The sequence below is a fragment of the Lepidochelys kempii genome, chromosome 2 (assembly GCF_965140265.1).
Source record: "Lepidochelys kempii isolate rLepKem1 chromosome 2, rLepKem1.hap2, whole genome shotgun sequence".
NCBI lineage: Eukaryota > Metazoa > Chordata > Testudines > Cheloniidae > Lepidochelys > Lepidochelys kempii.
Window position 1 is genome coordinate 52,569,412 of NC_133257.1, and position 253,826 is coordinate 52,823,237.

Sequence of the window (253,826 nt, forward strand, 5' to 3'; positions counted from 1 at the left end):
CTGGAAAGATTGTGGTTTATCAATGAAAGTGCTATATCTGTGTAATATAGGCTGTATCGTCTACTAGAACAATATTCTATGCACAGGGGGGTGGATTTGAAAAAAACAAATTTATTGGAGCACCATCTCTAACTCCTGTGATCCTGTATACATGGAGACACACGTTGCTGTATAATAGTTAACGGATTCGGAATTCCTTATTTCTGTTGTAAATAACATATGGGACACTTTGGGACTCAGATGAATGATGCCCCTCGCAATGAGGTTAGGTTGAGAAGGTGTAACTGCCGGATAATGATTGTTTTCAAAATGACTGTTTGGTTTTGATTAATGGTGGGAATCTACTAATCCTAAGTGTTTATAAGAGCTTATTTAAATGACCGCATCCCTCAAGTGTCATCACGGGGCCAGTCATGTGGCAAATGTTAAGCACCGCTAATCGTCTCGCCCTGGCTCCCTTTCTCAAGCAGCAGCAGCGAGCCTTTCCTCCCGCCCCGGGAGAGGCGTGGTGGTGACAGCGCTGGAGCATGGCCATTGCTCTCCTGCGAAGCGCCCGGCTGAGCTCACGGTGAGCGGGAGGAATCCAGTCCGGGTTTTGGGGCAGGGGACGAGCGGGCTGCCTGCAAGGAGAGGCGAGTAAAGCAGGAACGCACCGCTGCCGACCGCTGGGGCAGAGCAGAGGGGACGGGCAGGGCAGGGCAGGCCCGCGCCGAGGTGGGGAAGCCCCGCGGGACTGGGGAGTCAGTGCCCCCCGCCCCCGAGCCGATTGCACCCGCCTGTCCCATGGCTGCAGCGCGCCCATTGCGCCGCCCCGCTGCCCCCTCCAGCCGCTGTGTCCCGCTGTGAGCGCCGCCGGGTGTCTATGAGTGGCCGGCGCGGGGCCGCCGCCCTGAGCTGAGGCGCGCCCCGGGCTCCGTATCATGCAGGCGCGGCGCTTGGCCAAGCGATCCAGCCTGGGCAGCCGGCGGCGAAGCGTGCCGCTGGCAGCGCCCGCCCCGGACGGGGGCCGGGTCCCCAAGCCCGAGAGCGGCTGCTGGAGGCCGCCCCGCCGAGAGGGCTCTGCCGCGGCGCTGGAGGAGGAGGAGGACGAGGACGTGGTGGTGGAGGTGGAGGAGGAGGAGGAGGATGAAGAGGAAGGCGGCTTGGGGAGCCCGCCCGCGCCGCTGCCCATCCCCGCCAAGGGAAGCCTGAAGGTGCGTCCCGGGCCGGGGGGCTGGAGTCCCGCCGGCCCCCTCCCACTTAGGGAGGGTCGTGAGGGCCCTGCCCTGGCCTCCCTCTGCCCCTGGTCCCGTGGGAGGCGTTGGCGAGGTGTCCCGCTCCCGCTCCGGGGTGTCGCTGCAGGCGGGGCGGGGCGGCCGCTCCCTAGTCCGGAGCGAGAAGCTGCGCGCGGGGGCGGGCTGCCCCCCTCTCTGGGATGCGGCCTGGCGGTGTGCGTCATGGGTGCTGCCCCCCGGGTGCTGCCCCCTGCCCGTGGTGGGGTGACGGAGCAGGTCGTGGTTTGGGAGAACTGGCGTGTTGGGGGCAGCACCCGTGACCCCACCGCACCTGGGGGGGAGGAGGGTGAAGATGGGGAGCGTGCTGTGAGTGCCACCATCTTCTCTGGGGTTGGGCATGGGTGATAGGGGAGGGGCAGAGGTGCTGCCCTTCTAAGGCTGGAGGAGGGGAGCCTTGGGGGTGAGGGTTATGGGTGCACTTCAGGACTGGGTGCACCACCCCCTCAGTGCCCCAAGCTGTCTCTTTCTCCAGGGTGAGGCATGGGGGGGCGGGGGGATGTGGTGGGTGCTGCTCCATTCTCTGGTGTGGGTGTATGGGTTGTGGATGCCACCCTGTTCTCCAGGCTTGGGCTCAGAGATGGGCATTGTGTCTGCTGCCCCTTCCTCTGGGTGAGAGGTGGTCTTTTAGCTTAAAAATGCTATTGAAAACTGCAGTAATACACAGAAAGATATAAACTAGAGAATCTCAACATGTAAAATAATCCATTGTTTAGCTACAAGGAGCTATATTGTTGGCTTACTGCTGTTCCTTAGCTCACTGAAACAGGAGGGGTAAGTCATGGGTGTAGCAAATGAGGAGCTGTTTTGTTGTTTATAACATTAACAGCTGTGATCCCCTTTTAAATCTGATTCTGTACTCAACAAGTATTGAAAGTAGTGTGAGCTTTACTTTACTAGTGCTCAGCGTGGTAAACAACAAAAAGAAGCGGGGTTGTTTTTGTTTTTTTGTTAACCGTATAATTTTACGGGGGATTGTTGGTTTCTGAAACAGTGGGTACAGCCATTTTTCTGAAGTAGGAATTAGCATTTTATCAGGGATTTGGGAAAAGCAATCAAAGTCATGGGAATCTTACAATTAAAACGGATGTGGTGATGTCTTCTAACATTTTAGGTGGTTTAGAATACAAAAAAACCCCACAAATATTCCCCTTCTTAAATGTATGTTCTCAAGATTTATGGTCAGATGATGTTGAGGGATTTGTAACTTAATTTTGACCATCACTTTAGATTTTTCAGGAGTAAAGCTGGACATATGAGTGCCCATGTGTCACATGAGACACAATTGCCAAGAAGTGCTAGGATATGAGGGTTACAGGTAGCTCTGGTAAGCTGCATTAAATGGGTGATTTTAAAAAAAATGTTTAATTTCCATATTAATTGAATATTAAGATTTACTCAATGCCTACACAAGAGGTTTTCGTGGGGTGCTCAGAGGAGTGTTCAGGGAGGTGAGCGGCAATGACAGACCTGCGTGGGGGGGCTCGGGGAGGGAGTGCCACCTCCACCTCCTGACTTACCTCAGCAGGCCACACAGCCTGTGGGTCAGTGTCAATGCCTCCATGCCCAGTTCTCGCTCCATCCCCAGAGACTGTCGCACATACCTTCTCCCACCCTGAAAACCCAAGGCGAGAGGGACAGGTATTGAGGGAGGGCACACCCAAAAATTGTACCTCAAAGAGGGGAACTCGGCTCAAAAAGTTTGAAAACCGCTGGCCTAGGCCCTGTGTGGAGGCTTGATTCAAAGTCAATGTGATTATCTCCATTGAGTTCAGTGTGCTCGGGATCAAGACTTGTCTGAGCGTTTTAGAAATGCCTGTAGGCCCTGAACCTGCAAAGGTTTATGCACTTGCCTAACTTTACTAGCATGAGTAGCTCTATTGATTTCAATGAGACAACTCATGGTAAATAATAATAGTAATGGTAGTAAAGTGAAGCATATTGCATAAAGTAAGTCTTTGCAGGATCGGGGACACAGGTAGGTAGAGATGTTGTGGGACATTTATATTGAAGCCAGATAATTATATACACTTTTTTTTTTTAGTTTTAACTATTCTATTTAATGATTTTCTAACAACGAGGAAAAAATATGAAAACCTTATAGAACTTGTGAAAGGTGCCAGGTTGATATTAGTCCTTTGCATATCCACAGAAAAAAGCAAAACAAAAGCATCAACAATGCATGATACCTCTGCGCTATTAAAGTGTTTCAGTCCTTACTCAGAGGGATTGTTGTAGGAGTGTGAGGGTAAATCCAAGCAAGTTCAATCATTTGGCCTGTCTGCAGAGCCTTTTGCAAAGGTGTCAGTTGGAGTGATAGTTTTTGTGACACATCACTGTGATCTGGACTGAGACCACCAATCCATATTATTCAGGTTTCCAAGCAGTTGACACCTTGTAACTACTTAGTCACTACAGATCTATGTGACACTTGAACTGGTAATCTAGAGATGAAGGGCTCTGTGATCGATTACTAATCCCATGTATCACCCCGTTCCACTGAAGTTACAATTATTAAAGTCTTTGCGTGTGGCATGGAAAGTGAATCTTTTTAAAGCATATGATATGAGGCAAATTACATCTTGTATCACATCGGAGAAGGAAGCTAATGGGGAAAGTCTAAAGTGGAATACTGATAAAATTAAATATTATCTGGATTATATAGCTATAAATTGCATACAGTGTGGATTTCCTGAATATACTATTTGCCAACACAGAAAACATTCTTTTGAAAAGTGTGTTATGTGAATACATATGACAGTATTCAGATGTGAGGGTTTCTGTCTTGCATTGATTGTATGTATGTGCCTAATGTTCACTGACAAGCATGTGAGTCTTATAGATCAGATCACGGTAGTAATTTTGTTTTTTGATCAGATACTGTTCAATGTAGTTTACTTGGTCTAAAGTGTTATCTCTTTCACTAAATAGTGGCTTTCATTGAGTAGTAACATAGGTGTTGGTATATTAGAAGAGAGTATGCATAGTTGTCAAACTGCATTGTTTCAGTGTTTTATTCTTGACTAATTTCAGAGTAACAGCCATGTTAGTCTGTATTTGCAAAAAGATGTATGCATCCGATGAAGTGAGCTGTAGCTCACGAAAGCTTATGCTCAAATAAATTGGTTAGTCTCTAAGGTGCCACAAGTACTCCTTTCCTTTTATTCTTGATTAAGTATTATAAACAAAATATTGAGTTATAATTTAACATGTACAAGTATATAAGTGAGAATGCCCTTGTTTATAGACTGATAAACATATGCCCCCATGAATCAATTCTCAGGACTCTAATAAAATAATTTTAAAACATAACACATTAAAAATAATGAAACAGACAAAATGAAGCTCACTCTGACCCCGAAACCATAGGAGCAAATAGGCCTTGCATCATGCACTAAACGTCAGAAAATTTAGATTCTTGGCAAATACGTAGCCAAGGGCCTGTGACCAAAAACATTCTATCTCCTGTTCCCAGAACTCAGAACTGGGAACTCTTAGCAAAACTGACACCAGTTGATGTCAGCTATTGAGATGACGCATAATAGATGTTTCAGATGTAGTCAGGACCTAAATCATGATGGGCTTTATAAATAAAATTCAAAATCTGGAAACAGTGGTTTTCACTGCATTCCATGCAATGCGGGTGCAATGTGTACTGTCTCCAGAGAACACCATTCAGTAAGAGGGATGCAACATTCTCATTGTCTCTTGTAGGTATCTAAAATGTGTTTATCAACTTGATATTGAAGGATCAAAGAACTTTACATTAGCTGAAGATTCCAAGTGGTCTTCATTGAATGGTTTATGTGGAGTGAATTGCAATAGTCCAGTTTGTTGGCATGGGGGCTGCACTGGAGTTAGGGCTTGAAAAAATTATTTTATATCTAATTACCAATTCGTGAAAACTGCTTGTGCCACCATACCCCCAAAGCCATGCCCTCTCTAATATAAAGAAATAAAACTGTTGTATACTGTATTTACTGGTGACAACATCAATCAGCTTTCTATTTAACATATTTTAAAATGTGGAGGGAAAGAGGATGACAGAGACACTAAAGAGAAGTCAAGAAGTCATCTGCCACAATCTGTTATAGGAAAGAAAAAGTAGAGTGACGTCAGGGAGAGAAAATAGATAGAACATGCAAGCAAAGAAGCTATTGTAAGTACGGCTAGTGGAAAATAAGGGAAAAATTGACTACATTTGATTTTCATTAACGCTCATCTAAATATATTTGCTGACTAGTTTAAAGACCTTATTAAATATGAGTTGATGTATAGTGAAATTAATCAAATATCTATTTTTGAAGTTTTTTTTTTTTTAATGAGTCCCTTTTACCTTATCTCTTTTTAGCATGTGACTCATCATAGTATTTTCTTGTCTTCTGTTATGGTGGGAAGTGTTTGGCAAATAGGTTGGTCTTGCAGCATGTTCTGAAGATGGCTAAGCTTTGGCTCAGACTTTTTTCTCCTCCAGTAACTTACTCCAGTGTAGGGCACTCTTGACCACAGACACTTTATCTCCAGCTCTTATGAGCTTCATCCTGGGCCTCACTGCTGCATTTTCCCCAGAAGAGGTCCAAGACAGAGTCGCTGAGTTAGCTGGGACCTGACCTCATGATAGCCTTGGTTTTAATCTATAAGGATTTGTACCCTCCACCTCCTTTAAATGCCAAATCAAAGTACAGGTAGGATGTGTCCTCGTGAGGAAGTACACTGCCACAACATCCCACATAAACTGAAGCCTCTTTGTCATTTGCACCTTTAATCCCAGATATAATGAATGGCAATAGTCCAGTCTGGAGGTGAAAAATGCATGGGTCACTGTGGCCAGATCTTGCCTAAGAGGAAAGAATTGGAGGTGGAAGAAAGCCTTGGGGGGATGGCACTTTATGCCACCTGGAACCTAGAAGAGGCATGAGGGTTGTATGTGGTGGAAGAGAGAGATGGAGACTAAGGGAATAAAGGGGGATAGTGAAGTGACCTTTTCAGAACCTTAAAGATCTTGTTTAGTGAAGTTTCCAGGGTCTTGTGTTATCAGAACTAGTTTATCCATGTGCATATGAGAACAATAAATACCAAGTTGCTGATTGTATAACTTCAGTTTGTCTATGAAACTGTTCTTCTGTGACACAGCTGAAAATTCATCTTCAGCTATAATAGCAGCCATTTGAAATTAGTCTGAAATTAATATATTGGAGTTGTCTCTAGTATTGAATATCTAGAAGCGCAGACTAATTTTTACTGTGTCCATCTAATCTGTGTGAAATCCTCTTGAATCCCTGTGCATCGCGCAGTAAGTTAGAGTAATTGTTAGGGGCTGTGGTGTTGTGGCCTGTGCTGGCTACATTAAATCCCAAGGGATCATAAATAATAGAGTATGTGTATTGAGGCTGCACTCTTCATATGATAAGATTATATCAATACCATACAGTTTTTATGAACAGAGAATTGGAAGGAGGACTGGCTGGTGAGAATTCCCTTGGTGAGTAGGAATACTAAAGGACATGTTCATCCCTCAGATACATATACATTACTCTCGTACATACATAAAGCCAATGATCAGAGGGGTAGCCGTGTTGGTCTGGATCTGTAAAAGCGGCAAAGAGTCCTATGGCACCTTATAGACTAACAGACTTATTGGAGCATAAGCTTTCGTGGGTGAATACCCTCTTTGTCAGATCCAACATGTCTGTTAGTCTATAAGGTGCCACAGGACTCTTTGCCAATAAAGCAAATGGGAGGTCACTGGGCCTAAGGTTAGAATTTAGTCCTAAATGTTCATCAAAGAACAGAATTTCATGGATCTCAATTTCATTTCATTTTGCTAATGAGCAGGTTAGCTTGCATAGGCTGGCTCATATGTCAGCTCTGAAGTTTACTGCTACTTTCTGCTTAGTTTTGTAACTGAATATTTTAGCTACTATCTGGTAGGGGTTGAACATTGAACAGTTTGGAAACATTCACTGCAGCAGTTTGGAAAAGAAGCCTTATGCATGGATTGGCTAGAATGATTTGTACGTCATAGGCATTCCTGATTAGTAGAGATGGGTGAACCATGTTGCATTCAAAGGGTTACAGATCTCCACCTTATTTTTATAGGGTTGTAAAACTAGTTAGTTTTTGAGTCTTTTCCCCAATAATTTCATGTTGTGTGCATATATGTATTTAGAAGATTCAAAATAAAATAATGAGCTATAAAACCCATTTCATATTGATTTTACAAGACAGTGCTTTCAAGGGGTTACATTCAGAAATCTTTCCACATATAAAAGTCCTCCCCCACTTGCTTCCGCCAGCCAAATTAGCATTTCCAACTCCAACATCTCCCACAGCCATCCCCCACCCCCATTTGTCCCCAAGAAAGGCCTAGAAAAACAGGTGAGGCGTGCAGTGGGTCTTGAGGCTAAAATTTGTCTTCTGGAGGAAGACAGGAAGCAGAATCCAAAACTGAGGACCCCTTGCTGAGAGTGCTTTGCTGCCAGCTTCTTGCAGTTGTACATGGAGCGGGCTGTGAGTCTGAGCACTTACTATGCCCTCAGCTGTCACAGTAATGCACACTTTTTTAACTAAAGAGAAGCCTATGTTAATATATTGAAGATAGAAGAGCCCCCAAACGTAGGCTGGCACCCTGTATTTTTGTTGGAGTTGTGTGAGGGGTGTGTGTGTAAGGGTTGTTTTTTTTCTTTCAGTAGCATTTCTCTCTCTTTCCCTCTGTTCCTTCTTTCGCAGTCTTTCTAAAGCACCACAGGAATTCAATACTTTTTGTAGTAAATCAGGCCTAGATGGGTTGATGTAAGTCCCCTTGCGTCGAACTGTGTGTGCATGTGTCTATGTTCAGATTTGTCTCCAGCCAACATAAGGGCCCTGTTACAGTGATGCAGTAAAACCACCTCCCAGAATGGCATGGATCTATGGTCAACCTGCTGAGGTCGAGTCTGTGTGAGTGAAGATGCTCCATGACCTCCGTCAACCCTAACGGTCCTCCAGCAGCTGTCCCACAATGCCCCATTCCATGCGACCATGATGGCTCTGGTCACAAGTGTAAACTCCATTGGCCAGGGGTCACAGAGACTGGAAACCACACCTGTTCCCCTCCAAACCTCAGCCTGTTTTTGAAATGCCAAGCTTGGTGAGCACGCCTAGCTGCTCACCCTTCTTATGAGCAACTGTCCAACCAACTGTGCTGGCTCCATGCACTAGATGCGCTCCTGCATGGAGTAGACAGGGGTTATTAGATCTCCTGGGCCTGTGGGGAGAAGAAGCAGTGCAGGCACAGCTATGGAGCAGCTGTAGAAATGTGTCGATCTACGAACAGACTGCATGGGGAATGGAGGCAAAGGGATATGTTAGGGATCAGCAGCCTTGCCACGTGAAAGCAAAGGAACTCGGTTAGGTGTCCCACAAGACCTGGGAGGCCAACAATCAATCTGGTGCTGAGCTGCAAACCTGCTGCTTTTACAATGAGCTTTATGCCATGCTTGGCGGAGATCCCACTAGCACCCTGCAGGTCATTGTGGATACCTCGAAGGAGCCAGAGAATCCTGCTGTGCACAGTGAGCAGAGGGGAGCTGATGATTCCAGCCACGCTGAGAGCCAGGAGCTGTTTGAGATTCTGCCACAGTCTAGCCAGTCCTGCAAGGGAGCGCAGATGAGCCTGCTGAAGGGAAAGGCAACGCGAGTAAGTGTGCAAATGCATTTTTGCTTATAATGTCTAAATTTAAAGATGGTGCCGAGCCCATCCCCAAGTTAGTAAGACACAGGTATCAACTCATATGAGAAGAGGTAGAGGTACAACAAACAGAGGTAGAGTTGGTTTCTGCTTTTCCCTAGTAGGCGGGAGTGTGGGAGAGCCTGCGGAGCACTTTGTTTATGTACATAGGGTCCTTTTATCCTCCTGAAAGAGACCCTGCAATTTTCTCCTAAAGGTTTCTATGGATGGCTACCTTATATCTTCCTCCATGGAAGGACATTTTCCCATGCCATTCTGAGTTTGGCTGGCACCATTGCAGTAAACAAGCTAGCGGCATATGGGTCTGGATGGCTTCGGGATACCAGCAGCAGCTCTGTTCTCTGTGCCTTTGTTAACCTCAGAAGTGAGATATCAGCTGAAGCTGCAACCACTTGTGCAAAATAATACCAGTACTCGGTGCTATTGCCCAATACTAATACACATGGAATAGGGACTGAAATTGTATTGTTTTATGCAACAGAAAAGCGTCTCCCGAGCAGGCCACACACACCATAGCTGGGGCTGGAGAGCAGTGGGAGCCAAGGCACTCCAAAGCCGAAGTGAGAATAAGCATTTTTTATTAAGTGTTTATAGGAACAAGGGAACTGAGTTTTGAAACTCATCTTTCCCTTTCCATTGTGACTGTGAAACCAGTGGCACATCTCTCTGTCTTTATCAGTAGCTTCTGGCATGAAAACCTTGAGTGGTGCTTCCTCTATGCAGAACGTCTGGCCCTGAGGAGAAGGAGAAAGAAGAGGAGTAGGGAGGACATGTTCTGTGAGATCCTGCAAGCCAGTGTTCCATCAGACCATGATCCAGAGGCTTTGAGGGCCAATATGACTGACAGCATGGAGAAGGAAATAGGACAGGAGAAAATCCCAGCAGGAAAAGGAAGGGGGAAATGCACGAGGACATAATGGCTCTTCTGCGGCTGGAAACCCAAATGTTGCACATCCTGATTGACCTACAGGCCCCAAAATCCCAGACTCCCCTCCCTTTGCAGAACTCCATGGTCACTACTTCCTACTCCCCCAACATTCCATGTAGCATCATGTGCCACATCCTTACTCTTAGCACTCCACACAAGGGGACAGCAAGAAAAACCACAGCATCACATACACTCACCTGTGAGAACTGCCAGTGGCATACATGTAACCACAGTGGACTACATCTGTGCACCAAAATGGACAGAAATGTTTACTTCTCTTCCAATTTTAAAGTTCCACTCTGCTAATGTATGTTAAAAGTTTGTATTGCATTGTTTTTCTGCACTGTTTTTCCTACTCATAAAGTTCTATTTTTTTGAGAATCAAATTATTTTTTAGTTCACAACACATAATGCAGAATGCATAGTGGTACTCAAAGCACACATATTTGTAAATGTACTGCAAGCACTACACAGTTCTTAGCAGTGCCCAGAGTTCCAGATCTGGAGAACTGTCTAGCACAGAATGCTACTGTGGCTAACTGTTAAAGTGCTGTGAAATTATACAGGACACAATAGGCAGCTATAACCCTTGGGTTATTTTTCTTGCTGAGATCCAATCAAGTGAGTAAACACTGCCAGCCTCCCTTCAATTTACCAATAGCACATTCAGCTCTCATTCTGCACCTGCTGAGTTAGTCACCTTGATCAATTGGTCCTTCAGCTTTCATATAGATTGCGCCAATCACAACATGTCTTCCATTCTTCTTGTATCCTGGCCTTCCTTCTCCATGTTCAGCCATGTCTTTTCATGATAAAATCTTCCCATTTCTTTGGAGGTCAGCTGAGTGGTTGTTTCAGTTCCCGTGGGTACCACTTGCCGACAGCTGAAGTCCACTGATTGTCAGTGAGCCTCACTGTATGCCCGGCCCATCGTATTTTACTATGCCTGCTCTCAAGGATGACATCCTGCACTCCATTCTGCTGTCTGATCGCTTCACTGGGGACTGGATCGCGGATTGAAATTCCCAGAATTCTTCTTTCCATCGCCCTCTCAGTGACAGTTGCTGCTCCTCTGTCTTCGTCAGCGCCCATGGGCGCTGTGTTAGTAGTTGAGTCTTTCCTTGGTGCAGTTGAGAGGGCCAATATATGGCTTCATGAGTCCGGGGAGCCAATGGGAAGGCTGGGTCCCCCAGAATCACTATCAGCATTTCCATATCACCAATTGAAATCCACTGGTTGGGGAAAAAATTCCACAACTTGCAGCTTTCTGAACTGTCCTGTATTCTTAAAGATGCAAGCATTATGCACCACCTCTGACCGGGCAACATTGATGTTGATGAAATGTCCCCAATGATCCACCAATAGTAGTCCTTTCTATCGATATACTCTGTGGCAAGGCGGGCTGGTGCCAAAATAGGGATGTGCATGCTATCTACTGCCCCACTGCAGTTTGGGAACCCTGTTGCTGCAGATCCATCCACTATGTCCTTCACGTTGCTGAGAGTCACAGTCCTGAGTAGAAGGTTATGATTAATGGTTCTACATGCTTGCATAACAATGGCCCCTGCTGTGAATTTTCCAGCTCCAAAATGATTTCCCACTGACCTGTAACAATCCAGTGTTGCAAGATTCCAGAGTGTGACCACCACTCAGTCCTCTGAGGACAAAGCAGTTCTCATTCTAGTGTCCCTATGGTGGTGGACTGGGGCAAGTTTGGCATACAGATCCAGAAATGTGGCCTTTTGCATCTGAAAGTTCTTCAGCTACAGCTTATCATCCCAAACCTGCATTACAATGCAGTCCCATCAGTGCTCAATTTTTGGGCCTAAAAGCGGTGCTCCACCACCTGCGGCTGCTCCATGAATGTTTTTTGCGATGTCCCTCAATAAATTCTTCTTGAGAAATTGTCATGTCCTCCCCCATTGTTGCCGTACTTTGTGTGGGTCTGTAGCTACAGGCTAAAATCTGTGTCTGTATTTGCAATGTTCATGAGAACGGTGCAGACCTTTGTGGGCTCCATACTTCTGTCAGAGATGGCAGACACCAAAAAGTGCTAAGCAGGTTTATGGGATTGAAAAAGAAAGCCACAAAAATTACGGGATATGGATGGCATTATGGGATGGAGGAAGTTGCATGCTGGCTCCCAGAGATCCCTGAGTGAGTCATTTCTGTCTCACAACACATTGCCAAAAAATTCTAAAGGCATTGTACCAGATGGCTGCTTGTGGTACACTGTGCATTGACACATCCAGTCCTTGTGAGTATGCACAGTGCTGATGAACGTATGCATGCGCCCAGGCGATTTACAGAGTTCAGCAGCTATGCATGCACACAGCTTGCATTGATCAAAGTTTGTAATGTAGATATGGCCATAGTTCAGTTGAAACTTTTAAACTTATAGTGTTTGAGTGGGTTCAGACTTGGGCAAAATGAGTTAATGCGTTCTTATTGATTAGTCATGTGCTCATTCATTCAGCTTTCATGTGTACTTTGCAATATACTTATATAAGGGGAACTTATAAGAGACAAACTTCTACAAACCCAAACTCTTTATTTCAGTGGGTGGGATTTTAGCCATGTGGCTGTTATGAACAGTGATGGGAACTGGTAGACGAAGGCCTTAATAGTGAGTTAGGATTGTGCACTGCAATTAAACTGACCAGAGAAAACTGAAGTATATTCATGTTGAGTGTTGACTGTATAATAATTAGCAGTAGTAATTAAAATAAATTGTGCATCAATGTAAATTGACATAGCACTTTACAAATACAAAGTGTGACACATTCCCTTCCCCTAAAAGAAGGGCTTGTAAGTTTGGTATATTTTGCAGATTTGGGGCAGGGAGGTATTTTTTGAGCTTGTTCATGTTTTTCCATTAGAAATTCAGGCATTGTCTACTCTTGAAGACTTTATGGATGTCCTGAGAGCAATTAGGGTTATGACACTTTTGATGTCAAAGAAACAAAGCTATTCAGACTGTTCTAATCTTGGCTTTTGTTTACTTTTATTAATATCTATTTAAAACACATAGGGAACAGCTTTTTTTGGTTATGAATTAAACTTCTCACTTCTTCAGTTAAACAGATTTAGCCTGTATCTTAGTGGAGCTTTTCAATTGTGTTAATATAATTGAAAAACACACCTTTTTGCCTGTCAAGACATAACCCAAGTTAAATCAGTGCAGAATAGACCAGCCTGGAGAGAGCCTCCAGTCTGCATTTGGGTCAGCTAAGAAATGCTCCACACAAAAATGGAAATCCTGACATTTCTGGTATTTCTAAGGAGAAAAACCCAAACAAGCAGAAACTAAACTTTCATTTTCAGGCTGCCTCTGTACACCAAAAAAAAAAGCAAAACTGGTCACAAACCCTATTTCTATTTCCCTTCACACTATAGGACACATACCAAAAAAAAAAAGAAAGGGTGGAGGAAGGAAACTGTGTGTTAGGGCATGTCTACACTACAAAGTTAAGTCAATGTAAAGCAGCTTATGTTGATCTAAGTATGTAAACTACAGTGTTCCTCCCACCACTGTAACTCACCCTCTATACTGACCTAATAAATCCACCTTGATGAAAAGTATAAGGCTTAGGTCGACGTAGTTTGGGTGATGCATTGTCTGTGTATACACTGTGTGACCGGGTCGGGCCAGAGGGCTACAGAAGAGTAATAGAAGGCAGATATATTAGCTCCAAGTTAAGTAGGTCCCTTTTCCCTGAGTAAGGTAACAGGGAAGGTTTCAGAACAATCAGGAACTTTCTGGAGACAATTAAGACAGACAGGATGACTAGAACACCTGCAGCCAATCAAGAAGCTGCTAGAATCAATTAAAGGCAGGCTAATCAGGGTACCTGGGTTTAAAAAGGAGCTCACTTCAGTTTGTGGTGCGCGTGTGAGGAGCTGGGAGCAAGAGGTATTAGGAGCTGAGAGTGAGAACGCATACTGTTGGAGGACTGAGGAGTGCAAGCATTATCAGACACCAGGAGAAAGGTCCTATGGTGAGAATAAAGAAGGGGTTGGGAGGAGGCCATGGGGAAGTAGCGCAGGGAGTTGTAGCTGTTGCACAGCTGTTCCAGGAGGCACTCTAGACAGCTGCATTCCACAGGGTCCTGGGCTGGAATCCGGAGTAGAGGGCGGGCCCGGGTTCCCCCCAAACCTCCCAACTCCTGGTCCGACACAGGAGGAGTTGACCTGGACTGTGGGTTCACAAAAACAGCCAAGCTCCAAGCTGCCGTGAAGCTCCAAGGTGAGCAAATCCGCCGATAAGCACAAGACCCACCAAGGTAGAGGAGGAGCTTTGTCACAACTATTCCTTGCATCGCTTGTTCCCCGTCAGGGTGGCTGACAGCCAAAGCTGTTAAATTGACAGGAATGTCAATTTCAGTGCTGGTAGCGTTTCTGTTTTGAAACTGAGGGCAGCGGATGGTCCAGCTGTGAGCCCTAGCAGTGCTGACAGCTGGAGCCTCGCTGCCCAGCGCTGAGAGCCTGGGCTGTGGGCTCCCCACAGAGGTCCCAGGTGGAGCCTGGCTGCAGCCTGGGCTCTCAGCTCCCCGTGCCAGATGGAGCTCCCAGCTGGGAGCTGAGCTGGTGAGCTGAGAGCCTGGGTGACAGCTGGATCCCAGCTGAGAGCTGAACTGGGGTGGTCTGAGAGCTTGGCCAGGAGCCCAGGCCCCAGCCGGGAGCTGAGCCACAGCGGGGGGAGGTGCCTGGGCTCTCCACACCCCACATTGCCCCTCTTAAGTTGGTGCAAGTGCTCTGGGTGAGTTCATGCACCAGCAACAGGAGGACAGTGTGGACATGAAAAACCAAGGCAATTACTGCAGGGGCTGTAAATCAAGCCAAACTATGTTAGGTCGACTTGTAGTGTAGACATGTACTTAAATTCTGTAACTAGCTATAGTCCCAATTACGCTTTTGAAGTTCACAGCACATTATGGTGAATGGGAGAGGAAGGGCAAGTTCCCACCTTTGCTTCACCTGTTGTCTAGCTGGAGACTTTTTTTTTCATGATCTGCATTATAAAAGCTGTATCTTTGTTATGGAAAAGATAGAAACTTTACATTAAAATGTAGAATGTGCAGCATTTTATATAATGTAATAAAAATTGCAGATTGATATTAAAATTATGGAATACACAATTTTTCCACCCCAGTTTACTTTTGTTTTTTATAAGATTGTTTTTCTTCCCATTTGTCTTTGGAGGATGTTGCTTTGTGTGTTACTGAAATACGTAAATTTTCCATCATGTAAAAATCACTCCAGGAATATGAACAACACCTACAGGGTACTCTGTAAGGACAGGGAGGATTCAGGTGCAGAGGGAGAGGAAGGATGTTCCAATGGTTAGAACACTAGACTAAGACTTGGGAGACTGAGGTCCAATCCCTGCTCCACTGCAGACTTCCTGTGTGACCACAGGCAAGTCGAGTAGCTTCTCTCTGCCAGAGTTCCCAATCTGGGGATTGCAATACTGCCCTACTTAATGGGGTTGTTGTGTGGATAAGTACATTAAAGAGTATGAGGAAGTAAGATGCTACAAGGGTGGGCCATAAAAGTACCTTTGATAAATAGATGTTGTACCAGGGCAATTCATGAGTTTCTGCTTACAGTCTTAGTAGTTGCCTGAATAGGATGTCCAGAAATTCTTTTTTGATTGCTTGTAACGTTAAAAAAAATCCTTTTACCAGACACAAGAAGAGACTCTAGTCCTCAGCGAGAAATTAGTATATTCGTGCTACATTTGCTAACCCTAGGGTTAAATCCTGGCTCCATGTGAGTTAATGACAAAACTCTTATTGACTTTGTTACTAATTTTTTTTTAATGTTCTATATATTTTTCAAAGGGGCGTGGGGGGGCAGAAGAGGAAGGTGACGGCAGGGTGTGTGTTTTCCCTCCACTTTCCCATAACTCAAAAGAACAGTATTTATCTGACATTAAAAAAACAAACAAAACAAAAAAATAAACACACACACACAAAAACAAAACAAAACCAATCACCCCTTTGATTACAGACATAGCATGAAAGTTTCAGCGCCAGAAGAGAATGTTTTGGAAAACTACGAATGTGTGAAAACAAAGGATTGTAAGAGAAATAATATAGCAGCTTTAAATACAGTGCTGTGATGGGGTGTACCTGGCATTTGCTGCTCCCTACAGGTGGCACTGCTACAACACACCACAAGAAAGGAGCAATAAAGGTGGGTCCTTGAGGCCTGCCTAGAGAGGCCTCACAGAAGTAGCCAATCAGAGCCCAGTAGGCTCAGATAAAAGGAGCTGCAGGGGCTTAGCATAGAATCATAGAAGATTGGGGTTGGAAGAGACCTCAGGAGGTCATCTAGTCCAACCCCTGCTCAAAGCAGGATCAACCCCAACTAAATCATCCCAGCCAGGGCTTTGTCAAGCCGGGCCTTAAAAACCTCTAAGGATGGAGATTCCACCACCTCCCTAGGTAACCCATTCCAGTGCTTCACCACCCTCCTAGTGAAATAGTTTTTCCTACTATCCACCCTCGACCTCCCCAACTGCAACTTGAGACCATTTCTCCTTGTTCTGTCATCTGCCACCACCAGGGCCGGCTCCAGCATTTTTGTCGCCCCAAGCGGGGGAGAAAAAAAAGAAAAAAAAAAAGGAAAAAAAAACCTGATTTGAGCTGCCGCCGAAGTGGAAGAGAGGGAATGAAGGACTTGCCGCCGAAGACTCAGACATCCTGTCCCAGTAACTGACTGAGTGCCGCCCGTTTCTATTGGCCGCCCCAGACACCTGCTTCCTTCGCTGGGGCCTGGAGTCGGCCCTGGCCACCACTGAGAACAGCTGAGCGCAGTCCTCTTTGGAACCCCCATTCAGGTAGTTGAAAGCTGCTATCAAATCTCCCCTCACTCTTCTCTTCTGTAGACTAAATAACCCCAGTTCCCTCAGCCTCTCCTCGTAAGTCATGTGCTCCAGCCCCCTAATCGTTTCCGTTGCCCTCTGCTGGATTCTCTCTAATTTGTCCACATCCCTTCTGTAGAGGGGGGTCCGAAACTGGATGTAATATTCCAGGTGTGGCCTCACCAGTGCCAAGTAGAGGGGAATAATCACTTCCCTCGATCTGCTGGCAATGCTCCTACTAATACAGCCCAATATGCCGTTACCCTTCTTGCAACAAGGGCACATTGTTGACTCATATCCAACTTCTCATCCACTGTAATCCCCAGGTCCTTTTCTGTAGAACTGCTACTTAGCCAGTCAGTCCCCAGCCTGTAGCAGTACATGGGATTCTTCCTTCCTAAGTGCAAGACTCTGCACTTATCCTTGTTGAACCTCATCGGATTTCTTTTGGCCCAGTCCTCCAATTTATCTAGGTCCCTCTGGACCCTATCGCTACACTCCAGTGTATCTACCTCTCCCTGCAGCTTAGTGTCATCTGTGAACTTGCTGAGGGTGCAATCCATCCCATCATCCAGCTCATTAAAGAAGAGGTTGAACAAAACCGGCCCCAGGACCAACTCATGTGGCACTCCGTTTGATGCTGGCTGCCAACTAGACATCGAGCCTTTGATCATTATCCGTTGAGCTCGACAATCTAGCCAGCTTTCTGTCCACCTTATAGTCCATTCATCCAATCCATACTTCTTTAACTTTCTGGCAAGAATACTGGGGGAGACCATATCAAAAGCTTTGCTAAAGTCAAGATATATCATGTCCTCCGCTTTCTCACTATCCACAGAGCCAATCAGGTTGGTCAGGCATGACTTGCCCTTGGTGAATGCATGTTGACTATTCCTGATCACCTTCCTCTCCTCCAAGTGCTTCAAAATGGATTCCTTAAGGACCTGCTCCATGATTGTTCTGGGGGCTGAGGTGAGACTGTAGTTCCCTGGATTCTCCTTCTTCCCTTTTTTAAAGATGGGCACTATATTTGCTTTTTTCCAATCGTCCAGGATCTCCCCCAGTTGCCACGAGTTTTCAAAGATAATGGCCAATGGCTCTGCAATCGCATCAGCTGACTCTCTCAGTACCCTCGGATGCATTGCATCTGGCCCCCTGGATTATGGATGTCCAGCTTTTCTAAATAGTCCTTAACCTGTTCTTTCACCACTGAGGTCTGCTCACCTCCTCCCCATACTGTGTTGCAAGTGCAGCAGTCTGGGAGTGAACCTTGTCTGTGAAGACTGAGGCAAAGAAAGAATGTCCGTTCCTGACTGAAGCTAGAGGAGTGAAAAAGAGTGTGCCTCTCTGGCCAGAGGACCCTGACAGGTAGCCAAAGTTTATGGCTGGCTGAATATACACTGAGATTGCAGAGGGAGAAGGCCCAGAGGATGTTGGCCCTAAGATAGGACTGGCAATAGACAGGGTCGGTTAGGAAGAGGCTCAAGGAACTAGCAGTGAAAGACTGAAGTGAGCAGTTTGTGGCTGCTGTGTGTAGGGTCCCTGGGTTGGGGCGCGGAGTAGTGGGCAGGCCCTGGTTCCCCCACTGCCACAGGTAAAGTGACATAAACCTCCAAAGGAAGCAGGGCTTATTTGGGAGCTGAAACAAAGGGCTGCATTTAAACAAAGCTGGGCTGAAGACCCTAGCCAGGGCAAAGAGACTTTTATTTGCTGGATTATTTTTAATTACACTGGAAGGGGGACATTTGGACTTTGTGACATGGCTGAAGGGGCCAAATCACTGAAAACACCTCCGAAGCCTGTGGGGGGAGAGGGAAGAAGGGAGGTGAATGCCAGGGGCAAGAAAAGGACTGTAGTACCACACCCAGCCACTAGAAAGCATTCAAGAGGGGAGTGCCCCATTGCATGTGTTTATGGGATCCTGCTGTTGTTATAGCATGGAGTGAGATTGAGAGATTAACTCTTTGATCTTGGTTTGTTAGTTTGTTTACTATCAAGCTCATTTTAAAATTGTTGGTGAACTGTCTTTTGAGACATGGGTACTGTATGGTAATAATTCTATTGAACAGTAATAGACACTTTCCTCACAAGTGAGAACATATGTTGTACTGCTGGTTTAAAAAAAAACCTTGTGAGTATCTAATAAAGTACAGGGATACCATATTTGTAAAATTTCCAAAGGAGTGCTTTGTTTTTAAAAGAGCAGTAAGCAGTTGGGCCATTCCTAATGCTTAAGTCACCCAAAAGAATACTGAAAGATGGTAAAGTAAGGGAAAATATGGAATTCACATCTCATATTTGCAATTATATGTGAAAAGAAAACAATAGATTAAAAATGAAAAGTGATTGAATATTCATCAGCTCACCTCTCGCAGACTTGTACTGTCACTGTAGGCTGTAGCTCCTTGCAGAACAGAACATTCAAGTATTTTGCTTTTTTAGTACTGATGAGCAGTGTGTAATTTGATCGCTTTCACCATTTGGCAACTTGCCAAACTATCTAACTTGGAATAATAATGATTGTGATGACATTTGTCTCACAGTATTAAAAGTACATGGCTGGGTGGTACACATTGTTTGACAATAAAACTAATGAGGGCAGGAAATTGTGATACTGTAGATCAACTACTGTTGCTTGAACTTTGTGAAGAGCAAAAAAACCCTTTTTTTACGGTCACTAATTTTTCGTAAAGAAATAATCCAAGGGTGAAAATCCCAACTGCAATGAAGTCAGTGGCAAAACTCCCATTGACTTCAGTGGGGCCAGGATTTCACCCATGAATGTATAACACCAATCCAGTAACCACATAATTTTTTTTAACAATAGCCTTAATATTTTCTGTTTTAAAGTATATCTTCAAACTACAGTAGACAGTACCAAATAATCCTTAGGCATAGGATTAAAGAAAAAAAGTAAAATGCTTATATGATTAGATCCTGAAATTGTAACTTTATAGACAATCATTTCAGAATCATTCACTGAGATTTTCTTAACATAATTTCAGAAAGGTTGCTTGGATTTTTGATAAGCAGTGCGATTATGACAAGCAATCAGAAGACTGAATTTGGTATTGGATGGCTAATTAGGAAATTATCTGCTTTAGCAGATAGTGGTTTATGCCTGCATCACATTTCTACGTGCACAAATTGTATGATGATCATACATTATAAAGGTTATAAATTAAATATTTGACCTGAGTTGATCATTTTACATACTCGATATCACTTTGGAAATAACTTTTAAAAGATTAATCTTCTGGATAGCAAATATTTGTGATTGCAGTGCTGTCTTCGCAAGCCAAGCTTTTTCAGAGTTAATTGTAATTAATGTAAGACCATCAAATGAACCAAAAATTTGAAATTAGATTTTTGCTCCGTATGAGATAGTATACTCCTAAAGAAAACACTCTCGCTTGGGTACCTGCTGCTCTCTGTCCAGATAAGTATCCTTATTCAAATGTACTGAGGTAGAGCAAAGAGATATGGATTTTTTTCTTTTCTATATATTGATAGCTCCCTCTGCTAATGCATTGAAGCACCATGTACTTGATGGAAGCCCTAATGTTCTCTTTCTCTGGGAAGGCAGGTTGCTGTCTGTATGCTTTCTGAGGCCCCTTTTTCAGTAAAAAAAGTTTTTCTTTCCTCCAGTTTACCAGCAGTCATTAGGAAGACTGTCTCTCTTTTCTGGAGCAGGGGAAGAAGTCTGAGGTCTCCCCTAGCTCTAATGGTGGCTTCTGCAGTGCTTCCAAGTGACAACAGCCATGCCCAGAAGCGAAATTGAAGGGCCTCCTCCTTCTGCTCTCAGACTCTTGTTACTGGGACCCTCTTCCCCCCCTAAAAAAGCAGAATGAATCTTTTGGGGCAAATGGATCTTTGGGGAGCATCTTTTGGCTGTTCAATTCTCTTACCAGACAGTCTCCTTGCTTGTTCAGCTGCCGTAAAGAGCATGCCTTTCACTTGTATCAAACAAGGTAAATCAGAGAGGAGAACATGTGTGATGTGGATCCCCCTAATATTCTCCCTATGGTGCCCTCTAAAACGGTCTCAGGGCACTGAGATCAGTACCCAGTATCGACCCCAGTACCTTTAATTGACAGTAACTGTATAATCAGGTTGTTCCAACAGTGGGACACAACTAAGAACCAGCTCAGCCCCTCCTCTTGCACTGGAACCTCATTGTTTAAAGAGCCTCATTGATTCAGATGAAGAAGACTTCTCCCTCCTGTGGGCCAGGAGGTTAAGATTTCAGATCCTCGTAAGAGGTCCTGGCTCCACTCTCTGTCTCCCATCTGGCCCTTTGCAAATTCAAGTAACGTGGCATCTCCTGGTCTCAGATTTTGCAGACCTGTCCAGAAAGCCGACTCTCTCCAAGCCTTCAACAGATCTTGATGACATAGCCTTTTAGCCTTTCTCCCCACCTTGGAACTTGATCTGGAGGCCTCCAGAAAACAGATGGAATAACCTAGCATTACTTGCTGAGTCAGTTAGGTGATAAAATCACATCTGCGGGGGAAATTTCTCACTCCTTCTGGGATCATTCTAAATGTGATGGCTTTTGTTTCCTCTCCCTTCATGCAGTTATTGTGGATTTGATTGACTTTATCAATTCCATTTTAGAGACAGCAGAACCAACCTCTCAATTTTCACTGACCCAAAACCACTAAAGGTGATAAGAAAGACAGACACAGCAGCTTTTCCTGTTACTTGTGGGGAAAGAGGAGTGGTTTTGAAATGCTTGAAACTGGAGAGGAAGAAGGGTAATTAGCACAGCCTAACTACATAACTGTAGTGCTCAGGGCATGACATTTTCCACAGCTCTGAGTGATGTAGTATTAGGTGTAGACCAGGCCTCAGTCACGTCTAACTTATGTTGTGGTCAAACATAAGCCAGAGTTAAATGACAATATATTCAGGAATGTTTGGTGTGCAAAACTGACTTGGGCACTCACTGTAGAGGCAGAAAGAAAGGGGTTATGAAATTGTGTATGCCAATAAACATGGTATAAAATAAAAGAAATAACACACGACAAGTAGGCTTGTTTTCTGTAAATAAGGTCTGTCACGTCTCTTCTTTAAAAGTTTAGCTAGGAAGCCAGGCTTATTGGTGCTTCAGAGGATCTCTAATGACTTTTCAAAAAAATAAGAAAATCCAGGCTCTATGTATTTAGATCCTTCCGGAGTTTCTAGTTGCAGGACCAATCTTTAGATAGATCTAGGTATCAGAATTTGCAGGACTCTGATAAGAAGAGGCTTTTGTGGATTTTGGTGCAGGTAATCCATTAATCCACTTCAGATCAATATAAATTCAGGTACAGAACTGGTGCCAAAACTGTAGACCTTTAAAAGCTGGTTTCTGGTTTTTCACCCATGTTTTGAAGATCTAAATATTGAATATTATTTGTTGGAGTCATTTTCAACTATTGTGACCTATTCTCTGGCTTCCCTGCATCCCACTCTTTCTGCTTCCATTCATCCTAAAGAGTTTATGGCGGTCATCTTCTTTGCCATTGCTAATTTACATCTATGCTCATCTCCTCCTACAAACCCTTTCACTCTCTCTATGCTTTGCTCAGATTTGTCTCCTGACTGCTCCTTTTTGTCTCTTTCACTCATTTCCTTCTTCTGTATTGCCCCTTGTGCTTGAAACTGCTTCCAAGTTAAGGATCCTCCTCCCCAAATTACAATAATATGTATGCAGTATTGTGGCTGGGTTGGTCCCAGGATGTTAGACACACAAGGTGGGTGAGGTAATATTGTTTATTGGACCAATTTCTGAGAGAGAGAGAGAGAGAGAGAGAGACAAGCTTTCGAGCTTACACAGATCTCTTCTTCAGGCAGATCTGTGTAAGCTCAAAAGCTTGTCTTGCTGACCAACAGAAGTTGGTCCAATAAGTGATATTACCTCACCTATCTTGTCTCCTTAATACCATACAAATTTTGTGTATATTATAAATCAGCATTCAAATGTATCCAGTCAAGAAGGGTTGGCAGAAGGCTTCCATTCTGAATTATTTCACCTTCACCCAACCATTTTATAGGGTTGTTGTGGGGTGCTAGCATTGATACCTGCTTATCTTTCATATATACAGACACATAATTATGTGCCTTAGTAAAGAGCCTACTAAAATAATAATGTATATGGGAAAAGGGATCTGTAATGTATTTCCTTTCACATCTCTTCTCCTCTGTCCACAGCACATATATAACTCTCTGGAATGGTGGAAACAAAAGGCCAATGGGTGTATGTGAATCATTTTTGTTTGTATGTGTCGGAAAAGGAGATGGCAGAAAGGGGCTCTAGTGGCTTCCTGAAGTTTTTCTTGGATCCAGGCTATTATCATCTGTCCTTTCTGCTGCCAGTTCTCACAAAAGACTTTATGCAAAAAACAGCATTTCCAGTTATCTCCAGCTGCTGGCTGCCCTGCATGGGACAGGCATGTGCCCAGGTGAATGATGGAGTCAAGCCTCTGCACCTTTTTGACCTGAATGTCTAGTCAACATTTGGCCCTGGGGATGTTCCAGTTGGGAGTAGAAATGTAATGCTGGAGTCTGCTATTTTCTTTGATGCCGTCTTGCTTATTTACAAGGGAAGTACAAGGTCCTGCTTCTTCGAACACAGGAGGAACGAGAAACAAAAAAATAATTTCTTAGCTTACAGCCAAGTCTTTTTAGTAGGCAGCAGACACAAAAGCACTGTTTCTCTAGCCCCCCACCCCCTTCCCCTCAGCTGTACACCAGGCTGACAGGCTGCTGCTGGCTTGCTTGCTTTTTCCATCTAATTCTGTTCTCTCTCTGTGTTCTCCTCCAACCTCCCCCCTCCCGTCCCCAACCATTGGAGTGGTTCACATAACCCTTGTGTTCACCTGCCTGTCTACAGCCCCACTTTGGTTTTCACTAGCCTTGGTTACTACTTACAGGATAACCCCAAATACACTTACAGTCCCACTTTTTCACCAAAATGTGTGCTCTGGTCCTCAGCATCCAGCCCTCTGCTGGACAGTTCAGAGAAATAATGATGATTCATTTGCTCCATGAAGGAGACAAAACACGTCTGTTTACCACATGAACTGAGTTGACATTCACTTCTCCACAAACGCAGCACTGTTGGTTTAGATTAACAGTAAAACAAGTTCATGAACAAAGGAAGATGAGATTTTAAGTGATTTCAGGTATAAGAGATAAAGTTAAGAAATGGTTACAAGCAAATGAAAGTGAAAACACACACATTAAAATCGAAAACTTAATCTAGGAAGTTTTGGTTCAAGGCTTTTTTCAACATGGTCTTTCTTACCCACAGTCTTCCAGCAAGATGGTGACTGACTGTCTCCTTGGTCAGGATCTCTTCCAGAGCCCCAAAGGTGCTGGTGCTTTTGTCGTCTTAGATGAAAGAGAGGACTAGGTGTTCTTTACCCTTTTATTTTATACTCCATTGAACCTTTGCAGTGGATTAGTTTTAGAGTGACCAGATGACAAGAATAAAATATCGGGACAGGTGGGGGACAGCCACAGGTTCACAGCCCCCACCTCACTGGAGCCATGGAGGAAGGAGGATACATAGCCTGAGGAAGCTGCAGGTCGGCACCTGCTTATGGCTTACGGTACCCGCTCCAGCCCTGCTGCAAGCTGCGGGTTGGGGGCGCATGGCCCCGGCTCCCGCCCCCAGCCCCATCGCAAGCTGTGGGTGGAGGGCCCCAGCCGCAGCCCCGCTGCTTACCTGGGGGATGGTTCCCACCCACTGGGAAGCATTTGGCAGGTTCCTCTGGCTCCTAGGGTCAGCAGTGGCCAGTGGGGTCTCCACTCCATGTGCTGCGCCTGCCACAAGCACTGGCTCCAGCTGTCATTGGCTGGAAGCTGTGGGGGCGGGACTTACTTGGGGGCGTGAGTAGCACACAGCACCCCAGGGTCACTGGCAGCCACGGGGGGTCTGGCCCTGTCCGTGCCTGCAGCTTCCATTGGCCGTGATGGAGCCAGTGCTTGTGGTAGGTGCAGCATGCAGAGACAACCCCCTGGCCGCCCCCTGCCTTGGGGCCGCAGGGTCCTAGTGCACACTGTTTCCTGGGAGCCGCCCCAAATAAGCACCACTGGGCCTCCAGGTGATTGCTCACCAGTGTACTCCTTCAGCCCCGAGCCAAAATATCGGGACAAATGGCTTCCCGACCATATATCGGTCGGGACGTGGGACAAACAACTAAATATTGGGACATCTGGTCACTCTAATTAGTCTGAAGAATACTCCTCAAATTAAAATTTATTCAAACTGTGAGGAAGGTGACATGGGGTCTGGTGGCAAAGGAAGCTCCATGCTCTTTCTTCTACCACTCATATTTGCTGAAATGCACATTGTTCTGTTTCCTGCCATTTCCTCCCTCTGCTGTCTTGATGACCATATTTGCTACTTACATGTAAATTGAGGTAAACACATATTCCTTTGTAATATGTAATATGTAATAAACCTGTTTAACAACTTTGCCTAGGCAGGGCTGTCTGTTTTTGAACATGTGCTAATAACATTCTTGGGGAATTCATCACTTTACATATAATGTTGCTATATACATTTCATTATTATTGACCAGCGAGTTCTTAGTTTTCAAATGATACCTCAGAAAGCATATTTTGTACAAATATTATTACAATAGGGTGTTAATTCAGGGGTGCTTTGCATCACAGAGGGTTGGTGATTAACTTCTCCTTACTGTTATGCTAATTGAAGGGCACATTCACACCCATCAACCTCAATAAGATTTTAAGTCCAATAATAACAAAAGTTTTACCCAGGTCATAACATATCCGTGTGTGTGTGTGTACACATTCACTTGGGTATGTGTCTGCTCCATCCACGACAGCCAGTTTGCCTATACCAGTATCATATATATACACACACATACCCCAAAAAAAGTAAAATGGTGAATGCTGACTCCAAATCTTAGTGCTATAGTTTGGAAGGGGGTAATATTACACTGTTGGATGCCAGGTTATTCTATTTTTAAAATTACTAAAAATATTTAGTTTAGAGAAACAAAGAATGGTAGCTTGGTTCTTAAATTGTTTCTCTTACTGCCAAATCAGGGACAACCAAATCAAAAGATAGTCTTCTGAATAGCCTGTATCAATAATTCCTATTTTAGAGATTGTGGCTCCCACTGTTTTAGTCACAGGGGTTCTTTTACATATTTTTAGGGGACACCAAGGTCGAGACCAAGCAAAATAGCCGTGATTAATAATTGTGCTTATCTTATTAAAGAGAGAAAAAGAAAACATTAGACAAAACAGAAGACTGTACACAAATGATGAACTGGGTACTTCAATTGCAATTTCTTCAATACGTCTCTCTGTGGAGAGCTTTTAACAGAGATTATACCATTCAGAGTGAGCCATCTTGGGGGGGAGGGGCAGGGAGCACTTTGTTTGGTAAATTACCAAAGTATATTGTTATCCACAAATGATCATGAGTCCATTCGTTAGATGTACATCCTTTAACAACTAAGTGTTTATACATGGGCAAAATTTTGTTTCAGGGCAAGTGGACTTATTGGTTATTTACAAGGTGACCAAATAGCAAGTATGAAAAATTGTGACTGTGTGTGTATGGAGTGGGGGGGGAAACAGGTGCCTATATAAGAAAAAGCCGCGAATATCGGGACTGTCCATACAAAATTGGGATATCTGGTCACCCTAGTTATTTGTAACCAGCCAGTTTATAGTTGGGTAAAGTAAACAATCTTATCTACATCTTGTGAAATAGAAGAAAATATTTAAATCCGTTACTTAGAAAAAGCCATTTAAGGATCTGCGACAGGCCAGTTATGAATATTAAGAATCGTAAATACTACTAAAACCCACTGTTTCTCTGTTTATAAATGTTGAGCCCCTTTCTCCTCTTCAGAAGTACATGGTCTAATCATCTGGAAATTACTAGGAGAAACTGTGTTAATATTTTAAGTAACAACAACAATTTCATGTCCCAGTGAAACCATTACAAGAGTTTAAATCTAATCCCTTGGCAGCATCTTAGTTAATTTCCTCTCTCCAATCAATTCTGAGGTTTTGGGGATGCTTTCCTAAGGTTGGTTTCTTCTTGAGTCTATTTTCTTATATTTGCGGTACCTTGCTTGTAGAGATGGACAGGATGAGTTGTAGAGTGCTTGCTGTCCAAGCATGGTAGCAGAGGGTGGATGTGTGTGTGTGCACATGTGCTTGCTTCAGAGATTTTTAATAGTCTCTTTCTGATTTTCAGGAAATTTATAGGAAAACACACCATCTTCAGGCTTGTTTGCATTTAAAGTTTGTTGCTCTCACTCTCACTAGCTATATGCCTCTGGATTTGGTGTAGCTGATCCCCTTCGGCTCCTGAATATGCAGTCTGTCTAATGAATATGCAAAGTTGTTTAATTGCCTTTGTTGTTCTTGTGGTATGAAGGCATCCAGTTAACTTTTACAGTTTTAACTTTTTTTTAAAAATTTTTTATTCAGTCCATTTTCTGAAATATTCTTTCTATTTTATTAAAATTTGACAGGAAATAAAATTTTATTTTCAAAAAGTCCAAACACTCCAATTCTTGATATAGAAGCTTTTAGTTCTCAAAACAATCTCTTAAAATAAAGACTTCCCAAGAATTATTTAATCTTAAATTGTTGATTGTACGTAACAGGTTTTGGAAACATGATTTTCTTGTCTTCCTGGATGGATGAGAAATGCTTGAGGACTACCAGTAATAATTAATTTTTCCATTAATATAAATATGAATACTTAAATGGCTTCTTACATTAGTAATTAGTTTAGTATCAGATGACCTTGATATAGTTATACAAACAAAGGTTTTCATCTATAAGTAGAAAGAATCAGTATCTTCTGGAAAACATTTTCCCACTACAAATGTTCTCCAGGTTTAAAGAATGAGGATTTTATTGTGTTTGCAAAATAAAACGATTTCAATAAGGATACTTCTCTAGAATTCCTTGTGTGGGTTCAAACTAAGGTTTTTCTTTGCAAAGGTGAGGTTGAAAAGACTCACTTTAATGGCTTGGTTCATAGCTCTGATAACACATCCAAAGCATTACTTCTTTTTCAAGTTTTTCAAATAAAACATCCACCTGTTCTTTACACAACCAGGCATTCTTCTCAAACATAAATATCGTACAAAATCTGTTTTCTTCAGATAAAGATCATATCTATACCAAACTGCTATACAAGAAGGATGTTGTCCTATTCTTTGATAGGTCACTCTGATTGGCTTGTTTGCTTTTGAGCAAATGGCTGCTACATTTACAACCTACCATTTACAGTATATTGTTGTTAGACTCTTATCAAATATTCTATACAAAGCATAAAGCACAATAACACACTTATACATCTTTCAAAACTCCATATAAAAGAAAATAGTATAGAATGTTTAAGTGTAATAGAAGTTATAAAGCTGCATTCCAGAATCTGTGTAAATGCCCTTGGAGGTAATAAACTCTCTTTAGCCATACAGCCCTGTTTATCTTTCCTGACATTTGCTGGTTCTTGGGAGATAAGGTAGAAGCCTCCTGGGATTCTTTCGGTTAGCTTGAATATTTCACATAATTTAAATAAAAATATATGCATGAAGTATTTTCCTCTAAGCACCCTGTGCATGAAAATAGTAACTGTATCATAAGCTTCAGTAAAGGCATAGGCAAGCTTAATGACAAATAATTTTATGCATATCTCTTCTGCATTAATATTTCTCTCCTACAGTGCCATAGCACTATCTTGTGAAGCCAACAGATATGTATTTAGTATTCAAAAATACAGATAACTATTAGTTCTTATTCAATCAAAAAATTAAGACATGGATTTGTCTTAGCCATGGTTTAAAAAAAAAATCCAGTCCCATTTATATATGAAGAGAACACTTACAATGGTCCTAATAATGCATTATTTCATGTATTGTTAGCAAGCTGGAATTTACAAATGCTTAGAGTGATTAGACTAAACTGACTTGGTTTCTGTGTAATGAGCACCCACTGGTGAGGCAAATAATTAAATGCAAAGTGTAGTCCAAAACGTAGTAATACATTAACATTCAGGGCAGAGCTTTCCAAACATCGTTACTAGAATCTATCTTACCTCATTGTATTCTTGTGTGAATAGAGAGTTCTGGCTGAATAGAAATTCAGATAGTACAATGCAGTTCTTTCCTTCCAATGTTTCTGCATTCTCAGAGAGGCAAAAAATGAGACTTCACCTCACATGAACATTAAGAGAGCTTGAGCTGGAAATACATTAAAAAGTAACTGGAAACCCTTATTCTTCCAGAAATTCATTTTTAAAGAGTCTGTTACTCGTTTAATGTTGTCTTGGCAACAAGAGATGCCTATCCTATGCTTCTTGTTGCTGCTAGTGATATTTTGCTATGGACTGTACTTCTATTTTTTTCTTATATAGGAAAAGAGAGATGATGATTACTGACCCCACAACACAACTATGTTGGCTTAGGCCTGGTCTATACCAAAAAGTTAAGTCGACCCATTTAGATCTCTCAGGGATGTGAAAAATCCACACCTCCTGAGCTGGTGTAATTAAGCTGACCTAAGCCCCAGTGTAGATGGCCCTTAGTGAATGGCAGAATTCTGTCAACCTAGCTAATGCCTCTCTGGGAGTTGGATTACCTGTGCTGATGGGAGAACCTCTGCCGTCAGTGTAGGTAATGTCTACACTGAAGCAGTAGAGCGGAGCAGCTGTGCTGCTGTAGTGCTTCAAGTGTAGACAAGCCAGGAGACCAGATTGTGACCTAAAATAGTCTTACAGCCATCTGTCACCCTTTTTTGGCTAAACTTTGTGTATGTGTCCCATTATTATTATACTGGAAGATGCTAATGGCTGCCAGCAATTTGATTTATAGGTGATTATAGACCTCCTTAAAGCTGATGGCCATGCTAGCCACTCTTCATTCAGGTTAAATGAAAGAAACAGTTAAGCTCATTCATAGAATAAGATAACTGGAGAGAATAAGAAGTCACCCCATAAGGGACTGGGTGCATGGGAAGGCCTGAGCAACAATTAGTTCAGGGGAAATAAAAGGGGTTTCCCTGGGAGTTACTGCAAATGCAGGAGCTGGGGCTTTGATTGTTTGCAGCTCTGTGTGTCAGAGGCAGGGAAATTTGCTGAAGGCAACAAAAAGGAATAAGGGAGTAAAGAGGACTCCAGCAGACATGAGAGAAGCAGTTGTGAGTATGGCTCCAAAAGGGAGCAGAGACAGAGCTCCTTGGGGTGCAGGACTGGCTGGAAAACAGGCTTGGATTTCTGCTCCCTGTTTGTTCCTACTGTGTTCACAAAGCTTTGTTTCCCTGTACATTCTTTGTAAATGAACAAGATTGCATCAATGAAGTATCCAACTCATACCAACTTATCCTCCTACCAGAAACAACCCGGCAAAGCCCCAAGTATTGACTAATCACTTGGGACAATGGGACAACAATATATTGGTCCCTTTAAGGTATATGAGAAAGCTTACAAGTTCAACCTTGGCGTGAGGTTTTTTTTTGTCAGTATTTTCTGCATTATGGGTTACTTGCAAAAATTGCGTGGCCCCACTTCTTCCTATTATAGACCATGTGGATTTTTGTGAATAGCCTATAATGAACACTCTCAATCTTTTCTTAGAATTTCAATGCTGGCTTGCATTCTTAAATGTGTAATACATTAATGGGACCTCCTTATTTGTTAACCAGATAGTAAGTGTGTTCTGAACTTAGTGAACTTCCAAGGACACAGGGAGAGAGGTTTGTAGCAGATGAACATCAAAGCAGAAGAGGGGTAACTTATTAGGGCTTGAAAAATCCACTCAAAAAGAAGGATAATATAGCAAGAAGGAACTCTGGGATGGGGGAAAGAATTTGGAGGAAAAATAGGAGATAGAAAATACATGGGAGGAGGTAGAGAATGCTATATAGGCAACAGGAGTGGGAAAGAGAGAAGGGAATGGAGAGGAGAGAAGGAAAAAGGGAAAAAGACTGTGAAGACAACGTGTGAAATCGTACACCATGATCAGTTAGAAGAAAGAAAAAAGAGTGAGGCTAAGTACGGAAACCGCTTACAAACAAAAGCAAGAGTGATGTATTAAGTAAAGCTGGCTGAAGAATATGGAGCCATGCTGTGGCGATTAGTGTTTTCACTATTAATTGGAAGGAAGCTTAGAATGGAATCAGACCAATAGACTTTATAGTGTCTCGCATGAAAATTAAGAATCTCTGTTAAACTAAATAGCAACTTGCTTTACACTCAAATCTTTTTAAGGTTGTGCATAAACCTGGGGCTCAGAATTAGATTGCTGATTATTGATCAAGTAGACCATGTTAAACTACCCAAAATAGGGGAAATGTGGCAGAGGTAGTTACTTGTGAGCCAGAGGAACTCAGGCCCAGATCCACAAAGGGACTTAGGTGTAGTGATGCTCAGTGTTTTGGCACCTAACTTTTAGACCCCTGGGAAATCACTGGAACAACACAGCGATCCACAAAGCCTCAGTCAAGTGCTAGGCGCTCTATACAATGCAGGGGAGAGATGGGCACCTTAGAATGTGGTCCACAGAAGTCAGCATGCCAGGATGGGAGCTGTCTAAGCTAACCCATGGGAGATGCTGATGAGAGAGGAGTCTCCCATGGAAATAGGTGCCTGAGGCTGATCTGAAGGGGGGTAACTCTGTGCTTGTGATCCACCACCCGGAACCCTTCTCCTGGAGTCAGGTGGCTTAGGCGCCTAAGTCACTTCCTATGATAGTGAGTTAGGCACCTACCTCACTCCACACAAAATAGCTGGAGGTGGAGAAAGTGTGGGTGGTGCCCACATAACTTTTTGCCCACTTTGAAAAGGTAGAGCAAGAGAGCTGCACCTAGGTCTCCCATTTTCCAGGTGTGTGCCCTAACCACCAGGCTATAGGGTCAATCTCTCTCAATGCCTCTTTCATTTTTTTTTTATCCAAAGTGGAACAGTTTCAACAGGACAGATGGAGGGATCCCCACATGAGACTGTCCCAGGGGTGGGCAAACTTTTTGGCCCAAGGGCCACATCTGGGTATGGAAATTGTGTGGCGGGCCATGAATGTTCATGAAATTGGGGGTTGGGGTTCAGGAGGGGGTGAGGGCTTCGGCTGGGGATGTGGGCTCTGGGGTGGGACCAGAAATGAGGAGTTCAGGACGTGGGAGGGGGCTCCAGGCTGGGGTTTGGGGTGTGGGCTCTCGGGTGGGGCTGGGGATGAGGGGTTGGGCATGCAGGACAGTACTCCAGGCTGGTACCGAGGGGTTTGGAGGGCAGGATGGGGATCAGGGCTGGGGCAGGGGGTTGGAGCACGGGAGGGTGTCAGGGCTGCAGGCGCTCACCTCAGGCAGCTCCCGGAAGCAGTGGCATGTCCCCTCTCTGGCTCCTATACGGAGGTGCAGCCAGACAGCTAGGTGCACTGCCCTGTCCTCAGGCGCTGCCCTTGCAGGTCCCATTGGCTGCAAGCTTCGGGGCGGCGCTTGAGACAGGGGCAGCGTGCGGAGCCCCCTGGCTGCCCGTACGTGTTGGAGCCGGAGAGGGGGGATATGCTGCTGCTTCTGGGAGCCGCGCGGAGCCAAGGCACATGCAGAGCAGGGCAAGCCCCAGACCCTGCTCCCTGTTGGGAGCTCGAAGGCTGGATTAAAATGTCTGAAAGGCTGGATGCAGCCCCCGGGCCGTAGTTTGTCCACCCCTGGACTATCCCATAGTTCAGTGGTCAGAGCGCTCTCCTGAGAGATGGGCTACCCCTGTTCAGATCCTTTCTACCCTTTAGGCAGAGGGGGAAATGGAACCTGGATCTCCCACATCCCAGATGAGTGCTCTAGCCATTGGGTAAAAGTGATAAGGTAGGAATCACCACATTGTCATCTGCTCCCCACCCCCAAATATATGCCTGCTGGATCAAGCCCCATGGGTGAGATAGGTAGATGAGCACCTGTCTCCCTCCCCGGTTTGTAGATTGCTCTGGGGCTTAGGCAGGAAATGGGCATCTGGATGCCTAGAGCAGTGGCTCTCAAACTTTTGTACTGGTGACTCCTTTCATATACCAAGCCTCTGAGTGCGACTGCTCCCCCCTTTATAAATTAAAAACACTTTTTAATATATTTAACACCATTATAAATGCTGGAGGCAAAGCAGGGTTTGGGGTGGAGACTGACAGCTCGTGACCCCCCATGTAATAACCTCGCAACCCCCTGAGAATCCCTGGCCTAGAGTGAGGCAGCACTGCACATACTCTGAGACAAGAACTAAGGCACCTAGGGAATTTTTACAATGGACAATTAGATTGAGCGAGGGTAGGCAGCAGCCATGCAGAAGTTTTGTGGACCACAGTGATGCCTAAGTACATTTGTGGAGTTGGACCCCAAAGAGCAGCTGAGTCTGGTTTATGAGGGATCTTGTTGGCCTTAAGTAGGGGTGGAGTAATAGAATGGCTTAATTCACCCATGGGCTGTTTGGGTTCTGGCTAAAATGATAAAAGCCTCATCTTAGGGGCTCAGAGGAAACATGCGCATGCAGGGGTTTCTCTAGGCAGTTGTTTCCTTGAAGCATTTTCCCTACCAGGGGTCGTATAGAGGCATTCCTCTAGATACTTTCTTTATCCCCTATAGAGGAACTGATGTGTAGTATAACAATTTTGATGAGTTTTAGAGGTATGTTCTATATTTGTATGATGTGACACTCCGCCCCTGAAATTAGTGCAAGAATGGTCATAGCCTTGAAGCTATCTAATTTACTCCATCCCTAAGAAGAACTCCCACAGCGTGTTGAATTGGGGATTTTTCGGACCTCATTTAGCCATGCCAGAATCCTAGTAGAAATCTGTGGGTAAGAATGAGAGAGCTGAATTGCCCCTGGAGATTAGAGAAGTCTATTAGCCTCACATTGCCAAATGGCTGCTTGCCAGAATGACATAAGCAGTGTTCTGTCAGGCTTACATATGCACATTTCTTCTGCAAGCAGGATGCTGTAACACATGCAGCCATGTCCTCTGCTTAAGTAAAATGGTGTAACTCTACTGGATACTACATCCGTTTACACTACATAAAGGCCTGGTCTATGGTTATTTATGTTGCTTATAAAATTGACAGTGTAGCGTGATGGGTGCAGTGATACACTTTATCATATATGCTGTTTATCATTTCTGTGGCTCCATCAGTATACGTAGGACTTAACCAAGAAAATTAAAGAATAAAGTTCACTGTCCTATACAGTGCACACACTGGGTATGTCTACACAGCAAAGAAAAACCCATGGCTGGCCTGTGCCAGCTGACTTGGGTTGCATGGCTGTTTCTTCTTTGCATGCTTGCTCATGTTGATTCCAATTAGTTGTGCACGTGCTGCGTGAATAATAGCCAGAAGGTTTTTCTCCTAGCAGTACCCGTAGAGTCAGCTCAGGCACCCCATGGTGTTGCACCTTAGTAGCACCGTATATAGGGCCCTGCCGACCCACTGCCATTTCAGTTCCTTCTTACTGCCCATGACCCCTACGCTCATTCTCTCTTGCTTCAGCAAGCCTTCTCCCTAGTAATCTTCACACTGTTTTTTCTGTAAATAGTTAGATCATTCGTTAGTAGTTGTAGTTAGTTTCGTCATTATACAGCTAGAATTCCAGTAGGGAATTGTTCTGGGGATATTCTCTCCAACCCCCCCGCCTCCCCCCCCTGGTATTGGGGCATGCCTCGGTCCCTGGGGTTTAAACCCTACGCAGCTTGTAACAAGTCTATGCCCAGGAGTGACCCTCCCACTTCCTGCTTGAAGTGTCTAGGAGAATCACATCAGAAGGACCGTTGCCAGTGGTGAGCTGGAGCCGATTCGCTAGAACCGGTTGTTAAATTTAGAAGCCCTTTTAGAACTGGTTGTTCCGCGAGGGACAACCAGTTCTAAAAGGGCTTCTAAATTTAACTGGCCAAAAGTGGCGTCTTAGGGGTCGACTCCATGGGTCCTCCAGCCCTGGAGCACCCAAGGGGAAAACTTGGTGGGTGCAGAGCACTCACCAGCAGCTCCCTGCCCCACCCCTGGCCCCAGCTCATCTCCGCTCTGCCGCCTCCCCTGAATGTGCCGCCCCACTCTGCTTCTCTGCCCCACCAGGCTTCCTGCGAATCAGCTGTTTGCATGGGAAGCTGGGGCAGGCTGAGAAACAGGCTGCGGCTTTCCTCTCAGGCCCAGGGAGGCGGAGGTGAGCTGGGGCAGGGGGGAGGGGGCATGAGGAGGGCCGCCCGTGCCGCAGCAGGTAACCCCGGGGGGGGGGGGGGCGCAGGGGAACCTCTCCTCGCCCCAGCTCACCTCCGCCACCCTGGCCTGAATCTGAAGTTGCCGCCTGCTTTTCAGCCCTCCCAGGCTTCCCGCTGAACAGATGATTCGCAGGAAGCCAGGGCGAGGTGCGGAGAAGCAGAGCAGGGCAGCACGTTCAATGGAAGAGGCGGAGCAGAGGTGAGGTGATCTGGGGCCGGGCGCAGGGTGGGGAGCTGCCGGTGGGTGCTCTGCATCCACCAAATTTTCCCCATGGGTGCTCCAGCCCCGGAGGGGTGGGGAATGGCTGCTCCCCCTGCTCCCCCCCAGCTATGCTTCCCTGCCCCTAGGAGCCAGAGGGACCTGCCGGATGCTTCCTGGGAGCTGCCCCAGCTAAGCACCTTCGGGACTCCCCACCTCGCACCCCGGCAGGTGCCTCTGGCTCTTAGGGGTGGGGTGGGGTGGGCACCCACTACAGTGGCCCATGAGACCCTTCTGCCTGGTTCTGGGGGCAGTCAGGGGACAGGGGAGGGGGGTGGAGGAGGTAGGATCCTGGAGGGGGGGGCGTCAAGGAATGCGGGTGGGTTGGATGAGGCAGGAGTCCCAGAGGGCGGCGGGGGCAACAACCCCCTCGTGGGGTGAGGAGGGAACCCGTTGTTAAGATTTTGGCAGTTTATCACTGACTGTTGCAAGATCTGTAGGGGATTCCGCCCCAGGGCTCAAAAAGAGAGGGACCAACAGTTGAAGATCCTTCTGATGGAGACAGCCCTCTGTCCCCACTTGGACCGAGTCTGGCTGAACCGACGCCTAGCACATCAGCATCGATGTACAGTGCTCCGGCCTTGACGCAGGGAACTGTGGCGCTGAGAAAGGACTCAGATAGAGATGCTCAGCACTGACAGGGCTCCCTGCGCAGGGGCTCCACGCATGGAAGTGTGCGGCACCCTTCCCAAGCCCTGGTGCATTGCAAGAAGAAGAAGCCAGACGGGGGCTCTCACTCACATGAGACTAGGATGGAAGGACTTGGGCACAGTGAGACCCAGGTTGCGCCGCATTAGTGCGGCCCCTCCTAGCCTGGCACTGTTGACTCCAGTCCTGAGAGGGGGACAGTTGAGTCCGGCTCCGCAGAACTCCCCTCCCTGGGAGAGACGCGGAGAGGTGTTGGAGCTGCCCTCCACCCCAGAGACCTTTGAGGCGATGAGAACTCATCACCTTCACAGCACCACCTTCCCCACCTAGGCAAGACAGGGCACTGAGCTCAAAAGCAACGGTGCCCCTGAGACCCTCGTTGTCATCCCGAGGCAAGCCAGCGATGGTACCACTCAGTCACCATCACCTCCGCACCGGTCACTGGTACCTTCTGGCAGCAGACTGGCAGGGCAGCTGCACCAGTCCCCAATCTCCCAACACTGCTCCCTTTTGGTCCTCCTACAGTTAGTCCTCCCAATCGGAGGTGGTGGAGTCCTTTGGACGGAGCCGGCACAGATCTGGGAGCCAGCTTTACCCTGCTCTGCTGTGAGAACCCCCACTCCTCGGCTGTTCACACACAGCCTCTGACGTGTAATCTGCTCCCAGCTACTTGCAAGCGAATGACCCTAGCCAATATCTCCAGTCCCAGAGGCAACCCTAGGAACCTCCGTCTTGCAGTGTCCAGTAATGCCCGTTGGACGCTGCAGGCTTTTATAAGTTCTTCAGTTTAACAAAGAAATTGATATGTACCAGGCTTGTTACCCCAAAGGGAGTCTCTGACACACTTCAAACCAAACACACTGCTTCAGAATAAACAAACAGATTTATTAATTATATAGAGAGATTTTAAGTGATTGTAAGTTAAAGCATAACCAATCAGATTTGGTCAAATGAAATAAAAGAAAAACGCATTCTAAGCTGATCTTAACACTTTCAGTGTCCTTAAAAACTTAGATGCTTCTCACCACAGGCTGGCTGGTTACTTTTCAGCCAGGCTCTCTCCTTTGATCAGCTCTTCAGTTGCTTGGTGGTGTCTAGATGTAGGTGGAAGAGAGAGAGCATGGCAAAATGTCTCTCCCTTTTATCATGTCCTTTCTTTCCTCCTGCTGTGCCCCCCCTCGCCCTTCAGAGTCAGGTGAGCATTCCCTCATCGCAGTCCCAAACTGCCCAGAGGAAGGGGTGACTCCCTTGAGGGTCTAACAGATTCTTCTGTTGCTGCCTAAGCCAGTGTCCATTGTTCCTGTGAGGCTGGACTGGGTTTGTCCCATCCATGCTTTGGTGAGGTGTGAACTGCCTCCCTGTTCTTGGAGAGTTTTTGCAAGGGCTTGCTTTAAGCCATGAGGATACATTTTCAGCCTCATAACTATATACATGAAATTATAACCTGTAACCTTACTATAACATTACTATAACAATTACTATAACATCACAAAAACAACCGTGCTCAGTGCATCATGAGCCTTCCGAAGACACCCAATATGACAAACTTTGCATTGGATACCACACAATCATGTTATAAAGATGAACATGGGGGTGAAGGTATAGAGCGTCATGCGATCATGTACTTAAATACTGTCATAATGTAGCACACACAGGAGCCAAATTAAGGTTGCGCAGGCATTAACTCTGACATTTTGGGGGGAGGGTGGTGTGTGTAAATTCTGATCCCACAGCAATATTGATGGAAATTGAGGGCACTAATGAGGCCCTTGAGGAGGGACTTCTAGTCTATTTTTTAAATGTTTTTTTAAATATAATCACCATTACCACAACCAAATTTATACCATCTGTAACTTATTTCTTAGTTCTAGTTGTTTACATGTTGAGTGTTTTGCTTTCCAAGACAGTGGAGAGGCAAATTTTCTCAGTAGCATGTCAACTGGCTGTGTGTCAAGAAGTATAAAATGACTAATGCTTTCTACTATTTACATTTTTAAAGTAACTGTTCCAGTTTTCTGTTGAAACTGCCAATAGTCCTGCCATGGAAACATTAGGATGAGACACACATTAAATCATTTGTCCTAAGTATTTATGTGCCTGTGGTGACATGTGCTTTTCATAGCAGAACAAATTGGCATAATTATCTATCCTGTGAACCGAAAATAACATACCATTCTTGTACCTGCCGATGTTTAAAAACTATACATAGAGATGTTTGGGAGAGACAATCGTCTTTCTGCTCTGTTATTAATTTGTCAGGAGACCTTTTTTGGAGGGGAAAAGAGGTAGTTTACTTACCATACGTCTACATTAGAAGTTTCACTTGTAAAATTTCCACTGACATACAGCTGCCAACATGGCCATCTCACTAGAGTGCAATCTCTCTTATCTGCATTTGCAAGTGAGCCCATCCTCAGTGATGGGTTATATTGGCAGAAGATGTGGCTGGGTATCCCAGTGTCCCCAGCACCACTGGCCTGTACACTGCCTTCTGGGAAAAGATTGTAGTGCATTGTGGGATACCAGTACTCCTCTCAGGGTATTATGGAACTTTGGGGTCAAATTCTCACAAGCGCCACTGTACCATCCCATAACCTGCTCTTCCTTGTGCCAGTTTTCGATCTCTGCCATCTTACTGTGAAAAGTATAGATGCTGAACAGATCAGCAGAGCTATCGTGTCTGTTTTAGAGACCAAGTAACTGATTATACTGTGTTTGCAGAACTCAGACAATTCCTATGACAGCTGGGTGTGCAGCAATGAATTGGAGATAACTGAGGATGTCTGGATGATGCAGGCAATGAGTGGCCTTTGCTAGTTGCTGCAGCCATTCACTGACCTACAGCACATGGTAGAGTGGCAGTTCTGGGCTCACGAAACTAGCATGGAAAAGTGGAATTGCATCATGATGCAAATATGGGCTCATAGCAGTGGCTGCAGGATTTGTGGAAGGCCACGTTTCTGGAGCTGTGTGCTGAGCTTGTCCCAGCTCTTCAGTGCAGACTCTCCAGAATGAGAGCTTTATTTGACAGTGAAGAAATGGGTGGCTATCGTTCTAGAAGCTTGGAACCCCAGATGGCTATCAGAGGGTGGTCAATCAGTTCAGTGCTGGAAAAATCTGTGGTGGGGGTGGTCATCATCCAGGTGTGCCAGGCCATTAAATGTGTTCTGTGGCACAGGATGTAACTCCAGGCAATGTGCAGGAAACAATGGATTCAACAAAATGGGCTTCCCTAATTATGGTGGGGCCGCAGATGGGATGCATACCTTGAACCGTCGATTCCTTCCCTCTCTTCCTCCACCCCCCCATCCCACTTCAGAGTAAATAAACAGAGAAGGGGTACTTTTCTATGGTTGTGCAAGCATGGGTAGATCACCATGGATGTTTCACTGACACTAACACTGGCTGGTCAGGAAAGGTTCTTGATGCACACATCTTTAGGAATACAGGATTTCTTAAGAAGCTGCAAGCAGGGACATTGTTGCCAGACTGCCATATCCACATTGGTGGGGTTGCCATGCCAATCATGATACTCACTGAGGGAATCTTTAATTGCACACTTTGACAGGGGGCTGCAGCCAGTGTACTGCCTGGTGTGGTATTTTGTTTTACTTTGTGAATTTGCATTATCTCTGTATTATAAGATAAAGTAAGACAATCATGGCTTTCACAAAATAGAACTCTATTATGCAGAAATAAACAACAAATGAATTACAGTATTAATTCAGTATACAAAATACAGTATAATGTGGGCTGCATCCCACATCAGCATATGTGTACTCATAGCAGTTCTCCTTATTGTTCATTGGAATCATGTGCTGGTGCCTTCAGGGGGTATGTGGTCCAGGCCCCGGGAAGAAGGAATTGTCCATACAACATAATGGCTGTTGTGATGTAGGCTTTGGGATGTTTTGCTCCATAATGCTTTGGAGCACCTGTGTTTCCTATCTAACGAGCTGCATGAGGTCTTGGTGCACATTTCAATGCATAGCTGCTGACTTTTATTTTTCCTGTGGGGTGCTCCATCCCCACTCCTCCCCGCCCCTACTCTGCCCTTTCCCCAAGGCCCCACCCTCACTCCACCTCTTCCCACCCCCCTCACTCTACCCCCTTCCGCCAAGGCCCTGCCCTCTCTCCGCCTTGCTCTTGCGCTACTCTGCCCCCTCCCTGAGGCCCTCGCTGCTCTCTGCCCTCCCCCAAACCCCTTCCCCAGTCACCTATCAGCTGTTTGGCGACACCTTGGATTAGCTGATCGGGGGGCACTGCCAAACAGCTGTGGCAAGTGGGTGCTAAGCACCCACTATTTTTTTTTCTGTGCCTGCTCCAGCCCCAGAGCACCCACGGAATCAGCACCTATGTCTCAGTCCACCTCTCTGTCCTTCTGCCTTTCCCCTGTATGTGTTCCCTGGTTTCACAGGTTTTGAACTTGGACCTCTACAGAAGTTCCAAGAACAGGTCCTCTCCTGTCTCCACCCCTCCCCGCCCCCCGATCAACGTCAGTCTTTCAGCAGGCATGGCCGGGGTGGCCCTCAAGAATGTCCCAGCCGAGCGGTCACTGATAAACAACCAGAAAGGCAGCCATTGTTAGATTTAAGGGGTTAGCAGACATCAAAAAATGAATGCCACACCTGCTTAAAATATTTAACATAAAGATCTGTGTAAAAAAAAATATGAACAGGATCACAGTCACATCTGCTTGCTTCAGGCTCATGCACCAGCACATGCCATGGTGAGCGTATAGGGGTACTTTTGAAACCCTTTAGGAGTGATGGGTGCAGGGCTAGATGTGCGGTCTAGGGTAAATGTAGGGATAATGCAGTAAACACTGTTGAACTTTGGCAGTGGGATCCTGGCAGCTATATCGCTTTCGAGGATACAAAAGGTCCAGACAAAGCTCAAGATGGCTCGAGGTTGTCTGGGCCCATATACAGCTGACTTCTTCACAGTGATCATACCTCTGGAGCTTATTGCAGAGTGTCTTATTGCAGCAGGAGAAACAACGCTGCTCTTCCTAGAAATGCACAGGCAAAGATCAGCGTACTTGCTGAAAGTTTCCCCAACACTGTGCCAGAGGACAAAAAAGGATGTCTGGGCCAAAGTAAACCAGAAACTCTGCAAGCGGAGGAGAGTTGTGGTAGTTGGCTATTTCTGTGAGCCAGTCCAAACCCCATGAGCCAGCAGTGGTTTCTGCCTCTTTCCTGAATGTATGCACAGCATGCAAATATTTTGTTTTGTACTTGGATTTTCAGACATGAAAGGCAAAATATTTTGTGTATGGTCTAGAAAACCTTCATCTCATAAGCTTACAAGAATATTTCTGCAACATCATGTAGTGAATGTCCAGGTACCAGATTGCTTGCAAGCATTGTTTTGTATTTTTGATGTATTTATTTTAAATGCTCAGGTATTGGTTTGTGTATATGTCTTTTCTGGTTTTATTTTTATTTTAAAAATGTTTTTCCTTTGAAAGGCTTCTTATCAAAGGCTTCTGCCAAAGCATGTGTTTGGGAATGTTTTTTGGTATCTTAAAGAATTTCTGTTTTTGTTTTTTTTTTACTATTGCTGCCTTAAAATAAACCACCTACTTTAAAACAGAATCCCTTTGTTCTCTGCTACTTGCAGTTGGCAGCCATTTTGAGAGGGAGATAGGGGCCAGATAAAGGGAAGTGAAGTGTTGGGGATCATAAAGAGAGCTTTAAAAAGTGTGCATTAATAGGGGCAGTAAAATACGCCTATCTGAGTCCCTATCCCTTTCCTTGATGTGTTCTGTCTCTGGGTCCAGCTGCATCTCAAATAGCTCCTGGTTATCTGTGGGCTCTGCATCCTCCATATCCCCCTCCTCAATGAACTCTTCCTCACTGTGCATTTCTGGGGTTTCTTCTGCTGGATGTTGCGAGGTGTCCATTGTCAGAGGTTGGTGATGGGGTCCCAGCTCAGTATGACATCCAAACTCTGTCTAGTAGAAGCATCTCAGGGGGACAGCGCCAGACGAGGGTTGACACATTTCCAATGGTTGGTAACCCAACCCCTGAGGCCCTGCCCCCTGCCTCGCTTCTTCCCCTGAGGCCCCGCCCCGGCTCTGCCTCTGCACACCACATGCTGTTGCCGCGAGCCTGGCCCCAGAGGTGGTGGCAGCGGCTGCTCTGATCTCCTTCCTTGTGCTTAGGGTTGTCATAGATTAAAAAAACAAACAAACCTGACATTGTGGCTTGTCAAACTCGGACACACAAGCCAAAACCTGGACTCTCCGAGTGAAAACCGGACAGGTGGCAACCCTGCACTGGACTATTTGTCACCTGCCTTTGCCCAGTCTTGGAATTGTCCCTGTCATACCCCAGCTTCTGCATCTTCTTCGCAATGTCCAAATAAACATCCAGGCAGCAGCAGCGGGAGATTTAGTTGTAGCTTTATGTGGAACCATACCTGTCGGCTTGCAAAGATGGGCTAACAGGAATAGAGATATTTCCAAAACATCCTGAGTGTTTTAAATGTGAGAACGGGGAGGCTGGGATTCCAGAAACCATGACCCTGGGCAGCAGAGAGCAAGGATTCAACCAGAGGAGTCACATGTGAGATTACTGCCAGGACTGTTTGTGTCCTCCACTTTACTGATCAATAAGAATTCAAGTGGTGCATAGGCATTGAAGAAGTCAGCCCCCAGATTTCTACAGTGTGGCCTTGGCATCTTCCTCTCTATTGCAGAAGTGCAGCCACTCAGATCAGGATGACCTGTGGTTTCTGCAGGCTGCAAGTCCACATTAAACAGCTGCATTCTGGTTTATTTTTTTTTTGCAGTTTGAATGCATTCCTTAGGCTTCTGACAAGTGACCAGTTTGAGGGTTCAGTAGCAAAAGTTTGTGTGCCCTGAGGTAACATGATCAGGCCCTTCTAACTAACTTCCTGTGCCAGCACAGCCCTGCTCCTCCATTGCCCAGGAGTGGGGAAGTTGAGAGAATGGAGGAACTGGGCAGAGGTGTGATGTAAGGCTGGCAGGGGACACTTGTAACTGGGCCTGAGAAAGTTAATGTGTATGTAATGCCGATAGACCCTGGTCAGCTGCGGGCAGGATCGAACCTTGAGCCTCTGGAGCTTAGTGCGTGAGCTTCTATAGCATGAGCTAAAAGCCAACTGCCTGTTAGCTAAAGCGGTAGAGCAGACTTATTTAACTCTCTTTCTAAGTGGTCTTGGTACCACTAGATGGGACAGAACACCACACCATGGAGGTATGTGGGTTACATATTGAGCTGGTAAGAGTGTTGAAGGCTCCTCCACCCCAGGAGCTGCTAGCATGACCCTCTGGGCTTTTTTCCCCGGCCACAGTCCCAGAGGGTACTCTTATACTTGGAGAAGTGGAAGCATCTAAAGCGGGTAGCCCTCCCTTTTGTAGCGGGGGAGGCTCCGAGTGAATACTGACCACCATCATGTATTTAAAGGTCACAGCTTTTTTGTAACCCTGACCCATGTTGTGTGACTGGGGTTGGGAAATAATGGCTGGTCTCTTAACAGCCCTCCTTTGTGTTTGCACCTTTGCAGCGCGAGGGTCTGAATCTCCCTGTAGAAGACGCAGGTGGTGGCAAATTATCATAGCTGCTATGAAACAGCCTCTTTGGAATGGCCCGTTTCCGCTTAATGGTCAAACAGAACCTGGCCAGTAATTCATGCTCTTGCAACCAAGAAGCAGGCTCTTCTATGGGGAAGGGGGAGAGAGACAGATTTAAATATGTTATCTTTATTTTCAAGTAAAACACAAATTATTAAATTGCTTCTTGGGAGCCTCCCAGTTGTTTTCAATAATATATACACCTGGAGATATAAAAACACACTTCACATTCCTTCCAAATGATAATATTTACAGTTATGCTGTGCAATAATTGTAGTAAATATATAAAGTTTTGGAGGGCTATCCATTTTGAATCATAGCACCTGTTCATGGAGAAATCCTATTTTTTCCCAGTTAGCTGCTGTCAGAAGTTTTTTAATACTGGTTAGATTTCTTGGTTTCATTTTAGAAAGATATCTATATAAATTGTGAATTCTCCTGTTTATTTCCAAATAAAAACACTCTGTGTGTGTGTGTGTGTGTGTGTGTGTGTAAATACATAATATTTATTTATTTGATTTATTCTTAGGTTAAGAATTATGAGTTATCTGAAGCTGCTTACCTTATAATGCAGTCAGGAATTGCTTCCCAAAACAATGATGATATTGTCTGGACTGCCTTTGTCACTAGTAAATTTTTGAAGAAAAATGACAGCAATTTTAGAGTCTATGAAGGGCAAAGAGGTAGTGGCCTACTTAGTGATGCTAAATTGAAATGGCTGCCTTAAGGGTGTTGAATTTCTTCCCCTTTTAAGATAAATAAAGGAAAATGTAATAATAATTGCTTTTAATTTTGCAGGCAGGCAGCATTAGGCGTGAAACGACCTTCACTACATTTCAACAGGATGACCTAAAAAGTGACATCAGTCAAAAATTACCAGACCAACAGTTTCTCCTGTTGGCCATGAGGGAGGAAGATTTAAAAACTGCGGACTCCAAAAAAACAAACAGAATTCATGAGCACGAAAAAGAAAACACTCGTTCTGTCTGTCTTCTTGAACAGAAACGTAAGGTTGTTTCTTCAAATATTGATGTGCCTCCAGCAAGGTAAGGACAGACTTTTAAAAGCATGTTTTGTTTTGTCTTTTAATGGAAGAGGGGAGGAAAGTTTGATTACTGGTACTGTTGGCATAGTGAGGCTAATTGTCATTCTCCAGCAGGTCATACTAAAGCATTAAACCGTTCTTCTGAAGTGTCTGCTGGAGAACTAAACATACCAATAACAAAAAACGGAAACTGAAAGCATTTGAACCTTACCAGCATGTGTTGCTTCTGCTCCCTCTCTGAATGGTTGTGCAGGGTATAGTGAGTTTCAATCCACTTTGCTGCACTGCTAGTAGTGTGCTCTGGAAAAGATTCTTTAAAAAAGAGAAACAAATATTGAGTGACAATAAAGGGAGGTGGGGGAGAGCAAAATGGAGATGGAATCGTATTAACAGAGAAATGGACATAAATACAGTGTGAGGTTGTCATTTTACATCCAGGCCCAGTATGGTGTAGTGCATACCTGAGGCAACCTAGAAGAAACCTGGGGAAGGATCTGTGCCCCTGACAAGTAAGAGATTGATGACTGAGGCAAAGCCAAGGGTCTTCCCACACCTATCCCATCTGCCTGCATGCTCGCTCTCCAGGAGTGGCTGAAGGTCCCTAAAAGTGTGTGGGGGAGCCACTGGTGCTCAAATTGTGGCCCTGCCCCCCCAGCTGCCCCTTCCCCCTGAGGCCCCTTCCTGTGCTGCCTCTTCCCCCCCAAGATTCTGCCCTCCATTCTCTCCTCTCCGCCCCTTCCCCACATGTTGCTTGCCCTTACGGCCTGTAAAAAGTAAGAGGGCCATGGTCCTCTGTCCCCTCATTCCAGCACCTCTGTTGCTATCTCACACTGTACCTGCACCTGCAACATGGAAAGGATACTCAAGGGAGCATGTGGGGTCTTACTCTTTATTACACCCCGAGGGCGGAGTCATCATGAGGCCTATTGAAGAGGGGAGAGAAAGTAAATGAATGAATTGAGGGAAATAAACCTGGAGGGGAAGGAGAAGGTAACAAAGGAAAGAAAAATCTGTGTGTTCCCAGGAATTGGGATGGGGTGTGGATAATTCAACTAAAAAAATTTCTTTGTGGTGTAAACAGTTGCGTGTACTTTTACTTTGTACATTTCATTACACTTCTGCCCACTGTGGAACTACTGTAATGCACACAAACATAGTTGGTTAAACTACTCAAGATGAGGATTTGGGGATAAATAACTGTCCTCCAACTTGACAAATGCCCAGGTGAGAAGGAGATGACACTATGTTTATTTGTATGTTTTCTGGAGTTTAAGTAACAGCTAGAGAGGGAAGTTCATGCTGTGTGTCTGTAAAAATGGAGGAATCGATGGTTTGGAATCTTCTGGAACTTGTGAGGTCAATACACTGTTTAAGGATGAGAGCAAGAGAATGCTTTCTCTAGAAAATTCTGAAAATTAGAATGCTAGAAAACGTCACGCACACATACACGCGTTTGTAAAGTTTCTGTGATGGTTCAAACTTCTCCTGATTCTTTTCTCTGTAATGGCTAAAACCACTATGGTTTTGTTGTAGTGAATGTCCTGGGGTCCAGGTTAACCTGTAGTGTTCTTGTATGTTTTTTCTTTTTTAATTTTGGCATTAAGGTTTCAGCAAAGGCCTTGTAAAATGTCTGCATAGTAAATTCATTTGTGTGTAATAGTCAGTGGAATGCTTTCCAATATGTCTAGTTGTCCAAGTTCGTTTATTACAAGTTCTGCCTTTGAAGTATATTGTGGTACTGGGAGTGGAAAAAGGATGATGCGATTGAGCTGCAAAGTTCAAGACTAGATCAGAGCTTCCTCAACGTCTGAAGGGGGTGGTACCACTGGTTTTGCTCTGCCCTAGAGATAGAAGCCAACTGTGGAAACCTGTGAAGTTCACAGATGTTCAGAGCTGGGATTCTGTTTCAGTTCCATCTCTAATAAACAAGTGAATGTTTAAAATTTGACAACCATAAGGCCTAGTCTACATGAGGGGCGGGAGGATTGATCTAAGTTACACAACTTCAGCTACGTGAATAATGTAGCTGAAGTCGACGTACTTAGATCTACTCACCGCGGGGTCTTCACTTTGGTGAGTCGACAGCTGATGCTCCCCAGACAACTCTGGTGAGCCTCTCACTCTGGTGGAGTACTGGAGTCAACGGGAGAGCGCTCAGAAGTTGATTTATTGCATCTAGACTAGACACGATAAATCGACCCCCGCTGGATCGATCACTGCCCGTCGATCCTGCGGGTAATGTAGACAAGCCCTTAGTGTATTTCAATGTTTTCATGATACTCATCACCGTATTATCTGAGTGCCACCCAAACATGACTGGACTTATCTCAATACACTGCTGTGAGTAAGGCAGTATTAGTATCTCCATTTAAGGAAACTGAGGCACAGAGCGTATGGGCCTTTTGTTCAATCATAGAAATATAGGGCTGGAAGGGACCTCAAGAGGCAGGACCAAGTAAACATAGGCCATACCTGACAGGGGGTTATCCAACCTGTTCTTAAACATCTCCAATGATGGGATTCCACAACCTGACTTGGAAGCTTATTTCAGAACTTAACCGCCCTTATAGTTAGAAAGGTTTTCCTAATATCTAACCTAAATCTCCCTTGCTGTAGATTAAGCCCATTACATCATGTCCTATCTTCAGTGGACATGGAGAACAATTGAAGAATGTCCTCTTGTAACAGCCCTTAACATATTTGAAGACTGCTATCAGGTCCTCCTTCAGTCTTCTTTTCTCAAGACTAACAATGCCCATTTTTAACTTTTCCTTATAGGCCAGGTTTTGTGAACTTTTTATTGTTTATGTTGCTCTCCTCTGGACTCTCCTACAGTGAGGTGCCCAGGATTGGACAGAGTACTCCAGCTGAGGCCTCACCAGTGCTGAACAGCGCAGGATAATTACCTCCCATATCTTACATGTGACTCTCCTGTTTATACACCCCAGAATATTAGCCTTTTTAGCAACTGCATCACATTGTTGACTCCTATTCAATTTGTGATCCACTGTAACCTCCAGATCCTTTTCAGTAGTACTACTGCCTAGCTGGTTATTCCCCATTTTGTAGTTGTGCATTTGATATTTTTTCCTGCCAAAAATAATGCTTTGCACTTGTCTTTATAATATTTCATCTTGTTGATTTCAGACCAACTCTCCAACTTATCAAGGTCATTTTTAATTCTAATCCTGTCCTCCAAAGTGCCTCCCAGCTTGGTGTGCTCCACAAATTTTACAAGCATATTCTCCACTCCATTATTGAAGTCATTAATGAAAGTAGTGAATAGTACTGGACCCCAGGACACACTCCTCCACAATTCCACTAGATATGTCCCTCCCCCCCCGTTTGACAGTTAACCATTGATAACTGTTCTTTGAATAGTCTTTAAACCAGTTTTGCATCCTCTTTGTAGTAATTTCATGTATATTACATTTCCCTAGTAGCCTATGAGAATGTCATGGGGGACTGTCAAAAGCCTTACTAAAATCAAGATAGATGACATCTACAGCTTTCTCTCTATGCATGAAGCCAGTAACCCTGTCAAAGAAGGAAATTAGGTTGGTTTGGCATGATTTGTTCTTGATGACAAATCCATGTAAGTTATTTCTTGTAACTCTCTTATCCTCTGGTGCTTACAAGTTTGTTTAATCATTTATTCAAGTGTCTTTCCAGGTACAAAGGTTAGGCTGACTCGTCTATATTTCTCCAGGTAGTCTTTGTTCCTCTTTTTAATGGTTGGTACTATGTTTGCCCTACCCCATTTCTCTGTGACTCATCCATCCTCCATGAGTGCTCAAAGATAATCACTATCAGTTCCGAAATTGCTTCAGCTTAAGTACCGTAGGATGAATTTCACCAGGCCCTGCCGACTTGTATACATCTAATTTATCTAAATATTTTTAACCAGGGTTTTTTTCATATTTTGGCTATCTGCCTCTTGTTGTTAATATTAAATTGTGTTAAGTATCTGATCACAACTTAAATTTTTAGTGAAGACTGAAGCAAAATAGGCATTAAAGACCTCATTTGTCTTGATGTCATCATCTGTTATTAGCATTCCTTCACTGCTAAGCAATGGACCTATACTTTCCTTATGCTACAGGGTTAGCTTGACGTAAGCTGCCTTGCGTTGACCTAGCTGTGGAAGTGACTTCACTTAAATTTGGCTCCTGCTGACGTAAATGCCTCTCTATGCCGAGTTAGTAACACCACCTCCCCAAGCAACATAGAGTAATGGTGGATGTAATTAGGTCGATACAGTGTCAATGTAGAAACTGCATTGCTTATATCGACTGTTACTGGCTTTCAAAAGCGATCCCACAATGCCCCACATTGACAATAGAATTGATACAAGTGTTCCTGGTGAGGATGGGCACCTCTGACATAAGGAGCCAAGTACGCGTGCACACAAAAAATTTAATAACTGTGGTGGCTATATGCCAACATAATTTTGTAGTGTAGGCATGGCCTTAGTCTTTCTCTTGCTCTTAAGATAGTATAGAGCCTCTTCTTACTGTCTTTTACATCCCTTGCTAAGTGTAACTCATTTTGTGCCTTAGCCTTGCTTATCACATAGCAAGTCTGTTAGAGCAAGGTATAGAATCTGTGTCTTCTAAGCAAGGTATAGAATCTCTGTCTTCTAAGTGCGAGTGGAGTTTATTCTTCACCACCACAAGACTGTACTTCCTCAGTGAGATGGAAGTTTTATCTTCCCGCTGCAATAAGACACTCTGCAATGAGCTCCAGGGGTATGATCACTGTGAAGAAGCCAGCTGTGTATGGGCCCAGGCAACCTCGAGCCATCTTGAGCAATTGCTTCCACGAAGAAGGAAAAGAGAGAATTAATTTAATGTTTACAAGTACCTTAGTAAAACTAATTGCGATTAGAAGAAATACATCTGTTCATTTAGGAAACAGTGAACTCAAAGAGGGGTTTTGCATGTGTGAGTGAAGTATGCTAGAATTAGCCTTTGTATAGCAATGGAAAGTGTTCTGGTTGCCAAAATGTCCTAAAAAGTAGTTTGATGATTCATTTTATGCTATAAGTAAGTAAATTAGATTGTTCTGCTTATATACATTCCAGTCAGCTAGTGTTCTAGCAGAATTAGTGAATGAAGGGGAAAACTAATCTAGATTTTAGACCTAGTAATACAATGATGGATACCTTGGTAACAATTGCTACAATTTTGAGGCAAATTCTAGTAAAAGTTGTAATTATTTGGGACCTCATTATTTTCTTCACTTTGGACCATATTGTCCCACTCCTCCCTAGTGGACAGGAAAGTCTTTAAGGCTCTGCCAGGGGGGAAAGTCCAATGTCTTTTCCTACAACCCCTCCAGCAAAGTGCTTGTGAGTTCAAACCCATATTCTATGTATTGGTTGAAATTGCTGCAAGTGTGGGGGGCTCTGTGAAGTCCCTGTGCCTTTTCACATGGTCTCCATCAGCTCTCTCCTCTGGGAATCTTTGCTGCATTTGGGGAAATAGGGGAAGGGGGTAATTTCTCAGAGCAGCACTCTCTGTCCAGTAGTCCCTTGTCTGGCTCTGTTTGGTCTTGTGTTCTCCACATCAGTAAATTTTAGTGAATCTACTGTATGCAAGTTGTTGCAAACTAAATGGCTTGTTTGTTTGAATGATGCAATAAGAAACTAGGCAAGGATTGCAGTAATTTTGTTTATAGAAAGCATTATCTTGTTTATTTAAGATCTGCTTACAGTTTAGAAGAAAACACACAAACTTCTGCAACTGTGTGTGAGGACTGAAGATAAGGATACAGACCACTACAGAAGTACAACTTATTTATTTTTTGTTTTAATAATGTAGTGGAGATTATTTAAGGGGATATAACTGAGGAACTTTGTGTTTTGTTTCTGGTGCCAAAGTCAACAATTAAAATGGAACTTTATAATAGCTCTGCAAACAAAGGGGGGAGTACAAGGGATCAGAGCTTCAGAAGCCACACTGATAATAGTACAGAATCCTTAACACAGCATTCAAATATCTTAAAAGTAGCTCTTTAACATAGGCTTCTTCAGAATTAGCAGAGTACTCAAGTGAGCTAATATCTCTTCTTTTCAAAAAACCAAACCAAACCCAACCACATATTGTTTTTCCCATAACATCTCCGTTATAAAGGTGTAGGTAAGACACAGAAGTTCTTTCAGTGAATAAGAATGAAGGTCTTAGTGAGATATGTAAGTGTAATGACTAAGAATCATTCTGCAAATGCAGTCATTTATAAATGTCGCTTGACAGATGAGCATCTGCCTTTGGATTTGCAACTTGATTATTTTGTTTGGATTATGAAACTTTAGAAATGTAGAAAAGTTTAAATCCAATCCAACAGCTGTTTGGAAGCTTAGTTCTGAGTTATGCTTTAGTTCCACTAGATGGCAATACAGAGCACTTTGGTTTTGTAAAAATGTAACTAGGCTGGCCAGAATACAGGAATTCCGTTTTGTAAAAAAACAATTGAGATTTTGAAATTTGTTTTATTATAGTGTGGAACAGAGACTTTTCTCTTATTTTTTCATGAAAAATTTTGAGAGGCAAACAGATTCCAGAATAGCCTGTAGTCATGTGGCTAGGGCACTCACCAGGGATATGGGAGACCCAAGTTCAAGTCCCTGCTTAAGATCAGGCAGGACTTGAACGTGGGTCTCCCACATCCCAGGTGAGTTGCTCTAGCCACAATTCTTGACCAGCTATCAGTGTAACTCTGAGTTTAAAGGAATAGTAGATAGATAGATTAAAATATATTTGTGTGTTTTTGAAGATCCTTTAGATTATTACATGTGAAAGAATTTAGAAATCTTACTTACATTTCAGCATTAATGGTGATTGTTTACTTTTTGCATTTGACTCCGATTGGAAGCTTTCTGGGTCTCAGTGCATTATCATGATGCTGCAATGTTTGGATTGCAAATGGGATTAAAATAAGAGAAAATCATAGACGCTTTATTGTTGATCTGAGGCCTTGTCTACGTGACAGGGAAAAGTCGATCTAAATTACGCAATTTGAGTTACGTGAATAGCGTAACTCAAGTCGACGTAGCTTAGATCTACTTACCATGGGGTCCACACTACACGATGTCGACGGGAGAGCGATCTGTGGTCAATTTAGCGGGTCTTCACTAGACCCTCTAAATCAACTGCTGATGCATCGATCACCGCGTGTCAATCCCCCAGTAAATGTAGACAGGCCCTTAGATTTCATTTTTGCAAAAAGTAAATGTGGGGCTTACATCAACATGAGAATTTCCTTTTTAAGATTATTATATTTCTCATATAACTTATGTTACCATGCTAACATACAATGATTTGAGCTGGATATTTCTTTCTGTTTTAAATGTTTGTATAAATTTGACATAAGTGATATGGAGGGCTTTTTCTGTGCAATTTGAGGGAGAGGGGAAATGCAGTATTAACATCTTTCTAGTTCAACAACGGGATTAGAAAGAATTTGAGGGAACTGTCAGTCAGCTGCCAGCTGAATATCCCTTCCTGAAGTGTAGCTTTTTCTTACATGTAAGTGCCTTTGTGTTTACTTCAGTTTTAGTCAGTCTGCTTCTGCTTCTGTATATGTGTTTGTTACATAATTGTTTTGGAGAGTTTGGGCCTAATACGTACAAGTTTTTCCAGTTGGACCAGGAAGAAATTAGGGGTTCATTCATGTAGTGTAATCTTTTCCTCAGCATTATCTTTAATCAGCCTACTATTGAACTTGCTTCCACAATATCTCCTTTTATTAAACCTTCATGTGGCTCAACAGGTTGCAACTTGCACCAGTGTATAAGGGAGTCTGAGTATTAGTATAACATTTTTAGAACCTCACATTATTCTGAATTTATCCCCCTGGTTTTGTTCCTGTGTTTTACACTGTACTCCTGGGGAAATTCTGTGCCAATTTTTTTTTTAATTCTGTGCGCAATATTTTAAAATTCTGCATATGTTATTTGTCAAAATAACACAATTATACCAGTTTCAATTATTTTGGTAGTTTATTTAAAAATACCTGTCAACAAGTAACAATATAGACAACGAAAAAGATTCAGGAAATATTTTTTGACTAATAGATTCCTTACTAGGCATATTAATACAGAACTTTGAGTAATAATTCCTTAAAACTACAATACAGAAACATATTTCCTGCACCCCTAAGAATCAGTGCAAAGGGTTGGTGGAGTCAGGGGTAATGGAGGAGCTAAGGGAGAGGGAAGTAATTGCTGGGAAGGCACATGGGAGTGAACGTGGAGGGTTGTTGGGGTTCGGCGGGTGGGTGGGAGAAGTAGAGAATGTTTTTTCTTGCAGGGGAGGGATTGTTAGTGAGTTGGGGAGCCTCCCCCATGCAGACCCTGACTGGCCCTTACCCTCTCCCAATCGGTCGGGCACATCTGCCCCTTTCCCTATATGCCCCTGCACTCCAACTCTCATTCAGCCCTGGCTTCAGTCTGTCCCTCCCAGTAGGCCTTCTGAACCCCTGTTTAGGTGACACCCCCCCAACAGACCCGTGTGCCCTGTGCTGTCTGTCCCCTTCTCCCCTCCCGCCCCCCACATCCCATGCTTCTTCATCTGGCCCCACAAACAGGGCTTTGTGAGGAACGCAGCCTCTGCTCTCTCCCTGTTGGCTGCTGACTGCTGCAGCCAGTGAGTGGTGAGCTGGCTGCTTCTATTTTGGTGTCAAAGCAGCCCCTGGTGGGCAAAAAAGTAACTGCAGCACCTCCCCAGCAGAATGTATTTTCTGCAGCGAAAAAAAGTCTGCAGGGCACATGAATTCTGCGTGTATGCAGAAGCGCAGGATTCCTCCAGGAGTAACGTTTGTAGGCTGGCTGTACTGTTCTAACCCTCACAAAAATGACTTATCATGAAATTATCCCAGTGAGAAAAATGTAAAAATGGCAAAATAAAATAAATATGATCAAGTTAAACATCATAATGATGAAGTCTCCGATGTGTTCAACATACAGTTTGAGATATTTCTTTGTATAAGGCTTTGGAAGCAGACTTAGAAGATGATATTGTATTTATGTAATAGGTTTACCATTCTTCCAAAAATCTTCCTATTGAGCACTGAAGATGGTTTACTATAGCCCACATCCACTTGTCTGCATCTGTAAAAGTGGTTAGCACCTTATCCTACCATGAGTCAAGACAAGAGGCTGAATTGTTTTCACTGTTTGATTATACAAAGTTGCCAGCAGGACTGTGATCTCATTACCAAGCATATTCCAATTAATTCTTCTAATGTGCACAGAGGAGAAATGTCTCTTAAACAGCAAAGAACATTAGGCAGTGGCTCTTGAAGAGCTGCAATCAATAGTCATTGCTGCTTTATCTATCAGCCATCAGAGTGAATCCATGTCTTGTTCTCAAACTTTAATTCTTCAGAAAAATTATGTGTAATTTCATAATACTGCTAAACAGCTGGCAGTGTTCAATAAAAGTAGCTTCCTTGCGGTTTGCATTAACCATTGTTCAAAAAATCACTGTTGGAGTGCCAGACATTTGTGCTTCTCATGTAAGAAAAAAAACAATGGGTGTGGGTTTTAACTTTTGCCTCTATGAAGAAAACATTACCATGTATATGGGTACGTTTAGTATGTTCATGTCTATAGTGAATTTTTGTAAAACATTTTCAAATGGAAAAAAAACAGTTACATCCTAGATTAGACAGTAGTCTCTCATGTTATATCAGGTAGTCAGGAAAGATAAGATTAGTATTCAGACAGAAGATGTTACTCTCTATACGATACCAAAATTGCAAACAATGATCTTTTCTTTTTAACCAACTTTTAGAAGTTAATGAGTTTCATTATGTAATAGCAACTATGGTGTATTCTGTGCAAGATTCACTTTATTACAAACTGGAGGTGGGAAAGGTGACAATTTTGCATATTTATCATAATGTTGTATCTGAGATTTTTACATAGATTTTATTTATAACTGTATGACCAAACTCCACACTAATAAATGACCTTGCAACCTTATTGCCTTCACTGAGAATAGCGTAAAATTTGACCAGTGGTCTATATTTGATGAAGGGTCTATATAGATGGAAGGTCACCTTTCAAGGATTTTCTAATTACAATTGTTACAAGATGTTTTACATGCATTAAACATGCATTAAGGATTATTAGATACTCAGATGCTGTAGTGATGAGGGACATATGAATCAGGCATCTAAAATAATCTGAACATCCATATATCAAAGTGACTTGAGATACATAGGTAGGTAGAATATTTATTATTTTAATGTCCTTCTCTTTTACAGAAGCATTCTATAAAAGGATATATTTATTTAAGGCAGGTACCACATCTTCCTCTATGTTTTAAAAGTGGCTAACACACTGTAGGCACTAATGCAAGATTAATAACAAATCCTCCTAGTCATAATAATCCACTTGATAGTAGTAAATATTTTTTACAGTAACATACAAGGCAGGAGTATTGTGTTAGATCAATTAGATTTGTTTAAAGGGATGCATGCTTTCTGATGAGCTGCTAGCATTTTCTTTGAGAATATTATACTCTTGTATATTTATAACAGCACTTGGGTGGTTAATGTATTGTGCAAATGGAGTTAGTGAAAAGCTTTTTTTATTTTTCAGTATGATATGCATATTCGTTTTCTGTACGGATGCATAACCATTTCTTAAGCTTGCAATGGTGGTTCCGTTTTGTTCAAGATCCTTTTAATGCACTTTACCTGCCAAATGGCTGCTAATTTACTATATTTTTTTGAGAATATAATGGGCAACGTCTCTGGTTTTAAACGTATTAGCTGAGCTAATTTTACAGATTTAACAGCTTTATGTAATGATCTCCATATTGGACATCTTGTACATACACCTGACTACACACATAGTGCAAGTGCAGGCACAACATGAGAGCATGTGTTCAAGTGTGTCTGAAATATCCACTGGAGTGTGCACCTGGTTCACTTGCAGGCATATGTGTACACTGACCTTCAGCCGCTCTTTTAGGTTGGTGTTTATTAAAACCAGGCCCAAAGAATACAAGACAGGGGCTAGCACCAGCTCCCCAATCTGTTTTTTTTCTGTAAGCAGTCAGCCCTTTAGTCAAACCCCATTGATTTAAATCAACCTTTCTTTTTCCCCCACGACATATTTTTTTCGTTTGAAATTCATTCTTTCTCCCCGATTTTTACTTCAGCTGAACACTCTCACTGTGTCTCTCCCTTCATTTGTTTGCTTTGCTACTGGCTGTCTCCTCTTCAGTTCTCTGGTTTTGTTTGTTTTTCCTCCAGGTCCATTTGTTCCTTTACCTTACCAGCGTATTGCCCTATGCCCTCCGTTTCCTCTTCCCATCCCAGGTACTCTGTTTTCTCTTTCATCTCCCTCCATCCTGCCTCAGGTTCTCTCTTCTGTTCCTCATCTCTGTTGCCCCCAGTTTTCTCTCCTAGTTTCCAGAGTCTGTCTTCCTTTAAGGCTGCTGTACAAAGCAAGGAAGGGATAGTAAGAAAGGAGGGCAACACTGACCCTTTCCCCTGCACAGTGCCACTTCCAGGGAAGGAGGGGAAGGACTGCATCAGATTTAATGGAGGATGACTGCTCCTCTGGTCAGTTCCAGGAGGGAGGAGAGGATAATGGAGATGCTGTGCTTGGCCAACCTTAATGTGCATTTTTGCTGAAAAGTGTCTGAAAATGGGACCCCCCCTTACTCCAAGATCTGCTTACTTGAGTGATTTAAAAAAAAAAGACAAACATTTTACTCCATTTTACCCCAGAACCAGCATAGCTAAGGCCACGTCTGTACTACACCATGGAAAGGGTTTTTCCATTGCAGTAGGAACTCCACTTCCCTGAGTGATGGTACTAGGCTGATGGAAGCATTCATCCGTTGACCTTGCTACATCTACACCAGGAGTTAGGTTGGCATAGTGCTCCGGGTATGATGTTTTTTATACAGATGTTGGTCCAATAAAACATGTTACCTCACCCACATGGTCTCTCTAATATCCTGGGACTGACACAGCTACAACAACACTGCATACAAGTCTTGTATCTGTCATTAGTGCTCTTTTACAAATCTCTCTCCAGCTACCTTTTCCACTGATTTGTTGCTGCAGAACACTTCAGTGGGATAGAATCGTAAGACTTGAGAGGTCATCTAATCCAGTCCTCGGCACTGATGGCAGGACTAAGTATTATCTAGACCATCCCTGACAGGTGTTTGTCTAACCTGCTCTTAAAAATGAAGAAGTGGAAGAGAGTGTTGCATGTAGATATTGCTTACTCTTACTAGTTGAGAGGAGACTTCTTTAACTTGGTGTGCCAGGGCACCTGCAGAACGGGCAGGTGAATAGGTGATATCAGTATGCTGTTTCAACTAGGGATTATGTTCTCATTATTAGCCCTTGTTTCCTCACATCCCTTTCTAAGAAAAATGTGGTGGTCCCTTTGTAATTAGGGCCCTACAAAATTCACAGTCCATTTTGGTCAATTTCACAGTCATAGGTTTTTTTAAAAAGTAAATTTCATGATTTTAGCTATTTAAATCTGAAAGTTCATGGTGTTGTAATTATAGGGGTCCTGACCCAAAAAGGAGTTGTGGAGGGATCACGAGATTATTGTAGGGGGGGGTTGCAGTACTGCTACCCTTACTTCTGTGCTGCTGCTGGTGGTGGAGTTGTCTTGAGAGCTGGGCAGCTGAAGAGCGGCGGCTGCTGACCAAGAGCCCAGCTCTGAAGGCAGAGCTGCCATCAGCAGTGGTGCAGAAGTAAGGGCCTGGTATAGCATTGCCACCCTTACTTCTGCGCAGTTGCTGGCAGGGCACAGCCTTGAGAGCTGGGTGCCCGCTAACACCCATCGCTCTCTGGCCGCCTAGCTCTGAAAACAGTGCAGAAGTAAGCGTAACAGTACCGTGACCCCACTACAATAACCTTGCGACCCCCCTGAAAATCCCTTTTGGGTCAGGACCCCCAATTTGAGAAATGTTGGTCTCCCTTATGAAATCTGTATAGACTAGGGTAAAAGCACACAAAAGATCAGATTTCATGGGGGTAGACCAGATTTCACGGTCCATGATGTGTTTTTCATGACTGTGAATTTGGTAGGACTCTATTTGTGATGAACCAGTGCCAACAGGTATCAGCATAAATTGCAGCACTGTAGTACTGAATAACTATTAAAGAACCATAGTCACATTTTCTCTCTTACACACATATAATGTGCTAGGCTCTGTCATCTTGAGAAATCACTTACTGTATTTTAACCTCTGTGCCTCAGTTTCCCCACCTGTAAACCGGAACAACAATACATATGTACCTAACAGAGGTGCTGTGTGGGCTAATTAGTAAACATTTCTAAAATACTTTAAAGATGAAGAATGCCATTCGAGTGTTTCTGATAGTTTACTTTTAGTCGTATAATTTTATTTACAGTAAAAGCTGTTTTATCTGGCACTTCACCAACCGGAAAGCTCTATAAATTGCCATTTCTGATCTTCATTGAAACTGTTTTATAGTCCAGTTGGCGTGGGGCCAGTGAGGGGTTGGGAGGGGCTGTGGAGCATAGGCTCTGGGAGGGAGTTTGAGTGTGGGAGGGCACTTGGGGTACGTGAGGGAATGTGGGGTGCTGGATCCCGGGGCCACTCACCTCGGGTGGCTCCCCGCAAGAGGTGATTTGTCCCGGCTGCTGCTAGGCGGAGGCATGGCAGGTGGCTCTGTGCGCTGCCCCTGCCCTAAGCACTAGCAACACAGCTCCCATTGGCTGGAACTGTGGCCAATGGGAGCTGCGAGCGTGGCACCTGCAGGCAGAGGATCAGGCAGTGCACAGAGCCTTCTGCCACGCCTCCGCTTAGGAGTAGCTGGGACAGGTCGCCGCTTGTGGGGAGCCGCTTGAGGTGAGCAGCCCCCAGATCTGGCACTCTGCATCCCTTCCTGTGCCCCAAGCCCTCTCCCTCACCAAACTCCCTCCCTCTTAGTTAACCTGTATTTTTTCACTTTTCGGCACCCCCATGCCCCCAACATGCCAGATAAAACAGCCTTTACTGTATTTAGATATGATTTTACATTTTGTAGTATACATTTTTATTATTGTAAATGTCAAGATTACAAAAAAGGCACATTTAGAGTATTACTTTTCCATAACTATTTATTAAAGGAAAAATATAGTGCAGAATGTCAAAATGTCTTGAAGATTTTATTAAATTTTTAGTAGAGCAAGAAATTTGAGAAAACATACATTAAATAAATAAAATATAATTAATATTAAAACAAACTAAATGTGTATTAAACTAATAATAAATTGACACTAAATTAAGTACAAACCCATGTAAGTTTTTATATCTTGTTTTAAGTTCAGCCATGATATGTGGTATGAATGTGTATATTTATATTTGTTATGCATATAGGAAGCTTTGTATTCCATTACATTGCCTGTAAATGCAATTTAACTCACGTCTTTATTAGTTTGTTTCTGGTTTTTATTTTTGCAAGAACCCAGTCTTACGGAAATACAAAATATCATGAAGTGGCAGAGTCAGATTGTCATTATTATAATGCAGAGTTTGCACAGGCAAACTATATATTTTGTGACAATTTCTGCTCTCTTTTTTCATCCACAAAACCTCGCTGAGGACACAGATTGGCCCTATGAGATTAATTGTATTGTGTGGATCTGGTGAAATTAAAATCCACAGAAGAGAAGCTTTGTGTCATCAGAACCCTTCAGTACAATTTCTGTCTCATAATGCACTTTCGGGTCTGTTTTTCTTTTCTACTGTATGTGATACTCCAAGTATACTTTAAATCAATGCTTAATTTGTAAAGAAAGAAATGCTGATGCTCGAGCAATAATCATGATACTGTTGCTAGAACAAAATGGTGTCCTCCGCACAGAGTGATCTCCCGGACACCTTGCATGCAAGTGTAGAATTGTTTGATTTACTAAAAATATAATGGCATGCCGCTGACAGAAGAGGTGCCGGTCCTGCGCCATGCCATGAAAAAAGGTGCTGGGGGTTGTGCCAGGGCAAGACCCAACATAAATTAAGCTATGTTTTAAATCAGCATTTCACGTATCAGGATCAGATTGTGTACTTCTGAAGATGCACTCTTTGGGCAAACTCAAATTACAAAACTGGAAACAAACCACTTTCTACTCCCTCTTTTCCCTGTTGTGCGTTTTATAAAATATTGCTGAATAGCTTTCTCAGCTAGTCAGTATCCAGCTGATTTATACCATTTTTTTGTTTTTCTACCTCAGAATTGCCAGCTCTAGTGCTATAAATAGAAGTAAGGTTTATACAGCTTTTAAAAGAAAAATTGCATCAACAGTTTAACTTACGTAATTAAGAAAAACTAAAAAAGTTTTATATTTGGAACAAAACAGGCTTATTAATTCATGCTTTTGCTTTATTGCTGCTATAAATCCTCTTGTTCTTTTAGTTTTTTACTGTTTAGTTATACTGTGATTTTTTTAAATTAAAACCCCCTCAATATTTTAATACAATTTTGGGGTCCTCAGCCTTAAATGTAGTCAGATGTCAATGGAAAAATAGTCTCAACTCAGAACATTGTCAAAATTTATCCCTAACTTGACTCTGCCTCTAGTAAAATCCTTATCCATGCATTTAATCACTTCCATCACCACAACTGTGATTCTCTCTTTATTTCCCAAATCTCACAGTCCAAGGATCTGTTCGCTGTTACAAACCCAGAGTAACTCCATTATCATTAGTGTAACCCATAGCCTCTAAATTTCAGAAGTCCAGAATGTTTTAGACAAACTATTCGGTTGTTCCAGGAATGAAAAATAAAGTGGAAGCCATTAAAAAGTCAATATTATCCTGTTGTTACCACCCAATGATTACAGGTATTTGTGTTCTGTGGGAGAAAACTTTGATAATCTAATTGTGGAAGCTTTTGGCAAAGTACAACATTTCTAATAGCAGCCGCTGTATATCTCTCCACTGAATGAAACTCAGAGGACCAAATCCTCACCTGGTGTAAATCAGTATAGCTGCATTAGAGCTGGAGCTACACTGATTTACATCAGCTGACAGTCCGGCCCAAAATTGTCCTCCTAGTTTGCCAAAACTGTCTCCTGACTCCTTCCATTATACATTTTCCCATATATCTGCCTATTATTGCTTAGTGTTTTCATGTCTAGTCTCCAAACCTTCCTTTTCCTTCAACTTCAGCTAAAAACTTTAGAAAAAAAATCCTTCCTTCACACCATTCACCTAATTTAATAAATCTTTCCATTCTGTCCTTACTATGACCAGTTTGCAAGAATACATACTTGCATCTTAACCTTTTGTAAAAAGCTCACCTGGATTTTTGTTTCCCCTATTCCATCTTTCTCATATTCTCCTTCAGTTGTTCATATAGGAGATGATGTATCCAACTTGCTTTTAAAGTGTTATTTTTATTCTTCCTCTTGCTTTTTTTGAGACATTGAATAAGTGACATTCTGTGAAAATAAGTTGTAGAATGTTGTGTTGTACTAATAAAGTGTTGTATTGTTTAAAGGTTCCTCTTGTTCTTTTACTGTACTCTTCAGTGTATTTATGTGCATGGGAAACATCTGAATAACTTCTTTTTGCTATAAGGCAATTGAAAGGGACGCTGCTAAAAGTATTGCAGCTTTGGAGAGGGAACGGAATAATTGGAAGAATGGCAAAGTTGGCCAAACTTGTGAACTTAATCCTTATTTTTCACCATCATTTTCATGAAATCATTAAAGCTTTGTGTAACCCTTCTGCCCGTCAGAGTTGGCAGCAACAAGGGCCAGGTTCAATATCTAGGGGATCCATTCCAATAACACAATGCAAACCGGCTCGAGCCCCCACCCAGTGACCTGGGACAAATATATACCACCCCCGCTGGGCGCCTCTGTCATAAATATAAAGGGAAGGGTAAACCCCTTTGAAATCCCTCCTGGCCAGGGGAAAGCTCCTCTCACCTGTAAAGGGTTAAGAAGCTAAAGGTAACCTCGCTGGCACCTGACCAAAATGACCAATGAGGAGCCAAGATACTTTCAAAAGCTGGGAGGAGGGAGAGAAACAAAGGGTCTGTGTCTGTCTGTAGTCGTCTTGGCCAGGGACAGAACAGGAATGGAGTCTTAGAACTTTTAGTAAGTAATCTAGCTAGGTATGTGTTAGATTATGATTTCTTTAAATGGCTGAGAAAAGAATTGTGCTGAATAGAATAACTATTTCTGTCTGTGTATCTTTTTTGTAACTTAAGGTTTTGCCTAGAGGGGTTCTCTATGTTTTTGAATCTAATTACCCTGTAAGATATCTACCATCCTGATTTTACAGGGGGGATTTCTTTATTTCTATTTACTTCTATTTTTTATTAAAAGTCTTCTTGTAAAACACTGAATGCTTTTTCATTGTTTTCAGATCCAAGGGTTTGGGTCTGTGGTCACCTATGCAAATTGGTGAGGCTTTTTACTAAACCTTGTCCAGGAAGTGGGGTACAAGGTTTTGGGAAGTATTTTGGGGGGAAGGACGCGTCCAAACAGCAAACCGTCCAAACAGCAAACCGTCCAAACAGCAAACCGCAAACCAAACAGCAAACCAAACAGCAAACCGTCCAAACAGCAAACCGTGACATGGTGGCAGCGGTGGGATCACCATGTCACGGTTCCTCCCCCACTCTGAACTCTAGGGTACAGATGTGGGGACCTGCATGAAAAACCTCCTAAGCTTATCTTTACCAGCTTAGGTCAAAACTTCCCCAAGGTACAAAATATTACCCCCGTTATCCTTGGACTGGCCGCTACCACCACCAAACTAATACTGGTTACTGGGGAAGAGCTGTTTGGACGCGTCCTTCCCCCCAAAATACTTCCCAAAACCTTGTACCCCACTTCCTGGACAAGGTTTGGTAAAAAGCCTCACCAATTTGCATAGGTGACCACAGACCCAAACCCTTGGATCTGAAAACAATGAAAAAGCATTCAGTGTTTTACAAGAAGACTTTTAATAAAAAATAGAAGTAAATAGAAATAAAGAAATCCCCCCTGTAAAATCAGGATGGTAGATATCTTACAGGGTAATTAGATTCAAAAACATAGAGAACCCCTCTAGGCAAAACCTTAAGTTACAAAAAAGATACACAGACAGAAATAGTTATTCTATTCAGCACAATTCTTTTCTCAGCCATTTAAAGAAATCATAATCTAACACATACCTAGCTAGATTACTTACTAAAAGTTCTAAGACTCCATTCCTGTTCTGTCCCTGGCCAAGACGACTACAGACAGACACAGACCCTTTGTTTCTCTCCCTCCTCCCAGCTTTTGAAAGTATCTTGGCTCCTCATTGGTCATTTTGGTCAGGTGCCAGCGAGGTTACCTTTAGCTTCTTAACCCTTTACAGGTGAGAGGAGCTTTCCCCTGGCCAGGAGGGATTTCAAAGGGGTTTACCCTTCCCTTTATATTTATGACAGCCTCCAAGAGGCAATACTTCCTCTCTTGCAAGCACATAGTCTGAGTGTAGCAAAAAGCCTTTTAATAACAGAGAGAAACAATGTGGCATTATGTTGGGGAAACACCACCAACAGGATTCATAACACAATCCATGAGCAAAAAAAACTCACCCCAAGCAAATTGGGGCATGCCCCTTTCCCTTTGGTTCTTGAGTCCAGCAACCCCAAATCACCCAAAGTCCCAAAAGTCCAATGACCCAAAAGTCTCTGTCCCTGGTCAGGGCAGCCCCAGAGTTCGAAAGTTTATCTACAGAGGTTTACCTCCCATCCTGGGTGGAGATGGGACGGGGGTAAGAGGCACCTTACATGATCTGAAGCTGACCGCCCCACAGCTCCATAGGCCTTCGCTCCGCCAGCCGCCCCACGAACTCCTTTGCTCAGCTCCGCTCCGCGGCCCACAAGCAGCTCCCGCCATCCCACGAACTGCTCCGCGTCCCACCAGCAGCTCCCGCCGTCCTACGAACTGCTCCACCAGCCTGTCCACAAGGCACTCCAGCCGCCCTGCAAACTGCTCCACAATATATCTTCAGGCTCCCCCACTACTTAACACAACACTCAGTGATTTCAGCTCTTAGTCAGTTCAGCTCTTTGGTGAATTCAGCTTGTAGTAGGGGAGCCTCAGTGCTGGTGCACTATTAGCCCAAAGTGAGCTCAGCAGCCTGTAACTAGACTTCTAATGAAATCAAAATTAGCTCTGATATTCCACAGTGGAGAGAGGAGGAAGTGCAATTAGCATGTAAGGCCCTCACCAAGGGTCCCATGCCACCAAGTATTAATACTTATCCCCAGCCTCTCTCAATTCACAGAGTTTTGGAACCCATGACCCTTGCCTAGCGAGTGCTACTTAGTTGATGGTGAATCCCTCCATCGTAACAAAAAGGCCAAGTACAGTTCCAACACAGTTCCCATAATCAGGGTAATAACAATTTATTCTTCCTGCCCCAATAACAGAGACACTGGGGATCCCACAGCAGCCAAAGTGACCATTTGGGCAGCTATGGCCTCATTCTAGGCGGGGTGGGTGTGCCTATGCAAATGAGATCAGCCCCTGAAGTTTTTTTCCACAACTTGCCACACCTCACCACCAGATGTCAGGGTGGAGCTCATCCTGACACTGCTTACATCTGTATATCCTGATGAAATCTAACATTTGTTTATTGAAAATAAGTATCTATTTGTCCCAAAGAGGAGTATTTTTATTTCAGCTCTTTCTAAAACTGACAAAAGTCCAAAGTTCCTATCTGCTTGCTTGCTTTTTGCTATGTAAGAAATTTTTCATGCAGCTCTGATTTGATGATCTTCAACCAGAGAGAAACCAAATTTCTCTTCATAAGCCAGCAGAAGATTTAGAAGGGTCATGTATAGATTTGAGTATATTTTTATGGCTCTTGTTTTTTTAAAACAAGTAAAATAGTAAATCACAAATACAAATAGGTAATAATTCACTCAATATTCAGTACAGTGCAGTCACAAACAGGACAGATTGAAAACATACACAAATCTTCTTCAAGTAAACACTGACAATTTGATGTTTCTTTCTACAAGCCAAAAATAAAATGCTTTGCCTGACCCCCAATATAGCTTTTTTCTTTTTAAAACACCCCAAAACTTTTAACAAAATAGATGCAGAGCAAAACAGATCTTCAGTTAAAGATGGACTTTTCTGTCACTGACCCATGTGTCTGTCAAAGGTTTCTATACGTTTCTAGATCTAACACTTAAAAAAAAATTATTTATACTGCAGTAGTGCCAAAATGTACTAGGCTGTCTCTGGACTTATTATTTGTGTTTGTGGAAGCACCTAGGAGTCCTGGTCATGAGCCAAGACCTCATTGTGCTATGCCCTGTACCAGCATAAATAGGTACCTTTCATGGAAACTACATCACATAGGCTGCAACCTTGCATACTGCTGAGTGCCCACAATGGGAGCTGAGGGAGCTCAGCACCACATTGGATGAGACTTCCAGGGTGGATTTGATTTAAATCAAATTGATTTAAATCATGGTTTAAATCACTAGTCAAGAAGACTCGATTTAATCATGGATTTCTACATAAAAGTGCATTCTTGTTGGTTGTTATAACCTTAATACATATTCTTCACAACTCAAAGATAGATGTACGTTTCATTTTTGGAAGGTACACACTATACATTTTTAAAGTGATTTATTTTGAAAACTTTTCAAATTAGTTTTACAGCTATATCAGAAAATGAATGATTGTTTGGTTATTTCATTTACCAAAGGTAATTGAAGCAGATATTTATGAAGTCATTGGGAGTTGAACTATCTTCAATTCAACAGGTTAATCATTAATATTTGGAGGATTTTCTTGCCATGCTGTATTAGAGGAGAAAATCACCAGACAGACGTTTAAATTGTTTTATTTAACTAAAACAATAACATTAAGTATTCTGGATTTTTTGCTTCAACAGCAAACATAATATTTTAACAAAACAAGCGTATGTTTTTCGCTTCTCACATTTATCTTCAGACTTCTTCTCCTTGTCCAGATGTATTCGGTCCCCAACAATCTTCTATTCATTGAACTTTTTGAAACTTTGCTCTTTTAGAGAGAGGAAAGGGATTGACTCTGTGTACACAAGTTTGCAGAGGGACAATAGAGTTGCGGTCTGTTATTTCTCACCTCTATCTATTATTTATTTATTTTAAAACATTTTTGCTGTTAACAAGCATGTTACCTCTGGAGACACAAATCCAGTCTGAGAACTGCAAAACAAACTAAGCATCTCTGATGGTATTTTCCAGACTGAACACTGATTCCCATTGGGTATGTAGAAAGATTAACCTAAATAATCTATTCAGAAGCCTGTGGAACCCCATAAAATTGGGTCCCTAATCCATGAACTATTGGAGCTCATTTACAAAACTTTTCTTAAACATTACATGAATATATTGTCTCATACTATAGAATTAGAATTTATAATCCGTATTCCATGATGAGATATCTTGGAGCTATAATGTATCTTAATTAAAGCTATCTTTAGATAAAATGCTTTTTGAGGAAAAAATTTATCAAAAAATACCCGATTTTAAATAAAAAAATCAGATTTTTTTTTAATCATTGATTTTTATCCACCCTGATCAAATCCCCCTGATATTCATTGAATATCAAATTTGGAACTTAAGTTCAGCCCATCTCTCATTGTTCTAAAGCTAACAAGGAAAGTGCCTCCTTTTATTTGTTTTGGTAAATATAGTTAACATTTTAGAGGGAGTGATGTACTCTGTAGCTTTAGGTTTTATATAAAATAATTTAGTTTAAAAACTATTCAGCATTTCACAGATATTATACTGCTAGCTATGCCCTGCTGAAGATCATGGATGGATAAATGCTTTAAAACAATCTTTAGTCCAGAGAGAGCAAGAGTGAGAAAAAGTGACTCTGTAGTCCAATGGCTAGGGCAGCCTCCTGGAAGTCAAGAGACCCAGGGTTCGGTCCGGTCCAGTCCCCCTGCTCCGATCATTGTTCACATCCTTTCTCCCTTTGTAGCAGAGAAAGGGAATTGAACCTGTGAGTGCCCTAACCGCTGGCCTAAAAGTTAGGTCTACTGCCAGAGCCACTAACATCTCTTCTTGTCTGGAGTGAGGGAGGACCCTAACTCATTCCTGCCAAAAATGCATAAGGTTCTAGGAGAGGGGTTCCCATTCATGGATCACTAAATGGAGATTGGTGGTTTCCTGCAGCCCTGATTTAGGAGCCTATCTCCATGAGAGAGGAGGGGTTTAGTACACCCTTCTCATCAACATCTCCCATTGGCTAGCGGAGGCAGTTTACCACCTAGCATGCTGGCTTTTGTGGATCACATTCTAAGGCACTTGTCTCTCCCTCTGCATTGTATTGGGGGCCTAGGTACCTAACTCAGGCTTTGTGGATTGCAGTGTGTGATTTTCTAGGCACCTAAAAACTAAGCACCATGATGCTCACCATTGTAATGCTTAAGTCCTTTGCGGATCCAGGCCTTAATCTCTCTATACCCCATCTGTAACATGGGGATAACAGTGCTTTGTTATGAGGAAAAATACATCAAAGATTGTGGGGCACTCAGATACTATTGTAATTGGTGGTTACAGAAGTATGGTAGATGGATGAAATAAGGATGTTTTTAAGTGGCAAAAGTAGTAATGGGTTCTTAAAGCAGAGTCCAGCATTTACTGACTTGGAAAGGAAGAGTGGTATTTTACTTAAGAGTGGTCTTATACTTCGTTGTATGCCTCGGTACTGGATCTAACCCAATTTGTTGTTGTTTGGTTGGCTGAAAGCCCAGAAATACCAGTTTTGTGCACCAAGGGGTGGCACTACAGGTAGTTTTTAAATGGGTATGAATATTATACTCTTGAAAAAGCAACTCTCGTACTGTAAGCACTGCTGGCTCTGCAACTTAAACTGAAATATTGGATTAGTCTTTTTATTTATTACATTGCTGTGTATCAGGTGGCTGCAGTTCAGAAAAAGGTTAACACCTTTTTTACTTCAGTTACAACCATCTTAACGATAGATACTGATTACAGAAGGGAACTGAACATTTGCTACCTTACCTGCTGTGTTTCTCTGACAGTTAATTATACTCCTCACAGTATTTGCTGCTGGACACAGGGAGGAATGTTTTGTATATTCAGTGCTTTGAGCACTGGTTGTTTACAAAAGATATAAAGTAGATACATTATTTTGGGCTCACCAGGAAGTAAAGAGGAATTTTGTTGGCAATCGTCCACATGTCCAGCTTTGAAATTTGATTACCATTCATTTGAACACTGATGTAGCTTTTCTGCACTGTATAGCTTTTGATAGTGGACCCTTTGGAACACAAAAGGGTGGTGGTGAAGAATTAAATAATTTTTAATAATACAGTATCAAAAGATATCGTAAGAGCCTGCTAGATCTGACTTTGAAAAGACCATACCTTGAGGTAGCTTGGGTGAATCATAAGGATGACTTCTGTCCTCCCATCCACTCCAGGAAAATAAAAGACACTTATTGAAATTAGATTTGGGGAAGTCTGATAGGTGACCTCATTTGTCTACCTATTACCAGAGGATTTTTCTGTATTGAATATGTTCCCTATTGAATATTTCCAAATGCTTTGTCCAGTTGAAACTTACAGCATCTGAAAAATAATCTCTTTGAGGATGGTTTTCATTGATAATTGTGTGACTGGGTTAGATGAGGATCACCTCCCTTATGCATTCCAAAACATGGATGTGTGTGTTGTGTTCATAGATTCATAGATTCATAGATATTAAGGTCAGAAGGGACCACTATGATAATCTAGTCTGACCTCCTGCACAACGCAGGCCACAGAATCTCACCCACCCACTCCTGCGAAAAACCTCTCACCTATGTCTAGTGCTACTGAAGTCCTCAAATCGTGGTTTAAAGACTTCAAGGAGCAGGGAATCCTCCAGCAAGTGACCCGTGCCCCATGCTACAGAGGAAGGCGAAAAACCTCCAGGGCCTCTTCCAATCTGCCCTGGAGGAAAATTCCTTCCCAACCCCAAATATGGCGATCAGCTAACCCCTGAGCATGTGGGCAAGATTCACCAGCCAAATACCCAGGAAAGAATTCTCTGTAGTAACTCAGATCCCACCCCATCTAACATCCCATCACAGGCCATTGGACCTATTTACCATGAGGTATCTGAGTATGAAGTATGTAATAATAACTGACAATAGAATTTTGCTGAGAAAATGTTCTCTGTTTTATACCTGAATCTCTTTATTTTGGGGTAGGAGAATGGTAATTCGCTCAAAAAGAAAGTCGTGTCTCAGGTAGTGATTATTTTTAAAAGTTGTAGTGTCCATGTTACTGAGTTTAGGGTAGCAGCTCAGCTAACAATGATGCCTAGAAGTTATTCAGCATTTTGCAGATAAAGGGCTGTACAAAGTGAACTAATTTTACCACACCTTGGTAAGTAAGCATAACCGTTTTACAGATTTGGGGAAACTGAGGTAGAGAGATTAAGTGATTACACAGTGTAGCAGAGCCAGGATTAAAAATGGTGTCTTCTCCTGTCTCCCAGCAATCATCTCTTACTGGTGAGTCCTCTGCTCTCTTCCAGCCCCCACAGCTGTCCATCCTTGTTTAGACTCTGTCTGTCTGAGGTCCTTCCTGGAAATCCCACCATAACTCAAGTTGAAAATAGCAAAAAAATAAACTGCAGCTAAACCCCCTTCTGTCTCCTTTCTCTCTCTCTCTCTCTCAAACCCGCTACCTTCATTCCTCTCACAGATGCTTAATTGCTTACTGCAATAAAACATACACTAGCGTTCCAGATTCTTGTGTCTGGAATCTGCTTCAACTTTCCTCCTTTTCCATATGGGGAGACCAGGGTCCAAAGAGGTTAAGGCCAAACATAAAAAATGTCTGTTGGTTTTGGGTGTCCAACTGGAGATATTTTGGACCTGATTCATAAAGATGCTGAGTGCACACAACTTACATTGACATTAGTAAGAGCTGCAGCTGCTTAGAACATCTGAAAATGAACCCAGTATGTTCAAATTGAGCACTCAAGACCAGAGGTGACTTATTGAAAATGTTAGCCTAAGTGAGTTGTCTAAGGCTACAGAAGAAATCTGCCAACGCTGGGAATAGATCCAGAAGGTTCTGGCTCCCGGTCCCATTTTAAACAATTGTAACAGTTGTTGCCATTACATAACCAATCCTTTGGAAAATAAAGATGAGGTGTGGAGCATTTAGAGTACAGATACATGGTGCTTTGAGTATAAAGAGTTGAGGGACCTAATTAAATCCGTCCCTCTTATGTTTTGTTTAAAACAGGACCTTAGGCCAGATCTTAGAGTGTGGTACATCTGTTTTGGGTCAGGCCATTCTTCATCATCTGTATTGCAGTAGTACCTAGGCATGCCAACCAAGGATCACTACACAGGGGCATAACACAGGCCATAGAATTTCACCCTGTAATTCACGTGTCACGCTCCAATAACTTGTGGTGGAACTAGGGCATATCTTTTGGAAAGGCAACCCACATAAAACTTTCAAAAGCACATACGTCTCATTTTCAGAAGTGTTTGCCTGTACTTCAGAGTCAAAGTGTCATGGAAAGTCAATGGGACTTGGGCTCCTAAGTCACTTAGGTGCTTTTTGAAAAATTCAACTCCAGTCCTTTGGTAAGCTCTTCTAGTGGTTAGTTACAGGAGTTAAAAAATTATCACCTTATTTCTAGTCTGAATTTGTCTAGCTTCAACTTCCAGCCACTGGATCTTGTTATGCCTTTGTCTGCTAGATTCTCTTTGATGGCTTGGGTAATCACTGTGTAGGATTCCCCTGTTAGCCTTTCAGAGTAGCAGCTATGTTAGTGTGTATTGGCAAAAAGAAAAGGAGTACTTGTGGCACCTTAGAGACTAACCAATTTGTTTGAGCATAAGCTTTCGTGAGCTACAGCTCACTTCATCGATTACTGGTTCTGTGGATGAAGGGAAAGCAGTGGATGTATTGTTTCTTGACTTTAGCAAAGCTTTTGACACGGTCTCCCACAGTATTCTTGTCAGCAAGTTAAGGAAGTATGGGCTGGATGAATGCACTATAAGGTGGGCAGAAAGCTGGCTAGATTGTCGGGCTCAACGGGTAGTGATCAATGGCTCCATGTCTAGTTGGCAGCCGGTATCAAGTGGAGTACCCCAAGGGTCGGTCCTGGGGCCGGTTTTGTTCAATATCTTCATAAATGATCTGGAGGATGGTGTGGATTGCACTCTCAGCAAATTTGCAGATGATACTAAACTGGGAGGAGTGGTAGATACGCTGGAGGGGAGGGATAGGGTACAGAAGGACCTAGACAAATTGGAGGATTGGGCCAAAAGAAATCTGATGAGGTTCAATAAGGATAAGTGCAGGGTCCTGCACTTAGGACGGAAGAACCCAATGCACCGCTACAGACTAGGGACTGAATGGCTAGGCAGCAGTTCTGCGGAAAAGGACGTAGGGGTGACAGTGGACGAGAAGCTGGATATGAGTCAGCAGTGTGCCCTTGTTGCCAAGAAGGCCAATGGCATTTTGGGATGTATAAGTAGGGGCATAGCGAGCAGATCGAGGGACGTGATCGTTCCCCTCTATTCGACATTGGTGAGGCCTCATCTGGAGTACTGTGTCCAGTTTTGGGCCCCACACTTCAAGAAGGATGTGGATAAATTGGAGAGAGTCCAGCGAAGGGCAACAAAAATGATTAGGGGACTGGAACACATGAGTTATGAGGAAAGGCTGAGGGAGCTGGGATTGTTTAGCCTGCAGAAGAGAAGAATGAGGGGGGATTTGATAGCTGCTTTCAACTACCTGAAAGGGGGTTCCAAAGAGGATGGCTCTAGACTGTTCTCAATGGTAGCAGATGACAGAACGAGGAGTAATGGTCTCAAGTTGCAGTGGGGGAGGTTTAGATTGGATATTAGGAAAAACTTTTTCACTAAGAGGGTGGTGAAACACTGGAATGCGTTACCTAGGGAGGTGGTAGAATCTCCTTCCTTAGAGGTTTTTAAGGTCAGGCTTGACAAAGCCCTGGCTGGGATGATTTAACTGGGAATTGGTCCTGCTTCGAGCAGGGGGTTGGACTAGATGACCTTCTGGGGTCCCTTCCAACCCTGATATTCTATGATTCTATGATCGGATGCATGCATGCATCCGATGAAGTGAACTACATGCATCCGATGAAGTGAGCTGTAGCTCACAAAAGCTCATGCTCAAATAAATTTGTTAGTCTCTAAGGTGCCACAAGTATTCCTTTTCTTTTTCCTATTAGCTTTGTAAGTACACCTCAGACCTGATGGCAGCAGTCCTGGCCCAGATTTCCTGCAGACTTTTTATGGTTTGGTGGACTTCTAAAGTCCTTTATAAGGTTAAATTAAGCTAAAGCACTTCACAGCAACCACATTAGTCAGGTATGTTTTAGGATGAGCAGAAAAACTTAACAGCAGGAGCAACTGCACTTAGGTATCCCCAATATTCTTAGTTGTGAGTTGGGTAAAAAAAAACACATCAGCAAATTGTTTTGTGCATGTGTGTGTTTGGGGAAGGTCTATATTTGAAGTACAAAACTTCTGTACTAGTTTCCTTCAAACTTATATTTTACTGAGATCTACAAACCAGCGAAGTGTGAACCAATTAAGTTAGTTGTGGATTTTATACATGCACAAATTTTGAAAATAACATACGGGGAAAGTGGTTTGTTTTTGTACTTGCAGAACTCAAAAACTGCTGAACAGATTTAGCTGAAACTCAGTCTAAACAACCCACCCACCCCTCTGGGTTGAAACCAAATATGCAAAATTTCAGGCCAAAAGAAATTTGTTTGAGGAAGTTTGAGCAGCTGAAAAGGTGGGGAGTGTTTATAATAGAGAATTGTTTAAAGTGTAACAATAGCTGTTACTAGTTATTTAATGGGAGAAGTGAGATAGCAGTTTTGGCTTCACTGGCAAGTGGGGTGATGAATATACCATACCGCATGATGTGGACTGTTGAGTGAGCTGTGATGTTTAACCTCCATGTCCTAATCACTCAAAAGAGTAGATAAAACTGGTCTTTTTCACTTCACATCATTAAATACAACAGAACCATGTGGATTTTTGAAAGTATACAGATGAAGAAAGTGTTTCTGTGACTTATACTTTAATACTTTGGAAGCCTGTTTTCAGTACACTCAGTTATGTCCCTGCAATTGTTGCTCTGTGTTTCAAAAGCTCCGATGTACAGTAGGTGCGTGGACTAGACATATCAGAGAGGTGTTTGAGCTGTTGGGAGGTTGTCTGGTTGACAGTTTGGTACCTCTGATGTGTTTTTAAAATTGAAGCACACAGTTTGAAAAAACAAGTATTTCATAATTCCTTTGAACCCCATTAGAAGTTATGGTTACACAATATCACATAATATATTTAGGAAGATTCCTGTAGACAATACTCTGGTGTGTTAGTGGCCAAGAAGTTAGTGCCCCTACCCTGTCTCAAAAGCCTAGTACTGTGGTATGAAAGAACTACTAAATAGTTCTAAATAGCCCTTGCCACAAAAAGAGCCCTTCTCTCAGTTCAGAAGCAAAGGCTGATACGAAACACATTTTCTAACCCAGTGATTACTTTGCATTATTACTAATAACAGATTTTTTGCACTTTTCACAAACATTTTCAGAGTGCCATTTTTATGACCTTGCAGCTGCTTCTCTTTTGAAGTTTGATGTATGTTTTGCATTCTCTGGGTAAAAATAAAATCTTGTAAATGTTCTTGGACAAGTGAAAAATTATTATAGAGTGAAAAAGAAGTGTCCAGATGGCTTAATATTTTTGTCTTTTTTGTAACGCAGTAGTTCTCAAATGTTTTCACACTATGGCCCGCTTCTTCAGATAGAGATCCTCTTGTGGACCACCTTCCCATCCAATCTTAATATCACACATTAAAGAGACAAGTGAAAACAAGTTCTCTTTAAAGAAACAGAGAAACAGTGCTGACACAAAAATGTACATTTCCTCTTCATTTATTAGTGCCAAATTTCCCCTTGTTGCCTGTGTTCCTCATTGGCCTAATCACTCCAGGTCACTAGTAACTTGTTCAGTTTTCCTTTTTGTTTGCTACACCTCTGATTCTGATATCATCTGCAAATTTGATCCTGTTTGAATTTGTACCAAGTAAACACCAACAGAGACATGCAGCAGCTTCTCAAGATACAGAGAGTTCCTTGATTTAACTTTTTATTAAATTTTTTGAGTCAAATTGAGCCTTTAGGCTGAAATAGGTTACATCTAGGGCCATCGTTGCCATTGTGACAGAAGTAGCTCCATGCACAACAGTTGATTTGATGACCATAGTTTGAGAATCACTGTAACAGTGTTTTAAGGGGACAACTTTTATTTTTTTATTCAGGTTCTCCACATTCAGTGTCTCATCACTAAATAAATATGTTGTGAAAATCTCTCAAAAATGTTAACCACACTGTAAAAACCTTAAGAAATGTGCATAGGCCACTTTAATATGCAGAAGAGAACTCCTAAATGTAATTTTGAAGTTTGGTATTAGTCAAAAGAAATGAAGCTACTCTATTTCCTACTGTAAATAATTATATAATGGTGTGGCTTGCCAAATGGAAGAACTATATTTAATAACTTATGCAACTAAGTGGAGTAACATGTTCCTATCCTGTAATTCTTGACTAATATTTAACTAAAATCAGGCATTAAAAGAAGTTCTGAACTTCCAAAAATAAACTGAAGCATTATCTTGTTGTGGCTAAGGAACTATATTGAAAATAAATAGAAGAAACTTGAGAGAGCAACTTTGAAAATTTAGAATAATTTTGATTGTTGTGCTGCTGTATGTCACAGTTCAGGGCAACTGCACCTCTGTTTCCCCTCATGGTCCAGCAAGGACTCCCAATCTCAGGCCTCCAGCTCCCGAGCTGTTGCCTCTTTTGGATAGAAATCTGTGTCTTTCTCCCTTCCGACTACGATACTCCCAGGCTGCACAGGTCCCTGCCTTCACTGTGTTTTTCCCAGCAAAGATGGTTTGCCTAAACAGACGTGCTTGCTTTTTCTTCAGAGACTGACAAGAGTGATTGCTACAGGTATAAATTACCACACGATTCTTTCTAAGCAAGTCTACTTTATTCTTAAGGTAAAAAGCATTACAGTAAAAACATATTAAAACCATTAACGGAATCTACATGTATGCTAATAAGCTTAATAGAGTTCACCACAACTCTAATGTGCTCTGGCAAGTAAAGTCTTTCAGCCCCCCAGCCTAAGGGTTTCTTTGTGGTTACCAGTTAATCAGAAGTTTAGTCCACCCTTTTATACAGATTAGGGGTCTTTGATCTGGAATTTCTAGAAGCAGGTACGGAACATACAATGGGCCTCTCTCCCCCGGGCGTATCTTGAAAAGGTTGGCTTTGGAGGGAAGAATTTGCATTGCTCTCACCTGTGTCCTAGGAAATCCACCATAGGCACCAACTCCGTGGGTACTCTGGGGCTGGAGACCCACAGGGGAAAAAATGGGTGAGCACCCACTGGCAGCCCGCCTATCAGCTCACCCTTCCTCCCCCCCCCCACCAGAACTTCCCTCCCACCGGCAGGCCCTGCTGTTCAGTGCCTCCCCGCACCTCCTGCCCACCATGATCAGCTGTTTTGGTGGGGGTGAGAAGAGAGGGGTGGGGACAGGGCCTGGGGCAGAGCTGGGAGTCGAGCACCCCCTGGCACATTGGAAAGTTGGCGCCTGTGCAAGCCACTTCAGACATATGGTTTCAAAAAGACCTTTGAACTTCCAGAACTTCCAGAGGTTGCATTAATCTTTTCTTCCTGCTGAAGAAGTTCCGTACAATCTCGCAATAGTCTATAAACCTTTGCATTTCTAATGCAGTGTACCCCAAAGATGTTAAACCTGATTTGATAAGGTTTAACTTACTTCAGTAAAGTGTATTTGGGATATTATAGGCTACTGTCAGTCTGTCACACTATATTTTAATTGTTGTGGACCAGCTGTGAGATACCATTAAACAGTGTTCAGTAGCGTTACTCAAAATATTTTGATAAAGCTACATTCTGTGCCAAGGTGGTTCATCCTCTAACTGTTCGATTACTGGGCTCAGGCTACTGTTTTTAAAATTATTATTAATGTAATATTTCCCGAGCACTTTATAGACAAGTACAAGAAAACAAGCTCCCAGGCTCAAAGAGAGAAATTGTACAAACAAAGCTGTGAAGAAGTTGCTGGGAATGTATATTGTTCTCCCCTTCAAGGGTTTCTGAAATCCTGTGCTAGCCTGATGACTCCTGTACCTTGTCTGCTAGTCTCCGCTGTATCATTGTCTCTATTTTATAAGTGGGGAAACTGAGGCACGGAGTGGTTAAGTGACTTGTCCAAGGTTACTCAGAAGGCCAGCAGTGGAGCTGGAAATAGAACCTAAGTCTCCTGAGTCGCAGTCCAGTGCTTTATTCACAAGGAATCACTGACTCACTAGCATATTTCTATAGAGCAGGATTGCTTTCATCCTTATTAAATTCTATAGGAATTTTCCATAAGGCTACAAAACTATGAATACTAAGTAATAGACTAATCAAATTGAGAATTGTTATGTGTGTCTGTTGCAAGAAGCAGGAGCACAAATCCTGCACAGGACCAGCTTGTGAATAGCGCTGAATCAGTGATACTCAGATCTCAGTGGTTCAGGAACCAAATTAGCAGTCAAAATTATCCAAAAGAGCCACAGGTTTTCTTATTCTCACAGCAAAATGAGTGACCAAGTATTATTTTATTAACTACAATTGGTTAATAACATAGTAAAAGCATCCTAATTGGTAAATAACTTAGATGGGTTAATAATTAAATCACAGTGTTTTAATATTGTGCAGCAAAGAGCTGTGGTAGACACATTAAAGAGCCACTTGTGGCTCCCAAGCCTCAGTCTGACTGTCACTGTGCTAGATTGTTCAGGGTCTTGCTAGGTTGTTTCCATTAGGAGGAGAAATTGATTGTACAAGTCTGGTATTTCTTTAGTGTAATCCTGTTTGTGTACAAACAATGTACACAAAATCATGTTTCCCCAGACACAGGAGGAATTAACAACAGGAGGCAGCTTTCGTGTTCAGAAATCAAGTCTGCCTTTTTCACCAATTACTGTGCATGCATGAGCCCCTGTGCATCCAAATCTCCCACTGAGCTGTCAGCACCCAGATTGCCCCACACAGAAACCTCTCACTCCACACCTGGATCCTCCCTACACTAACTCCGTTCACACTTGTGTCCTGCTGGGCTGAGCCTGCCCACCCACACCTGGCACAGAGGGACAGGGCCCCGGGGTGTTTCTGGGGCAGGCCCAGCCCTTGCACTGTGTCAAGGTCAGGTGCAGCCTCACTCCCGAGCCTCTGTGCTAGGGGAAGTGCGGGCTTCAGGGTGATCTCCCATCTCAGTGCAGTCAGTGGCATGTGCTCCCCACTGCCATGCTGGAGCTACATTTATTTATTGACAAATAAAAATTGCAGAATTATAAAATATTGTGAGCATAATTTTTAATTTTTGGCACAGAATTTTAATTTTTTTGGCGTAGAATTCCCTCAGGAATAGATAGTATAGCACAGGTCTCATTCAAGTGGAGGAAAGAAGCATAATCTTTCTCTGAACTGATTCATGGTTAGAAAGCAATATAAGAATCAGATGTGTATCCTGTTCTATTCCATTCTGGGTCACATTGACTGTATCTAGCCACTGATACGTGCTATTTACTTGGTGTTTTTATTGACCCTATTTAGTGATATAACAAATTCAGTTCTTGAAGAATGTAAAATAGATTTACTGACATTCTGCAATGGTGGTGTATTTAACTAAGCATAATAAAAAATAAGTAGAGTGGGGCAGTGCATTCATAGTAATGTGTTTGACAAATGTAGCTCTTCCTGTTTGTGAATTATCAGCAAATAGACTTGGATTAATACAGCTTAGTATGCGGTATTTGAAATGGTCCACTGAACACTTCATTCAAATGTGTTTCTACCTATGGGCTTTTCATTAACTGTTTAGTTTTTGACTATTAGCTATTCATTACTAATAGAGTCTGGCTGCTCATTTCAGTTGCCTAGAATTGTTTTTTCTCCTTAAGTGACAGATGACTGCAAAATTTATAATGGAGAATAAAGAAATCAAAGAGATTTCAATATGGCTGGATGAGCACTACTGGCAAGACCCTTTTGTACAAACACATTTGTTCTAGTACTTGTGAGATGTTTGATTTCTGTGAACATTCTTGCAAGCAAAAAGTCACACAGATTAATCTTTGTGGAAAATCAAGTGATGAGGTTGAAAATTCCATTGAAAAGTATTTGTGGATTTTATTTAAATGCATATTTTAATAGTTTTTTCAATACTTTCCCAGCTCTGCTGATAAATATGTAGTGTCATTTTTTACAGGTAGAAAAAGTATCTCTTTTTGTGTCTGTGCCAGAGCTATGACAGACCTAAGAGGAGAGAAAAAAAAACAACCCTGTATTCAGTGGAAGGCAACATTTTTGTTGCTTTTTGCCTAGGAGTATCTGTACATAATTACCTTGTTTGGAGAAAAACTGTGTGAAGAAAAGCAGCTGAGGCTTCAGATATGAGTTATATGTGTATAGAGCTTTACAAGCATGATGTCATTCTAATTTGCACTGCTAGGGGATGAGCTCATCGGGGAGTGGCCTTGCAGATTTACAGCTGTGCCAATTCATCACTGTTGTGATTAACATTCTCCAAGCTTCCCTCTTGAACTAAACAACAGACACTCTGTTATGAATTATTTAAAGCCCAAAGAGAGCTCATACAAAATATAATCAAACACCAGTCAGAAGACACAAAAGAGTGAACTCTTGTCTCTTGCTTGTCCTGCATTGTAAGCAATGGCATAACTGCTGTTCCCAAAGGGATACACAGATAATTGCACTGTTTTCACACTTTGTTTTTCTAATATTTTTGGGCGACTTGTTTTTCACATCAATGAGACTTGCGTTATATTGGACGAACGGTGTACTGAGCTGTGCATGGGTAGTGTCTAGATGGGTCTTTTTATTATTGTTTTATGAAGATTTAGTATAATCTGTCATGTGGATATTTTGTTCCATTATTTAACTGACCTCTCCTGTCTTTAATAGGAATTTATAAGAGAAGCAGGAACTATTAAAGCTTGGACTGCCAGAAAACTAGATCCTTATATTCCTAAAAGACAGACCTAGACTCATTGGAGTATGTTTTTTCCAAACAAGCCACAAGGAAGCATTGATGTGTTTCTTTTGAGAGCTAGTTAGTTTGTTTTGCACTTCATAGTTTTATTGTATGGTTATGGCAGAAATATGACTTCAAGATAGACTAGTAGGGTATGTTTTTCACTTTACAAATAAAGTTGAGGTTAAAAATTCCACAGAGGAGTTTTGAACAGATTTTGCCTCTTAAAATATTCAATTCTGACTTGAGATCCAATTTGATTTTTCCACAACGTTCATGTCACTTTACAGGTGGGACATGACAGCAATTTAAAATCACATAGTTTAAATGGGAGCTATTGCTGCTATGTGACATCTCACAGTTGGCTGTGTTTTAGTAATGGGTGATGGGATTAATATATGCAAGGCAAAATTTTGTTCTCAGACCTCTTGGAGGAACAGAACATCAGGGATGAGAACTGCTGTGCAAATGTGTGAACAGAAATTTGTCCAGCATTTGTAAAATGCTTTTGGATCATAATCTCTGTTTTATGAAGGAATGCTAGATATTATTGCAGTTACCCTCCAATGTCTCTTGTATCCTACTTCAGAACGATACCTTCTAAACTCACCCACCGCCTGGGCTGAAAACGGGGCAAGCTGCCATCTTTCATGAGCTCTGATGGTTGTCTGCTACGTTCTCTGTAGCAGCTTTGTTTTTTTCTGATTGAAATAACCCAGGTGCCTGACATTCCTCTAAAAGAAAAGGAGTACTTGTGGCACCTTAGAGACTAACCAATTTATTTGAGCATAAGCTTTCGTGAGCTACAGCTCATTGCATCCGATGAAGTGAGCTGTAGCTCACGAAAGCTTATGCTCAAATAAATTGGTTAGTCTCTAAGGTGCCACAAGTACTCCTTTTCTTTTTGCGAATACAGACTAACACAGCTGTTACTCTGAAACCTGATGTTCCTCTGTTCATCATCGAGGATGGCTCCTTTCTGGTGACAGGTGAGGAGTGTGACTTGCTGTGGTACAGAAAGCAGTGGGGATAAAATGAAATATGAAGTCAGAATGTACAAGGAGTAGAGTTTGAGGGCTTATATCTGGTTTGTATTTAACATTACCCCCTTTCCTTTATGATTCTGTTAGTGGAGCTTGGCTGAATACATGAAAGAAAACAATTGAGCATTTCATCTGGGATTGGAAAGAGGACACTCTTAGATGAAGTAATTTAATACAAAGGCCAAGCTGTTTTTACTTGTACATTCATTAAAAAGTTGCTCAATTAGAAAATCCTAATTCCCTTTATTAGCGGCTGGTTACAATGTGTCATGCTATACTATTTCTCCTGTCCAGAAGAAGGAAGGAAAGAATATTCTCTGTATACAAGAGGACAACAAGCCCCACAGAAGATAAATTAAAAACTAAATTTGCACTTTGATCCTCTGTAAAATGGCAGAGTAAGAATTGCCACTGAAGAACTCAATGGACTTAGTATAATTCCTATAGCCTCCCTAAATCTAACATATGAAGAGACAGCTTATCTTCCATGACAGTATTCTGACAGCCTGGACAGAATTTAGAAACACTTAAGTGACCATGAAGTACTTAAGGTTGGAAGCCTGCCAGCTTTCCCTGTCCTTTTCCTCCACATTGAGCATTAGCAATGTCTAGAGTACAGCAAATGGAATTTCAGTATGAGAGCCCAGCTCCTTATAATCAGTGTTATAGTTAACAGACAAATTGGTTACCAAGTTAGTGTGTGTGTTTTCAAAACAGTAATCTCTTAATTTCACACTGTGAATGGGAGGGATGCCAAACTATACTTATTCAGAGGTGAATTCTACATGCCTTCAGCAATGAAAGTATATGATTATCAACCCGGTATTTCCTACTGAACAAAGCCCGTAATGCTAAGTAAATACTGTTTAGTTTCCAGTATATTACAGCAGCTTATACATAGTTACATTTAAAGATTAACTTAATGAGCGTTTCCATTCAAAAGCAAAAAGCTTGTGATGCAATTTCAGAAATTGCAAATCAAAGCCCTTCATTCACAAAACATTACGATAATCTCCAAGGTAAACCTCAGTTATTTTGACAAGTCTCCTCAAGAATTTTAATTTGGGAGCTAATGTGGTAGATAAGGCATTGCACTGGGAGTCAGGAGGAACTGGGTTCTGTTCCCAGTTCTACCAGACCTGTTGTGTGATGTTGGGAAGGTCACTTCAACTTTCTGCCTCAATCTCTCCATACGTCAAATGAGGACAGTGATATGCCGAGCTGTCCCTTGGGTATGGTGAACCAGGCTGACAGCTCTGGGCCCTGTTCTTCAGTGTGCTTGTGTCATGCAGGGGGCGCTAGGCCAGCCCAGGTTAGGGGATCAGGGGGCCAGGCTGTCCTGGGGCGTTAGCAGGGGTTGGGCCCACACTCACTGGTGAGAAGTGCGTGTTGTATTTCTTTTTCTTGCTCCGCATCATGGGGCTCGGGCACAGTCTCTGGCAGTGGCAGCAGCGACCCCAGCCTGCCCTGCTCTGCCCTGCCCTACAGCTCCCAGCGTTGCCCACCGCCGCACCGGCCACCAGCGTCCTGGTACCACCAGAACACACCAGCGCCAGGCTGTCCAAATCCATTGCCCTTCCATCCCGGACATCTCCTTTTTCCGGGACCCCCTAGTACAGGTGCCACCCCATGACTCTCCATCATCCCTCGCCTCCTAGCACGGGTGTCCCCACCCCACACCAGATTTCATTTGTATAAAAAATGTTAAGGAGGTCACAGATTGATTTGTCCCGGGCCCCAAACCCCACTAGGGTCAGCCTTGATGATATGTACCTATCTTTTGCTATATGCATTCAGATGTACTGATAAACACTGTATTTTCCACTGAATGCATCCGATGAAGTGAGCTGTAGCTCACGAAAGCTTATGCTCAAATAAATTTGTTAGTCTCTAAGGTTCCACAAGTACTCCTTTTCTTTTTGCGGATACAGACTAACACGGCTGCTACTCTGAAACCTGATAAATGACTGTTGTCTTTCAGGTATGTGTAGTCCCACAAACCTCCCCCCCCCCCCCCCGATTTTTGAGTAAATTGCATTTTTTTCAAGAACAGCTTTAGAATATCCTCAAAACCTGGGTTACGGCAGTTAACTAAGATTGGACTTCAATGTTGCAGCCTTTTTAGCAGTATTAGTAGATACATTATGCATTTACTCTGAAGATGTTGTACAAAGTATCTTATTTAGTGGCATGAAATCCTGAAGCTCAGTCTTTCCCACCCCCCATTGGATTATACCCTCTCTCTCGTCTTCAAATTACCTGCCAGAATTTCATTGCATGTCATCCTTACAAAGATGACACAGTCTATTGAAGGTTACGTAAGTTAATGGTAGTATGTTTAAAACACAACTGGCAAAAACCATCCGACTCTTGGTTGAGAAAAATGTGCCCTTGAAATTTAACAATCCATGTATTTGTGTTGTGATTTTACAGTGCATCTGTAACATTCACCATAGCAATAATGTATCTCCAAAATTGTGTCAGGGTGTTAATTTTAAACCCTTTTAATAAGAGGTTAATTAATAACCTCTAGCCTGAAATGTGAAATACACAGAAGCCAAATTCTTCCCTGGTGTAAGAGTGCATCAGCTTTTGGATGCCCTACTTGGATGCCTTTTCATGGGGCCTAATTTTCAGAGTGTCATGTAGAACGTTCTGAAAATCAGGCTTCTTTAAGATACCTCAAGTTGGACACCCAAAATCACTGGTCACTTTTTAAAATTTAGGTCCATGAGCGCACATTTTAACTATCATATCCTCTTGTGTTTAAACTTTTTTTAAAGTATAAAATTATGAAATTCACCATAATTACAGTGGCCTGCCATGTTAAAATAATTTGCATATTCATTTGAGTCTAGATGCTGAAAGAACATTCTTCAACTGAAGGCAGTTTTTAAATGTGAATGTTTGTTTCAAATAGACATGGTATATTACAGTGCTGTTCTTTACATGTATCAGTGTTGATAGATGTAAACGTCTATTGTTTGTCATGGATATGAGTGAGGTAATGTGGGGAAGGTAAGATTATGGTTGTGAGTTGCAAAGGTTGGGTGAAGACTTAACTAGTGATTTCCTGCCTTTTTATGCTTGTGCGTAGTACATAAACTTGAACAACTGTAACTGTTTCTTTAACAACATTTTGTTTGCGGGGGATATAGATCAATGTATCTTCTGACATTGGTACTGTATGTAAGCGAGAATCAGACCGGCAGAAATAAGCTGTTTCAAGTACTCTGTACACAACATCTGGGAGTTATAATTCCCAGCTTAGGTAGACATACATGCACTAGTTTTGCTTGAGCTACTGCATTAAGAATAGCAGCATGGCCATGCGAGTGTAAGCCCACCCAACTCCCTGGGCATGTACTGGGATGGCTAGCTTGAGCTGCACGTGGTCTGTCTCCCCAAGTTGGGAATTACACCTTCTAGCAGCTATATAGACATACCCTAAGAATGAGAGAGAGATTGATGCTTCCTTACTTTTGTTTATGTGTAGGTAGATAAACCAAATGTTTGAATACTCTGCATTAGATAAGGGATATTACAAAGATGTACGGTCATTTAGGCTGGTATACTCCTCTAAACTAATGAAAGCAGATTGGAGGAAATCCTTGCAGTAACCCATGGTTTAGCTGTCCCACCAGTTATGCACAGACAACTCCCATTTAAGTCAACTGGAGTTTTGCATGCACAAGTGCAAGATAATCAGGCCTCTGATGGTGGTAGAAGGGGAGGAGCACTGGGATTCTCTCCCTTTTTTCCGGACAGGGCCAACCAGAGGTGGGGCCAGGAGGGCCATTTGACCTGGGCCTCAAGGTCAAAGGGGGGCCTCAAATTTAGACACTTGTTAATTTTTTGGCATTTGATAAATTTCGCAACTTGTTTTTATGGGCATCCCTATCAGACCAAAATGTGACACACTCTCTCAGTTTAGAGCTGCAAATTTAAGCAAATACGAGATGTGATTTGGTAAAAGACATAATTTTTTTGTTAACTGATATAGATTTTTTTCATATTAAAGAGTTTAAAATGTTCATAAATATTAATAAAAATATATCGGTTCTGATAGCACAAGATTAGACTGTGTATCGTCATTTTTTATTTTTATTATGACTAGGGACCTCAAAAGCTGGAAGTGGCCTGGGCCTCTCTGGACCTCTCAGAGGGCCTGCTCCTGGATGAGGATCTGTGTTTGAGAACAGAGATGTTGCAGGAATGAGTATGTATTTGAGCATGGATCCATGGAGTCCAGAGGCCAGGCTTCCTGCCCTCTCCATATTCCTCTAAACTCCATCGCCTTAAAGGGATCCTGCAAAAGCAAGCCAGGGAGGTTGAACCCTGGAAAGTACCATGGGCACTCAGTTCCCATTCTGTGGGATGGTGTGATATTTCCCATACATGGTGCTCTAGTTTCAAAGATGGAGTAAGTGGCATGATGCCTGGACTCCATTTGTTGTCGTGCAATGCATTACATCAACTAAAGCAGTGTTACAGCACAAACTGAAGTTATTTAAAGAGTAAGGAAGACCTTTTACAATACAAATATATATGAGATTAAAGTTGTGTTTGAACTGGACTTGCTTAGCTATCCCTTAGGCAAACAGTCAAGGCCAACAGACAAACCACAGATGGATATGTTGCATAACTGCCCTGCTGATCAGCCATTGATGTATTGTTTGTGACAGAATATTCCTTCAGTGTTGCACTTAATATGAAGTACAGTTAATAGAATAGACGGATGAAAATAATCCCGATTTGAATCTGCCCTTGAGTTTTTCAGTTCTTGAAAACACAACCCTTTTTTGTAAGGCAGGAAAATCCATCCTAAAGTATGAATTATCCTTTCAATAATATTTTGCTTGAGAAGTAGTTTCAGTGGAGGCTGTGACAATATATTGGCTATGTTCAAGTTGACTTGCACTGAACATGTGGCTGTCTAGCCACAGAACTGAAAAGGTATTACTTTTTAGTAAAAAGATCCCCTTAGAGGATCGTGTACTGACATAAATATCTGACTTGTTCATGGACTTCTGTGAAATGTTCTGTTATTGTAAGCGCATGCTTTCTTTTTAAAATACAGCTTTAAAATAATTAATAGAGAAAGAAAAGAACAGCAGTTTGTTATACATACCATATGTATATACCATATAGTAGCATATCATAAATTTATCTAGATAGTCAAAAGATTATACTCCTGGGGGGGAAATGGACAAAACCAAAATTAATAAATAAAAATAGAAGATGAACATAGAATAATGCCATTGTAGGTAATATTTGATTTTCAAGCAAATGAAAGCCTTATGGCTTTGTTCTGCTTCTGCCTAAGTAAGCAACATAGGCTCCAGTTCTGTACTTTCTGAAATCTGTGGCAAAACTCCCATTCACTTCAGTTCATGTGGGATCTGCTCTGTTAGGAGCCCATATTTCTTCAAAATTACCCCAGCCTCTCCTGAAGTATGTAACATCCATTCTTGTTTTGGTACCTTTAGCTGCTGTAACTGCTATTTTAATCCATTCTAGTTGGTAGGTGTGTGGATGTCAGGGAAGTTTTTCAAATCCTGAGCCAAGGTATACAAGCTGTTGTTCTCTTTTCTATCAAGTCAGTATCTGCAGCTCCTGATTATTTTTGTTGGTTCTCTCTGAGCTCCCTCCAATTTGTCAGTACCTTTCTGATAGTATGATGCCCAAAACTGAATGCAGTATTCCAGGTGCTGTTCCTCCAGATCCAGGCAGAGGGAGTAGCACCTCCCTGCTCTATAGAAAGAGAAGGCTTTTGAATCATTATGTAATGTGAAAAGGCATCCACAATAGGCAGACAGCTACTGTATATTGTTCTGGGATCACACTTGGTGTCTGGAGACTGGACCCCAGTTCACACACAAATAACCAGAAGTAGTAGTCCCAGTTAGGACGAGAACATGGCTTTTGAGCTGTATAACCAGGTGCAGTGTCATTTATTTTAAGGAATAATTTCACAAATTCAAGCCAGCATAATCTGTTAAATTAAACCGATACTTCCTTCCTTATAACATGCTGTAAAGAAAGACATTAGATCAGATTACCTAGTCTGTGAAGGCCACTTTGTGCAAACAGTGCAAAGCTGTTTTAAACTGTCCAGAGATAGCCGGTGAAGAACTCCCACTGCCCGGTGGAACTCTCCACAAGTGGAGAGTTGACAGGCACAGCTTCTCATAGCCTCCTGCACCCGCCATCCCCCACTGCTAGTATAAGGGGAAGGAGTGGGCATTGTAGAGGTGGGACAAGGAGGTGAGCGAGCACTGGTTGAGCACCACCACCACCAGTGGTGTAATTTAGGGATGCCCTTATCCCCCTGTAAATTACTTTGGGCCAGACAACCTAAACCCAGAATCCATAAGTGGCTCACTGCTGCCCCCTAAGCTCTGCTTGGTTGGAGTGGAGAATCAAGTCCATAGTGGGGTGCAGAGGAGCAAGGAAAAAAAGAAAAGACAGAAAATACAGTACTTCTTTTTAGAAAAGTAAACAAGCATACTGCAGAAAGGAAGTCAGGTAACCTATGCTAGTAATTTCTGTAAAATAGAGAAATAAAACTTATAGCTCTAATTGAGGATTTGAGTCTGTATCTATAAATTCAGAGCAGGGGAAATAACCTTACTAGACTGTTGTTTTTTAAAAAGAAAACGTTAGAAAGTAAGAAAGATCTAAATTCAAGTTACTGGTTCAACAAAAATGTAAAAGTGAGAAATGCTCAGCTAATTTACCCCAAACAAAGCTTCCCACTCTGTACAAAGTCCATGTAATATATGTGCAGCATGGCAGTGTGACCTGGCCTGGAATTGGTCACCTCTGCATCGTTAGTATCACAGCCAGCTGAATGTCTTTTTCAAATCATTATTTATGTAAAAGTAATTCATTACCTGTAAAGGTCACCTCTTCTCTGTCTGGAATAGCTAAAATCCTAACCAGTCTTGTCAGTTTCCAGTGAAGGAGATGGGTTTGCCTGGTATTGTAGAGAGGACTGGGTCAAAGTGGATATCTCGCAACTACAGAATGTTGACCCTCAGCATCATGGAGAAAAACTATTACTTTCAAACTATTAAAGTTATAATTTTATTTTTATAAAAGCTTTGTTTATAACCCTAAACTTGGAATTTTCATGAATTCTAGCATGATTTTTTTAATACTATATTGTAATAATGAGGATGGGGAGCCAGCCAAAGGGCAGAAGTACAGTGGAGAAGAGAAATAAGGAGAAAGGGGTACAGGAAAAAGTCAAGGCAGGGGATCCAGAAGGGAAGATTGGGGAGGAGTGTGTGGGGTTTATGCAAATTATGTAATGTATATTAATGAGATGTGCAGTGCTCTAATTTGCATTAACCCTCCAGATTTTTGGATCTACAGCTTTAACAGGAATGCTTTAAAGATACTAAACTAATAAATTACTTTTCAAAAGCCTGCCTTCAAAAGAAAGATGCTCTCCTAAATGTATAGAACAGAGGTGCTGAGAAAATTATTAAAATACAGATTTTAGACAGAAGAAAATCTAATGGCCACATCCTGAGAGGTCCTGTATACCAATGGTTCTCAAACTAAGGTCGCTGCTTGTTCAGGAAAGCCCCAGTGGGCCAGGCCGATTTGTTTATCTGCCGTGTTTGCAGGTTCGGCCGATCATGACTCCCACTGGTCGTGGCCAATGGAGGCTGCAGGAAGGGCAGCCAGCACATCCCTCAGCTCGCGCCGCTTCCTGCAGCTCCCATTGGCCTGGAACGGGAAACCGCAGCCAGTGGGAGTCGTGATCAGCTGAACCTGCGGATGCGGCAGGTAAACAAACCAGCCCAGCCTGCCAGGGGCTTTCTCTTTTCTTCTGCCCTAGTTTGAGAATCACTTCTGTATACTACTAACTGTCTCTGAATCAGTGGAGATTATAGGTGCTCAGCAGTTGTTAGGATTTGGTCCTAAGTGAATAAAGATAAACTGGACTTCGAAGGCAATAAAGTTAGTATAAGTCTAGAACAAGGGGGGAAATATTATAAGATGTTCTACATGGGTATCTACAAGGATATCTAAGGTTGTAGAAGAATGTCTATAGTATATTATTTGGGAAATAGTATGCTATCTTGTAATTAAAGTCTGTCTCATAATATCTATGTAAAAGTGAGCAGAGTTAAGGTTACACATCCAACCATAAGTTTGGCATTTTCTGACTCTTGAGTACTAGGCTGGGTAACTTTAACATTCTCTTATATATGTTTTTGTATGGAATAAGACTCCTGCAGGACATTCATGGAAATGACACTGGGGAGGTGGGGTGGTGTTGTGCTCTCACACCAGTGTAAATCAGGAGTAACTTCAATGGAGTGTAGAACTAGTGCAAAGAAATGATTGGCTATTGTATTATTTTATGATTGTTTTATTATAATAATGATATTATGCTTGTTGAGATAGTGCTACTTTATGGATAAGAATGAAGATATGCATTCTACCCAGCAGAACTTGCAATCTAAAAGGAAAAAATGGTTTTAACAAAAATACTTTTTCTCACAACTGTAGTCTTTTATACACAAAAGTGTTATAATACTGTATCTATAAGCAGTCACTGATGAAAATAGGAGTGTTAGCAAGGAAAACACTTCGTCTGTCAAGACTAAGCTAATATGATTAGATAACTGTAGGCCATGACTTAGCTTGTTTCCTGTAATGAGAAATAGATGAATTTAGGCCAGTAGTGCTAAACAAGGAATTAGAATTAAGCCAAATGCATTCTACTGCCAGTATAAATCGCACCACTGGCTCCATTGTTTTAAATGCAAAGCAGTCAGGCAATAAACAGGCTCATATAACAAGCACGTCGTCATACTGGTATGAATGTTTAAAATTAAAAGCATCTCAGAAAAACAGTTTTATAGAGAGTATCTGTAAATAATCCTGGTATCTCTGATGTGTTTTGATCCACTTAGGTTGACAATTATACCTGTTCAACAGTAGTTTACAGCTTATATTACAGAGTGCACATTTATCAGAAATAAACAAGTTTTTGCATTGTTATGCTTTCTAATAATCATTTTTATGGGTTCTATCTTCAAATTCTAAAATTGTATATTTATTTTGTTTAAATATAAATATATACACTAATTATCTTTAGCTCAAACCACATTACAAAATCTCACATATAATGTACTTTGTAATAACTATAAAAATAGAGCACTAAAATAAAATATTTTGTAGATAGTAAAAAAGAACCCACTCACCCCCATTATCATACACCTGCATTCCACCCAACCTGTGATTTTTTTCAAAGGCTTCTAGCACAGATCAGCACCAGTTTTCACTGGAACATATGGAGGATATTATCATGCCAAATTTCAGCTTTCAAATCCTATTCATCTTGGCTGCAGAACTGTTCAAGAGAGTAAGAGCTGTTTGGGGGGGGAGGTTATTTATAATATAAAATACAGATTTTTTCACTCTTCTGTACTAAAAAAATGGCTATACAATTTTTGTTCAACCTCAAAAAAATCACCTCAGGAATATACCAAGGGTAGAAAATTTCATCTGAAAAGTTTCATAACTTTATGAGCAATTTAAAGCAATGGGTTATAATGGAAACTGTTACACAATCTGTAGTGCAGTGGGCTAGTTTGCCTTTATTATATTTCCTGCTTTGCATTATATTCAGCAGTAATACAAGAAACCTACAGGCCTGTATCCTGTAAGAAAGGGGTCAGCAACCTTTCAGAAGTGGTGTGCCGAGTCTTCATTTATTCACTCTAATTTAAGGTTTCGCGTGCCAGTAATACATTTTAAGATTTTTAGAAGGTCTCTTTCTATAAGTCTATAATATATAACTAAACTATTGTTGTATGTAAAGTAAATAAGATTTTTTAAATGTTTAAGAAGCTTCATTTAAAATTAAATTAAAATGCAGAGCCCCCCGGACCGGTGGCCAGGACCCGGGCAGTGTGAGTGCCACTGAAAATCCGCTCGTGTGCCGCCTTTGGCACACATGCCACAGGTAGCCTACCCCTGCTGTAAGACATTAGCTTCAGCAAGTTAGCATAAGGCTTGAGACCTATGAACTTTGGACAGATAAACAGCCCAACAGAAAACCCCAAGTATCTAGGGAGCTGAAAATAGAGTTTATGGGGAAGTTCTGACCACAGGTAAATAATTCAACCACAGAAGTGTCCTGGCAAAGAACTGACATACATAACAGGTACAGGAGATACATTTAAGGCTAGCCTGCTTGCTTGCCTATATATCTTTTCTTATAAGTGTTTTATTTTCTTATGGGTTTGATTATTTGTCTTATTATAATAGGTTTATAGGTCCATATTAAAGTATATTTTGGCTGTAACACAAGGGACCTGCAGGCCACATCCTGTATGTTGAGATAAAGCATAAGGTTCATATATGGCTGCGACCTTTAACATAGAGGATGTGTTAAAGCAGATTGGCATATGGGCTTTCCTAAGTTCATACCCTTTTAAACTTAACAGGTACACCACAGCTTGGAACTTGAAAAGAACCGAAATAACCAATTAGGACAGAAATAGCAAATGTGATACCTAACCACAAAAGGACCATGGTAACGAATGGACGTATATGATAATAAGTTGAGATCACTGATATACTAATCTATAGGAAAAAGACACTCCAACATTTGTAAGGTGAGGAAATACAAAAAAGGAAAAAGGGAAAAATGCCCTACTGAATATGCATTGAACATAATGGTGTCAGCATAATATATTATAAAAGTGGGATCCCAGCCTAGGGATGGTAGGAAAGAGAGATATAGTCCTTGGGAGGTGCCAGAATGATGGTCACTGGTGATGATGGGGAAGGTGATGGTGAAGAGGAAGATGATGGCTAACATTTCAGGTTGTTCTGCAAGAGATTGTGTGAGTACACAGATGTGCAGATGTACATTCTGTAGTATTTCTACCTGTCTGACTAAGTTGGGGGTGTCTGTGACTGTGAAAAATGTATTAATAAACTATATTTATAAATATAAAAGAGTTCCTATAGTGAATATTGCAACTGTGCACATCAGGGTTCCCAACTATATCATAATTTAAATAATACTAGGCCTGATCATGGGACAAGAACCTGTCCACACTCAAAGTGATAACTGGATTCTTAAGAAATCAATATAATTAATACATCATCTAAAGATCAGGCAACAAACCTTACCTGTAGTGGGTCACAATGAATGTCCTGCTATTTTTTTTTTTAATTAGTACAAGTAGCCACATATAAGACTAAAGGTAAATGACTAAACCTGTGTTTAATCTGATTGCCCCACAAGTTTGTTGATAACTTTTCTAAGGCTGAATTGATATTTAATAGACGATGAACCTGGAAAAGCTGGCATACACAGAGTAATGTTTTAGGACTGTCACATCATAGAGATGAAACAAAAAGAAAAGGAGGACTTGTGGCACCTTAGAGACTAACCAATTTATTTGAGCATGACATAACTAAATTGGTTAGTCTCTAAGGTGCCACAAGTCCTCCTTTTCTTTTTGCGAATACAGACTAACACGGCTGTTCCTCTGAAACCTATCATAGAGATGAGTCATTATAACCTTCTTAAAATATTTAACACAACACAATTCAGACTCTCCACTCCTCTGGCAAAACAATCCTGAGGTAACATGCCTACGTAAGGAGAGTGGTCAGTTTGGATGAGCTATTACCAGCAGGAGAGTGAGTTTGTGTGTGTAGGGGGTGGGGGGAGAAAACCTGGATTTGTGCTGGAAATGGCCCACCTTGATTATCATGCACATTGTAGGGAGAGTGGTCACTTTGGATGAACTATTACCAGCAGGAGAGTGAGTTTGTGTGTGTATGGGGGTGGGGGGTGAGAAAACCTGGATTTGTGCTGGAAATGGCCCAACTTGATTATCATACACATTGTAAGGAGAGTGATCACTTTAGATAAGCTATTACCAGCAGGAGAGTGGGGTGGGAGGAGGTATTGTTTCATGGTCTCTGTGTATATAATGTCTTCTGCAGTTTCCACAGTATGCATCCGATGAAGTGAGCTGTAGCTCACGAAAGCTTATGCTCAAATAAATTGGTTAGTCTCTAAGGTGCCACAAGTACTCCTTTTCTTTTTGCAAATACAGACTAACACGGCTGTTACTCTGAAACATGCCTACGTATAGTGTCTCGAAGTTCACTAAAAGAGTATGTGTAGTCCAGAAGTTCACCAGATGTCAGTGCTTCATCTTACATTCTTTATTTCCTGAGCAAAGGTGCAATGCTATTTTCCCTTCTTTAGTCCGTGAGAATTTCAGTTTTATACCACTCCAACAAGAACTAGCACTGCTAAATTCTTCATATCCAGACTTATAAATAAAGCATGTGGGGTTTGCACAGACAAATTACCTGTTTGGAATGATTTGGAAGCGCAATTTAAGGCACAGCTTTGCAAATTTAACTTATGCCATATAGGAGAGAAAGGCCTCCAAAGGGAACGTGACAACAAATAGCTTTTGAGATGGTAATATAAATGAAATTAAGGAATTATTTTGCCATCTTTAATTATAGTAAAATTTTACCTAAACCAAAGATGAATCATCTCAAACTAAAATGCATTAGGGAACAATTCTAAGTCCAGCTGGGCAACGGAATGCAGGTTATCAGTAAATCACCATCACTGCGGTCATTAAAAAGCAGGATAGACACTACAGTAGTTGGAACAATCCAGTGAACGGCTCTGTAAAATGTATGGGAACAGACTGGAAGATCTCATAGTGGTCCTTCTTTTTGACTCTATAGAGTACTGCTAGATAGGATCAAAAGTCCTGCTTTGCCACAGTCAGGATAGGACAAGCTATGGTTTAGTTGGCTGTATTAGAGGAGACACAGTTGGTAGTGGGAGAGTGGAAATTTTCTTCTTCGTAGGCTGATGTAAATGTAGAGCAATAACTGTAATTTTACATTTAGATGCTTGTAACCATCGCTACCTTCTCTCTCTTATTTGATATCACTTAATCCCTGCTCTCCCGTTAATAAACTTTTGCCATAAACCAATTCAGTGCTGTGTTCGAAGGGGAGGGTGTATTTACACCAGTTAAATTAATAAACTGTGATGTATTGACTGTTTAATAGATCAGCGAACTTAATATCTTCTGTGAATGCACAGTAATAGGGACTTGTCCATTGCAGAAAAATATTGCTGAGGAGCTTGGAGGCTGGAATGCTTTGAGGTGAGATTTGGGCCGTGAGAGCCTTGAGGAGTTTGCTGGTGGGGAAGATGGACTGATCTGGCAGGGAGCTGACACACAGTCCAATGGCTAGCAAAACTCTCTCTCGCTGAGGCAGAGCAGTAACACAGTTGCTCACAGATCTGGGTGTCCCCAGCAGTGTGTTACAGCCAGCTATCCATCCGGCCATATCATCAGGAGAACCCAAAGGTGATTTAGAACCTCCTTACCCCCGAGCCCCTTCAGTAGCACTGAGCAGATCCCTCGCTAGCTTGAGGATTTAGCGCGAAATTTAGATAATTAATTCATGAAAAATCTCTTGTGTGAATAGAAACTGGAAAGATTGGGATTGTTTATCTTAGAAAGGAGATGAATAAGAGGAAACATGCAAAAAGTATAATAATGAGTTTTAGAGAGCAGGTAGATGGGAAACTTCTGTTTTCCTCGTCTCAACACCAGGGGAAATTCAGTGAAACTGAAAGATATCAATTCACTCAACACAAAATTAGACTGTGGAACACATTGCAACCGGGAGTAGTTGAGGCCAAGAGTCATATTGGGTCAGACCAAAGATCCAGCTAGCCCAGGATCCTGTCATCCAACAGTGCCAGTGCCAGGAGCTTCAGAGGGAATGAGCAGAACAGGCAATCATCAAGTGATCCATTCCCTGTTGCCCATTCCTAGCTTCTGGCAAACAGAGGCTAGGGACACCATCCCTGCCCATCTTGGCTAATAGCCATTGATGGAGCTAACCTGCATTAATTTGTCTAGGTTTTTTTTAAACCCTGCTACAGTCTTGGCCTTCACAACATCCTTTGGCAAAATTCCACAGGTTGACTGTGTGTGTAAGGAAATACTTCCTTTTGTTGTTTTTAAACCTGCTGCCTATTAATTTCATTTGGTGGCCCCTAGTTCTTGTGTTATGAGGAGGAGTAAATAACTCTTCCTTATTTACTTCCTCCACACCAGTCATGATTTTATAGACCTCTATCAACTCTTTTCCAAACTGAAAAGTCCCACTCTTATTAATCCTAATTTGAAAGCCATTCCATACCCCTAATCATTTTTGTTGCCCTTTTCTGTACTTTTTCCAATATCTTTTTTGAGATGGGGTGATTCACATCTGCATGCAGTATTTAAGATGTGGGCATACCATGGGTTTATATAGAGGCAATATGATATTATCTGTCCTTTTCCTAATGCTTCCCAACATTCTGTTAGCTCTTTTGACTGCTGCTGTACAATGAGTAGATGTTTTCAGAGAACTATCCATAATGACTTCAAGATCTTTCTTGAGTGGTAACAGCTAATTTAGACCCCATCATTTTATCTGTATAGTTGGGATTATGTTTTCCAATGTGCGTTACTTTGCATTTATCAATATTGAATTTCATCTTCCATTTTGTAGCCCAGTCACAGTTTTGTGAGGTCCCTTTGTAACTCTTTGCAGTCTGCTTTAAAGTTAACTATTTTGAGTAGTTTTGTATCATCTGCAAATTTTACCACTTCACTGTTTACCCCTTTTTCCAGATCATTTATGAATATGTTGAATAGTACTGGTCCCAGTACAGACCCCTGGGGGACACCACTATCTATCTCTCTCCATTCTGAAAACTGAGCATTTATTCCTACCCTTTGTTTCCTATCTTTTAACAAGTTACCGATCCATGAAAGGACCTTCCCTCTTATCCTGTGACAGCGTACTTTGCTTAAGAGCCTTTGGTGAGGGACCTTATCAAAGGCTTTCTGAAAATCTAAATACAGTATATCCACTGGATCACTCTTGTCCACATGCTTGTTGATCCCCTCAAAGAATTCTAGTAGATTGTTGAGAGACGATTTCCTTTACAAAAAACATGCTGACTCTTCCCCAACAAACCATGTTCATCTATGTATCTGATAATTCTGTTCTTCACTATAGTTTCAACCAGTTTGCCTGGTACTGAAGTCAAGCTTACCAACCTGTAATTGCCAGGATCACCTCTGGAGCCTTTTTTAAAAATTGGCATCACATTAGCTATTCTCCAGTCATCTGGTACAGAAGCTGATTTAAATGATAGGTTACATACCACAGTTAGTAGTTCAGCAATTTCACATTTGAGTTCCTTCAGAACTCTTGGGTGAATACCATCTGGTCCCGGTGAGTTATTACTGTTTAATTTATCAATTTGTTCCAAAACCTCCTCTAATGACACCTCAATCTGAGACAATTCCTCAGATTTTTCACCTAAAAAGAATGGCTCAGGTTTGGGATTCTCCCTCACATCCTCAGACTGATGCAAAGAATTCATTTAGTTTCTCCGCAATGGTCTTATTGTCCTTGAGTGCTCCTTTAGCACCTCGATTGTCCAGTGACCCCACTAGTTGTTTAGCAGGCTTCCTGCTTCTGATGTACTTCAAAAAAAAATTTGCTTTTACTTTTTGAGTCTTTGGCTAGCTATTCTTCAAATTCTTTCTTGGCCTTCCTAATTATATTTTTACACTTCACTTGCCAGAGTTTATGCTCCTTTCTATTTTCCTCAATAGGATTTAACTTCCACTTTTTAAAGGATGCCTTTTTGCCTTTCACTGTTTCTTTTACTTTGTTGTTTAGGTGTGGTGGCATTTTTTTAGTTCTCTTACTATGTTTTTTAATTTGGGGTATACATTTAAGTTGAGCCTCTATTATGGTGTCTTTAAAAAGTTGCCTTGCAGCTTGCAGGGATTTCACTTTTGGCACTGACTCTTTTAATTTTTGTTTAACTAACTTCCTCATTTTTGTGTAGTCCCCCTTTCTGAAATTAAATGCTTCTGTGTTGGGCTGCTGTGGTGTTTTCCCTGCCACAGGGATGTTAAATCTAATTATTTTATGGTCACTATTACCAAGCGGTTCAACTATATTCATCTCTTGGACCAGATCCTGTGCTCCATTTAGGACTACATCAAGAATTGCCTCTCCCCTTGTGGGTTCCAGGACTAGCTGCTCCAAGAAGCAGTCATTTACGGTGTCAAGAAACTTTGTCTCTGCATCCCGTCATGAGGTGACATGCCCAGGCAGTATGGGAATAGTTGAAATCCCCCAATATTATTGAGTTTTTTATTTTTATAGCCTCTCTAATCTGCCTGAGCATTTCACAGTTGCTATCACCATCCTGGTCAGGTGGTCAGTAGTATATCTCTACTGCCATGTTCTTATTGTTCAAGCATGGAATTACTATCCATAGAGGTTCTATGGTACAGTTTGGTTCATTTAAGATTTTTACTTCATTTGACTCTACGCTTTTTTTCACATATAGTGCCACTCCCCCGCCAGCACAACCTGTTCTGTGCTTCCAATATATTTTGTACCTTGGTATTACTGTGTCCCATGGATTATCCTCATTTCCCCAAGTTTCTGTGATGCCTATTATATCAATATCCTCATTAAATATGAGGCACTGTAGTTCACTCACATTATTATTTAGACTTCTAGCATTTGTATATAATCAATTTTAAAAACTGTCACTTTTCAGCTGTCTTCCATTTCGTGATGTAATTGAATGGGACTCTTTTTCATTTGACTGTTTCTCATCCGATCCTACCCATATTTTATCTTCCATCTGCTCCGCCTGACTAGGATATAGAGAATCTCCATTAATAGATCCTCCCCTAAGGGATGTCTCTGTCCGAACCATGCTCCTCCTCCACAGGGATATCGGCTTTCCCCCAGCCCTTAGTTTAAAAACTGCTCTACGGCCTTTTTAATTTTAAGTGCCAGCAATCTGGTTCCATTTTGGTTTAGGTGGAGCCCATCCTTCCTGTATAGGCTCCCCTTTCCCAAAAGGTTCCCCACTTCCTAATAAATCTAAACCCCTCCTCCCTACAGTATCGTCTCATCCATGCATTGAGACCCTGCAGTTCTGCCTGTCTAACTGGCCCTGTATGTGGAACTGGAAGCATCTCAGAGAATGCTACCGTGGAGGTCCTGGACTTCAGTCTCTCTTACTTAGGAGCCTATATATAAATATATCTCTTCAGGGTTTAAACAAATCTCCAACTATTAGTGATTAGAATGAGATAGTCATTGAGGGGGATTATTCCACACCTATTATCCCACATCTACTGGGGGTTAGACTCAGGCTATAGGTTTTTTGCTGCCCCAAGCAAAAAATTTTCCGCCCCAAGCTCAGGTGGGGCTGGGGCTTGCAGGCAGCGCTGGAAGCGGAGGAAGTGATGTCACCTTCTCCTAGCGCCTGCAGGGGGCTATACCCCCTCCCCCGCCTGCCCACACAGAGAAGCCCTGAGCTAAGGGGTGGCACAAGGCAGCGCAGCAGCCAGTGTGCAGATGAGGTGGCTCAGCCCCGGCTCCCCGGCAGGACTCTCCCTCTCGTCTCCAGGTAGCGGCTGGGCCCTGGCAGCTCAGCATCCCGGGGCCGGGGCTTCCCCTTCCCACTGCGGCCTTCGCCCCGTCTAAGTGGCGCAGCTCCGAGAGCGCAACTGCCCCGAAAAAAAAGGCTGGCCAGAGTGCCGCCCCTGGAAATGTGCCACCCCAAGCATGTGCTTGCTTTGCTGGTGCCTAGAGCCGGTCCTGGTTAGACTAGATGACCCTTGCGGTTCCTTTTAACCCTATGAATCTACCTATTGGGGATTCTTGTATCTTCCTCTGAAGCATCTGGCAATGGCCACTCTATAAGACTTGATTCTGGACTAGATGGACCAGAGGTCTGATCCAATGTGGCAATACTTATGTTCCTATGTATCTAGTATCTGCAACCCATTAACCACTGTATTAAGTCTGTAGGGCCACATACTGTTTACCCCTTTCTTCAAATGAATACTGCTATTTTTTTAAATAACCCCATTGATTTCAGTTGGGCTATTTAAGGAGTAAGGTACTACATTACATGAATAAGGTTGACAAAATCTCACCCATAATCTGTAACCAGCCCAAATACCTTGGCTATCATACAGTTACTATGTCTAGAAACTGTGGCATATTTTAGATACTATTCTTTTAGCTTCAAAAAAGTTGGTTATGTATTGGCTCAACTTGATAAAACACTTAAATGCTAAAAACAGTCAACAACCTTTGGGTCAGTTTTGAAACTGACCAAATCATTTCTGAGGGCCCAGTCCTAGTCTTCTTGCTCATGTGTGCAGTCCCATGAAGCTGGCCCTTGGCCATTTGATTTCTTGGCAGTTTCTGGACTATAGACTTGCAACATTAAAAAAATATATTTTGTAACAGTATCTATTTTATTAGAAGGTTTTAACTGTTCTTTGAAACTTTCAATATTTGAAGGATCTTCGGAGAAGAAAACAACTGAATATTATTTTGGAATTATAGAACAGCAAATTTCTATAGCTTAAATTTTACTAACAATTAAGTGGTAGATACTATTGTTCTGTGTAGACGTTATCTCAGTGGCTACATATAATACTTTAAGACATGTTTTGGGAATGCTAAAATTAATTTGGTTCAAAGTGTCAGCTATAATTGGGATAAAAATTAGAAACCGTATAGATTTGAAACCTTCTGTTTGTATTTTGTCTCATGTTCTGGGAAAGAAACGAATCCTTATAAAAAACTGGAGATGATGATACTGACCTCCTTTGTAAAGTGCTTTGAGATATACTGATGAAAAGGATTATTCTGGAAGGTCAAGGAAGATTTTCTGAAAAATACTTTGAACGACAGCATCATATGGAAGGGATATTGAGGCAGTGTGATATTCGTACTGCTCCTTCTTTATTGAACAAGCTGCTGCACATTAACTAGGAGCAAGGCAGTGATAATACATTCTGAAGATGCAGGATGACTTCTCTTTTCATAAATTCATAGATTCCAAGGCCAGAAGGGACCATTGCGATCATCTAGTCCAGGGGTCTCAACCACGCGGTCCGCCAAGCTCCCCGTGCCCCATCCTCTCCCCAGCACGCTGCGTCCACAGCCTACCTCCAGACCAGGGGTAGGCAAACTACAGCCCTGGGCTGGATCTGGCCCCTCAGGGCTTTGGATCCGGCCTGCAGATTTGCCAACCCCGTGGTGCTGAGGGCCCTGCACCGCTCCAGGAAGCGGCAGGCACCGCTTCCCTGCGACCCCGGGGGAGGGGGAGGGGGAGCAGAGAACTCCATGAGCTGTTCTTGCCTGTGGGTACCTCCCCTGAAGATCCCACTGGCCAAGAATGGGGAACCTTCGGGGGAGGTACCCACAGGCAAGAACAGCTCACGGAGTTCTCTGCTCCCCCTCCCCCCGGGGCCATGGGGATAGGGTGCCCACTGCTGCACGGGGCCAGGGCCAGGGCCAGGGCAGGCAGGGAGCCTACCCTGGCCCCGATGCGTGCCCCTGCCACCCCAGAGCCACTCAAGGTAAGCAGTGCTGGGTCGGAACCCGAACCCCTCCTGCACCCCAGCTCCCTGCCCTGAGCCCCCTGCCTGCACCCCAAACCCCACACTCCCTCCTGCACCCCAACTTCCTGCCCGGAGCTCCCTCCTGCACCCCAACCTCCTGCCCAGAGCCCCCTGCGGTACCCCACAGGCAGGGGCGGGGGTGGAATGGGGGGTGATGAGGCCCTCGGGCCAATGTACGAGTCCTCATGTGGCCCTCCTGGTGATTCGAGTTTGAGACCCCGATCTAGTCTGACCTCTTGTATAACACAGGTCATAGAACTTCCCCAGTATAATTTCTAGAGCATGTGTTTTAGAAAAACATCCAATCTTGATTTAAAAGTTGGTATTGATGGAGAAAACAACTACGACCCTTGGAAATTGTCCCAATGGTTACTTACCCTTGCTGTTAAAATTTTACACCTTGTTTTCAGTCTGAATTTGTCTAGCTTTAACTTCCAATCATTTGATCATGTTATTGCTAGATTGAAGAGCCTATTATCAAAAATTTGCTCCCCATTGTAACAGTTCTGGGGTGCAATGTAGACCAGTAAGGAGTTGTGGCACCACTTGCTTTGTAAGCCTGGGTACTGTACAATGCTTTGCTGCTGTAGCTTCGACCTGGGGTGATCTCAACCAGCCTACCAGCATGTAAGTCACACCTTGAGCGTCTGTATCCTAGACAGTCCTGGTTCAGCAGCTCTGTCTACAGCCCCACTCTGGCTTCCACCAGCCTTGGTTACAACCAGCAAGGTGACTCTAACACACTCCCAGTCCCAAATTTTCCCCAAACTCTGTGTTCTTCAATGTCCAGGCCTCTCCTGGACAGTTTCGAGAAATAATAAGGTTATTTTGTTCATTTAAAGACACAAGAGCACATCACAGCTTATAAACTTTACAGGGGTAAAATATATTACCTTCCCCTCAAATGCAGAGTTGGTTTATAGTAAAATATAAAACAGATTTATTGACAATAGGTCATAGGTACAGTGGTGCCAAGTAAAAGGAATAAAGTTAGAAAAGGTTCCAAGCAAATATAAGTGAAAACACACACCTAAAAGTCTAAAACTTAGTCTTGCAAGGTACAGGCTTTGTTCAAGATGGTTCCTGTCACCAATTTTCTTTTCAGTCATGGCTGACTTTCCCTCAGTCAAGACCTTCCTCAGACGTACAATAAGCTGCTTCCCTTGTCTTCCTAAGTGAAAGATCTTTGCCTAAGCAGGTTTCTTACTTGTGTTTATTTTCCAGAGACTTCAGCCTCCGCTTGGTTGAAGGACCTATTTTTCTCTGTTTGCAAGAGCTCTGTTCTCTTGGGCTGTCTAGTGATGAATGCCAAAGATGGCTTCTGTCCTTGCTTATCTTCCAAAATTCCAGAGTGTCATTGTTTCAAGAGGCAGGATGACCTCATGCTGTTCTTCCCTTCCTGTGGGTTTCCAATCCCTCTGTATGTAAGTTGGGTTTCCATTGTTTTGATTCCATCATGCTTCATTTTCATAGGAGTGAGGTAAATAGCTACTTTCTCTCTTGTCTGGCAGGGAACCTGTTTCTCCCTGTTTGGACACAGACTTTAAAGCATAATATCACTAAGTGTCCATATTTCCTCATACAGTGTTAATACATACATTTCACAATTATATTAATCATCCGTGTGTCATTAGCTTTCAGAAAAGACCTCACTTTATACACTTCTAAAATATAGTAATATTGTATACAATGTTGATTCCATTGCTTATCACTTGAATCTCAGCCCCTCTGTCTTTATAGACCAGTAAACCTGTAAAGTGGATTCTTCTGAGGGTTACCTCTCAAAGTAAACTTTATTCAAGCTGTAAGAAAGGTGAAGTGGAGTCTGGTCAGCACTCTTCCCTTGCTGGTGTTGCTAAATTGCAAATTGTTTTTTTTTCCTGCAGTCTCCCCCTCTTGTTAGTTTGAGGGCCCTGTTTACTGCTTATATGTAAATGGGGGGAGGGATAGCTCAGTGGTTTGAGCATTGGCCTGCTAAACCCAGGGTTGTGAGTTCAATCCTTGAGGGGGCCAATTAGGGATCTGGGGCAAAAATTGGGGATTGGTCCTGCTTTGAGCAGGGGGTTGGACTAAATGACCTCCTCAGGTCCCTTCCAACCCTGATACTCTATGATTCTATGAAATGTACCTTCTTTCTTGCTGCCTGATGACCAGGCTGGTCAGAGAAGCAAATACATTCTTTTGTCTAGAGGAGACCTGTTTACCAGTTCCCCCTGATATGCCTGGCTTAAACACATTTTAGTCATAACACCAGCATATATCCATAACTCTCTTAATACACACTACATACATACATCATACAAGACTATTATCAGTGAGCTATTAGTATTGAAAAGATACCTTACAAGATATATTTTGTACAAAGATTATTACAATAGTGTGTAGGGGTGAATACAAGGGTGTTTATGGTTACACACATGTAGGTACTTATAAACTGTAACCAAATCACCCCTTAACCTTTTCTTTGTTAAGATAAATAGATTGAGTTCCTTGAATCTATCACTGTAAGGTTTTCTAATCCTTTAATCATTCTCGTGGCTCTTCTCTGAACCCTTTCCAATTTATCAGCATCCTCTTGAATTGTGGGCACCAGAACTGGACATAGTATTCCAGCAGTGGTCACACCAGTGTTAAATACCAACTCTGTTCCTACTCAAGATTCCCCTGTTTATGCATCCCTTTTGGCCACAGCATTACACTCAGAGTTATGTTCAGCTGATTATCCCGCATGACCCCCGAATCTTTTTCAGAGTCACTGCTTCCCAGGTACAATCCCCTATCCTAAGTATGACCTACATTCTTTATTCACAGAGATAAATATTTAGATTTATCCATATTAAAACATTGTATGCTTGCATCCATCTTACCAAGCAATCTAGATCACTCTATATCATTCTATATCAGTGATGTGCACTCTTCATTATTTACCACTTCTCCAACTTTTGTGTCATCTGCAAACTTTATCAGTGATAAATTTATGTTTTGTTCCAGGTCATTGATAAAAATTTTAAATGGTGTGGGGCCAAGAACCAATCCCTGCAGGACCCACTAGAAACAGACCTGCTTGATGATGATTCCCTGTTTACAATTTTATTTTGATACCTATCAGCCAGTTTTTAATCCATTTAATGTGTGCCATGTTAATTTAATAACATTCTAGTTTTTTAATCAAAATGTTGTGCGGTACCAAGTCAAACGCCTTACAGAAGTCTAAGTATATTACATCAACACTATTACCTTTATCAGCCAAATCTGTAATCTCAATAAAGATAGATATCAAGTTAGTTTGACAGGATCTATTTTCCATAAATCCATGTTGATTAGCATTAATTGTATTACCATCCTTTAATTCTGTATTAATCAAATCTTGTGTCAGCTGTTCCACTATCTTTCCTGCAATCAGTGTCAGACTGACAGTCCTATAATTGCCTGGGTCATCCCAGTAACCCTTTTTAAATATGACAGCCTTGGTCAGGGAACATCACAGATTTTTCCCTTTCTACTCCAACTCATTCCCCAAAGGCCTGCACCTGTTCCTGGTGCATTTCCTCTGCTGGGCTAGAATTTCCCCCCATCTCCCTTCTTCTGTTGACACAGAAGTAATCAGATTGCACAATAAATCTTGGGCCTTGTAGTTAATGGCTCAACCAAATGGTTTCCAATTCTCTTTCTGCAAAGTCACCAGTATAAGCTATCCACTGAAGATAAAGATGCCTCTCAACAAACTCATTTGCTAGAATAGCAACAGAAAGCAAACACAAATGGGGCTGGGTAGGGGGAAGAGGGGAATACAAATGAAGTGAGTTAAAGCCTGTATTTCATAAAACAGTGCCGTATGCAGTATGAATTACTTTATAAAGATTGACTAATCCAAAACACCAAGAGAGTTGTTCTGTTTTTAAATGTGCAGTAAAACCTTGCTGATCTTCATACTATCAAATTCACACCAAAAATTAGTAGTCTCTCCCAAATGCCCAGCAAAAATGCAATAGCAAAGCCTTGTACTGAATTGATTAGTTTAAAAATTAATTACCAGTAATTCATTATTTTAAAAATTAATGGCCAGTAAATTTATTAATGGGCTATGAAGTATAATAAACAATAGGAATTTATCTAGAATTGTCAAATTCAATGATCAAGGTGCATTTTGTGAGTCATGAGCCTTGTTTTTTATTGTGTGTGCACTTGCTGACTGATTTGCAAAGTCCAGTCATTGGCATTGGTTCATTAATGTGAGTTTTTGGGATTCTCCCACCTAGATGTGAGTTTTCTCTCTGCTTTTTGAAAGAGTTCCTCTGTGACAGCTGAATTCACAGCTAGTGATGTTCAGTAGTTTTGTTTTGGTGCACTCTGTTTTCAGAAATTTGTTTCCAATCCATTTAAATTTTCCTGATTGTCTGTCTCTTGGAGTAGTTTGGCAGAATGTAAATGGAAGTGCTATTTGAAGTATCCTGTAATATAAAGATAGCTACTTTTACAGCCACAAAAATGGAACAAGAGCTCAGCGCTGAATATATACCTATTCTAGAGGCCTGATTCATCCCTGCTACTGGAGGCAAACCGTGCCTGTCTTAACAAGCAGGGGACACTGTGCCCAGGCAGGTTTTGCACTGCTGCTTCCTGAGAGGTTCTGCCAGGCAGCTGGGTAGCTTTAAGTTGAAATTCAGGCTATATAGGAAACTCTCTGAATGAAGAAAAGGAGGACTTGTGGCACCTTAGAGACTTAACAAATTTATTTGAGCATAAGCTTTCGTGAGCTACAGCCCACTTCGTCAGATGCATACCGTGGAAAATACATTGGGGAGATTTATATACACAGAGAACATGAAACAATGGGTGTTACCATACACACTGTGACGAGAGTGATCAGGTAAGGTGAGCTATTACTAGCAGGAGAGCGGGGGATGGGGGGGAACCTTTTGTAGTGATGATCAAGGTGGGCCATTTCCAGCAGTTGACAAGGAACAGTGTGGGGAGGGGGAGGTGGAATAAACATGGCAAAATAGTTTTACTTTGTGTAATGACCCATCCACTCCGTCTTTATTCAAATTAATTAATTGTATCCAGTTTGCAAATTAATTCCAATTCAGCAGTCTCTCGGAGTCTGTTTTTGAAGTTTTTTTTGTTGAAGAATTGAAACGTTTAGGTCTGTAATCGAGTGCCCAAAGAGACTGAAGTGTTCTTTGGCTGGTTTTTGAATGTTATAATTCTTGACGTCTGATTTGTGTCCATTTATTCTTTTACGTAGAGACTGTCCGATTTGGCCAATGTACATGGCAGAGAGGCATTGCTGGCACATGATGGCATATATGACATTGGTAGATGTGCAGGTGAACGAGCCTCTGACAGTGTGGCTGATGTTATTAGGCCCTGTGATGGTGTCCCCTGAATAGATTCATTCTCTGAATGAAGTTGCCTGGGATTCTGCTGAGAATCAGTTATCCTCACTCTCCCTGCTACAGCAGGCTTTTCCCACTTTTGGGAAGATGCAAGCACACAGTAGGCCCCTTAGCTAGCTGTCACAACCCCCTGCCCTGGTCCCTGTGGACCCTTGTGCTACAGATCATTCTAGGGCTGAATCTAGCCCCACATTTTCAAAGTTTTTTTTTATCTTAAAGCAGGTGGTTACTTGGTTGGTTGGTGGGTCTGTTCTGTAACCTAACCAGTCTTTTAAGCTAATGGCCAAGTGATGATAAAGTGAAAATAGTGTGTGTGTGTGTGTGTTGACTTAATAGAATTAAGCACAAGTAACTAAAATAAAATAAAAACTGTCCCACTCAATTTTAGCTTTGAAATTAAAGAGTGCTTCCAGGTATCCTGTTACTCAGCTGAGAGTGCTGCTTCTTTTACCTGCCCTACTTTTGTTTCTTTAGGCCTCAATCCAGAAAAGCACTTAGGCACATGAGTAGTTGAAATCACTGGGGTAACAGAGAGAGAGAGGTTCACAACATCTTTCATGCAAACCCATTTTCATTTCAGTATTTTTCCCTTTGATTTGGGCTGATTTGCTAAAAGTAGTCAACTTTAGTATACAGTAGGTGATTGACACAAACTTTCAGATCTGGTTCTTTTCTGATTCTCTGCTTGAGTAGTTTTGTTGCCATCTTCTAGTGTCCTGTGGACTAGGTAGGGTTGCCAGGCATCCAGTTTTTGACTGGAATGCCCAGTTGAAAAGGGACCCTGGTGGCTCCAGTCAGCACCACCGACCCGGCCGTTAAAAGTCCGGTTGATAGTGCTGCGGGTTTAACGCAGGCCAGCTCCTACCTGTCATGGCACTGCACTGTGCCCTGGGAGCAGCCAGCAGGTTGGCTCCTAGGTGGGGGGAGGGGGGGCACCAGCTCCGCACTCCCATTGGTCGGGAACTGCTGCCAGTGGGAGCTGGGGGAGGGGGGCAGTGCCTGCAGGTGAGAGCAGCACACAGAGCCTCCTGGCCCTCCCCGCCTAGGAGCCAGACCTGCTGGCCACTTCCAGGAGGCAGTGCGGAGTCAGGACAGGCAGGGAGCCTGCTTTAGCCCTGCTGTGCCACTGACCGGGAGCCACCCGAGGCAAGCCCATGCCCTTGCCCCAGCCCTGAGCCCCCCAAAACATGGAGCCCCTTCTTGCACCCCAAACCTCTCATCCCCAGCCCTACCCCAGAGCCTACATCCCCAACCGGAGCCCTCACCCCCTCCTGCATCCCAACCCCCTGCCCCAGCTCCGTGAAAGTGAGTGAGGGTGGGGAAGAGCAAGCCATTGAGAGAGGGGGAATGTAGTAAGCGGGGGGTGGGGGGCGGGCAAGGCCTCGGAGAAGGGGCGGGGAGGGCATTGAGGAAGGGGTGTGACTGGAGTGTTCAGTTTTGTGCAATTGGAAAGTTGGCAACCCTAGGACTAGGTGTTGGATCATATTAAAGAAGTTCTGTATTAAAATCACAAATGAGTTTCATTCCCCATAGTTTAAATTCCAGGGTATTACTAATTATGAGGTCTCTTGGTTTTTGGTCTCTTGTTTTTACTATTTCTCTCCCTCTGTGTGTGAAACTTGCAAGCTGCTAATTGTGTTAGTACATCCTAAGACAGAGTCTGTTCTCAAAGCAATACTTTGTAACAACTACTACTCACAGAGAGAGAGAGAGAGACTCAAAGTGATACTTTGTAACAACAGAAACAGCACACTGAGACTCCCCGCCCTTTTGTTGTATTTATCTCGCTTTGTTAACAATTGTGATTAAAATAGAGATAGAGGATGTATGTGGATGGATGCTTGGTGTGGATAATAAATCAATGATCAGGGAGGTGCCAGCCTAGGAGTTCAGTATTGATCGGCCAAAGAATGCGCAGAGTGGAGACAACCAGATGACCCACCGAGGGCAGACTGGAATCCACCCAGCAGCCTCAAGGATGCGAGAACCAAAGAACAAGATAACATCTGGCAGCATGGAGCCGTCAGGAATGTGCAATCTGCTGGTTGATTCAGCAACAGCATGATGAAGCAATTGCCATAGACTGGCATAGGAATACATTCCTATAAAGATGGTCTCTAGAAACTGAGAACTTTGGGGTCTGAGTCTGCAAACCAACTTCCAGGAGCATCAGATGAGCATCTGATAAGGCCCTGCTCGCTCCTCATGTCCAGGCCACCTGGCCAGTGGCTTGGCACGAGCAACTCTAAGGCTGGTAACTATGATAACAACCTTGCAGAACCTGAGTGTGAGTGTGTGTGTATGAATGAATGTGTGAATAAATATGAAATTGAATGGAATGTTATAGCTATAACTAACTACTTATTATGATTCTTTCTGTATTCAGAAAGATAAATGTGGCATTTTGCCTTTTCCCCTTTAATAAGATCCTGCTGGTTTTTATTTTATTGGTATAACATAGACCTATCATGAAACTGCTGAAAGAGTCATTTACTGAGATGTTTTCTGCCTTCCTTTCAATGTGTTTCAGAAAATCTTCGGAAGAACTGGACATGGATAAAGTGACAGCAGCTATGGTACTAACCAGTTTATCCACCAGCCCTTTGGTTCACAGCCCTCCTGTACGGCCCAATGGTAAACATACAACATAATACTCTGGGGGATTGTAAGAAGTGGTAGTAATACATTATACTGAGAATCTGAAAGTTACTTTTCCGTTTTGTGGCAGGCACATAGCACACCTGAATAAATATGGTAGGGATAACGTATCCTTACCTGCCCCAGTAGTAGTAATTCAACTGGAAAAGAAAAATAGCTGCCCAATTGTCCTGTTGTACCCATTGTAATTATCCACTAGTGGAGCTAGAGGCAAGCTTGAGGACTAGTGAGAGCATTCAGGTAAGTAAGGAGGAGCAGAATCCACCTCTGGAGGGGACTGTGATTTACTCTATGTTTATACTGTGCCTAGGACAGTTGGGCCTTGACCTATTAGAGGTCTCTAGGTGCTGTTGGAGAAAAGCCCATAAATGAGAATATGGCTTCTGAGTGGCAGTGGAGCTGCTCTGTCATCTGTAGCCCTAGCTCACCCCTTGCATGGGAGGAAAGACCAGAGGAGGATCATTACAGTGGTGGATCTTCTGACCGCCCTGAAACGTTAGTTCTCCAGAGTATCAGATTATTTTATACATACATATGAAGTCAATATGGCAGTGATTTTCAGCCTTTTCCATACTATCCCCACCCACCCACATCCTCCCTAGTCAGGATACAGCCAGGATCTATTCCCATTTAGCAATATGAGAAGGCAGAGTAATTGTGACCCCCCCCCCCATCACCCCCAGGAGATCTGATTGCAACTTCAAGGCTGAAAAGCCATGCAGGAGGATTCTGCATAAGTACAGGTCCCCCCCGCATGCAGTTCTAGTTGCAGAATCGGGGACTTCATTCCCATCCTGTGCATCTGTTTCCAGGATCATTTCTCTCAGACAACATGCAGCCAAGCTCATGAATCTCATAAGAAGGGCCCTACCAAATTCATAGTCGATTTGGGTCAGTTTCATGGTCAGAGGAGTTTAAAAATCATAAATTTCATGATTTCAGACATTTAAATCTGAAATTTCATGGTGTTGTAATTGTACAGTCCTGACCCAAAAAGGAGATGGGGGGGGGGGCACAAAGTTATTGTAGGGAGGGTTGCAGTACTGCTACCCTTATTTCTATGCTGTTGCTGGTAGTAGTGCTGCCTTGAGAGCTGGGAGGCCAGAGAGCGGCAGCTGCTGGCCGGGAGCCCAGTTCTGAAGGCAGAGCCACCGCCAGCAGCAACACAGAAGTAAGGATGGCCTGGTATGATATTGCCACCCTTACTTCTGTGCTGCTGCCTGCAGAGCTGGGTACCCCGCCAGCTGCTGCCCCTCTCCAGCCACCCAGCTCTGAAGGCAGCACAGAAGTAAGGGTGGCAATACCATGACTCTCCTAAAATACCCTTGCAACCCCCTGAAAATCCCTTTTGGGTCAGGACCGCCAATTTGAGAAATGCTGGTCACCACCGTGAAATCTGTATGGTATAGGGTAAAAGCACACAAAAGACCAGATTTCACATGGGGAGACCAGATTTCACGGTCCATGACAGGTTTTTCATGGCTGTGAATTTGGTAGGGCCCTTCCAATAAGACAGTTGATTACATGAACACAAGTATGAAACAATTCATAAATCTGATAAGCAATTAGTGTTTTCAACGTCTGATAATGAAATTGATAAGAAAATGTCATTGATAGTTTGAGAGGGCTTGTAAGGGTTTAAAAATTTATAATATTATGTGGCAGAGATCCTGACACTGTGATGCACTTGTTGGAGGTCCATGGAGACCTAGCCTGTCCTGTGTGCTGGCTCTTCCTCCTCACTTCCAGCTGCTGACTATATACTAAACACTCTCCTACTGTAAACAATTGCAGTAGTCACAGCAGGGATATTAACGGGTCATGATTCCGTGGATGAGGCGGGAGTGAGCTGGGAATAGAAGCACTCTTTCTATTAAGATGAAGTCCACGCTTAGAAAATGTTTGAGAAACCCTTGCTTTTGAGGTTTCATAAGAATAGCTAATTCTTCATCTTTCTTAAAAATGTTAATTTCCTTCACTCCGTATAACATGCCCACTGCCTGGGAATCTGTGTATCTAAGGTACTTAGATAGCCCCCTCCCACCCTAGCATCTGAACACCTTCTAACAATTTAAAAGCACAAATAACAACAAGAGAGCATCAGTGCATGCTCTTGTCAAAGTCAGATTCAGGACTCACATAATTTGTCAGACCACTCTGTTTATTAGCAAAGCGCTTTGCTAATGCACCCAGATGTGAGCCCCTCTCTGAGGCTCAAGATAACTTATTTATACAGTTTTGCCAAAGCCAATTTAACATAAGAGACAAAAGAAAGCAGAAACTGACAAATATACATACATATCTTATTTGCATACTAACGTTTACCAATCTCCTAGCTCAGTAGGAGCTCTTAAGTTAATTAGTTTGAGGACCCATTGTCTCACACTCCTTAATGTTTCTCTTCCTGACAACTATATTTCAACAAACCCTTCAAGTAGCATTTCTTTATGAATTATAATTTCAATATAATTCATTCTACTTTCACACTCTCTGATAGCTTTTGATTGATCAGCTCTCCCAGTTGATAAGTTCTACTAAATTGTTGTTAATATGTACAAGGTCATGGATAACTGAGTTTGATATTCATTCTGATGCAGTTTTGAGTGCTCTGTGATAGTTCTACATATACTGTTTGAATATTTGCTAAATGCTGCAAAGATAAAATTAAAAGTTTTAAACATTATTAAACATTTGCAAGAATGGTGGGCCAAATTCTGAAGTCCTTACTCAGGCAAAATTTATCACTGCTTGAATGAGAGTTTTGCCTGAGTGAGTCCTTAGAAAAGAGTAAGGATTTAATAATTTAAATCTGTTTTAGTATTGCTGGAATATATTAACATTATTTTGACATCAGTAATGTAATTTAGTAGTGATTGATTGTACATGGGCTTTTTTTTTCCAAAATAGGAAGCAACTAGCACTGTAAGAAGAACAGGAGTACTTGTGGCACCTTAGAGGCTAACAAATTTATTTGAGCATAAGTTTTTGTGAGCTACAGCTCACTTCATTGGATTCATCAGAAGTGAGCTGTAGCTCACGAAAGCTTATACTCACATAAATTTGTTAGTCTCTAAGCTGCCACAAGTCCTCCTTTTCTTTTTGCAGATACAGACTAACACGGCTGCTACTCTGAAACCTAGCACTGTAAGGAAATTTGTTACATTTTGCTTAGCAGGTTAACAACATTAGTTTTAGCATTCATATTTAGGTTGGATTCTGCTCTACAGTAGAGTTGCTCTGAATTTATCTCTGTGTAAACTAGATCAGAATATGGCCCCTTTTTTCCACAAATCAGTAATATTGGGTCTGATGCTCATTTACAGGTAGCCCCCCCTTTATACTGCTTTGGCAATGTAAAGGGGCCATAAAGTGAAAGTAAAAGTAAATTACAATTATACTTATTTTAAGCCTCCTTTACGCTGCCAAATGTGTTAGTGTAAATGCAAATCAGGTCCACTTTGTGTTTGTTTTCTTCTTGTCAACCTCATTTAGTCGTTTTCTTTTGTATTTGTATTTCAAAAATGTTTTTGATTAAATCTCCATCTCACTGAGGCAAAGGGAAGCTGTAAAACCAGAGAACACAAAGCACTGCCATAAATGTGTCAGAAAATTACATTTGAAAGCATGTTTCCTCCTTTGTTTTTCTGAACAAACAGCATTTTTAAATGGTGCTAAGTTCACAAGTTGATACCAGGTGTGCTGCTTAGCTTGGTCATGGGACTGAAGTGCAACTCATTCAAAAAACAGAAAAAAGGAGAAACACACAAGAATTCCAAAGTGCTGTAATCAAAAACTGAAACAGTTTTGCATTATGTACTAATGTATTGTTTTGTGCTTTGTCAGCGATGAGCTAATTATTTGTACATTTTCAAAAGGAATTGTGCAACTCACTAACTTGCCCACATTTTGCACTCTGACCCCGATCCTGCAAACACTTAAGCACATAAGTGAGTATAATTATACATGAGTTTAATGTTTGCAGGATTGGGCCCTGTGTTGTGAGCAATGGATATTTTTAATAATTTCTCATGCTTTAGAGCCTGATCCAAAATCCGTGGAAGTCAGTGAAAGATTTCTATTGACTTCAGTGGGTTTTGGATGAGGCTTTTGGTAACGAGCGAAGGAAATGATTCTTGTGCCTGTACTACCACTGAGAATGAGACTTGTGTGTGAAAAAGTGAGGAAGAGTTTGTGAGGGACAGGAAACTGCAGGTACTGTCAGCTTTGGAAAAATTCCAGTCTCACATTTAATACTGAATTTTATTATTTACTTGCTAAGCACCAGCAGAGTGCTTGGCACTGTATGAGTGTGGGGGGGGAGGGGGTCCCCGGGAGGGGGTTCCCTGCTCCAGGGCAGGTATTTCTAAATAAATAAATAAAGATCTGATACATAAACACACTGGCAGACCATGAGGTTGATGTTGGAGCAGTTTTGATTGTTTGGTGTTTTAACAGTAGGCTGATGACAGCATTTTTACAGATATGGGTTAGTGTTTTGGGGCTGTGTAAGAATCTTCTCGGGGTGGGGGGTGTCTGAAATTACAAACCAAGGATTTAGGGATACTCAGAAGTTTAAGATTGGGGAATGTGTATAGCACATTTAGGGTTTCTGCCAGTCAAAGGGAGGGGATTTGATTTTTTAATCTAATTTATTTTATCTATCAATTTGGGCCCTATTCAGGGAAAACATTCCTATGCATGATTGTAGTGAAACATATGCTTAAGTCGCACTGAAGTCAGTATGTCCTAGGAATGCTCAAAATTAAGCATGTGCTTCAATGCTTTCCTGAATCAAGCACTCATCAATCTGACTGCTCCAGATATAGTTATATTCCAGAATAGTTTTTTGTCTCCCCGCTTCAGCGTTTTCTTTTCTAGAAAGGTGGTGTCAAGGCTGATTCCCCACTCTGGCACTTAGAGTGCAAAAGGTGGGGGCCCGCAAGGATTTTAAAAATTAATACTGGCCACTCCAGGCTGGTATTAAACTCCCAAGGTCACAACTTCTCTCTGTCCTTGGATGGGTAGATGCTGCCACCACCCAAGTGCAAAGCCCTCCCCCCTTTCTAGAACCCAGGAAGGAAGACTTGGGAATTCCTTCCTGTGGGGGTACCCTCAAGCCCTTTCACCCCCCCTTCCCGGGAAGAGCTGAGCAAAAAAAAAAAAAAAAGGAAATTAGCTGTTGTCACCAGTCAATTAAACAACATATGCACAAACCTTTTAGGGACACAAAAATCCAGTCCTGCCACCAAGAGGGACTTTATAGCTAACTGGCTGGCTGGGTGTCCATAAAAGGGAGCTAACCCCCCTCCCTTCATTTATCACAGGTGGGTTTTTTACTGAAACAAATTTTAGTAAGATCAGTCTGTCCTCTTTGCAAACTGAGTTATCTGGCTTTTCTCTGCCTAAGGTAAACATGGTAACTGAGCACCAGATAAAAGCAAACGGATCTCCTTAGCTTTAACTCATGACATCTGTTAACTCCTGTTGTTGCTGTTCTTACAGAATCCTTGAACGGATCTTGGAAAGAAGGAGGATTTGTGCCTTCTAGTACCAGCAGTAGTGGATACTGGAGCTGGAGTGCACCCAGTGATCAGTCCAATCCATCCACCCCATCTCCGCCTCTGTCTGCTGACAGCTTCAAACCCTTTCGAATGCCCTCTCAGCCTGATGATAGTATTGATGAAGCCGAAACCAGCAATCTCCTTTTTGATGAGCCCATCCCTAGGAAGAGAAAGGTTCGCCTCCTGTGCAGCTCCACAGTGCTATTCATCCGGGATCCTGTTCTGCTGGGGAGGGGGAGGAAGAAACCCACAAAAGATCACACAAACAACTTTGCAGGGAGTTTCAGAGGCTACACAGATACTCTCCATAGCCCCGTGTATGTGCTAGCCCATGCAGCATGTCCCCCTTAACTCCACCCCTCTGGCTAGTACACATGCTGCCATCAGCACCAAGTGTTTGCTAGCAGATGTTGGGGACACACATAGCTCCTGCCCAGAGAAGCAGCAAGATGCTCCCTGAAGAGACCCCTGGCCACGCAGGGGATTTCTGCCCTGCTTTGGCAAATTCCTTTGGGATAGGCTGTAACAGGCAGCCTCTCCCTTTTCCCTTTTTGCCATCACAAGGCAGGATTTGGCCCTGTATTTCTAGTTCACTGAAAATGTTGGTAGCTTATCGGATGCCCTAATAAGGTGAAGCACTCAGAACAAACATGAGGGGCGGGCGGGGAGACAAACTGAATCTGTATAGTGTCATCAGGGCAAATTTATCCCTAGGGAAACTTCACTGAAATCAACCTCACTCCGCCAAGGAAGGATCCGTGTGGCCACTCACAACTAAATAAATGAAACTAAACCAAATGCTTTAATTTGGTATGTAACTCCCCTTCCCCCATCACTATGCCAGCAAGCAAAGTGCCTCTCTTGAAGAAGAAAACAAAGAGATGGCATTAGTCCAAGCTTTCTTCACTCCTAACACAGCAGGATAGATTTTACATAGCAAGATGAAAAAGAGCTTTGTGTGAGAAAGAGAAAAACAAGGTATTTATCCTTTCTTGGTGACTTCTTCTCTTGATCAGATCGAGAGCAATAATTGCCGCACTGCTGGCAGGATGAAGTTTTAATGATTGTTTTTAAACCCGATCAGATTTTATCTTTTTGCTACAGGAGTTGCTCATTTGGTGTCCCACAATCACGCTTGCCTTTGTTGGGACATCTTTTGCGAGGGTGATATAAAATACTGTTCCCTGTTGCTAAATAAAAAAACAGTATGGAGAACACATTTGCTATGATAAACTAAAAGTTAGTTATTAAAATAAATCCAGAGATAACTCTGGGGGTTGTGGGAGGACAGAGAGAGAAAAAGAAATGCTGTGATTTTTTTATTACCCAGTTAAAGCTGTGTTTGTCATTGTTCTGATTGTTCAGCAATGATTAGGCAGATGTTTTTACAACTGCCATTCTTACTGTTTTATTATTCATATTTTACATACCCTCCACAAACATTTTATACTTGATGGTCTGTTTTGGTGTTTTCAGTTTTTGGCTTGTACAACAAACATCAAATTTGTATAAGGAATGAATGATATTACATGGGGTTCACCTGTAGCAAATTCACTTTCTCCTATGTTTTCATTCTGACCCTGACTAGTAATTGTCTGATTGTGACTTTGCACTTTGGAGAAAAATATTTATGATCTAATTACTGGTTTGTTAGCACTGTCAGTCCACAAAGTGTAAATGTGAAAATACAGCGATTGATAACTTCACCAATTAGGAGTAACAGAATGCCTAATCAGTTAGTGTCAAATTACTTCTGTTTCATGGAGTCACATCTTGGACAATGTCATCTACTCCGCTTCCACCCCTCAAGAAAGTTGAATGTTTACATTTTGCCATAAATTCAACCCATTCCCCACCAAATCACTTACTTATTTCTGAGTGGGAGGAGTTAAAAGCACTAAAGAATGATCAGGCAATTGCTTGACTATCTTAATATTCAGAACTCACTAATTTGGAGAAGAGAAGGTGCCTATAACAGTAAAACAGTTTCTATAGAAATGGACTATTCCATTGCCAGGGAAAGCAATAAATTCTTGAAAATTGGCAGGTTTCATGAGATCCAGTCTCTGGCTGACTGTTGCCTTTTTAACACACTGCCCTGTGTGTGGAGATGTGGGTGTGTCTCTATTTAAATTTAATTTTATCCAGTGTTTTGATTTATCATTCTATAAAGTTAGTGGGAGGTGGCTCTTTGTTATACTTAACATTATTTGTATTTGTGGCCTTATTTTCCTAGATGCTGAGCACCCACCGTTCCTAGGGAAGTCATTGGAAGCTGTGGGTATTAAGCTCCTTTGAAAATCAGGCCACTTATCCTTCACGTGTTCAAGAGCCAGATTCTGCTTTTTCATCCCATATAGATTGACTGAAGTCAATGGGCTGCAAGGTCTTTAATTAGGGGTAGAATCTGGCCCTAAGTTTTCTTGCAAAATGATCCAGGAGGTGTTGCAGGGGGATCCCAATTTCTGCTGTAGTTACACCAAGTGTAAATCCAGAGTAGCTCTATTGTATTCAGCAGAATTACACCAGTGTAACTGACAGCAGAATATGGCCCAGTTTAGGATGGAGTAACATATAGTTGCGATGTATTATCTTTCATGTGAACATATGAATAATAGCATATTTTTTTAAAACCTGCTTTTCTTATAACTTGTCAGAACTCCATGAAGGTAATGTTCAAATGCCTATGGAAAAACTGTGGAAAGGTACTGAGCACAGCTGCAGGGATTCAGAAACACATCCGGACCATTCATCTTGGGTAAGAGGACAATCGTTCTTTGAAGAGATTTGGTACTGACCCATTTTCAGATTCTTCAGTGCTCACACAAGCAGGGCCAGGTGGAGGCATAGGCATCCTGGACCAGCTTTTGGAGTCAAGTGATTACATCAGAATTTAAGGTGCCATTTAAAAAACAAACTAACAATCCCCTTCACCCCAGAAATGTGGCATGAGTGTAACCATCACAGTGGTTTCAAAAAGGAGCTTCGTTATTCACATAGCTGAAATTGCGTAACTTAGATCGATTCCCCCCCCCCCAGTGTAGACCAGGCCTAAATGAGGTAAATTTGGTGCAGTGACACAGTATATTTCATGTGCAACAAAGGGATTTAATCATTTTAAGTTGAAATCTCAACAGAGCCTTTACTACAGATGAATGACTGATGCCTCCACAATCCATTTTAGGGATTTCTAAGGCACTTCTTCTTCTAGCGTCAAAGTCCCATTCCAAGTTAGAGAAAGTGGCTTTCTTTACTAGTGGAAATACGACTAATGAAACTGGTGACTGCCCACCTTTGCTATCACTTCGACTAGTATGACAAATACACTGTATTTTCCATAGCCATACTTCATGTGAGGATCTCGAAGCACTTTACCGACATTAACTATTTACCGCGAGGCAAGTATCTCAATTTACTGATGGGTAAACTGAGGCACAGAAGTTAAGTGATGGGTCCACGGGCAAAAAAATGAGTCAGTGGCAGGGTCAAGAATGCCACATAGAAGACTGACTTCTAGTCCCCTGCTCTAAATACTACACAAGACTTCTGCCAAGCACTTCCCTGCAAATGAGTAAAATGTTTATATGATACACACATCACTCTTTATAAAAGTAAGCACAGCTGAAGCTTAAATGTTCATATATTTAATTTATTTGCTATGTATCTGGGACTTTAAAAATTAACCTTGAATTGCAACAATCTTGCCTTAGTATAGTAATATGTGTGTTGTCTTTTCTTGAATTAGACGTGTAGGAGAGTCTGACTACAGTGATGGAGAGGAAGATTTTTACTATACAGAGATCAGGCTCAACACAGACTCAGTAGCAGATGGCTTAAGCAGCCTTTCTCCAGTCTCTCCATCTCTAGGATCTCCTCCTCCTTTTCCCACCCAAGATGCAAACCGTCCTGAAACTTCATGTGCCAAAACTGAGACTAAATTGATGACACCTTTGAGCCGCTCAGCTCCTACCAATCTCTACCTCGTACACACAGATCATGCTTACCAGGTAAAGTTAGTGACAGTGAACTAACCTATTTAATAGAATTCAGTGATCACACACCTGCTTGAGTTTAACAACCAAAGCCCCTTTACATCAACTGGCTAATGTTTTTTGTATAAGAGAGACACTGGGAGAGACTGATACGGCCTGGCCCATATTGGATTTTTCTGCACACGTCCTAGTGGCTGCCAAAACATTTCTGATTTGTCTGTTGTGAGGTGGGCAGCTTTGCATACAAGTGGTTGAGCAGGAAAAATAAAAAGAAGGCTATAATATCTACCACTCTGACTGGTAATTCTTTACAAATGGCAGAAAAACCCAAGCAGATTCCAACTTCTATTAGAGAACTTTCCAACTTAATTCAAACAGCATGTAAAAATGGGCTAGAAATTATTTTGAAAACTCTTGCTTTTAACATGCTTTGATCTCCTGGACACCATATAATTTCTAAGAAAAATACGGTCTTTGAAGTATTGGGGTCCATGGCCTGCTTATGGACATGAGAAATGAATTCTTACCACATGTAATAAATTTAATACTTTTTTTCATATATTGTGTGTGTATTTTACACAAACTAAAAACCTTGCATCTGCAAGCACCAAAGCAATATAATATACTCACTTGGATCTGATATCTAGTCTTTAGTGAGACCACCTCCAGCTGTACATTAACTACAAGTAGAGCCCTACAAAAGTCACGGTCCATTTTGGTCAATTTCACAGTCACAGGATTTTTAAAATAATAATTGTCATGATTCCAGCTATTTAAATCTGAAGTTTCACAGTATTGTAATTTTAAGGGTCCTGACCCATAAAGGAGTGGGGGGGGAAGGTTGCAAGGTTATTGTGGGGGGGTTGCGGCACTGCTACCCTTACTTCTGCACTGCTGCTGGCGGTGGCGCTGCCTTCAGAGCTGGGCGGCTGGAGAGCGGCGGCTGCTGGCCAGGATCCCAGCTCTGAAGGCAGCGCCGCCGCCAGCAGCAGCGCAGAAGTAAGGGTGGCGTGGTACGGTATTGCCACCCGTACTTTTGCGCTGCTGCTCTGCCTTCAGAGCTGGGTGCCCAGCTAACAGCCGCTGCTCTCTAGCCGCCCAGATCTGAAGGCAGCACAGAAGTAAGGGTGGCAATACTGTGACCCGCCCTGCAACTCCCTTTTGGGTCAAGACCCCCAATTTGAGAAACGCTGGTCTCCCCCGTGAAAGCTGTATAGTATTGGGTAAAAGCACACAAAAGACCAGATTTCACGGGGGGAGTCCAGATTTCACAGTCTGTGATGAGTTTTTCATGGCCGTGGATTTGGTAGGGCCCTAGGTATAAGATAATTGGAGGTAGGTTTGTCAGTGCTTTGGGTTTTCCTTGGAGGTCTCTCATTCAAGTATTTTGGGAAATAGCAGTGATGACACCATTATCTGAGTGAGCATTGAACCAATGCTCCGGCATGGTGCTAATGGATACACCATCTTCCCTTCAAACAAACTTTTGTTAGCCACTTGATGCTGCTAATCTTGCCAATTGTCTTTTTGTTTCAAACATTCCTGTTTTCGGAAAATTATTGCAGAGATTGTGATAAAGCAATTCTGATATCACTGAGAGTTACCAGATCTCCTTGATAACTTTCAGTCAGGCTTTCATTATGGATATAGCACAGAGACATTACTGACCTCATTGGCTGATGCCCTCCTATCACTAGATAAGATTGTGTGTCGGTGTTGATTTGCGTAGATCCATAGCAGCTAGTCACATACAGACCTTAGTTGCCTAGATATTGTTGTTCAGACAGTCCTGATCCTTTCCCCTTTGAGAAATCCCAGAGATTGGCTTTAGACAGTACTTATGTGTCCTGAGAACTATCTTGTGCAGAAGTCTGCAATATTCTAGTTTGTCATCTCTCCTGCTGAACGTGACTGCGAGTCTAGTGAGGGAGACACTCAGATACGGTGAGTGGCTGCAAACAAACATGATATTTTAAATTGATATTGGCTGGTTGAAACAACTAAAGAATGCAAGGAAAGCTCACTTTTAAATAGTCTAAATGTAAAACAAGAACCTTGTGATGATAAAGGTTGATTGACAAGAGGCATAGGAAGCCAGTCCTAAAGGCAGCTACTCATTCACCCTGATAAGCAGAGAGGAACAAATTGTGAAATACTGACTTTATACAGTAAGAAAGGAGTTAAGAAGATGTGTTGAAGGAAACCCCAAGTACCTCAGCAGAGCACATCTTTTAGCCAGGTTCCAACAGCCCATAGAGGAGGAGGCAGCTCAACAGAAAGATGCTCATCACAAATGTGATGAGCACATTCTAAAACCTAGATGGAAGGAAAAGGAGTGAGCTGAGGGGACAATTGTGTTTTTCAAAATCTTGATTTAACTTTATTTTTTTCAATAACTGCCCTTATATGCTGAGAATGATTTCAGCCCACTGTTTTAAACAGGGAAAGCTGTTTTTCCGTATGTTTATCTTATAATTGCAGAATAACTACCTCATGTTGTTGATCATTAACCATTTTGGTATCTGAAATTTCTCTCCTTAGTAGTTTCAACCAGAAAGTAACATTACTTTAAAGTACTATCATTCTAGTTAAAGTTTTTGTTAGAATTGACCAGATGCTGGTTTTTGGAACTTTATATATATGGTAGTTGCCCTGAGGAATTAGATAGTTTGGGGAGGAAATTGTTAAAGAAATCCATTTTGTGAGAAAATCCAGCTTCCTAGAGATACCCAGACATGCTTATTTAATTCTCCAGTTGTAAATAGAATGGCAAAGTAATTTCCTTATTTTTTTTTGTTAGCAGCAAGACTTTGTATTGCACAGTAAAGTGTGACTTCTCCTGCTATGCAACTGTGATATAGTAAAATATGGATTGTCTTTGTAATTACTCCCTGGCGACTTCTACACCAAAAAAATTAAAAATTCTGTGCACAATATTTTAAAATTCTGCATATTTTATTTGTCAAAATAACACAGTATAATCATGCCAGTTTCAAATATGTTAGTAATTTATTTCAAAATACCTGTCAACAAATATGTCTGTCACAATACAGACAACAATAAAAGATTCAGGAAATCTTTTCTGACGATTCCTTAGTAGGCATATTAATACAGAACTTTGAGTAATAATTCATTTAAACTACAATACAGAAACGTATTTGATGCACCCCTCAGAAGCCGTGCAGAAGCTTCGGGGAGTCAGGGGTAATAGAGGAGCTGAGAGAGAATGAAGTAATTGCTAGAAAGGAGCCTGGGAGTGGTTGGGGGGAGTATGGAACATGGGGTTTTTTTGCAGGGGGTTCTGGGGGGAAGGGATTGTTAGGGAGCCTCCCTCTGCAGGCCCTGGCTGACCCTAGCCTCTCCCAAGCACATCTGCCCCTGTCCCCATGTGTCCTTCCTTCCCCCTACCCCCACATGTCCGTGCATCCCCACTTGGCCAACCCCTGTCCCCATGTGGCCCTTCACCCCCCCACTCAGCCCTGTTCCAGTCTGACCCCCCACTAGCCCTTCTGGTCTATGTACTCCCCCCACCCCCAAGCAGCCCTGTGTGTCCTCACTCTGTCTGTCCCTCCAGGCAGGGCACTGTGAGGAACGCAGCCTCTGCTCTCTCCCTAGCGGCTTCTGACTGCTACATCTGGTGAGCAGTGAACTGGTTGCCTCTGTTCTGGCACAACAGCAGCCCCGGGTGGGTGAAAGGTGTAACTGCAGAGCCTCTCTGGCAGAATGTATTTTCTGTGGAGAAAAAAAAAAATTCTGCAGGGCACATGAATTCCCCCCGGAGTATTGTAATGGAAACGTTTTTACACCAATTACATACAAGAGAAAAGTGCCAAAAAAGTATTTAGAAATTTGGTCACATTTTTTTGTGTACTCAGTGGAGCAAGCGAGAATCTTTTGCCTGTTTCTTTGAATATTAATCTGGTCCTGATGAAGTATATTAACGTTTTATTGTAACTTTGCCTTAATGAAAAGTTTCAAAAGAAAAAAAATTATACATGGATTTCTGAGTTCATACCTAGTAGTGTTTGATATAAGACCTGAGCTTTTAGAGGTTTCCTTATAGAAGCCGTTTCTCAGGAGACCTATAGCCTTTTTTCTGCCCAGTTAAATAATGATCACATATAAAGACCTTGTTCTTTCTTTGTTGCCCTATTCGTGCTTATCCCCACAGAGAACAAGGGTAGAATGCTTGTCACAGCCATCATTGTGGAATTATTTTGAGCTGCTGAAAACCTGGTTGATTTGCAGTTTCAAAGAGCAAAAGATCTTGTTGCAATGCTTTGGAAGAGGAGCACTTCTTTTTGTTGGAATATTTTCTTTTTAAACAGGCTACTCCTCCAGTGAACATTCCAGGGTCAACAAAGTTCACTCCAAATGGCCGTAGCTTTAGCATCTCTTGGCAGTCCCCTCCAGTTACCTTCACGGGCATTCCGGTAAGTGGAAGATGAACAAAGACTGTACCTAACCAATGAAAAGTTTTAAAACTTACCAGTAATGCTCTTATGATTGAAATTAAATGTGACAGAGATACAGAGAAACAGATAAATTCCCACAGGTCCTGATTCTCCTCTTATGCCAGCAGTTCTCAAACTATAGGTTGGAACCCCAAAGTGGGTTGTGATCCCTTTTTAATGGGGTTTCCAGGGCTGGCATTAGACTTGCTGGGGCCCGGGGCCAAAGTCCGAGGCCCCACCGCCTAGGGCCAAAACCAAAGCCTGAGCCCCACCACCGGGGGCCAAAGCCCAAGGGCATCAGCCCTGGGTGGCAGGGCTCAGGTTACAGGCTTCTGCCTGGGACTGAAGCTCTTGGGCTTTGGCTTTAGTCCTCCCACCTGGGGCTGCAGGACTCCAGCAGGCTCAGGCTTTGGTTCCCCCCTCCTGGGATCATGTAGTAACTTTTGTTGTCAGAAGGGGATCGTGGTACAATGAAGTTTGAGAACCCAAGTGTTATACTACATTGGGAGTAACTGCATGTAAGTCAATTTACAATCTTTAAATAATTAGAGAATTGGGTCTGTAGTATATTTTTAAAACTATCTGATTACAAAAGAATGAACTGGGTAGCTAGAGAATCTGTAAAATCTTCTACATTTGCCACTGCATGTGTCCGTTCTGTATATTCCTAAAGGATTAATTATAAAACCAGAGGAAATCAGCAATTTGATCATTCTCCTAGAAGGCTTATTAGAAAGGTATTTATGTTTTAAAGAATCTAGCAGAGGTGTTGATGTCCAAAAGATACTCTTGGGGGAATTCTGTGTCACTGCACGTGAACAGAATTCATTCCCCCGCAGATTCCTTCGCTTCCCTGCAGAAAAAATGACTTTCTGATGGGGAAGCAAAGGGAAGCTGCAAGAGCAGTCATGGTACAACGTTTCAGGCAGCCAGAGCAGCTCACAGAGAGGTAAATCACTGCAGGGCTGGGGACACCCCAGTCAGTAGCTCCTACCCTGAGCCAGGATCAACTGCTAGTCCTGGCTGGGAGGAGAGGCTGGGGCTGTGTCAGATCCACCCCCAGAAACCTCCCCTAGCTGCAGGAAACTCAGCTTCCTGCCCCTATCACTCCTCAGCTGTGGGGAGGAGGTGTCACTCTACGGGGAGCTGCTCCTCCATCCACCCAAGCCCTGTGCATCTGGACCTCCCATACCCAGACACCCCTGCCAAGCCTCACCTGGTACATCCAGAACCCCACCCCACTGAACTTCAATGTATGCACCAACTCCCACCCCTGCACCCAGACCACCCTTCACTGAGCTCCCTGCACTCAAACCCCCACCCAGAGCCCCCAAATCCAGACCCCCATACCACTGATTGCCAACTAGCTGCACCCAGACCACCCCCACCACCAAGCCCCACTCCTCCAGCATACAGACCTGGCTGAGACCCCCACACCCAGACCCCTCTGCTGAGCCCCAACAACCTGGAAGCTCCTGCAGAATCCCATTGCCCCTGTACCTGGAACCGCCTCAACGAGCCTCTGTGCATCCAGATCCCCCCCACTGAGCTGCCTGCACCCATATTGTCTCACACAAAATCCTCTCACCCCACACCTGGATCCCCTCACACTGAGCCCCTCCACACTTAGATCCTGTCTGGTTGAGCCTAGCTGCCTGGCTCCTGGTGCAAAGGGGCATGGCCCCAGGGTGTTTCTGGGGCAGGGACAGGCCTTGTGCTGTATCAGTGTCCGGTGCAGCCTCACCACTGAGTCCGTGTCCGGGAGGGTGGGAGGACTGCAGGATGCACCTCCACCTTCATGCAGCCAGTGGCCTGTGCTACCCACTGCTATGTTGGAGCCTCCACATTTATTTATTGACAAATAAAATTTGTGGAATTTTAAAATATTGTGCATGTAATTTTTAATTTGTTGGCACAGAATGTCCTCAGGAGTAAATAGAGCTCTGCAAATCCTGAACAAATGAAAGAAAAGAATTGTCCTAACAAAACTGATGTATTTTTAAGTCATGATTCTAGCCTCAGATACATGCATGCAACTTCTGTTGATTTCACTAGGGAAAATTTTGCCTTTATATTGAAAACATGCACTTAGTATGTATTGAAATTATTTGTTAATGGTGGAGCATTAGATTTCAAGATCAACTTTGACAAGGATTATAAGATACTCACAGGGACTTGTGATGACAGTAAATGGAAATTTTGCTTGAGTAAGGACTGTTGAATCAGGCCTTTTGCTTAATTATAGAGAAACTTTCCACAATCCCATCCAAATAAAATACAGTAACTCCTCACTTAACGTTGTAGTTATGTTTCTGCAAAATGCAACTTTAAGTGAAACGATGTTAAGCGAATCCAATTTCCCCATAAGAATGAATGTAAATGGGGGGTTAGGTTCCAGGGAAATTTTTCTTGCCGTACAGTACAGTACGATAGTTGGGAGGTGCCCCCTCCTTACACCACACAGGCACAGCCCATTGGCACTGGAGACAGTGAGGCAGGCAAGGAGGCTGAAGGTGCTGTAGGCTAGGAGAAGCATGTTGCGCAGCAGCAGCGGCAGCTTCCCCAACCCTGCAAGCACCAGGGGTTGGGGGCTCAACCCTCGGGCCGCCCACTCCACTCTTGCCCCCAGCCCTTCTCTCCGCACACCACGTCCTCACTCCCTCCCCTGCCTGTGGCAATCAGCTGGCTTGCGATGTTCAGGGGGCAGGAGGGTGAGGGGAGAAGCGAGGACTCAGCGTGCAGCCTCCCCCTTCCTCCTGCCTGAAGCAATCAGCTGGTTGGCAGCGTTCGGGAGGGAGGGGGAGCCTGTGCGCCGAGTCCTCGCTCCTCTGCTCTCCCTCCTGAATGCCGCAAGTTAGCTGATTGCCGCGGACAGGAGGCGGGGGGAGGAGGGGGAAGGCGCTGATCCGCGGGGTCTGCCAGCGGTCTGGGAGGACTGATAGGAGGACTGACAGCTGTGGACAAAGCAAAGCAGGCAGACAAACAACATTATAGCGAAGCATTGCACAACTTTAAATGGAGCATGTTCTGTAATTGAGCAGGGGTGTAAGATCGAAACAATGTTAAGCGAGAGGACATTAAGTGGGGAGTTACTGTAAAATCAAATAAGGGTCTAGAGAGGCAACTAGATAATAGATACCTAATTCAATGTGTATCAAAAATTTAAATTAAAATCATTAATTTTAAGATGCAGAAAATCTATTAGTGAATAAATAGAGTACAGCATATTCTCATTTTAATGTTTTTTTATTAAAAAATGTTAAGCAGGCTTCTGAGCAGCTGGCAGTCATTTGAAATGAAATGCTTTGATATCCAACATAAAAATTACACAATCAGAATTTTCATAGTTTATCACATAATGCACACGAGTCATCCAGAGAGCCACATAGGGTTTTTTCCCCCCAACAATGTATATTAGACACAGTGATAACAGATAAGGCCTCCCTGTCCTCTCTTCACCAAGTGAATCAGAAAAGCCTCTTACTCTCAACCTTTGGTAAGTCTTGGAGATTTTCTTCAGAGGCTGTGGGCTCTTGTGGAACGGATAAAAATGAAAGTGGTTGAATCAATTACACTGCACTCTGCCAATGAATATTTATTAAATTCCATCAAGGAACAACTAAACAGTGAAAGCCATCATGCTGGCAGCAATTTGAACAAGAGTGCCTCGACAGAGCATGCCATGCGTAAAGTACTCTCGGAATTTGATTGCACAACAATACAGTTGATAGAGTAATTATTAAACTAGCTCCTTTTGTGGAGTAGCAGAAATTGGCGCCAGTAGCATTGGGAATCCAAGAATGCAATTAGTGACATTGTAAATCAGACACTAAAAGGGAAGGGATTAGACATGTAGGTATTTAGTTGACTTCAAGCAATAACATTGATCCTGCAGCTATAGAGAGTGAGTGTTCCTAACAGAATTTAAGAAACAAATAATAATTTTCTGGGGAAATTATAAGATGCTAGTGATTTACAATATAATTTAAAACAATCTCCTGTGAAGACCTAGAGTAACAGTGTTGATAGCACAATTATAGGCCATTCGGGGGCCCATGTCAGCTATTTTTATCCGTCTTTCTCCTGACAATCTTGCAAATGCTGCTCAGTGCAAAAATAAGTAAACCACCAAGTCAACCACACAACACCACTACATGGACACATTTCTCTGTTTTATAATTCTTAATAGGCATTAAAATATATGGTTAGGTGAAGTGGACACTAATATTTTAAAGATGCATGTGGAGGCTGTTTTCTTCATCTTTTTCTATCTGAGAGAGACAACAGGTATTGTGAAAAATAGCCCATCATTCTTTGTCTTATTGTTAATAATTACTAGCGTTTAGCAGATAGTGCAGTTCACATCCTCAAAGGACTTTGCACACATTGCTGCGGCCAGGCCCAAACTGATGAATACTAGAGAGTTCAGCCCAGATCCTCAAAGCACCTGTCAGGCTCTTTAGGCTCCTAAGTCCACCATTTAGGCACCACTGACATTCTCAAAGCTGCTGCTGAGGTGACCACGGGTCAGCATATGCAAAGTCAACTGAACCCTGATGCTGTCCCATAGTTAGTGTGCAGCTCTGATCCTACCTCATGCTGAAGCTCCAGAGATGGGATGCTCAGATTAGTCAGGGGGATGCCTGTCTCACCAGTCCTGTACACAAGCTCTGAGCACACCAAGACCTGATGTCTGTCAGATCCTGCTGGAGGCAAGCCAGCGATTGGTGGTGGGGTAGAACAGTGCCCACACATTGGAGCACAGGGAAATGTAGGATGAACATGAAAGGGGTATTGCATATGAGAGAGAGAGATAGTTTCGGTTGCTAGGACATGGGTTGCTTAAGTGTCTGAGGAATACCCCTACCTACATCTGGCTCGGCAGCCAGGCACACCAGGTCAACCACTTCAGTGCCTAAGCCTCTCTCTTCAGCAATTCACTTTGGGCTACCTTAGGCATCTCTGTGGCTTTCTAGGTGTGCTGGGAGCCACGGAGTGCAGACTGGGATCATGGGACCGCTGTGCCCCCTTAACTCTCCAGCTTGGGCTGTCTCTCACATTGCTTTGCTAGTGACAAGCAACAAACCTCTCCAAGCCCTGTTATCACTCAGCACAACAGCACGTGGAGCCCCACACCGAGCTAGATTGCATGAATGCACCCAGAGCCACTCATGAATCACACAGAGAAAGGTACTAGCCAAATCCCACCCCAGCTCCCAGCACTGTACCTCGGAAATACACTGCTTTGCACTGCTCAAGATGAGCAGTACAAATTTATTAATTGGTTCACCATTTCATCAATGGAAAGTGGATATACACCAGCCTTTGTAAACTTGAGTAAACACCCTTACCAAGCACTTCAGGCAAACTTACCACGAAAGATAAATTTAAAGTGATAACCAAAAAGTCAGAGTTAGTTACCAAAATAAAATATAAGCATGCAGTCTAAACTCTCAACGCTATTAGACTGGGCAACATCTAGATTAAGCAGTTCTCTCACCCCACTGGATATTGCAGTTCACAGTACACAGGGTTCACCCTTGAAACCTGGGCCAGTCTTCAGTCTTCTCAGTGTCCTTGTTCCTTGCAGCGTAGGTGGGGGAAAGAGAAAGGCCAAGCAGCAGGCCCCTGTATTCTGTTTTATATCCTTAGTCCATTTGCTTGGAGAACACAAGTCCAGGCATGTCTGGTGGGCATTGCTGAGTGTAACGATGCTGCCCATGGGAGCCAGCTAAGGTCACTCAATCAGAGTGAACTGCAAACAAAACGGGGAAAATAAACCCCAAACGCTGCTGGATATTCCAATATTTAGATTTACCAAGCCAGCCGAAAACTGCCTCTGTATTACCTCACTGGTTACTCAGAAGTCCAAACAATGCAGTTTCCTTAAAGTACTCACCTGCAGGCCTCCATCCAGACACACGTCAAACATATGATGATGAATTCTGAAAATCTTATTTTATCATATAAAAGAAAAAGGTTCTCCCAAAGGACCAAGCCCCAGACCCAGGTCAAATGATAACTCAGATCTTACCCAAAATACATGCTTATAGCCAATTCTTATTAACTAAACTAAAATTTATTAAAAAAGAAAAGAGAGAGTTGGCTGAAAGATCAATATATATACAGACTTGAGTTTGAGGTCCAGATACATAGCAGAGATGGTGAGTTTGTAGTTGCAAAAAGTTCTTTTAGAAATAGTCCATAGGTTATAGTCCAACGTCAGTGACTGGGGATCTCAATTCTTATAGCTTGGGGTTTCCCCTTCTTGAAACCCAAAGCAGATCTGAGATGAAGAAAGATTGTGTCCCAGGGTTTTTAATACATTTCCAGCAGCCTTTTGGCCTGAGAAAACAATAAGCTTAACTTTTCTTCTCCCAAACATCATGGCAACTATCACAGGGTAATTTATCCATAACCAGTTCAAATACAGGTTACCACAGCCTTCAAAGCGACATAGAGACCATAATACTATTTCATTCAAGTGTCTTCCTAATATTAATACTCCTTTTTTTATCTTTGAATCAAAGCCATAGTAATAGACAAGACTTGTTTGCTTACATCACAAGACCTGAGCAAACAGCTACCCTTCTATCTCTAACAATACAGGCTTACATTTCAAAGCTCTATTCATTTACATATCTTCCTAACAAGTCTTTAAAGTTCGGCCATGGGTCATGTCAGTCTGTGAGTTAATTAACTCTTTCTGGCCCTGTGTCACCTTTCAATGAGATATTATATTACATTCATAACATCACACTGAGTCACCTGTGTGCTATTCCTCTGGTGTAGCCTTATGCAGATGAGTCATTGAATTGTGACTTCCTTGCTGGACAATGGCTGTTGATGGTTGTTTGATACTCACCCAAGCATTGCTTACTTTCCTTGCTGTTGTCTCTGGGCAGCTAATAGCTGGCCGACTCCCCAACTTACAGCATGTTTTACTGACAACGATACAACATAACTTCATATGCATTGATGGTATACATATTTAGATAGAACAGTGACTTTCAGCAGATCTTAACCTTTCCTGATACCTTTCATGGCATGCTTTATATGCAAGATCCTCATTTATATATAATATAATATGGAATATGGAATATGGGGGTTACAGGGCACTCCCTGTAATAATGTAATATGGAATATGGGGGTTACAGGGCACTCCCCCAAGGTATAGAATGTCACACTAGGTTGCCAGGCACCCCATACAATGCATGGGAGAGTTAGGCACCTAACTCAGGGCTGAGAATTCCATTGAGTGGCAGGCTGCTTCACGGTTAGACACTCCCATGCTGAGTAGAGCAACAACTATGTATGTTTAAGATCTGGGCCTGCCTTCCTCCCTACTTATCACAACACCCAGCGTTCTCCCTAATCCTTAAAAGTAGGGTGGGAGTGTGAAGGGTTCCCCCTGGGGTGCCACTTGGAACTGGGGTACCACTGAGCCTGCCTGACCCACCAGTCTGGGCTCCCTTTCACCCTGTGGTGCTGTGATAAGTTGCCAAGCTCTCCAAGCTTGCTCTTTCACCAGCATACACACAGATAGTGACACACCCAGCTGTAGCATCTGATGCTGAGATTAGCTCTGCATGGGAAGGCTCAGTTAAGGTACCTCCCAGTTGTTAAGGCACGCACCCTCCCCCCAAGAGTGTGAACCCAAAATTATACCAGCTTGTGCTGCACAGGGAACTGTACAGCGTAAGCTCATAAAATTAGCTCCCTCCCTCAGTGTGGAGAGAGATGTGCAACAGCTTTCTGCTCCAAGTTATAATTTTTAGACAAAACAAAAACAAGTTTATTAACTGCAAAAAATAGATTTTAAGTGATTATAAGTGATAGCAAACAGATCAAAGTGGATTACCTTAAACAAAACTGCAAACTGGGTTTAACACACTAGATAGGTAGGATATGAACTAGTGAATTCTCACCCTGAGTGATAAACAGGCTGGCAGATTCTTAAGGCACAAGTTGCCTTGCTTTCCCAGGTTTTCATACACAGGCTAAAAATCCCTCTAGCTTGGGACCGTCACTTCCCACAGTTTAGTCCTTGCCCCTCAGGTGTTTCCAGGTGTGTTGCTATAGGGAGAGAGAGGTCCCATCATGACGTCATTATCCCCTTCTATCTTCTTCCCACTTGCTGGAAAGCTCTTTTGCTGTGAGCTGGGTCAAACAGTTCCCATTGTGTAGTGCTATCTCTGAGAGGTTTCCACTGTACACAGTTCCTTGTGCTTGGGCGCATTTCCTCAATAAGCCATGAACATTGTTTGGCCTTTTTACTGGTGTCCTGAAAGGCTGCTTGTGGGTGTTTTCAACCTCACAACATGTTTCAGTAACACACACATAGCCAAACTTCATAACTTCCCATACGACGAGAACACATACAATCCAACAAGATATTACTGTCTAGCAGATCAAGACTTTTAGAATGCTACCTCACAAGGCCTACTTTGTGCAAAACATATCCTAATTACATGACTGTGGTGAATTTTGGGGTGCCAGGATGTCACAGGGGCATCTAACAGAGAACTGATCAATGTGAGAGAGGAGGCCTTCCTCTGTCAGTTCTACACACTCTGTGGCCTTAATCCTTGAGTCTGGTCTGAGTGGAGTCTATACATTGGCACAAGTAAGGTTAACTGCTATGTATGATTCTCCATGTGGAACAGAAATAAATAAGTCTCACACCAGTGGTGTACCTGTTCCCATATTCAAAAGAGGCATGTGCATAATAAAAAGGGGCAAGGTATGGGCACTTGTAGGGAGATCAACTGACATGCAGATAATCCAGTGGGCAGGGATGACATTGGAGTTTGCAGCTTGGTACCAGAGGGCCTAATTTGATGGCCATGCAACATTCTTATTAATGCAGGATTGAGTTCCCCAGGCACCCAAGTGTGCTGTCAAGCTGTTTAAAGTAGCTCATGAGCGTGAGTGCCAGCCTCAGGGCAGACTCTTTACAAATCAGGGCACAAACCCCTAACTGGCTGTGTTCTACAATTAGCAGCACTGTCAAGTGATTAAAAAAATTAATTGTGATTAATCACACTGTTAAACAATAATAGAACACCCTTTAAATATTTTTGAATGTTTTCTACATTTTCAAATATATTGATTTCAATTACAACACCGAATACAAAGTGTACAGTGCTCACTTCATATTTTTATTACAAATATTTGCACTGTAAAAAACAAAAAGAAATAGTATTTCAATTCACCTCATACAAGTACTGTAGTGCAATCTCTTTATCATGAAAGTTGAACTTACAAATGTAGAATTATGTAAAAAAATAATTGCCTTCACAAATAAAACAATGTAAAACTGTAGAGCCTACAAGTCCGCTCAGTCCTACTTCTTGTTCAGCCAATTGCTCAAACAAACAAGTTCGTTTACATTTGCAGGAGATAATGCTGCCCACTTCTTGTTTACAATGTTACCTGAAAGTGAGAACAGGCGTTTGCAAGGCACTGTTGTAGCTGACGTTGCAAGATATTTACGTGCCAGATGTGCTAAAGATTCATATGTCCCTTCATGCTTCAACCACCTTTCCAGAGGACACGCATCCGTGCTGATTATGGGTTCTGCTCGATAACAATCCAAAACAGTGCAGACCAATGCACATTCACTTTCATCATGTGAGTCAGATGCCACCAGCAGAAAGTTGATTTTCGTTTTTGGTGGTTTTGGTTCTGTAGTTTCCGCATCAGAGTTGTTGCTCTTTTAAGACTTTTGAAAGCATGTTCCACACCTTGTCCCTCTCAGATTGTGGAAGGCACTTCAGATTCTTAAATCTTGGGTTGAGTGCTGTAGTTATCTTTAGAAAATCTCACAATGATACCTTCTTTGCATTTTGTCAAATCTGCAATAAAAGTGTTCTTAAAATGAACAATATGTGCTGGGTCATCATCCGAGACTGCTATAACATGAAATATAAGGCAGAATGCAGGTAAAACAGAGCAGGACACATACAATTCTCCCCCAAGGAGGTCAGTCACAAATTTAATTAACACACACATTTTTTTAACGAGTGTCATCAGCATGGAAGCACGTCCTCTGGAATGGTAGCCAAAGCATGAAGGAGCATACGAATATTTAGCATATCCGGCATGTAAATACCTTGCAATGCCAGTTACAAAAGTGCCATGCGAATGCCTGTTCTCACTTTCAGGTGACATTGTAAACAAGAAGCAGTAGCGTTATCTCCCGCAAATGTAAACAAACTTGTTTGTCTTAATGATTGGTTGAACAAGAAGTAGGACTGAGTGGACTTGTTGGCTCTAAAGTTTTGTATTGTTTTGTTTTTGAGTGCTGTTACATAACAAAAAAACCCTCTAGATTTGAAAGTAATTTCAATTCTCCCCATACAGGTACTGTAGCGCAATCTTGTTATCATGAAAGTGCAACTATTGCTTTTATCATTTTACAGTGCCAATATTTGTAATAAAAAATATAAAGTGAGCATTGTACACTTTGTATTCTGTGTTGTAATTGAAATCAATATATTTGAAAATGTAGAAATTTAATTTCAATAGTTTAACTATTCTATTGTTTAACAGTATGATTAAAACTGTGATTAATCACCATCAATTTTTTTAATAAGTCAATTTTTGAGTTAACGATTAATCGACAGCCCTAATAATTAGATTTCACCAATCAAGTGTGAACTCCTAAAGCTTGATAACAGCCTTACCATGGAGTCACAGACAGTCCCTTTGGGCAATCCTGTCTATCTTGCTACCTAGCCAAGCCTCCCTTTGTGATAGATGGTCACTTACACCAAAAATCACAATAATATTCAGGTTACTCCCAGTCCCAAAGGACCAGTCACCCCAGGTCAGTCGTACCTCAGATCTCAAACCAAAGACCATGCTCGTAGCCAACCCTATAATATGAACTAAAGATTTATTAACTAAGAAAAAGAAATGAGTTACTTACAAAGTTAAAGCCGGTAAACATACACACACACAAATGAGATACAGTTTTAGTTTCCAAAAGGTAATAGGTAGCTGCTATAATATGCAAGTTCTAGAGTTTCTTTAGGGCTAACCTAAGCCAAGCCGCTTGGGGATCCCTGGCTAATATATTGCCCTCTGAATTCCAAGCATCACAGTGACAACAATTCTTCCTTGATAGGGCTTTTTATGCCTTCCCCCAGCGTTCAAGCTGTGATAGGATGAGGGCTTGTTCACACACCCTCTTCATGGGTATTGGGGAAGCAGTCAACAAAGTTTGTGGGCACTGATGTTCCACAATGGCTTGTCTGGTGTCTAAAGGCCTTCTTTAGTTGGGGAGAAGATGACACCTCATGATAAACTAGCATTTCACACTTCATAATGCTTCTCTACTGACTGTGGGGTTTCACAGTTTTAGCAAACACTTTTATAGTTACAGAGCAAACACTTAAACATTACCTTATAACATGGAGATACAGATATTATAAATGAGATTAATACTTGCAGCCTCCTACAAGCATTTCATCAAATCTAAACACATTATTATAATGTTAATATCTATTTTAACAATACTTACAAACCTCTGAGCCAGACTGGTTTCCAGCTATGCATTTGTCAGTGTTCATTGAGACCCAGGGGCCTTGGCAGGAATTGGTCACTTGGTCTGCCAGCGTCACATGTGCATCTCTGCTGTGTGCCAAGAAGATAAATCATGGCAGCCATTAAGAGACTCAGAAGGGTGGAACCAGAGATCTGTGAGTATGGGATTTCAGAGTTAGATTCACTTCCTGATTCTACTGGGAATTGTACTTACAGAAAATCAGAGTGGAGATCGCTAAGTCCCCTGCTCCGAATACTTATCGGGAGGAGCATCCCCCAAAGGAGAGGAACCAGTTCTGATGCCTCCCTCCTTACTGCTGCCAACATAGGGGGCATTTTGGGACTGGAACACAGTGCTGTGGCAATCCCCAACAAGAGGATCATAGACAGCTGGTGGTGTTTAGCGTCACTGCCAAACTGCATCAAGGCTAGGACAGAGAAGCAGGGGGCTATAATCCTCTCCCTGGCAGCTGCATCATTGCTGCACCCAGCATAAGCTGGACACAGTGGAATATCTGGCCTTCAGTGTATGCTACAATTCAATAGAAGCATACTGGAACATTTCAGCATGGTGCCAGCAATTGCCCAAACCACTGCACAAAAATAGACTACAGACTTCAGCTACCTGTCCACACCAGTAAAACAGTGTTTTTGTAACCAAACATCAGTAGTCTCCTCTGATCCATTTATAACACCACAGTTGGGGGAAGCAGTTGTTTCAGTAGGATTCATCACCCCCCCCTCCATGCAACCATTTGTTAGCCGAGACTGTATCTACACCTTCCAGCCTGCCTGTGTGTATCAGATCATTCTGGTAAAGTCTGAGCCACTACCCTTAATACCTTAGCAGGACATGCAAACAAACCATCATCAGCAGGACATGGGCAATGCACTCTGCATGTCCTGCCACACAGCAAGCTGGGAGGAAGATGGACTGACCAAGCCAGTTGTTCAAGCACAATTAAGGGATCCCATCCACATGGCACAACAACAGTTTAACAAATTGGTTACAGAATGGCAGCCATGTGCCAGCTTAGGACTCCAGAAAGGACAAACATGGTTAGCAGGCACAGTTTCCAATCAAGTATTTACCATACTGCACATGGTCACATGCCATGTTTAGTATGAGCCACACCACTAACTGGTTGGAGCCATTCCTGATTTCCACCAGTGTAACTGAGATCAGAATCTTGTCAGAAGTAATTCAATTAAATGATTAGTCATTATATTACTGTAAACCAGAGTTTTCCTTCACTAAACTGTTCTCTGCTGTGCCTGCAGTTAGATAAGAGCTTTCTGCTCAACAACTAAGCGGGAATGTAGAAGCCGTGTCAATCATATGCCAACAGCATTGCAAAAATTCTCTACGTGTTTTTAGCAATGGCATTAACAAAAAATATTTAGTTTCCCTGTCTGGGTCAGGTCCATTCTAATTCTTCAAAATGGATGGTATGAGAATTTCAAAAGGCAGCAGTGGAAAATGATAATTTACAAAGGACTGTTACTTGCACGATCTGCAACAATTTGTTGGAATCTATACTCAAGGGCACAGAAATCTCCATATCCAGAAACATCTTAAGGAAAACGCATTTCTCTGTGTACACCAAAATGAGCATTCAGATATATCATGGACATTTAACTCCTCCTCCTAGGGTTCTTGTAGTTGGTTCTTGTGTTGATCTCCACCACACAGGAGTGGAATCACCTCCTGAGAGGTCAGAGTTCACAGGAAAGGTTTAGGGCCACCAAAGTTGGCATTGAGTTGATTTGAGTTGCCTGTGGCCAGACCCTTGTAGTAAGTTTACTCAAAAGGGGGTGCGTGGGCAAAAGCCATCTACCACCCTGCTCTGCCAGGGGCCCAGAGCCACCCAAAGGTAGGAAAAGACTCCTAAGAAGGTTTTGAGGGCATGGGAAATACGATGATTTAGTATATCTCCTTGGCAGCCTCTGCCAGCAGGGATCCTAGGGAGCCATAAACTAGAACGGACATCCCTGGCAGAATCGCCAGGGGAAAGCTCTGGTCACACTTACAGTTCTCCCTCCAGGGGGAATCCCCCTTTGATGCAGCTGCCCCAGGGATGCAGGTGTGTAAACCACACCCTGGAGTAATAAGTGAAACGCCTTGATTGCAGTGGAGGTTACTGGTTTTTAATCTTAGCCAGGCTACATCCCCACCCCTGAGTTAATTGTACTTTTCCCTGATCAAATGACAAGTCGTTAACTATTCATCATGAGCATTCACTGTTCATTAACTATCTCAAAGAGTGAGAACTATTTAGGGTTCTTAACAAGAAAAACTCAGAATCATCCATTTTCTTTATTTCCCAAAATACACAATCATGTTGCTCTGTGTTCTAGTTGGTTCTATTCATGCTGCTGGAGGGTCACAGGAAGAGGGAAGGAAGTTCATCATGTGCAGATAAAGCTATGAGGCCACTTTTCAGAACAGACCCCCTAACTTTTGGAGGCTTAGATGTCACATACTCACCTTACTTGACTATCTTTCCCACCACACACCAGGAACTGGGATTTCCTAGGAAACAGCCAGTGGTGGACATACAGCTGCAGTGCCAAAGAATGTGTTTATATTGTATGTACATACATGTGTGCTTTATTAACTACATTTTTGTGTGTGTTGCCAGGTCTCACCAACTCATAATCGTCCTGCAGGGACTGGAGAGCCGAAACAACAGACCCACACAGTTCTCTCATCACCGCCCAGAGTGTCATTTGGTTTAAGGTATGAGACCATTAGCTCCTATTGACAGAGCAATAGGTTCAATATTTGGAGGGAGCCAAATAGAGTCAATAGAACACAACCGCAATAGACACACCATTTTTCTCTCTCTCATTATTACAGAAAGTAAAGGTTTTGGGGGAATTGAATCACTGAGAGTTTCTAAAGACATGCTATTAGGCAATACCCCAGATGAATCTGAGCCGTGAAGTTCCAAGTCAGACCTGAATTTCACTAATATTCAAGGGTGTTTGGATCCACTGTTCTAGTTTGGAACATCTCTAAACTTCACTACACTGCCTTGCATATTCCCTTGGATCCAGGGATATCTTCATGCCCATCAGCATTCATGCAGCATTTTTACTTAATTCATGTAGCCATGGAAAATGTATCTTACAACAGATCATTTAGGTCAAGATATTTTTGGTTTCACTAAGAAACCTAGCACTTTGCTCTTGGCTGTGGACATGATCCACCTCAAGTCAACGGATATTGAATCAGGCACCACATAAATTCATGACACTGTTTTTGCTTTTTATGTTCAAAATCCCATGTTGGATCTAAATTTCTAACATTACAAGAGACACATGTTAATCCTTAATAACCTTACATTTGATGGTACTCTGAAGAAATGTAAAATGACATTAAAGGAGATACCATGCTTATCGTTTTTTCAGGTCTTCCCAATCAAATCTGTTCTGTTTACTAGACAAACATTATTTTTCTAAAACTTAGCCTAGGATCTGGCAGTCAAGCTGGGTTCTTCCTGGTTTGTGTGCTCTTCCCAGCAGTGAATTTTCAGTGATCAAAATGTTGCTGCGACTCGTATTGCTGATGCAGGAGGCAGAGCAGAATCCAGGTAGTTCTCCCCTAGGTGTTCAGCAGTCTTTACAGTATTAAACTTCATTTTGTCTGTAACATAAGCAGATATGACTCAAAGATACACAGGGACAAATCTGGCACTTGTGTAATGGTGCAGCTATTTTAGAGTTGCACCTGCTTACACTAGGGCTAAATTTGGCCCACAGGATGCAAATATGTTGACTAGGAAGGTGCCATTTTAACAGTTACTTTAAGCTTACCCTGACACTTATTCCACATTGTAGCTTGTGCTTTAGGGTTTGTAGTCAAATATCGCAAACAAAGAATCCTTGTGCAGTGCTAGCTTTGGAATATCAAGTGACTTACAGAGAGCTACCATTAAAACAAAACCAACATTCGCTATCTTCTGTCATGTAGAATACGGTACCAATCTGTTTACAGTGAGAGTCAAAGTAAATCCAGGGCTAGGTACGAGCATGTAGATTGTCTTCTGAATTTAGTGGCTTTTCCCCTAAATGGAATAGCTTCCATATGGGACAACTATCATAGAATACCAAGGCCTGCCTACAGCTGTGCAAAATTTTTATACTGCAAACCTAAACCAAGCAAACCTCTTGCCTGCTGTACTCCACACAGCACTGCAGTAATAGCTGTGATTTTCTATTACTGCATGACACTCTGTTGTATATCTGACTCCAGGGCTATATGTATTATAGGGACTAGTCCTGGATCGGCAGAGGTGGACAACGAGATCTAATAAGTCTTTCTGGTTGCTAATTTCTGGGATTCTCTTAAAGATACATCAGTGGAACCAGAGGAGCATTTTCTAATCGAGTTCATTATGAATGAGAAGGGAGAAGAGGGCAGATTGTCTAGTCCCCTCACACACCTTACAAAGGATTGGGTGGGCTAGAGGCCTACTTGAAGCAACACTGCAGAGCGAACCCACCAGCTACTCTCTAACCCAGGGGCTACTCTCTAACCCTTCCCCCCACTCCTTTACTGTGCTGCCTGGAGCGCTGGTGGCTGGCAGCAATACAGCTGCACCGCCCAGAGCACCAGGACAGGCAACTGCACCGCCTGGCTGGAGTCAGCCACGCCACCACACACCACAGAGCACTGGGTCAGGCCAGGCTCTGCAGCTGTGCTGCCCCCAGAAAGAGCTCGCAGCCCCGCCACCCAGAGCATTGCGCCGGCGGTGCAGTGAGCTGAGGCTGCGGGGGATGGGGCGAGCCTCCCGGGCCAGGAGCTCAGGGGCCTGGCAGGAGGGTCCCGCGGGCCATAGTTTGCCCACCTCTGCTCTAAAGACTACAGCAGAGGGGGGAGGGGTCGGGGTGTGTCACTCAATAGCAGGTTTCACCTCACTCCAAGTCTGACTACTTCAGCAGAATCCTGGTAACTTGAAAATAGGAAGAAACCCATCGAAAATATCAGGCTCTTTCAACGTCATGCTGCATTTAGATGATTTTGTCTCTTTCAAAAAGTGTGTGGTGATGAGGGATGCTAAAAAACTTCTTATTAACTACGTGTCCCTTTTTCTTGGACAGGAAACCTAGAGGGGAGGGGAAAAAATGCCGAAAAGTGTATGGGATGGAGAACCGAGATATGTGGTGCACTGCCTGCCGTTGGAAGAAAGCCTGCCAAAGGTTCATCGACTAAAGACTGGAAGTGTGGAGGACCCGGGGGATGGGGAGTACAATAGCAGGATCCTGTTCCTGGAGCTGCCCCTGCCTACCCTCCAGTGCTGCCTTTTAAACAGACTTGTATTTCAAAACAAAGCACTTGTAGCCAAGGAGAAGCACTTAGCAAAACCAGTGTGGAGCAATAGAGCAAAAAAAAAAGTCTTATCAAATATTGAACCCAGAGCAGCTATTAATGTTTTTCTTAAATAACTTGTTGCTAACTTCTGTGAACTACTTGCTCCCCGTGACTGTTCTTTAACCGTGTCAATGTCTATGCTGTGAACGTCTGTATCAGTTGAACCAAGCACCGCGTCTTGCCCTGAAGTGAAGATTTCTTTTTAAAAGCTTAAATTCACACTTTAAGACATAAGCTACAGTTCACTCAACAGCAGCTGTACCAAGAGTGGAGTCTGTTAAATAATTCTGCTGATGTGAATAATCTTGGTTGGATTCCTCATTTTCGGGTGTTTTTTTGAGGAATTCAAATCTTGATATGTCAGAAGGACAAGCAACAACACTCCTGGATGATTTTTTAAAAGCAGTCACAAACCAGAACAAGAGTGGCGGTACATTTTAAATTAGATTGTAATACTCCAGAGAAGGAAAAAATGAAAAAAGGAAACACCAGTAGATCTCAGCCACAAGTAAGTCCAAGATTTGAGGGAAACTGTTTCAATGATCATTGAAACATACAGGAATATAATTTGGGTTCCAGTATCTTTTCTTATCACCAGTCCCTTTTCCTAGCAATGACCATCTTATGCTGATGAACCCTATTAAGAACTGGTAAATGCAGCCTTTTGGATTCTATGTAATATCTATTCAGGGATGTGAGCCAACCCAGCAGTTCAGCTCTTGCTTTCTTTTCTCTTGTGTATATAAGATGGTTACTAAATTAATGGCTCACTCATTCTTTCCATTAGCAATGCCAAATTTTATTTGTGCAAAAAAATGTATAGAAAACAAAACCCCCCAAGAAGTGCTCCCACCGCATCATCCCAGCAAGTGGAGTGTGACAGCAGTGGAGCAACATATGTATATGTTAAGTGAAGTCCTTTCTTATTTAGGAAAAAAAAAGTCACTGAGGTCAGAAATAGTCAACTTCCATGCAGACGGCACTTTGATGGATGTGTGGGCTTTGGTGTATTTAGTTCTTCAGTCTGTTAGAGGGTATAAATGCAGAATGCTGATGTTTCATCCCTAGATAGATGGAGTTATTTATTTTCATACTAAAATAACTACTGATGTATAAAGTAAGGCGGAAATGCCACATGAATGCGCATCACCAACTCCTGCCTGTTTAAAAAGAAAAACAACAAAAAACCCCATAGGTATAGGCACCTATCATATTAACAGGGCTATACAGACCCACTACCAGCTGGGCTTGTTTTTCATGGAGTCTGATAAACTGGATCACATAGCTCTCATGACAGCATTACTTAACTTGCATTGCTGCCTATGCCCATTTAAAGAACAAAAGCACACACTTTTGAACATAGTATAGCGCGTAGTGTTAAAGAAAAGGCAATACGTGTTTGAATGGAAAGAACAAAAGAATAATAAGAGCCTGTTTTTTTAAACAAATTTGCTGTGTTGCATGCCTAATTTGAGCATGTTATTTCTGCAACAGTGTTTACAAATCACGCAATTTTCATGCACAAATGGCTAGTGAAAGTCACTTGCGTGCATACAGTTACCTGATTTTTATGCACAGTTGTGCACCTAACTTGTTTAGAAAAATCAGACCCTAAAATCCAGCAAGGATAATAAAACAAAACATGAAATAAATTAACACAACAGAAGGTAAAGATTGGCAGATATACAGCGCCATCTGCACTCTATTGTTTGCACTTCCTTATCTTTTGGTGAAGTCATAGGTCATGGCTTTTCCTTCTGTGATTTTTCTTTTTTTTTTCCCCCAAAGATTTATTTAGGGAAATACCTCTTAGCAATTTGTAACTGGTTTCTAGTTACTTCCTTTTAAATGCTGACATTGTTGTCAGTGCCTTTACTATGGTGGGACACAGAATGTGGAGCTTGCTCCACTGATATCCCTCCTTATTTCTAAAAGCCTCTCAAGAGGCTTATAAAACAATATTGACCACTGTTGACCCCATATTCATTACTTATCCTCATCATTGTTCCCTTTTCTTTGTATTCCCCTTCTCCCTTATTTACTCAGATCTCTTGAATTTTAAAGCGGATTTTAAAATATATTATTGTAATTGGTTTGTAAAATGTTGTACACCATCATGAGCACCTTGGCAGGGGCCACTTCATAAATGAACATATTAATTAGATCATCAAATTTCCACAACATGGGGCAAATTCTGGTTGGCCCCAGGAACCAGGTACAGCACTTGTCCCAGCTTTAATACTGGAGGAAAGTGAGTTAGAGAAAAGGCACAGACCTTATTAATTGCATGCATACTCCGCTCACTCTGCTCTGGCTTGTAGAAAGATCTACTGGGCATGCTCAGAGGCTTAATATAAACGTTAGCGAAGCCATTCCCATAACGTAATTCACATAGCCACTCCCGTACTGCTAACTTTATATCTATTCTTAGTAAGATAGGCACACAAATAGACCACGAAAGCATTGTTATTGTCCACCTCTGGCCAGAGTTACTCTTTCATTCTGTTCTTGATAAGAATAAGATTATTTACAAATGCCATGAATCGGCCACTGCCTGGCCAAAGTGCTTGGCACATATGTCTGTATGGACTGCTTCCCTACACTGTTTAACCACACCAAGTCATGCTTCTCTGGAGGGTCTGTCAGGTGACCCCTGATTTTTCAGAGGAGTCAGAATCTGGTGATCGGTTTCCATCATGCATTCTCACAGTTGGCCATGGGTTCTTTGGTACACACACACACACACCCCACTAGCAACCAGAACTTGACCCTTAAAATAGAAATATTGAAGGATATATATAAAATTCTTTTAATCGCTTAGTAGAAATGATGCTGGTGACAGAAGTTGGTACCACATAATCTTATCAGACTTTTATATTGACAGATATACCACTGGGTCCTAATTTTTGCTGAAGTGACTTTCCTGCTACAGCAAAACAAATGTCTTTTTGGGAAAAAGCCTGAAAAATGAAATTTCAAGCAAAAGGGAAACATTTTAGATAAGCATTTTAAACATGATTAGCTTGTCTCTATTCCTGCATAAAATGCCAAATATGGAAAATATATAAAATTCAGATAATCTTATTCACACAGCTGTTTCCATCCAGGTCAATGGATCTGATTCTGCACTGCCTTGCACCTTGTGTAGTCCTTTACAGGTATGCAAAGTAAGCAAAACTTCCATTCTGATTTGCATATTTACACCTGCTTTTCGTAGGTGTCAACTGCTATTCAAGTCGGTGCAAACATGCCCAGTGGGTCTATCTGTGTGAATAAGGTGAGCAGGCTTCACACATGGTCAGACTCGAGGGCTGGAGATTTTATGCAGTGCAATCATCTAACTGGGATATCTGAATACTGATTGTCTAGTGATCAATCAGTTCCCTGCTCCCCCTCCAGCTGTTTTGTTAGCAATAAGCAATGATACAACAAGAAGACAGAGATCTTTATGGAACATGTATATAGGCCAATGTTACATGCTGAGACCTCTGTGTTTTTCCAGTATTAGGCTGGCTACCAGCTTGCATATGTGAGCTCCAGGTATCAGTCCAAACTGGGTCTCCTCCTGAAACCTGAGCCTGTTTCTTTCTCCAGTCCCACTCACTGATATTACACCCCCAAGTTTTCCCTGAGAGCAACACACTACATAGCAGTATGGTGTCATTCTTGCCATATCTCCATTGCCCGTGTTCTGGTCAGGGACTATCTAGAGCAGGTTTCAGAGTAGCAGCCGGGTTAGTCTGTATCCGCAAAAAGAACAGAAGTACTTGTGGCACCTTAGAAGCTAACAAATGTATTAGAACGTAAGCTTTTGTGGGCTACAGCCCACTTCATCAGATGCATAGAATGGAACATATAGTAACCAGAGCAGGGGCTCTCAAACTGGGGGTCATGAACCCTCAGGGGGTCGAAGGTTATTACATGGGGGATCACGACCTGTCAGCCTCCACCCCAAACCCCACTTTGCCTCCAGCGTTTATAATGGAGTTAAATATATAAAAACGTGTTTTTAATTTATAAGGGGGGGTTGCACTTAGAGGCTGTGTGTGTGAAAGGGGTCACCAGTACAGAAGTTTGAGAACCCCTGATCTAGAAGCCTGGAGTTCTGGTGGATTAAATGTACAGATGTAACCTAGAGGGCTTCCCTGCATGTCCATTGCTCTCCCATAGAGTACATTAAGAGAGCTGCTCAAGAGCCTGGGAGAGGGATGTGAAATTAGAAGTCTCCTGACCAGTTGGGAAGGCTTAACAGGTTATGAGGGTTTGTCCCCACTCTTGATTGGACCAAACTGCACAGCAGTCATCACTAAAATCAAATTATACTGCTCTTCACTATAAACAGTGGTGGTTGGAAAGAGGTTACTAAAATGGCATGTTGTTTTCTATTTCCACTTCACTGAACTCACCTAGAGGTAGCACTGCTGGAACTGAAATCTGAAGAAACTAATGGAGTTAATCCTAGACTGCCAGGACTTATCTTGTACATAGTTACTGTCTGTTCTAAAAGCTGTTATAAAACCCTTCTGGAATCCCACAACAACAAAATCTCCACTACAATAATGTTTTATACCACCTTCAGCAAAACAACAGAAAACTAGTCAAGGTGACAGTTTAGGTGCAGAAGGTAGATGCTAAATTAAGCCACTTGTGGTGTCAAGATCCTTGTGCTTCAAAAACCTTTTAAGGTTGCAAAAAGTGGTGTCTTGAATTGTGGTTGATAGCATCTGCTTCCAGTATTTCCCATCTGATACTACAGTACTGTTTACATAGACTTCTTTATCAAATTTCCATCATACACAAGATACAAGGATTTTTCTGTGACATTCAGCAGGACAATTTCTTTCACTATCTGAAAATCAAGCTTTGTTCTTTCTGCTTCATACAGTATATCATCTCTAACCAATCCAGAAAGATTCTACAGTCAGAAGGTAGCTGGCACTATTTTTGATGATGCACAGGCTGAAGAAGAATACAGCTCACTCATCCATACTCTTGTTTACTCCACATTGCTGACAGTAGTAAGAACTTGTTTTTGTCAATAAACTTGTCAAATAATACATAAGGGAATAGACAAATGCAGTAAGAAGCCACAGTTCAATAGAACTGCTTTGCTAACCTTAACCAATTTTAAGAAAAAAAAATTCTGATAAAACCTTTGCATCCAAGTTTGAGATGACTATTGTATGTTTCCCTGAGAGAAATAAAGAAATAATTATAATATGAAAAACAAATTAGCAGTAGAAATAAATTTAGCTTTCCTATTATATGGGACTACTCACATAAATCAGGATTTCAAGATTTTGTCTGAATTCTTAAAATCTAACCCAGTGCTACAAAGGAGCTCCTAAATTTCATTTGTAAATTCTCAATGTTCATCATCTTTCCCCTCTAGGAAATGTCAGAATTTTATCTTTCATTTTACACTACTCTACTGTAGAAGATAGAGATATCCCTGATTCTGAATCTGTATCCAGTCATGTTAAGGAAGAGTTCTCCTTGCCAATTAGTTATTTCAGTAGCAAATAGTAGTGCAGCATTTGGTATGTAATGTTCAGATAAACAGAAGTTACAAAGTTACTAAGAAGTTTCTCTATAGAGAAATACCTTGAGAAAAATAATGAAATGACGTAAATAATGTGGATTTCCTCAGGGAAAATAAAGGGGCAGTAGATGCAAAAAAAAAATAGGTCTGTTTGAACCTACAATTACTAAGAATTTTAATATGTATTTTATTTTATTTTTCTGGACAGAATTATTTAATGAAATAAGGACTATATTGCCATTTGAATTATTAAAATCAGAAATGAGTGTTTTTGTGAACATGACCTTTTCTTGCCAACACAGAGTATTTAAGCCTGTGTATGCTTCAAATAGTAAAAGGAAAGGGGTTTTAGCTGATGTAAAGTTATGGGAATGGAGTTTGAAACATGACCTGATACAATAGGTGGTCTACATATTTGTATAAAGCTTTCTAGAATGTAATGTAAACATGAAGTCTTGTCGTTGTACAATCACCCAGTTAAACATGCATTATCTATAACTGGGTTACTGTTTCTTTAAGTGGCTCACAACAAAAATGTATACTTTGTAGCATGCTATCCTGCAACTACTAAGTACTATGGTTTGCAAGGTGCTAATTTCCTTATGGTGCACAAGATATTTTTAAACTAGATACTTTTCATATCTACTAGAGTACAAGCTTAAATGAAACTCAAGATCATGCATGCAAAGAAGAAAATGCATTGTATTGAAATGCACACAGTTCTCAAACTTCTCAATTTCTACATGAAGAAATGACCCCCCCTTTTTTTTTAGTTCTGTTGTAATATCTCCTTATCAGAATCTCTTTACAGAATTAACATCCTGACCAGGGATCCAACTGGGCAGACATACGCTCAAGTGAGTAAAATCATGCATGTGCATAAATATCTGAACATTTTAATGAAGTTTTTAGCTTGAAGTAATTCTCATGCTGACACACTGTTAATGATAGTGACTGATCTTTCTCTCTGAGTGTAGGTACAGTAAATCTGCAAAGCAGGGCACAGTCAAAGTTTACTAGAGATTGAAGAGATGTATTTCAGTAGCAGAAAAGCACTTATGCAAAGCACATGAGAGTCTCACCAATGGGATTACTCATATGCTTAAAGTCTAAATTTGTTTCCATGCTTTGCTGACTCAGGACCAAGGAGAGACAGCTTATTCTTATATAGTCTTGTTTTGAAATATATTGCAAGACAACCTGGCCATTTGTAATTTTGTGCTATTTGTTACAGATTCAGAATACTTTTACACTAAGAAAAGTCTCATGCAGAGAACTGGCGCTTTTTTTTTTTTTTAAAGACATTGTTTGGAATTCCAAAGTTGCCCTGTCACTATCAAACTCAAAGGAAGCCTGTCAGCACACGCACATGACACATATAGGTCACTCACATTATGACATACAGTTTGATCTCCGCATTGCCTATGCGCTCAACACACCCATTGACTTCAATAGGAATTCTGGGTGCACAGGAAACAAAGGATCGGGCCCATAGTTCTTAATTTGTCAGTTCACCTAAAAACTTTCAAAATGCAACTATTTTGTATCATCATGATTGATGTTGTTCTGTGTAAGTTTTAGTGTTTCTAAAAAGATACTGGAAAGGAATCAGACAGCAGCCTTCTTTATACGATGCAATACTTGCTTACTAAACAAAGGGCTAAACTATAGAAACAAGTGCTCGAAAGCATGCTCTTGAAAGCTAACTTACCATCAATAACAATAGGTTAGTACAGGCAAAACTTCAGAGCTGTAACAGTGCTGGCATCAATTTACTAAAAACTGTGAAACAAAACTCAGATTCCATGAATGAACCAAAAGGGTTGCTGCTTTATACACCAACAGCGCACACACGGTAACAAAGCAGAAGAAATAATCCCGAACACCTGGCAGGAAGTTAGAAATAGTGACTATCAAGTCTTTCTGAAAGGAAAAATGTTGCCTTTGGTCGCATAGAGATAGTTTAGTCTGAAATTAACATTTCAATGTCATGAAGACAAGCCTACTTCACGGACATGAATTCCATGTTATGAAAAGAGATTTTGCTTGGTCTCTTGAGGTTTTTAGTATATTTATAGTCTCAGTTGTAAAGTTCTTAAAATTGTCAACTATTTAGCTTGAAGGCGTAGTACATTTTGACAACGATTTCTGAAATGATTTCTGAAACACTGTGTCATACCAGTTTGAGCCTGATCCTACAAGGTGATCTGCTCAGACTTCAGGACCCTGTGCTAGAAAGGTTCTCACAGAAGGATCATTTGCAAGAACATTGTTCACAGGTAGAAACGCTTCTTATAGCTGGGGAAATCAAAAGACAAGCCTTACAGATGTTCTGGTATTATGTTATACACAGCTTTCACTAAGTTTATTAAAGGGGCTTTGTCATGTGGGTTAAAACCCACAATTTAGAGGTTATGGGGGAGGGCCATTTAAACCAAACAAAACTGTTTTAGAATTTTAAATGGCAGTTTAAATTATTTGTTTTAATTAGATTTACAAATCCCCTGCAGAGCTAGCAACTCATACATTGCAGCACTGAGTGCTGGAAAGTCAAACTGATTCTGTATTTCACTGTTTAAATAATGAAATATATGAAAGTAAAAAATTGAACTTTTAAAATCTAATTTTACTGATTTAGTAATCGCAGGTAGCAGTTACGGAGGGAATGTTAATTGTTTAAAAAAAGAACAGCTCTGGAGCCAGATGCTGGGTGCTGCTCTCGCAGTATAGAGCAACCATAAAGCCAGTGGATCTGGATCCTGTGAATTCTCTCTGGCCAGGGAATCTTTGAGGGCCATAGAGCCACCACAGCAGTTTCTGTGCCAACCCTCCTCCCTCGCCCCCCATCTGCTTCCTGATATAGAAGGGATGCAGCCAAGGGAGGGATGTCATGGCCAGGTTTTCCTACACCCCCATCAAACCCTGGCTGACAGAATCCCTCACCTAAGTAGCACCACCGGCATCAGAGACTGTCTGAATGAGTTCAATGAGCAGGAGTTGCACCAAGGTTTTGTGCTTTTTTGTTGAGGACCAAAAACAAATGCACCTGAAAATGTCTGGCCTGAAAACTAATGAAATCCAACCAGACTGGAGAAGTATTCTCCCTGCCTAAGAACTGCCACTTTACCAAAAACTGTGCCAGCCTTTATCTTAGATGGTGTTTATAGTCTTCACAAGCTCGTGCCAGACAAAAAACCCTATGACGGCCTCAAGCATCCGATATTGCCTAGTGGGTCCAAATGATATTAGCGGTGCTGCTAACACCACACAATCATCTATCCACTTACCAAATAGTATTCTTCCAGCTTTTCCCAGTTATGCCAAAAACCATTCAAGTACTGAAGTAATTCGTGGGAAACTCCTGTCTTCCCACACTGAAAATATTCCTTAAGTGTGGTACCACCATCAGCACGTGAGCATATTTTATTATAAAGCCACATCTAACCCCCACTTAAAAGCGCTGGGGAATTGCCATTTTGTCTGCTTCAAAGTCTCTCTGCTCCCTCAACAAAGCTCTGGGCCTGGAACTATTAATTGATCTAGGAGTCCTAGTGAGCAGCTTCATCTAAAGTCAGTGGCAGCATCACTTCAAGAGAAAGTAGAATTCAGGGTGGACAAAGTAACAGCCTCAAATCATCAAGTGCAGACTCCTCATGTGGATGTGCAGGAGAATAGCCCTTGTCTTACTGAGTGCCGTCATGTATCACATTTCCTTAACAGCAAGAAAGACAAATTCTCCCATCCTCCAATTAATATATTTGCCTCACTCTGAGAATCCCATAGTTAACTGAATATTAAGACAAGCAGCAATTTCTTAAACAGGATGTTTCCTTGCTTCACATTTAAAGAAACATGATTAACTTTCCCCTAGAAGAAAACCAAGATAATGGGCAGACTCAGTTACAGAGGTACTACTTGAGGGAGGCTTGAGCCAAGAAGTTAAGATCTTAATCCAAATATCCTCAGAACTGGAGCATGGTGGGATTTAAGTGTTCTGTTTGGGCCCATCTCTACTTGTTATTGCACAAGAGCAGTGACCAACGCCTTGGAGAGGGTATAATACAGGGGCTCTCAACCTTTTCCTTTCTGAGCTCCCCTACCCCCATATGCTGTAAAAACTCCACACCCCACCTGTGCCATAACAACTGTTTTTCAGCACATAAAAGCCAGGGCCAGTGTGAGGGTTGGCAAGTGGGGCCCTCACGAAGCTAAGTTGCTCAGGCATCAGGTGGCAAGGTTCAGGGCCCCGGGCTTCAGTCCTGCGCGACAGGGCTTTGGCTTTCTGCGCTGGGCCCCAGTGAGTCTAAGGCCAGCCCAGCTTGGTGAACCCCCTGAAACCTGCTCATGGCCCCCCAGGAGGCACCAGACCCCTGGTTGAGAACTGCTGGTATAGTAGACCTTATGCACTTTGTACCTTACAGTATGCAGCATGACAATCTAATCTAGTCTGGTTACATCTGGATAACACTTCTCTATCCAGATACTTGTGGCCTCCTCACTGTAAACTGAGTACAGGTTCTTTTCTGCTGCCAAAATATTGTGCTATTCTCAAATCGCTTTTAAGTAGAAGATTCTGTCAGTGATCAACACCACTTGTATTTACTGTTTTTATCACATACTAGTCAAGAAACTTGCCAGAAGAGATTATTCATTAGCTTAGGTCATTTCCCCCCCTCTAAAGTACCTTAAAGCAAATGTGATTTGCATATTTATTAAACTGCATTACTTATTTGTATACATGTACATTTTTAAGTAACTGTTGTAAATTAATTCATGAAAATGAGCCTTTCATGGACACCGTTAAGATGATTCTTTCTACAGAGTAGGTCAGTCAAAACAACTACTGCTGGTTATTATTTTAAAATAAGATTAATATAGCAATAATTAGTGCTAGCATTTCTTGGGGATGCAGGGAGAGAAGCACATATTGCACATTCTCAAGTTCATATTAAACAGGGCATTTTCTCTAGAGCCAAGAGATCCGACACTAGTGTCTATCTTCAGTACACAACTGCAGCATATTTTGCTTGTCAGCTGCACAATTCATGTTTTTACAAAACACTATTATATTACATTATAGGGCTTTGGTCCAATCACGCAGTCTCTTCTCAAGAGAATAGTTCCTACTCATGTGAACAGCCTCACTGAGGACAGTAGAACTACTCATGCAAGTAGGGACTATTAGAGTAAGGGTTGCAAGATGAGGGCCCTTAGTTTTCACTTGACATCAATGGCTATTAGCCAGGATGGGCAGGGATGGTGTCCCTAGCCTCTGATTGCCAGAAGCTGGGAATGGGCGACAGGGGATGGATCACTTGATGATTGCCTCTTCTGTTCATTCCCTCTGGGGCATCTGGCATCAGAAAACAGGATACTGGGCTAAATGGACCTGTGGTCTGACCCAGTATGGCTGTTCTTATGTTCACACATTCCTCCAGAAGTTTTTAAAAAAAACAAAAACACAACAAAAAACAAGCTTATGCCAAAAAGCTGGCTAAGTAGAACTGTGGAGTCTCTTCCCCATTACTCTAGAAAACAGGATTTTGCTATCAGTATTTATGAGAGGAAGGATGGTCTTGAGAATAGGTGCTGGACTGGGGATTTAAGAGATCTTGGCTCAATTTTGATTTCTTGTGTGACTTTGGGCAAGTCACTTAATAGCTTTTTGCCGCTGGTGGGGATGACAATACTACGTCGCTTACCATTTGTCTGTCCTGGCTATTTAGACTGTAACCTCTTTAGGACAGGGCATGACTCTTATCTGTGTTTGTACAATGTTCAGCACAATGGGGCCTAATCTTTAATCCTTCTACTAGTAAGAGTTAATTTGATTTGGGGGGCATGTGTGGGGAGAGAGAAGTGGGGACAGGTCAGTGGTTAGCCAAATAATCTTACGTAAAATGAGACGTAGGACCACAGCCTCAGCTGTGCCAGAGTTCTATTTGTTATGGCTTTGATGAGCATCAAGGGTAGCTTTGAACTACCTTTGTACTCCCCTGACTGCAGGGGCTGCCAGGAGCCAGTTTTTGGCCCATGGTATAATGCAAGGAAGTCTGAGGTTCCTCTAAATTTTGCCAGTTTGTAACAGCCCCTGAGTCCATTCATGTTGGTGGGGAATTACGGGAATGGAGCAAGCTATGGCCACTGGGGCTGGTGGAGGTGGCATAGAGCTAGCTACACTGACTCTGTGCCCATCTGGGATTTCCTATGCTGAGGGGAATCCTCAGCTGGCTTGTTAGTGCAGCATTCTAATCCCTTTGCACCATTAGAACAGCATAAAAAGGGGCAAAAGGGTAGTCCATAATGGATTGGATCTAGTCCATAATGTCATTAAGAAACAAATCTGTCCTAACCAATGTCAAATTGCACTAAATTTCATAACATCCCACAAATATGAAGAAGCACTTATACAATTTTGACCTTTTCCTGTAATAAAGGAGTCATTTTAATGCACAGAAAGAGAATATCAATATTATAGACTGTGTATGGCTTTAGTGTAAGACGAAAGGCCAAATATTAGTCAGAATTGGCCCAATCTTGCCACCATATGTAGGCAAAGTGCCTAATAAAATCAGTGAGTATTTTGCTTGCATTGGGACTGCAGGATTCAGGTCCTATGTCCTTATGATTGTTTTCCTACAATAGGGAAATTCAAACTCCGTTCAGTGTTTCTCATCTATTTCCTGCCAAATGTTGCTTTGGAGACTATAAAGTAATTTTGAAATTTTAAAAACATTTCAAGAAGCAATTCAGTCTTTTTTTTTTAAAACTATATTTTTAAAAATTATTTTCTCTTCCACTCTGTGCAAAAGAAGTGATATTTAATTAGAGTTACTCAGCATTGCACTTTTGTATATATTTTTCCTACTTGTTACGCCATGTATTTTTTTATATTAAATAATTAAGAGCAATGGGTTTTTTAAAATCTTTATTATTACTACCAGCATCTTGCAGAGCTTTGACCTATAATTTTTAGAAATTGATCCTGAAATATGGAGAAATCTGATACTAAGAAATTTTTATTAAATTGGCAAAAATGTATACTCTCTGGATCAGAAGAGTTGCTTTTTAATGGTATATACACAAAAATACTGTAGCTTCTGAAATTAATTGGCACTTGGTAGATTCAGTACACAAATGGGATACTACAGCTTTAAAAAGGCAAATCTCCTAGCAGGTAGAAAAGGTGTAGCCCTGGAACTTGTACATATACAGAACTTGCACTGGTTAAGTAAACTGTATTTTTTAATTGGTTTGGTTGAACTCCTTTGTGATCAGTCTATAAATCCATTTAAACCTGGTTTATAAAACTGTCCACTCTGGAGTTGACACCAGTTTAGCTGAATTGATTTAAAAACACACCCTTAGGTAAACCGGTGCAAGTCTCTATGGATTCGGCCCTGATTATTAAAGGGAAGCTGCAAATCTTTACTCATGCAAGTATGAGTAAGATCACAGAAGCCACTGACTACTCATGCTAGTAAATGTTTGCAGGATCAGCCTCTAAAGGCTATATCCTCCATCACTCCCCACGTGGAATGCTCTTTGCATTAAAAAATATATATATCTGCCCCTAAATCTACATCCAGATGGATTTAAGGTCCCCCCCTCCCCATTTTTTGTCTTTCAAGATGAGCACCTGTTGATTTAAAAAGCAAGCAAAGACCATCAGAGCCTTCTGTAGGTGTTGTAGAACACACTGAAAATAAACACTATGGCTAATTGTTTACCTTACCCAAATTGTGTTTATTTCAAATTTCCAAATCATCCCTTGTACTTCAGAGCACTAGAATCTACAGTGACTGGAAGCCAGAGCAAACTGGCTGGCGAAAAAGAAAAAAAAACTCTTTATTTTGCCTCCTCCTTTTTCTGCCAAGGGCAGATCCTTTCTGGGTTACCCTCCCATAACACAAACACAACTGGCTGAGGTACTGTGGGATCAGCCTAGGATCTGAAGGTTTTGAGATTACAGCATGGAAGCAGAAGGAATCTGAACCCCTAATTCTATCCAAAAGACACACACGCGTGCCTTCCTCACCAGTACCATATGAATAGGTAGATGATGATACAAACACCTAGCTTCCTCTGAAGCTGATGCTCTGTTAACTCGCCAGTTTTAGTTGATCTGTAACGGCACAATTCTTCAGCTGTTACTGACAAACTCTGAAACCATTTTGATAATTTTGCCTGAGTAGTAAAAGCAGAATCGGTCCCTACCCAGTGTGAAATTGCTTCTCTCCCTGCAAAGGCTAAAGACGTGTCTGTGAAACCCAACTTCCACTTGCCCAAGGGTGGTGAAACTTATTCTGAACTGGAGTCCCTTCATGGCAGCACACAGAACAGCTTTGCCACTGAGCCAGTTTCTACATTTTCAGTTGTTTACACAAAAACTGAAGGAAGAAAAAAAAGACTCCTTTATGTATCTGATCAGTGCAGGTGAATAACTCCCATGATAAGGGGAAAGTCTTCAACGCCATGTGCAGAGGATTTAAATGTGCACTCCTGTTGGCAGCAAGGGGTAATTTTGTGACTAATCCACTATACACACTGGTAACAAATTTCCTTTAGGTGTTACTGAAATTTGGAAGGGTGGGGGGAGAGCTTTTTTAAAATCACAATCCTCACCCTCCTCGCAGTTCCAGTCATCAACCTTGTTCAGACAGCATGCGCTAAGCAGAAAATAATATTTATGAGGCACACAAGGTGGGTAAGGTACTAGTGTTTATTGGATCAATTTCTGTTGGTGAAAGAGAGATGCTTTTGAGTGTCGGAGAACTTGAACGCTTGTCAATTTCACCAACAGAAGTTGGTGGTCCAGTAAAAGATATTACCTCACCCACCTTGTCTGTCTCATATGCTGAGACTAATATGGTTACAACACTGCAAAGAATAGTATTTATTGTCAGTCTACTTGCTTATAAGGCGTGATACTATTGGAATGCTGGGTGTACTTCCAAGATGTCTTTATTCAAGCAAAACTCCTATTGACTTAGGAGAGACTCTTTGGGCCTGTATACACTGCAGCTAAGTTTGAGGACCCAGTTACAATTGAGTTTAATTTAGACTTAACCCTGAAATGCATCTGCGAACCCACTTCTGTATCCATGCAACATACACCGCTCCCTGCACTTCCGGACACACTGTAATTCACAGGATCAGGCCTGTAATTATTAGACATGCTTCTGTGCATTCTGCTGCCAGAATGGAAAGGTTTTAGGGTTAGGCCAAGAATGTAGAGATTGGGGCTACCCGAAATTCCTTTGTGAAGTCTGCCATTGCTTTGTATAAAAATTTTTAATGCGCTTATGATTCTTTGTGCCCACATATGCATATTTTTGCATGCTGAATTCAAATCTTTCAATGCACTTTCAAGGAGTCTTATGATGTCTAAGGTAACAACTCTAAGCACAAGTGATGGTGCAGATGTTGGAAAGCTAACTCTGCAGACAGTGCTAGTGAAGGCTCGGAGTTGCTCAGGACGATAGAAGAGGCTAGATTCCAAAGGGTTAACGAAATGTAAGTAGTAAGCACACTTGGTAGTGTTTTCAAATTCTCAGCCATTGCCAAAAACAAATAAAAAGTAAGCAGCACTAGTCTATGCTGAGGACTAAAATTTCCGTGTTTGAAATGAAGCTGCTTTTTAGCTAGCTCATAACACCATATTTAAGACCAAGTTTTCCTAAGACTTAGGTCTCCATTGTATTAATAAGGGCAGCATTGGTCTAAACCCCAGACAAACCAGGCTAAACGCATACATGCTGGTATACCTGAAGTTCAGCAAGACTCCGCTATAATGGGTTTGGAGATTGTATGTTCTAGTTCAGCATCTCACAAACTGGAGTTCACTCTAGGGGGTCCACAGCCCCCGCTGATCAACTCCTCCCCCTCCCTCCCAGTGCCTCCAGCATGCCGGGGAAACTGCTGTTCAGCAGCATGCAGGAGGTGCTAGAGGGAGGGGGAGGAGCAGGGACAGGGTGTGCTCGGGGAGGGGGGAATTGGAGGGCAGGGGTGGAGCAGGGGCGGCAGGGATGGAATCGGGGCAGGGCCTGGGGCTGAGCGAGAGGTTTGTGGGTCCCCGAAAAATTTTAAAATCAAAATGGAGGTCTTCAGGTTACTAAAAAGTTTAAGAACCGGTGTTCTAGTTTATCTAGTAGCCTACAAGGTGATAAAATGCTTGAAGTATCTCACAGAGACAGTTAGGAGAAAAAAGTAGCCAACTCTTTAATAACACTGTTCAGTGACCGTTAATTTGCAAGATATATGTTGGTTACTGATCTCATGCAAGTTTGTCAAAATGCAGTTCTGTTGCAAACCGGTGATGATGAACTTGCCTAGCAGAAGAAGCTTCCTTTGATCTTAGTGAATGAATGTATGCAACTACAAACTATGCATTTTCATACAGTCATTTATTGTATTTTGTATTGATTCAAAGCCAAAAAAGATGTCTAGGTATCATCTTGCTCATGAGGGCCCCAGCCTGCATTCTTAACACACCCTGAATTCCCCTTGACTTCAAAGGGAGTTTTGAGAGTCCAAGGAATGAAGGATCAGGCCCTATTGTTTTCAATGCATGCTTCACTGGAGAAATGATTAGAAGATGGCAGGAAGACATGGTATTACATAGGACGTTAAACTACAGGCAGTTGCTTCTTCTGTAATACATGTCAAACCATTCTGGTGAATGCTTTTATCCTTGTAAGAATCAGATGTGCTAAGAACATTGTCGCTTTAAAAGTACAGTACAGTAACCCTGGACTACAAGTCTAAGATGGTTTTTGCTTATACACAATCTATTCAAACACAGGATACCAATATAAAGACAGCAGTGGCGATATTTTTTTTATTTATTCAGAAAAGTATGTGCTTCTAGGGGGTATTCAGTTACAATTTCAAAAACAACATACAGAAATGTTTTTATTTTATGGATCAGCTCACTTACGAATGTTGTAGTTTTTATAAAGGTAGCATGAAAACATATTTTTCAAGTTACATCCATATTTCCTATGTTCCTGTGTTGTATGTGTAATATTCCCATCCCTTCTAAAGCTTTTTTGTAACATTAGCCACTATAGTTTTGTTTTTTAGCAAAGCTTATGTCTGGTCTCCAATATGAAAATCATTCTTCTTAGCACTACTGTGGCCCTGATCCTGCAGCGTGATGCATGCTGGCCCTGTGCCAACACTGAGTCCATTGATTTCAGTAAGGATGTGGGCCAACATCTTCAGATGGTATAAACTGTCATAGCTATTGGAAGTATGACCATTTGTACCAGCTGACGATCTATCCCCAGCAAGGGCACATAAATCCATCTGCATAGACCCTCGATGCAGTCAAAGGGGATCTGTGGAGACCCAAGGTCTAACTAAACATATCACTGCCAGAGCAGGGCCTATGGCAAAACTAAAAAGCACTATTACATTTCTCTGCAATCTTTGATTGCCCTTTGGGTCTGACCCAGGGCCCACTGCAGTCAACGTGAGCCCTTCCAATGATTGCAGTGGGAGCAGCTCAGGCCCTCTGTCATCAGTTAATATCACAAAATTCACTTTTTAAATATGAGAAAAAAGAGCTTCCAACTCTGGCGCTAATGGAAATATTGGAAACTTTTAATATATATTTGGGAAGTATTTGAAAAATAAATTGTCTGTCTTTTTTATATTACAACTTTTAGCCAAATACAAGTATTCTGATTACTACTTCTGTGGATATCTATCCGACTGTAAATAATCTCATAATGTTCAGGTACATAAACCTGGAGGGAAAAAAGGACTCTTTATCAGCTCTGCGTTTTGCTCGCTATTGGTATATTGTGTATATATCTAGCTAGCTATAGAAAAGGTAATGTGTTTAAATGTTGGGTGTTTTTTATTGCTGTTCCTCTAAGGAAAGACAACTCTTTTTTTATTCTACTTGTTTTATCTTTTATGAGTTAGATGAAAAAAGTTTTCTAATTTTTTGCACCAGAAATGGATAAATAACTGTTGCTATGTGTATCAGGACATTAATTTCTGATTGAAAATGTAAAATTAAAACTGGCCATAATGGGCACACCAGTTAAAATGCACTTTTCCCGTGGCACAGTGTACTCTCTCTCATTGGGCTTTCAAAGGACCATTAAATGTTTACATTTTTTTTGTTGCCCATTACAGTTTCAAACATTTAAATGGCTTCCCTGAAACTAGAGAAAGATCTCATGCATGGCCGATATACCAGGATCCAAGAAAGGATCATGACAGTTAGATAAAATAAGGAATTTGTACAAATACCATTTTAGTGATCGTTTTCTAACATTTGGGCTCTCATACTTTGTGATGCTTCGATGTGTCAATAAATATGCTCTTGCTTAGCTAGTCTAACATCATTGTAGACCTGTAATTTACTGTTTATGGTTATGCCATGATTTGCACTGGTTTAAATTCAGTCAGAATGCTGGCCATCCAGCCAAAATATTCAGACTGTTACGATGTCCACAAAATATTAAATAAATGCACTTGTAATTGATTAACTACTATGGAGTATGTTCAACTATTTCATGTAATAAAAAGGCTTTGTGTATAACTTCTACTTGTAGGTTGTTTATTTGTGCAAAGTTTAATTCTTTTACAGCACATGACTGTAAGCATACTGAGCCCAAACCAGTCACCAGAAGTGGGACTGGGCTCATCATCAGCCTGGTCATAAGTCAAATATTTACAGGTGATCTCCTGGTCTACCTTGGGACTGGAAATTTGGACCCAGAGTTTTAGTTTTGGCTCAGAGAAGTCACTTTGCCTCTTCCTCTGTTCTCCCATTTCAGATTCGTGCCCTCAAAAATATTGACCTCTACCTGCTGAGCTGAAGCACGGCTCCCTCGTCTCAGCATGTTAGCTGCTGTACACTTGAACAGGCCTCACAGCGCCTGTGTTCCAATGAAAGCTCCCAAAATGCACCATTTAACCTCGTAAGTTAAAGGAGCAGCTTCCTTAGCTTTGCCAAGAACCAGGATTGCCATACACCAGAAGAGATCTGAGGTGCATTCCAGCAGGGGTACCTAGTGATGATCCATAAAATATATACGTAGAAGCAGCAGCATTAGATTCCCCTTTTGAACCACGGTTGTGAATGTGTAGCCTAAGAAACACGAAAACTAACCTGAACACAGTCATTGAAATACCTTGCTGAGAACTCAATCCCAGGATAAAGTGTGGGCTGGCAGCCAGGCCACAGATTTCCCCTACTCACATTTTTTTTCCCTTCCGTTTTGACAGTTTTCCACCCAGATTGCTTCAAACCTCAGCCCTTTCTCGGAACCAAACTCCAGAAAGGTTTAGATGAGGAAGACCCACTGTTCCCATCCCTACAACCATCCAATACATTGCTGGCTTCCACTAACATGCATCTGACAAGATTTCTTTTCATTTTCCAAATAGCTCCCATCCTTATAAGTGCTGTTTTGCTCCTCAAATATTTATTTTGAAACCAGGAGCGGTCAGCGATTACTATCAGTGAAAGATGGCTATTTGGTGATCTACCTTAGAGGAAAAATCCCACTCCTGCAGGACAGTTATCCACACCCATATGGTCCCGTAGCTGGCAGTCTCAGTGGAGAAGTCCAGGACTGAATGGCATGGAGGGCAAACTACCTCATCACTCCTAGAGCTAGTTCCTCCAGAGCAGGGGTGAGGTACAGCAGCTGTGCAATGAGGGAGAAATGATTTGAAATAATATATCTTGGACTGCAAATGCTCTAAAGCAAATGTTTCCAATTAAATTCAATGACAATAAAATAATCTTAACATACAGTATTTAAAAATGTATCAAGATTGTGCATCATGTTCACTGGGTGAAATTGTACTTCAGTGGTTAGATCAGCCTCTGTCGTGAAGCTGGGGGCTTTAATTCTTCCTAGCTGTATGCTTTGTGGGTACACTTTTATGTTGTCTCATCAAGAGAGAGCCAGGATTCAGCCCTGAGACTTTATGCTCCATTTAGTGGATAAACTCAAGGGATGACACTTCTCTAGCTACATGGCACTTTTGTCACTATGGTCATCTGGATAATGTATAGCATCACCTAGGATAGCACTCGGGTCCTTCTGCTCGCAAAAAGGAAAACAGCTTTGGACTCACCACTTATGCCGAAGGAGAACTCCACTACATCTAGCAGTACCAAGGCCTATGAAACACATCTATGACAGTCAACCAGGTAAAGGTCAGTGAATATAATGAGTTAGCAATACATTCTAAAGCTGTGTATTCATCGTCTGCTCTCCAAGATCAATGCTACAAAGTTATTGTAATACAATCCTATTTTCCAGTAAATTTCACAGTAGAAACCTGCTGCCCTGCAAGTCACAAGATATGTGAAATAATTTTACTTAATAATAACATTATTTTGAAGCCCCTAACTTGGATAGGGTTGTTTGGTTTTTTTCCAGTTCATTAACTTTGACAACCATCTGCCAAGATTTCGAGCAATGCTCAGTCTGGATAGTTTGGAACCAAATTAAAATCCTTGTGGTTATAAAATTGCAGTATTGGTTTGAAGATTTGTAGCAATGCAAAAAAAATGTAGTCAAAAAGGAAAACATTCTGCTACCATTTTAAAATCAAGCTCTAGAGATGAATGACAGAGAAAGCATTTGCACCTTCCTGAAGTTTCATATCATTCCTCATCCTGATACTGTTAGTGATACATGGGAAGGTTTTCTTTATATTTCCTGGGGAGGGAAGTGATAGAAAGACTTTAAACGTATTAATTATAACAGTGGACAGGTACTGTGCAAGTTTCCCTTATATCTCTACATGTCAGCCCTATCCTGCTTAGTAGCCTCCTAGATCAGTCCTGTACTATAGTTACCCTGCTGCAGTAGTCTGTTCTGACTGAGACTCAGCCGTGCTGAACTTGGCCAGCGTGTAATGTGTTTTAGGGATATAGGAAAATATAGATCAATAAAATCTATAGCATGACTCTGAAGATCCAGAGCATTAATCCACTGAATGTTACTGCCTATGATTCATTCACAAAGATGTAAACCACATTTTCTCTGTTAAAATCGATATATGCCTTGTGTTCCAAGTCATAGAGCTTTGCAGCTTTGTTCCAAAGTGCACCGAACACCATCATGTTTATTTTCGTTTTAAAATGACTTTGGCCTCTAAATGTGGTATTTTAAAGATGGCAAAATGCCAGAAAATGTGAGAAGAAAACAAAAACAACAACAACAAAAACTATGAACTTCTGAGGGGGGGGGTCCAAATGAGTCATAGTTTGCAGGTATTTGTGATGTATCAGTGCTATGTACACATGGCTTGATTTTTACAGGTGTGAGCACCCACCAACCCACTGATATCAATGGGAGCAGCAGGTGCTTGGCCTTTGTGAAAATCAGGCAGTTCGTTTATCTGGGCAAACCTTTATCACATGCCGACCTCTTGTGGTATGTAGCAGATTTACAGTCTCGAAAAATTAAAGGCGTGTAAATAGAGACAATGCTAAGCGTTTGTGGAGAGGTGTGTACAAAAGTGTATTTCACCAGGCCTTCAGGAGCTATAGTTATATAAATTGGGACTGTACCACGACTTACATAACATTAATAAAAACACTCCTCATGACTCAGAAGCTAACGATGGATGTTTTTCTTCAGTCTTGCCCTCCCTTTCTTTAGAGGGCAGTGAGCCAAATAACATGGCAAAAAACTACAATAGCAACTAATGTGGGCCAACCAAAGTCTGATGTCCTCTGTTAATGAAAATATTGATATCAACTCCTATTTAGTCCCTCAACCAGACAAACTGGTAAAAGACCCAGATGTTCCATCCCCACGTCTGCCCCCAGGGACTCCCTTGCACCTAGCAGCATGGAAAATTTCCTGTGGGTCTCCTCAGCTTTTTGGAAGCAGCTGCCAACCTTATCAGGGAATAATGGGCCCCTGGACCAGTAAAAGTTAATGGACCATCATGCGGAGAATGGGATTGCTGAGGCTCTCATTTAAAACTGAATCCCACTCCAATAGATATAACTACAAACATTAAAGTCTTGTTTTTAATCTACCAAAAAGAGAGGCTATTTATAGAACAGTCATTTCAGAAGAAGAGCATTTGTACATTTGTACATGCTCACAACTTTCCCCACACAACCGGAAACACAAACAAGTCATCACGCTAAGAGAACTTCTAGCGACACTTCTAAGACTCATACCCTTCACAGAGGTAATGTAGATCAAGGCTTTCCTAACAATCCTATCCAGCCAAACAGCATTGGACCACCAGCACATCTGGTCCTTTCTGGAGTTTGGTAGAGAGAAAGGGCTTAGGTCTGAGACTAGATTTGGTTGGAAAACTCAAAAATGGGAGGAAAACAATGTGAGTAGGGGAAGTCTGTGGCCAGGCCTGTTCTCCACCCCTCCGCCAGGAACCGGCCCTATAGTAAAAGGCTGTAAGAAAATCAAGGGCCACAATTCTGTTGCAGAAGCGCAACTTTCAACACTGTCTGCAACTTTTTCACAATGCTACTCACTCAAATTTGGCCTAGCCGCCCCTCCATCACGACAGCAGCGACCTCTTGTGAGACCTTGAGGACTTTGCCTGCCGTGGCTGCCCAGCTGTGCCAGGGACCAGGTTCAGGGAGGCCCCAGTGAGTGGGGCCTGGGTTTGTGCCTCCAGCAGGCCACGGTACTGAGACAGGGGAGCCTGCTAGCCCCTCTCCCCCAGCATCTTCAGGGGTGTCTGGGCTGGGGCTGGCTCTTGGGCACAGGGACTTGAGCCCCGCCTCCTATGCTCCCCTACCCTAGGGATTGGAGAAATGGGGGGTGGAGGGGTAAATCCAGCCCTCGTTGGAGGTAAAGGACCCTGCTGCCATCTCAACATCTAGTAAGTTATAAAACAAGAGAGAGTTGAGTTCCTGCATGAACCTCCCCCACAGCCATGTACATGCACCAAACTGCAACTTTAACAAACAGGCCACAACTTCTGGCCAAAAAACAAACAAACACACACACACACCCCAATCACAACTTTCTGACAGCCTGACCTGCTCAGCACCCAGGTTCTGAGAGCAGAGAATGAACCTCAGCTCCTGATTGCCCCATCATGCCCCTCAGCTTGAACTACCTTGTTAGCAAAAGCGGTCAAGTCGACAACGCAGCAGCAAAACCTGACGTAGCCCTGGCTTAGTACTCCATCAGTGGAGTGGGCATTAGCCAGCACACACACCAGGGGAGAAGGAGCTCTTAAGATGACAGGGAGTAAGAGGGTCATTTTTCCAAGACATTCTGTCTAAAGCTCACAGTAGACTTAACCCCAGCTGCACGGACCTGAGCATTTGACTATCATCATATTAGGTCTTCTGCTCTGCCGTAAGATTGTGATTTTACTAGACAACTCAAAGGCTAAGAACAGATTTCACTGAGGTTAAAGAGACAAGGTATTACCGCCCTCCTGTATCGTGTAATCTATATCATCTTGACTTTCATGGGTCAAATGGCCTGGGACCAGAAATGAGGACTCCAGAACAGATGCGTCACAGCCATGAAAATAGTGTAGGCATGTGCACCACTCATGCTACTTGAAAAACAAACGATGGGTTGAAGAGGGAACAAAGCATCGATTCCTCCTCCTCGCTCCCTCAGTGTACACAGTGATCACAACCATGCACATATGAAAAATCAGGGTCATGCTCTCTAAGACCAGATTCGTTGCTGGGTCCCTGATTTACAATGTCCTTCCCTTCGCCAACTCTTCAGCTGTTGCCTCCCAAAGTCCATGTCTCATCTTCCACTTAGGATGGGTCATATTTAGAAACTACACTTGATGAAGATACACCACTGTAGATACCACCATTTCTACAAGATGCATGTGGGGTAGGGAATCTGGTATGGTTTCAAGGTAGAGAGACTTGGAAACTAGCAGAGGAGAGCGAGATGAAAGGAGAGGGGACTTGGAGTAGGTGGGTGATAAACTAATGCTGTTATATACAGAGAGAGCCCGAGAGATCAAAGGATCTCATTTATTTCCACTTTAGCCTCATTTCTGTTCCTTGCAGTTTCCTTCCTCTGCTGTACATTATCACCTCTATTATAAAACTCTGCCTGCCCAAAATTATCGCCCTCTTAATCTAGTGCCCGGCTTTTGATCCAGTGCTGTACATGCCTTCTCACCATACAATGCCTTGTGCTACCTCTGCACAGACAGAAAATCAGGTATTTTCCCACCTAATATTTCTCACGCTCTGTCCACGCTCTCCAGTTTAGGTTTCCTCTTTATAAAGCCGATCCAGTTTCTACATCCTTTAGACAACCTATTTTTTTTTCTTACCTCAATATTGGGCTGATCCAACTCCCACTGCAGGAAAAGGGTAACTCCCTCTGACCTCAGTGAAAGTTAGACTGGGCTCTGATTAGATTATAAGGCTGAAAAGGCTATTTTTAGCATGAACATTATAATAATGATTTCATATTATATGATGAGCATAAACTAGAGATGTAGATTCAGTCATGCCTTTTGTTTGGAATTCAGTCCTGCTCCCAGGGAAACCAATGGAAGTTCTGCTATAGACTTCAATGGGAACGTATGAATAGCCATACTGGGTCAGGCCAATAGTCCAGTCCACTATCCTGTCTCTGGCAGTGGCCAGTGCCAGTGCTTCAGAGGGAATGAACAGAACAGGGCAATTGTCAAGTGATCCATCCCCTGTCATCCAGTACCAGCTTCTGGCATTTAGAGGTCTGGGTAAGAGACACCCAGAGCATGGGGTGGCATCCCTGACTCTCTTGGCTAATAGCCATTGATGGACCTATCCTCCATGCACTTATCTAATTCTTCTTTGAACCCAGTTTTACCTTTAGCCTTGACAACAGCCCTGGCAATGAGTTTCACAGATTGACTGTGTGTTGCATGACGAAATACTTCCTCGTGTTAGTTTTAACAGAACACAAGACCAGGGGAAATTAATATGCAGCACTTATGTGAAGGAATAAGAACATAGGATTGACAGTTCATTTATCCACTCAATTCTTCCCCTTCATTAAAAAAATAATAATAATGTATTTCCCCAAGGATCAACACAGCAATTCACACACAAGATTATATGTAAAAAGAAAAGGAGTACTTGTGGCACCTTAGAGACTAACCAATTTATTTGAGCATCAGCTTTCGTGAGCTGCAGCTCACTGCTCAAATAAATTGGTTAGTCTCTAAGGTGCCACAAGTCCTCCTTTTCTTTTTGCGAATACAGACTAACACGGCTGTTACTCTGAAACCTAAGATTATATGTGAAACCAATACAGGGAATTCCAGTAATACACTGACCCTGATCCTCTGGTCTGGCCCAGTTGTGTTTGGTGCAAGACCTGGGGAAACGTGGCTTTATGCAGGCTATAGACGCCCCTTTCACCTGAGGGAGCCACAGGCTGGTTTTGCCCACAGTGTAATTAGAGCGGCCTCAGGGCTGCTGTATCTGGCAGTGAGCAGCAATAGCCAAGGGGCTGTTATGCCAGCCAGGGATCACCAGAGTGTAGCAGTAAGCCCGCCACATCTCTTTGCTCTGGCCCCGCCCACAGCATGGCCCCACTCCATTAGGCCAGAAGAGTTGGGGCAGAACCAGCTATGCCAGCCCCTTTGTGTCACTAGAGCAGTGCAAAGGGACCATAGCAAGAGCTGGATTCTGGGCTGCTATATCCTAAAGCCTTTGCAATCCATACGGGTCAGCCTACGTTATGAGGTAGATTGTCACAACTCTTACCTGAGCTGACAGTGGAGTAAGCCCAGCCCCTCATACTTCACGCCTGCCTGAGTAAGGGCTGCACAGATTAAGACTCCTGATGCAGCGGCAGCTCGTTCAATGCTCCCCAGTGAGTAAATGGGAAAGGAAGAGATGGAAGGGTGGGAATTTTGGCTCTGCCGCACCTCAGCTTTCTGGCTAGAATAGCTGGTCGGGCACCCGAGGGCTGGGGTGGGGGAGTAAAGCTGCTCCACACGAGGATTGAAGTAACTTACGCCTCATCTCAAGCAAGGAGTCAAGTCTCTGGGGGCTTGCTCAGGGCTAGGTGCATAAAGCACAACCTAGCCCAGTGGGAACAACAGAACCTCACAACCAGGTGGAACACGCCGAGAGGCAGTCAGTTCTTAAAGGCACAACCCTAACATCCTAGGGCAGCTGTTTTTAAACTTTTTGAGCTGAGCCCCCCCCCCCCTTTTGAGTTACAATTTTGGTTGTGCCCCCACAACCCAGACAAATATAGACACATGAGAAAGTATGCTAGATAACCTACTCAGAAACCAAACAGAGACCTTAACGCAACTTTAATTACGTTACCTACACCTGTAAATTTCAGATACACAAATAATTTACCAATGGCCCAGCCAAGACTTCCTCCACAGCCAGCTGTTTCTACCTTACAGCCAGGCTGCACCGCGAGGGCAGGGCCATTACCTGCCCATCCTCCTTGGGTTTTCAGGTTGGGGGAAGGTGCGTGCGATGGTCTCTGGGGGCGGAGCCAGCACTGGGCACGGAAGTTGCCAGGAGCAGAAACTGGCGCAGCTGCAGTGGATGTTGACACTGACCCACAGGCTGGGTTGCCCACTGAGGTGAGTCAGGGGGTGGAGGTAGCACTCCCTCCCTACCCCACCATGGAAGCTGACCCGGGCCCCACCGCACAGGGCTGGCACGAGCAGGGGAACTGGAACACTTTTTATAGTGGAGGTGCTGATGATGGAAACTATGGAAACCATATATTTGGTGTTTGTTATTATTACTTCAAGCCACGGAGTGCTGCAGCACCCCCAATTCCAGCACCACTGGGCATTAGCCACTTGGCATCACTATTTGCTCCCTCTGAACATTCCTCCATGCCCCCCAAGGGGTTGCGCCCCAGTTTGAAACCCTCTGTCATAGGGATTACTTTGAATACTACAAATCCCTCTTCTAGATAATTCTGTCCAGCCAATCCAGCCCAGCCCAGCGACGTCTGCCTTCTCTCCCCAATTTAAAGTTACAAAACATACAAAGAATTCTTATCCTTGTTATTCTTCTGAAAATAGCAAGCAGTCATTGTTTCCTCTCTTTCTTCAGGAATATTGCATAGGTAATGTTTCTTTGTGTTGTTTTTAATACAGTCCAGCAACATATTCCTCAGTATTACATAGATTCTAACAAAGATTAAAACTGAAATGACATGCAAGTGGTTTTGTGGGGAATAATTGTAACTAATCCCTACAGTTGAAGGGGTAGAGCCTGATGGAAAATGAATAGGTTCTTTAACTTATTAATTTTGACTAAATTCCTACTGAACACCTACAGTAAATCTGCAAGTTGCTAAGTGAGAAAAATATTAAATCGAAACATATATTTCTCCTTTGACAGCTGAAATCAGCTGGGATGCACTTGCTAGCAGTACTCAAATTTAAACTCTGGCCCTAGCCTCCATAAATCTTGCATAACGCTTATGCTTTTCCTTCTTCTTGGCTGCTAAGTATCTGTCGATGTCCCCAGAGGCAAGTCTTCTGCCAGATTCTTGCCCACATTACTCTTCAACAGTTTCCAGTGTGGACTCCCCAATCTCCTAATTAATCGCAGATTGATAGTTCTTACAGGGATTTCCCCAAACATTCCCCAGCTAGGTACCATGGGCTCTAATTATTTTACAAGGAAGTGTTCACTCCTCCCACATCCACAGTTACTCACAAAATCATGTCACAATCCCATACTTTATTGTCCCTAAAAATTTGCTGCCCTAGGTGACCGTTAAAGAAATATACTGGGTCAAATTTTGTTCTCATTTATACTGGTGTAACTCAGAATAAATCCACTGAAAGCAATGGGAGTTACACTGGTTTAAAACTGGGGCAGATGAGCAGAGAATCCAGCCCATTTTCTAGTACTCTTAGTTTAGAATATCTCCTGGGAAGGGATGTTCACCACACAGCTTCAAATACTATCCCGCCGAGGCTCCAGATATTCTACAAGTGATCCCCCTGCTTTCCCTTTCTGTTTACAAAAACTGTAATGAAAATATTCCTGTTACAGATCATTAATGTTAGCAAGCCAACAAATGGCTGCAAGTCTGACAGGTGTTGGATGAGGGGAGGAGGTGTCAACCCAATTAAAGGCATGCACTACCTTCTCTCACATTAGCAGCAGCTAAAAGCTGTGACCAAGATCATGAACTGCAGATGAGGTGTGCTCAGCGCAAATCAAGCATGTGTCCACCAAGGTGGCTTTTAGTCACTTACGCATTAGTCTCATCCTGGGACTGGGAAGGTTATGGCCCCCACCTCACCCCATTCTCAAGCCACAGAGGAAACAGGAGACTGTTACAATGGTTGGTTACGGAGTTTGGATCTCTAGCTCAAGCTGTAGCAATGCATGCTTTTAGAGCTGGAGGTCTCCAGATCAATCCCATGTGACATCAGACCAGTCCTTTGTATAAACTAGAAGAGCCCCCGAGGCCGTTCCAGCAGCTGAGGATTGTTGGGGCAGAGGGATTCCACAGCCAGGCCCTCCTCTGCTGGTTACCAAGAGACATAGAGTCAATATAGTTGCTTTATACCACTGGGGCAGTCCTCATATGCAGGACAATCTTCTAGTGGCCAGATCCATTCAGGCCATTTTGGACTCTGTGAGATTACAGCAGAATCTCACACACACACACACACACACACAGGTGTGCTCAGAGATAGACAGGTTGCAGCCTATGTCATGCTTCAGGATTTCTTCTTTTGACCTCATACCAATGATCACAACCTAAGTCCATCAGAAAACCCCTTTGCTTCATAGGAGCTGGGATAGTCTGGCCTATTGTAAAGTTTGAAGTTGGGTGGTGCTGAGGTCTTACTTTTTCCAGCCAAGAGGCCAAAACCAAGGCAATTTAAAAAGAATTTGGGAATGTGTGTATATGTACATACATACGTACACACACACAGACAGACAGACTGAATCTATATATTTCATGTAGAAGGATTCCAAAAAGTTTCATAAACTATATATAGGATTATTTTCACCACTGCCAACATACAGAGTAAAATCCAGCCAGAGTTTATCACATCAAAACCCTACACACAGCAGTTTACACAGGGAAGTGAAGAGAATATTCCATCCAGCTAACATGCAGGGATATAGACAGGTAGAATGTAATCCAGATGGAATTTGGCCAGGACATGGAATACACATACTCCCCCCTCTCCCGCCGACTCTAATTAAAAGTTCCCTTGGAATGGGATGGCCCATTTATGACTATATACAACAATCCCAAACTTCAAAGATGCCACCCCAGGTGGTCTTTCACCCTTGCACACGAGAGTAACTAATACAGTTGTTCATATCTAATGATCACATAAACAGCCTTAATGCACAGATATGATGGGGGGCAGGAGGGTGATGAAGCATGCACTACAGAAGAGATTCTGAGCCCAGGAAACACTGTATGGTTGCTATACCTGTTGATCCAGACAGCTGGGAAGAATTAGTAGATTCTCACTGCAGGGGTCACAACTGCAGGTGTCAATGGGAAATTCAGTGCAGCTGTCTCAAGACACAGACAAAGACAGTAAAATAAAGAAGAGTAGTCAATCCCTCTGAGGTCAGATTCAGGAGTTAGGTAACCTGAACAGGAATATACACCATTAATAATGTGGGACAGTAGAACAGGACATGCCATTTTATATAGTGATAGACATGCAGACTTTTGCTTCAGTTTTACTGTGATATTTTCCCCTCTTACTATTTTCTTCTCTTTGATCTATTTAGAACCACATAGGCTCCTCAAAAAGAAAAGGAGGACTTGTAGCACCTTAGAGACTCACCAATTTATTTGAGCATAAACTTTCGTGAGCTACAGCTCACTTCATCGGATGCATTTGTTAGTCTCTAAGGTGCCACAAGTACTCCTTTTCTTTTTGCTGATACAGACTAACACGGCTGCTACTCTGAAACCTGTCATAGGCTCCTCAGGACTTCCAAATGACATACCCTCAATCTCACCCCATTTCATGACATTTCAGTTTTATTCTTAATGTGCTTTTAAAATCTGATTTTCATACTCATTTTGCTTCTTATTTTCACGTCTCTTTTACTGGAGATGGGAAATAAATGGGTATTAATGAAAAAGAGGAGAATCAAGTTTTAAGTGACATTAGTCTCATGGATATTATTACAGCAAAAATGAATCCAAGCCATTATAGCCCTGTTAGGAAAACATTCCGGCACTGATTCACATATTCAAAAATAGTAGCCTAAATTCACGCTCCCAAATCCATATTAAGGCTTTAAATAACTGGCCTGATTTTCACAAGTGCTCAACCCTTGAGCATGTCAGAAATGTTCACATATATATTCATATGTCAAGGTTTTTTAGGATACAAAATGCAGCTTCCACAAAATCAAAGTTTTCTGGAAAAATTGAAATGAAATACTTAGTTCCAGGTCTAATCAACCCAAATCAAAACATTTTGGGTCAATTCAGCATTAATCTACATTCACCTGAGCTGCGACAACACCTCAGGAGAATTGCAGTTCAGGATCCTCTTGTCCCCATTTTCCTTTATGGGTGAGGCTCCCTGGCAGGACTACATCTCCCATGACGCACCACTATCTCCTCTCTGGTTGAACTAATACAGCACAGCACAGGAGTCATGTGACCATCATGGGCGATGGAAAGAAGAATGTGGGGCATGTGGCATTTGAAATGGACACTTCCAATGAGGCACCATGGTAACTCAGGGGGACCCGGATTAGCTTCTAACAATGTCGAAACTAAATGTTATAATTTGGGAACATTTTGGGACTTTGTGTCCTGATTTCGACAAAAACAAATGTCAAAATATCAGCATTTCCTGTGGGATGGAAATTCTGATTTTCAGTCAGCTCTTCTAAACATCTCCAGCTCCCATTGACTTCAGCTGATCTCAGCACTTCTGAAAAGTCACGTCCTAACCATACAACTTGTATCACAACTCAGAGTTATGCTGAAAAATGCTGTCTCTCAAACAATACCCATGTGGTACACAAAGAGGCAATCTCATGTAATATTCATGTTGATTTTTCCTTAGTATGCATCCTTCCTTGAACAAACGATGTGGTCTCCATTTACACAAACAGCATTAACTCCCTTTTGAACTGCTCAGGCAATAAAAAAGAAATGGAGACTGTTCACAACCCCTTAGGTAGGAATTCTTCCTGCATGAGGCAGTCCCCAATGAGTACAGAGCTGGCATAGCAGCTCTTACATCCCCTGCTCTGCAGGGAGGATCATGTTGAGGGTAAAGAAAGGCATGTCTGTGCTCCCACTATCCTCAGTTGGTGAATGGTCCCAAGGGCATTGCTGCCAGCCGGCACATGCTAGAGTAGCTCTTAGGCTGTTCTAACCTGCATTCAAGGCGATGGCATGCAGAGAATCAGAGAGTTGAATTCAGCTCCCTGGTGGCTCCCCTGGTCGCAACAGGCAATCTGACCTTGGGTTTTTGAATGTCATAGAATCATAGAAGATTAGGGTTGGAAGAGATCTCAGGAGGTCATCTAGTCCAACACACTGCTCAAAGCAGGGCCAACACCAACTAAATCATCCCAGCCAGGGCTTTGTCAAGCAGGCCTTAAAAACCTCTAAGGATGGAGATTTCACTACCTCCCTAAGTAATTCATTCCAGTGCTTCACCAGCCTCCTAATGAAATAGTTTTTCCTAATATCCAACCTAGACCTCACCCACTGCAACTTGAGACCATTACTCCTCGTTCTGTCATCTGCTACCACTGAGAACAGCCTTGCTCTATTCTCTTTGGATCCCCCATTCAGGTAATTGGGGGATGCTATCAAATCCCCCCTCACTCTTCTCTTCTGCAGATTAAATAAGCCAAGTTCCCTCAGCCTCTCCTCGTAAGTCATGTGCCCCAGCCCTCTAACCATTTTCCTTGCCCTCTGCTGGACTCTGTTCAATTTGTCCACATCCTTTCTGTAGTTGGGGGCCCAAAACTGGACTCAGTACTCCAGATGTGGCCTTACCAGTGCCGAACAGAGGGGAATAATCACATCCCTCGATCTGCTGGCACTGCTCCTACTAATGCAGCCCAATATGCAGTTAGCCTTCTTGGCAACAAGGGCACACTTTTGACTCATATCTCGCTTCTCGTCCACTGTAATCCCCAGGTCCTTTTCTGCAGAACTGCTGCTTAGCCAGTCAGTCCCCAGCCTGTAGCAGTACAGGATTCTGCACTTGTCCTTGTTGAACCTCATCAGATTTCTTTTGACCCAATCCTCCAATTTGTCTAGGTCACTCTGGACCCTGTCCCTACACTCCAGCATATCTACCTCTCTCCCTGGCTTAGTGTCATTCGCGAACTTGCTGAGGGTGCAATCTATCCCATCATCCAGCTCATTAATGAAGATGTTGAACAAAACCGGCCCCAGGGGCACTCCGCTGACACCGGCTGCCAACTATACTGCAAGCCGTTGATCACTACCCATTGAGCCCGATGATCTAGCCAGCTTTCTATCCACCTTATAGTCCATTCATCCAATCCATACTACTTTAACTTTCTGGCAAGAACACTGTGGGAGACCGTATCAAAAGCTTTGCTAAAGTCAAGGTATATCACATCCACCACTTTCCCCAAATCCACAGAGCCAGTTATCTCATCATAGAAGGAAAGCAGGTTGGTCAGGCATGACTTGCCCTTGGTGAATTCATGTTGACTGTTCCTGATCACCTTCCTCTCTGCCAAGTGCTTCAAAATGGATTCCTTGAGGACCTGCTCCATCATTGCTCTGGCGACTGAGGTGAGGCTGACCGGTCTGTAGTTCCCTGGATTCTCCTTCTTCCCTTTTTTAAAGATGGGCACTATATTTGCCTTTTTCCATACCTCCCTCGATCACCACGAGTTTGCAAAGATAATGGCCAACGGCTCTGCAATCACATCTGCCAACTCCCTCAGGACCCTCGGATGCATTGCATCTGGCCCCACAGACTTGGGCATGTCTAAATAGCCCTTAACCTGTTATTTCACTACTAAGGGCTGCTCACCTCCTCTCCACGCTGTGTTACCCAGTGCAGCAGTCTGGAAGTTGACCTTGTCTGAAGACCAAGGCAAAAAAAGCATTGAGTACTTCAGCTTTTTCCACATCATCTGTCACTAGGTTGTCTCCCTCATTCAGTAAGGGTCTCACACTTTCCCTGACCTTCTTCTTGTTGCTAACATATCTGTAGAAACCGTTCTTGTTACCCTTCACATCCCTGGCTAACTGCAACTCCAATTGTGCTTTGGCCTTCCTGATTACAGTGCTGCACGCTTGAGCAATATTTTTATAATCCTCCCTAGTCATCTGTCCAAGTTTCCACTTCTCATAACCTTCCTTTTTGCGTTTAAGCTCACCGAAGATTTCTGTTAAGCCAAGCTGGTCACCTGCCATATTTGGGATGGTTTGTACATCATGATCCCTGCACCCTCAATAAGGCTTCTTTAAAATACAGCCAGCTCTCCTGGACTCCTTTCCCCATCGTATTAGCCTCCCAGGGGATCCTGCCCATCAGTTCCCTGAGGGAGTCAAAGTCTGCTTTTCTGAAGTCCAGGGTCCGTATTCTGCTGCTCTCCTTTTTTCCTTTTGTCAGGATCCTGAACTTGACCACCTCATAGTCACTGCTACCCAGGTTGCCACCCACTTCTACTTCCCCTACCAATTCTTCCCTGTTTGTGAGCAGCAAGTCAAAAGAAGCATGGCCCCTAGTTGGTTCCTCCAGCACTTGCACCAGGAAGTTGTCCCCAACACTCTCCAAAAACTTACTGGATTGTCTGTGTACTGCTGTATTGCTCTCCCAGCAGATATCAGGGTGATTGAATTCCCCCATGAGAACCAGGGCCTGTGATCTGGAAACTTCTGTTAGTTGTCCGAATAAAGCCTTGTCTACCTCATCCTTCTGGTCTGGTGGTCTATAGCAGATGCCCACCATGACACCACTCTTGTTGAGCTCACCTCTAAACTTAACCTAAAGACTCTCAACAGGCTTTTCTCCAGTTTCATACTGGCCCTCTGAGCAATCATACTGCGCTTACATACAGTGCAACTCCTCCACCTTTTCTCCCCCACCTGTCCTTCCTGAACAGTTTATACCCATCCATGACAGTATTCCAGTCATGTGAGTTACCCCAAGTCTGCTATTCTGATCACATCATAGTTCCTTGACTGTGCCAGAACTTCCAGTTCTTCATGCTGGTTTTCCCAGGCTTCCTGTGTTTGTGTACAGGCACCTAAGAGCCCTGCTTTCTCAGTATGACTCAGGCGCCTCCCCTGTTGCACCCTCCTCCTTGTGTTTCCTCCTGGTATACAGGGCCGGCTCCAGGCACGAGCTTTCAAAGCAGGTGCTTGGGGCAGCATTCCGAATGGGGCAGCAGACCATGTCCCGAGGCGGCAATTCAGCGGCAGCTCCGCGGCAACTGCTTGGGGCGGCAAAATTGTTAGAGCCGCCCCTGCTGGTATCCCACTTCCCCACTTACCTCAGGGTTTAGGTCTCCATCCCCCCACGAATCTACTTTAAAGCCTCCTCACTAGGTTAGCAAGCCTGCCTACGAAGATGCTCTTCCCTCTCTTCATTAGGTGGATCCCATGTCTTCCTAGCAATTCTTCTTCATGGAACAATATCCCATGTCAAAGAATCCAAAGCCCTCTCTCTGACACCACCTGCGTAACCACACATTTTACTTCCACAATTCAATGGTCCCTACTTGGGCCTTTTCCTTCAACAGGGAGGATGGACGAGAACACAACTTGCATCTCAGACTACTTTATCCTTCTTCCCAGAGCCACATAGTCTGCAGTGACCCGCTCAAGGTCATTCTTGGCAGTATCATTGGTGCCCACGTGGAGAAGTAGGAAGGGGTAGAGGTCCGAGGGCTTGATCAGTCTCAGCAGACACTCTGTCACATCCTGAATTCTAGCTCCAGGCAAGCAGCACACTTAGAGTTTCCCGCTCTGGATGGCACATGGATGACTCCGCCCCCTTTAGGGGGGAGTCCCTGACCACTCATCTCTTCCTCTTGGGAGTGGTGGTCATGGAATCTCCATCCCTAGGGCAATGCATCCCATGTCTTCCAGTTGATGGGGTCTCACTCTGATCCCTTCCCTCAGAGGACTCTTCCAAACCATTCTCCGCTGTAGTACCTGTGCAGAGAGCCTGAAAACGGTTTCTTACCTCTATCTGCACTGGGGGTACATGGGCTCTCCTCTTTCTTCTTCTGGAGGTCACATGCTGCCAATTTTCTTCCACATTCTGCACGGCCCTCTCAGATTCTTCAGCATGCTGTGTCTGCAGTACCAAACGCTGACTTCTATCCAGAAAGTCTTCATTTTCTCTGATGCAACGCAGGGCCTCTAGTCCTTTAACCTTCTCTTCCAATATGGAGACCAGCTTGCACTTCGTACAGACGAAGTCACTTCTATCCTCTGGGAGAAAGACAAACATGGCACATCCTGTGCAGGTCACAACAGCTGATCGCTCACTATCCATATTGTCTTCCTTCTAAGAGCCTCTTCAGATGTTGTATTTATTGCTAACAGAAGCCTGAAAGGCAAAAACTCTGTGGGAACTCCCCCCAGGCAAATTCCCTCGGTTTGCTTCTCCTCTCTTTGCAGCTCACTCGGTTGGCAACTGGCTGCTTTTCTAAACATTTCCAAAGGCTGTTCTCTCCACTCCTGTAGCATCTGTACATCTAGCACTTTCTAGGATCCCCCTGACTTCCCAATCTCTTTATTTTTAAACGACTCTCCTCCTGCCGGATGTCCCTCATGTGGGATTTAACAAGGTAACACACTAGAGAGAGTCTGTTTGACAACAGACATGACTCGGCTCCCCTCTGAACTGGCTTGGCTGCCAACGTGACAAGGGCCAGACCTGATTCAAAATGCAGAGCCTATACTTGAGGGTATGGAAGCCATTTTGGAATACATAACACCCTTGAACCTGCACAGTAATCTGCCCTCGAGGGGCTGAGTAGGAAGCAAACAAGACAGAGCACTGATTTTTTTTATGCCACCTTGTTTTGTAATAGAGAAAACAGACATATTTACACCTGACAAAGCAGTCTTGAGGCAATTTCTTCAGGAAGCTGACAAATCCCTCTTAAAATATAATTGAATTTGAAAAATTAAATCTAGCAGAAGGTTGATTTTTTTTTAAAATAAGACAATGGGAGAATGAGGTTCAGAATCAAGCAGATTGGTTAGAAACATCTTATTGTGTTGGGTACCCACGGAGTATGCTTGTATTTCTCCTCTATTCCACATTTGACAATTACTTATGCCTCCTGGACATATGATGCTCAGGCATTTGTGTGATCCGCCGCAGGCCTGCTCTTAGGCAGAGGCAGTAAGGGGTGACCACCTGCACTTGGAGAGGCCCTGTGCTTTTTTGGGGGGCCCCCATATATACATGCACCTATGACCACATGACCATGCAGCTGCTGTCTGAAACAGTCTCCGTTCTATGCCTAGAAACCCCTCTCCATTTTAGGCTGAGAAGCTGCATCCAATCCTTACACAATGTGGGATCACAATGCCCCTTCCTCACTGACAGCCTGTCTCCTCATAGCCCCAGGTGCTGCCCAGACCTCTCTGAATAGGCCAAAGTGAGAGCATCTGTTCTAGCATATGGGTGCTGCTGGGCCTTCTTTATTGCAAGGAGCCAGCCACCCTGCAACAGGGACCATTTTGTCTCAGAATGTTTATAGGTGCAAGACTCCAAAGGCTAAATTCTTAGCTACTTTGAGGCACTTAAAAGTGGATGTAATAAACATCTGTTTGAAGTTTCTAAACTATGTCCTCTAACTCCTCATGCAGATTCTCTACAATATTCATATTGGGTAACACACAAATTATTTGCCCGCTTCTGAGTTTGCTAATGCAGAGAAGATAGATCTAAAACGTTACCTGCTTTATTCCACTAGCGTTACAGGTTTACGCTGGTCAGAAAAATACCATACAGCAAGAGAGATAAATGCAGTGAGACTTAGCTCATTTGAGAGCCTCTGCAAACATATTTGGGCCAGGGACTTCGATCTTACCCTTGGTAAGACAATCAACTGGATCGAAGAGCCAGCAAACATCAGTCGTGCTCCAGACCTACCATGGACTGCTAGAGCACTTAAAGAATAACTCAGAAAATGTATGAAGACTGGGATTTTCAAAAGAGCCTAAGGTAGTTATTAGGTAGGCATCGAAATCCCACTGGAAGTTGTGTACCTAACTCCCATAGGCTCCTTTGAAAATCCCAAACACAAAGAACAAATCTAATCATGAAATCAATGCATAACTGTGCAATCTATAAACTTCTGGACTAGCACCATGTCACAGTAATTAATTACAACATTCAACTGAAAACTTTGTGCTGAAAACAGCTCCCTGTAGCAAATATAAGTCCCTATTTCTTTACTGTCTGTATCTTTCTGAAATTAAAATAAATAAAAATTAATTATGCTGCATAATCAATATATTTTTAAAGGCTTGTCACTTGCAGTGGCTGTCCATTTCTGAAGTACTACAAGTGAACTGTTAAGGGGGATGCAATTAATGCCCTGATTAGGCCTTGAATCAGCAAGATTACTTTTGAAATGCCTGGCCTAAGTGATTTAGGAGCATAAATCCCAATGAAAGTCAACAGCACTTGTGATCCTAAATCACTCAGGCACTTTTGCAAATCCCATCTTTAAGCACATGCCTACATTTAAGCATTGGAGTCAACGGGACTGCTCACTCAGGACTATAAAATGTTACAGTTGCATTCATTTTCTTGTTTTTCAGACATTCCATTTTAAGGCACTGAGTCTAAGGCATTCTTCCCCCATGTGTTCTATGACCATGCCCACATTTACTTTGTTAATTCTAACGTGCCATGCTTTGAAGCAGACTTACTGAAAGTGCTTGGAAGTATTACCCTAGCTGACAACCCTCTTATCAATTCTTGCTCCTGGCTGAGCAAATTTGACCTAGCCCTAACCTCAACCTTAACCCTGTGAAACTGTCAATAATTGCTTTCAGCCTTATCTCATAGAATAGCTCAGGGTGAAGTACCATGAGAATTCTTTCAAAATCACAGTTCCTATTTAGGATGTTTCAGAAAAGGACTCAGTGTTAGGTGAGAACCCTAACCCCTTCCTCTGGACTTCTCCCCCAGCCACCACTCATGTTATTCCACGCACACTTTCATTTTTCCCAGGGGATGCTCCACCCCCACTCCACCCCCTCCCAAGGCCCAGCCCTCACTCTGCCTCTTCCTGCCATGCTCCACTCCCTGCCAAGGCCCCATCCTTGCTCCGCCTCTTCCCAACCCTGCTCCAACCCCTTCCCCCAGCCGCCCTCCCACCCACACACGGCTCTCCGCCCTCCCACAACTGCCAAACAGTTGATTGGTGGCGCCATCAAACAGCTGTGGCTGGTGGGTGCTGAGCACCCACTGTTTTTTTCCCCATGGAGTCAGCGCCTATGGTCCCACGGCCAAACTATGTAATTTGCTAGTGGAAGACATTTGTTATTACAAAATGACTATGGTAAGTGGAAAAATTGACATACAACTTAAATAGAGGATCACAGATATTACACAGAGAGAACACATTGCACTGAGAAACATGTTTACAATACATCCACTCTACACAGCTGGCAGTTACAATAATCAAAGCCTGTCTATAGGTGTTGCATTAAAGTCTCAAAGCTTTAAAATCCATCTAATTCTAGACACACCCCTAAAGGAGAAACCTTGATTTTACACAGTGCGTGGAAATATTTTTTAAAAATCTTCAAATTAGAAATTTACGGTTTTTTTTAAAAAACACACAACCCCTGAGTAGAGCAATTCATAGAATATCAGGGTTGAAAGGGACCTCAGGAGGTCATCTAGTCCAACCTCCTGCTCAAAGCAGGACCAGTCCCCAATTTTTGTCCTAGATGCCTAAATGGCCCCCTCAAGGATTGAACTTACAACCCTGGGTTTAAGCAGGCCAATGCTCAAACCACTAAGCTATCCCTCCCCCCCCGCATAGTGGAAGCTCGATGCCCAAAGAGATTACATCATCATGGCATATAAAGTAAGATTTCAACAGTTGCTCACTGGTTCCAATTTGTCTCAAGCCAGTAGCAACTGAAAGACAGGGGTTGTTTGCAGGCTTGCATGAGATAAATTGGTGGTGGGTCTCAGTCCAGGAGAAAGATCTCAGAAGTCTGATTTCTACATCGATAACCCCCACTAGCTCAGCATGGAATCCAGGGATTGTTGTGTGACCCTGGAAACTGAACTACCCTTTCACCCTCCGGTTCAGGGCAAAAGACTAATGCAGGGTTATAGTGGCAAGCTCACACTGCCACTGCTCGTGCGGCATCTGTCCTATTGGCAGACTGAAGATTTCACTTTCCAAGGCATCTTTCACAATCTGCCATTTTGCACAAGCCCTAATTTCACTTTAAAAAAAAAATCTAAGTAAAAGAAAAGTGCTCAAATATACTCAGTTTAATTGAACTTGTGATTCAAATTTGCTTTGTGTTTCTAGAATGGACCCAATCCTGCAACGATCCAAGGCCAGCAGACCCACACACTCACACAGAGCCCCGTGAGCTTCATTGGGGGTTCTCCCACATGGTTCTCTTTGCAGGATATGGGCCATAATGATTAATTATAGAGGGAGGCATAGAACAGAACCCTTATGCCACAAATTCTGGAGCATTTTGGGATGAAGCACCAAATTTCTTGGTGACATTTCGGATATGGGCTGCACTTCACAAGTCTGTTTGGTCATCTCAAAAGAACATGATGATAGAGCTAACTGAAACAAGCACCAGAGTTGGCCTAGTGGAAGGACCACTAGAGTGAGACTCAGGAAATGTCGGGTCTATTCCTGGCTTACCAGTGGCCAGCTAGGTGACTGTGAGCAAGTCATTGCACCTTTATGTGCCTCAGTTCCCCCAACTGTAAAACGGGGGCAATGATACTAAACTCCTTTACAAAGCATTTTTAGATCTACTGATGAAGGGCTATATAATCAAGGGCTATTATTATCATTATAGATTTAAAGGGGGAGGGATTGTCCCCTTTTTGCTTCCTTAGGATGTATAAAGAAGTGTTGAGAGGTGATTCTTTTTAAATGCAGGCTCACGAAGAGAAGAACGAAACTAGGCAGAGTGGGGGAAAGCAAGAAAAAATTAAGGTGGGGGAAACCATGGGATCTGCTATATCAAACTTTGGAATACCAATTACAATATACTGCATTTTAGAAAAATTGTAGACCATAAATTTTAGGAACCAAAGAAAATCAGAACAAAACCCCACACCCTACTTCCTATTTACGAGTAATTTTAAAATAAACTCTCAGTGAAAAATCATGCTTATTAAAGAGTCACTGTCAAAGTTAAAGAAAAAAACCCCACATTTCTAAAACCTGTTTACCCACTATTGTTACAAAGACCACAACCGAAAGGCATTAGAGTTTAAAGTTCCCTTTTTTTCAGTTTTGCTTTGTGCATTTGACAGCATTTTGCATACCATTTCCCCTGTTATTTTTTGAGTCGCCACGTAATAACAGAGAAGTGCCATTGTAGAACCATGGAAACTAGCCAGGAAACACACGGACACCTGAAATTACCCTGACTTCCCACTGAAAGCCACCCAGCCAACATGCACTGGAAACTCTAGGCCCCGCCCACAGTCATGTTTGCCCTAGATACACAAACATAACATTAAAGCATTTTTTAAAGATGCGTCACCTCTGGGCACATGGTCCCATTCGATTGATCCTTTGCCCACTCCACCCACACATGAGCCAACTGAACTGATGCTACCTTCCACCATGCACAGAAAACTCAGCCTGTGCCTCCTCCAGCCAACTGATACTGTGATCCCCAAGCCCCTTCTCCCCAGAAAACTCACACTGTGTCTCCACCCCCCCATAACAAGCAGCTACTGGGCTTCCCTCAACTCACATGGAGACTTCTTTCCAGGGGGGAGAACTCGAACAGAAAGCTTTGCTGCTGAGTGCGAGGCTTCCCCCCAGGGGCAGGCCAGGGCAGCGGAGCACCTTGCTGCAGAGAGAAAGGGAGAGAGAGAGCCCACTTGGAGCTGCTCTTTCTCCCATGTCACTGCAATACAGCAGACGAGCTGCTGCAGTCAGGCAAGAGATGGAGCAGTCGCTCCTAGCACTCCTTGCATAATGACAACTTTCAGAGTAACAGCCGTGTTAGTCTGTATTCGCAAAAAGAAAAGGAGTACTTGTGGCACCTTAGAGACTAACCAATTTATTACTTCATCCGATGAAGTGAGCTGTAGCTCACGAAAGCTTATGCTCAAATAAATTGGTTAGTCTCTAAGGTGCCACAAGTACTCCTTTTCTTTTTCCTAGCACTCCTGACTTCCACCAGAGCCAAACTGCAAAGAGATGGTGGGGCAGGGGCAGAGGGGTGCTGCAACTTCATTTCAATCAAAATAGCCACGCCTTGTCAAAAAGATGTGATGAAAAAAGAACGTTCAGGTTGCAAAATGGAGCAAAGTTAGTAAATGCCAGAGTTAAGGGTGCTGGTGCAACTTTAACTCAACCCACTAGCGCATTGTGATCATCTTTAATTACATGAGCACATACTATTTTTTCCACAGGACCCTTAGATCATTCAGTTCACAGGATGGATAGTGCACATTTAATGAGCAACTATTTGGCATTATTCTCATTGCCTTATTTACTGCACACCATTCACAGCACACCTGCTCTGAATACAGAATTATTAATTCCTTCCTGGGCTCTTCTACAGTGCTCCTCATTATAGCAACCAAGAGTATCACAAACAGTGAGTTTATCTTTATAACATCCTTGTGAGATGAGGGGGTACTATTCTCCCTATTTTACAGATGGGATACACAAAGAGATGTAAGGTTAAAAGTATCCGTTAATTTGGGCGCCCAATGTGACATACCTCCAACCTGATTTTTCAGCATACTTAGCATTATATAACATTTTATATGTTCAAAGCTCCCATTGACTGCAGTTGCAGCTGTGAGTGCTCGGCGCTTCTGCAAATCAGACCCCAGGTGTCTCAGTTTGGGCACTCAGAAAGTGAGGAACACACAATTAGTGATCACTTCTGAAAAGTTTCTGTCAGTGACTTGCCCAGCACAGGGGTGTGCACAGGAATAAGAATTTGACTGCTGTTAGAGGGGCACATTATGTTCCTCCTGCCGCAGCCCCAGGGCTGGAGGAGCTCTCAATTCCCCCTGCCCAGGCCCCACAGGAGTTCTGTGCCCCTGCTGATTATTGGCGGGGGCCTGGCCCAGCATCGTACAGAAACTCTGTGGCAGAGAGAGGGATTGAATCCAATTCATCAGGGCAGTATTCAAGTGCCCTAACCATGAGATCATCCTTTTTCTTCCTGTAATCCCTGCCTCATTCATCACCCACACTTAGCTTCTACAACAAATAAGGCAGGGGTCCTACATACAAGAGTCTCCTTCACTGTACAGCTGTGATTCATCCCCTGACCACCATCCATTCAGTGTACTGAGTGAGGCAGGGGTCCTGTGGAAGAAATAGTATGTGATCATGTAATTAAAGACTGTAACATAACATAACGCATGTGCACAAGGAAGCCAAATGAAGGTTACATAGGCAACCTTAATTTTGACCTGTTCTAAATGTTGAGTGCTTGATGTTGCAATCTTAAGTGTTCTTTTAACATAGGGATTTTTTTAATGTAATTTCTTAGGTTTTATTAAAAGCAAACTGAGGAAACAGAAATTCCACCATGTGAAATCATATTGACACCCACATGGTTCATCAACAGGGTTGGAACCTTTAGTTCCACAACACAGATCTCTGCTATTTGCGCTAACAGTGTAACAGATAGCAGTAGTGGGTTATTATCCTCTATGTAGAACAGCATTAGAGGAGGGTGGGACACACACTTTTCCTAGCGGTTTTAACAGCTGTTTGCTGATGCCAAAGGACTGGTGAGACTCAGGAATCTTGGGTTCTATTCCAGAGGTCAGATGACTTTGATGCAGTGGTCATAGACCTACCTGCCTCTCTTTCCCCATGAGCTGAATCCTTCTGCCCCAACCCTTCCAACCTGTCCTCTTCCTGTCTCTTCTAGCAACTTGGCCAATATTACACAGCAGGTCTCCTGCCTCCCAGTCCAGCTCCCTAGCCATTACGGAACACCTCCTCCCACTTCCTGTCTCTTTTAGTTTCCACCCCTCTAGCTTTGCATCCCAGACCTAGTCTCCCCCTCTAGGTGGTCTGTCCATGTCCCAGTCTACCTCCCTGTTAGGCTCCTCATCCTATCTCAATCGAATCCCTCCAGGCTCCTGTCCCAGTCTCCTTGCCCAGCCAATCTGAGTCCCACTCCCACCCCCTGGTTTATTGTCCAATCTGTCTACCCCACTGGCTCCTAGCTTTCCCCCTCTTCACTGACTCCTAATCCCCAATCTTCTTGCCTACCAGTTCCAGTCTTCCCTCTACCCCTCAATCTCCTGTCCTATTCTCCCCCCAGTCCTAGTTCCCACCCTCCTCCAGGTTCCTTGTCCCATTATACTCTACAACGCTCCTTCAAATCTGCCTCTTCACCTTCGCATTTGAGTTAGAAGGCATCCTCACTCCTTGCTTCCTGGGCACCAGCAGAGGGGACATTGAGAGTACAGAGGAGACAGTCTCCGTGCTCTCAATTCCTGTGTTTGGTGCCACAACAGCCAGGAGTAGATACTGCAGGGAAAGTCCTGCTTAGCCCCTACAGCTCTGGGAAGGAGCATGCTCAGTGCAGATGGGCTCTTCAGAGAATTTATCTGCCAAATTCTATAACAAGTTTTTGCTGAGCATGTGAAAACCGAGATTTTTCAGAAATTTATAAATTGGTCAAATTTGAATAGTTTTTTTCCTGGGAACAGCAAAAGGCACATCCTTGGCACAAATACCATCCCATCTCAAGCACATGCCAAACCATGGAGGCACCAGAGTTTCTCCCCAGTGAAATGGTTGTGTAACTTCTTTTAACATGAAGGAGAAAAAAAAAATATTTTTCCCTAATCTCATGCTCAGAAATAGCAGAACCATTTTTGCTGAAACTTTCCCCAAAAGTCCAGGCAGACATACGGTAGAGGAAATTTCAGTCTGAATGGTTAAATCTGGCAAAGTTCTAAGCAGCTGTGAAAAGAGGGTCTTATCATTGGAAGTGATAGGCAACCTTAAGAACTGGCAACACTATCAGCTCTGCCTATAATACAGTGAGAGAGCTAAATAAACATGACAGTATCAGTAACCATGTTGCCAGCTCTCATGATTGCAATATGCGGTGTTTTTTCTTAAAAGCCCCAGACACTGGAGTCCTGTAAATGACATTGCACCCCATATTCTTCATAGTGATATTATTATGATATTATAGCCTAATTATGATGTATTTTATTCAAGATGGTTCATGTAAGGTGTCATTCGAAAAGTTATGATTTGCTGCATATGATTATCCTATTTGGATGCATGTATCATTTTTTATCTGCAGTTATGAATACCGACTATGCATCTGTACTTCAAATGTAGTTGCAACTAGGTAACGCCCACTTGACAAGATGCTTCCAGCCTAGACAGCTGATTGGGCCTATTCAGGGCAATGAGCCATTAGGGAAAACAACAGGCCTTAGGAGAAGCTTATCTCCCAACTACTGAGCCTTCCTGAGAACCCTACAGATAGCCTGTAAGTAATGGCTGCTATAACTCTACAAGGACATGTAACCAGGCCACATGATGCTGGACTCCAGCTTGGGATGTCAGTATTTTTCCACAAACCAGTCTGGGAACCAAGTTTTGAAACAAAGGGTTCCCGCCATATGCTAAAGCTATATAAGGCAGGGAGTGACATCATCTGTTGTTCTTCACTCCCCACATAAGAGGACTCCGGGAAACACCTGAGGAACAAAGACTGAACTGGGGGAAGTGCTGGACCCAGGCTAATGGGATTTCATGGCTGCAGACAACCCTAAAGACTCAAAAACCAGGAGGCAAATGAAAAGACCCCCAACAGGTTTTTAAACTGTCATGAGTTTAAAGCCAAAGCTGTGATTTTGGGGTTTCCAATTATTTTTTCCACTTGGGGCTGGCAATACTGCAGTAGCCTCATCAGGCTGCCAAGCTTTACCTAGTTTACTACATAGCTTCCCCACTCAAAGACAACCACAGATGGAAAAGCATAAAACTGTATGATGTAGGAGTTTGGATACTCCTTTGGTGGCTGATTTTCTCCACAATCTTCCTATTTCTAATTTTCTTATTAATTCTATTTTACTGTCCCATCTGATCAATTGCATCCCCAGTTAAAGGGGAACAATAATATTTTTTTCTGCCTCAATCCATCCCAGCAGCTACCTACACCCTTCAAAAATCCTACGGCCCTTTAGATCGAGTAAACTGAGCCCCCAGTGGCCAGTGTAATGCAGCACCAGCCCTCTCTGCAGAAAGGAGTCTGCGCTGGTAAATGGTTTCTATAGCAGCAGCAAGGCTGGCAAACAGGGCTGGGCACAGACAGCAAGAGTTTCCAACCTCCCAAGGCATTTAGGCTGTTATTCTTCTGCGCTGTTCCTTCTTCTGAACAATACATGTAGGAGATGCAGCCTGGTAAGTCCTGAAGCCCAGCAATGCTGTCTGCTTGTGTGTGAATGACCAGTGTGCTGTCAGTGCTGGGGGGAACTGGGAGAGGACTGCCCTTGGGACTAGATTGTAATGAAGATCCTGCTCTGATGGAGGCAAGTTGCAAAGGAGACCAGCGGGTCATTTTACTTTATTTTGAGACAAAAATGAGCTGTGGCATAGAATAAAAATGCTTCCAACTGAATCAGACCTGAAGCCCCAGACAGCTAGAATCTATATTATTAGTAAAGAAGCAGGACAGACAGTGTGGGGAAAGGGAGGAAGGAGGAATGACAATAATTACCTATGTTTATATTGCACCTTTCATCTGGAAGGATCCCAAAGCACTTTATTGACTGATGGCCCAATTCATCAGTGACATTCATCCTGCACAACCCAAATTCAGCCCTGAGGATCAAATCCTGAAATCCTTCCCCACGCAGGGAATTTTGACCCAGTATGGACTACGGACAGCTGTAACTTGCCCTTAAATTAATTAATTCAACACGTGGATCACTCAACCTAAGGCTGCCATCTGTCCTGTTATTTCCAACATTATATTGATTTCCTCAGGGAGATTCCATGCGTCAGCAGCAGTATTTGGGGGACCAGCTCTGGAATCAGTTCTGAAGCTTGAAAAACATAATCCTGTGGGAAAATTGGGTTGTGATATGCTAAAACAAAATCCATGTCACCCCATTGAGTGGCAGGATTTTACTTCATTGGACAAACTTCCAAAAGTGGAAACTCAAGCATGACTACTTAACATTTCACTTTCCTATGCATGTGAATTGGAGTGTGCATTAGAAATATTTAGGCTGCTTGATTTTTAGGATATTTTCATCTCTAAATGCAAATTGATATACAAAGCCACCTCACACTGTATCTCTTTTTTTAATAAAATATGTGAATTTCATGCAAAACATTTAGTGCTTGGTATTAATCACAATTAAAGATAATCTTATTTCTGAACATCTGTGAGAGAGAGACAATAGAGTGAGTCAAAACTGCCATCGAAGTAAAAAAAGAGTTTAGAAACCTAAAGATGTATGTTATTTTAATATAACACAGCATAGTCAAATATAAGACCAAAAAACCCCACAGGGCGAGGAGAGAGAATGTTAGCCCAATTCTGCTCACTTTGTTTATGTGCATAATCCTATCACGATATTGAAATCGGTAGAATTAGACCCATAAACAAGGTGAGCAGAATTTAACACTTCAAGATGCATCTAAACATTAGGAAAGTTGAAAGTGTGCATCAGACCTTTGAATTTTAAAGATCATGTCAATTAAGTATCCGCATCAATGATGTATTCCTAGTGTGTGCTTAACTGAGTGTACTGTGTCATTTCTAATTCCAGAAAAGTCAAAGAAATTCTATGCTTCAAAAATGACTCACACACGCAACCTGGCACCTAGTTTCAAGTGAGTAGAACAGCAGTATAACTTCCCTTAGGGATTTCTGTGACTTTGTTTCAAAAAGATATTTAGCACTGTATTATAGTCTGACTCTATATGCACATTACCTACTGCTGGAGCCCAATTGACTCTTTACTTGTATAGATTTGTCAGACCATTTGCTTACTATAAAGCTACTAGCAACTCTTCCCCCCAAATTAAACTACCTTTTAAAATTGCTTTCCTGGTATATGTGAAGATTAGAATCCTCTTGGTGTTCCTTGTTTAACAGAAAAGTTATTATTTGTATAGTCTCAAAAGTGTGCTAAGTGCCTTGTAGTGTAGACAAATGTCACAGAGTCCTTGTCTCAAAGAACTTATAGTCTAAGACAATGTACAGGAGAAGGAGGTGGTATACAAATTAGGAAACAAGTTACAGACTTAGAGTTTGATTTTTTGCAACATGCTGAACACTCTGGCCCTGATTTAACAAGGCATTTAAGCATATGCTTAATTTTAAATATGATTAATTCCAGTTGATTCAGTAGGACTATTCACTTGCTTAAGTGCTTTGCTGGATCGGGGCCAGAGTAAGGATGTTAAGCTTTTTTTCCCTCCCTCCTTATTTTTCTAAGGCCAGGTCTACACTATAAACTTACATTGGTATAACTATGTCACTCAGGGGTGTGAAAAATACACACCTCCCGAGTAATGCAGTTATACCAACCTAACCCCCAATGTAGACAGCACTATGCTGGCAGGAGAGCTTCTTCCATGCAATAGTTACTGCCTCTCACGGAGGTGGATTAACTATGCCGACAGGAAAAGCTCCTCCCATTGGAGTAGTAGCATCTTCATTGAAGTGCTACAGCGGTGCCTCTGCAGTGTTTTTGTAGACCTGCCTGGCCTAAGCCTCCTTGATGGAAGAGAATAGGTGAGATAAGGCTCATGGAAGAAATGTTTTGGGGTTTTTTAAGATGAGAGTGGGGGGTAGGACTTTTAAATATGCTGAAGGGAAAGTCAATGGGAGTTTGGTTCTTAAGGGTATGTCTACACTTGCAGAGTTTTTGGACTACAAGTTTCACCAGTGATAGGGAACCGGGGAAAATAAAGCGCTGGTTTGTGTACTCACTTAATTCCTTAGGTGTCAGAGAGTGTTTACATTAGCAGCACTTCGCAGGGCTCTAGGGCAGCCATCCCACAGAGCTGCTCTCTCCAGTCTGAAAATGGGTCTTGTGGGAAGGGAGGGGGGTGATCGCAGGACATCCTGGGTGCCTGCACAGCCTCCTCTCCCCAGACACTGAAAAGCTCCAGTAGCTCAGCATTGCTCCAAGTAGGGGATCGGGAGCAGGAATTGTCACCTGGCCAGATAAGTAAGCACTTGCCAAGAAAACACAAAGGGGAGTTTCAAAGTTCCCAGGGCTTTACAGGGGGAGGAGTGGATGTCTGTTTACCTGGCATCAGAGCAGCAGAGCTGCTGGCTAGAGTGCTCACCGAGGCACTAAGAAAAGGAGTACTTGTGGCACCTTAGAGACTAACAAATTTATTGAGCATAAGTTTTCGTGAGCTACAGCTCACTTTATCGGATACATGCAGTGGAAAATACAGTGGGGAGATTTTATATACACAGAGAACCTGAAACAATGGGTGTTATATATACTCTGTAACGAGAGTGATCAGGTAAGGTGAGCTATTACCAGCAGGAGAGAAAAGAAAAAAAACTTTTGTAGTGATAATCAAGGTGGGCTATTTCCAGCAGTTGACAAAAACGTGTGAGGAACAGTAGGTGGGGGGAGGGGAAATAAACATGGGGGAATAGTTTTACTTTGTGTAATGACACATCCACTCCCAGTCTCTATTCAAGCCTAATGTAATGGTGTCCAGTTTGCAAATTAATTCCAATTCAGCAGTCTCTCATTGGAGTCTGTTTTTGAAGTTTTTTTTGTTGAAGAATTGCAACTATTAGGTCTGTAATCGAGTGACCAGAGAGATTGAAGTGTTCTCCAACTGGTTTTTGAATGTTATAATTCCTGACGTCTGATTTGTGTCCATTTATTCTTTTATGTAGAGATTGTCTGGTTTGGCCAATGTACATGGCAGAGGGGCATTGCTGGCACATATCACATTGGTATGTGCAGGTGAACGAGCCTCTGATAGTGTGGCTGATGTGATTAGGCCCTATGATGGTGTCCCCTGAATAGATATGTGGACACAGTTGGCCACGGGCTTTGTTGCAAGGATAGGTTCCTAGGTTAGTGGTTCTGTTGTGTGGTGTGTGGTTGCTGGTGAGTATTTGCTTCAGGCTGGGGGGCTGTCTGTAAGCAAGGACTGGCCTGTCTCCCAAGGTCTGAGAGAGTGATGGGTCATCCTTCAGGATAGGTTGTAGATCCTTGATGGTGTGTTGGAGAGGTTTTAGTTGGGGGCTGAAGGTGATGGCTAGTGACGTTCTGTTATTTTCTTTGTTGGGCCTGTCCTGTAGTAGGTGACTTCTGGGTACTCTTCTGGCTCTGTCAATCTGTTTCTTCACTTCAGCAGGTGGGTACTGTAGTTGTAAGAACGCTTGATAGAGATCATGTAGGTGTTTGTCTCTGTCTGAGGTTGGAGCAAATGCGGTTGTATCGTAGAGCTTGGCTGTAGACAATGGATCTTGTGGCGTGGTCTGGATGAAAGCTGGAGGCATGTAGGTAAGTATAGCGGTCAGTAGGTTTCCGGTATAGGGTGGTGTTTATGTGACCATCGCTTATTAGCACCGTAGTGTCCAGGAAGTGGATCTCTTGTGTGGACTGGTCCAGGCTGAGGTTGATGGTGGGATGGAAATTGTTGAAATCATGGTGGAATTCCTCAAGGCCTTCTTTTCCATGGGTCCAGACGATGAAGATGTCATCAGTGTAGAGCAGGGGCGAGTAGAGTAGGGGCATTAGAGGACGAGAGCTGAGGAAGCATTGTTCTAAGTCAGCCATAAAAATGTTGGCATACTGTGGGGCCATGCAGGTATCCATAGCAGTGCCACTGATTTGAAGGTATACATTGTCCCCAAATGTGAAATAGTTATGGGTGAGGACAAAGTAACAAAGTTCAGCCACCAGGTTTGCCATGACATTATCAGGGATACTGTTCCTGATGGCTTGTAGTCCATCTTTGTGTGGAATGTTGGTGTAGAGAGCTTCTACATCCATAGTGGCTAGGATGGTGTTTTCAGGAAGATCACCGATGGATTGTAGTTTCCTCAAGAAGTCAGTGGTGTCTCAAAGATAACTAGGAGTGCTGGTAGTGTAGGGCCTGAGGAGAGAGTCTACATAGCCAGAAAATCCTGCTGTCAGGGTGCCAATGGCTGAGATGATGGGGCGTCCAGGATTTCCAGGTTTATGGATCTTGGGTAGCAGATAGAATACCCCTGCTCGGGGCTCTAGGGGTGTGTCCGTGCGGATTTGTTCCTGAGCTTTTTCACAGAGTTTCTTGAGCAGATGGTGTAGTTTCTTTTGGTAACCCTTTGTGGGATCAGAGGGTAATAGCTTGTAGAAAGTGGTGTTGGAGAGCTGCCTAGCAGCCTCTTGTTCATATTCCAACCTGTTCATGATGATGACAGCACCTCCTTTGTCAGCCCTTTTGATGATGATGTCAGAGTTGTTTCTGAGGCTGTGAATGGCATTGTGTTCTGCATGGCTGAGGTTATGGGGCAAGTGATGCTGCTTTTCCACAATTTCAGCCCGTGGATGTTGACGGAAGCACTCTATGTAGAAGTCCAGTCTGTTGTTTTGACCTTCAGGAGGAGTCCACCCAGAATCCTTCTTTTTGTAGTGTTGGTAGGAAGGTCTCTGTGGGTTAGTATGCTGTTCAGAGGTGTGTTGGAAATATTCCTTGAGTGGGAGACATCAAAAAGAGGATTCTAGGTCACCACAGAACTATATACTATATACCTAGGCACTATGGGATATCCTCAGGAGGCTAAAAGCTGTGTAAACACAAAGAACGTGTCTTCACTTGCACATCACCACAGAAGCATCACCAATAAGAGCTGTACGCCTCTTATGGATGTGGTTTTCTTTTTGCAGTGAAACTTCTGAGTTTCACCGCATAAAGTCATTGTTAAGTGTAGACTTTCCCATGGTTTTTGTGCAAAAAAGGGACTTTTTCCACTTGAAATGGCAAGTGTAGACATGTCCTAACTCTCTTAGGCCTTGTCTACACTGCCACTTTACAGCGCTGAAACTTTCTCGCTCAGGTGTGTGTTTTTTCACAGCTCTGAGTGAGAAAGTTTCAGCCCTGTAAAGTGGCAGTGTAGACAGTGCACCAGTGCTGGTAGCTACTCCCCTCGTGGGGGTGGTTTTTTTACAGTGCTGTTTTTTTACAATGCTCCTAGCACTGTTTTACAGTGCTCCCAGTGCTGGTGCCGTGACTACACAGCCCGGCAGCGCTTTAACATTGATAGTGAAGACATACCCTTAGACGCTTTTGAAAAACTCCATCTTCGCTCAGAATGAGATTTCCAGCCATATTTTTCTCCTTTACGCCCTATGACTGGAAAGGTCTTAATGGGCCATTTCACCTTGAATGGTCCCTTGATATGAATATGCGTTAACTCCTTATGCTAAACAATCGGTTTTAACCTTGTATTTAGCTGTGATGCTCTGAGTACGTTTCCCAGACCTGAACAAGAGCTCTGTGCAAGCTAGAAAGTTTGTCTCTCTCACCAACAGAAGTTGGTCCAATAAAACAGTGGTTTTCAAACTTTTTAGGCTGCATACCCCTTTCCAAATAATGTAGTCTACCACATACCCCCAGCTGAGATAGTCATAATATACCTATGATTAGATTGCCAGGTCTTACTAAATAAAGTGCCTTGTCTGTCATTGCAGGATTTTTCTCACGTACCCCCTGATGAGACCTTGTGTACCCCTAGAGGTACACGTACCCCAGTTTGAAAACCACTGAAATAAAAGATATTACCTCACCCACCTGGTCTCTTTAATTTCCAGCCATAGGAAATCCAGTAGAAGAAAGCGTAGGAGAGGAAGGCATATGTCATGCAGCAGAGTCATAAGGAAAATGATATTGCATTGTGAGCACTGATGATGTGTTTGTCTACAGATGTGTGAGAGACTCCGCAGGGGTACCCAGGGTTGTGAGGCGTTTATGGTTTTGAAATTAATCACTTCTCCCCATAGCCTACAATCACAAAACTAGAATTTTTCTTTTTAAGGAAGCTTGAAATTCACTGTTTCCGGGTAACTTGAATTACTATAGTTAACATTGCTAACACCTTTCCACGCCTTAAAAGGGGGATGAAAGAGAAGAGCTTCATTTGAAGGCCTCAGATTTCACTTTTGTATCACTTTACCATACTTCAGAGCAGCAGAAATGTTTCCGTGATTTAAAATCCAAGGGAAATAGTGTTTCTTTAAGCTAATCCATTCTCTGTGGTGTTTTCAGCCCAGCCCACCCATCAGAAAATTGTGATAGGGTATAAATACTAAAACTGGCTAGAAACAATAGAGATGGATTTGTTCCTTTTCAGTGTCTAACATAAGCATAATGACGAATGTTTTTTAATATTCTTTCATTTTTAATAATACAGTGGAATTAACAAAATGAGCCAGGAATATTTTTAATGCTCTATTGGACTACTTCACTCTCTCCACTGGAGAAACATGCAAGAGGGGGCCTTAGAAGCTCTGGCAGAACCTTCTGTTGAATATCCCCTCACAAGGAAGGAGTTTAGGCCCTGTGAAGTGTGGGGGAGCCATGTACACAAAGCCTTCCCACTACTCTGCAGCACTCTAGTCTCTCCCACCCCTTGCTAGCCTAGCTCTGCTAGGAACTTTTACACTCTTCCACACCTGCAGCTGCATGTTTGTATCCCCTTCACTCAGAGGACTGGAGCCTAGGGCCCTCAGCTATTTAGCAAATAAAGTTTTAGGGCCAGATTATGGAGGCTTCAGGGCCATAAAGGAGCCACAACTGTCCTGTGGAGAATTTCCCTATGTTGGCAGCTATGCAGGGCTGTCATAAATGGCCCCCCTGTTGCAGTGTAAGGAGTATGCAGGGGTGTGTCTGCATAGTGCTGAATGTTACAGGGATTTCCGGGCTGCTTCACAGCCCTGCTGTAAATAAGAGCAGCTCAGGAGCTGCTAAAACACATGCTCATACCTATCCCAGCCCCCACAGCAGCCCAGAATCCAAGAGGAAGGAGGGTACGAAAGATACATGAAGTCACCTTCCTCCAGTCCCCCCCAAGGCTCTGCTTGTAGTGCTATTGTGCAGCTGTAAAGTGGTGGCTCGTTGTTCAAGCTGCAAATGTGGCGGCTGGACAGACACAGGGGCCATCAATAAGTGTGAAATGGTAGGTGGAGAAGTCCCAAGGGGTTGAGAGACAGCTGCCAGAACAACCCTTGTGGGCGAGGGCAAGAAGATGAGACCAGAGTGGAGTGATTCAGAAGAATGAGCACAGCTGAGAGAACACCCTGTCCTGGAGGTCACAATTTGCAAATAGCATTGAATACTTAGCACAGCATTCAAACTATTAACGCCAGATGTGGCACATGACTCTGTCATAGCTTTTGAAAGGCATGAAATAAGAGACCTACAAAAATCAAGCAGAGGAAGCAGCTTAACATATATCATGGATTTTATTTTCTTCAAACCAACCCCTCCCTCCTCCCATCTATGTCATTGATTTGTTGAGCTCCTGCTGTCTGCAAACTGCCATCTGAGAAGTGTGGGAACTCCAGGTTGCTGAAGGATGGAGATAAACTTGAATTGGCCCTTATGACTACACTGTGATTAGACACCCTTGACTGGCCCGTGCCTGCTGACTCAGGCTCACAGGGCTCGAGCTCTCAGAGCTGTTTAATTGTGGTGAAGATGTCCAAGGCTCTAGTCCCTGCCGAGGTGGGAGCCCAATCAGTCGGCAAAGGCTAGCCACAAGTTTTTAATTACAGCGTAGACATATCCTAAGAGGAAACACCATCCTCAGCCTGAGGCAGAGGTGAATGGCCTGCATGCTGGTTTCAATCAGCTCTTGAATTTGGATAGTGGAGGAAGGGGGAGTTTTAATTTTTGTTTTTAAACCTAAGGTGGGAAAATGTTTGTTTGAAAATAAATCAGTAAAGATGGATCTCAGAAGTACATGTTCGATTTATGCTATAAATATTGAAGTGTCATAAAAAAGTCAAAAAGTTAACTAAGGCTGGAAGTTGCAGTCAGTATAGAACCTGAAGCTCTGATATATATATATATGTTAAAGTCAGAACTAAAGGCAGAAAATATGGACTTTCATACAGATCCCATCACAAGTTTTTCTGTCCCAACCACTGCAAACTTATGTATTAAGGATAAGATAAAATAGACTATGGCTTTGCTGAAACCAAAAGGTAAGATCTGTTTCATCTAGTGGCTCAAGAATTATTAAAAAACTAAACCACAACAAAACATAGGCACAAAGGAGTTTTTGACATTGATTGTATTGCCATCTGAAGGCCCATTACTTGGTAAGAGGAACCAGTAGCACAAAAGCAGAAGATTAGACACCTCATCTTCCTCCTCTTTTTTGTAACAGGTTTATTTGCCAGCTTCCATAAATGAGACAGTTACTTTCATAGGGGCTAAGGTTGATTTTCAAAGGAGCAGTGACAAACAGATGCCACTGTGGGTATAACCTCTAGAGCAGTGGTGGGCAACCTGCAGCCCACAAGCGGCGGCCACTTCCCGCAGCTCCCAGTGGCTGAGAATGGCGAACTGCGGGGAGCCATGCCTGCGGATGGTCAATGTAAACAAACTGTCTTGCAGCCCGCCAGCAGATTACCCTGACCGGCTGCATGTGGGCCGCAGGTTGCCTACCCCTGCTCTAGAGTATATTGGAATATGCTTTGTAAAAAAACCCTTACCTTTGCTTTTCTTTCTCTCTCTGCAGACAAATGGACACGCTGAGTTCAATTGAGGCAGAGTACATAAAGAATCTGCAGAAAGAAGTCTACCTACTGGAACTTGAGACATCATTTCTATATCCTTTAAAAAAAACAAATCTTTATTATTTAAAAAGCTATTTATTTTTCCTGACAGAATACCATATTGCACCTGATAAAGAATTACAGAATGTTGCAGCATTCACTTGGGGAACTGTACTTAATTCTCCTGCTAGAAAAAAACATAGTTGAATCATTTCATTTACTGTAGGACATGAAAAGGATTCCTTTTGTGTGGGGCTCCATGGGTGATTCTTCCTTGTTTGGAATGTGTGTGCGAATCCCCTTATTTGGGAGGATACATTTGATCCCTGCAGGTCTCATGGGTATGCTCTTATCTTAGTTTGAGAATAGACTGAATTCTATAGGGAAAGGACTTTCTCACCACTGGGGATGGAATACAGCAGAAACCATGACAACCTCTGTGTCAGATTGAACTTTTGTCTTGGATACGAAGTTCAGTTGCCTGTTTGGAAACTATGGCTTGGTCTACACTACAAAGTTAGGTTGATGCAAGGCAGCTTACATTGACCTAGCTGTGCATGTCTCTACACTTAAATTGATCTCCCACCGCTGGAAGCTCGCGGTTATGCCAACATAGTAACACCACCACCCCAAGCAGCGTAGAGCCATAGTCGATGTACTTAAGTGAATAGAGTGCCTCTTTAGACACTGCATTACTTATGTCAGCCCACACTGTCCTCCAGCAGCTATCCCACAATGCTCCTGTGAACTCCACTGCCCAGGGGTCACAGAGAGTGGAAGGCCCTCCCCTCCCCCCAGTTTTAAAGCCCTACAAACTTTTAAAATTCCTTTTCCTGGTTGCCTGGCAGGGTGAGCCCATCTAGCAGCTCTCCATTGTTGAGTGCAACTGGCCAGCTGATCAAGTCAGCAACACGCTCCAGACACACTCCTGCATGAAGTAAACAGGAGATATTGGATCTCCTGGGCCTATGGGGAGAAGAGTCTGTGCAGGCACAGCTATGAACCAGCTGTAGAAATGCTGACAAGACATGTCTGAGCAGATTGCTCAGGGGATGCAGGAGAAGGGGTATGACAGGGACCAGCAGCAGTGCCAAATGAAAGCCGAGGACCTGTGGCAGGCATACTCGAAGGCCAGGGAGACCAACAATCGATCCACTGCTGAGCCATAGGTGTGCCACTTTTACAAAGAGCTGCATGTCAGGTAGTCTGCAATCCTGTGCCAAAAGTTTCTAGGGAGGGCTGCCTTATTTCTTCCTCCACAGTAGGATACTTTCCCACACCACTCAGCAGTTACTTCAGCAGGCACCATTGCAGTACACAGATAAGCAGCATATGGGCATGGGTGGCAGGTGAACCCCTGCTTTGGGGAGGCTAGCCTGCAAGCCCCGCCCCTTCCACCCAAGACCCCGCCCCCCCACTGGAGCCCCGAACTCCCCCAAAAGGAAAAGCCCTGAGGGCCCCCCCTCCGACCGGAGGAGCCCACACCTGCTGGCCCCAGCGACAGGCCGGCCCCAGCACTGGGCCGAGCTACCGCCCACTCCCCTCCTGAGCCCCAGGCCAGCCCCAGTGCTGGGCCGAGCCACCTGCCCCTCCACCCCCCGAGTGCCGGGCCAAGCCACCGCCCTCTCCCCCCCCGACCCCGAGCGTCGGGCTGTCCCCAGCAGTGGGCCGAACTGCTGGTCCCACCCGAGCGCCGGGCCGGCCCCAGCACCTCCAGAGTCGGGCCGGCCCCAGCGCCGAGCTGAGCTGGCAGCCTTCCCGAGCGCCAGTTCCTCCCACCTCCCCCCTTCAAGCTGCCGGCCCCAGCACCCGGCCAAGCCTCCTCAGTCAGCCGGCTGCTGGCTCGCTGCATTGGGGAAGGGGTGGGGCCCAGTTGTCTGGCGGCAGGTCAGCGGCAGCGCCCTGGCCTATTATACTGGCTGCCCATGCACATAAGCCTGGGCGGCTCGAGACACCAACAGCAGCTGTGCTCTCTCTGCTTCTGTTACCCTCGGGACTGAGATGTCAGCTAAAATCCCCACTTCCTGTGGAAAAGGGTGCCACTATTCAGTCCCATTGCCCTGTGCTACTAGAATCATGCAACTGAGAACTTCCCTTTTCATTTCCCCAACCTCTGAAAGGCCACGCTCATCATGGCGGGTGCTGTGGCACCATGCACAAGCAATCCAGAGCAGAAGTAAGAAGGTAGTGCTGTTGAGCTGGTTGCTGTACAGCTTCATGAGTCAGGGGAGCAAGGGGTAGGCTGGGTCCCCCAGGGTTACTATTAGCATTTCCCAGGGGTGAAAGTAATATTAAACACTTACCGGTATGGGGGCATGGCTCCAGGCCCCCAGAAGGGGCAGGACCTCAGGCAGAAGGGGAGGGGCTGGGGGTCAGTCCCCCAGCCAGCCCATCCGCGCTGCCTGGCCCATGCCGCCCGGGGCTCCAGTAGCGATTTAAAGGGCCCAGGGCGCCAGCCACTGCCACAGTAGCAGCAATGGCAGCCAGGAGCCCCGGGCCCTTTTAAATCGCCGGCCCTGGGGCAGCTGCTCCTTTTGTCCGCCCCCTCTCCCTCTTCTCCCCCCCGGCATCAGCAGCCCGGAGGGGAGCAAAAGGGGCAGCGCTTTAACGTTGGCTGCGTACAGACTAGTACTGGCTTCTTACCGGTATGCCGTATCGGCCTACTTTCACCCCTGGCATTTCCACATTTCCAATGGTAATCTGCCAATTGGGAAAGAAAGTCCTTGCTTGTACCCATCATGCATTGCCAAAAGTTCCCAAAGGACTGTGCACTGGGGACAGTGGTGAGTTGCACAGTGGGATGCCTACACATCTGATCTGCATGCATCCGATGAAGTGAGCTGTACCTCACGAAAGCTTATGCTCAAGTAAATTTGTTAGTCTCTAAGGTGCCACCAGTACTCCTTTTCTTTATTCTGATTGTAGTAATTTTAGCAACAAAATGAGAAAACCACCACTGCTCCCAGTTACCAAATGAATGTTGGAAATAATAAAACTGTATTAGTCTGATCTTTTGCCCATTTGAGCAAATTGTTCCTTAACCATACATTGTAAACAAGAGAGCAGGTTAAAAAGGCTACCAGTATTCAACCAAAAATCAGCACTCAAGCGGAAAAAGTGTTGCAGAAGATGAAGGTAGTTTTCTAATGTTGTCTAGATTTCTTTAACTCCCACTCAGTAAATCTCTTTTTTAAATACAACCCGAATGCAGCACACTAATCTGCTTCTTCATTCCTGCTGGCCTCTTGCTTTCTCAAGCTCTCCCCCCATTTCCTTTTAAATGTACATTCCCTAGCTAGCTCACACACACACACACCCTCACACACAACCAGTTTGACCAGGCAGTAGAGTCACCTCAAGTCACACATCTTACATCTCTCCAGCTTAACAGGCCTTATTTACTCTGGAACTGTTAGTAGTTATTGCTCCTACAGTTCTGGTTACAAAAGTTCTAGTCTATAAAGAATTTGAAAATAAAGATACTCACCAGTGCGCACACACTGAATATCCTCTCCCTTGGACCAAACACTAGGAAAATTCACTCCCTCCTCGCCTCTGAAGTGCAAAGGGGAAAAATTTAGGGACTGTCCATAAATTACGTACCACATTTTTTGGTGATTTTTCAAGACCAATCCACCCTTTGGAATACTTTGTAACACTGAAACAAACATGCAGAATTAAGGGCTCACCTACCTCCTTACATGTTACATAATTCCTGGACAGCCCCTTATAGCAACTCACTCCATGAAGAAACCTTGTTACAGCATGGTTCCATTTTGCTGTGCAAATGGGCCCCTAACTATGTTTTGACAATGGCTCTGACTTGTGCAATGCTTTGGCATGATTCAGGAATGAAACCGAGAGGTCTTGTTTATACTACAAAATGGAAGCGTGTTGTTACCAGTCAGGGGACAATCTTCTATATTGACTCTGAAGGCTGTAATATTCAAGATGCTGTATAGGACATCCACAGAGAACAGAAAAGGGGGTGGAATCAGGAGCCATGTAATGATGAGTATGGCCTACATGTGCTACTCACACAAGAGCTGTATCAACTACAGCTAAAAACCTAGCATCAACTAGCACCTAAACAGCTGTAACTTGGGTACATTAGTCCCTATATCTTCATCAGTGGCATTTAAATAGGGGCAGACATTTCCTGAGCACCTAAGGAGTGGCTTTTGTTCTTGTCTTCATATGCAGATATATAAAGGACCCGTGCAGGATTCAGGAACTTGCTGAAAAATACCTATGCCCAGATCCTCTGTCACTGTGGTACCTGAGCTAGGGTTGCCAGGCATCTGGTTTTTGACCGGAACACCAGCTCGAAAAGGCACACTGGCCGCTCCAGTCGGCAGCGCAGTGGGGGGAGGGGCTAAAGCAGACTCCCTGCCTGTCCTGGCTCCACGCGGCTCCCAGAAGCAGCTGCTGGGTCCCTGTGGCCCCTAGGTTCATGGGCGGCCAGGGAAGCTCTGCGCACTTCCCCCACCCCCGGTGACAACTCTGCAGCTCCCATTGGCTGGGAACCGTGACCAATGGGAACTGCGGGGGCAGCACCTGCAGACGCAATGGCAGCACGCAGAGCCTCCCTGGCTGCCCATACGCCTAGGGGCGCAGGGACCTGATGGCCACTTCCTGGGAGCCGTGGGAAGTGCCAGGACCCCGCACCCCCTCCCGCGCCCCAACCCCCTGCCCCAACCCAGAGTCCCTTTCCACACCCAAACTTCCTCCTGGAGCCTGCACCCCCCACATACCCTAACCCCCTGCCCCAGCCCTAAGCCCCTTCCTGCACCCCAAAGTCCCTCATCCCCAGCCCACTCCCACAGCCGGAACCATCATCCCCTCCCTCACTCCAATGCCCTGCCCCAGCCCAGAGCTCCTGCCTGCACCCCAAAGACCTCATTGCTGGCCCCACCCCAGAGCCCACACCCCCAGCCAGAGCCCAGACCCCCTCCCACACTCCGAACCCCTCAGCCCCAATCTGGAGCCCTCTCTTGCACCCTAAGCCCCTCATCCCCAGCCCCACACCAGAGCCCACACCCCAAGCTGGAGCCCACACCCCTCCCGCACTGCAAACCACTCATACCCAGCCCAGAGCCCTCTCCTGCACCCCAAACCTCTCAGCCCCACCCCAGAGACCATACCCCCAGGCGGAGCCCGAATCCCCACCCCCTACCCCAGCCCAGAGCCCTCTTCTACACCCTGAGCCCTTCATTTCTGGCCCCACCTGTAGCCCAGATCTCCAGGCCAGAGCCCATAACCCCCACCCCCCGCACCCCAACCCAGATCCCTCTCCCACATCCCATGCCCCTCATCCCTGGCCTTATCCCAGAGCCCACACTCCCAGCCGGAGCCCTCATCCCCCCAACCCCCTGCCCCAGCCTGGTGAAAGTGAGTGAGGGTGAGGGAGAGCAAGCGATGGACGGAGGAGGGATGGAGTGAGCAGGGTCTCGGGGCAGAGGTGTTTGATTTTGTGCGATCAGAACGTTGGCAACCGCTATGTTCCCGCTCAACAGCCTAGTGTCTTTTGTCAGCTGTTGGCTGTGTGTGTGTGTGTGTGTTTTTTCTCTCTGCATGCTGCATTAGCTCTGGCCAGATAGCAGACTTTGATGGAACTGCCCAAGAAGACCGGAGTCGGGTCAGAGGCAAAGGCACTTGGCCAGGTTTATTACCTACAAAGCACGGTATTAGTCCCCTATACATGCTACAAGTACACTCAATACATGTTTCAGAGTAGCAGCCGTGTTAGTCTGTATTCGCAAAAAGAAAAGGAGGGAGTCTACATAGCCAGACAATCCTGCTGTCAGGGTGCCAATGCCTGAGATAATGGGGCGTCCAGGATTTCCAGGTTTATGGATCTTGGGTAGCAGATAGAATACCCCAGTTCAGAGTTCCAGGGGTGTGTCTGTGCGGATTTGTTCTTTGTGCTTTTTCAGGGATTTTCTTGAGCAAATGCTGTAGTTTCTTTTGGTAATCCTCAGTGGGATCAGAGGATAATGGCTTGTAGAAAGCGGTGTTAGAGAGCTGCCTAGCAGCCTCTTGTTCATATTCCTACCTATTCATGATGACAACAGCACCTCCTTTGTCAGCCTTTTTGATTATGATGTCACTGCTGTGGGTACCCGCATGGCCCCACAGTATGCCAACATTTTTACGGCTGACTTAGAACAATGCTTCCTCAGCTCTTGTCCCCTAATGCCCCTACTCTATTTGTGCTACATTGATGACATCTTCATCATCTGGACCCATGGAAAAGAAGCCCTTGAGGAATTCTACCATGATTTCAACAATTTCCATCCCACCATCAACCTCAGCCTGGACCAGTCCACACAAGAGATCCACTTCCTGGACGCTACGGTGCTAATAAGCGATGGTCACATAAACACCACCCTATACCGGAAACCTTACTGACCGCTATTCCTACCTACATGCCTCCAGCTTTCATCCAGACCACGCCACACGATCCATTGTTTATAGCCAAACTCTACGATACAACCGCATTTGCTCCAACCCCTCAGACAGAGACAAACACCTACACAATCTCTATCAAGCATTCTTACAACTACAATACCCACCTGCTGAAGTGAAGAAACAGATTGACAGAGCCAGAAGAGTACCCAGAAGTCACCTACTACAGGACAGGCCCAACAAAGAAAATAACAGAACGCCACTAGTCATCACCTTCAGCCCCCAACTAAAACCTCTCCAATGCACCATCAAGGATCTACAACCTATCCTGAAGGACGACCCATCACTCTCACAGATCTTGGGAGACAGGCCAGTCCTTGCTTACAGACAGCCCCCTAGCCTGAAGCAAATACTCACCAGCAACCACACACCACACAACAGAACCACTAACCCAGGAACCTATCCTTGCAACAAAGGCCGTTGCCAACTGTGTCCACATATCTATTCAGGGGACACCATCATAGGGCCTAATCACATCAGCCACACTATCAGAGGCTTGTTCACCTGCACATCTACCAATGTGATATATGCCGTCATGTGCCAGCAATGACCCTCTGCCATGTACATTGATCAAACTGGACAGTCTCTGCGTAAAAGAATAAATGGACACAAATCAGACGTCAAGAATTATAACATTAAAAAACCAGTTGGAGAACACTTCAATCTCTCTGGTCACTCGATTACAGACCTAAAAGTGACAATACTTCAACAAAAAAACTTCAAAAATAGACTCCAACGAGAGACTGCTGAATTGGAATTAATTTGCAAACTGGATACAATTAACTTAGGCATGAATAGAGACTGGGAGTGGATGGGTCATTACACAAAGTAAAACTATTTCCCCATGTTTATCCCCCCCGCCCCCACTCCTCACTGTTCCTCAGATGTTCTTGTCAACTGCTGGAAATGGCCCACCTTGATTATCACTACAAAGGGTTCTCCCCTCTCCCCCCCGCTCTCCTGCTGGTAATAGCTCACCTTACCTGATCGCTCTTGTTACAATGTGTATGGTAACACCCGTTGTTTCATGTTCTCTGTGTATATAAATCTCCCCACTGTATTGTCCACTGAATGCATCCGATGAAGTGAGCTGTAGCTCAAGAAAGCTTATGCTCAAATAAATTTGTTAGTCTCTAAGGTGCCACAAGTACTCCTTTTCTTTTTACTCAATACATGTGTAACCCTTCTGCCGGTCAGAGTTGGCAGCAACAAAGGCAGGGTTCAGTATCTAGGGGTTCCGTTCCAATAACACAATGCAAAACCGGCTCGAGCCCCGACCCAGTGACCTGGGACAAATATATACCACCACCCCTGGTGTGCCTCTAAGAGGCAATACTTCCCCTCTAGCAAGCACAGAGTCTGAGTGTAGCAAAAGCCTTTTAATAACAGAGAGAAACAATGTGGCATTATGTTGGGGAAACACCACCAACAGGATTCATAACACAACCCATGAGCAAAACCCACCCCAAGCAAATTGGGTCATGTCCTTTCCCTTTGGTTCTTGAGTCCAGCAACTCAAAAGTCCCCCAAAGTCCCAACAACCCCAAAGTCCATCAACCCAAAAGTCTCTGTCTCTGTCCTTGGTGAGTCCAGAGTCCAAAAGTTCATCTACAGAGTTTTAACACCCCCCCCACCCCGCGCAGCCTGTGGGGAAATGGGGGTGGGGGTAAAGGGGCACCTTACATGCTCCAATGGCCAACTGCCCCGCCTCTCCATGGGTTTCTGCTACAGCCTTCACCACCAGCTGCTCCACTCCGCCAGCCAGCCCGCGAGCCGCTCACCCATATAGCTTCAGGTCCCCTACTACTTAACACAGTACTCAGTGATTTCAGCTCACAGCAGAGGAGCCCGAGTGCTGGCGCACCAAGGGCCCAAAGTGAATTCAGCTCTGCAATCTGTAACCAGACTCCTAATAGAATCAAAATTAGCTCTGCTATTACACAGTGAAGAAAGATTTAGTTGGGGATTTGTCACCCTCACTGACTTTCACCAGGCTGGGGCAGGGGGTTCGGGTGCAGGAGGGGATTAGGGCTCTAGCTGGGAGTGTGGGCTCTGGGATAAGGCCAGGGATGAGGGATTTGGGATGCAGGAGAGGGCTCTGGGCTGGGGCAGATTTAGTTGGGGATTGGTCCTGCTTTGAGCAGGGGGTTGGATTAGATAATCTCCTGAGGTCCCTTCCAACCCTTATATTCTATGAAAAGAGAAGGTGCAGTGGGCATTTAAGGCCCTTAGAAAGGACCCACACCACAAGGTACAAACATCTGTCCCCAGCCTCTTTCTATTCACTGAGTTTTGGAACCCATGTTCCTTGCCTAGCGAGTGCTACTTAGTTGATGGCAAGTCCCTCCAGCATAACAAAAAGCCAAGTAGAGTTCCACTGTCCTTGATTCACATAATTGGGAAAATAACACTTTATTCTTCCTGCCCCAATAACAGAGAAACTGTGGATCCCACAGCAGCCAAAGTGACCACCTCGGCGGGGTGGGTGTGCCTATGCAAATGAGATCAGCCCCTGAAGTTCTTTTCCACAACCCGCCACAACTCACCACCAGATGTCAGTAGAGCTCATCCTGACTGCTTACACACGTATGCCCATGAGAATGGACTTTCTGCTCCCCCTCAGCCAGAGAGAGACACACCCTCTGTGACCCCTCTTTTATAGACTGATACAAGCAAGTTACATATTGCCCCTGATGTGGTTAGTTATCACCCTTTACCCTGTACACTTTAGTTCACTCAAAACATCACTATCCATCTTACTATCATCCTGACCTTATCTTTAGGACAGGTCAGTGTGTCCCTGTATCACCTTCTGGGAGTGTGTTTATACCATAACTTGGTATTGGGGTGTTCTGGCACAATCCTCCTGGAATGTGTGTACACAAATGTCCTGTGCCTTCCCCACTCTGAACTCTAGGGTACAGATGTGAGGACCTGCATGAAAGACCCCATAAACTTATTCTTACCAGCTTAGGTTAAACGCTGCCACCACCAAAGTGTTACACAAAGAACAGGGGAAGTGCCCACTTGGAAATGTCTCCCCCTAAACTATCCCCCCAAGCACTACACCCCTTTCCTGGGGAAGACTTGATAAAAATCCTCACCAATTTGCATAGGTGAACACAGACCCAAACCCTTGGATCTTAAGAACAATGAAAAAGCAATCAGGTTCTTAAAAGAGAATTTTAATTAAAGAAAAATTAAAAGAATCACCTCTGTAAAATCAGGATGGTAAATACCTTCCAGGGTAATCAGATTCAAAACACAGAGAATCCCTCTAGACAAAACCTTAAGTACAAAAAACACAAAAACAGGAATATACATTCCATTCAGCACAACTTATTTTATCAGCCATTTAAACAAAACAGAATCTAACGCATCTCTAACTAGATTGCATACTAACGCTTTACAGGAGTTCTGACCTGCATTCCTGCTCTGGTCCTAGCAAAAACCATCACACAGACAGAGAGAACCCTTTTTTCCTCCAACTTTGAAAGTATCTTGTCTCCTCATTGGTCATTTTGGTCAGGTGCCAGCGAAGTTATCTTAGCTTCTTAACCCTTTACAGGTGAAAGGGTTTTTCCTCTGGCCAGGAGGGATTTAAAGGTGTTTACCCTTCCCTTTATATTTATGACAGCCTAGCATTCTTAGGAGTGTTTATGTTGTTGCAATACCAGCCCTGTTCTTGCCAAGTTCAGTGAATTTGCAAGTAGGCATGTTTTGTAACAGGGCCAGACTTTTTCTCATAGCCTGACTCCTGCTAACTTTGTTTTATATCAGCAGGGGCTGTGACTGTGGTTCAGGCCTTAGGCTTTACAGCAGGCCTCTTATACCAGGCCCTATGTCTCAGGCTCTCTCTTTCTACTACAATGTCCTCTCTGCCAATGAAATCTTTCCAGTGAATTTTTTAACCATGCCCCTGTCCACACTGAATCTAAAGGTTGATCCCATCTATGACATTCTGGGGTGCAATCCAGACCAGTGAGGAGCTGTGTCATCTCTGCCGTGCAACCTGGGGTGCCTCACAATGCTTTGCTGCTGTAGCTCCCAATCTGGGTTCCTCACAAACAGCCTACCAGCATGCAGGTCATACCCTGAGTGTCCGTGTATAGCCACAGTCCTGATCCAACAGCTCTGACCCCAGCTACTGTCAGCAAACACCAGTCTCACTCTGGCTTTCAGCAGCCTTGATTACTACCTGCAAGGTGACCCCAAAACACACCCTGAGTCCTGGATTTCCCCCCAAAAAATGTGTGGTTTGCACTGTCCAGCCCACTCCTAGATAGTCTAGCTATATTAGGTGTATTGCTCCTCTTAGGGGATTAACATACAACAGACTGCTACCTTAAATTAAGTTACCCAAACAATTGACAAGACTGGATTAGTTTAAATTAAAGAATAAAACAGGTTTATTTCATAGAATTGTATGGCTGGAAGGGACCTCGAGAGGTCACCTAGGCCAGTCCCTTGCACTCATGGCAGGACTAAATATTATCCAGACCATCCTTGACAGGTGTTAGTCTATCCTGCTCTTAAAAATCTCCAGTGATGGAGATTCCACAACCTCCTTAGGCAATTTATTCTAGTGCTCAACCACCCTGACAGTTAGGAAGTAGGGCTGTTGATTAATCGCAGTTAACTCAGGTGATTACCTCAAAAAAATTAATCGTGATTAATCACTGTTTTAATCGCATGGTTAAACAAATCATTGAAATATATTAAATATTTTGGATGTTTTTCTACATTTTCATATATATCTTGTATTCTGTGTTGTAATTGAAATCAAAGTATATTTTGATTACAAATATTTGCACTGTAAAAATGATAAACAGAAGAAATAGTATTTTTCAATTCATCTCATACAAGTACTGTAGTGCAATCTCTTTGTCCTGAAAGTGCAACTGACAAATGTAGATTATTATTTTTTATATAACTGCACTCAAAAACAAAACAATGTAAAACTTCAGAGCCTACAAGTCCACTCAGTCCTACTTCTTGTTCAGCCAATCGCTAAGACAAACAAATTCGTTTACATTTACAGGAGATAATGCTGTCCTCTTTTTATTTACAATGTCACCAGAAAGTGAGAACAGGCATTTGCATGGCACTTTTGTAGCCAGCATTGCAAGGTATTTACATGCCAGATAGGCTAAACGTTCATATGCCCCTTCATGCTTTTGCCACCATTCCAGAGCACATGCTTCCATGCTGATGAGGCTTGTTAAAAAAAATAATGCATTAATTAAATTTGTGACTGAACTCTTTGGGGTAGAATTGTACATCCCATGCTTGGTTTTACCTGCATTTTGCCATATATTTCATATTATGGCAGTCTCAGATGACCCAGCACATGTTGTTGTTCATTTTAAGAACACTTTCTCTGCAGATTTGACAAAACGCAAGGAAAGTAACAATATGAGATTTGTAAAGATAACTAGAGCACTCAACCCAAGATTTAAGAATCTGAAGTGCCTTCCAAAATCTGAGAAGAACGAGGTAGGGAGCATGCTTTCAGAAGTCTTAAAAGAGCAACGCTCTGATGCAGAAACTACAGAACCCAAACCACCAAAAAAGAAAATCAACCTTCCGCTGGTGGCATCTGACTCAGATGATGAAAATGAACATGCATCGGTCTGCATTGCTTTGGATGGTTTTCAAGCAGAACCCATCATCAGCATGGGTGCATGTCCCCTGGAAAGGTGGTTGAAGCATGAAGGGACATATGAATCTTTAGCACATCTGGCACGTAAATATCTTGTGAGGCCGGCTGCAACAGGGCCATGAGAACACCTGTTCTCACTTTCAGGTGACATTGTAAACAAGAAATGGGCAGCATTATCTCCTGCAAATCTAAACAAACTTGTTTGTCTGAGCCATTGGCTGAACAAGGACGACGACTGAGTGGACCTGCAATTTTACGTTGTTCTATTTTTTTGTACATAATTCTATATTTGTAAGTTCAGCTTCCATGATAACGAGATTGCACTACAGTACTTGCATTAGGTCAGTTGAAAAATACTATTTCTTTTGTATTTTTATAGTGCAAATACTTGTAAGCAAAAATAAATATAAAGTGAGCACTGTACACTTTGTATTCTGTGTTGTAACTGAAATCAATATATTTGGAAATGTAGAAAACATCCAAAAATATTTAAATAAATGGTATTCTATTATTAACAGTGCGATTAATCAAGATTAATTTTTTTAATCGCTTGACAGCCCTACTAGGAAGTTTCTCCTAAAGTACAACCTAAACTGGCCTTGCTGCAATTGAAGCCAATTGCTTCTTGTCCTATCCTCAGAGGTTAACAAGAGTAATTTACCTCCTTCCCTCTTGTAACAACCTTTTATGTACTTGAAAACTTATGTCCCCTCTCAGTCTTCTCTTCTTCAGACTAAACAAACCCATTTTTTCCATCTTCCCTCATAGTTCATGTTTTCTAGACCTTCACTCATTTTTGTTGCTCTTTTCTGGACTTTCTCTAATTTGTCCACATCTTTCCTGAAATGTGGCACCCAGAACTGGACACAATATTCCAACTGAGACCTGATCAGTGCAGAGTAGAGTGGAAGAATTACTTCTCGTGTCTTGCTTAAAAGATACATCCCAGAATGATGTTCGCTTTTTTTGCAACAGTGTTTTGACTCATATTTAGCTTGTGATCCACTCTGACCCCCAGACCCCTTTCCACAGTACTCCTTCCTAGGCAGACATTTTCCATTTTGTATGTGTGCAACTGATTGTTCCTTCCTAAGTGGAGTACTTTGCATTTGTCCTTATTGAATTTCATTTACTTCATTTACTATTTACTTCAGATCATTTCTCCAGTCATCCAGATCTTTTTGAATTTAAATACTATCCTCCAAAGCATTTGTAAACCTTCCTAGCTTGATATCAGCCACAAATTTTGTAAGTGTACTCTCTATGCCATTATCTAAATCATTGATGAAGATACTGAACAGAACCAGACCCAGAACTGATCTCTGCAGTATGTCACTCAATATACCCTTCCAGCTTGATTGTGAACCACTGATAACCACTCTCTGGGAACAGTTTTCCAACCAGTTTTGCACCCACTTTATAGTAGCTCCATCTAGATTGTATTTCCCTAGTTTGTTTATGAGAAGATCACATGAGACAGTATCAAAAGCCTTCCTAAAGTCAAGATATACCACATCTATTGCTTTCCCACTATCCACAAGGCTTGTTACCCTGTCAAAGAAAGTATTAGGTTGGTTTGACGTGATTTGTTCTTGACGAATCCATTCTGACTGCTACTTATCACTTTATTATCTTCTAGGTGTTTGGAAATTGATTGCTTAATTATTTGCTCCATTATCTTTCCAGGCACTGAAATTAAGCTGACTGGTCTGTAATTCCCCAGGTTGTCCTTTTACCCCTTTTTACAGATGGGCACTATATTTTCCCTATTCCAGTTCTCTGGAATCTCTCTGTGATGGGTTCGGTCACAGAGACCCCCTTGGGACTGTCACCAGATGTACTGAAACTACCTCTGAGCCAGTTTTCCCTGCCAGCTTGGGACTCCAGAACCCTGTCGTGTTGAGCCAGACACGCAAGCCAGCTGTAGCACAGACCCAGGGTCTGAACCATGTCCTCAAAGCTGCAGGCTTTAACTGAAAAACACTCAGCAGGTATTCCTGTCTCCAGCACCCAGACACCCAGCTCCCAATGGGATCCAAACCCCAAATAAATCCATTTTACTCTGTATAAAGTTTATACAGGGTAAACTCATAAGCTGATAGAACTCATAAGGTGAACCTATAACACTGATAGAGAGATATGAGCAGCTGTTTGCTCCCTCAGGTATTAATCACTTACTCTGGGTTAATTATAAACAAAAGTGATTTTATTAAGTATAAAAAGTAGGATTTAAGTGGTTTCAAATAATAACAGACAGAACAAAGTAAGTCACCAAGTAAAATAAAGCAAAAACATGCAAGTCTAAGCCTAATACATTAAGAAACTGAATACAGGTAAATCTCATCCTCAGAGATGTTCCAATAAGCTTCTTTCACAGATGAGACTCCTTCTTAGTCTGGGCCCAATCCTTTCCCCTGTTTCAGTTCTTGTTAGTTCCAGCTCATGTGGTAACTAGGGGATTTCTCATGACTGCAGCCCCCTTTGTTCTGTTCCACTCCCTTTAATAGCTTTGGCACAAGGTGGGAATCCTTTGTCTCTCTCTAGGTTCCCACCGTTGCTTCTAAATGGAAAAGCACCACGTTAAAGATGGATTCCAATTCAGGTGACATGATCACATGTCCTCTGACACTTCATTACCCACTTGCTGGCACACACGTATACAGGAAATCTTACAAGTAAACAGAGCCATTTACAACCATTTGTCCTGGTTAATGGGGGCCATCAAGATTCCAAACCACCATTAATGGCCTACACTTTGCATAATTACAATAGGACCTCAGAGTTATATTTCATATTCCTAGTTTCAGATACAAGAATGATACATTCAGACAAATAGAATGACCACACTCAGATTATAAGCTTTGTAATGATACCTTACAAGAGACCTTTTGCATAAAGCATATTTCAGTTACATCATATTCACACTTATATTTTTATAAAAATATGGAGTGCAAAATCACACTCTCCCATCTTCCATGACTTTTCAAAGATAATCGCTAATGGCTCAGCTATCTCCTCAGTCAGCTCCACGAGTATTCTAGGATGTATTCATCAGGCCCTGCTGACTTGAAGACCTCTAACTTGTCTAAGTAATTTTTAACTTCTTTCCCTATTTTAGGATCTGATCCTACCTCATTTTCACTGGCATTCACTCTGTAAGATGTCCAATCGCTACTAACCTTTTTGGTGAAAACAAACAAAAAAAAGTCATTTCCACATTTTCTGTTATTGTTTTTCTCCCCTCATCGAGTAATGGACCTACCTGTCCTTGGTCTTCCTCTTCATAGAATCATAGACTTTAAGGTCAGAAGGGACCATTATGATCATCTAGTCTGACCTCCTGCACAATGCAGGCCACAGAATCTTACCCACCCACTCCTGTAAGAAACCCCTAATCTATGACTGAGCTATTGAAGTCCTCAGATCATGGTTTAAAGACTTCAAGATGCAGAGAATCTTCCAGCAAGTGACCCGTGTCCCACGCTGTAGAGGAAGGCGAAGAACCCTCAGGGCCTTTGCCAGTCTGCCCTGGAGGAAATTCCTTCCCAACTCCAAATATGGCAATCAGTTAAACCCTGAGCATGTGGGCAAGACTCACCAGCCAGACACCCAGGAAAGAATTATCTGTAGTAACTCAGATCCTACCCCATCTAACATCCCATCACAGACTATTTGGCATATTTACCACTAATAGTCAAAGATCAATTAATTGCCAAAATTAGGCTATCCCATCATACCATCCCCTCCATAAATGTATCGCGCTTAGTCTTGAAGCCAGATATGTCTTTTGCCCCCACTGCTTCCCTTGGAAGGCTGTTCCAGAACTTCACTCCTCTGATAGTTAGAAATCTTCGTCTAATTTCAAGCCTAAACTTCCTGATGGCCAGTTTATATCCATTTGTTCTTGTGTCCACATTGGTCCTGAGCTTAAATAATTCCTCTCCCTCCCTGGTATTTATCCCTCTGATATATTTATAGAGAACAATCATATCTCCCCTCAACCTTCTTTTGGTTAGGCTAAATAAGCCAAGCTTTTTGAATCATAGAATCATAGAATATCAGGGTTGGAAGGGACCTCAGGAGGTCATCTAGTCCAACCCCCTACTCAAAGCAGGACCAATCCCCAATTAAATCATCCCAGCCAGGGCTTTGTCAAGCCTGACCTTAAAAACTTCTAAGGAAGGAGATTCTACCACCTCCCTAGGTAAGGCATTCCAGTGTTTCACCACCCTCCTAGTGAAAAAGTTTTTCCTAATATCCAACCTAAACCTCCCCCACTGCAACTTGAGACCATTACTCCTTGTCCTGTCCTCTTCTACCACTGAGAATAGTCTAGAACCATCCTCTCTGGAACCACCTCTCAGGTAATTGAAAGCAGCTATCAAATCCCCCCTCATTCTTCTCTTCTGCAGACTAAACAATACCAGTTCCCTCAGCCTCTCCTCATAAGTCATGTGTTCCAGACCCCTAATCATTTTTGTTGCCCTTCGCTGGACTCTCTCCAAGTTATCCACATCCTTCTTGTAGTGTGGGGCCCAAAACTGGACACAGTACTCCAGATGAGGCCTCACCAATGTCGAATGGAGGGGGACAATCACGTTCCTCGATCTGCTCGCTATCCCCCTACTTACACATCCCAAAATGCCATTGGCCTTCTTGGCAACAAGGGCACACTGCTGACTCATATCCAGCTTCTCGTCCACTGTCACCCCTAGGTCCTTTTCTGCAGAACTGCTGCCTAGCCATTCGGTCCCTAGTCTGTAGCTGTGCATTGGGTTCTTCCGTCCTAAGTGCAGGACCCTGCACTTATCCTTATTGAACCTCATCAGATTTCTTTTGGCCCAATCCTCCAATTTGTCTAGGTCCTTCTGTATCCTATCCCTGCCCTCCAGCGTATCTACCACTCCTCCCAGTTTAGTATCATCCGTAAATTTGCTGAGAGTGCAATCCACACCATCCTCCAGATCATTTATGAAGATATTGAACAAAACCGGCCCCAGGACCGACCCCTGGGGCATTCCACTTGAGACTGGCTGCCAACTAGACATGGAGCCATTGATCACTACCCGTTGAGCCCGACAATCTAGCCAACTTTCTACCCACCTTATAGTGCATTCATCCAGCCCATACTTCTTTAACTTGCTGACAAGAATACTGTGGGAGACCGTGTCAAAAGCTTTGCTAAAGTCAAGAAACAATACAGTCTCCTTTCATAAGATAGATTTTCCATTCTTGCTTTTAATGTATTTGTAGAATGTTTTCTTGTTACCTTTTATGTCTCTAGCTAGTTTGATCTCATTTTGTCCCTGCACACTTGAAGCATTTTGTTTATATTCATTCTTTGTAATTTGACCTGGTTAACACTTTTTGTAGGACCCTTTTTTGAGTTTCAGATCATTGAAGATCTCCTGGTTAAGCCAGAGTGATTTAACAATAAAGATATAGATTTTAATAGAGTACAAGTAATGAAGCATTAAACTCAGAAATGGTTACAAGAAAAATAAAGATAAAACACTTTCTAAACTTAACAAACTAGACTTGGTTCAAGGTGAAGTCCCTTACCACATATTTTCAGTACATTGCTAACCAAACCCTCAGGCCAGGATCTGTTCCCAAAGTCTATATGCTGCTTTTTTTTCTTTTCTTTTTTTCTTTTTTTTTTTTTGGGGTGTGTCGTCTTAGCTGGAAAAAGAGAGATGGATAGGGAGAGAGAACTTGTGGTGGTTTTGCCCCTCACTTTTATGGTTAAGTCACCCTTTGAAATGCATTTTCCTGAGAGTGACCCCTAGATAAAGTTTTTTCCAGCTGAGAGCAAGGAGACATGGAGGCTGGTGGGGGAAAGGTTTTATGCTGTTGTTTGCTAAGATGCCAATCTGTTTGTTCCTCCCCGTTTTCCTTGACAAAAAATGGCCCCTTGATAGGTGATGGCCCATCAGCATTGATGACACCTGGCTAGAGGCATCAGCTTGTCTTTTGTCTTTGAGAAACAGCATCAGTTAGTTTGCTTTTTAGTCTGAAACATCAACTTCCTACTTGTATGCAGGTTTCAGAGTAACAGCCGTGTTAGTCTGTATTCGCAAAAAGAAAAGGAGTACTTGTGGCACCTTAGCGACTAACCAATTTATTAGAGCATAAGCTTTTGTGAGCTACAGCTCACTTCCTCAGATGCATATCGTGGAAACTGCAGCAGGCTTTATATATACACAGAGAATATGAAACAATACCTACTCCCACCCCACTGTCCTGCTGGTAATAGCTTATCTAAAGTGATCATCAGGTGGGCCATTTCCAGCACAAATCCAGGTTTTCTCACCCTCCACCCCCCCCCCCACAAATTCACTCTCCTGCTGGTGATAGCCAATCCAAAGTGACAACTCTTTACACAATGTGCATGACAATCAAGTTGGGCTATTTCCTGCACAAATCCAGGTTTTCTCACATCCCCCCCACCCCCATACACACACAAATTCACTCTCCTGCTGGTAATAGCTCATCCAAACTGACCACTCTTCAAGTTTAAATCCAAGTTAAACCAGAACATCTGGGGGGGGGGTAGGAAAAAACAAGAGGAAACAGGCTACCTTGCATAATGACTTAGCCACTCCCAGTCTCTATTTAAGCCTAAATTAATAGTATCCAATTTGCAAATGAATTCCAATTCAGCAGTTTCTCGCTGGAGTCTGGATTTGAAGTTTTTTTGTTTTAAGATAGCGACCTTCATGTCTGTGATTGCGTGACCAGAGAGACTGAACTGTTCTCCGACTGGTTTATGAATGTTATAATTCTTGACATCTGATTTGTGTCCATTTATTCTTTTACGTAGAGACTGTCCAGTTTGACCAATGTATATGGCAGAGGGGCATTGCTGGCACATGATGGCATATATCACATTGGTGGATGTGCAGGTGAACGAGCCTCTGATAGTGTGGCTGATGTTATTAGGCCCTGTGATGGTGTCCCCTGAATAGATATGTGGGCACAATTGGCAACGGGCTTTGTTGCAAGGATAAGTTCCTGGGTTAGTGGTTCTGTTGTGTGGTATGTGGTTGTTGGTGAGTATTTGCTTCAGGTTGCGGGGCTGTCTGTAGGCAAGGACTGGCCTGTCTCCCAAGATTTGTGAGAGTGTTGGGTCATCCTTTAGGATAGGTTGTAGATCCTTAATAATGCGTTGGAGGGGTTTTAGTTGGGGGCTGAAGGTGACGGCTAGCGGCGTTCTGTTATTTTCTTTGTTAGGCCTGTCCTTAGTAGGTAACTTCTGGGAACTCTTCTGGCTCTATCAATCTGTTTCTTTACTTCTGCAGGTGGGTATTGTAGTTGTAAGAAAGCTTGACAGAGATCTTCTCATCTTCCCTGGAAATTAGATGAAGAGAGCATGAAAATAAACAGGGAACAGTGTACGAATTTAAAGTAAACTGCTGATGCTGACATTGACAAGAACTGTCCATAACTTTCAATGGCAGAATCTCTCTTTCAGCCTCTTATAAAAATAATCAGACTACATGAAGGTAGGAAAATCCATATTTAATAAGAAACTTCCATAAACATATCATGGATGGCTCTTTCAATGTTCACGTAAGCCTATTTAGAAAAAAGATCCTGATAGATTAGAATAGCTTCCAATACAGTACTGATGTAGTTGTATTTACCTATAGAAACAACAAATTGCAATGGTATGAGATTTTTCTCAGACTGAAAAGTACTGTGAAAAATAATATTGAGTCTGAAAAAACCAGAAAAGGCAATTTAGAGGTCTTAGGAAAAGAATGGAGAGAAGTAGAACATGGAACCACCACTAAAGTAAACAAATAAGGAACTTGATGCCAAAGTGTTAGAGACTTTTTGGGATTTGTTTTCAAAACAAGGAGGGCCTTTTGTTTTGTTTCTGGTTTTAAAATGTGTGAATGAATATCATGAAAGTGAAAAATGGAAAAGAATGGATTTGAGCCAGGCATAGTGCAGGTAGGCACTGGTCCAACTTTCCCATGCAGGACTACGACATCATCTCTGCTCCTTATTTGCTAGTGCTACACTTTACCTTCACAGAGAGCTAGCAGACGCTAGTTAATCTTCACAACAACCACCCAGTGAGATAGATGATTGTAAGCATAACTAGCCCCACTTTACAGATGACGAGAGATTAAGTGACTTTCTGAAGGCCATACAGTGAGCCCATGCCAGAGACCTGGTTAGAACTGAGGAGCTCCTGACTTCTAACCTTGTCTTATACTCCGATATTCCAGACCTGCATCTTGCTCCATCATTTCTGCCAATTGTGCCGAACTGTGTGATGATCACGAATTTATGATATAAATGAGGACCTAGCAGGAGACTATTACTGTTTCACTTGTAACCCACCCGAGGATTTGGATCACCTCAGGCACCACCACACTGCATCATTTAACCTCTTTACAGTAGCAGTTTTTATTATACTACTTGGTCCATGTACAAAGCCTTCCTTTGCAGGGTCTCAAAGCACTTCACAAACATTAATTAAATCTCAAGACAGCTGTCAATGTATGTATTATGCCTATTCTACATTTGAGAAAACTGCGGTAGAGAGATCAAAGGTGCAGATTGGCCAAATTTATGGATTCCCTACTGTGGGCACTTGGGCCAGGATCCACCAAGGTATTTAGGCACCTAAGTCTCAGGCTTAAGTAACTAAGGCCTAGTTTTGGCTCTGCTGCCATCCACAAAACTCCCACCAAACCCTGTAGGTGCCTCAGCTCACTCCATGCCTAAGTTTTCAGTCTAAGTGCATGTCTACACTACAAAATGTAGTCAACCTAACTTACATCAGCATACAGCTGCCACAGTAATTACAGTAATCATCTGTGAGTGTCTACACTTTGCTCTTTGTGTCAGTGGTGCGTGTCCTCACGGGCAGCACTTGTACCGATTGCACTGTCAGCATGGGACATTGTGGGATGGCTTCTGAAAGCCAGTAACAGTCGATGAAAGCAACAAAGTGTCTACACTGACACTACGTTGACCTAACTAACATTGACTCTATGCCTCACGTGGAGGAGAAGTTATTAAGTCAGTGGAGTGGGGCAGTTATGTTGGCGGGAGTAAAATTTTAGTGTAGACACTTACATAGTTAGGTTGACATAAGCTGCCTTGCTTTGACCTAACGCTGTAGTGTAGACCAGGCCTAACAGTTCCCTTGGTTGCTACCTCTTTCTAAGTACCTAGCTCCTCAGTTAAGCCCCAGAGCTTTTCACATACCGGGGAAGACAGGCTTCAGCCACCTAACTTGTGTGCAGGGCCCAGTCCAGTAGGAAAGCTCAGAGGCCGTTTACTAGATCAGGTCTCATTCAAAATGGGCACCTGAGAAAGAGATAGGGACACTGCCTACCTTGTCACTTGCAGCCTAGTGGTTAAGGCACTTGAATCAGGTCTCCCACATTACAGGCAATTTCCACCTCTTTGCTAGAGGGAGAGGAGGGAGACCCCTGTTAAAGTCCTTTCTTCTTCCTCTGGCAGAGAATGGAGAATCAAACCTGGGTCTCCCACATCCCAGATGAGTACGCTAATCCCTGGGCTGAGAGTGATAAAATGGTAGGTTTAGCTGCCACCACCACTATTTTCTGTGGTGTGAGGCAGATGCTGAACTAATTCCCGCAAGAAACTGCTTAGGTGTCTAAGGCACCTAACTCCAGGCAGTGGGTTTCCATTCATGGGTCACTAGCAGAGAGAGGTGCCTCCCTGCAGCCTGGACTTAGGGTCACCTGGGAAGGGCAGGGAGGAGGGCAGGCAAAAAAGCAGTTTGCCCTAAGCTCCACGCTTGAGAGAGGCCCCAAAGCGAGTGGCATTGTGACCTGATGTACAGGGTTGTAGTGCCACTCAAGTTTGGCCCAGCCACCCTCCCACTCCCTGAGGAAGGGGTGGCTGGGCCAAACCTGAGCGGCATTATAACACCTGGAGCAGGAGTTGCCTCTGTAGGGCAGGCTTGCTCTCAAACCCTTCCACCCCTCCCCAGGGCCTCCCCTCAGTGTTTTTGCATGCTTGGGGTTTTTTGGGGAGGAAGGGTGGGGGACCCTACAAAACTCTGTGTGGCCCTGGACTTGGGCCACTGTCTGAGAGAGGGGGCAAGCTTAGCACATATCCCTGTGGCCAGTGTCTCCCTTCAGTACCAGATTTACAAGGCACCTCTTCCCCCCGAGACCCTGCCCATTGCTTGGCCCCTGCTTGCTCTTCACCCCCTCCCTCCTTGTGAGTAGCAGGCTGTGCCGGGGTGAGGATGGGGTGGGAGAAGAGGCTGAGTGGGAGCCCGGCCTCAGGGTGGAGCCTCAGGGGAAGGGTCTTGGGGCAAGGCACAGGTGGAGCAGGGGGCAGGGCCATGATCCAGGCGCTGGGGCCCACAAAAGATTAATCCATCCCCATCTTCCTTTGGCTAGCTTGAGCAGTTCCCCGCCCCGTGTGCTAGCTGTTATTGATCTCATTCTAAGGACCCCATTCACCGCATGGGGAGCTGAGCTGCCTAACCAGGCTTTGTGGATTGCAATCTATTCTTGTGATTTTCTAGGAACCTAAAAGTTAGCTCTACCACACTCAGCACTGCAATGCCAAAGGCCTTTTGTGGAGCTGAGCCTTAAGGACTGCGTCCAGAGGGGCAAAGACCCACACTCCTGTTATCTCTTCATTTGTTAAAATGATACATCACAAGTTTCATTAAAAAGTACAGTGCTTCAAAAATCCTTTAAATCTCCTATTTTGAAATGCATCAGTTTCATTTCATGAACATTGACTTTTTTGTTTGAGGTTAGGGCAGGATATTCAGCAGGAAATACCAGCTGACACAAGTACTCTAAACACATCGGTGCAGTAGATTTAACTTACTGTACTTAATTTAACTACAACAAAAACTGGAACTGAAACTTGAACTGTCATTATCATGAGCTCTTAGAGCACGGCGGCACTGACATCATCAGTCCTTTCCCTTATGAAAAGCACACTTTTGCTTCATGTGCTGAACTTTATGCATGGATTAATCAATAGGACTGCATCTGCATAAGTATTTGCAGGCTGGAGGCCCAGTCTGAATTTAGTGACACTGTTGACCTTTGTCTTTATTGATAAACATGCTTCTTTATAACCTGAACAGGAAAAGGGAGACAGTGATATTTAAGTTTATACTGCATTTTGTAGTACCATAACTAGAAGTTGCTGAGTATCCTAATTAGCTTAATCAAACTGATTTCCTCCAATAACGAATACGGTATTAATATTAAGAGAAAAAGCCACTGTTTTTCCCTTGCAAGAGCTCGGCAGCTCATAAATAAAGTATGAGAAAAAACAAAGGGAATAAAACTGTGCCAGCCCGCAAAGTACCTTGAGGTTTATTTACTTGTCAGAAGGATTTTCTAGGTGAAGGAATCTGCTTGCTCACATGAAACAAGAAGAGAAGCAATTTACATGTGCATCATTCATTCTTTCCCATGTAATTTTTCCATTGGGCTATAATTTACTATGTCACAAGGCTTGAGAAGGTCAACAGCCGCATACTGAGTAGGTTCTGATTATATCAGTAACTGCGAACAAGTCTTTAACAATTCTTGGTTTTTCACTACTAGAGAGTAAAAGACATGGTAGATAATTAAACCCTTGGAATCAAAGATTTGTCACTTAACATACTTAGAGGAGAAGGCCTGGGTGCTGTATGGTTCTAAGACCAGGTCTACACTACAAACTTAGTATAACTACATCACTCAGGAGTGTGAAAAATTCACACCCTGCAGCAACTTGCTATACCAACCTAATTCCTGGCATAGACAACACTGTGTTGACGGGAGGGCTTTTCCTGTCAACATAGCTACTGCCTCTTGAGGAGGTGGATTACTACCCCAACAGGAGACGCTCTCCCATTGGCATAGGAGCGTCTTCACTGAAGCTCTGCAGTGGCGCGGCTGCAGCTTTTGAAACGTAGACCTGCCCTAAGCAACTTGCTACAGCTGTGTGAAGAACAGTTCAACTTGAAGAGAACATTAAAGGAATGTTTCGTGCTTCCGGCTACGTATAAAAAATATATGGATTTGGGTATTTCTGCGTAACCAGCTGTGATACCTTTCTGGTTCTAACCAGAAGAGAAAAAAAAAAATCTTACAAATGCCACACGGATTTCTCCCATTTAGTTTGTTGGCTATTAGTGAGAAATACAATTTTCAATAGAAGCTAATGTTTGCAGACGCCTACCACTGCCATTCATCCCCCCCCCCGCCCCCATCTTCTATATTCCACTTAGAATTTGATCCTACAAGGTGCTGGCAACCTATGCAGACTCCAACTCCCACTGAAGCTAATGAGAGAGAAAAGGATCAGGATTCAGGGCATCGGGCCCTTAAACAAGAGTGCAAAAAGATTTTAGTGGTTTAGTATGAGCATTTATAGAGGGCTTGTTTTGACCCCCATTTCCTTACAGTGACAAGTGGGAATTTATCTACAAAACCAAGTTCTGGCCTCCGTTACCCCCATGCAATTCCATTGCTTTTCAAGTGCAACTGAGGACAGAACTAAAATGCTTATGTTGAAGTCTGTGTTATATGTCCTTCTGTTCCACACAATCCAAGCTGTAAACCATTTAAAATATGCACTGGCTCATCAATAGCTTCGCCTTTGTCTTGTCATTAGACATTCATCTGTTTACCACCAAATCCAAAAGAAAAACAAATTACACTTATAGATTTACTGTATGAAAACCAAGGAGCAATAACCATTGTCTTCTGTTTTCCCTACCAATCGCAAAGCAGTATTATCTGACACTAAGTTCAAGTTCCTGGAGAAAACTGAACAAAGCACCCCAGTGACCATCAGTTTCAATCTCCACTCCAGCAAAGGGAGCCACACAGACAGGCCCTAATGCCCCTGAATTGTCCCAGTGAAGTCATGGGTCCTTTGTGGGACTGAGGCCCTAATGACTGCAACTTCAGTTTGCAGAGGTTGTGCACCATGAAAGGCACCAGATACTCTTTTCAAATTTTAACAATATAATGGACTGGTGCAATGAAATCACCATCACTGGAGGATCTCGCTGTTACGGTCTATCCCAGCTTCTGGAAGAAACTTACTGAAGGACTTCCTTATGTGCACGCGTGGATTTTTCTTTATGAAGCATTTTACAGGCAAAAGTGACATCAGTGATTTGACAAGAGATTAGTAGGTATATGAATGCATACAGCTACATATATAGCATAGGTATTTCTGTATTTTCCTGAAAGAAAGTTGGCATTTGTACAGACTTGTTTTCATTACAAAACAGGAAGGCTGATTGGTATTGTGGCCAGCTGCTGACTGTGTGTGGTTAAGTGATTTAAGTTTCTTGTTAGCTTCAGTTTTGTTGAGTTTGTGGGCAATTAAATGGGACCCTGTTTTTTATACTGTACAGTATAATAAACCCAAGAGCAGGGGATACACAAGCTTCCCTCAAACACAACAGGCACCTTGATGGGTGTGCACAGAATAAGAACTTAATTATAAGGGAAGTATCCACATAAGTCTGAAGGAATCCTACTTGAAGGCCAGCATTAAGTGAACATTTCCTGGGAAGCAAGAGTATTGCCAAACCTGTAGCGGCCATGCCTGCTCACAAATGGCTGGTACACTTTGTATTTAGGAATCCCATTACGGCAGAGGTGGGCAAACGATGGGGGTCAGATGGACCCTCCTGCCTGGCCTCTGAGCTCTCAGCCCAGGAGACTCACCCCCGACCCCTCCCTTGCTGTTCCCCCTTCCCCGCAGCCTCAGCTCACTGCACCGCCGGCACAATGCTCTGGGCGTCGGGGCTGCGAGCTTTGCCTGGGGCAGCGCAGCTGCAGAGCCCGGCCTGACCCGGTGCTCTGTGCTGTGCGGTGGCATGGCTGACTCCAGCCAGGCGGCATGGCTGCCTATCCTGGTGCTCTGGGCAGCACGGCTGTAGCACGGTCAGCCACCGGTGCTCTAGACAGCGCGTAAGAGGGCAAGTGGGGGGTTGGATAGAAGGCAGGGGAGTTCGGGGAGGTGGTTGGGGCCAGGGTGTGGATAGGGGTCGGGGTGGTCAGAAGGCAGGAAATGGGGGGGTTGAATGGGAGCAGGGGTCCCGGGGGGCAGTCAGGAAGGAGAGGAGGGGTTGGATGGTCTGCAGGAGGCAGTCAGGGGTGAATGGGGCAGGAGTCCCGGGGGGGAGGGGGAGGCTATCAGGGGGTGAGCAGGGAGGGCCACACCTGGTTGTTTGGCACAGCCCCCCCCAACCAGCCCTCCATACAATTTTGGAAACCCAATGTGGCCCTCAAGCCAAAAAGTTTGCCTGCTCCTGCACTAGAATTCTTTGTGAGCGTGGGAGTAAAGAATGGATCCAATAAGAGTGGAGTCTTTAATTGTAATTTAATACTTACCTATTTTGCACAGCCTAGGGCCTTTTTCCTTGCTTTGTTTCTCACTTTTTAACCCTTGCCTATTTTTCCTAGTATAAATACGGAACCCTTTCAGCACCCTCAAGATTAGTACATTTATGTTATCGTCAAACAGCAGCACATAAAAATTCTTATTCTTAATTATTCCTATTTGTAGGAATTACAGTCAGAAATAAATACTGCTCAGCTGGAACTTGGAAAGAAAGAGAACAGCACCAAGTTTTTTGATGCAGAAAACCAAGCCATGCATAAACATCTGCAAACTCTATCAGGTAGTAAAGGATGATTCCCATGTGTGGTACTTATCCAATAGCTCATCCTAGAGAAAAATACATACCTATCCTGGACAAATTATGTATATGAATGAATATGTTAAATAAAATAGGATGAAGTGGAAATACCAGAGGGTTATTTTGGAATATTTGAAAGTAGTCTGTCATAGAAAAAGCTTTCACAAAAACCAAAATTGTACTAGATGTGTACAGAAGGAAAAAGGCAAGGCATCTAATCAAACGCATGACAGCTAGTGAGCATAACAAACAATATTGCCTTGGCTATACCAGGAGATCTATCTGTCTCTGGTAACAGGTGCAGTTGAGCTGGTGTGGAAAATGTTGTAACCACAGATACAGACAATTAACCCACGATTAGCAACATTTTTAGAGACCACAGTTAAAAGCAGCAGCTATTTCCATTTCATCATGCTGATTACTTTTATTTAGTAACTGGAGATTTTAACTACTTCCAGTTAAGCGTGTTGAGCACCAGCTAAGTTCAGCCATTTGCGGACATGTGTTGTCTGCAATGGGTACATGTTCTCACTGCTGACAAGCCTTTTGTCGAAAGGGGTGAAGGATAAGGAATAGAATCTCATGGTTACTTGGTTTTGGCACATGCATATCTTGCTGGTTCCATATACCTCCTTGGCCAGACTGATGAAGTTTGCTGTCTTCTTTTAGGTAATATGAAAGAGGATTTTTAGGAGGGATTTTAATAAGAAGAGTGGCAGTTTGAGAGTTCATTCCATGCATAAGAGAAATAGTTCATTACAGTCTTAATAGTGACTATGTTTTTTTAAAAAAGTAACGGTGGTGATGGTTAAATTATTATTTAACACAGTCTATAGCAGTGGTTCTCAAACTTTTGTACACACAGCAAGCCTCTGAGTGCAACCCCCCTTATAAATTAAAAACACTTTTTAGTATATTTAACGCCATTATAAATGCTGGAGGCAAAGTGGGGTTTAGGGTGGGGGCTGACAGCTCACGACCCCCCATGTAATAACCTCATGACCCCCCAAAGGGGTCCCAACCCCCAGTTTGAGAACCCCTGGTCTATAGTATGTCATAGTAAAACAGGCCCATTCTAGATCGAAACGTTCTGTAATCTTCTGGTTTTTTAACCACTAGTCCCTTGAGCATCCCACTAAGCAGTTTCAGAACTCAGTGTGCAGACTGAAGGATACGGATTTTAGTTTATGGAACTAGCATCTGAAAGACTGGTGATTTCACACAGATGCCAATACTAGAGAAAAGCTATTATTAATGGAGGATGTTATAAAGCTGAAGAATCTTGCTGAGATTGTCATTCAGGACATTTCACACAAAGAAGCAGAACTACTAGGAGTCCAGCAAGAGCTACAGAGGGCCATGAATTCCATAAAAGAAAGAGAGCATAATCTCCACCATTTGGAAAACCAAGTAAGTAATAGCTAAATACCCCTTTTCATAATTAAATGTATACATCAGACTCTCAGATGTTTAGACGTTAGAAATGGGGAATATCTGTTAAATCATCCAATCCACTCCTGCAGGATGGTCCCCCCACCCCATCTGGCCTACTTTGAAAGTACTTGTAGGAGGGCAAGCTTTCACCATTCCCTTTCAAAGACATCCACACAGTATAATTAGATCTAAATTTCTTACTATCGGAATTTTCCCCCAAATATCAAAGTCTTAGTGTACACTTGAAAGTGTCAAGGAACACCCAAAACTTTGACAATCGGGAGTTGAGATCATCATGAGCATCATCTCAGGAGGACTTCAAAGCCTGCTGGACAGTTCTCCAGATAATAGACAGACAATCAGAATTTCAGCATCTAAGTCTCTGTGCACTAAATCCTGCTGGGGGGGGAGGGATAGCTCAGTGGTTTGAGCATTGGCCTGCGAAACCGAGGGTCGTGAGTTCAATCTTTGAGGGGGCCATTTAGGGATCTGGGGCAAAAATTGGGGATTGGTCCTGCTTTGAGCAAAGGGGTTGGACTAGATGACCTCCTGAGGTCCTTTCCAACCCTGATATTCTATATTCTAACAGTTTGGCATAATCAAAGACGTGCAGACTGGGTCCATCAGCTTCCTTGATTTTTAGTCTTTATGGCCACGATTCAGTAAAGCCCTTAAACCACATGCTTAATTTTAAGTATGCATATAAGGGATTTGAATCAGGGTCCATATGCTGAAGTCAACAACTTCACAGTGTAGGTCTGCTTCTGGTTAATCAGGATTCAGGTCAGACAGACTGGATTTAATCAAGAGTTCTAAAAATTAGAGTGAAGAATTTGGAATGAAATAAGGTCTCCCTTATCTAGCAGTTATTTAGGAATCTTTAGATGCAGAGAGTAACCCTGAGAGCAGGGACTCTGTACTAGTACACAAACAAAAAGAAAAAACAAACAAAATAAAGGAAAGTTTGGCCACATAGACACGATAGCTAGATAAAGAGCCACATTAGAATTGGATTAGTCACTTAGTCTGGATTACCTTGATTATTTAAGTTAGGGCTAATTCATATGGGAGTTTTAAATGGTCATTGTTAGGCTTAAGTGTTAACATCACATTAAATACAAGTGAGACAGCTCACAGCTTTTATGCTGCCTGTTTGCAGACTCCTGCAGTGGTTCATGTGTAGGATTTGTTCATTTTTTTGTTAAAATGTTTTTATTTTGAAGCATACTTCTGCATCAGATTCCGCAGCTGTAGAAAATGAGTCGCTACCTCTACTCCCACACTATACAGATCTGCCCATATAAAAGTCACAACACGGAGTAACAATCCACAATATTTATTGACAATTCCCTGGCAGACATTTCTCTCAACCATTTGAAATTGGGTCAGTTTACATTTAAAAAAATAATACTATTCACCCTTCAAGTGAAGTCACTGGAAACGAATAGCCACGTACACTACACCATTACTCAGAAATTCATAGATTTTCAAGTCAAATTCTAGTCTGACTCTTGCCTAATTCAGGTGATAGAATTTCACCAAGGGTTTTCTATATAATTTCTGGTTCAGCTAGACCTTACCTTTTAGAAAGATATCCAACCTTGATTTATGTCTTCATGTGATGGAGAATCCACTACATCATTAAGTTGTTCCAATGGCTAATTACCCTCCTTGTAAAAGATTACGCCTTGTTTCTAGTCTGAATTTGAACCTCAGCTTTCAGCCATTGGATCTTGTTCTGCCTTTGTCTGCCAAATTAAACAGGCCTCTACTCTCTTCCTGCTGAATTGCAGGTCTGTCATTGACAGTCCAGAACAAAAAATCCAATGACTTGCTGTAATTTAGCTAAACTTCAGTGAATAGCTAAATGGGGAAAGTGGTCTGTTAGCTGCTGCCAACCACCAACCATGAAGGATAGAGATGCTTGGGGGGAGGGGGGAGAAAAGGAAAAACAATTAACAAAAGTCTTTGCAAAAGGATTATTCCCATTCTTAATGAAAAGATTTTTTGAACATTTTTGTATTGCAAACATAAGTGTCCTGCCACACTTTTTTTAAACATTTCTTATCAGTGAACTGAAAGCTCTTTAGAACACCTCATTTGTGGCTGTCCCGTGCAAGCTGGTTGTTGGCTTCACTTTGTCACAGTTCACTTATGGATTGCTACCTGCAGTTTGGAATATCACAATACTGCATTTCATTTCATAGGACATGACACAAAATGCTGTTGCTAAGGAATTACATGAGTATGTGCCATTACATTTTTAGGGAATATTGTTTGGGAAAAATCCATTGTGGCACAATTCCCCATATTACTTATCTTGGTTTTCTGCTGCAAAAAATTGTTTCATATAGTTAGACAAGAGCTGAGAGAAATGTTTTTTAATTTTTTACCTATTCTGTCAAAGTTCAGGAAGTTCTGATCAGCATCAATTTAAACTCAGGATAATATTTAGTCTATATTCAAGTGTGGGAGGAAAAACTAAACTATTATTTCTGGCTTCCCAGTAGCAGAGAACACACAAAATGTAACAACCCACCCCACACATACAGATGGCTCTAGTTTTTGCCTGAATACTATTCTTATACAGGGGAAGTGTGGGTCTGGGAATATACAATCCTTTCTCAGCCACAATCCCAGCAACCAGATAAACAGGAAGAGAGATTAAAAATGAGTTATTTCACCAAATTCAGTTTTGTTGTAAATACCTGCAGCCTTACTGAAGTCCATAGATATCTACCTGTATAAAGCTTACGCCAGAGAGTTAAAATTGACCCTGTCTGTCTAGAGAGCACAGAAATCTGTCAGTGCTTCTTCTCAATTTCACCCTTAGGAGATACAAAGAAGGTTCTAAAACAGCACTCAATTTAAATATATGTTTGAGAAAAAACTGGATAATATGTTGCTTCTGAACACCATGTGAAATACAGAGACACTCCTTTAGGTACACAGATTTATCAAAACTGTTGAATGAGCTTGCACCTGCAGAGGGGGCATAGCTGAGGCCATTTCATATACTGTCTTGGTGCAGGATGTTATCCATTTGGAGATTGTCTGTGAAGAGACCGTTTGACCCTTCATATGGTCCACATATGACAAACACAAACCAGGCAAAGCACAAAACGGTTTAGTCCTGTCCAGATAAAAGGCTAGCCTTTGCCTGACATTTAAGGTATGGAGACGCTGCTTCTCTGGAGATGAAGGTAGCTTAGGAAAAAACACAGGTAAATATACCGCCTGGTTCAAATGAAACAAAGACAATGGGATTTGGGTACCCAACTCCCTTAGGGCCACTGAAAATCTCCTCTGGAGGCTTCTGTAGAACAGGAGGAAGAGGAAAAATGGCAAACCTAAACTGTTCTCTATCCCAATACTAAGATAAGGAGGAGACATCATGGTTCTTCAAGATGCTCAGACTTTACAACTACAGCAGAGAGCTCACGGTCAGCACACAGCAGTGGAGAACAGACATTTACACTAGCAGAGGCCCCATTTCTGTTGGGCATTCGGCACCCTATCTAGAACACTTCTCAAGTGGGGAATACTGCTTTTGCACTTAGTGTGATTTCCATAAGGGAATCTCAAAGTACTTTGATGAATACGAGCCTCACACTACCCTGTGAAGTAGAATAGTTAAGTATTATCCCCATTGGAGAAATGAAAATGGTCTAGCAAACCCTAGAGCAGTGGTTCTCAGCCTTCCCCATACCATGACCCCCATGTTAGTATAGAAGAGTGTTTTGTGACCCTCTTGCACGTAACGATTAAAAGAAAAGGATGATCTGTCCATGATCCACAGCATCGGTGGCCTACAGAGTGCTCACAGCTGGAGCTAACAACTATTCAGAGAGCCCCTTTTCCTTCCCAGAAATAGGGCCGGTGCTTCCAACATTACGGTAAAGGGGAAAAAATTGGGAAAGGCAGGTTTCCATGCTCACGGGGTCTTTAATCTCTACATGGTTATGTTCAGCTCCACCGGCAGATTCAGCAACACCAGAGTATGGAAGCAAAGCTTGTGGAAAATAGATCAGAATGCGTAAGAGTGCAGGCTTTGCTCCATCAGCTGGAGGAGAAATACTTCACTAGCTCCCAGTCCATGGAGCAGCATATTGCTAAAGAACTTCGGTAGGGACATCTGCAATTCTACATCAGAGCTTGTGATTTACTTATTTCAGTAGCTAATTTGGGGGGGGAGGGGGGCATTCTTTGGAGGCACTGAGCATCTGGAATTTCCAGTGGCAACAGGGCCCTTGGTGCTAGTAAAACTGACATAATGGAACATGTGGAGAGCATGTTATATTTGGGGGCATTTTAAAAAAAAGTGAATTTGGCATTCAAGACAATTTTATAATAGTGTCAATAAAAACCTGTGTTTATCCAGGCATAGCATCACCCAGAACAATTTAAGCTTCCCCACATTGACTTCATAGGAGTGTGAGGAAAGTCGCCTATTCTTTATATTGAGACTCTCATGGAGTTGTAAATTATGGTGGCGGTTTGGGCAATAGGGGCACATGAGGTATATCTGGGGCATGAGATGGAGACTATCCATGTGTCTCCCTGGCTTAGTCCCAGAAGAGCTAGGCTTCCACCACACACCAAGTAACTGCCTGATATATGGGGCTGATGTTATGACCGTCTCTACAGTGGTCAGTTCCAGAGAATACGGGCCTCCGTTTGTTGTCTTCAATCCTGGGAAGACTGAGGTTTGTATACGGGAGATAGGAAGCTCACTCTTCTCTATTGTGTCCTCATGTGTTGGATTTGTTTGGAGTGAATCCGATTAAGAATCTTGGTGTCACTTGCTCTGATTCTGTTGTACAACTCCAAGATGCTTTGGCTAGAGGGATTCATGAGGGTGGTGCGCGGATATCATTTATTTCAGATGGTAAATGATCTTATTAAATGGCCAGAGACATTCTATCATGGCAATTCTTGACCACCACCAGACTGGTTCAAATTGAGAAAGTAAAAGGTGGTGTTTTTTTTTTTTAAACTAATCTTTTAATCAAGCTTAGAATTGGACCCCGTAGGTCTGAGAACAGCAGCACAAGAGGCAGGACAGCTCAGGAACAGTATAAATGGATTAGAAAAACAAGCTGGTCTTTTTACAAACATTACCAAAGCATCAAATCAACCCATGAGGCACAAGTTAGTCTTACAAAAATTGTAGTCCTACAAACAGAAAAGTCTATGAACTGCAAACTGCCTATCCTTTTTCACAGAAAATGGGATCACTGCAATTTAGATCAAACTTTAAAGTCAGTAAAAATACTACAGGAAGATTGCTCCTTATAAAATGTAATCAGCAATATTGGATTTGGGGCTAAAGTTGGAACTATTTTTATTTAGTGAGGAAGCTGAAAAACTACGACAGCAGCTTAAAGAAAAAGAACTTTCTGCTGATAAGGATAAATATTTACGTAACAAAATGGCAGAAGACTGTGGATATCTGACAAAACAAAATGGCCTCTTACAGTCTCAAGTTCTGGAAGCCACCAGGCAGCTGGATAGAGTAAGTTGTTGTTTTTTTTTTTTTATGGTTTATTTTAAATAAGGCCATGGGGAGGCATGGATCAGCATTCATGTTGTACTCCCTGTCAGTACCCAGCCCAAGCCGGGGAAACTAAAGATCCAACCAGAGCACCAAATTCGTGATGCATCCTGGTCACATGCTACCCGAGGCACATTACATGTACAGGTTTCAGAGTAGCAGCCGTGTTAGTCTGTATTCGCAAAAAGAAAAGGAGGACTTGTGGCACCTTAGAGGCTAACAAATTTATTTGAGCATAAGCTTCCATGAGCTACAGCTCACTTCATCAGATGCATTACACATACACTAGAAGAAAGCCATTCAACAGCAAGTAGAAGACAATGACTACCCTTACAGTTTTAAGAACTGTTTTTTAAAAAGTCTTTTAAAAAAAAGTCTCTTTGTACATCTTGTGGCTTTTAAATCAGCTGGACCCAATAAGCATAACCCTCCTTCCTGGAGTTGCTACGCTGCAGATGTGTTTTCCCTCCACAACTATACATTGTGCTACTCTGTACTATGCTCACTAGTACTGAAGTTGTGCATAGCAGTCTCACTTGGGACAGGGTGTTGGATTCCCTGCAAGACCTTTTTCCAACTAGAAAAGGAGTACTTGTGGCATCTTAGAGACTAACCAATTTATTTGAGCATGAGCTTTTGTGAGCTACAGCTCACTTCATCGGATGCATACCGTGGAAACTGCAGCAGACTTTATATACACACAGAGAACATGAAACAATACCTCCTCCCACCCCACTGTCCTGCTGGTAATAGCTTATCTAAAGTGATCATCAAGTTGGGTCATTTCCTGCACAAATCCAGGTTCTCTCACCCCCTCACCCCCCTCCAGAAAACACACACACAAACTCACTCTCCTGCTGGTAATAGCTCATCCAAAGTGACCACTCTCCCTACAATGTGCATGATAATCAAGGTGGGCCATTTCCAGCACAAATCCAGGTTCTCTCACCCCCCATCCCCATACACACACAAACTCACTCTCCTGCTGGTAATAGCTCATCCAAAGTGACCACTCTCCCTACAATGTGCATGATAATCAAGGTGGGCCATGTCCAGCACAAATCCAGGCTCTCTCACCCCCCCCCCGTTTTTTTTCCCGGGGACACACACACACACACAAACTCACTCTCCTGCTGGCAATAGCTCATCCAAACTGACCACTCTCCAAGTTTAAATCCAAGTTTAACCAGAACATCTGGGGGGGGGGGTAGGAAAAAACAAGGGGAAATAGGCTACCTTGCATAATGACTTAGCCACTCCCAGTCTCTATTTAAGCCTAAATTAATAGTATCCAATTTGCAAATGAATTCCAATTCAGCAGTTTCTCACTGGAGTCTGGATTTGAAGTTTTTTTGTTTTAAGATAGCGACCTTCATGTCTGTGATTGCGTGACCGGAGAGATTGAAGTGTTCTCCGACTAGTTTATGAATGTTATAATTCTTGACATCTGATTTGTGTCCATTTATTCTTTTACGTAGAGACTGTCCAGTTTGACCAATGTACATGGCAGAGGGGCATTGCTGGCACATGATGGCATATATCACATTGGTGGATGTGCAGGTGAACGAGCCTCTGATAGTGTGGCTGATGTTGTTAGGCCCTGTGATGGTGTCCCCTGAATAGATATGTGGGCACAGTTGGCAACGGGCTTTGTTGCAAGGATAAGTTCCTGGGTTAGTGGTTCTGTTGTGTGGTATGTGGTTGTTGGTGAGTATTTGCTTCAGGTTGCGGGGCTGTCTGTAGGCATACTCCTTTTCTTTTTGCAAATACAGACTAACACGGCTGTTATTCTGAAACCTTTTCCAACTAGGATTCCCCAAACCTCAGTTTGACTCCAGATTTCTTCCTTAGGAATCTTTAGGTGGCATACAGCAAAACTACAGAATTGATCAGACTGAAGTGTAGGGGGTGGATATAGTGCGAACCACACATCCAAAGTTACTCAGAAAACCTCTTCCTTTGTATACATTTACACATTACATTGCATCACAGGTTTTGCGATTGGCTTGGTTACTTTGTAGGAACCAATCCCCGTACAGCAGTGATTCTCAACCTGCAGCCCAATCTGCACAGAGCTGCGGCCCATGTGAAATCCTCAGGGCCATACAGGTAGTATTGGATGCAGCCTACAACGGTAAATAGGGTGAGAAGGGAAAGTTACTCACCTTGTGCAGTAACTGAGGTTCTACGAGATGTGTCCCCCTATGGGTGCTCCACTCCAGGTAATGGTGCATCCCTGCGCCTTCGCTCAGAGTTTTGCAGCTGTCGGCACTTGAAGTATAGCACGTGCAACCGGGAGCACTCAGTTCTTTCTCAACCACCCCCGGCCTGAGACGGAGCTCAGCAGTCCCGCTGAAAAACTCTCATTTGTTAGATAAGTCTTAGATAGTTAGAAAGTTTAGTATTTAGATAATTTGGGCTTCAGTTTAGCTTTGCCTGTTTAAAAAAAAAATGTTTTTCCTTAGCTTTCCCCATAGCAAGTTTATTTCGGAATGCCTGATTTGCTGGGTTTTAAAAGATGTTCGACCTGCAGAGAGGCGATCCCAGTCTGATGGACACACTCAGTGTGTCCGGGAGAATCTCATGTTCCCCCGAAATGTGCCCATTGCTCTTAATTAAAAGCTAGGGCATGAAGAGATAGGGCCTGGAGGCTGAAACTTATATTACTGAAAAAATCATTGAGACCAGCCTCCAACCCGAGACAAGAAGGACTTTCCTGACAAAGGTTCGCAGTCCCTTCATCACCGAGGTCCCCAAAATCTAAGAAGCCAGTTAAAAAATGGCCAGCTTCACCACCTCAATGAGAGCAGACCAAAAAAACCCAGTCACCTGCTAGATCGCTCTCAGCGGCGTCGACTGCACAGAGCACTTATGATGCTCCGGGCATCTCCGGTAAATAGGTTTTTTTTGGTAAATGGTAAATAGGTTGAGAACCACTTGCTGTACAGCATGCTGTATCCATGCACTCATGTATAACCTGATCTTCACATTTGGGTTTATATCTCATCCATTGTCCCAAGCACCACGGTGCTTCCTCCTTATCTTAGCTAGCACAGACATTCTGATTCCAGCATACGCCCTGTCAAGCCCCTATTTACTATGTAACCTTCCATTCACCTTCCCAATCATGCCCACTAAGAAATGAGGCCAGTTACTTATGTCAAAGCCAGGCCTACATTTCCACTCCTTTTATTTTCTTGGTTTTTATGTTAGTATTTGTTTCATTCATATCTTACTCCATTCTCTGTGCTTTTTCACGTTTACCAACCAGCAACACATCTGCAAGACCACAGTAGTTGTGATCATTTGACCCACCATTAATATTAGGCTCAAAGTACAAACTGGGGGTGCAATCACACATTCTCTGGCAGACTCCCCAGGGTGTAATCCCACCTAATAAACTTTGTCTTTAAAGTATCCTTTGGTAATTTTAACATTGCTTTTATTTTAAAAACATTACGAAAATATGGTACAATATATACAAAATCTTTCCATTTATCACCACAGGAAATTTAGATGTGAAACAGAGTATAGACGAATTAAAATAACATTCTCTGAGTCCATACCAGGTGGGGGCCTCTTCAGCCACCACACAATACTGGTCATCACCAGCATAGGCAGTTTTTACTTTACCAACATCCCTGTGTGTCAGCCATACTGTACAATTTGGAGGCCGTTTCCTCCAAAGTGAACCCACATGGCAGCAACTATGTCTGTAAGATGTTGCACTTGCACATATGAAAGTGTCCCCCATGTGCAAACAGCCGTACAATTCTGGGACTATCCAGACCTTGCATTGTCTTATAGCAGTACTTGAGAAGGGAAAAAAAACTTCTTCCACACCATAGTTGTAGTGCTTTCCAAACTACTTTCACTGGAAATACTGTGACCAATGTTCCATCCACCCCCAAACTTCATGGTATTGGACCCTCGTTAGTTTTCTTAACCTGTACCAATTAGTATTGCCTCCCTTGTATGAAATTTTTAACTTTTCTGTGGTGGTATAGAACAAAGAAGGTTGCCTCTTGTCACTTAAGGTCTTAACTACTTTACATAGCGTAACCCATATACTGCATGTAATTGGTTTTGTTTTTTACCTTTCATGATAGGAAATTAACTATCTTGTATATTAAAAAACATTTTAACTATTTAATATGTACCATGTTGTAAAACTTATCAATAAATTCTTTGCTTTGTTGATTTTCAAAACACAATACTTTAGATGCTAATTCTGGCTGAAACACTTGCTCATGTAATGGCTGTAGTACATCTGCTGACTTCTGTTGAACTGTTTGGTTCCCACATCATCTCTGCCAGCTTGGTTTCAGAGCAACATACCAATCCCAGTCAGACTAGCTTCCATGTCAAACTCCCTCTAGTTTCATTGTTGCCCCACCTTGGCAGGCTTATGCATTTTTAAAAAGTTTACTTTTTGGTCCATGAAGTCCTTTCAATAGTTTTTAATAATTTTGACCAAACCCCAGTGACTGCAGATTGGTGAAATTCAACACTTGGCACATTCATAAACTGATCATTGAACAATATTTCTTTAATAGATTTAATGCTAAGCTGTTAGCTAAATTTGTTTCAAATCTAGGGCATTTCAATCTTTTATATAATTTATTAGTTTTAATATATTCTTTATTCTATTTAAAGATTCTTCCTCCATTTACAACACATCACATAGGTTTTTACTTCCTAACCACATTTACATTATACTGCAGTTAAACAAAACTTTTGCATAACAGTGTTAATGGTTAAGCTTCATTTCTTATATGCACTGATCTTGGTGCTGGGTTAGAGTCTGCTTCCAAAGTGCACAGCCATCTGAAAAAGAAAAAACAACCTTTGGTGGTTCCTCTTTGGAGCCTCCATAGGATTTTAATTAAAGAGAATGTTTTTACATTTGTTTTACCCCTTTTACGATATACACTCCATGTTCCAAGGATATGCACCTTCCTTCCATAAGGCAACCGTTTGCCTTTATTTGCCATGAAATCATAGAATCATAGGACTGGAAGGGACCTTGAGAGGTCATCTACTCCAGTGGCCTACACTCATGGCAGGACTAAGTATTATCAAGACCATAATGGAGATTCCACAACCTCCTTAGACAATTTATTCCAGTGATTAACCACCCTGACAGTTAAGAAGTTTTTCTTAAGGTCCAACCTAACCCACCCTTGCTGAAATTTAAGCACATTGCTTCTTAGATTCATAGATACTAAGGTCAGAAGGGACCGTTATGATCTAGTCTGACCTCCTGCACAACGCAGGCCACAGAATTTCACCCACCCACTGCTGCGAAAAACCTCTCACCTATGTCTGAGCTACTGAAGTGAGCTCAAATCGTGGTTTAAAGACTTCAAGAAGCAAAGAATCCTCCAGCAAGTGACCCGTGCCCCATGCTACAGAGGAAGGCGAAAAACCTCCAGGGCTTCTTCCAATCTGCCCTGGAGGAAAACTCCTTCCCAACCGCAAATATGGCGATCAGCTAAACCCTGGGCATGTGGGCAAGATTCACCAGCTAGATACCCAGGAAAGAATTTTCTGTAGAACTCAGATCCCACCCCATCTAACATCCCATCACAGGCCATTGGGCCTATTTACCATGAATATTTAAAGATCAATTACCAAAATCATGTTATCCCATCATAGCATCTCCTCCATAAACTTATCGAGTTTAATCTTAAAGCCAGATAGGTCTTTTGCCCCCGCTGCTTCCCTTGGAAGACTCTTCCAAAACTTCACTCCTCTGATGGTCCTATCCTCAGAGATTAACAACAATTCTTCTCCCTCCTCCTTGTAACAAGCTTTTATGTACTTGAAATGTGTTATGTTTCTCCCAGCCCCCCAATCTTCTTTTCCAGACTAAACAAACCCAATTTTTCAATCTTCTCTCATAGGTCATGTTTTCTAGACCTTTAATCATTTCCATTGCTCTTCTCTGGACTTTCTCCAATTTGTCTGTCATGTTAGCCATATTAATTTTCCCGTGAAGTATAACTGTTTTTGGGCTTAAAGAGTTTCCATGTATCCCTATCAAAGTAATTGTCTAAGTACTCAGAGCCACCTTAAGGCACAGTGTCCCTAACATTGCTACTCTTATGACCACCACCTCATCTTGCTGGTACTCCAGAGGCGCACTTGCTCTAATTTTTCATTCTTGTCCTGCAGCTCTTTCAGCTGCTATTTCATTACTGCAAAAGGATCCAGAGTCTGGTTCTAGTCATCCCTGCCATAGCCACAACCATGTCCGCTAATGACTAGTCCTTATTTTAAAAGATGTTGAACTTCATAAAAACATTGAGGTAAAGCCAGATAACATCAGCTACTTGTGTTTGGCTTGAGGGGGAAAAGAATTAAATTTAGCAAAGACTGCCAGGAAACACTGGCAGCTATTCAAAAAGGATCAGTTTTGCAACTCTGAACACAAGATTCAAATGGATTTTTAGTGGAACCTTTTAAAAAGCCAATTATTTTTCAACATACAAAATGGGGGTTTACAAGCCAAGAGTGTTTGTTTAAAATCTTGCACAGTTACAGAAATTTTGTTCAACACTCCTTGTGTTGCTCTACTAAATTTTTTAGACAAATGTACCCAGATTGCATTCCCCACTTGTACATTTGGAGGCAGCCAAGTTCAAATGAGAACTCCTTATTTCTTTTAAATCATTTTGACTAAATTATCCATAGTCCAATGATTCAAATCAGATTGTGTCTCTGCCTACAGAAGTAATTTACAGCTGATTATTTACAGACTATTCCTTTGTGAAAAGGTCCTATTTTCCTTCAGAATGGCTGTAAAGGATTCTGGGGACAAAAGCATATTGATGGTAGTGGTTACCACCTTGGCTCCTATTACACAATTTGTTTGACTACCAGGGTTCCACCAAGCAAGACTGCACTAAGTTGTACTGCCATAACCAGGCTTTATCAAACAAGCATTTTTTCCTCCTTATTTAATATTACATCCTTTTATTACACCAACCTACTTAATCCCTTCAGAACTCTAAAATTTTTAACATTCTGTATAAGTGAACCATTTAACTCCTAACTCTCTTTCCTTAATTCACTTATCTCCCAGAAAGAAAAGGAGTACTTGTGGCACCTTAGAGACTAACCAATTTATTTGAGCCTAAGCTTTCGTGAGCTACAGCTCACTTCATCGCATGCAATTGCATGCGATGAAGTGAGCTGTAGCTCACGAAAGCTTAGGCTCAAATAAATTGGTTAGTCTCTAAGGTGCCACAAGTACTCCCTTTCTTTTTGCGAATACAGACTAACACGGCTGCTACTCTGAAACTTATCTCCCAGAGTGACATTTCTCAGCAGATTTTTCTTCGTAGCTCTGATCTTATCTTTGTTTTTTGCACTCATTCTTTAGCTACAATTACTGTTCTCTCCAGGCGTCTTATTCTTTAAAATTTCAGTGGCATTCAACAGACCTTTTCAGTGCTGTACCAAGCATTGTTACATAGGTATTCACAATACGTCCCTCTATTCCCTTGAATTTCTCTTTAGTGGAGAACAATATGGTTTATGTCTCTTTCTTGCATTTTTTGTCTAATACTATTTGCTGGAGTCCCTTTTCCATCCGGTTCTAATCTCCCCCTATCACTTCCCTATGGAGTCCAAAGGATCCTCCTTTAGATCTAACCCATTCCTCCAGTGCCCTGGAAACCTCCTCAAATTTAAACCCTTCCAACACCATTGCTAAACTGGTGGGTTGCAATCCTTGATAATAAAGTTACACATATAATCAGCTATACATTACCTGCTCCAGACGAATGAATCTGAGTCACGATACCACTACGCTGAGATTCCCCCCAAGACCGCTTTCCACTTGGCTTCCCAAAAAACTCAGTTCAACTCCAGGTCTCCTCACTCAGCTATTTTAATTTGGCATACAGCAAAGCTACGCTGAGTTGATCAAACTCAAGCGTACAGGGTGGATATAGGGTGTATCACACATCCAAACTTACACAGAAAACCTCTTCCTTTATATATATTTACACATTGTATTGCATTTATTGTAAATTGCATCACACATTTTGGGATTGGCTTGGTTACTTCGTGTGAACCAATCCCTGTACAGCATGCTCTGTTCATATATAACCTGATCTTTACGTGGCAGGTTTCTCTTGTTCATTGTTCCAAGCACTGGGTGTTCCTGCTGATCTGAGCTAGCACAGCATCCTGTCTCCAGCATACTGCTTGTTACATCGCTATTTACAACTTAATCTTCCATCACCTTCCCAATCATGCCCACTAAGAAATGAGGCCAGTTATGTTCAGGTAGGCCTACATTTGGCCCCTTTCAAGATTCAGCTCTGCTTCAAAGCAAAGTGTCCTCAACATTAACAAATGTTAATAAGATGTTACTCTTACTATCTTGAACGTAAAAAGGCCAAAGTCCCCAGAAATGTCCTCCATTTGTGTACATGCAAAATATTTTCATGATGTTTTCAAGCATTATCATCTGCAAGCAGGTCTGTAAAAATGCGTTTTGTGAGAGTAAGTTCTAACTTCTGCAAAAGTCATCCAAGATAGATTAGGTATAAAAGACTTATGCATGATTTGCTATAGGAGAAGCAGCTGAAAGAGGATGAAAGCACCTGCCATACAAGGAGGATTTCTGAACTAGCCTGTGAAAAGGAGAAAGAACGACAACTTGAGATGGAGCTCACTTACCTGAACAGACTATTGCAGGATGAAAGACAGAAGATTCTTACTGCACAAGAGCAGGCATTACATATTTGTTTTGAGTTTTTCAAATTAATTGCATTAAATACAATACTAATCCAATGGCATCTGAACACCTTTAAAGAGCTGGAGTTCAAGTAAAAGATTAATTTCCTCCCTTGTTAGATTTCTGATTAATATTTTCAATGAAAATTCTGAGCTCAAAAAGGAGCTTAAAAAAAATCAAAACCTGACCTATGTAATTGGTAACAGGTTGCCAGTTTAGGGTTACATTGCATTAAAATAGCTCTTATATAATGTTAGAATGGATGACGGAGTTGTATAGAGCTCACGTTGGAAATATCTAGACTCCCAAGCACAAAAGTTCAAATTCCAACAAAGCTGACTCAGTCCCTTAGCCTTCCAAAGTAGATAATCTACATGCACATTCTGTAAATACTTTGGGATCTTTTGGTATGAAAGGAAGTTGTATAAGTTCAAGATATACAAAATTTCATTTGCAATTATAGCATATGAAATTAGTGCAACTGTACTAAAAAAAAATATATGACCATATGGACTACGAAAAACACTACAGCCCAACTGTTTCGGAGAGCTGTTCCAAAACAGTATTCAAACCAAAAATTTCATCAAGTGAGGTATTTTTTTGGTTTGCCATTCTGAGCTCTGTGAATTAATTTGGCACTCAAAAGTATTCATTGAATAATTTGCAAAACAACCTGCAACTTGTCCCCTGAAAGTTAAGTCCAAAAACTGTCTCTTGAGCTATTCACTAGTATTTGCTAGGAGTGATTGTAACAATCTTGATACAAATGAGAAACCAAGACAAATATTTTCATGAATAGCAGCAATGTTCTCAAGTTAAGAGCAAGTCAAATAAGAGCAATATATGCTCAAAAATATTTACAAGTCTGTCTTCAGTTATTTGACTAACTAGATTAATCTAATCATATTTGCATGCTCATTAGTATAAGTTTTGCCACGATCAGCTCAGTTTGAATATTATGGAGCTGATTTTCATAATTGCACCTGCACAAATTAGTATGCTGTTGCCTTCAGTTACTGCAACTGGATACAAATCAGAACTCACGGTGCATGCAAACATCTTTATTTGCACATGTAATCATACTAATGTAGGAATTAGACATTTGTGTACAATTCTAAGAGTCATTTTGAAAATCATTTGAATTGCAGGTAAAGTCAAAGGTATAAGTTCTCCCACACATGGAAAAAAAATAAATAAAAAAAGACATTCACAAACAGCACAGAAACACTAAGACATCATATAAAACTCTCAATTTTTGTGGGGAAATTATTAAATAAGGCACTATGTCTAACTTCTGACAATTCTGTTGTCTATCCAGCACCTTTAAATAGCTTATTTTATAAATCTGAATTAAAAAAACCCCTAGGTAATGCAAAGGTGACTGGACAGTACAAGATAGCACTCTCATCTCCCTAAAAAAGGAAGCTTATTTGTTGAGCATAGACCAGTGGCTCTCAACCAGGGGTCTGGGGACCCCTGGGGGGCTGGGAGCAGGTTTCAGGGGGGCCACCAAGCAGGGCCACTGTTAGACTCGCTGGGGCCCAGGGCAGAAAGCTGAAGTCCCATGGCATGGGGCTGAAGCCCAGGGCCCTGAGCCCTTCCACCTGGGACTGAAGACAAAGCCTGAGAAACTTAGCTCCCTGGTGGCCCCTGTGGCATGGGGCCCCAGGCAATTGCCCTGCTTGCTACCCCCTAATGCCGGCCCTGGCTTTTATATGCAGAAAATTAGTTGTGGCACAGGTGGGCCATGGAGTTTTTAATAGCATGTTGGGGGGGCCTCAGAAAGAAAAAGGTCGAGACCCCTGGCATAGACAGTGTTCTTAGGCCTGTAAAAAACAAATGAACATTGCCCCACTGCATTTACACTTTAGGACAGGCAAAAATTCCCTGGGAGACCTCGAGAAGATTCTTTCAGGGAAATTTTTTGGTATATGGCAATAATGAGTGGGTAATGCATTTTCACTGGCTGTTGAGTTTCTACCACATAAGTTTTAAATTCTTGCATTGATTGTAGCTGGTCATTACATTATTCTGAATGAAAAATGTTAAGACTGCCTCTACCCTCCTACTAAAGAGGGTGACTGCCATCTTTAAATTAGATTGCTGAGCAATCTGAAAGCACAGGAAATGAAATATCAGTTTGTTAGTGCTTCTACAATGCTTTGGAAATTTAAATGCAAAGTCAGTCCATTCATTGTACCAATAGGTACTACGTCTCCAGCAAGGAAGGAAATCTGTAAATCTAAATGGACAGTCACTTCAGAGCCAGCAAAAAGATTTAGAAAGGAGATGGTGAAGAGCTCAACTGGAAAATTCGAAACTGCGAACAGAAAAAACTCATTTAGTAGAACATATTTCTCAGTTACATAAACAGGTAAATAAATTCATGCTCTTAAAAAAAAGAAGTGGTAGGAATATTACCCTACAAGTGGGTCACCCTTCTTCATAATGATGCTATGGAAAAAATATGAAGTGGTAATTTAAAACCACATTTAGTTACAGACAGCCCAAATTCTCTTTTCTAGGCTTATGTCAAGGTAAGTGAAATAACTCCGAGCATTTTTTATTTACGCTGGTGTAAATCTGGAGTATCGAGTCCAGGGCCTGTTATTGTAAGCAATGCAGGTAGCAACACCTGTAGTTACAAGATAGCCTGGAGCTTTCCATAAGACCCTTTTCAGAGTAGCAGCCGTGTTAGTCTGTATTCGCAAAAAGAAAAGGAGGACTTGTGGCACCTTAGAGACTAACAAATTTATTTGAGCATAAGCTTTCGTGAGCTACAGCTCACTTCATCCGATGCATAAGACCCTGTTTTCAGTTGCTTATAATTTCACCAAACTAACATTGTGGGTTTTCCAATGGTGGCTACTGAAGCTGAATTTTTGGGGGAAGTTTCAGCCAAACCAGCCCAAATGCTTTTCTGAATTAGGTTGGGGAAACACTGCTGTAAAAATTTAAACATGGGAAAAACAATTGTTTAGTTGAGACGCTCTAGTGCGTCCATGCTTTGCAGTAGAGACATGCAACTTGGCAAGGGCTGTACGTCACACCTATCAGGGATGTGCCCGAAATGTTTTGAAGACTGTCTATAAAGTTTAAATAAGGTTAGTTGTTCCTTGTCATAACAGGACACCTGTTCTCGTTTGAACTAAGCCACTAACCAAAGCCAAAAATCAGATTTGTAAAGGCAACGTTAGCCCTTATGGTTGCTGGGGTGTCAGTCTGTCACAACACGTACACTATGCAGCGTACCAACAGTAATTGCCATTATCAAATCAGACCAGTGGTTAGTCTAGTCCAGTCTTTTTTCTCCAGCTTTGAGATACTTCAGAAAGTGCAAGAAATCCAAGAAAGAAAGTCTGCTTCTAACAGGATTTATGGTTCACAGATTTACTGACACGCAAGGCTCTAGTTTTCATATCTAACATATAGAATCATAGAGTATCAGGGTTGGAAGGGACCTCAGGAGGTCATCTAGTCCAACCCCCTGCTCAAAGCAGGACCAATCTCCAATTTTTGCCCCAGATCTCTAAGTGGCCCCCTCAAGGATTGAACTCACAACCCTCGGTTTAGCAGGCCAATGCTCAAACCATATGTTCCATGCTCTTTTACCTCATTCAAAATAAAGATCAAATTCAAGGAAGAATCTGGGCAAAGTGATACCTTTTATTGTGTAGTTCTGTGCAGAACTCTTACTTGCCATTGGAGTGTTGTCTTACTCTATATCCTATTTACATAAGCATGTAAACCAAAAGGCCAATATACAAAATAAGGGATCTATTATAGATACGTCCTTTTCAGCAGCTTGAAAGGAAAGATTACTCAAAGTTTGACACAAGTAGGGTTAAGTGTTATGGCTTAGATGATGTAACTTTAGGAACCAGTAACATTTACACTAGTTCAGTTTATGTATTGTTGTAAATGAAATTTCACCCTAGAAAAAAGTTTTAGGGCAAAGTGCCTTACTAGGCCTTAAATTGTATTCTACAGAATTAAATGCTAATGTCTTTTTCTTTTCAAATTACCTAGATTTCGGAGAAAGAAGATGAAATCCGTCGCATGCATGGACATGTTAGTACTATGTCCTATGACCTGAATAGTCTGAAATCTCAAGTGGAAACAGAGCATAGCTTGCAGAGAGAAAGATGGAAAGAGTTCTCCAATATTCTAACAGCATACAAGTCACCTGCTAAATAAGCTCTATTTAGGGAAGGAGTTACTGAAAGGGAGCTAACCTAGTAATTTTAAAAATTAAATGGACACTAACAATTAGTTTCTTAAATTCCCATTGTAAAAAAGAGCATGTCCTGAGGCACCTAAATAAAGCATACTGCTCTTCAAGAATAGTATTCTGCATTTCTACACAACAAATGAAACTAGATCCTATCAGAATCACTTGGAACCTGGGGAGATGGGCTAAGAACCCTGAGTGGAGGCAGCATGCTCAGCCCTTGCGAAGCTGGCTTCAAATTAATTAAAAAGCAACCCGTTTGGCCACTTCAAGGAGTGGCTTTTGTGTAATTGCAAAGGTAGCCCCATGCAGTCATCACTCCTGTCCTAACCAAGGTGGCAGGCTCTGTCACGAGCAGTCAAGGCTGATTCCCCACTCTGGCACTCCGAATGCAGAAGGTGGGGGCCCGCAAGGATTCTAAAAATTAATACTGGCCACTCCAGGCTTGTATTAAACTCCCAAGGTTACAGCTTCTCTCTGACCTTGGATGGGTAGATGCTGCCACCACCCAAATGCAAAACCCCTAGGAACCCAGGAAGCTGCACTTGGGAATTCCTTCCTGTGGGGTGCCCTCAAGCCCTTTTACCCCCCTCTGGGGAAGAATGGAGAAAGAAAACAAAGGAAATGAATTAGCTGGGGGTAACAGCTAAACAACATATGCACAAACTTCTTAGGACTCCAAAAATCCAATCCTGTTCTTAAAAAAATTTATTAAAAACAAAAAGAAAGAAAATACATCTGGAACTTAGGCTTTTGCTAGATTAAAAAATAACCCATTTACAAAAATTAAATATCAGGAATAAACTTCTGAGGTCCAGCTTAAAGGTTACACGCAAAACAAAAAGCATTTAGAGTTAGCACAGAGGAGTCCACAATCCAATAACAAAAAACAAAAACAGAAATAAACCTAATTGCATCTTTCTAAACATTCCTGATCTACTTACATATCGGGGTTGTTAAATAAGTAGTTCTAGATAGGATGTGATGATTTTCATATCTGGCCTTCAGCTTCTCACAGCATAACTGCACCCTGTTCCCCTCTTTCCTGGAGAACAGCAGCAGGACACAAAAGGAAAGCTTCCCTCCCCACCCCCCATTTTAAAACGTTCTAGCCTTCCCATTGGCTCTTTTGGTCAGGGGCCCACTCCCTTCCTTTTACCTCCACTTTAACCCTTTACAGGTAAAGCAAGTAGAGAACAGCTACCAAGAGGGACTTTATAGCTAACTGGCTAGCTGGGTGTCCATAAAAGGGAGCTCCCCCCCGCCCTTCATTTATCACACAAGCCCTTGAAGGGACAAACATGCTTCCTGAATTTAACACCAACAGTAATGGATTTTCCATTTAATTTTTAACTATATGAAGAGAGCGCTTTAAAAAGTAATTGTTTAAATGAATGTTCTTGCCACACAAACACCCTCTACCAAAAGCAAATGCATCAATACCTATAAAACTATACTATATTTCTGAAGTTCATTGTAGCAACCTTCTTGAAAGCCTGAGAAAGAGACAGTTACCTTTTCCGTAACTGATGTTCTTTGAGATGTGTTGCTCATGTCTATTCCACAATAGGTGTGCTTGCTCGCCATGTGCACCGGTGTTGGAAGTTTTTCCCCTAGCAGTACCCGTGGGGGGGAGCTACACCCGTGACTCCTGGAATGGCGCCTGCCTGGCACGGTATAAGGGGAGCTGCACGCCCCCCCCAACCTCAGTTCCTTCTTTCCAGACAACTCTGACAGAGGGGGAAGGGGGGCAGGATGTGGAATAGACATGAGCAACACATCTCGAAGAACACCAGTTACGGAAAAGGTAACTGTCTTTTCTTCTTCTTCGAGTGATTGCTCATGTGTATTCCACAATAGGCGATTCCAAGCTATATCTGTTGGAGATGGGTAGGAGTTCACAAGTTCCCAGGATGGAGGACAGCCCTGCCGAACCTGGCATCATCCCTGATTAGGGAGACGATTGCATAGTGCGAGGTGAACGTGTGAACCGAAGACCACGTGGCGGCTCTACAAATGTCCTAGATGGGGATGTGGGCCACGAAGGCAGTCACCAAGGCCTGCGCCCAAGTTGAGTGTGCCCTCACAATGGGTGGCGGGGGGACACCTGTCAGCTCATAGCTGGAGCGGATGCACAAAGTGATCCGACTGGAAAGCCGCTGAGTGGAAATCGGCAGACCCCTCACGTACTCAGCCAAGGCGACGAATAGTTGCGAGGACTTTCTGAACGGCTTGGTCTACTCCAGGTAGAAAGCCAGAGCCCGCCACACATCGAGCGTGTGGAGACAGTGCTCCTCACTGGACACATGAGGATCGAGGCAGAGGACAGGTAGAAAAGTGTCCTGACACATGTGGTAGACGGAGACCACCTTCGGGAGGAACACGGGGAGTGGATGGAGCTGGACCGTGTCCTTATGAGAGACCGCGTACAGCGGCTCAGAGGTCAAGGCCCTGAGCTCCAAGACTCACCTGGCCAACGTGATTACAACCCGGAAGGCCACTTTCCACAAGAGGTGAGACCAGGAGCACGTGGCCAGTGGTTCAAATGGGGGCCCCATGAGATGAGCCAACACCACATTTAGGTCCCACTGAGTGACCAGGGGGTCTAGAATATGGAAAAAGATAGTCCAGACCCTTAAGGAACTGGCCAGTCATAGCATGGGAAAATACAGTGTGCCTTCGTACTGGCGGATGGAAGGCCAATATGGCTGCCAGGTGCACCTTGACTGATGAGGGCACCAGGCCCTGGGCCCTCAGGTGGAGGAGGTAATCAAAGATAAGCTGGATCGAGGTGGCCATCGGGGAGACACCCTGGTCCACTGCCCACCTAGAGAACCAGGATCACTTCACCAAATAAGCGCGGCGAGTGGAGGGCCATCTACTTTCAAGGAGGACATGCTGAACCTATTCTGAGTATGTCCTTTCCTCTCCGCCTAACCACTGAGCAGCCATGCCATGAGATGAAGCACCGCTAGATTGGGATGGAGGAGGCGGCCCTAGTCCTGAGAGAGAGCAGGCCCGGGAGGAGCGGCAACGGCCATGGTGAAGCTACCACCAGGCCCATGAGGGTCCCGTACGAATGCTGCCTCGGCCACGCTTGTCCGTCTTTATCTTCTCCAGGACCCTGCTGATTAGAGGGAATGAGGGAAAGGCGTAGAGAAGCCAGTCTGACCAGGACAGGAGAAAGGTATTGAGATAGCGCCCCTCCTTAGGCCCCCCCCGGAGCAGAACCGGGGGCATCGCTGGTTCTGCCAAGTCGTGAATAGGTCTACCTGGGGAGTTTCCCACCTTCAGAAGAGCCAATGGGCCATTTCCACGTGGAGGGGCCACTCGTGTTGCAAGGAAAAGTCCCTGCTCAAGTGATTCGCCCTCTCATTCCAGGTGCCCAGTAGGTGGAAGGTCTTCAGGTGGATGTCATGGGCTATACAGAAGTCCCCCAGCCTAAGGGCTTTGTGGCAGAGGGCAGAGGATCGGGCCCCGCCTTGCCTGTTGATATAGAACATCGAGACCGTGTTGTCTATGAGGACCGTGACTACCTTGCCCTCCAGGTGCAAGCAAAAGGCCATGCACGCCAGCCGCACCGCCCTGAGCTCCTTGATATTTATATGTAGGGTCAGGTCTTGAGCCTACCACAGGCCTAGGGTCTGAAAGTTCCCAACATGGGACCCCCAAGCCAGGTCCGATGCATCAGACACCAGCTCCAATGACGGGGCCCTGTCCCTGAACGGGACTCCTTGGAGCATGTTGTTGGGGCGGACCACCACCGTAGGGAGGTGATCACAGAGTCCAGCACGGTGAGGAACTTGTCCATCCTGTCCATGGCCTGGGAGAACTTCGAGGCCAACCAGAGCTGGAGCGGCCTCATCCCGAGTCTGGCATGACCCACCATGTAAGTACACGCCGACATGTGACCCAAGAGTTGCAGGCAAACGCTGGCTGTTGACATCAGGAACCTTGTGACCGAGTCGATGAGACATTTCAGGGTCTCAAATCTGTCTGGCGAGAGAGAGGCCCTGGCCGACACTGCGTCCAGGAGCGCCCCGATAAACTCTATGCATTGGACCGGGACTAACGTGGACTTGGTGTTGTTTACCAACAGGCCCAAGGCGGTGCACGTGGACAGGAGGAGCATCACATGATCCCTCACCTGCGACTGGGAGGTGCCCTTGACCAGCTAATCGTCCAGATAGGGAAATATCTGGACCCCCCGCAGTCTGAGGTAGGCCGCTACCACCGACATTTATGAACACCCTGAGGGCAGTGGAGAGGCCAAACGGGAGGACTGTGAATTGGTAATGATTCTGTCCCACCACGAAACTGAAGATGTGGAAGTACGAATCCTGTAGATCGAGGACAGCATACCAGTCCCTGGGATCCAGGGAGAGGATGATGGAGGCCAGGGAGACCATGTGGAACTTGAGCTTCACAATGTACTGGTTCAGACCTCAGAGGGCCAGGATGGGCCCGAGCCTCCCCTTGGCCTTCGGGATAAGGAAATAACGGGAGTAATATCCCTTGCCTATGAACTCCTCGGGCACCGCCTCTACTGCTCCTAGTCCTAGGAACTGCTCCACCTCCTGCTTGAGCAGAGCTTCGTGTGAGGGGTCTGCCAAGAGGGACATGGGCGGGAGGTGGTTGGGCGGGGAGGAAGTAAACTGGAAGATGTAACCGCGGGAGATGGTGTTGAGGACCCATCGATCCGAGGTTAGCTGCAACCGTTCCGGGAGGAAAGCACACAACCGGTTGGAGAAGGGAAGCTTTATTGGGGATGGATCCCTGATGAGGACGGGTGGGGTGCCCCCAAGCATCCCGTCGAAAGCGCCTTTTCCCTGCCTGCTTGCCCTTGGAGGACCCAGGCTGGGGGGCAGACCGAGAGTGCCTCTGAGGGCATCTCTTATAGTACCACTGCTTCCTATGGGCAGCTTTGTACTTCAGGAGAGTGGCCTGGGCAGGAGCCTGCTGTTGCTTGAACTTAAGTTTTGCCGGAGCCAGGACATAGAGGCCCAGAGTCTGGAGGGTTGTGCGGGAGTGTTTCATACCATGCAGCCTTGAATCTGTTTCCTCCGCAAACAAAGCTTTCCTGTCAAACGGGAGATCCTGCGCCTCGCTGGACAGCCCAGAGAGCAGGAGCCGTGACACCCGTCTCATGGATGCCGTAGAGGCCATTGAAAGAGTGTGGCCGTGCCTGCAGAATCCGAGGCTGCCCGCAGGGACACCCCAGCAGCTGCTGTCCCTTCCTCCACTAGTGCCTTGAACTGCTTCCTATCACGCTCCTGGATGAAGTCCTCAAACTTGGGCACGGAGCCCCACAGATTGAATTCGTACTGGCCCAGGAGAACCTGATGGTTTGCCTCTTGTAACCGGAAGCTCAAAGATGAATAAAACCTTCCTTCCAAAAGAGTCCAGTCTCCAAGAGTCTTTGTTTTGACCCCGCTGTTCCCTGTGGTTGACCAACTAGACCACCAGGGAGTTGGGCGCCGGGTGGGTATACAAGTACTCATGCCCTTTAGTGGGTACAAAGTAGTTGCGTTCTGCCTTTTCAGAGATGGGGGCCAACGAGGCCAGTGTCTGCCACAGGGCATTTGAAAACTTAGCCACCCCTTCATGGAGAGGCAAGGCCACCCTACCCGGTGCCAATGGGGACAATACGTTAAACAGAGTCTGCGGGCTCCTCCATCTCCTTTGCCTGGAGGTGGAGGCTTGCTGCCACCCTCTAAGAGTTCTTGGTGGTCCCTGAAGTCCTCCTGCAGGATGGAGGGGGACAGGGCTGCAATCGCCTCCTCCAGGTGGGGCGAAGAGGCCAGCACCAGAGGGTCCACCACCTGGTTGGACTCCAGGCATGGTGCTGAGGACGTACGTCCCACCGACTCCTTTCTTGGGGGTCTGGAGAAGGAGGCCAACGGTGCTTCTGAAGCTCTGGTCACCCCTCTGGAGCACAGGGCCGACATCGGCGGTGCTCCAGGCACCGACATGGACTTAACATCCCAGGCCACCTGGAGGGCTTCAGGCGTGGACAGCATCCAGACATTCAGAGAGGCCTGTTCTGAAGGGGCTAGGCTACTCTGCTCAATGTGAGTCGGAGGCCTAGGGCCCGGTTGGGCAAGAGGACTGCCCAACATGGGTCTCGCCTCTGTCCCAGACTTCCCTCGGTGCCGCTGCAAATAGCTGAGATGGGTGGGGAGTGGTGCCGACTGGTAGATGGCACCGGAGAGTCGCTGCATACCGACCCTGCGGTGCCAGGTACCGGTTCGGAGCAGGATGCCGGGTTCAGGGTCAGCACCGACTCCATCAGGATGGCCCGGAGCCTAATAATGTCCCTTTCTGTTTTGGTTCGAAGCTTAAACGACTTGCAAATCTTGCACCTTTAGCCGATATGGGTTTCTCCCAAGCAGTCTGTATGCAGGTCACTTCTTGGCATAGAACGCCTACAAGAGCCACACGACTTAAACCCCGGGACACCCCCCGGCTCAGGCTCACTGACTGACTAAACTAACTGAACAGCTAAGTAACTACAGGTACTAACGCTGAACGAACGAACAGTTCTGGGGATGAGCTACAGCGAAGCTGGAGCAGAGCAGTTCTGACACCTTCACTAGCAGCAAGAAGGAACTGAGGGTGGGGGGAAGCGCGCAGTTCCCCTTATACCGCACCAGGCAGGCGCCACTCTAGGGGTCGCGGGGGGAGCTCCCCCCCATGGGTACTTCTAGGGGAAAAACTTCCGGCACCGGTGCACATGGCGAGCACTCACACCTATTGTGGAATACACATGAGCAACCACTCGAAGAAGAATTAAAAGTTAGTGAGCTTTTGGCATTCAAGATCAACAGGAAAAATTCTTTGTTGAACTAATCTAGTATTATATCACCTATATCAACTCAAATTAAGGAAGAAATGTCAAGTTCACTCTCAGCTTTCTCAAAAAAATTTATTTTTGGCCCAAAGTAAATTAAATTATGTCTCAAAACAAAGGAGACCATTTTGGAAGTTTTGAACAAAATCCATTTAGCCCTTTTCAGATGAGTAGAAAAGTTTCCATAAGAAAAACAAAACATGTTTGCACTTTAATTTGAAAACCGCTTCAGTTTAAAGCATCAGACTCTCAGCTCTACATAGTTATAGATCTGTCCTTTTGAAAAGGCAGAGACATTCAAAAAAGTTTAAGGTTTCTACAGCAGTATTAGTTCCGCCAAACTGCAGTTAAGAATGCATATCTCTGGCCTCAACAGATACAACCTTGCTCTGTATATATCCATTGAGAATGCTGCTGCAAATATTTTCTTAGCCCTTCCCTTGGACCCCCACCCATCACCTCTCTGCATTGCCCCTCTGCCCCCCTTCTCTAACACATCAAAGATAAGCTATATGTCTTCACTTCCAAGGCCCTTCAGAACCTATCCCCACTCTACCCATCATCTCTCAATCACTATCAAGATGTCAGCTCCTGCTCCTGATGAGTCCATGCTACCAGCCTCCATTGCTCACTTGTTAAATTCTCAGACTCAAATTCAGTGTTTTCTCTCCCACACGTTTGGGAGGAGCTCCAAGTAAATGTCAGCAAAACTCACTATCTTTCAAATCCCTCACTAAATAACTCCTTTTCCATACTTACAAAAAAACTTGACAGCAATTAGGTAACTGGTATGCTGAGACCACTGTGCATCATGCCAAGCTCTGTTGTCCCCATCTGCATCTCTCTTATTTTCAGCCAATATTTGCTTGGCATTAGCTAGCAAGCTTAAGACTAAGTTCTTTGGGGCAGGATCAGTCTGTTCTGTGTTTGTACAGCACCTAGCACAATGGGGTCCTCATCCATGACTGGTGCTAGAGCAATACAAATAATTAGCAGCGACAACATTTAACAGCATGAATACTATGTGGCACTTAACTCATGTTTAAAGCACAGAGCAAACCTTAAAAAAAAAAAAAAAAAAATCAACTGTTAGATGACCTGTGGATCTAAATTCCTAACTCAGTGCTGCATTAACAGACATCTGCATTTAGAATTTTTACTTGAAAAAAAGTATACTTCCAACTTCATTTATAAACATAGTAAATTCCTATTAAGTAGCATCATAGAAAGCCAGATCATCAGTTAATTTTATTTTTAAAAAGTATTTGGGACTGAGGATTGTATACTAGTGGTGTATGTCCTAAACGATCTTACACACATCAAGGGGGAGGGGGGAGGAGTCTGTCTTGCCTAACTTGAGAGCATCCACATTCTAATAGTGAAAAAGAAATGAAGGCATATACTAATGTTATGAACCTTGAAGTTTTATATTTTTATTCTACAAGTGTGCTAGGGATTGTTTGCTGCTTGAATTTTGACAAATACAAACCCAATTCATAACAGGAAAAATGTTTCACATCGCTTTCATTAAGATTTTCAGCTAATGCCAAGCAAATATTGGGTTCAAATTGCTATAAATTAAAAATACAATGTACCTAAAATGAAGTTAATTTGGTTACTCACTACTGTACATTTTATTCTCCAACCTGCATGAAACTCCTTGCTTGATGTCAGTAAAAAGTATATTAGAAGGGTTTGTTTTGCTACTACTTTCCCACATATAAAACTAAGTTTTTAATATTCTCTGCTTGGCCCTATCTAAGAGTGCTACTGAGGTCTTTAGAAGTACTCTCTTCACATGGGTGCCAAGTTTTTTTTCTACCTTGGAGTTACCAGGACCCCAGACTTCTGTCGAACTCCTATTGCCTTTATTACAAAGACACAGGTTTGTAAATAAAATTCTGTATACTACAGCCAAACTCAACTATTTTTATTCAGTACATTGATATCTAATCTTGATCAAGTTTTCTGTAGCACCAAATGTACAGAAGATTGTCTCAGTCCCAAATAGCATATAATCTTGTTAAAAAAGGAGGCAATAAAAATAAATTACCATGTAGTAAAGGAAAAAAAAAAAGTGTTGGATTTTTTTAAACTAGCTAATAGAACGCCTATGAGACTAAGATACATAGTAACTGACAACATAATTGGCACTGCACTTCAACAAAATTTGAGCCCACCTCCCAGGGATTCAATAAATGTAGTAGATTTCTTGGGTTTTCCACCAGAGTGGTAGCACAGAGTTGTTAGACTTAAACACAGTAAACTGGCCAATATATTCAAGAGGAGAGCATCTAACACAAAAAGAGGTCTTCATCACAAGAGGTATTCAAATATTCCAGGTTTCAGAGTAGCAGCCGTGTTAGTCTGTATTCGCAAAAAGAAAAGGAGTACTTGTGGCACCTTAGAGACTAACCAATTTATTTGAGCATAAGCTTTTGTGAGCTACAGCTCACTTCATCGGATGCATTCAAATATTCCACAAATCCAGCTGCTTTTTCACCATACCATTACTGCCTCCAATGGTTGATCTATATCAGGTTCTATTTTCTTCATTTCCTCTTGGCACCAGAAAGTTCTCAGAGAAGATAAGCAGTTTATCCCATATTTATTTCTTGTCAGATTTCCAAAGTCAAACTTCCCAAGCCTTTTAAAAATAAAGTAAAATGATGAACCAAAAACTGACTATTCTTGCAAAATGAGAAATGCAATTTGTTTGCACAGTGTTCAATACCATGAGGCCTTAACACCCTGTTTGGAGGTCCCTAGGCACCACGCTAGAAAATTTTTAGGTAAGATGGGAAACCTGTTTTGCTGACCAACATGGAAGAATAGTTGCCCCTTACCATAACAAGGTAGGACAGACCCATAAGCTTAACTACTTTAGCAGTTTTAAGATTCTGGTTAAAAGATTTCTTAAAACCTCAACTATAGGACATCTTTACTACTAAGCCACCGTCAGGGGTAATAGAAGCCATATCTACTCTACAAACCATGGTCAATGCAAATAACATTAGCATACAGCGATCAAAGTTTGTAGATCACTTGGGCACATACAGACCTGGCTGCTTGCACTGGTGCTGGGCACACAACAGGAGTACTTGTGTCTATGCAGAAGAGCTGTGCACCAGGGGTAGATACCCAGTGTGCCACATACCATTATCTGGTGCAATTCTTTTTGGGAAGTTCTTGGAATGTGTTGGATAAAAATGAGTTGCCCAGAGATCTCTGGAACCTAGGCATCAAGTTCCCAGCATGCAACTTTCTCCATCCCATAAAGCCATCCATATCCCATAATTTTCATGCATCTTTGAAAAAAATTCCACAAACCCATGCAGCACTTTTCCATCTCCACTATCTCTGACAGAGCCTGCAGTATTTTCCTGCAGGTCTGCAAATGCAGGAAGATCATGTGTCCTGTATTTGCAACGTTCATAAAAATAATGCAACCATGGGGGACATGACAATTTCTTCAAGGACAGTCTGCCAAGGAATATAGCAAAAAAACAGTTTAAGGACTTTTGAGGGCATTCCCAGAGCAGCTGCAGATGGTGCATTGCTGCTTCTGGGCCCAAGAAAGTAGCATGGATTGGTGGGCTTGCATTGCAATGCAGATTTAGAACGAGAAGCAGCTGCAGAACTTTTGGATGCAAGAAGCCACATTCCTCCATCTGTGTGCCCAGGTTGCCCTAGCCCTCCAGCACAAGGACAGCAGAACGAGAGCAGTGTTGTCATGCGAGCGCATAGGGCTACGCAGGACTGTGACTCTCAGCAACATGCAAGAATAGCAGATGGATTTGCAATAATGGGGTTCCTGAACGGCAGTGGGGCAATAGATAAGCATGCACATCCCTCTTTTGGAACCAACTCATCTTGCCACAGAGTACATCAACAGAAAAGGATACTTTTCCATGTTCATGCAAAGCACTGGATCATGCGACCTTTTTCCTGTCCTCTTTCCTTATGCATGCATTCTGCAATATTTGTTCTGAACTAATAATGATTATTTGAGTCTCCAAAAATAGAACTTTGACTGGCAAAAACAGTGCAGAAAAACAATATGCAAAATAACCATAGGCAATATTATTCTAGTTTAATAAATTAACAGGGTGAAATTTTAAAACTGGAAGGGGAACAAACATTTATGTCGATTTGAGTGCACAAAAGTAGTCTGTTGTGGCTACATATGCACCAACTGTGGTACACACAGGTCAGTGTATGTGAAACTGGTTTTCCTTCCTGTCTCCCAGCATGGAGTGCTCAAGCTAAGAATGCAGCCCACGATGCCACTAGGAATATTACAGGGGTGTAGTAAGCAGCAATTATGGAGTTCTCCAAGGACTGCAAAGGGTCAAGAGTTTGGGGGTTTTGGACCCAACCAAGGTTTGCAGCATTTGGGTTTGCTGTCTGAGAAAGTGGTGCATTTCCCTCTCCTGGGACTCTTGGGCCTTTTTCCTGTCCTCTTTCCTTATCCATGCTGTTGGTCATATTAGCCCTTCAAACCTTTTGTTCATGGTCCAGTGCAACACTGGCATGCAGGATCTCACAGAACATGTCCTGCCTAGTCCTCTTTCTCATCCTCATCAGGGTTAGATGTTCTGTGGATGTCAAGGAGGCACAAGACAGGCATCCCAGGGGCTGCTGATAAAAACAGACAGACATGCCACTGGATTTACAATCCCAATGGAAAAGGTAAGATACATTTCAAGATACCCTTTCCTTATTCCCATAGGCACTTCTAATAAAAAAAGCTTATTGACACTTCAGCTTTGGTGCGCCTTGGCTCAGCATTGCCCTCCATCTCCAACCATGGTGAGTGTGGCCCACCAGTGGCAAGGGTAGAAAGATTTTTGGTTGCACAAAGCTATACAATTTCACTTCCTGTTCCATGGGAAAGAATATAGGGCAATGGCCCTGAATACTGGCATTATTTTCACAGGCAGTGGGGATTTTAGCTGATCTCTCTCTTCCCTAAGGATCATAAAGTCACAGAGAATACAGCTGCTACCAGCAACCTAAAGCTGCCTGGGCCTGTATATCACTAATTTGTTTACAGGAATGGTGCCAGCCGAACTCACCACAGAATGGCATGGGAAAGTGTCCTATTGTGGAGGAAGAAAGAATAAAGTCATCCCTCGAAACTCTTGAGAGAGGATTTATGCCTGGAGGAATTGTGCACCACTGAGCACATGCTGAATTCATGTGTCCTGCAGATGTGGATGAGGGGTAGGTTGCAGCTGAGTGTGGGGTGTAGGGAGACATGGGGATGGGAGCAGATGTGCCTGAATAATTGGGAGAGTCTAGGAGTCAGCCAGGGTCTACATGGGGGAGGCTCCCTAACAATCCCTCCCCTCCACCTGTCCTGTCCCCCCCAAGCTCCTGTTCCATACTATCCCCACCCACACCCAGTCCTCCAGGTTCACTCCCAGGCTCCTTCCCAGCAATTACTTCACTCTCGCTCAGCTCCTCTATTACCCCTGACTCCCGTAAGCCTTTGCACTGCTTCTGAGGGGTGCAGGAAATATGGTTCTGTACTGTAGTTTGAATGAATTACTCAAAGTTCTGTACTAATATGCTTAGAAAGAAATCTGTCAAAAACCATTTCTTGAATCTTTTTTTGTTGTCTGTATTGTTACAGACATATCTGCAGGTATTTTGAAAAGTTACCAAAATAATTGAAACTGACATGATTATATTGTTATTTTGACAAATAAAATATGCAGAATTTTAAAATATTGTGCACAGAATTTTAAATGATTGGTGCAAAATCCCCCCCGGAGTAAGGGATTGCAGAGTATCTTTCAGGAGGATAAGAGGGACGTCCCAATGTATGTTAAAGTGCTCCACGTGCCTCCCTCCCCACAACCCAACAGGGGAATGAAAAGCAGATGCCAAATCTACCTCTTCTATACCTCTCTCTCTCTCCCCTCTCAAGCATGTAAAATCATGAAAAGTTTACACCTGTTTCTTGTTAATTCGGGGACAGGATGGGCATCATCTTTAAATTTAAATATTGTAAGAAAAAACTGCATGCACATACTTACCCAAGTTCCCTTCCCCTTCATTAGGCTCATCTGCGCTTGTCTGGCGGGACTGGCGAGACTGTGGCAAAGTCTCAAATAGATCTTGACTGGCAGCATGGAATTCCCGGCTACATCCCCCTTCTGCCCCCATTCACAGCAGGGGTGTCTTGGGCTTGTCAGTTGGGGCACTGATGGGGTCTCCATCACATATGACATGAAGTTAGTTGCAAAAGAGATCTGCAGGGCAGCACTAGATCTATTGGTGGTCTTCCTGACCTTGTGGTATCCCCGGCTAAGTTCCGCTGCTTTCAGGCAGCACTGCTGCTGATCCCACCATATCCCCTTTCCTTCTTCCCCTGTGCAATCTGCTTGTGGATGTCCACATTTCTACAGCTAATCCTCTTTGCCCCACAACCCCAGGAGATCCAATTCCTCCTATGTTCTCCAGGCAGGAGTACATGAAGCTGGCATAGTTGTTGAGCACTTGCCTACAACAAGGGTAAGCTGCTAGGTGTGCTAGCCAAGGTGGACAATGAGGAAAAGGCATTTCAAAAACACAAAGGGGAGGTGGTTTCTGGTCTCTGTGACCTCTGCGCTGTGGACTTTACAATTGTGACCAAAGCAGTCACAATCACAAGGAATGGGACAGCTGCCGGAGGACTGTTTGGGCTGCAGGTCATGCAGTATCTACACTACAGTTAGGTTGACATTAATCACCTTACGTCAACCTATTTGTGCATGATCTGCCCTCCAGATTTTGCTTAGATTTGTCTTGGACTGATGCAAGTACCCTCTTACGAGGCAACCCCCCCCCCCCCCACACACACACACACAACTCCCTGAACAGCGTAGATCCATGGTCGACCTACTGAAGTCAATGAAGTGAGAGTGTAGATACTGCATGACCTGTGTCAGCCCAAACAGTCCTCCGGCAGCTGTCCCATTCCTTGTGATTGTGACTGCTTTGGTCACAATTGTAAAGTCCACAGCGCAGAGGTCACAGAGACCAGAAACCACCTCCCCTTTGTGTTTTTGAAATGCCTTTTCCTCATTGTCCACCTTCGCTAGCACACCTAGCCTAGACCTAGACCGGCCCAATTAGAGACGTGATGAAAAACTGGCAATTAGCAAGTATATTTTCCTCTTATCACTCCGAGTCAGTCTGAATTGAACTCCCAAAACACCTATGATAGATCTTATTACTATCAAATCACTGCACACAAATTCCACCTCCTAAAGATAAGCTAAATGTACAGACAAATGTTTTGTTGTAGCAGCAAGAATGTATGAAGGGATGTCTACATTGCAGATCTGCAAGCCCTGGTAGATGTATGGGCTCTTCCCAGGATGCAGTCAGATCTCTAGT

The 253,826-nt window shown here is 43.1% G+C and overlaps 2 protein-coding genes across 9 annotated transcripts; both read left to right on the forward strand.

The window, feature by feature from the left end:
- The first annotated feature begins 477 nt into the window (after positions 1-477).
- Positions 478-153,857, forward strand: ZNF704 (zinc finger protein 704). Of its 4 annotated transcripts, none has more exons than XR_012157153.1 (10): positions 478-1,193; positions 44,338-44,585; positions 107,267-107,370; positions 112,897-113,129; positions 115,613-115,713; positions 116,701-116,962; positions 121,276-121,380; positions 135,594-135,691; positions 138,058-138,836; positions 142,739-153,857. XR_012157153.1 is itself a non-coding variant. In XM_073330740.1 (9 exons), exons 1-9 carry the CDS (start codon positions 921-923, stop codon positions 138,167-138,169), a joined length of 1,536 nt encoding a protein of 511 aa, XP_073186841.1. In that variant the 5' UTR covers positions 478-920; the 3' UTR covers positions 138,170-153,857. The 4 variants fall into 4 exon arrangements, 2 of the variants coding, with proteins under 2 accessions (XP_073186841.1, XP_073186842.1); XR_012157154.1 differs by having other exon boundaries at positions 143,214-153,857; XM_073330740.1 differs by having other exon boundaries at positions 138,058-153,857.
- A 29,488-nt stretch (positions 153,858-183,345) lies between these two features.
- LOC140906575 (uncharacterized) lies at positions 183,346-239,685 on the forward strand. Of its 5 annotated transcripts, XR_012157155.1 has the most exons (9): positions 183,346-183,450; positions 184,827-184,890; positions 192,773-192,862; positions 195,866-195,944; positions 219,484-219,598; positions 220,842-221,026; positions 226,403-226,565; positions 237,563-237,730; positions 239,386-239,464. XR_012157155.1 is itself a non-coding variant. In XM_073330742.1 (7 exons), the coding sequence occupies exons 1-7, from the start codon at positions 183,441-183,443 to the stop codon at positions 239,551-239,553; spliced, it is 711 nt and encodes a 236-aa protein (XP_073186843.1). In that variant the 5' UTR covers positions 183,346-183,440; the 3' UTR covers positions 239,554-239,685. The 5 variants fall into 5 exon arrangements, 3 of the variants coding, with proteins under 3 accessions (XP_073186843.1, XP_073186844.1, XP_073186845.1); XR_012157156.1 differs by lacking the exons at positions 237,563-237,730; positions 239,386-239,464 and adding an exon at positions 228,083-228,140; XM_073330742.1 differs by lacking the exons at positions 226,403-226,565; positions 237,563-237,730 and having other exon boundaries at positions 239,386-239,685.
- Positions 239,686-253,826: the final 14,141 nt, after the last annotated feature.

Coding starts and splice junctions, on each gene's coding strand:
- ZNF704 (XM_073330740.1), top strand. CDS start 921: ATGCAGGCGCGGCGCTTGGCCAAGCGATCCAGCCTGGGCAGCCGGCGG. Junction 1,194..44,337: donor CCGCCAAGGGAAGCCTGAAG/GTGCGTCCCGGG, acceptor TTAATTTTGCAG/GCAGGCAGCATTAGGCGTGA. Junction 121,381..135,593: donor TTACCTTCACGGGCATTCCG/GTAAGTGGAAGA, acceptor GTGTGTTGCCAG/GTCTCACCAACTCATAATCG.
- LOC140906575 (XM_073330742.1), top strand. Junction 184,891..192,772: donor AACCTGGCACCTAGTTTCAA/GTGAGTAGAACA, acceptor CTCTCTCTGCAG/ACAAATGGACACGCTGAGTT. Junction 219,599..220,841: donor ACATCTGCAAACTCTATCAG/GTAGTAAAGGAT, acceptor GATTTCACACAG/ATGCCAATACTAGAGAAAAG.